The sequence below is a fragment of the Lagenorhynchus albirostris genome, chromosome 5 (assembly GCF_949774975.1).
Source record: "Lagenorhynchus albirostris chromosome 5, mLagAlb1.1, whole genome shotgun sequence".
Classification (NCBI taxonomy): Eukaryota; Metazoa; Chordata; class Mammalia; order Artiodactyla; family Delphinidae; genus Lagenorhynchus; species Lagenorhynchus albirostris.
This window is the reverse complement of record NC_083099.1, coordinates 56,111,833-56,400,190: the sequence shown is the minus strand read 5'-3', so window position 1 is coordinate 56,400,190 and position 288,358 is coordinate 56,111,833. Positions and strand designations below refer to the sequence as shown.

Here is a 288,358-nt window from a genome sequence, read left to right as displayed (position 1 = left end):
CAAATAAAACCCCCACCTAGCCTAAAACACAAACAGGTGAAAAGTACTTGAGTAAATTCATATTTTATAAGCAAAAATTGTTTATAATCAAAATTACCATTGAAAGGGGCTATATTTTTACTGCACCCTTTTACATATTTATAATGTAGTGCATTGTGCCTGTATTAGTTGAATAGTTTCAGGAGGCCAGGGTCTGCTAGCAGGGTAGGACACCTGGGAAAACAGCCCTGGGCAATTGATCTCCAATTCATCCATTCTTACAGTAAGCGCTCAGGAATGTGCCAGGGTGGTCATGAGTTAGTTTGCATCTGGTGAACATTAGAAACATAACCAAAATCTCCAGAACAGTTAAGAGTGATCAAGAGTGAGTAAAAACCTCTGAGCAATAGCAAGAAAGACTTTTTTTTTTTTTTTTTTTTGCGGTACGCGGGCCTCTCACCGTTGTGGCCTCTCCCGTTGCGGAGCACAGGCTCTGGACGCGCAGGCTCACCGGCCATGGCTCACGGCCCCAGCCGCTCCGCGGCATGTGGGATCTTCCCGGACCGGGACACGAACCCTTGTCCCCTGCATCGGCAGGCAGACTCTCAACCACTGCGCCACCAGGGAAGCCCCCCAAGAAAGACTTCTTAAAAACACTTGAGTTCTCTCTGTCAACAGATGATGCTACCAGAAAAGACACCCTTGTGGGAGATGACAGCCAGGTAAATTTCCCCTCCAATTGGGAGATTGCGATTGTGCCTTCTGCCGCACAGAGCTGTCTGGATATAGCAGCTTACATCTTTTCTATTTCCATTTAAGGAAGTTGTATTATATACCTGAAACTTTACTCTCTTCCAGTCAACACAAGCATCCTTATAAAAACTGTACAGCTACCTATTTCCTAAAAAATGAATAAATAAGGGCTTCCCTGGTGGCGCAGTGGTTGAGAGTCTGCCTGCCGATGCAGGGGACACGGGTTCGTGCCCCGGTCCAGGAGGATCCCACATGCCACGGAACGGCTGGGCCTGTGAGCCATGGCCGCTGAGCCTGCGCGTCCGGAGCCGGTGCTCCGCAACAAGAGAGGCCGCGATACTGAGAGGCCCGCGCACCTCGATGAAGAGTGGCCCCCGCTTGCCACAGCTAGAGAAAGCCCACACACAGAAACGAAGACCCAACACAGCAAAAATAAAATAATTAATAAACTCCTACTCCCAACATCCAAAAAAAATTATCCTTGAAAAGGCCACATTGAAAAGACCACATTGCAGACAATCAAAGTATCTCTTAAGCATCCAGCACAAGTGATTTTCCTAAACATTGGAAAAAACTAATATTTCTTTGGTTAAACACCTGAAGAAATGCTTGGCTTACATTTAGAAACCATGCTATAAGGTACAAAGCTATACCTTTAATCATCATTGTCATACTAAATGTGGTGAACGCTCTTACTACAAGAGGCACACGGATGCTAACTGTTACGGAGAGAAGAGCAGATTTACATCTCCCACCTGAGATTTGCTCCTTCTGGGACAAAACTGATTTAACAGAATGACAGGCAAAATCATCTGCCGTATTTAAACTTTCATTTTTCCTTATGTTTCCCCTATAATGTAATTGAATTATGGAAAATTAAGTGTGACTATAACATAACTCTACCATAAAAATAAGAGCCATTTCAGATATACTCTAAGGTTAAAGGCAACAAAAATGAAAAGTAGAGTAGCCTTGGCACAGTTGTCAGAGCAATTCATTAAGCTGTGATCTTTGGATAAGCTACGTAAGTCAGAGCTTTTTCTCTTCCCCTGAAAGTAGTAAAGGGTAGCTACTGCTGTTTCCCCCCAAAAGCAAATAATGTGCTTGCAGTGTGAGCGTGATAAGTTTTTTAACTGGAGAAAGAAGAGCAGTGAGGTAACTACAAACCTCCATATTGATAGGAGAGAAAAGAAAACAGCAAAGAAAAGAGATAAATCAGGCACTTGTCTCCAGGGCAATTTTTAAGATATTGTTCTCTAAGGTGGGTTTTCTGACACAAGAAAATCTAATTGGGACCAGAAAAGCAGTGAAGAATGCCAGATAATTTAAGATCCAAAAGAATGATAGGGAACCCTGCCACCACATCCAAAATCAAGCTGTTCACAGACTTTTACCTAGTTACATGTCCTATTCAATCCCTAAAGAGCATTGAGAATCACTAAACATTTGCGAAAACAATTAGCAAAAATCAACCTAAGGAAAATTACTAATCAAACAAATAAGCAATCTTGTAAGTTAAAATATGTCTTTAGCAATGTTCCAGATATCTATTGCTGCATAACAAATCACCAACCTTGTAGCTAAACAGAACTATTTTACCATATTTCACCATTTTGGAGTCAAGGAATTGGATAGGTCTCAGTTGGGTGATTTTTCTATTTTATGCCATTGACTGAGGTCTCTTGGTTATACACAGCTGACAGATAAACTCATCTAGAGTTTGCAAGACAATCTGATTCACATGCTTGCTGCCTTGGTGGGGAAGCCTACAAGAACGGACTTAGTTGGAACTGCCAACCAGAGCACCTGTAAGTTGCCTCTAAACATGACAGTCTCAGGGTACTCAAAACTTCTTACCTGGTGGCTGGCTTCCCCAGAGCAAAGATTCCAAGAAATCCGAGTCACAGCTGCAAGAAGTCTTAGGACCTAGTCTTGGAAATTCAAGAATATCACTTCTGCCCACATTCTAATGATCAAGAAAAACTAGGGCAAAGCCTGACTCAAAAGTAGAGAATTAGATTCTATCTCTCACTGGGAGGAATAGCAAAAACATTGTTATCACATTGAATCTACCACAGATGGACAGTTTCCACTTATGAACCTGGTGGAATAACTAGTACCAGTAAACAACTAGAAAACTCCTGCAGTAAACAACTAGAAAACTGGGAAAATGTATGAAACAGCTGTTTTCAGGTATTGGACAAAAAGCATGAAAGAGTATGATCTCTGAGAAAAGAGAAATAAATGAAGTGACCTCAACAGTCACCTGGCTTGCTGCCTAGAGGCACTTCCCAGAAATCAGTTTGAGGAGAGAAAACCTTAGCAGAGCAGTGATGTTGATGAGCTCAGTAGACAGAGATTGAATTGCGGGAAGGCCAAGGTTACTGAAAATTGCAGAGCAAAGTACAAAAGAAAGGAGGAAACAATGCAGACAAATAGCGCCAGAAATATGCTTAAGGGGCCGTTGAAACATTGGCTGAATCCTAACTTCAGAGGATAGGAATCCACCATAATGAACAAACTAAAATTATGAGAAAAGTACAACAGCAGTAGGATAAACAACTACTGAGCAAGTACAAAGCAGAAAGGTCTTTGACCAGTTGCAAAAGAAAAATTTTAAGTACCCAAAGCATTTGGTAGAGGTCCCCGGGGGGCTATGCTTAATGAGTAGGGCTAAATTAGCCTTACAGCAGTGGTTCTCAACTGGGGGTGATTTTGCCTGCCAGGGGACATTTAGTAATATATAGAGATAGTTTTGATTGTTAAACCATTGGGAGAGTTTGCATCCAGTGGATAGAGGCCAAGGGTGCTACTAAAAATGCTACAATGCACAGGACAATCCTACTAAAAAAGAAAAAAAAAAAAAGAATTATCTATTTCCAAATGCCAATAGTCTTGATACTGAGAAACCCTGATTAGAGTAAGACTACTTTAGACCTGAACTAACAAAGTTTTAAAACAAGATTCAAATTGGTGAAGCTGATATGGCATTAAATACCAATTGCAATATCAATTCTACCAATCAGTAAAAAGATCTCTAGAGTCTTTAAATGAAACAACAAAATTAAAGAAAAACAAGAAAATTCAGCCTATTTTTAAATGTAATCACAATGTCCAAATTCAACTACAAATTTTCTAAACATGCAAGAAGCAAGAAAATGTAACCCATACAAATGGGGGGGAATAGAGTCACTAGAAATGACAGACCCAGAAATTACAGAGATGATGGACAGAGAATTTAACGTAGATATCATAAATATTTTCAAGGACTTTAAGGAAAATATTAATATAATGAAGAGAGAAATGGAAACTATGAAAGAGAACTGAACTGAACTTCTGAGCAAAAATATATGTGACAGCTGGTAATGACCCGGAGCACCGAGGAGGGACACCCAGTGCAACGCCGCACGGGCTGAAAGAGCATTCCCGGGGGAGAGTCGTGGAGGGGACAGCCCAGCACCCGCAGAGGACAGCTTCCTGCTGGGAGGACGGCAGCGAACCATCTACCTGGAGAAGAGTGATCCACCAGGCAGTGAATGATGTGACCTCATTTTCTTCAATAAATGATTTGGCAACTGTGGTCTGTGATGTATTTAAGAGGCAAAACAGTTCAGACTTATCACCAGTTCCTTTGTCACCTTGTTTTTATTTTGGTTTTTTTTTTTTTGCGGTACGCGGGCCTCTCACTGTTGTGGCCTCTCCCATTGCGGAGCACAGGCTCCGGATGCGCAGGCTCAGCGGCCATGGCTCATGGTCCCAGCCGCTCCGTGACATGTGGGATCTTCCCAGACCGGGGCACGAACCCATGTCGCCTGCATCGGCAGGCGGGCTCTCAACCACTGCGCCACTTTGTCACCTTGAAATCAATTGGGGGGCCGAGGGGGGAATGGCAATTTCAAGTTGCCCAAGGGATGAATAATATGCCCACTTCAGGGCTTCCCTGGTGGTGCAGTGGTTAAGAATCTGCCTGCCAATGCAGGGGATATGGGTTCCATCCCTGGTCCGGGAAGATCCCACATACCGTGGACCAACTAAGCCTGTGTGCCACAAGTACTGAGACAGCGCTCTAGAGTCCATGAGCCGCAACTACTGAGCCCACATGCCACAACTACTGAAGCCCACGCACCTAGAGTCCGTGCTCCACGATAAGAGAAGCCACCGCAGTGAGAAGCCTGTGCACCGCAACGAAGAGTAGCTCGCCGCAACTAGAGAAAGCCCGCGCACAGCAATGAAGACCCAACACAGCCAAAAATTAATTAATTAATTTAAAAAATGCACACTTCACACCAAAAAAAAAAAAAAAGTGAAAGTGCCACTGGATAAGCTTTTAAGATTAGAAACTGCAGAAGAAATTATACCTAAAAACTACAAAACATTCTTGAGACAAATTAAAGAGGGCTTAAGTAAATGGAGAGATATAATGTTTTCATGGATTGATTCAAATTACAGAAAAGTCTATGCAATCTAAACGTATTTATATTTGGAGAAAGAAAATCAGTGGTTGCATGTGAACTGGAACTAGTGGGAAAAAGGAATTTCAAAGGTGCACAAGGAATCTATGATTGATGAATATACTGACTTTCTTGATAGTGGTAATGGTTTCATGACTGTATACATGTTGCAAAACTTATCAAACTGTACTCATAAATATAGGCAGATTATTGAATGTTCATTATACTCCAATTAAAACTATTAAAAATTAATTTTTAAAAATTTGGCCAAACCTTTTTTTCCACATTTGATGAAAACTATAAACCCTTATATCCACGAAGCTCAATAAACACCAAACACAATGACATACAGAAAATCACATCAAGTATTTTACACATGGAAATACACCACTCAGATCCACCTTCAAGGAAAGATTTGTTGTCCCATCTGTGAGAGTGCTGTTAGCAAACAGCATTTAGCTTTCAGCCCCTTCAGGGATTGCTTCAGCTGCAGAGAGCTGCCTCACCCCAGGTTACATCCTTCAGCTGGGAGCCCATATTTGATGATTGACCTAGGTGTCCAGAGCTCCTGGTGAGGAAAGCTGGGCATTCATCATAGCCTGATGTCCCTCTCTGCCCAATTCCTACTTAACCTGCCATCCTTCCACAGATGTGGAGCCCATGGGCACTCCCTCATAAACAGTCTGAACCCTAAAGCCTACCTCAGAATCTGCTTCCCAGAGAATCCAACCTGAAATGTCAAGGCACATCATAATGGCTATAATCCAAAGGTAAAGAAAAATTCCTAAAAGCAAACAGATAAAAGACACATTACATACATAATTTTTAAAAGGCTACTGATTTCTCACTAAAAAAAAATGCAAGCCATACAACTGTCAAATCATTATGTTGTATACCTGAAACTAATATGTCAATTATATATTTTTTTAAAAATGCCAGCCAGAAGACAAGGGAGCAACACCCTTAAAGTATTTAAAGAAAAAAAAATGTTCAAACGAAAATTCTATATGCGGTGAAAATATCCTTCCAAAATTAAGGCAAGATAAAGACTTATTCAGAAAAGCAGAAGAGGTACACCAGCAGACCTACACTGCAAAAGAATGACAAAGGAAGTTCTTTAAGTGGAAACAAGATAATACCAGATGGAAAGGCTTGAAGAGTGGGAGAAATGATAAATAAGAGGATAGATACTATGTAAAACTCTTGTTTTCTTCTTGTTTTTAGTTTATTTCTGTGATAACTGATTAAAGGAAAAATAATAACATTGTACTCTGGGTTTAAAACATGTAGACTGTATGACAACAATAGCACAAAGGACAGGAGAGAAGCAATAGAAGTGTATGGTTATAAGATTTGTGTAATATGTGGCAGCCAGTTTCCAAGATGCCTCTCAGTTGTCTTCACCTTCTGATATTCATGTGATTGTGTGGCACCCTCTCACTCTGAACCAAGTGACCTGGGTGACCAATAATTTTGTGTCACTTTTGAAGTTAAATGATGGAAGGCATTGTGGTTTCCAGCTTGTTATACTTGTTCTGAGGGAAGGTTTCCCATAACATGGGACACTCAGTCAGCCATGTAGAGTAACCCCTCTGGAAAAGAACTAAGTCTACCCACAACAATCAACACCATCTTGCCAGCTATATGAGAGAGCCACCATGGAAGCATCTTCTCCAACCCTAAAACAGCCTTTGGAGACTGAGATGATATTTTGACGGCAGCCTCAGGAGAGGCCCCAAGGCAGAAATGCTCAGTTAAGTCACTTGCAGTTTCCTGACCCACAGAAGCTGTGAGAGATATTTCTTTTAATGTCTATTGTTGTTTATAAGCCACAAAAATTCCCACTCATTTTATAAGTATTATGCTATATCAAAACCAGATAAGAATATCACTCAAGGACTTCCCTGGTGGCGCAGTGGTTAAGAATCCAGCTGTCAATGCAGGGGACACAGGTTCCTATGCAATCCCTAACAAATTACCAATGGCATTTTTACAGAACTAGAACAAAAAATCTTAAAATTTGTATGGAGACACAAAAGACCCCGAATAGCCAAAGCAGTCTTGAGGGAAAAAAACGGAGCTGGAGGAATCAGACTCCCTGACTTCAGACTATACTACAAAGCTACAGTAATCAAGACAATATGGTACTGGCACAAAAACAGAAACATAGATCAATGGAACAAGATAGAAAGCCCAGAGAAAAACCCACACACCTATGGTCAACTAATCTATGACAAAGGAGGCAAGGATATACAATGGAGAAAAGAGAGTCTCTTCAATAAGTGGTGCTGGGAAAACTGGACAGCTACATGTAAAAGAATGAAATTAGAAGACTCCCTAACACCATACACAAAAATAAACTCAAAATGGATTCGAGACCTAAATGTAAGACTGGACACTATAAAACTCTTAGAGGAAAACATAGGAAGAACACTCTTTGACGTAAATCACAGCAAGATCTTTTTTGATCCACCTCCTAGAGTAATGGAAATAAAAACAAAAATAAACAAATGGGACCTAATGAAACTTCAAAGCTTTTGCACAGCAAAGAAAACCATAAACAAGAAGAAAAGATAACCCTCAGAATTGGAGAAAATATTTGCAAATGAATCAACAAAGGATTAATCTCTAAAATATACAAGCAGCTCATGCAGCTCAATATTAAAGAAACAAACAACCCAATCCAAAAATGGGCAGAAGACCTAAATAGACATTTGTCCAAAGAAGACATACAGATGGCCAAGAAGCACATGAAAAGCTGCTCAGCATCACTAATTATTAGAGAAATGCAAATCAAAACTACAATGAGGTAGCACCTCACACCAGTTAGAATGGGCATCATCAGAAAATCTGCAAACAACAAATGCTGGAGAGGGTGTGGAGAAAAGGGAACCCTCTTGCACTGTTGGTGGGAATGTAAATTGATACAGCCACTACGGAGAACAGTATGGAGGTTCCTTAAAAAACTAAAAATAGAATTACCATAGGATCCAGCAATCCCACTACTGGGCATATACCCAGAGAAAACCATAATTCAAAAAGACACATGCACCCCAATGTTCATCACAGCACTATTTACAATAGCCAGGTCATGGAAGCAACCTAAATGCCCATCGACAGACAAATGGATAAAGAAGATGTGGTACATATATACAATGGAATATTACTCAGCCATAAAAAGGAACGAAATTGGGTCATTTTTTGAGACGTGGATGCATCTAGAGACTGTCATACAGAGTGAAGTAAGTCAGAAAGAGAAAAACAAATATCGTATATTAACGCATATATGTGGAATCTAGAAAAATGGCTTAGATGAACCAGTTTGCAAGGCAGAAATTGAGACACAGATGTAGAGAACAAATGTATGGACACCAAGGGGGGAAAGTGGTGGTGGTGGTGGTCGTGGTGTGATGAATTGGGCAATTGGGATTGACATGTATACACTGATGTGTATAAAATTGATGACTAATAAGAACCTGCTGTATAAAAAAATAAATAAAATAAAATTCAAAAAAAGAAAAAAAAAGAATCCACCTGCCAATGCAGGGGACACAGGTTCGATCCCTGGTCTGAGAAGATCCCACATGCTGAGAATCAACTAAGCCTGTGCGCCACAACTATTGAGCCTGAGCTCAAGAGCCCGCAAGCCACAACTACTGAGCCCACATGCCACAACTACTGAAACCCTCGCACCTAGAACCTGTGCTCTGCAACAAGAGAAGCCAGCACAATGAGAAGCCTGCGCACCACAACGAAGACTAGCCCCTGCTCGCTGCAACTAGAGGAAGCCCGTGCACAGCAATGAAGATCCAATGTAGCCAAATTAAATAAATTAATTAATTAAAAAAAAAAGAATATCACTCAAAAAGAAAACAGACCGATATCCCTCATGAACATAGATAAAAAACTCATAAAGAAGTATGTTTCATAATTGCAAAGAAATACATGTGAGGTTTATACCATGAATATATTTAACAATTGAATATGTGATTACAAAATATCTGAGAAAAGCTGTATGATCATACCAATATATGCAAAAAAAGAATTTGATAAAATCTAACACCTATTCATAATTTTAAAATAATAATTCAGGGCTCCCCTGGTGGTGCAGTGGTTGAGAGTCCGCCTGCCAATGCAGGGGACACGGGTTCAAGCCCTGGTTCGGGAGGATCCCACATGCCGCGGAGCGGCTGGGTCCGTGAGCCATGGCCGCTGAGCCTGCGCGTCCGGAGCCTGTGCTCCGCAACGGGAGGGGCTGCAACAGTGAGAGGCCCGCATACTGCAAAAAAAAAATAATAATAATAATAATAATTCAATAAACTAGAATTTAGAAGTTTAGACAGAAGGAAACTTCCTCAATTTGCTAAGGATATTTATAAAAAGCTGCAGGCAGCATTATACTTAGTGATAAAAGATTTAATATTGGGCGTCTCTGGTGGTACAGTGGTTAAGAATCTGCCTGCCAATGCAGGGGACACGGGTTCGAGTCCTGGTCTGGGAAGATCCCACATGCCGCGGAACGACTAAGTCCGTGCACCACAACTACTGAGCCTGCACTCTAGAGCCCACGAGCCACAACTACTGAGCCCACGTGCCACAACTACTGAAGCCCGCACACCTAGAGCCCATGCTCCACAACAAGAGAAGCCACTGCAATGAGAAGCCTACTCACTACAATGAAGAGTATCCCCTGCTCACCACAGCTAGAGAAGGCCCACGCACAGCAATGAAGACCCAATGCAGCCAAAAATAACTAATTAAAATAAATAAATTTTTTAAAAAAGTTTTAATGTTTTCTCCAAGTTTGTTTAAAAAAACAAAGCTAAGATGACTGCTCTTATAACTTCTATTCAACAGTGTACTAGGGGATTCTAGCTTGGTACAGTAAGGCTAGAGAATAAAAAGCATATAGATTAGAGAGGAACAAGTAAAATTTCCGCTATGTGCAGACGACATAATCAGGTATATAAAAAATCTGAAGGAATTTCAAAAAAATAAGACTAATAAGTTAATTTAGCATAGTTATAAAATGCAAGGTCAGTATACAAAATTCACTTGTATTTATATGTACTAGCAACAAGTAATTAGAAAATAAAATGTAAATAATACGATTTAAGGTAGCCAAAACAAGTAAAATACTTAACAAAGTATATGCAAGACCTACATCCTGAAAACTAGAAAACATTGCTAAGAGAAATTAGAGAAGTCCTAAATAAATGGAGAGATATACCATGTACATTCTTAAGAGACTAAATACTGTTACGATGTAAATGCTCCCCAAAGTTATTTGTAGATTTAATGCAATCTCAATAAAAAATTCAGCAGCTTTTTTTGCATAAATTGATATACCAATTCTAAACTTACATGGAAATGCAAAAGACCAAGAATAACCAAAGGGATTTTGAAAAATAAAATTAGAGGACATACACTACCTGATTTTAAGACTTACTATAAAGCAAAAGTATGATGTTGGTATGAAGATAGACATTGGGATTAAAGAAACAATAAAAAACCCAGAAATAGACCTAAACATATGTGGTCAGTTCATTTTTTACAAAGGTGCCCAAAAAATCCCATAGAGAAAGGATAATCTTTTCAAAAAATTTGCTAAAACAACTGGACATCCATGTTTCCAATTGGGGGAAAATAAAAGAAGTTTGGATAACTCCTTGCATCATATACAAAAAGCACTAACTATAGAAGGAAAATTATAAATTATACTTCTACAAAATTAAAATTATTCTTCAAAAGGCACTGCTTTTCAAAAAACACTGTTAATAAAAAGTTAAGCAGAGACAGGAAAAACTTTCTGTAACACATATGAAGGACTTTTAACCAGAAGGTCTACAAGTCAATAAGAAGACAAATGATTCCATTTAAAAATGGGTAAAAGGTATCCCAAGGAAGATGTGTGAATGGCCCCAAAGTCCATGGAAAGATGCACAACACCATTACACATTAGGGAAATGCATATTAAATCCATAATTAAATACTACTATACACCCATTAGAAGGGCTAAAATGTAAGCCTGACAATAACAAATGTTGATGAGGGTGTAGAGCAAATGGAACACTCATACATTGCTGGTAAGAATGCAAAATAGTACATCTACTTCAGAGTACCATTTGGCAGAATCTGATGAAGTTAAACATATATTTATCACAAACCTAGCAATTCCACTCCTTGGTATTTACCTAAGAGACATAAAAGCATATGTCCACACAAAGACTTGCAAGTGAATGTTCATAGTATCTTCATAGCCTCAAACAGGAAAGAACCCAAATGCCCATCAACTGGTAAGGCAATTGAACAACTTGTAACACACTCAAATAATGGAATACTGCTCAAAAATAAAAAGAACGAACTATAGCCATATGTAACAACATGGATGAATCACACAAACATTATGGCTAACAGAAAAACTAAATATAAAAGACCATATACTGTATGATTCTATTTATGTGAAGTTATAGAACATGCAAAACTAATCTACAGTGATAAATTTCAGACCAATGGTTGCCTGGTGTGAGGAAAATGGGGGAGTATTGACAGCTCCAAGGCACAAGGAAATTTGGAGGTGATGAAAATGTTCTATATCTTGATTGTAATAGTATATATTCTATACACATGATTATATGCATTTGTCAAAATCCATCTAACTACCCAAAATATGACTATTTTGTTGTATGTACATTATACCTCTAAATAAAGTTCATTTTTTAAAAATAAAATCTGGGGCTTCCCTGGTGGCACAGTGGTTGAGAGTCCGCCTGCCGATGCAGGGGACATGGGTTCGTGCCCTGGTCCGGAAGATCCCACATGCCGCGGAGCGGCTGGGCCTGTGAGCCATGGCCGCTGAGCCTGCGCGTCCGGAGCCTGTGCTCCGCAACGGGAGAGGCCACAACAGTGAGAGGCCCGCGTACCGCAAAAAATAAATAAATAAAAAATAAAATAAAAATAAAATCTGTATTTATAAATGAAAAAGAGTGTCTCTGAAATTAAGTTCAAAAGGTGGGATAAATATGTAATATACTCAATTGAAGATCAAATCAGTGAGCTAAAAGATCAAAAGCCATGTTTCTTAACCCAAGAGGACATGGCAATATTATGTATTATAGAATAGTTTGATATTTCAGATAATTAAAAAATTCTAGCAATCATTAACAGGAGTTATATAAAGAGGAAATAGGAAGAATGGGGAATTTTCTAGAAGAAAAATACAATTTCCCAGAGCTGAAGAAAGTCAAAGGGCTTCACACTATGAGTACCACTGGCTGCAGAAAAATCAGGACAAATGGAAAAAAAATTGTTTTAATACCAACACAAATACTGGTAAAATTTTAGTATTCTCAGGAAAACAAGAAAATTCTAAAAATTTTAAATACAGAACAATCTACAAAGGAACAAGGATTGATTGGAATCAGATTTTTACATTGGAAACACCGATTGTTAGCAGGTAATATAGCACTGGCTTTCATATTCCGAGAACAAAAATGATTTATAGTCTAACATTTTGAACCAAGTCAAGCTAGCATTTACTTCTGAGGGTAGAATAAAGATATTTTCAGACGCACAAGAACTCAGAAAATTCATCCTCCCAAGACTTTTCCTGAAATACCTTGGATCTTTTCACTTCTTTCCATCTCAGCTTGGCTTACTGCTACCTCCTCTCTCTGCCTCTGGTCTTGCCCCATCCCATACCTGTTTATTTTTGCAGCTGGGGTAATGTTTAAAAGGCAGATCTCATCATTTACTCCTATCGTAAAGCCCTTCACTGAATTTCTTCTCCACACTCATCTCCAGCCACTTTCCTTTCCTTCCAGCTACTCCAGGTCTCCTGAGAGTCCTGCCTTCTCTCCCATTTCTCCCTGGGCTAAAGTCTTGGGTCTCTAGAATGTACCATGTTCCTTCTGATTGCCTCTACTGAGAATGCTCTTTCCGTGGCTCATTCCTCATCTTCCTTCAGGTCTTTCTTAGTCTTGATATCATTTACTTAGAAAAGTGTTCCATGGGGCCCCACTCTCATCCCTGTTCTTCCATCAGATTAGGTTTGACTCCTTCGTTATTGACCCTAACAGCACCTGTAATTTTACTTATAATTACAGTAATTGTATTATACAGCCATAACTTTGTATAATTATTTTGTATAATCTGTATAATTATTTAATGTCTTTTTTCCCAATAGACAGTCTCATTCCACCCACAGTTCTGTGAGTGAGAATGCTGTCTGTCCCTAATATTTGTTCCTCACTTCCCTGGTAACAGACAAGATTTTCCAGTCTCCCCTGGCTGTGTGGCTAAGTTCTGGCTACTGGGGTATAAGCACAGCTTGTGGGTTGTGCTCTTAAAGGAAACAGGTTTGATCCTCATGCCCTCATTTCACCTTTCTGCTTGCTCGTAAGCCATCATAAATCTTACTGCAGTCAAAACCTCAGGGACAGAGGATCAGTAAGGCACAAACAAGTATCCCTGACTCCAAGAGGGCCACCTCATACCAGTCCTGGAATAATGTTCTTAAAATGTCACATGAATGAAAAAAGAAAAATACTCCAGATTCAATTGTCAGACCCTAGCCTCCTTCCTGAGAAATCCTTCCGCCGAAGAAACAACTCTAAAATTGCCTCTTGTTTCACTTACGATTTCTTATATGCTTTTTCCTTTCACTCACAGGTACCATAAATATTTATTATATTCAATGATCTACTTATATAATCTTTCAATTTTTTATTATCCAGTTATCTAGATGCCCTCTATAAGACCCACTGCTTCCACATTATCGATCTTAAATTATAATGGGGAAAGAAGATGTAACTGCAAAATACCTTCTTACAAGTTATATTTGGAGTCCTAAAAGTGTCCTCACCTCAAGGAGAGATAGGATATCCATGCCCAAATAAGCAAAATTCAAGTCCGTGTAGAAAGGTCTTATTGTATCTTGAGTTTCAAGGGCCATTGGCAAGGACAGCTCACACAGAAGTGGCAGTCAGTTGTATAGGTGTAAATATCTGTGGACAATTGCAGTAGCCTCTTAATTGATCTACCTGCTTCTACTATGAACCCCTCAAATCTGTCTGCCAAAACAATCTGTCTAAAATGAAAATCTGATCATGTCACTTTCCCTGCTCAAAATCCTTCTTTGGATTTCCATTGTTCTTGGGATAAACACCAAAATCCTCACTGTGGCTTGCGAGCCTCTTCAGGATCCTGTTATGTTCTTCTCATACCTCCCTCTCCCCTGCTCTCTGAGTGACAGCCCCATTTGCCTTTCTTCAGTTCACTCCAAAGCCCCGCCTCCTTCCCTCTACTCAGGACGTTCCTTTTGCCTGAAATATTCTTTCCCCCATCATGCCTCCCTCAACTTATTTAACTGCTACTCAAATGTCACATTTTGGGGGAAGCAAGCCTGCCTGAATCTTCAGACTTACTCACATTCCCCATTCTATACATGTATACTCTTCTACTTTTTCATAGAACTTATACAGTTGTAATTAATTTATCTATGTGTAAGCGTATTTGGTTTTTTGTTTCTCTGTTTGGCTGTGCCACGTGGCTTGCGGGATAGTTCCCCGACCAGCGATCAGACCTGTGTTGCCTGCAGTGGAAGCGCAGAGTCCTAACCACTGGACAGCCAGGGAATTCCCTTAATTTTAATTTTTATTTTTTTATTGAAATATAGTTGATTTACAATGCTATGTTAGTTGCAGATGTACAAATAAGCGTGTTTGATTCAAGTATCTCTCCTTTATTGGCTACAAGGTTCATGAGAGCAAGTACCATGTCTATTTGGCACACGATTATATCTCATGACTTTTGAGGGGACTTAATAAATATTGGTTGAATAAAATGAATGAATGAATAGGATATGATTTGTAGGTAAGGGTAAAAGTCACTCCTGCCTGTCTTTTCTAACAGCTTGCTATTAGGGCCTGGAATTCTTTTTATTGCTTTAATCTAGCATGGATTAAGGGTTTCTAGGATTTGATTGTTGAGCCTGAAATATATGCTTATCAGGCTCTATTTCCATCTATAAATACCAACCAGAAGCAGTGTGAAAGAACAACGCCCCTGTGGAAACGCCTACTGTGTACATAATGTTCTGGGGTTGCAAACTCAAGTGTGGAAAGGGGAGAGGGAGGCTTGCTGGAGGGGAGGTAGCATGGTGTGGTACTTAGGAGCTCAGACTTTCCAGCCCAACTCTCTGGTTTTGAACCTCTGTCCCATCACTTATGAGCTATTACTCATAGGCAGTTTTCTGTCCTCTCTGTGCCTCAGTTTTCTCATCTATAAAATGGAGCTAAATATTGTGTGCCTCATAGGATTAAAAGGATTCAGTGAGTTAGTATTAATAAAGCACTTAGAAGAAGCAGGACAGAGGACAAGTGTTTGTATATGTGTTTGTAAGTAAAACATGTTACATGGGAGATACTGCTCCCAGATAGGTAAAAACAAGTCACTAGTCACAACAGTCAAGTATAAATAAATGCAACTTTAGAGGATATAGATCAGGTCTACCCCCTTCTCACCACCCTCAGCACACTGCTTTGGGTTAAGGAATTGTGCCCCTCAGGCATTTCTTGTTGTATACAGTCGTCATATATAAACAGGGAGCTATTTCACCACAGCCAGTCTTAGCAAGGGCCAAGTGCAAGGCCTGAGATGATTCATTTTAATAAACAGAGGTGGGAGAGAAGTAGTTCACTTCAACTAGCGAATATTTACTGAGAATGGTGGAGGCTGGTCAGCTGTTCCCCTTTACACATGCTCCCGGCCTCCTTGGTGCATGGCTAGTCTGCACGGTGCAGGCCCACGGCACCTAGAAAGTGACCGCGAAGAGCTCTCCTCAGTAGACTGTGGGCAGAGTGAGGGGTGGCACTTTTGGGCCCTGGCAATAAAAGCAGGTGTTCCACTCTCCTGTACCCGCTCTCTGAGGATGTGCTGGAGTACTCAGACTTCCTGCGTGGGGCAGAGCACTTCCCCTAATTCCAATTCAAGGTTTCTCTTTGTGATGGGAGTTTAAATTGGAGCCTTAAGTTATTTCAATGGGACCTCATTACCGAGAAGCCTGATGAATGATTTTATATTTAAAACTAGCCTTGCGGGCTTCCCTGGTGGCGCAGTGGTTGAGAGTCTGCCTGCCGATGCAGGGGACACGGGTTCGTGCCCCGATCCGGAAAGATCCCACATGCCGCGGAGCGTCTGGGCCCGTGAGCCATGGCCGCTGAGCCTGCGCGTCCGGAGCCTGTGCTCCGCAACGGGAGAGGCCACAACAGTGAGAGGCCCGCGTACCGCAAAAAAAAACCAACAAAAAACCCCCCCAAAAACTAGCCTTGCTATTGAAGCTATAGATTGCTATTAGACTGTTATGTGAGCAAAAAATAAACTTTTATTGTTTATTTTATTTATAAACCACTGAGACTTGGGGGCCGTTTGTTACAGCAGTTAGCCTACTCTGACCAACACCCAAAGACTGGGCCCGGCACTCTGATTATGTAACTCAATTTCGATTGAGATTTCCACGTCCATTGTAATCCAGGTATGCTGTTCAAGTGCATACAGTTGTCATATATAAACAGGGAGCTATTTCACCATAGCCAATCTTAGCAAGGTCCAAGTGCAAGGCCTGAGATGATTCATTTTAATAAACAGAGGCGGGAGAGAAGTCGTTTATTTATTTATTTATTTTACGGTACACGGGCCCCTCACTGTCGTGGCCTCTCCCGTTGTGGAGCACAGGCTCCGGACGCACAGGCTCAGCGGCCATGGCTCACGGGCCCAGCCGCTCTGCGGCATGTGGGATCTTCCCGGACCGTGACACGAACCTGTGTCCCCTGCATTGGCCGGTGGACTCTCAACCACTGCGCCACCAGGGAAGCCCGAGGAGTAGTTCATTTAAACTAGCGAATATTTACTGAGAATGGTGGAGGGCTTCTTCCCTTGGGAATGGTGGGAATGGCCTTCCCCAAGATTACTGTAATGTCTGTGAAGTTGTATTATTCTGCTCATCTCTGGCACTGATCTGTTGGTTCTGCAGAATTAGAAGAACTTACTCATGCTATTTCTCGAGCGCTTTCTTTATCCCCAGCAGCATCAACTAAACATGAAATGCAACCTTGGCTCAACTTCCACCTCCCTCCCCCTGCAAATTCCACTCTCACAGTACTTTTGTCATTCGGTTGACTTTACTGAAGGTGGGAGTACAGTGAGACAGGGCAGGCATTCACCTTGCACCTTCCACGGAAACTCAAAGAGAACAGCGGGCCTTTTTTCCTCAGTCTTTCAACTCTACTCCACCCCATAAAACGACAAGACATAATCTTCCACCTCCCTGCAATCTTTTTTTCTTCTCAACTCTCTGCCTTAGCCTGCCCCTAATTTGAGAACATCACATTTTTCTCCCCTGCATATGTACTTCAGCAGTTTTGATTTAATGAAATTCACTTCTAAACCTTAACTTATTCTAGGCCCATCTTTGTGATGCCAAACCCATTAAGGTCATCTTCAGTGCAAAAGGGCGCTCCGTGTTTCAGGATCCTTTCACAGAGACACAAAAAATACACAATCGCTCCCACGGGAGATTTATAGCCTCGTGGAAAAGATAAGACAAATATACAAATAATTATAAATCAGAGTATCATATGACACCTCACCAACCAGGCTACTTCGTTCACACCCCACAGGATTCTGGGGGAAAGAGCAAATCTGGCATGGTTCCTCTCCACACTGTCACTAACAAACATCTCTCAGCTTTCGGGGAATTAAAAATTGTTTTCCCTCACGAAAGGGGAAAGACCTTTGGTCTACACCTTTTTAGCTTCATGACAGTCTTCTCTCTCCTGTGGAGACAGAATTAAATCCTAACTCTCTGTGCTAACCCCTCAAATAGTAAATGGAGGCTACAAAGACGATTCTAATTCAAGGTTTCTTTTTGTTGTGTGAGCTTAAATTGGAGCCCTGGGGTTATTTTAATGATACTTTGTTGCTGAAGAATATTACGAATGGTTTTATATTTGATACTAGTCTTGTTATTGAAGCTATAGATAAATGACTCTCAGTAATAGTCAGCTTTGGTGCTTCAGTTCTGGGATATTACATTTTAAATAAAGTACAAGGCAGAAAACAGCTCAGCACCTTGAAAGTCTTCTGGAATAGTTTGATTTCATCATATTACTGATTCTGAGCCAAATGGTTTATTGTATCAAATGATATAAATAGGAGTGCAGAAGAAAATACTGAGCGATTATAGTCATCCATTACAGGGCTGATGCTTGATAGAAAGCACTAATTCATTTTCCTTGTTAAGTGTCCACTGAAAATGCTATCATATCCTAGTAGTATGAAATAGGTACTATCATAGTAGTATGATCCTTGAATAAAAGGCTGGTGTTATTATTAGAATCTCATGGCTAAACCTGTCTTAACGGATAAAATAATAAAACTTTGTTCACTTAAGATAATACATTTTTAGGTCTCAAAACACTTCTTTTCTCTTTTGTTCTTTAAACGTTAATAGATATAATTTTCATTTTACTATAGTCATAAAGAAAAGTCAAATTCCATTAACTATTTCCTTTTAAAATATAACATAGACTCTAAGTTTCTTCTCTGAATCACTGGCTTTATTCCTTTTATGCAGGAGATGTAAAGCTTAATGAGAAATTGAGGTGAGTTAGAAATATTTTGTCTACATTTATTTAAGAATGAAAAATGAGGGAATTCCCTGGCAGTCCAGTGGTTAGGACTCCGCACTCCCACTGCCAAGGGCCCAGGTTCGATCTCTGGTCGGGGAACTAAAATCCCACAAGATGCAGCCAAAAAAAAAAAAAGAATGAAAAATGAAAATACTACATATGATTTCTAAGCCTTCCATATTAGCTCCATTGAATTGATATTCAAAAACAGCTGAAAACAGGTCTTAGATGAACCCTGTGTTCTAAATTATTATTGGTCGACTGGCTGTACCTTTGAATCAGTATATTATGTTTTACTCTCCCAGAAACAGGCTGAATCTCAATAAAACTTTTACGTTAGCATGTTCCCCACAGAGATAGAGAGTTGGACCTGCCAACTGTGTGTATATTTTTCTAGCATCTATAAGTCTATCTGAAATAAAATCATAGATTTTCAGAACCTCAAGTGACTTTGGACGCTTCAATTATAATCTAAACAGCCCACTTGCCATTTGTCAGACGGCATCTGTTTGAACACCAAGAAAAATCTTAATTAGGCTGAAAAAATAATAAAATCTTATTTTTCAAAATCAACATTTAAATAAATTGAATAAGAAGTGAGCTAATAAGAAGTAACAGAAATGAGATTGGTTTTAATTTGCTTTTAACAAATGACTCAAGAGCTTTGCTTTTTTTAACTAACTTAAGCTTAACCTCGCGCTGTTACACACAAAATTCTTGGGCTGCAGTGAAAACTGCATGGGGCCTGGGGTGATGAGAAGGGGAGCAAAAAGGATGAAGGAGAGAGGCCCTGAGAGATGATAACCTGGTCTAGTGGATCCCAACCTGCAATGCATCAGAAGCTCTTAAGGAGTTTTTGAAAATGCAGATTCCCAAGTCTTGCCCTAGAGATCTAGATTCAGTAGTTATGTCAAGACCCAGAAATATATGTTAAATTTCTCAGGTAATTCAGGTGATCAGTTGACCATTTTAGTCTAGTTTCCCATTTTCGAGTATCTGAACATGGCTTCCACAAGATTAACGAGTAATCAGAATTGAGATTTAAATCCAACTATCCATATCCCATGGATAATAAGTAATTATTCTAATCAGTAACCAGAATTGAGATTGGAATTCATATCCTATACATTCCCATATCCATGTTCCTTTCATATTACTGTGTTTGAGGAAGAGAAGAATGAAGGGACCATGGGCTGAATGCTGAGAACCAAAGACCTGGCTACATGCTCTTTACCTTAGATAGTCCTGGTATCTGTTCGGATGAATTTGATTCGGCAGTTCCACTTAGACTAACTATGATAGTGGAAAATTAGAAGCAACTTAATTGACCAACAATAAGATATTTGATACATAAATTATAGTAGATAGTTATGGTACAAGGGAAAATCTGTGGCCTTTAACAAAGATGGTGTAGACATATACTTTGGACATGGACATATATTCACAATATATATATATATATACACAGAAAAAAATTCTGAAGGATATACCTCAAAGTGTTAGTGGTTTTCTTACTGAGTGGTTTTCTCACATGGTAGCAGTAAGATCATGGAAATTTTTTCAAAAGTTTGCTGATCACATGTCACATATTTTGACAACAATCACATATTGGTTGTAATCAACATATATACACAAAACACTCACATACAAATCCAGAGGTTGTATGGCTTTGGAGGCAACATGCTACAGTTCAATGTTTCTGTTGAACCAAAGTTCAGACCAGCAAGAGTAAAAATGAGAAGGTTGCAGGTTTTTTCCTTGAGACACTTTTCTCTGGGCTCTTTTTTTGTGTGTCCTATAAAACTGAAATAAAATTATGCATAATGTATATATTTAAATAAATTGTATTTGTTGATGGTCTGTGTTTGTGTTTAAGACTCTTCCATAGTTCCTAGCATATAAATGTTAGCATCACAATAAATGTTACTTTCCCTTTCCCTTAGGGATTTGATTGGTAGTTTAGAAGGGGCTATAATAATACATGTATAGCAGGTTTTTTATAGCAGGAAAGGATTTAGATTCTGTAATTGACCTAATATTAGATCTACAGTTACACCAAAGACCTTGCCTTCTACTGTGTTTATTAATAATTTAGCTATAGTGGTGTACAAAGGAAGTGGTGTGTATTTACAGAGAAAATATTGAAACCTCAGTTGAAGATAAGGTTCTACTGGCTGGCAATAAAAATGTGTGCATACGTAATACATTACTACCTTTTCCGTGTTGACTGCAGCTCTAGTGGGTCAAAGGTGGTTACTTCCTCTACAAGACAGGGTTGTTATGGAAAGAGCATTCGCTGATTTCATGATTCTAATCTTGTCTCTGCTACTGACTAGTGTGATCTTGGGTAACAGATAAATGTTAAGTTCAGGGTTCAAAACAAATCTGACACACTCGATAGAATGTGCCCGACTTAAATGTGTGTCTATCTACACAGTTGTAAGTATATGTTTATGTATGTGATATGTATCCATAAGCTATATATACAAAGTTCTTATACTATAGTCTTAAGCTAAGAATTTCAGAGTCCATAAACTAGACATATCACTCTTTTATAGGCCATCTAAAAATAGATATCTTTTGGGCTTCCCTGGTGGCGCAGTGGTTGAGAGTCCGCCTGCCGATGCAGGGGACACGGGTTCGTGCCCCGATCCGGAAAGATCCCACATGCCGCGGAGCGTCTGGGCCCGTGAGCCATGGCCGCTGGGCCTGCGCGTCCGGAGCCTGTGCTCCGCAGCGGGAGGGGCCACAGCAGTGAGAGGCCCACGTACCGCAAAAAAAAAAAAAAAAAAAAAATAGAGGGATGACAGCACAAGGTACTTTTCATAATCCCTGCTTCTTACTGCCTTAGGACTTTTCTGCTAGTTTTCTAGTGGTGAGTACGTCATGCTGAGGCACAAGGCAAATGGCTGGGCTGGGAATATGATTTGGTTATGTTGGCTCCGTGTTTTGAGAGTATATAGCTCTATATACCCTTAAGGTATCTGGTGTATTCCAGCCTCATGGTCCCAATAGTGGTAATAACTATTATTCATTCAGTGCTATTGTTTGTAAAAAATATTTTACATGCATTAACTCATTTACTCTTAATTTTATTGATGAGGAAATGAGGCACTGAAAGGTTAATTAACTTGCCTAAGTTACTCAGCTAGTGAGAGGCAGAGCCAGGACTCAAACTTAAAACATTGATGCTAGAATCATACCCTTAACAATTCTCTGCACAGCCTCCTTGATAGGATGACTGCCAAGTTCCATGAGGAGAGAGGCTAGTACTCTTGTATTTTTATTTTATTCACAGAATCTGGTTCTGGGTATGTATTAAATAAATATACCTAAATAATGAATAAATGATATTGGTATTCTTCAAATCAGTTGCAAGGTATTTTGCAAATGATTTGTTTTGAATGATAAAGTGCCAAAACTTTGAAGTGTCAACTTAAAAAAAAAACATAGAGCAGAATCAAGGTTGACTGGGAAGTGGTATTCTTTACTGATCTGCCTTTTTAAAAATTATTTATTTATTTATTTGGCTGCATTGGGTCTTTGTGGCATGTGAGATCTTTCGTTGTGGCAAGCAGGCTCTTTTTTGCGGTGCACAGGCTTCTCTCTAGTTTGTGATGTGCAGGCTCTAGAGCACGCAGGCTCACTAGTTGCAGCATACAGGCTTAGTTGCCCTGCAGCATGTGGGATCTTAGTTCCCCGGCCAGGGATCGAACCCACATCCCCTGCATTGGAAGGAAGATTCTTAACCACTGGACCATCAGGGAACTCCCTGATCTGACTTTTGATATTGTAATAAACAAGCTCAAATATCTCAGTGACCTAACACATTACAACATGTCCACCGTAGGCTGAGCAAGTTGGCAGGGCAGCTGTTCTCCATAGAATGCCTCAGTACACAGGCTGCTTCCATGTGCCCCACCATGCCAATGTAGGGCTCAGAAAAGAAGCTGCAAGGCCAAGCAGTATGCACCTCAGCCTGAAATGACATGTAAATGACCTGTCACTTCCACTCAGAACTTACTGACCAAAACTAGTTACACAGCCCCAACTAATCACATGGGATCTGATCAGTGTGTCTTCTGTGTTCCGAGCAGAAAACTGGATATAGGTAAGCCCTAGGGATGTCTTCCATAGAGAGAAAGGAGTGGGCATTTAGTAGGTGCTGGAATTTCTTATAACATTAGAAAGAGCTGTTAAAATGTGCCTTACTGACCAGTTTTGCCTTAGGGGTAGGAGAGAAATAAGAAGTGTGATGGCATAATTAAAAAGGCACGGGGAGGGACTTCCCTGGTGGCATAGTGGTTAAGAGTCCGCCTGCCAATGCAGGGGACACGGGTTCAAGCCCTGGTCCGGGAAGATCCCATATGCCGCAGAGCAACTAAGCCCGTGAGCCACAACTACTGAGCCTGTGCTCTAGAGCCCCCAGCCTGCACACCTAGAGCCAGTGCTCCACAGCAAGAGAAGTCACCGCAATGAGAAGCCCACACACCGCAATAAAGAGTAGCCCCCGCTCGCTGCAACTAGAGAAAGCCCGCGCACAGCAACGAAGACCCGACACAGCCAAAAATTAATTAATTAATTAAAAAAGTTATTTTAAAAAGGCACAGGGAGAGGATGTTATCATGTCTCCTTTCTGCGCAGGAGTTGGAGAATTTGTACAGAGTTTGTCATATGCACATACAGAATGAAGAAAATTACCTAACCATATACAAACAAAACATTTTCAATGAGTTAAAGAGTTAAATGTTAAAAAAAAAATCTATAAACATATTTGCAAACATATAGGAGAGTGTCTTTATCTCCTTAGGCTAGAGAAGCCCATCTTAAGGAAGACAGTATAAAACCTATGGAGGAAAAAGACTGATTTTTAACTACAGGAAAACTAAAACTTCTCTTTGACAGAAGGCGCTGCAAACCAAGTTGAAAGAAAGTCGACATACTAGGAGAATATATTTTCAACCAGTCCAACAGGAAAAAGAATGAACAATCAAAATATAAAAGGAATCCTAAACATAAAGAAAAACAAAAAGAAAACAATGCATTGAAGAGGAAATACCACGTAACAATAATCTTTTGAAAAGATGCTTTCCTCTCTAATAATCAAGAAAAAGCAAATTAAAACAGCAATGAGATACTTTTAACTCATGAGATTGGCAAAAGTCAACATGATTAATAAAAGTGTCAGAAACATTGATAGAGTTATACCTTCCTTTATAATGTTAGTGGGAATATAGATGGTGATACCTTTCTGAAGGCTATTTGGCAGTAGTTATTACAATACACATTCCGTTCAACCCAGCAGTTCCACCTCTAGAATTTTATCCTGCAGAAATTTGTATGTACGCAAAAACGCATGGGCAAGACATTTGTTAAAACATTATGCAGAGTAGGAAAAAAAAGAAAACAACTTAAATGTTCAATAATATTGGAGGATGAAGTAAATTATAGTGTATCTATGTCATAGACTATTACACTTCACAGTAAAAAGAGTAAGACGAAAGTAATTAGAAACCGCAGGAAAAATAAAAGCAAAACTCCATAATAAAAGGTGTGATGTTAGTTTTTTTTAATACAGCATGATTTTGAGCAATTAGTAGACTGGAATAGGGAGAATTCATTGTAATATTGACTATCAACAGTGTGGGACGTTGGAATGGCAGAGCAGGAAATACATCACATTGTTTATCTCTGTAGTGCACAATATTTACAGTCATGATAATGTAAGTGCTGTTTATTACTTTTCATCTTTTAGAATCAACCTAGAAAGCAAAAGACCTAATTAAGGTTATTAAAGATTCAAAAATTTACCAAAAATTGTTACCAACCATAACAATGTTACAACAAAAGTTAACAGTGGCATAATATGGTTGGTGGAAGGGGCTGGGAAGCATGATGGCAAGGGTCAGTGTCTAACAACCCCTTTTTTTTTTTTTAATTTTTCTTGGAGTATAGTTGATTTACAATGTTGTGTTAGTTTCAGGTGTACAGCAAAGTGAATCAGTTATATATATATAACTGATATATATACATCCATTCTTTTTCAGATTCTTTTCCTATATAGGTTATTAAGTTGGTAACATCCTTATCTCTCAGAGGAGGGAGAAACACTGTCAGGGCGAGTTTCGCTTGGCCTGAATAGTTTCAAATTTTTGTAGTGTGAATATACTCATATATTCTTTGTGCACTTAATAAATTTAAATTTTTTCATTCAATTTTTTAAGAAAAAGAAAACAAAGTGTGAGAATAATTTTTTGAAAGCCCTCAAAGAGCTTATTTAAATATCTAGATATATCTGTGAGTGTATTTTTTATCCAATTAACTGGGAAAATCTTTCTATTTTTCACTTTAGTGTGCAGAGTAGAATCATTCTTACAATTCAATACATTTTAAAAATGTTTCCTAGTATATTCATATAAGGAATTCAAAGTGTTCCTCTTTAATTTTCCCTTTTAGATCAATGTGTATTAAATAACATATTTGAAAGTTCTATTAATATTATAGTAATATAATACCAAATGAGAAAAATAGAGCAGAAACATCACCCTAAGGTGATTTTAAAAGCATTTAATTATCCAATGTAATTATTTCTTAAGCTCCAATTATAATACACTATTACGTTACTGAAATGCCAGCTGTCTTGGGTCATAGACAAAAGTGGTGGTATTAAGAAAAATGTACTCCTGGTCAACATCTGTTTACTGTTTAAAAACATCTTGCTTTCCTCCAAGTTCCTGAGCTATGTAGCTTCCAATCTCATGTTAAAATGAACGGGGAAGTTGAGACATAAAAGTGTGTTAATAAGAGCTATTTCTACCCTCTGTATCTTCCCTAATCAGCAGGATGGTGCCTGCCATATCCTTACACAAAGCATCAAAGAGCTTCTGCAGGGGCTTCCCTGGTGGCGCAGAGGTTGAGAGTCCGCCTGCCGATGCATAGGACACAGGTTCGTGTCCCGGTCCGGGAAGATCCCACATGCCGCGGAGCGGCTGGGCCCGTGAGCTATGGCCCCTGAGCCTGCGCGTCCGGAGCCTGTGCTCCTCAACGGGAGAGGCCACAACAGTGAGAGGCCCGCGTACCGCAAAAAAAAGAGCTTCTGCCTTCTAGAGTCTGGAGGCTGCTGGAACTCTGCTGACTTCAGAGTCTTGAGCCCCAGTGGGGTGAGATGACAAAGGCTGCCCATCACCATCAACAGAGGAAAAAGCCAATGATGGCTGCCTTCTCCCTTCTGCCTTCCAAATCTCTCACCAATGCATCTGATTGGCAGAGCCCAAATGGTATCTGAAACCCTCCTGGCAATGAAATATGCGAAATGTTGTTCTCGGGTTTCTAGACACTGCAAAACAGGAGAGATATGAGTGTAAAGGGGCCAGATACTCATGGACAATATCTGACCCATTTGTGTATTACCACATTAATATGAGTAGCCATGTTTGAGTAGAAGCAGCATTAAATGTGTATAGAGAAGACTGATTACTGGTTGGAGAGAGTTGGACAGGAGGAAGGAAAGGAGAGAAAGCGAGACCTAAAGATGGAATGGGGGGCTCCCCTGGTGGAGCAGTGGTTAAGAATCCGCCTGTCAATGCAGGTGACACGGGTTCGAGCCCTGGTCCGGGAAGATCCCACATGCCGCAGAGCAACTAAGCCCGCGAGCCACAACTACTGAGCCTGAGCTCTAGAGCCCACAAGCCACAACTACTGAGCCCACGTGCCGCATCTACTGAAGACCGCGTGCTCTAGAGCCTGTGCTACGCAACAAGAGAAGCCACGGCAATGAGAAGCCTGCGCACCGCAACGAAGAGTAGCCCCTTCTCGCCGCAACTAGAGAAAGCCTGCATGCAACAACGAAGACCCAACACAGCCAAAAATAATAAATAAATAAATTTATATTAAAAAAAAAGATGGAATGGGTTAAAGTGATGTTTGCTAGAGATCTGCGGTGGTCCTTAACCAGGAAAGTTACATCATGAAAGCAGTCCTTTACGGCAGTGATATTGCTGATATGCTAGAGAGGACTTGTGTGTGTGTGTGTGTGTGTGTGTGTGTGTGTGTGTGTGTGTGTGTGGTGTGGGAGTGGAGAGACTTGAAGTCAGGAAAACTTACTTGTCCTAAGGGGCACTTTGAAGAATCCACAAGTGAGAATACAGAGGCTACAGATTAGGATAAAAGTGGCAAGAATGGAGGCAAAAGGGCACATGTGAGAGACATGGTCCCTGTATCCAGAAAGAGAACCTTGTCCCCAAGAATATTCTAGTGTCCAGCAGCAGCGGCCCACCACGTGACGGGTCTGTGCCTCCAGCCCCTGTCTCCTGGGGAACTGCCAGCCCACAGCAACCTAACAGCCTCAGCAACCAGCGGATCAGCAGTCATCTTTTTCTAAGAAAGAATCCAGCTTTGCTTCTGCATTTTTATCTCCTTTTCGAATGCCTTTGGAGTAATTACACTAAATATAGAAATGAGGCAAGATGAGCCGAGGAGTTCCATCGTGTTCCCTCCCTCTCCCGTCACCTAAGGGAGAACTTGCCTCAAATTCATCATTCTTACAACTCATGAACTGCACTTTCTACTCCAACTCCACTGGAACACTGCTTCTATCAGGCCGACCTGATCTGACCATTCCTTCATTCAGTCACGCACACACGCTTCAGTCAGCAACTATTCATCGAGTAGCTACTCTGTGTCGGCCCTGCTGAGGATTTAAAAGTTAAAATAACAACAACAATAAAAATTCCTGCATTATGGAGCATACATCCTAGTAGGGAGAGGCAAACAAGAAGTATAGAGTATGTTAGAACCTAAGTGCGAAGAAGAGAAGTAGTGCAATGCCCACCATTATAGAATTCTTTTTTTTTTTTTTTTTTTTTTGCTGCTGCCTTTCTAAACCGAGACTACTTTTCAAGATTCAAAGTAAATTTTCTTTCTACTCTGTGCCTTGCCTAACCATTTCAGCCCACAACAGCCTCATCTTGTTCAATGCTTCTTATCATCTGCTCAAGTCTTTGGGTACTATTCATGCACACAACACTCCTCACTTTTGAAAAACATGTTCTAGGAAGAGATGTGGTTGTTCGTAAACATAGGAGCTTGAGAATTTTTCTTTTAAATGTTCAGTGTGATCGCATGACTTCTGTAGAAAGATGATACTGTTTTATAAGAGACTAATTGATGCATCTGAAATAATGAAGTAAAACTTGGAAGAAAAAGACATACTGACCTGTGTCGGAAATTGGAGGTTAGGCAATAAAAGGAAGGGGTGGGGTCCAGGCTGGACTGGAATAGATTTACAAGAAATGAAGAGGTCCTTGTAGTGAAGCCATGGGACAGCAGAAGAAAAAGGGTAGAAGGAATTTTTCTGGCGTAGACCATTTTAAGAGGAACACTGTAAGAGAAATATGTAAGAGAAAAAATATGAGGACATGGAAAAATAATAGGTAGGGACTTCCCTGGTGGTCCAGTGGTAGAGTATCCGCCTTACAATGCAAGTGATGCGGGTTCAATCCCTGGTGAGGGAACTAAGATCCCACATGCCGTGGGGCAACTAAGCCAGCGTGCCACGACTACTGAGCTCTCGAGCCTCAACTAGAGCCCGCTTGCTGCAAACTACAGAGCCCACGCACTCTGGAACCCATGCGCCACAACTAGAGAGAGAAAACCCTCATGCCACAGCTAGAAGCCCAAGCGTCACAAGGAAAGATCCTGCATGCTGCAACTAAGACCCGACGCAACCAAACATAAATAAAATAAATAAATAAATAAATAAAAAATAAATCTTAAAACAGAAAAAAAGAAAAAGAATAGGTAGAGCAGCATCTGAAGGAAAAATATGTGTTAATATAACTCTGTTCATGATAATGTCCTAAGAAGCTGAATATTTATAACCAGAGCAAGGCTAATCAGAGATATCCTCCGGACCAATAATCTTCAAGTTTGTCTGATAAGAAAAGTCCACTGCATGTTTTTCCAAATTATAAATTCCTAACTCTATCCCTAGATCAAATGAATTAGACTCTTCTAGGGAAATCACAAGGAATGTACATTTCTGTTTATTTTTATTTATTTATTTATTTATGGCTGCACTGGGTCTTCGTTGCGCGCGGGCTTTCTCTAGTTGCGGCGAGCGTGGGCTCCTCTTCGTTGTGGTGCGTGGACTTCTCACTGCAGTGACTTCTCTTGTTGCGGAGCACAGGCTCTAGGCGCTCAGGCTTCAGTAGTTGTGGCGCATGGGCTTAGTTGCTCCACGGCATGTGGGATCTTCCTGTACCAGGGCTCAAACCCATGTCCCCTGCATTGGCAGGTGGATTCCTGATCACTGCACCACCAGAGAAATCACTATGTTTCTGTTTAATATGTATTCTAAGTGATTCATTTGATTTGGTAAGTTTGGAAAACACAGCTTGGCAAAGCCTGTGGCAGTGGGTATCAGATTTTACTATCTACAATACTTTTTGGTTGTCATTAGCTTTGAGAAGAACCATAACTAACAATGGCCTAGGTGTAGGATAATGCTGGCAAAGCTGGTATGCCAACTCTCTGCCAGTTTATACTGGAAAGCTGTGGTAGATACTGTTGATTGGCCGACCAAGACTCGTTCTCAACTGCCCTGCCATTTTCACTATAAAGTCTGGAAGAGCAATGCACTTTCCCATGTACCCTTGCTACTAGGCAGGTCCATGTGACTCATATTGGCCAATTAGATATAAGTTGAGGTTTTCTGGGGGCTTCTGAAAATGCTTTTGTTTTCTTGGTATAACAGGCAGACATGAGGTACCACCCCACACTTTCTTCCTGGTCAAATCCAGGTATGATGCCTCTGTAGTCATAGCAGCAATTTTGGGATTGAAGGCAACGAGCAGGAAGGACAAGAGAAACAATGACCCTAACATTGTGGGTCCAGATTGCTTGTTGTGGTAAGGAAGGAGGAGGCGGAGAGAATTTCTATTTCTAAAAGCCATTTTTATTTATTTATTTATTTATTTATTTATTTTCCGGTACGCGGGCCTCTCACTGTTGTGGCCTTTCCCGTTGCAGAGCACAGGCTCCGGACGCGCAGGCTCAGAGGCCATGGCTCACAGGCCCAGCCGCTCCACGGCATGTGGGATCCTCCCGGACCGGGGCACGAACCCATGTCCCCTGCATCGGCAGGCGGACTCTCAACCACTGCGCCACGAGGGAAGCCCATCTAAAAGCCATTTTAAAAGCTGGTTTTCTATTCCTTGCAACTGAAAACATTCCTAACTAAATCAAAGGAGAAGTGGGGTAAGCCCAGGCCTGAGGCAAGAAAAGACCCCCTCATCTTTAGAAACACACGTGCATGAAAGGGTGGGCTCACCTTCTCATTAGGGGATAGATGAGGACAAGAGTACAAGGATTGAACCCTAGAATCTGAGTCTGAGGGAGAGTTCTAGAAGGGAATAGAACAGAGAAAGCTGATAGTCATGCCTGGGCTATCCTAAATAATAGGATATTTGCCCAGGATTAGGCAAAACTAATTTGCCTTAAAAGGATATGTTGTAACTTCACATTCCCCCAACAAAATGCAAAATTGGCACAAGCAATGTATAGTGAGTAGTAAAGGGGGATGCAGCTATCAGGGCATCTGTCTCATTGTGCTAAAAGCAATGCATCTGATAAATTGGTAACTTGTTTTTCTGATAATTTTATCTGGTAAAGGGTAAAGGAAACAACGAGAAGAACTGCTACTTTGTATTTAATTCTAACCAAATTAAAAAAAAGAAGAGAAAGAACTGTTTGTGGAATGGATGTGGAGTCTGAGGAGAAAGCACACAGGTCACCTTAGATGGTATGATACCCAACAATGTCAAAAGTGCTCTTAGACACCAGGAAATTAGATTTTAGGAAGTTGAAGGGAAAGATGAGTCAGATTCAATGCCTAAAACTCTAAAGGAAAGATTATTTTGAAAGTCTTTCAAAAATGAAATTTTCAAGTCAACAAATATTTAATAATCACCAGCAACATGGGACAATCTGTACCAGTAGCTATAAAATTCTTACTCTCAAGGAATTAATTGTCCGTGGAGGGAGGAAAAGGAGACAAGCACTCAAATGCACAACTACCATTTATTGAACATCTACTGTGAAAAACAATATGATTAAAAATTTATATATAATATGTAAAATATTTACAAATGTTTTGCAAGATAGATATTATCCTCAGTTAACAAAGAGACTAAATGTTTAGAATGGTTGAATAAATTGCTCAAAGCCTCACAGCTCATGAGGAAATGAGCCCAGCCCCCCTCCTCTTGCATTTATTGGATCAGCTTGGTCCCAGGGGCCTCGTAAAGCAAAAGGAGCAAAAGGACACTCTGTTCCCTTCTACTTTCTCCCATGTATCTTCAAGAACACCAAGAGTTCATTGGCATGGATTTGGCCCCTAAAAGTAGAAGCTTTTAGCAATTGACTGCAAAGGAGTAAAATTAGTTCCATCTTTGAAACTGGAATATCTGCTAAACTCCTTGTGGGAGAATTCATTCCTTGAGCGAAGACTTACCATTATCAATCCTTCTATATTGAAAAGCTTTCTCCTGAACTCTCAGGAGCGTAGGTAAATCAGCACTTAAAAAACAACTGCTTAGGGGCTTCCCTGGTGGCACAGTGGTTGAGAGTCCGCCTGCCAATGCGGGGGACACGGGTTTGTGCCCCGGTCTGGGAGGATCCCACATGCCGCGGAGCGGCTGGGCCCGTGAGCCATGGCCGCTGGGCCTGCGCGTCCGGAGCCTGTGCTCCGCAACGGGAGAGGCCACAACAGTGAGAGGCCCGCGTACCGCAAAAAAAACAAAAAAACAAAAAAACAGCTTAATGACAGAATATGTAAAAAAGATTTAGCATTCTAAGAGAAGTTATATATTTAAAAAAATAAATCGACTCTTTAATGTTGAAAATAACATATTGTGCAATGTGTTCAGAAGCCTAAAATGTTAAGATGTGGATAAAATTATAACATAAGAGTTTTACTCGAAACATTTAATGAATTATATAATAAATCATCGTTGACTAAATAAAACGGAAGACTTGACCAGTTGTATATTGATCAAGTTTGGCATATACATGTATCTTTTTTTAAAAAAAATGTGAGTAAAACAAGCTAAACACTCACTTTCTTCACTTTAGCAGTTAATTCTTGACTGAATTATTGAAAAATTAAATTTACACTCCTATTATTTAGCTATGGAAATTCAACTTACATGTTTTAATAAAAAAAAATAAGAAAGCTAATGAGGCCACTAGAGGTGAGAAGTCTAGGAATTACATCTGCAGAGGTTCACTGACTCTGCTTAAGAGGACAGCAACAAGAGGAAGGTTCAGCCAGAGAACTTCACTGAAGTGAAAGAGCCACACAACCAACCACACCCCCATTTCCTGTATATTCCTGGAAGGGGAAAATATCCAATAAACTGAACATGGAGATTACATTATAACACTTTTAGTGTACACAACACCAGCTTTCCTGAAAGTTGGGGGAAAGTTGTCCACGTTTTTCTTTTAGTAGCCAAAAAGGACTATGTTTAGAAGTAAATGATGATGCAATTTGGTCCATTCACATCTCTCTATATGTAGAGAAATTCGAGAAAATCACAAAGCACATTTAATCAGTTATTTGCTTTGTACAGAGACATACATGTATAGAATTGTCAAAATCCCCTCATTACTAGGTAAGGCCTGGAATAAAGTGGCAAAATTGGGGCTTAGCCTCCAACCTGCTCCCTCTGGCCACACCCTGGGCCCTGGCCAGTGGGAGGTCCCAGTGGAGGAAGGTGTATCTAGTTCTAATTGGTCTACCCAGAAGAGATACAAAGACCTGGGTTTGCTGGCTGAGGCCCTCGATGGCCCTGGTCTCATGAGTAAGAAGGACAAAGGAAGTAACCCAGAAAGAGACTTTCTCATGCGGGCATAGGGATGATTGTATCAACTGGCCCTCCTGAGCTCTGTGCATCTGGACAGCACGGATCTGAGGCTGCAGAGTATAGGGCCACATACTTGGTGCTTTGCTAGAGGGAGTGGGATGGACCTATTCCTGCACAAAACATGCACTTCTTTGCTAGAAGGTGTTTATATGACTGGCCTGGCTCTCAAAGAATATCACCTTATTTGTATGCTGAAAACGATAGACCCCTGGTCAATACTACTTTATGGCTCTAATGGGAAAAATACTCAATAACTTGCTCTCTTCCCACCTCCTTATAGTTGTTTTCTTCCCCCTTGACCCTAAGTACTCCTTGACCTAGAATCCCAGGGTGTTAGAAATTGAGAATCCTTTGAGACCAAACCCGGCCACCTCTTGCTTTCTGCATGATAGAACTGAAGCCACTTTGCCCTTTCTGCCCCCACTTAATTCTTCTGATATCCACTCATATTTTATATCATTTACAGCTTTTGGAAAATATGAGTTAGAAAAATTTGCTCACTGCAAATCTTGCTCTGCCTAGTCTCAACCCAAAACTAAGGAGTATGAGAAGAGAAAGAAAGAAAATGAGAAACCTACATGTTTTGAAATTTTAAAGCATTGATGACATTCATTATATTATTTTTATGCCATGCAAACCTTTTATTTCCTTAGTTAAAAACTTCTCTGAGAGTAGGGGCTGGTCTTTTACATGATCTTTTAATATATATGGATTCTAGCACAGTATCATGAATGCCTAGGAGTATAATAAGTGTTATTTGTTGACGATGAGCCACTCTATCCCCTGGCCTCCTAGGAGGATCCCACATAATCATCCCAGACAGACAAGAATCCATCCTGCTTTGAAAGACCTACAGGGAGTGAGAATCTAAACCTTCTTCCATAACTCATTTCAGTGTCTAATAAAGCTTAGTGTCTGCTGGAAGATTTTTCCCAAGAAGGTGGCATCTGGGAATGTTGCAGAGTAAATGCTGAACTTCTTCTAAGGCCTTGGAGCCCGTCACTTGAATGACTAGGAACTATCCTGGGGGAATGGGTGGGTGCTGGTGGGGAAGGTAGTCATATGAGGAAGAAAAAGGGCAGAGATTAGGTTTCTTTGCGGCTCAGAGGAAGTGGCATTGTTCACACTTGCTAGCAGAACTGCCCAGTGTTAAGGATTTGGGATGGGTAGAAGTCAGGAAGCTGTGGAGCTGGGGAGAGCTCTATGATGGAGGAAGGCAAGTCTGCCACTGGCTACCCAGCTGTTTACATCCCTCCCTGGAGCTGACTATGATGATAAAATTGCCATTGGTATTCCCCATTAATATTCCGTGGTCATCAGTGTTAGTTCCTGTTAACAGGAAAGGAATGTGCATACCCTAGCCATGCTACAAATGAGATGAATGCTTCCTTTGCAGTGTGTGTGTGTGCACACACACATGTGCAAATGAAAGGGTTTGTGGAGGTGCAAACCTGGAGTGACAGGAGGTGAATAAAAGAAGGATTAGAAGGACCCTAGCATCCTCTCAGGCCAAATCAGACTAAAGCAAGTGATCCAAATCAGGGCTGAAAATCAAAGCAGATGCCCAAAGGAACTCAAATTCAGTGAAAGCCTAGGACAGGAAGTGGGAGGGCAGAGTTGGAGGCGGAATAAGGATTGAAGCGAGGAAGTGCAGGTCAGAGAAAGTAGGCCTGCTGAGATATCTGGCACTGGAAGGGATGAAACAGAACTGAGCCTCCAGGAAAATGGGTTGGCAAGATGGAGTTGAGAAGTAAGTTTCAGCCTAATGGTTGGGATACATGGCAGGGCTTCCATCCGCCCTGTGCCCTGGGCTAGTGGAAGGGCTCAGGAGTGCTGTGAGCAGAGGACCTAGGCTGAAGGAAGGCATGTTGGTGGCCTGGCCTCCTCCCTGCCAGGGGCCTGGGATGAAATGCAACCGGATGAAGTAGGTGCCACTGGTTAGATCTGAGAAAGTATTTGGACCGGGAAAAACCAAGACAGTTTTCAAATTCTGTTGTGCCCTGATTGTCTGGAAGAGAGAACAAGGCCTGCATCTAGCTAGAAGCTTGTTTTGCGGTAGCTGAGACCGGGCAAGGTTGGGGCACACAAGGCCTGTGGAGGGAACTCGTACCTCAATGACAACCAAGTAATCAGTCACTTAGGAGAAGAATCTAAGTCAGTTTGGGTGAAAAGCGCCCTGGTCCACCATGCCTTAGACAGTCCTTCTCAGGGTCCCCACAAACAGAGAAGGCAGCTGATTGGAGAACAGTAGGAAGCAGTGGAATTAAAACCCTAGGATAACACAAGAAGCCCTAAGTGGTATTAAGAGCTTGGAGAGGAAGTGTGGGTGGAAGGGTAAGTCATAACTAGTGGCTTGTAAGCCTTCTAAGGACTGTCAACCCCTTGGAACAGAACAAAAGCTCCATTCACTTGTTCCAGGCCCTGTTTCTTGTTAGCTCCCACAAGTCATTTTCTATAGCCCTGCAGGAACCTGATGTTACTTTGCTCAAATTGTAAATGATTTATTTTATGAATGCTGAATAACAGGACCATGGTTAAAGGAAATAATCTTCACATATAAGAATCCTTGATCTGCTCCCTAAACACTTCTTTTCTTCCCTCCCTTGTGTGTGTGTGTGTGTGTGTGTGTGTGTGTGTGTGTGGTGTGTGTTGATTGGAACATCTGTTCTAGATATCAGCATCATCTTTAAAGCACACATTTTGAGGAGCTTTCAGGTCAAAAACTTGAATTCAAGTCCAAAACTGGCCAGAGCCCTAAATACCATTCCTACTTTTCTTGGCACTTTCCAATTTCTTTGGCAAATATCTGTGAAAAATAATGAAATACTGTTTATTAAACATTTTGGTTATAGTGGGCCTTTTGTACACTTTTGCTTACGTGTTATATGTACCTGTTTTACATTAAATCAAGCTGGAGCATTTAACATATTTACCAAATGCAAACCTGATCTGAGACAATACTGGGATTTCTATAACACTATATTAGCTCAAATATTTCCTCTATAAATCAGGGATACATTTATACCTATATATCTATAGATACAGATATATGAGATTATATGCTTTAGAAAACAATGTTTTACCACAAACTGATCGAGGCTTAAGAAATTGTGAGGGTGTGGGTATGGGTCTTACTTATTACTACTATCCTGATCTCATATTTTTAAAAGATTAGAGAGAAAGGAATCCTTTTTCTATATTTTGGGTGCATTTTGTAATCCTCTTATTTAAGCACTTCTCAAAGTTCTCGTCCTGCTACCCTTAATGGTAGAATGTGTGCCCCTGTAGGCTGACTGGGGGAAGGATGGGGGCGGGGAGTCTGAGGGGGGGGCCCTACATTTGCTGCCTACAGATCAAAAGGTCTTTAGAATTTCTTTTATTTGAAAACTCCATAATTTCTCTTGGTTACGCTATAAAAATACCCCCCCACACACAATACACCCATGAATAAACCAACCCTTCAGAACAGTATACTCTGTTGATCTAAAAGCATTGTTTCTCATGTTCCTACTAATTTATCAGATGGAAGAGTTTGGCATCATGCTTACGCATAGGTTTTGTTTTGTTTTGTTTTGTTCCTAGTCAATTCTGTAAGTGGTAAACTTGTACACAGCGTTCTAAAAGACTCCAAATGAAAAGCTGATCTACTGTTCCAGACGTATATAATAATAACAGCTCACCTTGAGTGCTTCCTCTGTGCCTTGTACATTAATAAATAAAACAAGCATAATCTTTGCCATTAAGAAGTTCATGGTTTAGGGAACCCTCCTACACTGTTGGTGGGAATGTAAATTGGTACAGCCACTATGGAGAACAGTACAGAGTTTCCTTAAAAAAAACCTAAAAATAGAGCTACCATATGACACAGCAACCCCACTCCTAGGCATATATCCAGAGAAAACCATAATTCAAAAAGATGCATGCAGCCTGATGTTCACTGCAGCACTACTTACAATAGCCAGGACATGGAAGCAACCTAAATGTCCATTGACAGAGGAATGCATAAAGAAGATGCGGTAGATATATACAATGAAATATTATTCAGCCATAAAAAACGAAATAGTGACATTTGCAGAGACGTGGATGGACCTACGGACTGTCATACAGAGTGAAGTAAGAAAGAGAAAAACAAATATCGTATAATATTGCCTATATGTGAAATCTAGAAAAATGGTAGAGATGAACTTATTTGCAAAGCAGAAATAGAGGCACAGATATAGAGAACAAATTTATGGTTACCAAGGGGGGAAGGAGGGAGTGGGATGAATTGGGAGATTGGGACTGACATATATACACTACTATGTATAAAATAGATAACTAATGAGAACCTACTGTATAGCACAGGGAACTCTACTCAGTGCTCTGTGGTGACCTAAATGTGAAGGAAATCGAAAAAAGCATGGATATATGTATGCATATGACTGATTCACTTTGCTGTACAGCAGGAAACTAACATAACGTTGTGAAGCAACTATACTCCAATAAAAATTAATAAAAAAAAGAGTTCATGGCCCAGTGGACGAGACAGACTGTAAACCAAATAATTAGACAAATGCACATGAAATGGCCACTGTGATAAGCACTGTGAAGGAGCAGAGTCCTGTTAGAAAGAGATCATATGAATAATGGGGACATTTGATCTTGTCAGGGGTCAGGAAAGTCTTCCCAAGGAAGTGATGCTTGAATTGAGACCAGGGGGTAGGAGTGAAAGTGTGGGGTTAACTAGGAAGAGGGAGGGTGTGGAGGTTAGCACGGGGAGAGCAGGTGGCCCAGGCAGCTGTTACTGCAATGGCAAAGGCTTTGTGGTGGGAGGGAGCACAGTCCATGCACTGAACTGGAAAAACTCAGCGTGACCACAACACAGCCCGGGGCAGAGGGGCACATGCAGGTGGGGCTTCAGAGAAGTTTGGGCATTAGAGGTTTTAAGCTGCTTCATGCAAACGTTTTGGAGGAAAGCTGGAAAGGAAGCAAAGACTAGGAGGTTATTGCAGATGAGAGCCACTGCTCCTTGGTCTAAGTACCAAATATATAGAGATATATAGAATTCATAGGATATAAAGGGATCTCTAAGATAAAATGTATTTCAAACCTTCCAAGTATTAATTTACCTAGACTACTCCAAGTAGATAATTATTTGTAATTTTAAACCTCCACAGAACATTTTCCTAAAATTTACTGTGGGGCAGTTCTCTTATTACTGTTTCTTGGTTAATTAGGCAGTCTAGTCGGCCTGCCTTGGCCAACACAGGAACCGTTGTCAGGGAGATTGCAATGGGCCACCCAGGCAAGGGGAAATGTAATGAATTCAGTAAGTGCTTCCTAGTGTTCCCTTTAAGCAGGTCCCAGGCAGGATTTGTGAACTAGGGGAAATTGTTTCTAAGACCTTTCTGCCCCAGCCAGTGGCCACTTTCAGACCTCTAAGCCATGGTGGACCAAAGCTTCTCAACTGGATGTTTCTCTTGACCCCTTCCCTCTCTCATTTTTTTCTTCCCAAACTTCATGTTCCTACTGAAAACTTTTCTGTCCTTTGCCCCATATCAATAACCTTTCCCTGTATTCCATTATACATTGTCTCTCTGACACTTTAAATTCATGTGAAGTGTATTGGAACGTTCTAATAATTATTTGGATGCCATGATCTCCTGTAAATTTTTAGGTTAAAAAAAAAAGCGTTATAAGTTCCCTCCCCTTTTCCCACCACCCTGCCTTAAAACTATGCCTTTGTGTTAAGAATAGCTCTAGTAAATAGCAGTTCAAGTTCAAGGTGGGAAGAGAAGAACTGTTTTGTGTCTAGCTATGAGACAGATAATTTGGGGCAGATGGTAGGACAATGAGCTGCCCCTCTAATAGCAAAATTTGTAAAGCTGCTTTTTTTTATAGCTGAGCTTCCTTATTGCATATCTGGGCTCTTCAAAGGAGACATTATGACTGAAAGTCAAGTTTACTTAAAGGTACAGTTTCTTCCTGCTGAGGTCAGGCTCTTCTCAAAGACATTGGGACATTCCATTTTTGGGTACTGAGAGAAAAGTTTGCTGCTCCACTTTCTCTGAAATAGAGTAATACTGAGTATCATTGCTCTGCAATATTGTCTTGGGCATCAGTTCCCGAATGGAATGTGGCATGAAACATAAGTCTTGCAGAGTTGCTCATGTGTGCAGCTGTGCAGGGCATGATAATCCCCAGAGCAAACTTTGGGGTTGCCAAAAAGAGTTAGTCCTGTAGCACCCCAGTGGAACATACCTCGCTCAGATTTCGAGATGCATCACCAGGGTCAGAACATTACGCCCTTTTCCTCATCACAGTGATCCTCCAATTCCTTGGAGGGCCCTAGTTTGAGGTAAGTGGCCAGTTTTGGAGAGGAGGGCAGGGTCAGACTCAGGTAAAATGGTGAGGTTTACCAATGATTTCTCTAGATCGGGAGTTGGCAAACTATAACCCGCAGACCAAATCCAGCAGCAGCCTGGAGCTAGGAATGGTTTATACTTTTTAAAAGGTTGGAGGTAAAAACAAACAAACAAACAAAACAAAGAAGAACATGGCCTGCAAAGCCTAAAGTAGTTACTATCTAGCCCTTTACAGTAAAAGTTTGCCCCCCAGCTTCCGAGCCCGCCATGTCCCTTTCTCTGCCCTCACTCCTCTGTAGCTCCTTTCTGACTCCTCATTAGAAGGAAGCCTGGCCCAGCTCTCAGCTCCAGGTGTACTTACTCAAGAGAGCTAATCCTTCTGCCCAAAGGCAAACCCATTGACCTGGCTGCCTTCTTCCAGCTGGAGGGAGGACTGCAGTCTGCTTCTACTCCTCCTTTCCTCCTGCCCCCTTCCCCTGGCTTCCACCTCGTGCTATGGTTGGAGCTACCCTTCCTCAGGCTGTGGGTGCCCCAGTTCTCAATGCCTGGGGGCAAGGGTTTCTGCCAGCCAGGAGCTTCTGGAGACCGAGGGTCTCATGCATCCCTCGCTAGAGTAGTGAAGAGGTCTGCTCCTTGAGACTTCCTCAGGTTCTGACACCTGTGGTCCTAAGAGACGCCTCCCAGGACCTCCGGGCTGGCTTGTGACCCAGAATGCTCTCTGGCTGCAGCAGTTCTGTCCCCACCCCCACCCCTGCCAGGCTCAGATCTGCTTGCTGTGTGGAGTAGAGGTTAAGGGTATGAACTCACCTGCCTAGATGAAAATCCAGCTCTGACATTTATAGCTAGGGAACCTCAGGCAAGTCACTTAACCAGCCTGTGATTTGGTTTCCTCATCTGTGGACAGGGGATAATAATAGTTCCTCATTCATCTGGCTGTGGCGAGGATTAATGTTAATCTGCATCAAATGGTTTTGAACAAAAGGCCTAACACATGGTAAGTACTCAATAACATGCTCGCTTTTACTACTATTTGATGTTCTGAGGTTAGCTGTGTCATGAGCTGGTCTTGGCCCAGGTCTCTACTTCCTCTGGCTGTAGCTCAAAGTGACTTCTGCTCTCAAAGTTAGTCAGGCCACCCCCGGGGGGTAGGCAAGACTTCCAAACAGGTGAAATGTGTTTAAGAGGCTTCCCATAGCTCTTATTCTTTATACCTTTTATTATGCAGAATAATGACTAAAAATACCTTGCTTTTGAAAGGAGGTTATGATCTACTTTCACAAACATTACTTCATTAGAGGCATGGGACAGCCCTGTGAAATAGCTGGCACGTGGTAGTCACCCACAGACGTTGACCGAGTGATGGAGACGGGCTGTGAGCCTGCCAGTTAGCAGGATGATGAGGTGTGACCATGCAGAACTGGCCACTTCGGAGCAATCTTGTTAATGTGCTCCCTACTTTATTCATGAGGAAGCTGAGTTTCTGAGCTGCTTGTTGCTTTGTCTAAGATGACACACAACTCGGATAGAGCTGCATCTAGAACCCAGTTCCTCTGACCTCTACACTAGCCCCGTGGTTGTTATACCTATCACTAAATGTGTCTAAAATCAAGTTCATTTTATTTGATTCAATGATAACCTGGGTACTGGCATACACAGTCTTTCCTTTGTGTTGCTCAAGGAAGATCACATCAAAAGCTGTAGAAAGGGAGGGAGGTCCTGTGCCCCATGAGGAGTTCTCTGAGTCTCTGCAAAGGACAGTGACTTTCAAGAGTGTCGGAAGGAAGTGAGCACAGGTGCTCAGTGACTTCCCCTCTCTTATTGGAGGGGACTTGCCACGGGACACATAATTTCTCTCGCCCTTTGCCCCTGGGAGAGCAGTTTCCCCTGTGGGGAAGGGCTGTGACTATTCAGTTCTGTCTGTGGCTGGGTGGGATAAGTTTAGGGGAAGGCAAGTATTAGGAAGCCCATTTAGTTGTATATCTAAGCTTTGATCTCCAAAAAGTAGAAAAATAGAAGATCAAGAACTAAAATAAAGACATTTAACCAAATTTGAACACAATCTACCAAATGCGTTCCACAGAATGCTAGCTTTGCAAGATTTTGAAAGGTATGTCTTTGAAAAGGGGGTTCAAAGGGTTTATAAGATTTTCATACTGCAAGGTTTCTCAGTCTTTAACATGCTAACGAATATTGCAAATCTCTAAAAGGTGGATTTAACGTGAGATTTCCCAGCTTTCTTTAATGTTGAATCTTTTACTCCCCAAAGTGCAGGCTATGTGCCCATGATGAGTGGAACACAATTTAAGAAATCTTAACATAAGGGCATTTGGCGTATTCTTATAAAGTGAAGTCTGCTCACTTTCCAGTGGCCATAATAAGGGCGTGTGTGTGTGTTCAGAACTGCAGAGCCAGCCACAGACATGAGAATGTGCACAGTTAATTTCTGTAAGAATTGTAGTCCCATCAGAGAAGAATAAAATACAAACAATTCAGAATAAAATGAAATAGTTTATAAATTGGTTGAATTCCGCTATGTGTGTCAGCAATCTAGCAGTAGGGGTACAAATACCAATCACTTGGAAGAAGTAGGTTCAGCCACAATCTGTGAGCAGGAACGGTGGCAAGACCACTACCCACCTGAAGGCAAGAATTTGGGGTTCCCATTGGCGGCATTAAGGAGGGTTCAGTATGTCTTATCAGCTGTGAGAAATGCTACTCCGATGTCTGCATCTCCAGCCAGACGTCTCAGGACAATTAGCCACTTACCCTAACTCACCTGGGCCAGTAGAATTTTTTATTTAAAGCATGTTTCTTTTAGCCTCAGTAAAGCATAAAGTTAAATAAAGAGATAAGTATATCAATACTTACTTAAAGCTTATGTACTTAAACTTTTTAAGTCTACTAAATTTTTTATTCTATGCTTAGAAATAACTTGTGCATATTTGTATTTGATGTTTTAAACATTTGTAATGTTTAAGACAATTTGACGTTTTAGGATGCCTGACAGGTTGTCCTTGTGATGCCAATTTAAACCATCTATGTGAGCTCTGTAATTGATTTCGATTTGTGATTTCCAGTGAAAAGATATGAGAATTTTATTAAATCTGTGTTTTTGTTATATTCAAAAGAACTTAAGATTCATCATATTTTATAATTAGTTTATCATATTTATGAGCATTACTTGTGATTCTTTTGTTTGTTGAGCAATGAAGTATTTTATCATTTATTTTATTTTATTTATTTGTATTTTTTGTCTGCATTGGGTCTTTGTTGCCGCGCACCGGCTTTCTCTAGGTTACCGCGAACGGGGGCTACTCTTTGTTGCAGTGCGCGGGCTTCTCATTGTGGTGGCTTCTCTTGTTGTGGCTCGCGGGCTCTAGAGCGCAGGCTCCATACTTGTGGTGCACGGGCTTAGTTGCTCCGCGGCATGTAGGATCTTCCCGGACCAGGGATCGAATCCATGTCCCCTGCATTGGCAGGTGGATTCTTAACCACTGCACCACCAGGGCAGTCCAATGAAGTATTTTAAAAAGAAGATTGAGTACATTAAATGTATAAATGAAGTTTAATACTTCAAAGGAATTTAACCAGATTGTAAGCATTCACTTAAAAGAGAGACTTAGATATGGAGCTTGAAAGCTTAAAGGAAAACTAGGTTTTCAAATTTGTAATAAATAAAACTGAATTACAACATGTTGCCTTCTTTGCCCACAAAACCTGTCTTCGAGAACACGCCACACCCAAACTGCCACGTGGGAGCACTGGAGGTGGTGAGAGGTAGGGAGTGAGTGGGGCAAAGGTCTTCCTCGTGTAATCATTTCTTCCTTGTGTAGATGCACTAATAGCTCAGAGTGCAAGTGACTGAATGCAGCTGGTTTATTATAACCACCGCATTCAATAAGCATTTTTTGAGATTCTGATCTAGCAGATGTGGGTCATATAAATGAGATTAAGATGTGGTTCCTCCCCTGAAGCAGTTTCTCCTTTTTTCCACTTTGCATTTCTCTCCTCTGTTCATGGAAGGACTTTGCAGCAACAAACACTTGCGCTTTCTTGACTTGACCTGCTTAGTTGCACTCAGTGGAAAGGCAGACAAGGCTCTCAGACAGCCTTGAGTGCAAATTCTTGTTTTGCCATTTGCCACGTGAACATAGATAAGCTATTTGGTCTTGTTACTTTAGTTTCCTCATGAATCAAACTGAGATAACAGTATTATTTACCTCTACAGGTTTTCGAGAAAATTAGGGACAGCAAAGATAAAAGTGCTTGGTAACAAGCAATAAGCCTCAGTAACTGGCAGCCATTAATATGACCTATGGTTTCTTTCCATCAATGTCCTTGCACAGACAGAATGTCACCTTATATCCACCCGTGATAAAATATGTTTAGGCTTCTGAGCCCATCAAGAGCAGGGGAGACATTTGGGGCAGGAGACAGCTGAAGGTAATAGAGAACTCTTCTTTACCTAGACTCACTCTCTAGCCACTTGTATCCAGAACTGTGATTTCAAATATCCTTACTTAACTGATGAGTCCCAACGTTATATTTTCAGCTCTGATACCTCCTCTGAACACCAGATAGGCATATCTGGCTCCGTATTTGACATCTTCACGGGGATGTCTGATTGTCACATCAAACTCTAAAACAAAACTCTTGATTTTTCCCTCATAAACTTTCTCCTCTCCCAGACTCTCCCATCTTGATAAATGGACAGTCCATTCTTCTACTTGCTTGGTCTAAAATCTCAGAATCATCTTTGAGTCTTGTGTTTCTCTCGCATGCCACAAATATATTTCCTGATCCTTGTACACAGAGTTTAGCTTCTTTTAACCAGCTCTTGCCACCATCCTCCATGCTGCCAACCTCTCATTGGGATTTCTGCACTAGCCCCTAACTGGTTGTCCCCTTTCCACTGTTGCACGATTGCACTTAACACTCTGCATAGTAAAACAGAAGTCGCATCAAGTCACTTCTCCACTCGAAACCTTTCAATGGCTTTCCGTCTCATGAAAAGAAAAAGGCCTTCACACGTGGTCCCTGGCTCCCTCTCCCGCCACGCCTTGGCTGACTTTGTGCCTGTCAACTGGCATCATTTTTATTCCTCGAATACAGCACGCTTGCTTTGGCCTCTGTTCTTATGTATTTGACATTCCCTCTGCCTTCTTCTATTTGCCACTCATCCCCCAACTTCATTTTGTTTCCTGCTCACAGGTCACCTTAACTGAGCAGCCTCTTCTAAAAGCCCCATCTAAACTAACGTATGCTCCCAACCCTCTCCCCACCTTATTTTACTTAAGCTTGCTACCTGTTATTTACCTGACTTACTAGCAGCTAGGTATGGTCATATGCCCAAGTTCTGGCCAGTTAAGTACGAGTAGAAGTGATAAGAACAACTGCCAGGACGAGTCCTGAAAGAGAAGACACAAGTCCTCTATCTCTCCTTCTTTCTGGCCCAGTGGCTGGAATTTGAATGTGATTGCGGGAGCTAGAAAAGCCACCTTAGACCACTAGGTAGGAGATAACGTGTTGAGCTAGTAGAACAATCTGGGTCCTTGATACCTTATCCGTTCTGGAATGCTTACATTTGAATGGCCATGTTAGAGAATAAGCTTTTATTTTGTTTAAGCCATTTTTTATATTGCCTTTGTTACAGAAGTCAAACGATAGCCTAATGCAGAATATTTTTTGAAAGTCTGTCTGTCCTCCTAACCCCCACCTGACTGGACTAGACCATAAATTCCGTGCGAGTAGGGACTGTGTTTGGTTTACTGTAAAAAGCTTCTTGAACAGTGCCTGGTATGCTAAGCATTCAGGAAAAGTTTGTTGAATGAATGAACAGCAAAACCATCAACATAATGTGAGGCCTTGAGCACTGCCTGAGGAAGACCATGGCTGGTCAGTATAAGTAAGTGATTGGTACAGCAGTACGCTCTGTGTGTGGCTGGTTTTCTATTCTGACTAATCACAAAGGCAGGATACAACCTGCTATTTCCATTATCTGAGAGGCATAAATACTTGCAAGATGGTTGTGTGTTGCTTTTGTAATTTAAATGAAGACTCCCAAGTAAAGTTCATTGTTGTAATGAAATCGGGTCACAGAGTCATGGAAAACTGTGACAAGGTTCACGCTGATGAGGAAAGGTCACACATCGCATGCTAAGCACAGATGGAGAAAAGGAGCTTGTGTGCTGAGATCTTGAGATGTGTGGCTGAGATGTGTATCAGTGTGGGTGGCAAAAGCTGATAGCTGGAAGAACCACAGACAAAGAATTGCACAAACGGAGTCAAAATGAAACAGAAACATGTCACAGGGTGCTAGCAAGAAGCTTGGGGGTAAATGCTGCAGACATAAAGCCACTGATTTCATGGGTGAGTAACAATACGAAAAAGAGTTACAGTGCCAAGATAATATTTTTGGTATCAAATACCATTTTCATGCTATTAAGTTTGTTTTGAATATTTTAATTACATAGATCAGCTAATATATACAATTTAAAACATCACGGTGACTTTAAAAATATAGTAATGAGATCCTGAGGTCTGGGATTAAACCACCTTAATTTTAAAGTGTTCTATTTCCTGAGTGATAAAATTTGCAAAGGTATAGGCTATCTTGCCATACCACATAACCTGTAATATTACTGAAATAAAACAAGTCAAGATTTGTTTAGTCATTTTATAATACACATGTAACTTCTGGTAACAGTTACTGGTAAGAAGTTTCTCTTCCTTGAGAAGTTAGCTAGAAAGTTCAAGAGAACTTTCTTCATAATGTGCCTCTTTGCTTTAAAATTTCTTAGTAACAGTAATTTCTCCTTTCTAGAAACATATTAACATTTATATTCAAAACATAAGGACGGCTTTTAGATTAGGACAAAGTACTGGAAATTGGTTGTTACCTCACTCTTGTGCCTAATTATTGCTTGCATTTTGGTGAGGCTCTGATCTGGTATGCTGGATGTGTTGGAATGACTAGTGGGTGGAGTAACAATACATGTGACCTTTGTATGGTGGCTCTTTTATCTGAGTATTTCATGTTGAAGCCACAATGTCATATCAGATAGGTTCTGGAATATAGAAATCCAAGTGATCAAAATATGGCCTCCTTTAAAACCCCTTCGCTGAGAGAATCAAGGCTTTTCCACATTTGGTACTGTTTTTGTCCGAAGGGTGCTTCAAGTCTGTCTTCAGTGAACATAGCAGAGGAAGTTCACTTTACTGGAACAAGCTTATGGCACAGGTCCCCTTAGGTGACTTTTATTATGATATTCAAACTAAGTCAATTATGCACAGAAATACCTTGTAAACAAATGCATCGATTATTATTATCATTGTGATAATAACGATTTAGGAATTTCTGTTAGGAAAGGAGGGAGCTTGGTGTAGGGTATAAGAATTTCAGGCTAGAAGCCCGGGACCCCATGAAACTGAGGGAGGGAATGAGGTCATTTTGAAGGAAGATAAGTCTGGGGTCCCAGGTTTGGAGATGACCCTATTAAGAAACGGTGTAGTTGGGAAGTCGTCATTCACTGGATGAGTGGTTTGATTTTATAGTAGCTGCTGCCTGGACGGGACCCACGCACAGTGGTGGCACAATGAAACTTCATAAACAAGCTAGGCCAGTAGATGTGTTTCATTGGGTGGCTCAGATAACGAACCCTAGCTGTACTGAGATAGCTTACTAATTGAAGAGAGGATTATGCTTAGTGACATACATAGGTATGTCACTAAAAATATTGAAAAATAAAAGAAGAAAGATATATTCTCAGTGCTTCTGGAAAGCATCTTTGCAAAGGTACTAGTTCTCCAGTAAATAAGCCTAAGCTTTAGAATCACTGAAATGCAAAACTAGCTCTCTTTGTGCTGTTTCCCTGTACACTCAACACAAGTGTTTTGGAAACCTGCAGTTATCTGAATTCCCATCAGGTGACATTGTTTAATCTAACATTCCCTCTTTCATATATGAAAATAGCTCTAAGGACAAACCACCGAGATGCTTTGAACTCTCTTTCTGGTGGTTCAGAGGGAGTTTCCAATCTCACTCCCTTTCCTCTGATGGTTTTCCTGCCCCTCCTGCCCCGCCCCTCCCCCAAAGGTCTGGAAAGGCCTTCAGCTGCTCCTCCCCACCCCCCTCCAAGAGCTCATCAGGGGCAAGAGCCTCTGACCTTGGCCAAAAAAAGCACCTGTCTCATCACTGAGCTTATTAGGCCACCCGGAGTCCAGACGTGTAAAAGTTACTTCTAATGAACTTTTTTTTTGGTGTGAAAATTTAGGTCTCTGATATTGAGAGGAAAAGGCTATTGCTTCAAAATAATGACTACACCAATTTCCAAATATTGTTATGAAAGTAAGAAAGCAGAACCCCTTACCTAAAATGGCTGCAAAAATTGTTATTTTACTTTGAAGCCAGTAATAACTGAAAATAACAACAAAAAGGTTTCTCTTAGGCCAAATCTTAAAATTAAAAGGGTAAGCTGCTTTCTTTACCCTAGGCTTATACAAAGGTCTGAGTAGGCTCCAAAACCTGCTTTTTGAGGACCTTGGATGAACACATTTGTTTCAAAAACTGTGAGGTACCTCCCTTTTTAAAAACAACCCGCTGCACTCATCATATTGTCACATTATCACTCATCTAAGTTGTACTCTATAAACCGCCTTGATGTGCTACACACATGCAAGAAGTATACAAAGTGGATATACTTCTACTGTCTTTGCTGCCGTTGAGGTATATATGTTTAGTAAACATTTAGTTACATTATTTTATTTTTGTGAAACGCGAACTGATCGACCAAACCTTTCAAACAGACCCACCAGACGATAAATACCACCATATGTTTAATTCACAGTACATTTGGGCATAAACACTTCAATTACAGCTTTGTGTTTAGTATCAAAACCCTTTTCTTGTGTTAGTGTGTTTTCTCCACAGATCCCGTGTTCTGGATTACATTTTGAATATCGCTTATTACAGATAAAGCACCTTTCCAGGTACGCTTCTGAGAAACATATGTATTTACGCACACAAAGATGCGTGCAAATCTTTTCACAAACAAACGTCCATATGATGCCTGCGCCGCGCTCCCCTCACATGCTCACCGCGTGCGCGTGGCCCACAGGCCGCGCCGCGCAGCCCGGGTGCCCGCGGGGCCAGGCCGTCCCCGGACACGCGGGAGCCCCGCCGGCCTACCCAGAAAAGCTAACCGGCGTTTCCCCACCCGAGGCGGCACAAGCCTTCCCGCCCCCACCGGGCCCGGGGCCGCGCAGCCAACACCCAGGATGCCCCGCACCCGGCCGCGCACGGCGGCCGGGGGCGGGGCGGCCGGGGGCCGGGCGACACCTCGGAGCGCCTGCGGGTCTGTCTTTCTTTTTAAAAGCCTGCGCCGCGCCCACCCAGCCCCCAGCGCCGCCGCGGCGGGCGGGAGGGAGAGGATCCGGGCCGGCAGTACCCACCCCACCCCCCCGCCGCGCCGCCGCCGCCGCCTCCTCCCCGCGTCCGCGGCGCCCCTCCCCCGCCGGCCCCTCCCCCGCGCACCCGCCCGCCCGCCCGGCGCAGGCCGCTTGGGTTTGTTTTGCTGCGCGGCCGCCGCCGCCGCCGCCGCCGCGGGCCTCGCGAGCTCATTTGTGCCTGGCTGGTCCCCATTCCTCTCTCCCCAGTGTTGAGTGTCTGAGCCGTTGGCTGCTCCGAACCGTTTGGCTCTTTCCCTTAGTAACAGCTTTTACCTTCTGCCTCAATTCCTCTCCCCGCTCGCGCCCTTCCCCCGCGCGCCGCCTCCCCCCGCCGCCGGCCGCGTGCGCCCCCGCCCCTCCCCCCGCGGCGGGAGCACCTCCGCTCGCCACCTGGGGACCCGCGCCGCGCTCCCCGCCCCCGCCCGCCCGGCGCCCATCCCCCGCGCCCTCCGCTCGCCGGGGTTATAATTGCCTCTCACCCCCCGGAGGGGTTATTTTGGGGGTGGTTGGAGGTGGCGGCGGCGGCGAGGAGGGGAATTTCCTTGTGTCTCCATTCCCGGGAGGGGGGAGCGGCGTCGGAGGCCACGGTTTCCAGGTAAGCGCCGGGGGCCGGACCCCGGGGTGGGGGCGGCCGCGGGCCCGGGCGGGGGGCGCGGGCGGAGGCGGCCGGGGGGCGCCGGGCCGCTGGGGGGGATGGGCGCAAGTGGAACATGCATTTTTCAACTTGGCCCTTCGGGGAGCTGGGGGTTTGGCGGGGGAGGGGAGGGGAGGGAAGGCATTTAGGGTGCCCCATCCCCCCTTTTTGCTCTCAGGCTTCTTTGAAATGCTCACGTGCCTGCCCACCCCCTACCCTTTCCTGGTCCCGGGGGATCCTCACCCTTATTATGTTGTCCCCGAAAATGTGCACCTCGGCCTTCTCCCCCCTTCCACCCTTCGTGCATTTACACCCCCATTGTGTGTGTGTGTGTGTGTGTGTGTGTGTGTGTGTGTATATGTATATGTATGTGCGGGAGGCTTTCAGGAAAGAATTTGCAGTAAATTGAATCAAGGAGCCATCATGAGGCCGACTCCTTTATAGCCTATTTTTAGCAGGGAAGAGGGATCTCTTCGGTGCACGTTATTTTGTTAAACCTCAGGCAGCAATGGAAATCCGCTCCCCTCCCGCGGCGCGGCCCCGGGCCCGGCGCGGCGACCCTGGCCGGCGAGCTGGGGGCTGCGGGCGGCTGTTGGGGCCGCGCGTCCCGGGCGGGGGCGGGGGCGCGGGCGGGGGAGGGGCGCGCGGCCGCGCTCCGGGACGTGTTTATTTGTAACTTAGTGCTTTTTATCGTCTTGAGGAGGTATTTGATAGAGCCTCTTTGAAGTTGGGTTCAGAAGTGTAGAATTGGCAAAGTTATTGCCAGCTTCCTGGTAAGTTTTGGGTGGCTCAGAGTCACATTATTTTCTGACAGTGTAAAGGCCACGTTGTGAGAGTGGTTTATCGGTAACTTCCTCTTTGCAACCGATGTCATTTTTTGAACAGAAGCAGACTTTTATAAGTGAAATATTAATCTGAAATGACAGCTCGAGGGAAGACATGCGTGTGTTAGCGTGTTCAGTATTTTTGGAAGTTCCTAATTTGCTGGAACAGGGAGCACTTTGCAGTGGCAACCGAAAATAAATTTAGGTTGTGAAAATGGTGTGTTTCATGTAAAATTTGGGTTGTAATGGCTCTTAAAAGACGCTCCCATTGTTAGGTTATCTAATAATATTCTCGGAAATAATTGGGTGATTACAAATGACAAAAGTGTTGGAACCTAGTTAAAAACTAGGTTTTTTCCTCAGTGTCTGGAGTTTACTTAAAACCGTGGACTCTGTGGGCACCAAGGTGAAGAGTTTTAGTACTTATGTGATTATAGTTGACAGAGGGAAGTTGACTTTTGGCTTTCTTGTTTTCTAAACAAGACCCTTATGCTGATCTCAACAAGCTAGTTAATAAAATTTGGTGGGTGAAATGTGGGTTATTTTTAGTCTGAATGGTTTGATTCTTCCTCCCCCATATAATTAAGTAATCGTTTCTCTTTCCTCCCCTTTTTTTCCCTAAAGACTCCTTTATCAGGTTGGATAATAGAAGGCCCTGGTGGTGTTTTCATCTACTTACCTTAAAAAAAATTGTAATAAATATCCTGGTTACACGTTGAAGATAGAGTGAGTGACTTTTTGGTTTTACCAGTGTGGTTTATTTTCATTTTTTGTTAAATAAGACCCATGCTGCATTGGTGTATTTTAGTAATCTTGACTTCCTGGAACTGTATGTTCTCACCATTTTAATAAGTTTGTAGTCTAGGGAAATAGGGCACCTTTGTCTCCATGAAAACAGTGTGTGTGCTGAGTTGTATCATGGGAATTCATGGCAAGCAAGCCTCGGAAATTATCCTTGAGCGCGTTCTAGAAATAGTTAGCGTTTACCTGTGGAGGAGGAACAGCAGAAAGAAAATATGCCTGAAAGTGGTTAGGCGAGTGATTCGTGTTTATACTTTTTGCTCTTAAATCGAGGTTTTCCTGCTTCTTTGGAATATGAATTTTTTCTCCCAGTCCTGTTATGCACCATGTGATATATGTAATCACAACCATTAAGTCCATAAGTAACTACTACTTTTTGTCACTTGAGTTGTTAGAATCAGACCTAGAGGGCAAAATACTAAACTGTATGGGGGATGAAAACAATATGTACGTGGAGAAAGTTTTTCTTACTGTTAAGGAACTTAATTAAGGTACTTGTTAATGGCATAAAAATTGTTGCAGAGCTCACCATCAGTTTATAAGATGTTTTTATTTCAACGTGTACCAGCTTTGGTTATTAATATGGGACATACCCATGGTAAATGGAATGGCCCTTTGTGAAGGTTGTAGTTTTTCACTGGTTGCTTCAAAGAGGCAAGTATTTTAATATGTTTTTAGGCGTGTTTAGGAATCTTTGTTACCTGTGTTCACACCATAAGATTTATCATGATTACCATGATACATGCCTATCAAGAGAACGAGAAGTAACTGCTTCCTTTGTACTGGGAGAGTTTCAAGCTAATATGCAGAAAGGGCAGGAGCTTACTATAAACATAGGGGTTACTGATAAAAAGAGATGTGACTAATGGACCTTTTAAATGACAACCTGTTGAACGAATACATCTGTTCATATATAACAATGAAATATAAGTACGACCTTGCCAAATGAGTAGCTAATAAAGGAGTTCTTCTCCAATATACTACAGCAGTTATTACTACAAAGAATTTCTGATTTGACACATTTTGATGAAGAAATAATTTGTTGGGTTTGTTCATTTTCTGTGTTATTTGTATAAAAAGAATTGAGAAGAATGTGAATAGTAGTAAGTCGGGGAGAGAGAGTGGCAGAAATATTGGCACTGTTCGGGACTTTGTATTTTTCTAGTACATGGAATTTGACTCATTTCAAATGGTGTTTATAGTATAAGTCATTGACGTGCAAAAAGAGAAAGCAGCTAACATTGAGACATTATACATCCCCATAGTACAGAAGGGCTAGGACCCCAGGGCTGAGTAGTAAAGAATTGGTAAGAGTATAGTTTGGTTTGGAGACCCCATGGTGGGATCTCCTGCTCTATCACCAGTAGATACTTGAATTAAAAAAAAAGCCTGTGTGAGAGAGCTTATGCTGGAGAGGTTTGCTGTTCACCTCCTCTGGGATTGGACTCCCTAAGAGTACAGTTAACTGCCCTGTTTGCAAGAGTCCAAGGAAAGGGACTCAGCTTGGGCTATACTATAGGAAAGGTGTGAGGTGCTTTCTATGTCATTTATATCCCAGGCTAATACTGAGGTGGGTAGTGTTGCGCTCTTTTTGTGGATGATAAAACAGCAAGGTCAAGATAAGTTAATTCACTTGTTCAAGGCCACAAAAGGATCAAATGATGCACTAGGATTTAAACCTCGGTCTGTCCGAGCTCTAGTCCGTGTTCTTTCTAGATGACTGTAGCTGTGCTAGAGTTTGAGCCGTTTCATCAGTCTTTAGATGCCCTTGCAGAAACTAGTGTTCCCAATCAAGTTTATAATTCTGTACTTGCGAACTGGGATCTCTACTAACTGGGTCAAGTGATTGCATGGATAAATGAAATTCATAGGGCTCAAATACCATTGGCTTAACTCTCTAGAACTGTTGAATAAGATGCCATCTTCTTGTCAACTGCTGTATTTCCTACCTTTAGATTCACAGCGGTGACGTAGCCTCTCCACACACTGCCAGCAGAAATAGGAAATGTGGTTCCATACCTACAATTAATTAAGAAGGAAAAGCAAATAAGAGTATCTCACGTATTTCTGAAAACTTGTGTAAGAAAAATCATAAAAGTCTGTTTGTGCAGCATACTGATTCTATCAGGGGTTCTCAAGATGAACTGCCCAGCTTCAAATTCAGGCACCATCCCTTACTAATTATGTCACCTTGGGGGAGTAACTCCGCTATGTCTCAGTTTTCTCCTCTGTGTAATGGGACGGTCAACTTCAAAGAGTTGAGAGGATTAAGAGAGTTGTATGTGTGATGCAGCTGGAGATTATCATACTAAGTGAAGTCAGTCAGAAAGAAAAAGACAAGTACCATATGATATCACTTACATGTGGAATCTGAAATGCAGTACAAGTGAACCTATCTACAAAACAGAAAGAGACTCACAGGCATAGAGAATAGACTTGTGGTTGCCAAGGTGGTGTGGGAGAGGGAGAGGGATGGACTGGGACTTTGGAGTTGGTAGATGCAAACTATTACATTTAGAATGGGTAAACAGCAAGGTCCTAATGTATAGCACAGGGAACTATAGATAATCCCCTGGGGGTAAACCATAATGGAAAAAGATACATATATTAAAAAAGAATGTATATATGTGTATAACTAAGTCACTTGCTGTACAGCAGAAATTATTAACACAAGGTTGTAAATCAAACTATAATGAAAAAAGTCGTATGTATAAGTTGCTGAGAACAGTAGCTGACAAACAAGCATCATGAAAATGTAAGTTGTTGAGGATGATAATGGGTTTGGATTTGAAGTTTGTTTCTTTGTATTACGTTTTATTTGCTTGTTTTTTAAGTAGGGGCATAATGTCATAGAAAGTATTTGGCAGTTTTATTTCCTGAATTTTTGGGCAAAATAGTCGAAATAAGCTTGGCATAATTTATTTACTCCTGAAGTTGTGATTTAAGGCTTACTTGAAGAATTAGGTTGGGTTTTATTTCATTTTATTTTAAAAATTTAATTTATTTATTTTTGGCTGCATTGGGTCTTCGTTGTTGCGCGTGGGCTTTCTCTAGTTGTGGAGAGGGGGGCTAACTCTTCGTTGCGCTGCGTGGGCTTCTCGTCGTAGTGGCTTGTCTTGTTGCGGAGCATGGGCTCTAGGCACGCGGGCTTCAGTAGTTGTGGCACGCTGGCTCAGTAGTTGTGGCTCACGGGCTTAGTTGCTCTGCGGCATGTGGGATCTTCCCGGACCAGGGCTCGAACCCGTGTCCCCGGCATTGGCAGGCAGATTCTTAACCACTGCGCCACCAGGGAAGCCCTAGGTTGGATTTTAACGCTAAGGGAAACAATACCAAGTTCCATAGTTGGTGTAGGTAGTGGTGGGTCTTTTGTGTGTCTTTGTTGCCGTTCTTCTGTCACTTGGGCTTGAAATTTTTAAATCTGCTCGCAGCATTTGAAAACATTTTTTAACTCTTTTTTTTTTTTTTTGGTGGTACGCGGGCCTCTCACTGTTGTGGCCTCTCCCGCTGCGGAGCACAGGCTCCAGACGCTCAGGCTCAGCGGCCATGGCTCACGGGCCTAGTCACTCCGCAGCATGTGGGATCTTCCTGGACCGGGGCACGGACCCGTGTCCCCTGCATCGGTAGGCTGACTCTCAACCACTGCGCCACCAGGGAAGCCCTTTCTAACTCTTTTTAAATAAAAAGTGATTTTATTGTTCGAGGCTGGATCTGGCAGTACCTAGGATCTGCTTTTTAAAATTGGAGTGGTTATTTTTTAAGTAGGTTATTGTTTTCTCCAGCCTCAACCTTTCATCTGTGTTCTTTTTTTTTTTTTTTGCGGTACGCGGGCCTCTCGCTGTTGTGGCCTCTCCCGTTGTGGAGCACAGGCTCTGGACGCGCAGGCTCAGCGGCCATGGCTCACGGGCCCAGCCGCTCCGCGGCATGTGGGATCTTCCTGGACCGGGGCATGAACCCGTGTCCCCTGCATCGGCAGGCGGACTCTCAACCACTGTGCCACCAGGGAAGCCCTCATCTGTGTTCTTGTTCTACATTTTCAGCTGCTGTCAAGACAGTTCTGCTGGGAGGTGTGTTCCTCTGAAATATCTTTGAATCTTGTCTTATTTTCCCTTCCCATTTTTTATCGTTCTTAATTCACCAGTAATGTTAACGACTACTAGAGTTCTATGTGTCAGGATCACGAAGATGCTTTGATAGGTACTTGTGACAATCTAAGCGACTGGTATCCTTATTACTAACAGCGTGGAGACCAAGGCTCAGGTAGTAAGGTGTGCACAGAGGGGTTTAGGTCCAGTGTGTCTGACTTCTAGGCCAGTGTTCTTATTTAAATTTTTTTTTATTTGACTGCATTGGGTCTTAGTTGCGGCATGCGGGCTCTTCTGTTGCGGCGCACAGGCTTCTCTCTAGTTGTGGCACGCGCAGGCTCTAGAGCGCGCGCACGCACGCGTGAGGGCTTAGTTGTCCCTTAGCATGTGGGATCTTAGTTCCCCGATCAGGGATCGAACCCACGTCCCCTGCATTGGAAGGCGGGTTGTTAACCACTGGACCGCCAGGGAAGTCCCTAGGCCAGTGTTCTTAACTAGCAGTCTGTTTTCTCAGTGAGTGAAGGAGAGAATGAATGAATGGTTTTAGGTTTCTGGGTTATTGCATTACTTTTCAAGTAGGTTGCTCGATATCTTCTTCTCCATTTTATCTTCTCTAATCACCAACAGTGTAATTTATTTAAATATTGGTTTCATGATGTCAGTTCGCCTGCAGAAGAACCCATAATGGCTTCCTTTTGCCAACTGGATGTAGTTCATATGCTTCAAGTCTGGCTTTTAAGGCTCCATTCTAACCTATTCAGCCGTATTTCCTACTCTTCTCCAACTGGGATTCTTGCCTGTCTATCAAATACTGCAGTTTTGGCATACTCATTACTCCTCTGCCTTTGTGCATGCTGTTCCTTCCCTTTATCCTTTTAATAGCCTAGTTTCAGTCCCACTTTCATGAAGTTTTTTCGGGCCATCCTGACTCAGGATATTTCTTTGAGATTTCATCACATTTAATGAGTATCACAAACTCCATAATTATTTATTGTTTTGTGAGTATGTGTCACATTGCCTCAACCAAATGTTACATTTCTTGAAGGAAAGGGCCACTTTCCTTATAGTATGTAGCAAAACTCTTGAGTTTTGTATTATACTATCTTCGTAATAAAATGGATTGCTTCTACGAGGGCCCGTGTTAAAATAAGAACAGTGACAGTCCTGTTTCATTCTTGTTGATGTGGCAAAAGCTCCTTTTTGAGTTAGACCTTCAAAGTTCAGTTGTACTGTAGCCACATTAATTTGAATTTTCATGTTGGCAGTGTTGACAAGGAAGGGGAAAAAAAAATCTAGTCAACATTTAGAGTGAAATGGAAATGGATAGTTTTATCCTCTTAATCCTGGAATAGTAGCCACAGTCCTGGTGAAAAACCTAGTCTAGTTGGGAATCATGTCTCACTAAATTGGCTTTATCTGGTTATATTTGTGTTAGTTGTTATGAAACTTAAGATTTCGGGTTTTATTTTTTTAATCCTCAGGCTTTTTTTGCTTGTTATTTTCTTAGTAGTATGTCTAAATAAGATAATGTTTTTAGCTCTCAGTATGTGTGACAGCATTCTGACCACATTGGAGTCCCATTTGAGCCGTTACTATGAATGTATTAACATGTATCTATCATGTAGTGTCAGTGGGTTTAGTCTACCAGAAGAATGTTGTAACCATCTCTCTTCAATAGTTTGTTATTTTGAGGGGGGGCACGTGGCACGGGGGATCTTAGTTCCCTGAGCAGGGATCGAACCTGTGCCACCTGCAGTGGAAGTGGGGAGTCTTAACCACTGGACCACCAGGGAAGTCCCTCTTTAATAGTTTTCTGTGGTAAAGATGTGCCAAACAACCTGGGTAATTTATTCTAAAGGCAGCTATTTCCGTATTATGTCCTTTTGAAATTTTTAATATTTAGAGTTTTAAAATATGAGGGTTTCAGTGTCAAACAATGAGTTGGATGTTACCCTGCTTTTTGAGAGCTTAGATTCATAACTCAGAAATAATACAATCAAACTATAAGGGTCATGCTGAAAGATCAAAAATTAAATTTCAGTATGCAGAAAGAGTGTCCAGATTAAGATATTTATGCGAAATGAACAGTTTGAGGAATGAATGAGGAAGAATATAAGTATTGAATGTTTAAACCTGGAAGTTTGCCACCTGTTTTCCTTTTATCGGAAGTTTCTTTCAGGAGGTAGAATTTAAAATACAGAAGAAAACATGGGGGCCAAGGATCAGAGATGGTCATTAAGTGTCTTTTTTATATTCTTCTTTATGTGAAATTGTACTCTGGACTCTCAAACATTTTTTTTAAACAAAGGAGATGTTTTAAATTTTTAACTACTTAAACAGAGTGAAGAATTTTTACTTTCTAAGAACTAGATATCAACCTACATCTTGGTATCTTTATTTGTCTGAGATCAAAGATGGTACCAGTGCTTTCCTCTCTTCCCTCCCTCCCTCCCTCCCGCATTGTGTCTTTTTTATCATACTGAATGATAGGCATCATAACTAGGTGATCAGCGACTTGATTGTTATTTTTTTTAATTTTATTTTTTTATATAGCGGGTTCTTATTAGTTATCCATTTTATATACATCAGTGTGTACACGTCAATCCCAATCTCCCAATTCATCACACCACCACCACCACCCCCCGCCACTTTCCCCCCTTGGTGTCCATACATTTGTTCTCTGCATCTGTGTCTCAATTTCTGCCCTGCAAACCGGTTCATCTGTACCATTTTTCTAGGCTCCACATATATGCATTAATATACGATATTTGTTTTTCTGACTTACTTCACTCTGTATGACAGTCTCTAGATGCATCCACGTCTCTACAAATGACCCAATTTCGTTCCTTTTTATGGCTGAGTAATAATCCATTGTACATATGTACCACATCTTTATCCATTTGTTTGTCGATGGGCATTTAGGTTGCTTCCATGACCTGGCTATTGTAAATAGTGCTGCAATGAACATTGGGGTGCATGTGTCTTTTTGAATTGTGGTTTTCTCTGGATATATGCTCAGTAGTGGGATTGCTGGGTCATATGGTAATTCTATTTTTAGTTTTTTAAGGAACCTCTGTACTGTTTTCCATAGTGGCAATATCAGTTTACATTCCCACCAACAGTGCAAGAGGATTCCCTTTTCTCCATACCCTCTCCAGCATTTGGTGTTTGTAGATTTTCTGATGATGCCCATTATAACTGGTGTGAGGCGATACCTCATTGTAGTTTTGATTTGTATTTCTCTAATAATTAGTGAGGTTGAGCAGCTTTTCATGCCCTCTTGGCCATCTGTGTGTCTTTTTTGGAGAAATGTCTATTTAGGTCTTCTGCCCAGTTTTGGACTGGGTTGTTTGGTTTTTTAATATTGAGCTGCATGAGCTGTTTATATATTTTGGAGATTAATCCTTTGTCCGTTGATTCGTTTGCAAATATTTTCTCCCATTCTGAGGATTGTCTTTTTGTCTTGTTTGTAGTTTCCTTTGCTGTGCAGAAACTTTTAAGTTTCATTAGGTCCCATGTGTTTATTTTTATTTCCATTACTCTAGGAGGTGGATCAAAAGAGATCTTGCTGTGATTTACGTCCAAGAGTGTTCTTCCTGTGTTTTTCTCTAAGAGTTTTAAAGAGTCCGGTCTTATATTTAGGTCTGTAATCCATTTTGAGTTTATTTTTGTGTATGGTGTTAGGGAGTGTTCTCATTTCATCCTTTTGCATGTAGCTGTCCAGTTCTCCCAGCATCACTTATTGAAGAGACTGTCTTTTCTCCATTGTATATCCTTGCTTCTTTTGTCATAGATTAGTTGACCATAGGTGAGTGGGCAACGACTTGGTTGTTAAGTGGATGTTTGTTCTTACTGCTTATCTACTTGAATGGTGGCTAGCATTTTAATGTGAATTCAGTATTAAGAAAATGAATTTTTGCCATGATTTGCAAAGCCATAGTTACATGGGTAAGTCATTTAGCTTCTAGAAATGTGTAAGAGGATCAGATGAAATGCTACCTAAAGTTTGCTCTTTCATTCTACCAGTACTTACACAGTCAGTTCCTGTATTAAAATTCTGAGATTTTTGTCATTTAATTTTGTGATTTGTTTTTTTTTGTTTTTTTTTTTTTGAGAGAGAGAGTTCTAAATTTTCTTAGCGTATTTAAGGCCTGAAAATCGACACCTTATAGAATAATAGTCAGGAACTACTTGACATTAGCGTAAGCAAACACCTCGTCAGAAAAGTTTTAGTTAATAGCATATTTTGGTGGTTACCTTCAACTGTTAATAGAACACAGCTTATGGGTTAGGAAGAAGTGTTTTATGCTTTCCCCTTAATTTAAAAGGGCTAATTGGGTAGACTGCATACTAATTTTGTTCTATTTCTATTTTGTGGCTATCAGATGTCATTAACTGACAGTGTAAGGCAATTGGGTCATCTGCTTTGGGTTTCTGAAGTAAGGTAATGGGAATAGATAATGAATGAATTTCCTTAATATTTTTTTCTTTTTCCATATAATTGTTCTTTTATGGGATAAAATTTATCATACATGTGTGAATTTTTAGATGCTGTTTGTAGTTATAGCGATTTTTTTGGGGGCATCTTTTTATTTTAAAATGTAATACCCTATGTACTTAAAATTTTTTCACCCACTAAAGTGATGGATTTTCCCTAAATCACCTTTCTGTGTTTTCCTTAGTAAGCAATATACATTTGTGAGATCCTAGACTGGGGTTAGGAGTGAAGTCTGTTTCTGTATCAGGGAAATAGTTTTTTATTCTTGTGCAAAATCTCATAGACCCTCAAGGGGATTACTTCTTAGCTCTTGGACTTCCATATGTCCTGCCAGCAGAGGTCACCAGTTTTAACATCTGGTGAAAGATGTTTTGTGTGAATTGTTTCTTTACAGGTTTTGTTTAGATTTGATGTTTATGACTTTCTTGTTAGCATTTATAGGATCTTCTCAAAGGTACATTTAAATGAAAAAAAATGGAGGCAGAAGATCTTATATAGTCTTCTGCCATTTTAGCGCAAAAAGAGGGGGAGGAATGGAAAGGAGGACACACGGGATGGAGTGTGTGTGTGTTTGTGTATGTATGTTTATATGCTCAAGGTGACTCCAGGAAGATACACAGGAGACTAGTAACAGTGGTTTGGGGGGTGGGGTTGAGGTGGGGAGATCCTGTGGCCAGATGTGGGAAAAATTTATTTTCACATATAATCTTTTGAACTGTTTGAATCTTACTATGTTAGTATTACCATTTCAAAAAAAGTAATGATGGTGAAAGAACAATCATTAAGAATTCTTAATCTTTCTAGTTCTTTCGCTTTGGATAGTCAAAAGAAGAGAGAAAACTATGTAAATTTCTCCCATGCTTTCCAGCCAGTTTTTAAAGAGCTGGCACTGTGTATATTTTTGCAAACACTTATTTTTATTTCTCAGATTTGTTGGCAGAATTAGAGGCACTGAATATGATTAAAACGTGTTGTTTCTGTGTCATGAGTGGGTCATCAGACCAGTGGAATTATTTAGTGATAGTGAACTGATGATTTTCGAGTTCTATCCAAGGTTGATAATTAGAAATGAACTCAATGCAAACTTTAAAAAGTGATGTTGGTTGTTCAGAAGTAAATAGGTGTTGCCTGATTTCAAAAGTGTTGTTTTGCCAAGGGTTTGGAAATTGGGTGAAAATGGGGGTTCTCGTAGTTTAGTAGTTAATTTTAATAATTATGGTAGTCTTTGGTGTAATGGGATTCGTGGAAATGTAGATTCTGATATTGCATGCATCCTAACATGACATGTGAATTTGGATGTATGTGTTACTGACTTCAAGGAGACAGATATATTAGATTTTGATTCCATTTTGGGTTGCAATTGGTGTCACTTGTAATTGTGCACTTGTAACTTAAGTTTTCAGCTTAAGCTAGAACAACCTCCGGGAGAGAGAGCGCCTGTTTCTGTGCATCTAATTCTGCTGCACAGACCTGACGCTAGCCTTTCCTGAGGGCAGTGCCTCTCCAGTGATTAGAGGGCTAAGTAGGGTCTGTGTCTGACCTTTGGCAGTAAAGTCTTCCTGTAGGGTGTTACTGTGGCAAAGAGCTCAGCCTCTGGAGCCAGGCATACCTAATGTGAATCCTGTCACCTTATCAGTTGTATGGCTTTGGGAAATTGTGTAACCACTCCAGTTGGTTTCCACTCTGACAAATGGGAATTTTTCTCTGTAGAGCAGTTGTGAGTATTGAAATGTGAATGCATGTAAGGCAGTTGTCATAGGGCCAGCACATAGGAAGTACTCAATAAATGCTAGTACTTGGTGCTTTTGTTAGCTGCAGCAGCAACAGCTGAGGAGAGAGGCAGAAAAGTGACACTGCTCCTGCAAACTATCATGGCTTTCTGTGGCAACTGCAGAGAATGGGATGGTTAACATTCCCAATTCAGAGGGCTGCAACTGCATTTGAGGACTGAGCTTTTGTTGCTCACTCTAAAATGAGGATGTGTGCTGTGGAGCTTTGCTGTGTCTCTGATACATATGTTGTTTTACAGTGATGTTTTGTGTTGAATTTGGTCACATCTTGATAAGATGTTTCAAGAAAAAAAAAGTTATTAACTTTAAAAAAAAAAGTCTTTTTGCTTTTTGGAATGGAATCGTTCTTCCTTTTCTGCAGTTTCTGGGAGATCCAGCACTGTTCTGGCTCTCAGTGGACACTGCTTGGATGATGATTTCAAATACACATTCTGAAAATTTTGAATTGGACTTTCACTAAGAAATACATATGACATAACATAGGGTATGTATATGTGTAAAAATACTGAAGTAAGTTTTCAGGAAATTATGCTTATTTTAATATGTAGTACACACTCATTTTCTATACTCTTATTTATAAACATGCTTCTATAAACTTGTAAACTGATTCTGTTATTTTAGAGGTAATAATGATTTCATTATTCACTGGATTTAGAAAAGACTGGTTCAGAGGAGTGTGGTCTTTATGGATTTAGAATTAGTACTCAAAATTAAAAACAAAGTATTATTCTGAATGATAGCGCATAGGTAAGTTACATTTATTGGTGCTAATGTCTTTAGGTAGTATTCTGAGGCTCTGTTAGGATTCTGAAGTTCTTATGCCCCAAATTTTGTAAAGTATATGTACAAAGGATAAGGAATTTGGTTGCTAATAAATTTGAATATAAATGACTTTTTTGGAGGGGTAATCTGCAAACAGCTCTGGATTAAGAACCTTGGTTGTCTCTCATAAAGAGCAGTAATTATTAACAAAGGAATAACCATCATACTAAGTTTCTTATATCTCATTAGGAAAGAAATTTGGATAGTTGTTTTGTACTACTTAAGAACTAACATACATAACATATTGGCTGCCTGAAGTTACACGATTTGATTGAATATTAAGCATCTTTCTATGACATCTTTAAATTAACATCCTGGCCTATGTCCACTAGTCATCTGTTTCCAGCACAGACCTCTACTTGATTGTTATTTGTTGACTCTGTCTCAATAGGCAGGGCCTTCCTTGAGGACAGTTGCATTTCACCCATCTTTATCCTCAGCATCTGGTCCAATTCCTGGCACACTGTAGACTTTGCATTCATATTAAGTTGAATCCTTGAGGCTCTCTGAATGAGGTACAGGTTTCCTAGTATAGACCCTTACTTCTTTGAGGTGATTCAAATATACAAAAGTAGAAAAGGGATCCCTCCATTTTCACAAATTCATTGACCCTTGGATTCATCATCTTACTGTAAGACTTGTGAGGGTCTGCTTGATAACCTAGCATCCTGTTTTTGGTGTCTGTAGAGACAATGAATATGTTCAAAACCTGGGTTAAAAGAAACAAAGACCTTGTCCTGACGTTAGCAATTAAACTTGATTTTGGGGTGTTGTGTGGACTTGTCCGTGTGTTCCTGATACTCATGCACTTCTTCTAGTGTATTCCCCCTTGGTCTTCTTTTTTTCCCCTAATTACCTGATACTGATATTGCCTTTCTTGGTTGGCTCCTGGTTCTTGATCTTAGCATGTGTGTTCAGCCTGTGCATCTACTGGTGCTCTCTCCTTTGACCATGGCCTTCCCTTAGGGCTTAGAGGAGATGCGCACTCCTTGCCCTTTGTCTCTTTAAACCAACCGTTGCTGTACAAGTGATTCTGTGGCCCAGATTGGGTCTTAATTCTGACCTCCTCTTCTCCTGATCTGTAGCTACCCACATGCTAGCATAGGGATATCCTATACTTTCTGGGTTTCTGCTATTGAGTGTAGGCTGGCAGTGGCATTACATTTTCATTTAATGATATTAAATCATGATGAGACAGAGGTGGAAGATAGAGGAGGGTCAGAGCTGAGGCAACATCCTCTACTTCTAGCTACTGTTGAAAATATCCAGGATAATCTGAGATATTGGGTGTTTGGAGTGGAGGTTGGAGATAAGTGGTCTTAGTAGCTGTGATTCTGTTATCATTTGGAGCCTTCCAAAGTGGCACCCCCTTCCTCCTCCACCCCCAGCTTTATTGAGGTATAAAAGATGATCCTTTTGTCAGAAGGAGATAGTTGAGTTGCTTTCTGGAAACCAGGGAAGATAAGATTTTCAGTTTTTTTTTTTTTTTTTTTTGGTACGCGGGCCTCTCACTGTTGTGGCCTCTCCCGTTGGTGGAGCACAGGCTCCGGACATGCAGGCTCAGTGGCCATGGCTCACGGGCCCAGGTGCTCCCTGGCATGTGGGATCCTCCTGGACCGGGGCACGAACCCTGTGTCCCCTGCATTGGTAGGCGGACTCCCAACCACTGCGCCACCAGGGAAGCCCGAGATTTTCAGTTTTAAACTTTGAACTACAGTGGTGTTTCAAGAAATATTTGTAGTCAATACATAAAAGTTTAAAATTCATCAGCAGATTTAAAAAATTACTAAGGATAGTACATTTAAAAGATTAACATTTTCACTTTCCTCTGAACGTTGTTGAAACTGGCAAGGTACTATTAAATGAAATGAACAGAGAATTTATCTTAGAATAAGCTTTTGCGTTTTTTTACCCTTTGCTTACTTGTCTGCCTGAGAGTACTTTTGTTTAAGTAGATAACTAATCTTTCATATCACTACGCTCTTTGCTTGTTGTATTAGGTATGTTTTCTAATTTCTTCTCTACTTGGTTTGTTCCTTTTTTGGGATCATATACTCTTGTGAATAGCTGGCTGCCTTTTATCTAGTCTCATTTGCCTTTCTTGCATTTTCTTCATGTATGTTTTGCTAGTAGATAACATTGGTTGGTTGGTTCATTTGGTCTGACAAATAAATGTAGAAGTGACTTCCTATAAGTGAGAACTGGTAGTAACAGGAAAAGTTTTTGTTTTTTGAGATTGTGCATAACAGCATACTAATGATCTTTGATAAATATTGTGATAAATACACATGGTATAATTTACAGGAATGCATATATGGTATTACAGAATGCATGGCAGAAACATTTGTACATACTATTTTGTAGGCATATGTAATAAGTGTTAGTTTCCTTCCCTTTTCTCTGTGGGTTTTCTATCACACTCAGTATAAAATACTAATGTTTTTCCTTAGCCTGTGAGGGTCCCACCACCACTCTGCCCTTTGGCCACCTCACAAATCGTATCCTATTTCATGGCACCCTTCCCCTTGTTCACTGTGCCCAGCCATACAAGCTCCACACCCACAGAACAAGCTTGTTCCTGTCTCAGCGCCTTAATTGCTTTGCTCTTTGCCTCAGGCTTTGCCCTGAGATTGTCATATGGCTAATTCTTTTATGTCATTCAGATTTCAGTTCCAATGCCACCACCTCAGAGAGGTCACATAGAGGGGTCACAGTGAAGTAGCTGCCCAGTCTCTAGCCATTTTCTGTCACATAGCACTTATCTCTCTCTCTGATAGCCTTAATTGTTGATTTATTTTTTTTTTAAAGTCACCTCTGTAATTTAACCTCCCTGAGAACAGGGATGGGCTCTGTCTTGTCACTCGGGACCTAAAACAGGACCTGGTAGGTGTTCAGTAAATATTTGACTGAATTGTTTTCTCGGGGATGTTTTCATGACCAGCTGATAGGCTTAAATTAGTTTGTCCTTAGTAGAATACTGGAAATAATTCATTAAAAGGTCAGCATTTAGAGGAGTGTTGGAAGAGGCTTTACTATTGATACCTTGGTATCTACGTTTGGAAGCCCAGGGACATATGTGAGCGCTGTCCACTTTTCTTGGAGGAACATACTTACAGATGGTGTTTGAATCAGGAAAAAAAAATATAGATGGATAATTGATGAACCAATTTGAGTATGTGCATGTGTTAATAATAAATGTTAGATTTTAGTAGGTTAGTACTTCACTTTAACATACATATTTCATTCAAGAAAAATGATGAGGGCTAGATACCACCGTTTAAGATTTGTGCAGGTTCAGGAGATTTTGTAATTTACCTTTAGTTACATTTACCTGTGATTTTCTGTCTTGAGTAATCATGGTCAGCTTCCCAAGGTTGGTAGATGATTCAGAGTTCTTTTGGTTGTACGATAGATACCCAGTTCAGACTAGCTTAAGCCAAAAACGGGAGATTTATTAGTATATGGAATCCAAAATGGATTGAATAACTCAATTATAAGGAAAAACATTTAGCCAGCTGGGCTTTAGGGGACAGCTAGAACCAGACCCATTTGAAAGCTACCAGAAATCTTTGCTAACAACCTTGCTTTTTTTGTTTGTTTGTAGATTCGTTTCATTTTCTTACAGTAGATTTGCTTTCTTTACCAGGAGGAAAATATAACTTGCCATTGCCAGTTTTTATCCTGTTTTCTCCTGCTGGAGAGTAAGGACTACCTCTTTCTCTTTTTCATTTGGAAAATTCTTGAAGCACTGGCAAGTTTGATTTGGGAAGGGGCCCACCATGGCCATAGGCCATATAAAAACTATGGCTGTCCCAAGTACTCGGTGGGAGTGGGGGGAATGAGAATTGAGTGAAGACGGGAGTTCTGGGCAGACAGCCTCTTCCCCTCCTGCCTCCCCCGCCTGTTTCGCCCCTCACAAAATGTGTGTCCATTTATAGTTGGGGAGGTTGTGTCTTTAATCCACCATGGATTGTCAGATGAAATTTTCCTTTAACCAGAACTGGCACTTTTTTGGTTTTTTTGCTCCGTGGTTTCCAGCCTTTTCAAATACAGATCCATTTTTTTTAACGAAAAATTGAGGTCCCTCCTGTGGTAGCAATTGTAATTTTATGAACTCTGTCTCTGGCTAATATCGGTATTCAAATGAATTTGTTTTCTCAAAATGAGTTACATAGTAAACAACTTGATGCAGTTTATGTTGGCTTTGTTTTTAACATTACTTCTGCTAATTTAACAGCTAATAGAAGCCAGTATTTGAGGGCAGCTGTTAGAAAATTATCAACAGGTTAATTATACGTATTTAGGGGATATTTTAATCTCTGAGGAAGATAACCACCTTTATCCTAATCAGGTAGTTAAATAATTTTAGCGTGTAACAACATTAACAAATTACATGTTCCCAACAATTATTTTGAGCAATATTTCAGCAGTTCACTAAAATAAGAAAATGGTTAGCCATGTAGGAAAAGCCTTTTGTGACCCCAAAGATAGTCGTCTTTCTGGACTTCCGTTGCTTCATCTTTAAAGCATTGAACCGGGTCTCTGAGGTCTCTTCTGGAGTTAATGCTCTTTGACCCTGTGATTGCACATATAATTTAAAAATTAGGTCTGTGTTCAGCCAACTTAAATGGAAAATGATCTCTTCAGGTCAATCATTACCTGAACAGCTTTTGCTAAAGAAAATACTTGCATTTCTCTGACACCCTCTCAATTTTGGAAAAGTTAGCTATAAAGAAAATATTTTTTAGATGTCTGAAGAAGAAACTTCTGTTGTTTAATCCAGTAGTCTTTGAGTTCAGGTGCATTTGTTACATCCGATTTCACTGTAAATTAAAAGAAATAGCACCAAACACATTTTTGAGAATGATTTTTCTTTAATGCCCTTAATTGTGTGATTGCTGACTGTCAAAGCCAATAATTTTTCAGCAGTTCAGGTTTTACTTTGCTCTGTGTACTACACATTTTAGAAGTTGTACCAAAAGTATATGTCTTAAGTACTATGAGAAAATGCTGCTCACGTTCATAATTTTTTAAATACTAAAGTAAGTTTCAAGTGTTGCCCATGTTAACTACTAACTGAGAATCTATGTATGTTAAAATAATTTACAATGAAAATAGATATGTGAGTGGCATAACAAAAGGGGAGGACATATGTTAGGGCATAAAGATGCCAAACATGTTGATCTTTTCTGGCAAACAGTTTTGTTTATGTGTAGCACATGATTTGAAAGCTGGAGAGTGATGAGAATGCACAGGGTAGGTAAGTAGGGATCATATCATGAAATGACTTCTTTGCTGTGATAAGAATTTTGGACATTCTTCTGTGAATGGAAGCTAGTGAAGGACTAGGAAGCTAGTGAAGCTTCCTAGGAAGCTAGTGAAGGACTTTAAGCAGAACTGCAGGATTATATTTTATCCCTGGATATAGTGCACGAGGATAACATGATGGTTTCGGTGGGAAAGGGGCCTAGCTGTGGACTGAAGGGAGAAAGTTGAGCTGGTAGTGTTATTGGTGAGAGTGACACCACATATTTCTGAGAGTCTTGCAAACTGGTCCACATTTCTGAATTCTGGGGGAAAAAAAAGGCAATTGGAAATTCAGGAGAGAATGGAGCATCCAGGTTTTCTTCTCTCTGGCTTGTTACTGCTCTTCTTTTTGTGGGGAGCAGGGGTATGAAGACTAGGGGCTTGTGGGGATGGGGGATTAATTTGATATCCAAACAGTTAATGGACAAAATAGGGACAATGCAAGGAGGAGGAAATTGCCCTTGTCATCATATCATAACTGAGGGATAACTAAATTAGGTACTTATTTGAGAATAATCACAAAAAAATAGGTTGGTATAGTACTACTAGTTCATGAAGAGTCTAGTGGGTGTAATTTTTATTGAATTCTAGGTTAGTGACATTTTCATATATTTTCAAAGCTTTTAAAAAGTTTATATTAGTATAAAAGTCATTAGACTCTCAACTTGATAACTAGAAAGTTAATCTGAATTAAATACTGTTTAACATTACATAAATGTTGTTTTTTAAAAAACTTATTATTTTGAAATAGTTTTAGGTGCACAGAAGAGTATGGGGCTGAGGTTATGGATACTTAGGGAAGAATACCACAGAGGTGATGTACCTGTCTTGTATCAGGGGTACATGTCAGTGTTTACATACAATAATACTATCAATTGTTACTGGTGATGTTAACCTTGATCACTTGGTTAAGGTAATTATTACTGGTGATGTTAACCTTGGTCAAGACCGTTAACCTTTTATCTAGAATTGTTTAGACTGGCACTATCCAATTACATATACTGTGTACCACACATAATTTAAAGTTTTTAGTAACCACGTTGAAAAAAGTGATAAGAAACAAGTGAAATTAATTTTTAACAAATGTTTTATTAAACCTAATATAACTACATTATTATCATTTCAGCAGGTTTATTCATTATGAAATTACTGTTGTTCTGCTTTCCATACTCCGTTCATTAGAAGTAAGTCACTGAGTTCAGTCCTCATTTGAAGTGTGAAGGACATTAAGTTCCACCTGCTAGAGGGGACGGTATCAAAGAATTTGTGGACATGTGTTGAAGTTACTACAGTTATTAAGAAATATTTTGGGGAGGTACTCCGAGGATGTGTAGCCTTTTTTTCCTTAAAGTTTTGCCCAATAATTTTAGCATTCATCAGCGGGACATTGTTTGCAGCAGTGATTACTGTGGTGTTCTAACGGTGACTTTCTAATTCTCTCATACCTTCTACATGTATTAATTGGATTTTTCTGTACAAATGTGTTCCTTTTCCCTCATTTATTTTTTCAATCGAGTATGTGCCTGTGGATCCGTAGATATTTATTTTGTTATTTGGGTTATAAATTAATATCATTTCTCTTTAATTTGTTGCTCAGCTTGTTCCAGCTTTGGCCACTGGGAACTCGTCCAGGCTGCCTCCTGCACCCTTTCAACATGACCCATCCTTTGTTTTTTTAATCACTTGCTTCCTGACATACAAGATGCTCCAGGTTCATCTTGTATTTCCCCTTTCCTAGCCCTGGGATCAGCCATTTCTCCAAGAAACCCTGGCTACCTTTTATTGGAATCACAACAAAATTTTATTCTAATTCTGGAAGTAATGTCTTTATACGGATCTTACAGAGTGTCAGTATTGGCTTGTGATTCTACAACAGATTTTTCTTATGGTTTCTGAACCACGTTTATTCATTCAGCAAACGTTTAAAAAGTGTTTATGTGCCAGCATTCTTACTGGGGATCCAGGGTCAAATAAGACATGGACATTGATCCCAAGGAGTCTAGATACGAGAAAGCAGATCTTTTTTTTTTTCTCCTAACACATTTTATTGAGTGCCTCTTATGTGCCAGGTACTGTGCTACAAGTGAACAGGAAATACTAAGAACTGGAGCAGGATAGTGTAGGTTTCTTTTAGGAACACATGGGAGGGATTCTTAACACAGTGTTGGGCCAGGTGGAATGTGGAACAAGTCTTGAAAAATGACTAGATATTAGCCAACTGTGGAATTGAGTGGAGAAGTAGGACAAGGGAAGCTATTCCAAGAGGAGGAAGAGCAGTGCCAAGACCACTGGGGATGATGGTACGTGAGGTAGGGCCAGAGATCCCTGTGTGGGATGGTGGTGTTGGAGAAGATGGGAGCAAGTGGTGGCAGGATCCTGGTCATGAAGGTCTTGTGGGGAAGCCAAGCTTTGGAAAGTTGAGGGACCTTTTCAAGGAGTTTGAGTTGGAGGATAATGTAATCAGATCATCCTGCTGGCACCTTGGAGGGTATGTTGCCTTTCTTGAGGGTCTTGCCATGATAGAGGTGTGAGGTGAAAGTCTTGACTAGGAACTGTGTTGGTAGTTCTAAGACTTCAGTGTGGGTCACCTGGAGAACTTGTTAAAACATGTTTTAATATCTCTCAGCCCCACCCGCAGTTTCTGATTCAGTAGGTCTGGGATGGGGCTGAGAATTCGCATTTCCTTGGACAGAGTAGTACTGATTATTTTCTGTTCAATTGTAATAAGTTCAGTTCAGACTCTTGATACTTCTTAAGGATTAAAAATAAAACAAAACTTTAAACCAGACTTATTTAGGGGGAATCTGTGACCATTATTTATTTTATGTGTTTATACAAGTATATCTCTGTGTGTATAGGAAGTGAAGCTGATAACTGCTTTGAAAGTGATTTGACTAGGTAATTTATTCACATTGTTCAAAATTCAAAAGTGTTCTTTTTCCTGTGCTTCTCCAGTCCTCCAAGCCACCAGTTACCCTCCTGGAACCAAGCAGTGTTATCAGTTTCCTCTGTATCCTTCCAGAGAAATACCATATATGTAAAAGCCAATAAGCACATAATTTACACTCTCTTTGGTATTGTTTTAAACACAAATGGTAGGATACTAGTCACTTTGCTGTATTTTACTTTTTTCACTAATGTATTTTAGATCTCTCATCAACACCTGAAGAGCTCCCCTCCTTTTTTTTTTTTACATCTTGATTGGAGTATAATTGCTTTAAAATGGTGTGCTAGTTTCTGCTTTATAACAAAGTGAATCAGTTATACATACACATATGTTCCCATATCTCCTCCCTCTTGCATCGCCCTCCTTCCGACCCTCCCTATCCCACCCCTCTAGGTGGTCACAAAGCACCGAGCTGATCTCCCTGTGCTATGAGGCTGCTTCCCGCTAGCTAGCTATTTTACGTTTGGTATATATGTTAATGCCACGCTCTCACTTTGTCACAGCTTACCCTTCCCCCCCCATATCCTCAAATCCATTCTCTAGTAGGTCTGTGTCTTTATTCCCGTCTTACCCCTAGGTTCTTCATGACATTTTTTTTTTTTTTTTTTTTTTTGCGCGGCACGCGGGCCTCTCACTGCTGTGGCCTCTCCCACCGCGGAGCACAGGCTCCGGACGCGCAGGCCCAGCGGCCAAGGCTCACAGGCCCAGCCGCTCCGCGGCATGTGGGATCCTCCCGGACCTGGCACGAACCCATGTCCCCTGCATCAGCAGGCAGACTCAACCACTGCGCCACCAGGGAAGCCCCGTGACATTTTTTTTTCCTTAGATTCCATATATATGTGTTAGCATACGGTATTTGTCTTTCTCTTTCTGACTTACTTCACTCTGTATGACAGACTCTGGGTGCATCCACCTCACTACAAATAACTCAATTTCGTTTCTTTTTATGGCTGAGTAATATTCCGTTGTATATATGTGCCACATCTTCTTTATCCATTCGTCCGATGATGGACACTTAGGTTGTTTCCATCTCCTGGCTATTGTAAATAGACCTGCAATGAACATTTTGGTACATGACTCTTTTTGAATTATGGTTTTCTCAGGGTATATGCCCAGTAGTGGGATTGCTGGGTCATATGGTAGTTCTATTTGTAGTTTTTTAAGGAACCTCCATACTGTTCTCCATAGTGGCTGTACCAATTCACATTCCCATCAGTAGTGCAAGAGTGTTCCCTTTTCTCCACACCCTCTCCAGCATTTATTATTTCTAGATTTTTTGATGATGGCCATTCTGACTGGTGTGAGATGATACCTCATTGTAGTTTTGATTTGCATTTCTCTAATGATTAATGATGTTGAGCATTCTTTCATGTGTTTGTTGGCAATCTGTATATCTCCTTTGGAGAAATGTCTGTTTAGGTCTTCTGCCCATTTTTGGGTTGTGTTGTTTGTTTTTTTGTTACTGAGCTGCATGAGCTGCTTGTAAATTAATCCTTTGTCAGTTGCTTCATTTGCAAATATTTTCTCCCATTCTGAGGGTTGTCTTTTGCTCTTGTTTATGGTTTCCTTTTCTGTGCAAAAGCTTTGAAGTTTCATTAGGTCCCATTTGTTTATTAGGTCCCATTTGTTTATTTTTGTTTTTATTTCCATTTCTCTAGGAGGTGGGTCAGAAAGGATCTTGCTGTGATTTATGTCATAGAGTTCTGCCTATGTTTTCTCTAAGAGTTTGATAGTTTCTGGCCTTACATTTAGGTCTGTAATCCATTTTGAGTTTATTTTTGTGTATGGTGTTAAGGAGTGATCTAATCTCATACTTTTACATGTACCTGTCCAGTTTTCCCAGCACCACTTATTGAAGAGGCTGTCCTTTCTCCACTGTACATTCCTGCCTCCTTTATCAAAGATAAGGTGACCATATGTGCGTGGGTTTATCTCTGGGCTTTCTATCCTGTTCCATTGATCTATATTTCTGTTTTTGTGCCAGTACCGTACTGTCTTGATTACTGTAGCTTTGTACTGTAGCCTGAAGTCAGGTAGCCTGATTCCTCCAGCTCCATTTTTCGTTCTCAAGATTGCTTTGGCTATTTGGGGTCTTTTGTGTTTCCATACAAATTGTGAAATTTTTTGTTCTAGTTCTGTGAAAAATGCCCTTGGTGCTTTCATAGGGATTGCATTGAATCTGTAGATTGCTTTGGGTAGTAGAGTCATTTTCACAGTGTTGATTCTTCCAATCCAAGAACAGGGTATATCTCTCCATCTATTTGTACCATCTTTAATTTCTTTCATCAGTGTCTTATAATTTTCTGCATACAGGTCTTTTGTCTCCTTAGGTAGGTTTATTCCTAGATATTTTATTCTTTTTGTTGCAGTGTTAAATGGGAGTGTTTTCTTGATTTCACTTGCAGATTTTTCATCCTTAGTGTATAGAAATGCCAGAGATTTCTGTGCATTAATTTTGTATCCTGCTACTTTCTCAGATTCATTGATTAGCTCTAGTAGTTTTCTGGTAGCATCTTTAGGATTCTCTATGTATAGTATCATGTCATCTGCAAACAGTGACAGCTTTACTTCTTTTCCGATTTGGATTCCTTTTATTCCCTTTTCTTCTCTGATTGCTGTGGCTAAAACTTCCAAAACTGTGTTGATTAAGAGTGGTGAGAGTGGGCAACCTTGTCTTTTTCCTGATCTTAGTGGAAATGGTTTCAGTTTTTCACCATTGAGGATGATGTTGGCTGTGGGTTTGTCATATATGGCCTTTATTATGTTGAGGAAAGTTCCCTGTATGCCTACTTTCTGCAGGGTTTTTACCATAAATGGGTGTTGAATTTTGTCAAAGCTTTCTTTGCATCTATTGAGATGATTATATGGTTTTTTTCCTTCAATTTGTTAATATGGTGTATCACGTTGATTGATTTGCGTATATTGAAGAATCCTTGCATTCCTGGAATAAACCCCACTTGATCATGGTGTATGATCCTTTTAATGTGCTGTTGGTTTCTGTTTGCTAGTATTTTGTTGAGGATTTTTGCATCTATGTTCATCAGTGATATTGGCCTGTAGTTTTCTTTCTTTGTGACATCCTTGTCTGGTTTTGGTATCAGGGTGATGGTGGCCTCGTAGAATGAGATTGGGAGTGTTCCTCCCTCTGCTATATTTTGGAAGAGTTTGAGAAGGATGGTGTTAGCTCTTCTCTAAATGTTTGATAGAATTCGCCTCTGAAGCCATCTGGTCCTGGGCTTTTGTTTGTTGGAAGATTTTTAATCACAGTTTCAATTTCAGTGCTTGTGATTGGTCTGTTCATATTTTCTATTTCTTCCTGATTCAGTCTTGACAGGTTGTGCATTTCTAAGAATTTGTGCATTTCTTCCAGGTTGTCTATTTTATTGGCATAGAGTTGCTTGTAGTAATCTCTCATGATCTTCTGTATTTCTGCAGTGTCAGTTGTTACTTCTCCTTTTTCATTTCTAATTCTATTGATTTGAGTCTTCTCCCTTTTTTTCTTGATGAGTCTGGCTAATGGTTTATCAATTTTGTTTATCTTCTCAAAGAAACAGCTTTTAGTTTTACTGATCTTTGCTATCGTTTCCTTCATTTGTTTTTCATTTATTTCTGATCTGATCTTTATGATTTTTTTCCTTCTGCTAACTTTGGGGATTTTTTGTTCTTCTTTCTCTAATTGCTTTACGTGCAAGATTAGGTTGTTTATTCGAGATGTTTCCTGTTTCTTAAGGTGTGATTGTATTGCTATAAACTTCCCTCTTAGAACTGCTTTTGCTGCATCCCATATGTTTTGGGTCATCGTGTCTCCATTGTCATTTGTTTCTAGGTATTGTTTGATTTCCTCTTTGATTTCTTGAGTGATCACTTCGTTATTAAGTAGTGTATTGTTTAGCCTCCATGTGTTTGTATTTTTTACAGATCTTTTCCTGTAATTGATATCTAGTCTCATAGCGTTGTGGTCAGAAAAGATACTTGATACAGTTTCAATTTTCTTAAATTTACCAAGGCTTGATTTGTGACCCAAGATATGATCTATTCTGGAAAATGTTCCATGAGCACTTGAGAAAAATGTGTATCCTGTTGTTTTTGGATGGAATGTCCTATAAATATCAATTAAGTCCATCTTGTTTAATGTATCATTTAAAGCTTGTGTTTCCTTATTTTCATTTTGGATGATCTGTCCATTGGTGAAAGTGGGGTGTTAAAGTCCCGTACTATGAATGTGTTACTGTCGATTTTCCCTTTTATGGCTGTTAGTATTTGCCTTATGTATTGAGGTGCTCCTATGTTGGGTGCATAAATATTTACAGTTGTTATATCTTCTTCTTGGATTGATCTTTTGTTCATTATGTAGTGTCCTTCTGTGTGTCTTCTAATATTCTTTATTTTAAAGTCTATTTTGTCTGATATGAGAATTGCTACTCCAGCTTTCTTTTGGTTTCCATTTGCATGAAATATCTTTTCCATCCCCTTACTTTCAGTCTGTATGTGTCTCTAGGTCTGAAGTGGGTCTCTTGTAGACAGCATATATATATGGGTCTTGTTTTTGTATCCATTCAGCCAGTCGGTGTCTTTTTGGGAGCATTTAATCCATTTACGTTTAAGGTAATTATCGATATATATGTTCCTATTCCCATTTTCTTAATTGTTTTGGGTTTGTTATTCTAGGTCTTTTCCTTCTCTTGTGTTTCTTGCTTAGAGAAATTCCTTTAGCATTTGTTGTAAAGCTGGTTTGGTGGTACTGAACTCTTTCAGCTTTTGCTTGTTTGTAAAGGTTTTAATTTCTCCATCAAATCTGAATGAGATCCTTGCTGGGTAGAGTAATCTTGGTTGTAGGTTTTTCTCCTTCATCACTTTAAATATGTCCTGCCAGTCCCTTCTGGCTTGCAGAGTTTGTGCTGAAAGATCAGCTGTTAACCTTATGGGGATTCCCTTGTGTGTTATTTGTTGCTTTTCCCTTGCTGCTTTTAGTATGTTTTCTTTGTATTTAATTTTTGACAGTTTGATTAATATGTATCTTGGCGTGTTTCTCCTTGGATTTATCCTGTATGGGACTCTCTGTGCTTCCTAGACTTGATTAACTATTTCCTTTCCCATATTAGGGAAGTTTTCAACTATAATCTCTTCAGATATTTTCTCAGTCCGTGTCTCTTTCTCTTCTTCTGGAACCCCTATAATTCAAATGTTGGTGTGTTTAATGTTGTCCCAGGGGTCTCTGAGAGTGTCCTCAGTTCTTTTCATTCTTTTCTCTTTATTCTGCTCTGCAGTAGTTATTTCCACTATTTTATTTTCCAGGTCACTTACCCGTTCTTCTGCCTCCGTTATTCTGCTATTGATCCCATCTAGAGTATTTTTAATTTCATTTATTGTGTTGTTCATCGTTGCTTGTTTCATCTTTAGTTCTTCTAGGTCCTTGTTAAATGTTTCTTGCATTTTCTCTATTGTATTCCCAAGATTTTGGATCATCTTTACTATCATTGTTCTGAATTCTTTTTCAGGTAGACTTCCTATTTCCTCTTCATTTGTTAGGTCTGGTGTGTTTTTATTTTGCTCCTTCATCTGCTGTGTGTTTTTCTGTCTTCTCATTTTGCTTATGTTACTGTGTTTGGGGTCTCCTTTTTGCAGGCTGCAGGTTCGTAGTTCCCGTTGTTTTTGGTGTCTGTCGCCAGTGGCTAAAGTTGGTTCAGTGGGTTGTGTAGGCTTCCTGGTGCACAGGACTAGTGCCTGTGTTCTGGTGGATGAGGCTGGATCTTGTCTTTCTGGTGGGCAGGTCCACGTCTGGTGGTGTGTTTTGGGGTGTCTGTGGCCTTATGATTTTAGGCAGCCTCTCTGCTAATGGGTTGTGTTGTGTTCCTGTCTCGCTAGTTGTTTGGCATAGGGTGTCCAGCACTGTAGCTTGCTGGTCATTGAGTGAAGCTGGGTGCTGGTGTTGAGATGGATATCTCTGGGAGATTTTTGCCGTTTGATATTATGTGGAGCTGGGAGGTCTCTGGTGGACCAATGTCCTGAACTTGGCTCTCCCACCTCAGAGGCACAGCACTGACTCCTGGCTGCAGCACCAAGAGCCTTTCATCCACATGGCTCAGAACAAAAGGGAGAAAAAGAAGAAAGAAAGAAGGAAATAGAGAGGGAAAGAGAGAGAGAAAGGAAGGAAGGAAGGGAGAAAGAAAAATAAAGTAAGCTAAAATAAAGTTATTAAAATAAAAAATAATTAAGAAAAGTTTTTTTAAAAAGTAAAAAACAAAACAAAACAAAAAACGGATGGATAGAACCCTAGGAGAAATGGTGAAAATAAAGCTATACAGACAAAATCTCACACAGAAGCATACACATACAGACTCGCAAGAGGAAAAGTGGAAAAAATAATAAATCTTGCTCTCAAAGTCCACCTCCTCAGTTTGGGATGATTAGCTGTCTGTTCATGTATTCCACAGGTGCAGGGGACATCAAGTTGTTTGTGGAGCTTTAATCTGCTGTTCCTGAGGCTGCTGGGAGAGATTTCCCTTTCTCTTCTTCGTTCGCACAGCTCCCGGGGCTCAGCTTTGGATTTGGCCCCGCCTCTGCATGTAGGTCGCTGTAGGGTGTCTGTTCTTCGCTCAGACAAGACGGGGTTAAAGGAGCAGTGGACTTGGGGGCTCTGGCTCACTCAGGCCGGGGGGAGGGAGGGGTTCGGATGCGGGGCGAGCGTGCGGCGGCAGAGGCCCGCGGGATATTGCACCAGCCTGAGGCACGCCGTGCGTTCTCCCGGAGAAGTTGTCCCTGGATCCTGGGACGCTGGCAGTGGCGGGCTGCACAGGCTCCCCGGAAGGGGGGTGTGGATAGTGCCCTGTGCTTGCACACAGGCTTCTTGGTGGCGGCAGCAGCAGCCTTAGTGTCTCATGCCCGTCTCTGGGGTCCGCGCTGTTAGCCGTGGCTCGCACCCGTCTCTGGAGCTCCTTTAAGCAGCGCTCTTAATCCCGTCTCCTCGCGCACCAGGAAACAAAGAGGGAAGAAAAAGTCTCTTGCCTTTTCGGCAGGTACAGACTTTTCCTGGACTCCCTCCCAGCTAGCCGTGGTGCACTAGCCCCCTTCAGGCTGTGTTCACCCCGCCAGACCTTTCCCTGCGATAGGACCGAAGCCCGAGCCTCGGCTCCCAGCCTTGCCCGCCCCGGCAGGTGAGCAGACAAGCCTCTCGGACTGGTGAGTGCCGGTCAGCACTGATCCTCTGTGCGGGAATATCTCCTCTTTGCCCTCCGCACCCCTGTTGCTGTGCTCTCCTCCGTGGCTCCGAAGCTTTCCCCCCACTGCCACCTGCAGTCTCCGCCCGCGAATGGGCTCCTAGTGTGTGGAAACGTTTCCTCCTTCACAACTCCCTCCCACTGGTGCGGGTCCCGTCCCTATCCTTTTGTCTCTGTTTATTCTTTTTTCTTTTGCCCTACCCAGGTACGTGGGGAGTTTCTTGCCTTTTGGGAGGTCTGAGGTCTTCTGCCAGCGTTCAGTAGGTGTTCTGTAGGAGTTGTTCCACTGTAGATGTATTTCTGGTGTATCTGTGGGGAGGAAGGTGATCTCCGTGTTTTAGTCTTCCACCATCTTCCTCCGACCCCGACTGCTAGTGTTGGAGGGTCTCCTGCAGAGGCGGGAGTTGGCTCTGTCTCACCGTGAGGACAAAGACACTGGCCTCCCCTCCTCTTTTTTAATGGTGGTAAGGTGTTTTATTGTATTAATATACCTTAATTTATTTAACTTGTTCCCACAGTTAATGGATATTTAGGTTGCTTCAGTTTGCTGCTATTACAAACAATGTTGCAGTAAATAACCTTGCTTTATCTGTCTTATGTATGTGAAGATATCTGTGTAATGTATTACTTGAACTGGAACTGCTGGCTCAAAGGATATGCGTGTCTGCAAGTGCTGTAGCTACTGCCAGACTTACTCCAGAGGCTGCCCCAGTTCACTCTGGTGCTCCCAATGTGAGTCTCTTTGCCCACACTCTTGTCAACATGGTGTTAACCAAATAAAACAGTTTTGCTTTTTCTAATATGATAGTAAAGATCGTATTTAATATCCTTCTAATTTGTTTTTTACTTTGAGTGAAGTTGAGCATCTTTTTATATATCTGGGTAATTTTTTTGATGAACTGTTGTATTTTGGACTCCTCCACCATTTTTTTTTATTGTGGTATAAATTGCATAAGGTAGAGTACACACATTTTAAACTCAGTAAACTTTGTTTCAGTTGAGGTATAATTTCCTGTAAAATGAACAGATCTTAAGTGTACAGTTTTGATGGGTTCTGACAGCTTTATATGACCATATAACCAACTCATCCTAGATTTAGGGCATTTCCATCACCCAGGAAAAAGTTCCTTCAGGCTTCCTTTCCATTCAGTTTTCCTTTCTCCCTACCTCAGGCAGTCACTTTCTAATTTCTCTTACCATCAAATTAGTTGTGTCCATTAATTTTTAACATGTTATAAACCCATGTAACTACTAAGATCAAGATAGAGAACATTTCCTGCCATCCAGCAGGTTCCCTTGTACTCCCCCTGTAGTCAGTTATCTCTCCCACCAAAGGGAATTACTACACTGACCTGTGTCCATTATAGATTCATTTAGTAAATCTATGAGTCACCACTATGTTGTGTCAGTGTTTTTGGTTTTTCCTCATTGCTATGTATGGGAATATAACACTATTATTAATTTTATTTTGGATGGACAGATATTTGGTTTTTTGAACTTTGGGCTATTTGAATAAAACTGCGGTGAATATTCACATATATGTATTTTGGCAGATCTAAGTACTTAACGTTTTCTTGGTATATTAGAAATGTAATAGGTGGGCTATAAGTTAGTTATAGATATATGTCTATTTAACTTTAGTAGATACTGTCAAACAGCTCCTCAAAGTGGTTGTACATTTACATTTCCAGTAACAATGTCTGAGAGTTCTGGTTGCCTGTATCTTTGCTAAAACTTAATATTTGTCCTTTTAGTTTCAGTCATTCCAGTGGTATCTTATTGTGATTATAATCTGAATTTCCATGGTGACAAATGATGTTGAGTGTCTTTTCATGTGCTTATTGTTGACACATGTTTTTTAACTGGGTGATGGGTCTTGGAGTGACTTGTAGGAGTTTTTTTTTTAATTTACTTATTTTATTTATTTTTGGCTGCGTTGGGTCTTCTTTGCTGCGCGCAGGCTTTCTCTAGTTGTGGCGAGCAGGGGCTACCCTTTGTTGCAGTGCGTGGGCTTCTCTTGTTGCAGAGCACGGGCTCTAGGTGCTCAGGCTCAGTAGTTGTGGTTCGCGGGCTCTAGAGCGCAGGCTGAGTAGTTGTGGCACACCCACTTAGCTGCTCTGCAGCATGTGGGATCTTCCTGGACCAGGGCTCGAACCTGTGTCCCCTGCATTGGCAGGTGGATTCTTAACCACTGTGCCACCAGGGAAGCCGAGGAGTTTTGTATATAGTGTGATAAGCCCATTGTGTTGAGTTTGCAAATACTTTTTTTTGTTGGTTTGTAATGTGTCTTTTACTTTTGCTTGCCTGGCAGAAATCACAGGGGGCAGACTTTAAATAAAGCAGACTTTATTTTGATCAAAATTTTCATTGTTTCAAAATTGCCTCTCAGTTTTGTGGTATACTTTTGAAAAGCTTTCTTCATTATGAAGTTACCATATTTTTATGATTTTTTTTTTTTTTTTTCTGGTACGTGGGCCTCTCACTGTTGTGGCCTCTCCCGTTGAGGAGCACAGGCTCTGGACGCACAGGCTCAGCGGCCATGGCTCACGGGCCCAGCCGCTCTGTGGCATGTGGGATCTTCCCGGACCAGGGCACGAACCCGTGTCCCCTGCATCGGCAGGCGGACTCACGACCACTGTGCCACGAAGGAAGCCCCTATTTTAATGATTTTAATGTGTCGTCGGCTGTATGATATTTTGTTATTTTGTGTATCCCCATAAAATAGGAAAAATGCTGTTAAACTAAAATTTTTTTCTTTACCTCAGAATCTGTATCTTATAGTGTTTTTTTTGTGTTATATACTACTCTTCCAGTTAAATGAGAGGAAAATATACATGAAATAAATTGGTTAGAGTATTTCCCCTAATTTTTCACTTTTACAGTAGGACTTCCAAGTCACTTTTTGACTTACTAATGTTTCTCCATTGTCTTCAGTGCCACGAAGAGTGTTGGGGGGGGAGTGGTAGGAGTACTTCTTAAAAGAATCCAGAAAAGAACTAAAAACCATGGGTGCTTTGCTCTTAAGCTGATTTTGCAATTAGGTAGACCTAGTTTATTTTTTTATTTTAGCTTTAGGAACTGTTGTAAACATTTCTTATTCTCCAGCTCCTGCACCTCTTCACCTTAACTCTGATATGTAGGGCTTAAAAGAGTTGTCAACTATTGTTTCATCTTCCCAAGTTGCTGACCTTCATTCTGCAAATGTTGATGCTGGTTGCGTAATTACAAGAAAGGACAGATATGACGTGATGCTAGCTGGCCAGCACTAGTTGTAAGAAAATCCTTATTTTAGACTCCATGTCTTACATTTAATGAGTACAGCATGAAATCAAAGAAATACATTTTTTCTAGATTGATCAGTTTGAATTATTATTTCCCTAAGTTAAAGAAATCAGAATGTTACTGAACCAATCAAAATTAGTTCAGTACCTAATTTTTTATGTATATACGTGAATATATAAAATTTAGTTCATCGAAGGCCAAGAAACCCACCAAACACCCTACTATATATGCTGCTGAACCATTTACTGCCTTCTGAATATTCACAGCCTTGGCCAGTGCTGCTTGGGGGAATCAGTCTGGTGCTCTGATGGTCATTTTACAATGATTACCTTTTATGTAGGATTATACATGTTTAGTGCTGAGGTCAGAGTCTCTGACTTGCATTTTACTAATTGAAAATGGAATTAACCGAAGTGGTTCATAAGGTACATAAAAATGTGAGGTAGATGCAGGAAATCATCTGTTTACCTACTGCTTATAGAAATCTTTCTTTAATAAGGGTTTTGGGAAAAAGAAAACTTAAAGGGCACATAGACCAGCTAAAATAACCACATGAAAAGTGAGAAAGACCAAGAACTGGCTTGGGTATCTGAGATAGTAGGTGGCAGAACTATCAGAAAAGTAGCAAAGCATAACTTAGTAACAGAAATGGAAAATTATGGTGTTAAACATTTATTGAATTTTAAAACCCAATGTGTTTGTGCACATTTATGTATATGATTGTTGTTTAACTGGGTTTGATTGTTTAGTACTTAATTATACATTTATAATTTTTTAAGCTTCTAGAGTATTATAGACTAGGTTTGTTTTATGATTTAGGACTGAGTTTAAAATTACAAAACCCAATAATTGAGAGCTTGATGAGAAAGGAGAATTTATTGGAAAGTATCTCATGAAATTTGGTGTGGGGATATGTTGTGGAATTGGGAACAGAGTGAGAAGGACTCAGTGGAAACTATTCTGGACATAATGTGATTCTTTCTCTCTGCAAACTAGATACTTCTACTTATCTGGTCCACAAATCAGCAAAACAAAGCTTCCAGTAGCTCTTTAATTTATATTATTTGGCTAAGCTAGAGAAAAGCACTCCTACTTTTGTTCCTTCCCAATCCTTTTTTCTTTCTTAGATTAAGTAATGTTCTTGGATCACATGGAAATCTGACTCTAGCCATGCTCTTTACCACTACTTGATGTTATTAAGTTAAATTAGATAAAAATTCTGAGGTTAGATACATGAACATGGTGGTATCAGTGACCGGGACCCATTGATTACACTTCTGAAAAAAATAATTTAAATTGAAGTATAGTTGATTTACAATATTGTGTTAATTTCTGCTGTACAGCAAAGTGACTCAGTTGAAAACTTTAAACATGGTAAATTTAGCATGTTAAAATTAAAACATGTGAAATTTTACTGAAATAAAATGTTGAGTCCTTGTGAAGATGTATATAACTAGTGTCTTTGAAACTCAGCAGCATAGCCACCTGGGTTTGGGGCTAGCATAGCTTGTCTTAAAAACATGAATGGTCATCATCAGTCTTTACCAAGCCCCATGTACCAGGTGGCTGCAGTAATGTTATTTGCTTAGAGAGGGCTTTGTTGGTGTCATAGAAATACTTCTCTTAGTATTTACTGCTGATTGTAATTATACATTTATTTGGGTGACTTTCTCCCTTCCATCTGTTTCCCACTAGAATGTTAAGGGCTGACACACCTTTAGTGCTTGGAAGGGGTATTATAAATGCTTATATTAAGAAAGAAGAGAGACTGGATATAAACTCATGCTATTAAAAATGTGATGAGGATTTTTTGTCTTCGTGTTTTCAAGTAATTTTGATTAGACTTGTCGTTTATGTTTGGGTAAATTATATACATTGACTTTTACGTAGTTTTTCTTTTTAATAACACATGCAATTCTCATAACAGTGTCAAATGTGCTCTATTTTCAAGTATAGGGTTTTTGTTTTCAAAAGTGATGCTTTAAATTGTGCTGTAAGTGGTAATTTACTTACCATTTTTGAAGGAATCTTTTTAACATTAGAGAATTGATATAATTTCAGGAAGCTTGTTCATGCAGTTCCTCAGCAGCAGGAATCAGGCCCAATGTTTTAAATCCATGATGGAAATGGATTTCTTCTTTTTTCCCATTGAGAAAATTCATCTGGTGCCACATAAGTAAAAAATACCCTTGTCACTACAGGAATTTAAAAAGAATTCTTCCTGTTCTTTTTACATTTTAGAACTGGAAGTCTAAAATTCTAACGGGATATCTCTACATTGAGGCTTTTTTTTTTTTTTTTTTTTGGCTATCAGACAGTTTTATCGGAAACATACTTTCCAAAAAGTCAACATTAGATTTAATGTTTTTAAGCAAACTTTTCATTTAACTACAACGTACATATGGAAAAGTACACAAGATTTATATTTGTTCTGAAAGAATTACATCCTTGCAGTTATAACCTAAATTTTAGTAAATATTGGATAAATGGTTTTTTCCACAATATTTTGTTTCATTTGTCACCATACAGTGCCAATAACACCTTTTTACTTTTTGCATGAAATTTTGCCTTCCCCTAAGTGGATTCACTTCAAAGTGTTCCTTCCTTTTTCCCTTGTACACTTGTTCTTTTTTTTTTAATGAATATCTAATTTATTTATTCTTAACATCTTTATTGGAGTATAATTGCTTTACAATGGTGTGTTAGTTTCTGCTTTATAACAAAGTGAATTAGCTATACATATACATATATATACCCATATCCCCTCTCTAGTATCTCCCTCCCACCTGCCCTATCCCACCCCTCTATACACTGAGGCTTTTTGAAAGCTAATGATTTAAAACAATTTTTTATACCTTTAGTTTTGCAGGTGAGGAGAGATGTCCTCTTAGTGGCCTCAGTAGTTTAAATGTGGCCTATAGGATGGACATTCCTGTTTCTTGACTTATTGTATGTGTGTAGAAGAATATTTGTTTAGTATTACTGCAGGGAAGTGAGGTTAATTTTCTGGGTTTATATAACCTTAATGTTGTTAGTGGTTGCCCAGTGGTGCCACAGATGATTTCCCAGTCACAGCCACACCCAGGTCTGTTGGGTTCTTAGCTCCTCTTAGTTACTGCTTCTGAACTGTCTCCTAGAAGCAACACCACAGCAACATGCAGGATTTTCATTTCTTAATATACAATATGGAATTTAGGAATGTACCACTGCCACAGTTGTAACTTATTCTAAATTCCTATACTTGAACTGGAATTTGCAACAGGTTTTTCTTTAGAAATAATGTTATAAAAAGTATTTATAGTTCTCCAATGGTAAATATTATTTACTCCCTAGCCATATAAATCGTTTTACTGAAAACTGCCATAGTGGGAACTTAAAGTATATGAGAAAGATAGGTTGGAGTATTGAGGTTATGAACCAACTAGAACAAAATACCGAGTAAAGATAGTATTTATGACTTTTACAATAAATTCTTGAGGCATACTTTAGATATAATAAAAGGTATCCATTTGAAGTATTTATATAGTTCACTGAATTTTGACAAATAAGTATACCTGTAACCACCGCAATTCAGGCCAAGGCTCATGTTCATTACAGAGAAAGTTCCCTGTTCCCAACTGCAGTCAGTCCCACTCTGCACCCTGATCTGCTTTCTAACACTACAGATTACTTTTGCTTCTTTTAAAATTTTATATAAATGGAATTCCATTCTGTTTCCTGGTAGGCATAATAAAAGATGTCCATACTTTAATCCACAGAACCTATGTATTTTTTTACCTTACATAGCAAAAGGGATTTTGCAGATGTAATTAAGGGCCTTGAGAAGCGGGGATTATCCTGGATTATATAGGTGAGTATAATCTAATTACTTGAGTCCTTAAAAACTAGTCTGAGAGATGACTACTGAAGAATGGTCACAGAGATACAATTTAGCAAAGTAGGCTTTGAAGATTGAGAAAGGGGGCCCTTGAACCAAGGAATGTGGGCTGCCTCTAGAAGCTGGAAAGGTCAAAGAAATCAATCTCCCCCTATAAGCCTCCATGGAGGAATGTGGCCCTACTCTTACATCTTAATTTGAGCCCAGTGAGACCTGTGTCAGATTTCTAACCTACAGAACTATAAGGTAATACTTTTGTGCTCTTTTAAGCTATTAAATTTGGGGTAATTCGTTACAGCAGCAGTAGAAAGTGGTACATACACTTTTCTTTTGTGCCTGCTTTTTTTGTTTTTTCTTTCTTCTCCTGTTTTAAGATTCATCATGTTGGGACTTCCCTGGCGGTCCAGTGGTTAGGAATCTGCTTCCACTGCAGGGGACACGGGTTCGATCCCTGGTCAGGGAACTAAGATCCCGCATGCCGCGTGGCGTGGCCAGGAAAGAAAACAAAGATTCATAGTGCTAATTGTCTCTACCAGTAATTAGTTCCTTTTTATTTCTTAGTACCATTCCATTCTATGGATGAACCACAATTTTTTATCCATTCACCTGTTGATTAACGTTTATATTGTTTCCAGTTTTGAACTATTAAAAGTAAAGCTACTGTGAATGAATATTTGTGGACAGGTCTTTGGACATAATGTTTTCACTTCTTTCCACCTAGGAGTGGGATTGCTAGGTCAAGTGGTAGTTTAATTTTACAAAAAACTGCCAAATTGTTTTCTAAAGTAGTCGTTCCAGTTCATATTCCTGCCAGTAGTTTCTCCACCTTGGAAGTTTTAGCCTTTTTTTTTTTTTAATCTTAGCATTCTAGTGGATGTTTTGTAGTATCTCCTTGTGTTTTAGTTTTCATTTCATTGATGACATTCATATATCTTTTATGAACTGTTTAAATATTTTGCTCATTATTTATTTGGGCTGTATGTCAACATAATTGTTAAAGTTTTTTTTATGTGTTCTGGATATAAGTCCTTTGTCAGAATTACATAGAATACTTTTTCCAGTATATGGCTTGCTTTTTCATTCCTTTCATGTTCTTTTTTTTAAGAGTCAAAAGTTTTAAATTTTGGTTGTTTAGATTATAAATTTTTTGTTTTATGATTTGTGCTTTTTGTGTCCTAAAAAAATTTATCTTATGTCTTTTAGAAGTTTGAGTTTTTAGCTTTTACATGTAGATCTGTGATCAAACATTAAATCACTTTGATTTAATTTTTGTTTATGTTATGAGGTAAGCTCATTTTTTTCCCCCCTACCATGTGAATACCCAGTTTTTTCAGTACCATTTGTTGAAAAAGACTATCCTTTGTCAAAAACCACCTTTTGGGAGGGTTGATTTCTTGTGATTTTCTATGTACCTGATCATACTGTCTGTGAATAAAGATAATTCATTCTTTCTGATTTGTATGCCTTTCATTTCTTACTTTATTTCAACTGGTTAGGGCCTCCAGTACATACAGTGTTACAGTTGGTGATACGTGACATTCTTGCCTTGTTCCTAATTTTAACGTCAAACCATTTTGTCTTTCATCGTTGGGTATGATGTTAGTTAGCTACAGGCTTTCATAGATACTCTTTATCATTTTGAGGATGTTTTCTTCTATTCATAGTTTGCGGAGAATATTTATTGTGAATGGGTGTTGAATTTTATCAGAGGTTTTTGCTGTATCTACTGAGATGCTCATATGTGTTTTCTCCTTTATTATTTAATACTTACAAATGTTAAGATATCCTTGCTTGAATCCAGAGTCATGATGTACTATCCCTTTTTTATATTGTTGATTTGATTTCTTGATATTTTGTTAAGGATGTTTTCATCTGTGTTCACAAGGGATATTGACCTACAGTTTTTGTTTCTTTGCTACTCTCTTTGTCTGGTTCTGGTATTGGTGTAAAGCTAATTCCAGAAAATAAGTTGAGAAATGTTTGCCTTCTCTTTTTTTTTCAAAGAGTTTGTGTAGGTTTGGTATTTTCTCTAAATGTTTGATACAGTTCACCAGAAAAGTCATCTGGGCCTTGTTTTCTTTGTGGGAAGGGTTTAAAATAACACATCAAATTTCTTTTATAGACATGGGGCAGTGTAAATTTTCTGTCTCTTCTCCAGTTTTGGTAATTAGTGTTTTTCAAAATAATTTTTTCTTCTAATTGTAGAATTTATTACCTTAATATTTTTATTATCTTAATGAGTGTGGAATCTGTGGTTATATTACCCTTTTTATTTCTCATAATTAGCAATATGTCTTTCTTGATGAGGTTAGAGATGGCTATAAGTTTCATTGATTTATTCAAAAATAGACTTTTGTTTTCACTGCGTTTTCTCTCTTGTGTGTCTATTTCCTATTGCATTGATTTTGACTTTCTTTTTTTTCCCATTTACTAAATTTAACTTGCTCTTTTTCTAGCTTCTTAAGCTTATGTAAGTGACATCTAAGCTCAGTTCTTTTGTATCCAGTAATACAGAGCGATTTAGAGCTACAAATTTCCCTTTAAGTCCTGTTTTAGTTGCATCCCACAAATTATGATAAACTCCTTTCATTTTCATTTAATTCAAAATAACTTCTAATTTTCCTTGTGATTTTTTTTGACCCTTTGTAAGGTGTGTGTTCTGTTTTCAAATATTTGAGAACTTTGTACATGCCTCTCTTTTGTGATCAGAAAAACTGTGATTTAAATATTTTAGATTTATATCTGTTTTATAACTCTGATGTGGACTACCTTGGTGATGTTGTATTTGCGTTTAATGTGTTCTATTTTTGTCAGGGGGTGTTTCCTATAAATATCAGTTTGAGTTAGGTTGGTGAAGTGTTCAGATATTCTATATTCTTACGATTTTTATGTTTAAAAATAAAACATTTGCAGAGAGGAGTGTTAACCTCCAGCTCTAAATGTGATCTATTCTCCTTTACGTTCTATCAGTTTGCATATATATGTATATACAAATATATATATTTACAAGTTATGTTGCTAGGTGCACACATTTAAGTTTTTTATGTCTTTTTTGATGGGTTAACCATTTTCTCATTATGAAATGTTTGTCTTAGTCCTTGTCATGAAAGTACCATGTTTGATTTTAATGTAACCACTACAGTTTCTTTGTGGTTAATTTTTGCATGGTGTGTTTTCCATTCTTTTACTTTTGATCTGTCTGTCTATATTTTTATAAAGTGGGGTTTTTTAAAACAGCATATAGTTGTGTCTTTTAAAAAAATATTTGGGCTGACAATTTGTTTTTGAATCGGATTTAGATCATTTACATTTAGTGTAATTATTAATGTGGTTGAATTTAAGTATACTACCTTGGTATACGTTGCTTCTTTTTAAAAATTTGCTGCCTTGTTGATTTAGTCATTTTTAGCATTCCATTTTATTTCCATGTTGGCTTTTAGCTACATCTTCGTTTACTTTTTTTTTTCACAGACTATGTTCAAGTAAAATTGTATCACTTTACATATAATGTTACTTACAATAGTCTGTTTCTCTCCGTTTTTGTACTATTTTTGCTCTATATTTTCTTCCTGTAGGTGTTATAAACTTGAGGATATATTATTATTTTTGCTTTAAACAGTTAATTACCTTTTAGAGGAATTTAAAAAATGAAACTTTTTTATATTAGCATGCATGTTTACCAATTCTGTCACTCTTCATTCTTTTGAGTGGATCACAGTTTTTATCTGTGTTGTTTTCTTTCTGCTTAAGAACTTTCTCTAATGTTTTTATCAGTCAGGACTGCTGGTGAGGAATTCTGTTAACTTTCGTTTGTCTAATAAAGTATCCTTTTTTTTTTTTTTTTTTTGCGGTACACGGGCCTCTCACTGTTGCGGCCTCTCCCGTTGCGGAGCATAGGCTCCAGACGTGCAGGCTCAGCGGCCACGGCTCACGGGTCCAGCCGCTCCGCGGCATGTGGGATCCTTCCGGACCGGGGCATGAACCCGTGTCCCCTGCATTGGCAGGTGGACTCCCAACCACTGTGCCACCAGGGAAGCCCCTATCCTTCATTTTTGAAGGGCATTTTCACTGGATATAGAATTATGTGTCATCACTGTTGTAGCTGAGTACCTAAAAAAAAAAGTCCATCCATTATCTTCTTTCTTGCATTATTTCTGATTTCTGATGGACAATCTACAGTTCTTTGTTCCTATGTATTTAATTTGTTATTTTTTTCTGGCTGCTTTTATGATTTTTCTTTTTAGCACTGATTTTTTAGCAGTTTGATTATAATATGTTCAATTTTCTGTTTATTATTTTGTAGTTTTAAAATTTTGCTTGGATTCTGCTAAACTTCTTAGATTTCTAGATTTATACTTTAATAGAATTCAGAAAAACTTAAGATTTTTTTCTTTCCCACCTTACTTCTGCAACTTCAGTTATACCTTTGTTTGACTGCTTGCTATTGTCACACAGATTACTATGGCTTTTCTTTTTTTTAATGGAAAAAACCCCCTTAAATTCTTTTAAAAACTGAATTTAAATCTTACCGGATAATTGTGGCTTCCGATAGATGCTGGGTATTACTGCTTTCTCCTCAAATTTAAAAACTTTTATATTGCCCCTGTGAATTCATTCTGGCACTCTAGGGTGCCTCAGTGGCCTGTTTGGGAACTGTAGGCCTGTGGCAATATTCACAAGTTCTCTGAAGGTCTTGAGATACACTACTCATGTATATTAAGGGCCTGTTACTCTAGAATGTTTTATTATTGAAGACGCTCTTCCTTATATACCAATGTCCTTTTCATGAGGACTTATGATAGAAATATCTTTGTGGTGTCAGTAACAGGGACTGATACAGTCTTTTTTTTAAAATTTAAATTACAGTCGTGAATTTTTTAGCAGTTTTAGCTTCTTTTTTTTCTTTTTCATTTGCTTCTAGAAACCTGGATTTTCCGTGGTAAAATGCACTGAATATAAAATTTACCATTTTAACCAATCTTAAGTGTAGAATTCAGTGGCATGAAGTACATTCACAGTGTTGTGAATCATCACCATTATCCATTTCTAGAGCTTTTTCATTATCCCAGACAGAAACTCTGTACCCATTAAACAATACCTCTTCATTCCCCTCTTCTCCCAGCACCTGGTAACCTTTATTCTACTGTCTGTCTCTAAGAATTTGCCTATTCTAGGTATCTCATGTAAATTCAGTCACAAAATATTTCTTCTTTTGTGTCTGGCTTATTTCACTTAGTATAATGTTAAGCGTTACAGCATATATCAGAATTTCACTTCTTTAAAAAAAAATTCTCCCGCAGTTTTATTAAAATATAATTGACAGAGAACATTTTATAAATTTAAGGTATCTAACATAATGATTTGGTATATGTATCTATTGTGAAATGATTACTACGATAAGTTTAGTTAACATTTGTCTCCTCATACAATGTTACTTTTCCTCGTGATGAGAACTTTTTAAGATTTACCCTCTTAGCAGCTTTTAAATATGGAATATAGTGTTGTTGACTGTAGTCATCATGTTCTATGTTATATCCCCAGAACTTAATTTATCTTATGACTGGAAGCTTGTACCTTTGACTATCAGTAAAAAAGAATTTTATTTCTTTTTATGGCTGAATAATATTCTGTTGTTTATATATATACCATAATTTGTTTATCCACTCATTTGTTGATGAACACTTGGGTTGCTTTCTTTTGTTGGTTATTGTGAATATTGTATACAATTCTGTGAACATTGGTATACAAATATCTTGAGTCACTGATTTCAATTCCTTTTGAGTAGATACCCAGAATTGCTGGATCAAGTGGTAATTCTATGTTTAATATTTTGAGGAACCCTGTATTGTTTCCTCAGTGGCTGTACCATTTTACATTCTCAATGTACAAGTGTTCTAATTCATCCAAATCCTTTCCAACACTTGTTAGTTTCTGTCTTTTAAAACTTTTAACAGTATTTTTAATTGTGGCAAGGCATAACAAAAAATTTACTGTCTTAACCATCTTATGTATACTTTTCGGTCATGGTAAGTACATTCATGTGGTTGTGCAGTCAGTCTCCAGAACTCTTTTCATCCTGTGAAACGTAAAGTCTGTACTCATTGAACAACTCACTAATCCCCCCCTCCTCCTCCAGTTCCTCACATCCACTTGTTGTTTTTATGAACTTGACTACTCTAGATACCTCATAAATGGCATCATATGGTATTTGTCTTTTTGAGACTGGCTTCTTTCTTAATGTTCCTCAAGGTTAATGTGTTTAATAATATGTATCAGAATTTCCTTCCTTTCTAAGGTTGACTATTACTCCATTGTATGTATAGACCACAGTTGGTTTATCCATTCATCCATCGATGGACACTTGGGTTGCTTCCACCTTTTGGCTGTGGTGAATTATGCTGTTAGGAACATGGATGTGCAGCTGTCTCTTCCAGACCCTGCTTTCAGGTTTTTTGGGTATATACCCAGAAGTGGAATTGCAGGGTCATATAGTAATTCAATTTTAATTTTTTGAGGAACTGCCATACTGTTTTCCATAGAAGCTGCACCATTTTACATACTCTCCAACAGTGCACAAAGGTTCCAATTTTTCCATCTCCTTGCCAGCACATATTTTCTGTGGGTGTGGGCTTTTTAATAATATCCATACTAATGGATGTGAGATGATATCATTGTTTTGATTTGCAGTTCCCTAGTGATCAGTGATGTTGAACATCTTTTCATATGCTTTGGTCTTTTGTACATCTTGTTTGGAGTAATGTCTATTCAAATCCTTTGCTTATTTTAAAATCAGTTTTTTGTTTTTTTGTTTTTTTTTTTACTGTTGAACTGTAGGAGTTTTTATATAGTATAGATATTAATCTCTTAATAGATATATAACTTGCAGATGTTTTCTTCTGTTCCCTAGGTTGCATTTTTTTTTTTTGAGGAACAATTTCTCTATTTTATTTTTTTATTATTTTTTTTCTCTAGGTTACCTTTTAACTGTTGATTGTGTGCTTTGATGCACAGATTTGTTTTCTGTTTATTTGGTAATAGCTATCCCTAATGGGCATGTGGTGGTATCTTACCGTGGTTTTGATTTGGAATTGCCTAATACCTAATGATGTTGAGCATCTTTTCATGTGCTTATTGGTCATTTGTATATCGTCTTTGGGAAAGCTTAAGAATTTAACAAGTGTTTTTGTACTATAGCTTCATTACTACTTCCATTTATTTTTCTGTTCTTATTTGTGTTATGCATTAGTGTTAAATTAAAAAATTTTTTTTTACATTCTCTTCATTCTTCTGTGGCCCTCTTTTTTTTTTGTGGCCACACCACACGTCATGTAGGATCTTAGTTCTCCGACCAGGGATAGAACCCATGTCTCCTGCATTGGAAGCGCAAGTCTTAACCACTGCACTGCCAGGGAAGGCCCCTGAATTATTTTTGAAACAATGTTTGATAAAATTCTGGGTAAGGTGTATGCTTGGTTGGTGAAGAATTTCTCTGTTGTATTAAATCTTGACCTTGCCATTATTCAGATATGAGGTACTGGGCAGATCAGTTTACCTTCTCTGGGTCCATAGCAGGTAGTAGTGTTACATGTGTTGGTTGTAAACCAGTCTTCAAGCGGGGTAGCATCAGCTGAATAGGAATGTGAGAGCAGGAATTGTGAAGAGCAAGAGCTAAATAGACTTTGAGGAGAGCTGTGTGGAAAACGGAAAAAGAGCAGGGGGAAATGGAAGCAGTATTAGTTCATTTTAGGGAGCAAAGTAAATGGGATATCAAACTCTGAGGAGGTTCTGTGAATGAGGACTAGAGAGATCTACATAGAAAAAAAGTAGAAATATATAGAACTTGGGGCCAGCTTTGCCTGAGTAGGTGAAGGAAATAAATATGGAGTAGAGTGGGGCTCAAATTAGTCAATCCTTTGGCTCTGGAGAAACCTGAAAGAGAAGGATAGTGGTCTGGGAGTGAAAAGTAAGATGCCTAATCCAGAGTAAGATGCCTAATCCAGAGTGAGTATAGAAATTTAAAAGTCTGACTGCTGGGAGTATTTTTGGAAGAAGTTTTGCAATGCAGCCAGGCCAATTTGAGTAATCTAACAATTTTTAATTTGCTATAATTGTATTTAATTTATTTCTGAAATTCCCTCACAGTTATCCATTTGAATCAACTTGGAACAAATTGTACTTAGTGGTATTTAGGACGAAAGAGTATTTAGGACTACATATAGTGGGAAAACTCCCTTTACTCTTGGGTGGTGAAAATTAATCTGAGATTTCACCATAGGTGAAGCAGGGAGTATACCACAGGTGTTCTGGAGTGCAGCTGGTTTCTCACTCAGCCTATTTACTACTTTACTATGTGAAACAACACCAACTAATACAATCTAATGCAAATGTTTTTAAAATATTGCTTCTGATACATACTGATAAAGTTATGCCATATTGGGATGTATATACATTAAAAAAATACTTGATGTGTAGAGATGGTGAAATCTGAAAACATATGGCTTTACTGAGTCATAGATCTGGCTCTCTTACCAGTTTTGATTTTATTTGTACCACGGTGACACTGGGCAAGTGACCCAACTTTCTCTTCACCAGAGCTGCGATATCTATAAAATAAAGGAGTTGAACAACATCTTTAGTCAGCATTATATCTGATTCTGTGATCCTTTTTTGGGGGGGATTGGTTAATAGTTTTCCTGAGCTATCTTAGAAACAAGTATAATACATTATATATAACCTCATTCACCGGAGAGAATAGTTCTGAACAACCAGCTTACATTCCAAACCTTTTATCAATGGTAGATTTGTATTTTATTTTATATGGTGAGGTCAAATCTCATAGATTCTCAAAAGTTGTTCCAATTTGTGTCCTAATTTTTAAATGAAGGTAAAGTATAAAACTTTGTGACTGTTTCTCCTTATTTAGAAGTAATTCCCTCTACTTTATTCTGAGCCTTTTTGGATTATGTCACAGAATCCTTAGATAACTGATTTCTGTTAGTTGCCTTCCGAATGGCATATGAATAAAGGCTTATACATGACTTATTCCACACAGTAACATCATTTTGGGGCCTGGAGATAGTCAGATAGAGCTAGAAATACTACCAACAGATGGGAAATATTTTTTTTTTCTAAAACGTTATTAAACTACATGACGGGAAAAGTGTTTGAGTACTTCAAAGGGACAAATGATTTTTTTTTGCTAGGTAACTCAGTTCATAGATGCTGAAAGAGCAGAAGAGAATCAGGGATGGGTACTGATCTGGTGACTTTTGGGCTCTGGATTTTGGCATGCACACAAGGCACCCTGTTATGAGCATTTCTTAGCAGCTGCATGTTCCAGTCATGGAGTCCTGTTTGGGCTCATTTTGCTTAGTTTTAAGGAATTGAGGACTTTCTAATCCCCTGCAAAGCGTCAACCCTTTGGACACTACACTTATTTGTTCCTTTTCTGTAATCTTGTAAACCTATTCTTCCCCCTCCCCCCCATAAAAAACCTTAATGCCAGTTATTTTTTTTTAAAAAAAAAATCTCCCTTACTGCTGGCTTTCTCAGTTTCTACAGAAAATGAATAGTCAGGTACATTTGGCTCTTGGTGACTTGGTATTGTCCTGGAAATAACGTTTTTTGACACTATCTTTTAATTTGATGTGTTTGCCCTTGCTGTAGAAGCAGGTAAGTGACAGAAAAAAAATTGGACTTCGTGGTTCAGCTTTAACTGTGAGTTAAATTGTGCAGTGTTCCATGTCTTATATTCTCAAAGTAGGTAATCAACTATGATAGAAATACACATATATCTACTTTAACATTAGTTTACATTGGCATTTCCTCAGTTATTTTAGAAGAATTTTAGAGCAGAGGTCGGCATACTGTTTCTGTAAAGAGCCAGGGAGTAAATATTTTAGGTAGCTACTCAAGTCTGCTTGTTGTAGTGGGAAGGCAGCCATAGACAATATGTAAATGAATGGGCATGGCCTGTGTTCCAGTACAGTTTTATTTATGATAGACACTGAGATTTGAAGTTCATGTAATTTTTAATATTGTCCCCCACCCCCATTTAAAAATGTAAAAACTATTCTTAGCTTGTGGCTTGTACTAAAGCAGGTTGGATTTGGCCCATTAGCCATAGCTTGCCAACTCCTGCTTTAGAAGAATGATGATAAATTTGTTTCAGTCACTGTCCTGAATTTGTATAATATAAAAGAGCAAAGTCTAAGCTTTCAAATCTGAGAAACCAGATATCAGCAGATTACCTAACAATCTAATCTTTCAGTTTTCTTATGTGTAAAATAGGAATAATACAAGTATTGTAAATCATAGTTCTTTATAATAAACACAACTCACCCTGGCTATTGTAAGCAGAACAGGGAATTATTAAAGAATATTGGGTAGCTCACAGAATAAGGAATTATTAAAGAATACTGGGGAGTGCTAGAGATATGGACTTTAGTCCAAGCCTCTGGGAACATCTCCCAAAACCATAGTGCAGGACTAGGTTTGAGAAAGCTACTGTTGCTGACCACTAAATGCCAGGTACTTAACTTGATTGCAGATGGTACTACTGTTGGCTGTGGTGCTTTTTCAGTGACAGGAACTCTACATTGTAACCACTGGAAAATGGCTGCCACCACCATCAAAAGTCAAATGTATCTGTTGCCTTGGGCTTGAGCAAAAATGGAAGTTCTACTCGTTGCTTACTTCCAAATCAAAGTCTCTTGGAGATTTATGTAATACAGAATAATGTGCTATGTCCTTAGCTGTAAAGGAGGCTGGAAATTTTAACTTCTATTTTCTACATTAGAGATTATATGAGCAAATTAGAAATTACATTAATATATTAGGCAGTAGGTCATAAAATTTGTAGAAATACCCACAAATTAAAGTGTGTTGAAATTTTTAGTAGTGATGAATATGATGGATGTCCACACTAGTAGATACATAACTGTCCCTATTAGTATGTATACCTCCTTTTTGTATTTAGACATCAAACAACTATAATAAGCTCTCACCTAAAAACTATAATTTATGAAAGGTTTGTGTTCTAAGTTGGTATGTGAATTGGTTTTCTAGAACCTAAAACGGATTCTCCCTTCAAAATAAGAAGGTTATAAATAATGGACTTGTTTCCAGGGTAGTCAGCATAAGGTTGTTTACAAAAGCCAAGTGTCTATTTCACAGAGATAAGTTCCTTCATGATGGAAAGATCCTGAGTGTTATCAGCTTGCTACCAGGTGGCTCTTTGTCCACAGTGAAATATGGTACTGTTTGGTGTGGAGGTGAGAGGGACTCAGTTGCTGCTCATGGTAGATTGTATTATTCTAAACAATTTGATTCCCTTCTTTACTGGGCTTCTCTCTGTGGGGTCCCTACCTATGGGAGGAGTACTTCCTTCTTTCCATTGACATCAAGCTTGGCCATGGGACTTGACCAAAGTCAATGGAAGATGAGACGTGATATAGGTCATGTCTAAGAAGAAGCTTTGGAAGCCATTGCATGAATTTATTTTGCTCATTTTCCTCTGCCACAAGAAAAACAGGTGCCAGATAAAGGCTTTTTCTTTTGCCAGGATTCCAGAATGAAGAAGATACCTGTAACCAACCCAAAGTCAACATAACAAAAATGAGAAGTATATTTTTGTTCTAGTAAAACAGTAGTGCTCAAAGTGCTATATGTTGAGCCCAAGACCCTTTAAGGGTTACAACTATTCTAATAATAATACTGAGTTCCTTTTTCATTGTGTTGACAATTGCACTATGGTTCATAAGCTATGGTGGGAAAAACTGCTTGGTGCCTTAGGAAAAATCAGTGCAGTTGCTTCAAACGGTGCTCTTTGTCACCATATATTTATAGTAAACAAAAAATATTATACCTGAGAATGTACTTGATGAAGCAATGAAACTTACTAATTTTAAAAAATCTTGATCTTGAGTACGCATCTTTTTACAGGTCTTTTTACATGAAGCAGGAAATGTTGATGAAGCACTTCTGCATGCTGAAATATGGTGGTTGGCACACGGAAGAGCACTTGTGATTATTTGAGTTATGAGCTGAACTAGCCTCTTTATGGAATATAATTTTCACTTGAAACAGTGATTCACTAGGGTTATTTTGACATGAGCATTTGACAGACATTTTGTCAGCTGAAGTGAGCCTTTACTTCAAGGAAAGCAACTGGCAGTATTTGTTGCCAGTGATAAAATCTGAGGTTTCAAGTGTAAATTAAAATTTTAGAAAATTATCAGGCAGTGTGTGCTTGACAGCTTCCCAGTACTTAGGCTTTTTCTGCTGAGCTTGGTAGTGATAGTAGTGAATGCAATTTTTTTTTTAAATTTGATGTTGTATAATGAAATGCCAACATTTGGGAGCTATACCAAACTCAGTGGACCAGTATTTATGATTGACTGATGAATGATGTTGCAAAATTATACATGGACAAAAGATTGATTCATGTTGCCAGACTGATGGATTTTAATGCAACAGTACAAAAGTTAATTGATAAGATTCTGTATTTCAGTGAACCTTTTAAAAATATATTTTTTAATTGACATATCGTTGATTTATAATGTTGTGTTAGTTTCTTCAGTGAACCTTTAAGACACTGTTGCTTGTTGAGTTTTGATATAGAATCAAAGAATAATATTCATAGATATTCAAACAAGCCATCAAATATTCCTCCCTTTTCCAACTACACATCTGTGAATTTGTATTTTTTTTTTCATGTATTTCAACCAAAACAACATATTGCAGCTGACTGGATGCAGAGGCAGATATGGTAATCTGATGTCTTCTGTTAAGGCAGACCTTAAAGAGATTTTTTTTTTTTTTTTTTGCGGTATGCGGGCCTTTCACTGTTGTGGCCTCTCCAGTTGCAGAGCACAGTCATCCAGACGCGCAGGCTCAGCGGCCATGGCTCACGGGCCCAGCCGCTCCGCGGCATATGGGATCCTCCCAGACCGGGGCACGAACCCGCGTCCCCTGCGTCGGCAGGCGGAATCCCAACCACTGCGCCACCAGGGAAGCCCCCTTAAAGAGATTTTTAAAAATACAACACTTCTTAAAACTTTATTGTTTTGTTTTTTTGAAAATGTAGCTTATTTTAAAATAAAAATTTTATTTGTGTTTACATGTAGTTGGTTTATTATTTTAAAATTAATAAATACACATTTTAAATATTGTTTAATTTCTAATGTAGTAAATATTGTTAAAGCTCATGTAAACAGAAGTTCGAGAGCCTCGTTTTTTTTTTAAATTAATTTTTATTGGAGTATGGTTGCTTTACAATGTTGTTAGTCTCCGCTGTACGACAAAATGAATCAGGCATACACATACAGTCCCTGTGCTATACAGTATGTTCCCATCAGTTGTCTATTTTATACATAGTTATCAATAATGTATATGTGTCAATCCCAGTCTCCCAGTTCCTCCCACTCTACCCCTTTCCCCCTTGGTATCCATACATTTATTCTCTACGTCTATGCCTCCATTTCTGCTTTGCATATAAGATTACCTATACCATTTTTCTAGATTCCACATATATGCATTATTATATGATATTTGCTTTAGTCTTTCTGACTTACTTCACTCTGTATGACAGATAGCCTCAATTTTTAAGAGTATAAAGAGGTTATCAGCCCCAAATATTTAAGAACCACTGTTGTGAACTATTAAGGGTTTTAGGATTGTTTGTTACTATATCATAACCTAGTGAAAGGTGGTACATTGGCAGGGTAGCTAAGTCAACCTTTTTGTGAAGTGCAAGTTGGTACAATTTCTTGAGCCTCTTTTGTGATGGTGGCTGTTTTTTGTGAGGCCATTGATTAGGCATTGAAGTTGCTGGTGAAAGTTGTTGACTGACTTCCAAGGAATGGATTATCTTGCCTCATGATTCCACATGTTTATGGAAGTCTCCGCCACAGCTAGGACTTTTGGCGAGCCTTTGCATAGGACAGAAATATTTTCACACTTCGTTAATTCTAACAGGTCCATCTATGTATATCTTCCTTAAATTATTGTCCATACCTGTGTCTTTTGAGGACCTGAGCTTGGTAGTGATAGTAGTGAATGCAATTCACTACTAGCAACATGATTGCACCCCCCCCTTTTTTTTTTTTTTTGCGGTACGCGGGCCTCTCACTGTTGTGGCCTCTCCCGTTGCGGAACACAGGCTCCGGACGTGCAGGCTCAGCAGCCATGGCTCACGGACCCAGCCGCTCCGCGGCATGTGGGATCTTCCCGGACCGGGGCACGAACCCGTCCCCTGCCTCGGCAGGCGGACTCTCAACCACTGCGCCACCAGGGAAGCCCAGTTGCTCCCCTTTTAAGAATGGATATGAACCTCACTCTGTTTCCCTTTATTGACAGTGTGGATCATGAGATGTACTGCCCAGTGGGAGGATTTCTCTTTCTAACTTTCCTTAACAGTTACTCCAGATGGAGCAGTAGGATAGACAGAATCAATTTCTGGGTGATACCAGCATGTCGTGCAGAGTCATGTAATCCAGGGTCATATATTTTCTTTCTCAGCTAGCTAGTCTTGGAGGATCCTCCATGTCGTGATAGGCCTTGTGTGAGGAGGAAGTTGCAGTGCATCAGGAATGGACACACCGAAAATGTGAGCTATCTGCTCGTGCTTCACAGCCTAGCCTGAATCCTGCTCTGCATGTGTCATAACCGCTTGATGATGGAGTGTTTCTGTCACATCAGCTTTGACTTGGTAGATCAGATGATGACAGTTCCCGACGGGCAACTCAGGTTTTATAGTTACCTGTGGCCATGTGTTCATTCTCTACCAGTACAAAAGGTACAAGAATTATTTTCAAAAGAGCGTCTTAGTTTGATAAAGAAAGTATGACTTTGCCCTAAGAACTCTTAGGGGGTCTTTACTGTGATTTTCCTAGAGGCATTTGCCAGTAGTTCCTTATGGCATTGATACGCTGACCCTTGGAACACCATTGCAGTCAGAGGGTCATTATGGTCAAGTGACAGAGCTACTTGAACTGCAACCTGGATTGGCTAGGACATTTTCTCTTCCTCTGGGATAAACTTAAAACTGCTGGATTTCAGGTCATTCAGTAAATAGAGCAGCACACACAAATTAGTATATGTTGTTTTCAGTATCGAAAGCGGGCCCAGCAAGCTTTCTGCTTCTTTCTTTGTTATAGGAGGTACAAGGTAATGACCTGCTTTTTATTTTGAGGGAATATCCAGAGTTGCCACTCTCCACTGGCTCCTAGAACTTCAGAGTGGTGGCCGGACACTGTATTTTCTTGGGACTTATTTTCTGCCTTCTGGCATACCTGTCTTTTTAAGGCATGTAGAGTATTGCTGTTTCTTCCTCACAAGGTCCTTTTGGCTTCAGTTTATCAGTGTAATGGACCAGTGTGATGCCGAATGGTGTCATTAGATAACTAAGGTCATATGAAAGTAGAAACTTGACTTAACCTGAGGCAATATAGTGAATATGTACTGCTGTCAAAGCGAAGTGAAAGCAAATTGTAGAGACAGAGACACCATTTGCTAGAACTCTAGCTTTATACCAGGTACTGCACTAAAGAGATCAAATTTGGATTACCAACTTTGCTTGTAGTCATTAAGTTTAAAATACTGTTCTTCTCTAAGGACATTTGTGTGTTCTGCATTAGACAAACAGTTGTACTAAGTGAATATCTGCTAGGGATTCCAACCCTTGTTGCTTTTGATTCTTGGATAATTCCCCCAGGAATGCAGTTTTTGATTGGCGGGAGAGCTCCAGGGGTCGCTCTGTGATTTTTCCTGATATGATACTACCCCACTACTCCACCTGTCCTGGCATAAGTGTGGGCTTTTGTAAGTTGGTAGCTGAGACCACCCTTTTCAGCTGTATGTTCAATACCTGGAGAAATAAGCCTAAGATGGGAGGATTGATCCACTCTCTGATAAATGGACTTGGGCCAAAACTTCATGTATTATTTGGCTACTGTAATCTTTCATTCTGACACGTATGTCACGATGGTGCTATCTGGGTACTCAGGATTAGTTTAAGAGTTAGATTTTATAGTCCCGTAAAGGTTGGGGTATTTCTCTTTCCCAAGTGTATGGCTACTCTGATAAGTGGCTGTTGATCTTTTGTGGAAAGCCAAGAGAAAAATCACAGTGCTAGTGATGCAGTCACAGAGCCTGTTTTGAAGGGTACTTTGCCTTACCCTTATTTGAGAGGCTCTGGGACTGGGAACTTGGAGTGGCTGTGGCTTATGCTCCCTTGGTCAAGCCTAGCTGTATGCTGTATCTAGAGTTGTTTGTATAGATTAGGGATCAGCAAACCTTTTCTGTAGGGGGCCACGTACTAAGTATCTTAGGCTTTGTATGCTGGACAGCCTGTGACAAAACTACCTAACACAGCTATTGTAGTGCTAAAGTAGCCATAGATAATACATAAGTAAATGGATGTGTCTATGTTCCCAGAAAACTTTACTTACAAAAGCATTGTGGGTCAAATTTGGACTGTAGCTTTTAGTTTCTGTACCTCTGGTACAAATGATATAGGATTATGGTGGGATTTCCTAATATCATGATCTTAGGGACTTTGCAAGATTCTTGCAGATAAATCAGTTTGATAACCACTACGTTTCTGTTTCTTTAACGTTGCTTGATGTTATAATTAGGCAGTTAACAAAATCAGACTATGCATTTTGGTCTTGCAAGATCTAGGAGCAGGGGTTGGCAGACTATGGTCTGCAGGTCGAATGTGGCCTAAACTTGTTTTTGTATGACCCACAGCTAAAAATGTTTTTCACATTTTAAAGTAATTGGGAAAAAAATCAAAAGAGTGATACTATTTCATGACAAGTGAAAATTATATGAAATTCAAAATTTCATATATAAGGATTTATTGGAACACAGCCACATTAATTTATGTATAGTTTCTGGCTGCTCTCACTTCACAACAGCCGTTTGGTAGTTGTGACAGAGACCTTCCATGACCTTAAAAAAATGACTCTTTGGCCCTTTACTGAAAACGTTTGCTGATTGCTGCTCTAGAGTTTGGAGAAGAATTCTTTTATGTTGTACTTAGTAACTGCCTTGTTTTTTGTCAGTGCTTTGAGTCAAGAATTTACACTGTGAATGTCACTTTCTTTTTTTTTTTGAACTCTCCAACGCTATTAGAAGCAATAGTCCTACTTTGTTTTCCTTGTATGTCTGCGTCATTCCCTTCATAGTTTTGTACTACTGCTTTCACTTAGTCCCCAAAGCCTTCTTCATTACAGACGACCACAATTGATAATTTAATTTTGTCATAGCCTGAATGAACTATCAGAGACAGTCTTATGTAGTTGTGTGTACACTGCATTCAGACCCAACCAGATTAGATAACATTCTCAGATTCCCATTACCTTGAAGGTTTGCTCATATACCTACCTCACAGAGTGATTGTAGGAATTTAATGCTATAAATAATATTAGGCAATATTTTATTGAATTTTTACCATGTGCAAGGTTATCCATGAGTAGTAAAGTGCTTAATTAACTGTGTGCTATGTAAGCATTCAATAAAGGTTGGCTGATACATATATTTTTAAAATATTTATTTATTTTTGCTGTGCCGGGCCTTAGTTGCGGCACATGGGATCTTCGTTGCTGCATGCGAGCTCTTAGTTTTGGCATGCATGCGCATGCGGGATCTAGTTCCCCGACCAGGGATTGAACCCGGGTTCCCTGCATTGGGAGAGCAGAGTCTTACGGACCACCAGGGAAGTCCCGAGCTGATATTTATTTTTAATTCGAAATAAATTACCCCCCCTCCATACTTCATGTATTATAAGAAACTTCATTAACCATTAAAATATTTTTAAAAATCACGTTAAGTTTAAGTTGGAGTGATTGACGTAACTTAATTTTTTGGCTTATAATACTGCTCCTTAAAAAAAAAAACTTGTAGATAAATACAGTCAGTTCTCATTATTCACAGTAGTTAAGTTTATAAAGTTGTTGTGAACACTGAATTAGCAAATATTGAACTGTTGCTTCCTAAGGGAAATACAGAGTTAGGTTCCTGTGAGCCTCTGGTCACAACAGTTTTGTCAGTGGATCAATAATAACTTTGTTTTGTGTGTTTGTTTAAAAGACACCTTATTGAATATATATTGTTGATTCATTAGCATTCACTCATGGGCAGCAGCCCTCTAACTCCTGCATGAATGAAGCCCGTCTACCACATGATTTCTCCATAAGGCACATCAGGCTGCCTTGTGCTTAGGAACACTAGACAGCTTTTCAGCACTATGCTGGGGATATTTTAAATAGCAAAATCACCAACAAAAAGCACCAAAATACAAAAACGTGGCACTAAATGGACTACACAGAGGACATTTGTTTACTGAATGAGAGCTGAAACAATAAGGCAGAGTGCTGGGCACGTGCACTATAGGCAACTCAAATTTTTTGCTCTTCTGTACATGTCTGAAGCTTGCAGAAGTGTCACAAGTATTAATTTGGGGGTTGTATATAACTTTTAGCAAGTAGGCAGATCTCACAAATATGAAATCAGTGAATAATGAGGATTGACTGTATCTCCCCAGATGCTACAATTTATCTTTTTTTTTTTTTTTTCCTGGTATGTGGGCCTCTCACTGCTGCAGCCTCTCCCGTTGCGGAGCACAGGCTCCAGACGCGCAGGCCATGGCTCAAGGGCCCAGCCGCTCCACGGCATGTGGGATCTTCCCGGACCGGGGCACGAACCCGTGTCCCCTGCATTGGCAGGTGGACTCCCAACCACTGCGCCACCAGGGAAGCCCTATAATTTATCTTTTATTTGTTTTAATTTTGGCTTTTTATCATTTGCTTTCGAACCTTATTTATTTATTTATCTATTTAAAATTTATTTATTTTTTGCTGTGTTGGGTCTTCCTTTCTGTGCGAGGGCTTTCTCTACTTGCGGCAAGCGGGGGCCACTCTTCATCACCGTGCGCGGGCCTCTCACTGTTGCGGCCTCTCTTGTTGCAGAGTACAGGCTCCAGACGTGCAGGCTCAGTTGTTGTGGCTCACGGGCCTAGTTGCTCCATGGCATGTGGGATCTTCCCAGACCAGGGCTTGAACCCGTGTCCCCTGCGTTGTCAGGCAGATTCTCAACCACTGTGCCACCAGGGAAGCCCATGAACCTTATTTATTTTTTAATTGTGGTAAAATACACATAACGTAATAGTTTGATTGCACTTGAAGGTACTTAACTAATCTCCAGCACGCTTTTCATTTTTATACCCAGTAAACAACAGCTCTCTATTTCCCCTTCTCTCTAGCCTCTGGCAACCACCCTTCTACTTTCTGTTTCTATGTGTTTGATTACACTAGATACCTCTCCTAAGTGGCACTATATGATATTTGTCTTTTTGTGACTGGCTTCTTTCACTTAGCATAATGTCTTCGAGGTTCATCCATGTTGTAGTATGTGTCAGAATTTTCTTCCTTTTTAAGGCTGAATAATATTCCATTGTATGTATGTAGAACACATTTTGATTATCCATTCATTCGTCAGCACTCACTTTGATTGCTTCCATCTTTTGGCTGTTGTGAATAATGCTGCTATGAACATGGGTGTGCATATATCTCTTTAAGACCCTGCTTTTTAAAACGAGTTTATCTTTGATATGTCATGCATACGTATGAAAATGAGTGAACCAACTAAACAGAACAGATGTATATTATAAAGTGACAGGTGAAAGTTCTCAGTTTGACCTCATTCTATTCACTAGAGACAGCTGAAGAGTTTGGTGTGTATTCTTTCAAATGTGTTTTTGTGCACAGTTAAGGACTATTTTATATATATATATATATATATAAAAAATATATATTTGGGATGACAATGCATGATAACCTAATATTTTTAGAGTAAAAATTGCAGTTTGGAACTACTTAGTTCTGTGCCTCCTTTTTTCTTATGATTTTAGAAATCGAAAGAGTTGCTAATTGTTTAACTGTTTTTTACTATGTAATATTTATGAGGAGGAAGATACAATACTGTCTTATTAAACGTTTGCTGTTAAAGGAGAATCTCCCACTGTCAGTGATAGGCGCATCCTCTTTTATTTTCTTATTCATTTGTTATTTCTAGATCATACTCACCTGCCACTGTTTCTTCCATCTCATGTTGTGTTTTATTGGATTCCTTTTTTGCTTTGGTGCTGTATCTTTTGATTTTTTTCATAAGTTAAATTTAAGTTCTTGAATGTCTGAAAATGTCTTTATTTTGACTCTTGATGGAGAATCTGACTTGTGAGAGCAGTGCTCTCCAACTTTTTTCATACCATAATATGTATATAGAAAATGATAATATTTGTATGGTGAGTGAAATTGTTTGCAGCAGAGGCCTCTGGCTGTGCAGGTTACCTGGTAACCCATTTATTTGTAACACACATGTTGGTAAAGGTCTATAGGAATCTGGTTTCAAAATATCTTTCCCTTAGAATTTGGAGGATACTGCTCTGTTATCTTATAGCATCCTGTATTTTTGATGAGAAGATGAATGTTAGAGTGATTCTAGTTTCTGGACGCTTTCTTAGCATTCTGAAATTTTTCCAGCATGATCCTGGATATGGGTCTTTTTTTCTTTTTCTTTTTTTTTTTTTTACACTTATTTTTGTTGCGTTGTATGTCTTTCCAGTTTGATGACCAAATCTTGCTTTAGCTCTTGGAAAGTTTAATATGTCCCCCTTTTTGGATTAATTTCCCTCCACTTTTAGATGTCTTATGTAAGTGGATGTTGGGCCCCTTAGATCTCTTTTTTTTAAAATAAATTTATTTATTTATTGGCTGCGTTGGGTCTTTGTTGCTGCGTGTGGGCTTTCTCTAGTTGCAGTGAGCAAGGGCTACTCTTCATTGTGATGCGCGGGCTTCTCATTGTGGTGGCTTCTCTTGTTGCAGAGCATGGAGGGCTCTAGGCACACGGGCTTCAGTAGTTGTGGCACGCGGGCTCAGGAGTTGTGGCTCGCGGGCTTTAGAGCGCAGGCTCAGTAGTTGTGGCTCATGGGCTTAGTTGCTCCGAGGCACGTGGGATCTTCCTGGACCAGGGCTCGAACCCATATTCCCTGCATTAGCAGGCAGATTCTTAACCACTGCACCACCAGGAAGTCCCACCGGGCCCCTTACATCTTAATTCACATTTTCTTTTTTCTTACAGTTTGCATCTTTGTGTGTGTGTCTGTCTGTCTGTCTGTCTGTGTGTGTCTGTATCTGTGTTTTCATTTACCTTGAAAATAAGGTAAATTTCCCTTCCCTTTAAGGGAAAATCACTTCAACCTTATAGTATAGGTAAATAATTTGGTGTTTAGTCATGCCTGTCCGTGTGTACCCTGACCCCCGCATTTTTGTTCTCTCTGTTCATCTTGTTCCTCTTTTATGCTGTTAGGTTTCCCCAAGTGTTTGATGGATCATGGTTAATATTGGCAATTGAATTGTGTCTGCCTCAGTGTGTAGTTCTTTCTCTACCAGGCCTCTGTCTTGAATGGTAGTTTTGGTATGATGGATTCTTAGGTATGGACCAGCAGACAAGACCTCCTAGGGAGGGTGGTGGGTGAGGAGTGGGTGAGGCAGCACCCTTCTCACCTGGATAACTGTGGTGTCCTTAAGTACTGTAGGGGGTAGTACTTGGATAGATGTCACTCAAATGGTATTGAGATTGCTCCCTCTCTCCCTCTTCTTTTCCTTGCTTTTTCCCTTCCTCCCTCTTTATTTCTCTCTTTGTGTGTGATGTTCCCACCATCTTGCTGCTCTCCTTTTCTCTCAGGTCTCGCTGCGTTCACAGGAAGCCTAATCTAGGCAGAAATTCCTGCTTTATAGAGATCAGCTCCCTGGCTTTATCTTAAAGGCAGAAGCTGCCACCACCTGTATCTCTGTTCATAAAGTGAAGGGGGGGAAGGGGGATTGTGTGTCTAGAGTAAGGTAATGCAGCACCCTGCTGAAGTACCCTAATTGTTTCCTCCTCTTTGTCGTTGTGATTAATTTGATTATAACTTGAACTTCTCTATTCTCTAGCATGTCCTTGGAAAGACTTTGGTGTCTTACATGTGGTTTCATCCTTTTTTCCTCTTTTAATCCACTCTTTCTACTTTCTGTCCCCCCAGAATTCTTTAAAATTTGTGATTATCGAGTGACGTCTTTTCTTGTTCTACAACAGTGCTATCATTTCATTTTAATTTGTATCTTTTTCCTGCCATTTCAATGGGACCTTGGGATGGAGGAAAGAGAGATGGATACGTTTATTCAGTCCACTGCCTTGTACTGTAATTGACTAATTTATGACTGATTTTTAAAAGGTAGATAAGTTCTTAAACACATCTCTCTCTTAATGTGCATGACTTTTGTGCCTTAGAAGATTTACTAAATCATCTTTTTCCCCCAGTAATAAAGGACATTTTAATTTTCAGTCTAAGTCATAATGTTCATTGCTGTTCTTTGGGCATATGGCCTCTTGTAGAAGAAAACATGCATAACCACAGTGACATTGCTGGCCATCACCTTCTGAATGCTTGTGTGTGTGCGTGTGTGTGTGTATAAGGTTATAAATGTGAGTGAAGTCATCATCTTTTTTAAAGAAACAATATAAATTGGAGAATATCCAGTTACTCATGAAAATGGTCAGAAAACTGATAAAATTATGTTGTTACCTCTAGTGAAGCATAGCAAAGCAGGGAAACATTTTTGAAAATGATTTAGTAAAAGTCTACGGGAAGAGAGTAAAAGAATAACTAAAACATTTTTGTTCTTTGCCATCTTGTATGGATGTGCAGTGTAGTTTAGCGTACACTTTGCGGGAGGGGAAAAATATGGTACTTGTGTCCCAAATACTACCTTTTCACTTAACACCGTGTAACCCTCCCCCACCCTCCCCTTTTTTTGGTAGTGTCTAGGATATTGGGTGACGGATTTTACTGCCCAAATGTTTTTAAACATCAGGCTTTTGATGAAAAATTGAGAAGATGTGTCAGTGCATACAACTGTAATAAAGACAATGCTCATGTCCATGGCTTTCAGAATTTTTTGGTCTGTGGTCCACAGTAAGACATACATTTACATTGCTGCCTTGTATGTGTGTGTAACATTGGAATTAGAGTTTCATTAAACACTATTTACCCTTGATGTGATGTACTCATATTGTCTATTTCATTAACAAAAAGAGTATGACCCATTAACTTTATTTCATGATCTACTAATGGTTGTGACCTGCAGTTTGATAAACCCCTGATTTAGATCCTGGTCTGTAGGAATAGTGAGAAAATGGAGGGATTTGGATTCAGGTAAACCTAGGGGGTTCTAGCTTAATGGTTTTGGGTAACTTCCTTCTTTGAATCCGTCTTTGAAACTGTAAAGGGGAATAATAGTATCTTGTTACGTTGATTGTGAGAATTAGAAATAAATGCAAAGTGCCTAGCAGTGCTAGGAATGATGTAGATAGTTAATAATTGGAAGGTTTATTATTCTTTATTTTTATTGCATGCCATCTATCTTATTAAGTAGGCACTGAGATTCAAACGTTCTTGCTCTTAGGGAGTTAGGTAACATTTTATTGATATAGAGACCTAACCGTCCTACAGAGTGAGAAGGATGTTACTAGGGCTTCCCTGGTGGCGCACTGGTTAAGAATCCGCCTGCCAATGCAGAGGACACGGCTTCGAGCCCTGGTCTGGGAGGATCCCATGTACCGTGGAATAACTAAGCCCGTGCACCACAACTACTGAGCCTGCGCTCTAGAGCCCGCGAACCACAACTACTGAACCCACGTGCCACAACTACTGAAGCCCGCGTGCCTAGAGCCCATGCTCTGCCATAAGAGAAGCCACTGCAGTGAGAAGCCTGTGCACTGCAACAAAGAGTAGCCCCCGCTCGCCACAACTAGAGAAAGCCTGCACGCAGCAATGAGGACCCAATGCAGCCAAAAATAAATAAATAAATAAATAAATAAAAGTTTTTTTAAAAAAAGAGGTATAGTAAACTAAAGGAGGAAGTCAATGTTGGGAAATTACAGGCATGCCTCCCTACCCACCACCCCCACTTTTCCCCCAAGGAACAGGGTCTCTCAAATTAGTTCCAGGTAAATGGGGTTTTTTACTTCAAGGATACATAAGGGAGGTAAGGAAAAACAGTTGTATTAAAGCTGCAAAGCCAGGCGTTTCAGAGACTTGCAGTGCTGTTTTGACCATAATGGATTGTTTTCATTTTCTGACTTAATGGATTATTGGCACATCTTCTAGAATATAATAGTCTTAGGGACTGAATTCTCATGTTTCCCTACAGTAGCAGCAACCCTGGGCCTCCAAGTCCAGTATTCTACCATTATGACTCAGTTTTGTCTCCCACTAGATCAGCTTCTCCTCTACTGTTCTTTATGATTTCTGCTGTGGTGTGACTTTGTCACACTCTTGGTTTCTTGACTCCTGTTTTTTTTTTTTTTTTTTTTGGTTGTAAGCAACAGAAATAGATTTTAGGTAATTGAAGCAAAAAAGAGGAAAGATATGTGGTAGTTGAATGAAGCAACGAAAAACTGAAGAGCAACAGATCTAGGTCATAGGAATCATAGGGTTGGCTTGCAAGTAATTAGTGAATCATAGGAGCTGGCTTGGCAGTAATTAGTGATCTGCAGTTATTTTCTATGTAGTTTTTCTCTCTTCACATTCAGAGATCTAGGAGAGAATCTGATTTACCTAGCCTGAGTGATTTCCATTCTTTGGCCAGGGGAGAAGAAGACACGCTGAATGAAAATCCAACCAAGACTCCGTGTAGTAGAAGCTGTATTGTGTTTTAAAAGCAAAATTGGAGTGTTGTTCCAGAAGGAGACTGGACGTTGGCAGTCAAAAACAACAGATGTCCAATACAGTGTTACTGTGTGTGTGTGTTTGTGGAGGGGTATATATATATATATATATATATTATTCAGCCTCCAGAGAGAAGATGTGTCCGGTTCTTAATCATTATCCTGTATAGAGTATGTTTACTGGGCATGCTGTGTGGTTTGAAAAAATGAACAGAACTTTGGGAAGGTAGGTGACTCAGCCTTAGGGCATATATTTTGAAGCTGAGAGGAGAGAGAGAATAAGCAAGATAATGTCATCCCTGGGATTGCAGATTCATTTATTTTAAGCTGTCAAATTATATGATCATATTTACCTTTCAGAAAGTTTACTCAGGAGGCCTTGTAAAGGTTGGAGTGAGGGCGAAGGGCTGTTTAAACAGATAGAGGTAGCAAGACCAGTGAGAAAGCTGTCTGGTTAGTTGAAATGCACATTTATAAGGCCCTCTGTGATCTGATTTAATTTTCCACCATTTATCCTTTGCTTACCACTGTCTAGCCATACTTTTGCTCAAATCAAACTTGTTCTTACCTCAGAGCCTGCACACTTTATTGGAATTCTCCCACCTTTGGTTAGCACTTGCTTGGATTCAGTTTATATTCCCTTCCTCCTCTCCTGGCTGTAGTCTCTAATCTCGACACCTCTTATGGCATTTCGCTATCAGATTATTCTGTTTTATTTTTTTCATCACAGTTATTATATTCTGTTACTTTCTTTCTTTTTTTAACCTGTTCGGCTAATAGTGGCAGTTAGTCAAGGTTTGATTGCTAAAGAAGACTCAAGGGACCTGAAATGATGGTGCTAATCTGTGGTTTATTGCTGAAAAAGGATGTAGTACAGCAACTGCATTGGAGTAAGGTTATACATCACAACCACAGCTTGCCTCACAGTAATGGACCTGAAGAGGCTGAGTGTGAACTGCAAGTGTCCTGCCTCTGTAGGATCATACCGGACATGCTTTCTCTCTCAGCTCAGGATCACTGAGGTGTGCATGAAATACCCTGCAACCAGGGAGCCCACAGTGGAGTCTTAGCTGGGACTTCTTATGTCCTGCTGGCAACAAAGGCGTGTCTGTGCTCTGTAACCCCAATGGCAGAGCTCTCTGGAGGTCTCACCAAAACCAGGTGTAAACCATCAGTCTCACTGTTAACAATAAACATTGCTGACCAGCTGGTACAAACAGTCCAAAGCTCGTTGGACCCATAGTTTCAAATCAGCACTATTAATCAGTATGTTTTATGCTTTGACCAGGCATGGGTGCCATGTAAGAGACTTATCTGAGGAATATACTCAGGCCGGTTCCAGGCCTGCTGGAATTAACCCTCAGAATGCTTTTTGTTTATATGTTTACTTATCTTTCTCTTCCACTAGAATATAAAGGCCAGTAGAGCAGGAATCTGTGTTGGAAAATGTCAATGATTTCCTTCAAGTGTTTAGGATTTGACAGTGGATTTTCAGAATGACCAAAAGTATCTTTTCCATTTAGTTTTTTTTTTTTTCCCTTAAACTTTTAAATTTGGGACCTTAGTGTTTTGGCAAGGACCAGGCACTTTATGCAGGGTTGAGGTCAGGAAGCAATGAGTGATAAGAAGGAATGGGTATAGAAGTGAGTGTGATTGTCTTCCCCTTCTGTTATTCCTTCATCTTTCCCTAACCACGCCCTTAAGGGTCTTCATGTCTAGGCAAATAAGGTAGTTTCCCTTTTTTGTTTGTTGCTTTGTGTCTTAGAGAGTTAGATACAAAAAATTTGAACTGTCTCCTATGAAAAGAATTACAGCATATTTACGGGCAGGGGAGGCAATAATAAATAGGTGCCTTTTTTTTTTTTTGGAATGCCTTTTATTCACCAGACATTGTACCAAGGTTTGTTGTTGTTTGATTTTTTTTAAAACATTCATTATCTCTAATCTTTATGAGAATACTACAACGTGGGTAGTAATATCCCTATTTTATAAGGCTCAAAAGTTAAGTACTATGCTCAAGGCTGTTCTTAGTAATTACTTGGCAGAGATAGATTTGGACCTAGATCATTGGGGCTCCAAAACCAGAGTTCTCCTCATTGTATGATGTAGTAGGAAGTAGAAGATAGCAAGAACCTTATAGTGAATGCTTACTACCATAACCTTTCAACATATGCTGGGAATCTAGATTTTAAAAAATTCAAAGTTCTGCCCCTTACAGCTTGCTGATTCCATATTAAACATAATTTCTGGGGGGCTCTATCATCTGTTTCTGTTTCCTTTTATAGTTACGTATTTAGAACTGTCTCATCTATCTTATTTGGATTCATGTCAGATATGTTGAGGTTGGACATTCCTGATTTGCTAAGTTCTCTTTATCATATTCTCTGAAACTTAGTTTCCCATTGCTATTGTATCACTGACCTCGCAATAAGCTACAGTAATTTGATTTCCCAGTACATCTAAATCCAAAATACTGTGGCCTTTTCTTTTTAAAACATTTCTAGATAGTCTTTCTCTAAGAAGTGATGAATAATTGTTTTAATCTAGACTCTGATAATCTCTTTGTGGGTTCCTAATTTTGCTTCCCTTTCAGGTAATTATTTTTTATCTTCATCGTTCTGAACATGTAAACATTTTATACATGGCTCAAAGTTTAAAATTTACAAAAGTATATACATGGAAAGATCTTCCCTCAACCACTTGGTTCTCCTCCCTGGAGCAGCCAGTGTTATTTTCTTATACGTCTTTCCAGAGATGATGTTATATACAAACAAATAATATGCTTTCTCTCAACTTTCTTTCCCCTGAAATATTGTGTATTATACACACTGTTTTGCCTTTTTTTCCCCCTTCCTCTTTTTTGCCTAACAGTATATCCTGGTGATCAGGACCTTATCAGTACCTGAGGCGTTTCTTCATTCTCTTTTTTTGACTGAATAATATTTCAGTATTACCAAGCCCCTGTTGATGGACAGTAGGTTGTTTCATTTCTTTTGCTAATTCTGCAGTGAGTAACTTTGTACATAGGTTATTTTGCATATATGCAAGCATATTTTGAATAAATTCTCCACAGTGGGATTTTAGCGTCAAAGGATATGTGCATTTTTTTTTTCCCCCGGTACGCGGGCCTCTCGCTGTTGCGGCCTCTCCCGTTGCGGAGCACAGGCTCCGGACGCGCAGGCTCAGCGGCCATGGCCCACGGGCCCAGCCACTCCGCGGCACGTGGGATCTTCCCAGACCGGGGCACGAACCCCCGTGTCCCCTGCATCGGCAGGCGGACTCTCAACCACTGCGCCACCAGGGAAGCCCGGATATGTGCATTTTTAAGTTTCACTGCCACATTGTCTTCATGGAGGTTGTAGTAGTGGACACTCCTACCAGCATTGTTTACGTGTAAAGCTACAGAAGTGTTATAGCCCTTTTTATCTTTACCAAACTGGTAACTGAATAGTACTGTCTTGTATTTTTTTTAAAGATATGCTTCTTATTATAAAATACATAATAAAAGGACACAAAATATAGCTTGCTGAATTTCACAAATTGGGCACACTCATGTAATCACTAACCCCAGTCATTGCTCCATCCCCAGCCTCTGGAAAGGTAAACATTATCCTGACTTATATTATTAACTCATTACTTTCATACTTCATTTAAATCATACAGTATGTGTACTTATTTATGGTTTGCTCAGCATTGTATCTGAGGTTTAACCAGGTTGTATCAGAAGTTCTTGGTGAACTCTTAATTACATTTCTCTTACAAGAAGAGAATCTTTTCATGTTTCAAGCTTTAAATTTTTACGAGCATCTTTTCATGTTTCAGGCTTTAAAGTTTTTATTTTCTGTAAGCTATTTATTTCCTGTATCCTGAATGGAGGATCATTTTCTTATGGATGACTTTATATGTAAAGGAAGTTAATTCTTTATCTGGGATATGAGTTGTAACTGTTTCCTTCAGTTAGTCATGCCTTTTGATTTTGCATATGATGGTTTCTACGTGAAGATTTTTAAAAATTATGTAACTGAATTAATTTTTGTTGCCATTAAACTTTTCCCTCCATAATATTCCTTACTTGTTTTCTTCAGTAAGCCTACTCACTGTCATTTGAACATCACAGAACTTTTATTAAACCACACCTTAATATTAATAAAAATGAAAGTGCAATAAGGAAATGAAAAGTGATAACTCTGAAAGTGATATTTGAATCAGATATAAATGGAGTTACTGAAGAATAGAATGTTGGCACTGTTCAGGAGACTCTAGATTTGCAGTCAGAGGAACTTAATGAAAGCAAACTTACGTATAAATGAGGAAAGTGGTTGTGCTGAAATGGGTGATGTCCAGAGGAAGGGATGCTGGCAAAAACTTCACACTGATGGGACTCTTTTGACATTGAAAGTGCAAGGGATAAAATGTTAGAAGCTGGTCACAATTTAGAAAGGAATATGACAATTACCCAAGATTTATAAAAGATGCTCCCTCTGTACTGTAAGTTATACCATTAGATGAGACAAGTGCTGTTCAAACTACTGGATAAGTTTATTTATAAGCAAATAAAGCACTTTAGTTAGTTCACAGTGGTTCTCATTTCTTAAATTACAGTGTACAAAATGAATATTAGTTTTACTATATTTTTATCTTCTTATACATTTATAACTGACAGTTTTTACTCTTTTGACAGTTTTTAAGGTCATGGAACAATTTCCCCCATTAAGTTTACTTGGCTTTGTTTCATCTAACATGGTCATTTTTATGGTCCCACACCACTGTACAAAATGAGGACTGCCTGTGTGTGGGTTTTTTTAAAAATTAATTATGCATTTATTTATTTTTGGCTGCGTTGGGTCTTCGTTGCTGCGCGTGGCCGTTCTCTAGTTGCGGAGAGTGGGGGCTACTTCTCGTTGCGGTGAGCGGGCTTCTCATTGCGGTGGCTTCTCTTTTTTTAAAAATTATTTATTTATTTTTGGCTGCATCAGGTTTTCGTTGCTGCGCGTGGGCTTTCTTTAGTTGCGGCGAGCGGGGGCTGCTCTTCATTGCGGTGCGCGGGGCTTCTCACTGCAGTGGCTTCTCTTGTTGTGGCGCATGGGCTCTAGGCAGGCGGGCTTCAGTAGTTGTGGCACATGGGCTCAGTAGTTGTGGCTCACAGGCTCTAGAGCGCAGGCTCAGTAGTCGTGGCGCACGGGTTTAGTTGCTCCGCGGCATGTGGGATCTTCCCGGACCAGGGCTCAAACCCGTGTACCCTGCATCGGCAGGCGGATTCTTAACCACTGTGCCACCAGGGAATCCTCTTCTGTGTGTGTTTAAACAATGTTTCTTCCTCTCCCTCTAAAACTCCTTAAATTGACCTGATATTTTTCAGAAAGTGATCCCTTCATTGTCTGTTCTGACCTGGGAGTCCATCATAGATTAAATAGGATTCCAAATATGGTATGTTTGTTTTTCTTGCACTTAGGACTTGAGTTGTTGAAGCTGCTCTGGATTGCATTTCTTCCCTAAATTGCCAAATGTAGATACTAACAGCCTTATGTACTTATATGAAGAAGAGTATGTGAGATCATGAAAGATACAGTGGTTTTGTGTATTTCTTGAGCACCTGTCATTTACTAGGTTCTGTGTTAGTTATTGGGGTATGAATAAAATTCGGTTCTCTTTTTTTCTTGAAGGAACTCATAGTCTACTAAAGTTGGGCAAACAGATGGAGGATAATATAATGGAGTTATGTAGAAAGGTGGGAGAATTATAGTTCATGATACTGAAAATTCAGATAACAGAACATTATAAAAGTGTTGCTGAATTCTTTGCTGTTTTCTGTGTTGTTCTCTGATGTTGGAGATACCACAAGAACGATTCTTGTTTGCAAGGAAATTGGTGGGAACTGTGTATACAAGTTGAGCCTCTTTATATAGGTCAGGTGGCAGCATATCTAGTATATGCCGTAACTGATGTATTTTTGATATAAATTATATAGAAATACTTGTACTTGGACAGCAGGTACATACTGATTGTAATCTGTCTTTGGCATATTAATCTTGAAAGCAAATATCCTGATTTTGGATTGTGCATGCATTTTATGAGCCGAGTAGGTTAATTGACCAACTCGAGGGTTATACTGTAAGTTTCTGTTGGAGCTAGGTTTTGAGCCTCCGGTCCAGTGTTCTTATTCCTACTCTTGTGCCTAAATTGTTAAGTATTATAATTTAGCATTATGTATAGTCATTTGAAAAGTGTTTGGTTTTCAATTCCTTACTCTGTAAAAACTTGACCTACTATGCCTTCCTTTTTTTCCAGAGACGAAATCAAAGATATTGATTCTGATTATTTTCTGAACACATTTTTATTCAGTATTTTTGGAGAGCCTGTGCTAAGAACTGAGGGATATGAAAATGTCTAGCTGTTGGCTACCATTAATTTTAGTTTAATAGATGACATAAGTCTTGAATACAAATACCTAAACCAAATAATACAGTATAGGCTGGCAGTCATTATCTTATGGGTAGTACAAGTGAGGACTTGGGTTCAAAGGAGTAAGCAGTTATTTACAGCCAGGGGAATCAAAGACTTCATGGATGCAGAATAGCTGATCAGAGACTTGAAAGATACTTCATGGGCATGTTAATAGAAGCATGTACCAATTGTTTGGTAAATGATGTTTGACAAATGTTCATCAGATCATAAATATTACCAATTTTTGTTCTCAGTAGAATATTGTTAATATGATTCAGGATCATATAGTATAGTAGGTCTCAAAGTATGGTCCCTGGCAGCATCAACATCTTTTGATAACTTGTTAGAAATGTAAATCCTTTGTCCCATCCTAGACCTAGAAGAAAGTTGGGGGTGAGAAAGGGGGAACCAGCAGTCTGTGCTTTAACAGTATTTTCTTGTTTTGAGAGAACCAGGCATTTATAGTCCATTATTATCTTTGGAGAAAATGCAGTATCTGTATCAGCTTTATTTGATAGAACTTACTTTTTTGTACATGATCTTCCTCTAGAAGCTATTAATGATGATTAATCACCCATTCTGTAACTTTGATTAAAAGTCATTGCTCTCCACGGACTTCCCTGGTGGCTCAGTGGAAGAATCCACCTGCCAGTGCAGGGGATATGGGTGCAAGCCCTGGTCCGGGAAGATCCCACATGCTGCGGAGCAACTAAGCCTGTGTGCCACAACTACTGAGCCTGTGGTCTAGAGCCCACGAGCCATAACTACTGAGCCTGTGTCCCACAACTACTGAAGCCTGCACACTGCACGCTTAGAGCCTGTGCTCCGCAACAAGAGAAGCCACCGCCATGAGAAGCCCGTGCACCGCAAGGAAGAGTAGCCCCCGCTCGCGACAACTAGAGAAAGCCTGTGCACAGCAACGAAGACCTAACGCAGCCAAAATTAAATAAATAGATTAAAAAAAAGAGTCATTGCTCTCCAACTTAACTATTTGATTATAAAATCTCTGTCACTTTGAAGGGTAATTTTTTTTCTTAAAAATTTGAAAATCTAGAAATTGAAGAAGTTAGCTGTTTTAATTGTCTGTCAGTGGTAAGTATAAAGAAAATTGCTAGCACATCTCGGCACATCAAGATACACTGGCTGCTTTATTCCCATCTAGAATTTAAAAATGAGTTATTGTAGTCATTGGTAAAACATATAGAAACATGTCCTGATAAAAGTTTTTCATTTTTATGAAATCTATTAATGACACCTGTCAATTTTACACTAAATAATTTTTTGAAATTTTCTAATAATTATTTCAAATGAAATGGTAATAATTGAGGAACTGCCAGAATTTTCTAAAGTGGCTGCATTTTACATTCCCACCAGCAGTGTATGAGGGTTACTGTTTCTCCACATCCTCAATAACCATTATTGTTTTTTTGTTGATGTTGATACGCATCCTAGTGGGTGTAAAGTGGTATCTCATTGTGATTTTGATTTGCATTTCTGTGATGGCTAATGATGTTGAACATATTTTCATTAGCCATTTGTATACCTTCATTGGTGGAATATCTATTCAGATACTTTGCTTGTTTTTAATTTAAATTGGGTTGCTTGCCTTTTTATTATTGAGTTGTAGTATTTCTTTACATATTCTAGACACAAGTCCCTAATCATTTGCTTTGCAAAAGTTACCTTCCATTCTGTGGGCTGTCTTTTCACTTTTCTTAATTGTGTCCTTTGAAGCAAAAAAGTTTTAAATTTTCTTGATAGCAGTTAATCTTTTTTTTTCCTTTTGTTGCTTGTGCTTTAGGTGTCATCCATAAGAAACCATTGCTTAAATCCAGAGTCACCTAGGTTCTGATCCATTTTTAACTAATCTTTTATATGGTATGAAGTAGGGTTTCAACTTCATTCTTTTGCATGTAGATGTTCAGTTGTCCCAGCACCCATTTGTTACAATGACAGATTTTTATGAATTTAAAAAAAATTTTTTATTTTATATTGGAGTATAGTTGATTAACAATGTTGTGTTAGTTTCAGGTGTACAGCAGAGTGATTCAGTTATACATATACATGTATCTATTCTTATTCAAATTCTTTTCCCATTTAGGTTATTACAGAATATTGAGCAGATTTTTGTGAATTTTTATCTATACTTCCTAGATCTTATTAGCAGTTGAAGAGATTTTTACTATTCCCACCCTGTTGTCTAAAATAAGAATAATTTTACTAAGTATTAAAGAAAAAATGCTGTGAGTAAAAGCGCTGCGTTCCATCTTAGGAGTCATATTTTTAGAAGGACACAAACTGGGAGCAGCTTTTGTAATTGTTATGTCACAGTTTTTTAAAATGGGAATTAACAACGTTTGGCAATGAGACTGAGAGAAAGTCCTTCCATTCAGTACCTAAAGGTTTTCATTTGGAGCACAGTTAAGATTGTTTTATGTAGCTCTACAGGCCCTAAATAGAAGTTACAGGTAGATACATTTGAATGCTAGAGAGGAAAGAACTTTGAAACAATGAGATCTGTCTAATAACTTAGTAAAATGGACACCCAGGAGCTCAAGCAGAGGTTGAGTCATTTTGTCATTAAATTGACAGAATGGATTTCTGCACTGAACAAAGGTTGTTGAAGGGTTTCCATTTTTCTATTCTACTTTGCTTTCATATTTGTGAAGGGTTTTTCTCTTCAGGGTTCATCCTCTTCCAGACTTCTGTCAAATAGCAAAATGAGGGTGAGTTAAAATAGGAGGTTAATGTTTTGAAGGATGAAATGACAGAAGCACTGTACTCCAGTTTTTGATCGGCTGATATTGTGCATTATCCTGAAAATTGGTCTCCTTCTTGAGCTAATTCTTTTCATTTTTGGCTTCTCTAATCCTGTTGGAAAACGCAGTGAACAGTGGGGATGAGGCACTGTAGCAAGAGGGAAAAATTGGTGAGAACTAAAAATTAAAGCATTAGTCTAACATCACATCTGTGAATGGTTGTGATTTGTCAACTGTTGATTGAAGAAAGTTTGCACGGATTTCAGGAAACTGTAGATTGTGATAGTGTAAATGGAATTTCATTGTTATCCTTTGGGGAAAGTCTAAAAGCTACCTTTCCTGATTCACGAATTTATGCTATTATTTTGTAAATGATCCATTAGAAGAGAGTATAGTTAAAAGGAGAACATGTACTAGTACCTATTGTACTTTTGTGATAGGTGTGTTTGAATCCTATGTTTTAAGGTGTGGAAGAAACCTGATTGTTATATAAGCTGATTGACGCAAATGAATTTAAATACCTGGCTTTTAGGCAGAATGATTTAAGGACCTTTTAGTGATAAAACTCTCAAACTGTGTTACTCAAAATAGAATTAGGAACTTGAAAAAATTAGGTGTCTTTATTTCTTTGAAGTGAGATTTTTGGAAGGGTTTTTAAAATAGGGGAAAACTTTTGAGCTTAGCCTGTTCCATGTTTTAAACATTTATCTTGTTTGCTCATTTTATAGGCTTTTCCTTATTTGAAAGACTATGCCAAAATCTCATTTTGAGCACAGCGTGGATCTTGGTTGGTAACAATTGGCTTAAAATAAAAGCTTTCTTTCTGTGATGTTGGTACATGCATGCCTCAATGCAAAGTAAAGATTTTATATGACTATTTAAGACTTAAATTAAAAATTTTTGTTAATTGTGTATTCTTTTATGCTTAAGAAAGTAAGAATACTGTTTTTAATGTATATGAGTTTTCTCCTGAACTACTTACACATTAAAAAAAAAAAAACCTGTTAAAGTATACTGTCAAGATTTTCATTTCCTTTGCCTGCTTTTGAATGGACCACCTAAAGGTTCCTACTGTTCACAGGTCTCTCTCTGTGACCCCACCAGAAGTTAGTAAAAGCCTTCACTTTTTCTCAGTTAATAGATATAAAACATATGTGTGCAATACAGGGTAGAATGTGGAGGAAGTATTACACAACGTGATGTTTTCCTGTGGTTGCCTTTTGCTTAGCCCTATTAGCTAAATTTATTAGAGAGGGATTCATTGTATTAAAGAGTACCCTGCATTCAAGTAGAAGTATTGTATTGCAATTTGAGAAACACTGTTGGAATTGGAAGATGAAGACATTGTGTATGCTAATTATTTGGTATTTGCAAAAGAGCTTGAAAAGACTGATACCTGACCACCAGTTTTTTCTGCATGTATGTGATGTGTGCTTTGATTCAAGCTACCAGCACTTATTTAAAGAGCCTGTTGCTCTTTGCAACAGCCTATTTAGCTCTGTTAGACAGGAGCCATTGATCCAAAAGCTCTGCTTTTCCTCAAACTTGACTGTAATAGCGATATGAAAGCTAGCCCAGCAAAATTGAATTTCCAACAATGCGGCTTCACTGTTGGTGGACTTGCAGTATTTTAGGTTCTAACATTTCAGGTCAGAGGTCATGTCTTCTTCAAGTGCACAAGAGTTCAAATTAGAATGTATAGAGCCAAATTTGACATCAGTGTTAGAGGCTGATCTCATGATAATATTAAGGGATTTGGATTAGTACTTAGAAGTTTTCAAGGGATATGCTGAACTTTTTGATGTTCTTCTCTCCATTCTGTCATCTCACCTCTTCTTTTATCCCAACTTGGAGTGATACTCTTATCTGCAGTTGTAGGTGCTTTGACACAAGCTTACAGTGTTCACCACATGTCTTGTATAGCAGTTATGTCTTCACATGTCTTATTTTAGAGGAGGAAAGTTTTGAATTGTTGTATACCCTGTAACACCTAATAGAGTCTACTTTACTTAATAGACACAATATTGTGGAATAAGTAAATTTGACAGTAGTGCTCAGAAGCAGAATTTTGGTGAATATGTCAACATTGTATAGATATATTGTAATTTACGTATATCTTCTCTTAATAGAATAAAAGTTCGCTTATTAACACTACTGTAGTTTTTCAACACGCTTCGTGGTTTTGACTTCACATTGATTAATTAGGATGCTGGAATTAGCCTCATTTCTTCATCTGTGGGATAGGGGATGAGGGTGGTTCTTGTAATTACTTCAAACCCTATCTTATTCTAGGTTTCTAGTAATCTGTGCTTCTTAATTAGTTGCAACTTCCATTGATTTTACTTCTTTAGCTAAGAAAAATCTTGCAAAATCTAAAAGTAGTCCCATATGAAGGCCTCTGTAGCAAAACCAGGCTTGCCTTCCTTACACCTCACAGAAACAGGTTCAGTGAGGTTGTGGTTTCCTCTCCCATGTGCCAAAGAGAGACTTGAGTTCAGAGCCAATGATGAAAGGTGCTACATCATCCTGTTAGGCCATGAAATGTATGTGAATCACCAGATAAGACCCTTTTTATCAAGGAGTTTAGAATTTAAAGAGAAAATGCATCAGATTGTGACGTTTTTCTGGAGGAGGTAGGCTGTAGAAGGGAAGGAAGAGATTGACATATGGGAAGATTTCTCAGTGAAGGGTTTTGTTTTTAAACTTTTATTATGAAAAATGTCAAAATACATAAGAGAATAATGGTCAATCTTTTGCATCTGTATCAGGGATCAGCAAACGAAGGCCTGCTTTTTGTAAATAGTTTTGTTGGAACATAACCAAGTCCATTTGTTTTTATTATTGTTTGTAGGCTGTCTTTGTGTTACAATGGCAGCATTGAGTAGTTGCGACAGACTATGGCCTCCAAAGCCTAAAATATGTGTTATCTGGTCCTTCACAGAAAATGTTTGAATATGCCTACCCATTCCTCTCTCAATAATATCTTTTTTCAACATTTCTGTAAATTTGAACTGTCGCATACCTTCCAAATAGATTTACCAGTTTTGGACATTTTTGCACATTTGCTTTATATTATTATTCATCATCTCTTTTATCATTTTTATTTATCTCATTATTCTTATTTTAGCTGAGCCATTTGAGAATAAGTCCTAAATATCATGATTTTTTACCTTTCAATACTTGTGTGTATCTCTTTTTTTAAAAAATTAACAAATTTATTTATTTATGGCTGCGTTGGGTCTTCGTTGCTGCGCCCGCTTTCTCTAGTTGCGGGGACTGGGAGCTACTCTTGGTTGTAGTGTGCAGCCTTCTCATTGCAGTGGTTTCTTTTGTTGTAGAGCACGTGCTCTAGGCACACGGGCTTCAGTAGTTGTGGCACGCGGGCCCAGTAGTTGTGGCACACAGGCTCACTAGTTATGGCGTATGGGCCTAGTTGCTCCACGGCATGTGGAATCCTCCTGGACCAGGGCTGAAACCCGTGTCCCCTGCATTGGCAGTCGGATTCTTAACCACTGCGCCAGCAGGGAAACCCTTGTGTGTATCTCTTAAGAACAAGGACATTCTCTTGTTATAAGTAACCTCAATGCGGTGATCTAATTTAGGGATATTGATGTGGTATTCATACAATACTATTATTTAATGTATTTCATATTCAAATTTTGCTAATTGTCCCAATGATCTTGCTAACCATTGTTTTGCCCTGATGTAGGATCCAATCCAAGAGCACACATTGACTAATCTTTAATCTGGCCGCAGGCTTTCTTTGTGTCTTACTACATTGACATGACAGTTTTGAAGAATGTTCCTCAGTTTGAGTTTGCTTCCTCAGGAACAGGATCAGATTATGTTAACTGTGGTTTTAAAGAAAAGGATGGAATCCTATAACAAGAAAAAGCTATAGATTATAATTGCAAGAATTCTGGACCAAGAATCAAGAATGAGCCTGAGTTCTAGTTACAAAGAAAATTGCTTATCCGTTGTGTGTGTGTGTGTCTGTGTCTGTGTGTGTGGTGAGAAGGAAGAAAGAAAGAAGTATACTATATTTGAAGAGCATATACTTCGGAGGTGGTGACATAGTTCTTAATAGCAGCTGTTTGTGGAGTAACTATTATGAATAATTGTTTGAACATAAGCAAATTACTTAACATCTTAGGGCCATTTGTAAAATGTGGCAAATATATTCCTGCCTTTTCAAGTTGTTTTGGGGAGTAAATGAGGTAACACATGCAAAGTAAAAAGGTGCTACATTGTGTGATACTGATTTAAATGTAGTAGGTTTGGAAAAGAGGGAAATTAATATGAGTTAGAGCTGTCAAAAAGAAACTTGAATAGAGAAGATTGCACTTGAACTGTGATCTGAAGGATGGGTTGACTTTGGATAAAATATCGTGGATAATCCATTGGAAATTTTTAAGGGTAAAGCAATATCGTCAGATTAGTGTGGGAAATAAGATTAGAGTGATCAGATTGCAAGAACAGATAAACCTTGATTTTTAAAAAAAATTTATTTATTTTTGGCTTCGTTGGGTCTTCGTTGCCACGTGTGGGTTTTCTCTGGTTGCGTTGAGCGGGGGCTACTCTGTTGCGGTGCGCAGGCTTCTCATTGCGGTGGCTTCTCTTTTTGCGGAGTACAGGCTCTAGGCACGTGGGCTTCAGTAGTTGGAGCATGTGAGCTCAGTAGTTGTGACTCGCCATCTCTACAGTGCAGGCTCAGTAGTCGTGGCGCACGGGCTTAGTTGCTCTGCGGCATGTGGGATCTTCCCGGACCAGGGCTTGAACCTGCGTCCCCTGCATTGGCAGGCAGATTCTTAACCCCTGCGCCACCAGGTGAGTCCAAACCTTGAATTTTGAGTATGAAGATCTGGATTATATTCCAGCCTTCGTCATTGGCTAGTTGTTTGAATTGGGGTAAATTACTTAAGCTCTCTGGACTGTATTTTCCAGCCCTATAACGTGACTTGTAAATTGCCAGAGTTCTGCAGAGAGGAGAAACATCACTGGTAGGTTGGAGTATTAAGGAAAGATTTTTAGCAGGAAGGAATTGAACTTAGTCTCAAAAAATGGTTAGGCTCTGGATAGAATGAGAAGGAAAGGGAAAGCCATTAGAATAAGCATACTAAATTAAAGAAGGCACCATTGAAATTAAACCTACTCTATCACAGGTTAAGAAGGGATGCATGTTGGACAGTAATGAGAAACTAAGGTTCAATTCTAGGCTCTATAAGTGGGATCTTTATGATTAGGTATAGCATTTAGAGTTGTGGAGTAGGAAAATGGCCCTCTCAGTTATTTGAATAAAGTTTGGTGAGACACGTATTGCAATATAACTAGATTCACTTTATGCAGCATTTTGGAATGATGGTTTGTGGATAGTTTGATGAGGGAGCCTAAGGGCTTTTTGTTGGAGAGGAGGATACCTCAACTCTCTTCTTCCGGAAATTAGGTGTTAGAGATACCAAGATTTAGTGGAAGGAAAGGGCAACGACAGCACTGCAAATAAAATGACCTTGAAGAAAATGTGTGACATTGAAATATAGGCCTAAGGAGTTTTTGGAGTGTTTCTGCGTATCAGTTGATTTTGGAGCTTCTGTTGATCTTGCAGGAACAATGAATGGTTTTGGAAGTATAGCCGATTAACAATGTTGTGATAGTTTCAGGTGCACAGCAGAGGTTTTCCTCCATATGTATACATGTATCCATTCTCCCGCAAACTCCCCTCCCATCCAGGCTGCCACATAACATTGAGCAGCGCTCCCTGTGTTACACAGTAGGTCCTTGTTGGTTATCTGTTTTAAATACAGCAGTGTGGACGTGTGGATCCCAGTCCCTGTATATTATAGTGTACTCATTTTGTGTGTATGTTCTCTTCTGCTAGAATATAAACTGCAGGGAGTTTTCTTTACTGCTCTGTACTTATCATTTGAAATGATGCCTGGCATATAGTAGGCACTCAATACATAGTAATCAAATGAATGAAGAAATATGGTATTTCACAGCATAATGTGTAATTAATCCTAATAATAATTATGAATTAAGCCCAAAAAATGAGAATTCACAAAAGGATTCTTTTAAAGTTTCCCTAAAGTCTTTCTACTTACTCCCTTTCTTGTTCCCCCTTTGTTTATAGGCTTTGCTTTGGTCAGTGAAAGGGGAATATGACAGGTCACATTTTAATTTCGTCTAGGAATCCCGTTATGCCTTTGGATAAAAATATGTTGACCAGGTTTTTAGCCTTAATTGGAAAGGACACTTAACATCCTTTAATAGAATAAAGCCAACAATTTAAAAGTTTATATTATACTAATGATCATCTAAAATTTAAAACATATTTGGTAAAACTCCATACTAAAGATTTTCTACCTAAAAATTATATTAAATCTCGTTAAATTACCAAATTACCAGTGATCGGGGTGTGCAAAAGGCAAGAGTAGTTAATGTTTGTTATTTGCATAAAGGAAGTTTTATTTCCTGTCTTTGGATGACCTAGAAAATCAGAAATTTCAGTGCTTTTTTAAAAAAAAAATACCGTGGAAGTAATGAATGCATGTAATAAAATAAAAAATAAAAGGGGGAGAGGACTTCTTTACTAGCTCTATCCTCAGGAGACAACGATGTTAAGAACTTTTGTTTTGGTTCTTTTGGTGCTTGCCATTATTCATTCATTCATATTTTTTGCGGTACGCGGGCCTCTCACTGTTGTGGCCTCTCCCGTTGCGGAGCACAGGCTCTGGACGCGCAGGCTCAGCGGCCATGGCTCACGGGACCAGCCGCTCCGTGGCATGTGGGCTCTTCCTGGACCGGGGCACGAACCCGTGTCCCCTGCATCGGCAGGCGGACTCTCAACCACTGTGCCACCAGGGAAACCCCTATACATTTATTTTTGTCTTTCTTGATCTGTGAGCTTTATATGCAATTTATTGTCTTCAACTTTTAAATGAAATGTCCTTGATAACGTCGTAGTGAAATGTGTTCTTTGAATAATGCCTTGGGGAGAGAAAGTTGTTGTAGATTGACATAAAGAGAACATGAGAATGTACAATAATAAGAGGTTTATCAGGCAGGAGAAATATTGGGAACTGTCGAGGAAAAACATTACTGAGGTTTTCTTTCCGCACACACACAATACTTCTGACACTGCTGATCACCAAACGTGTGGTAGTTTTTTCCACACCAGTTCTCTGCAACACCAGCTGAGTGTCCTACAATTCATTTCAGTTCTGACACTGTGTACCTGGAGTTAGCATCATCTCACAAGTTAAGGGGTCAGTCCCACAGACTGCCCCCATTTCAGACGCCAGTCCTAGGTTGTTGCTTCTGACCAACTGGCTATAAATTGGGGTTCCCATGACCCCCTTCCTGGGTTTGATAATTTGCTAGAATGGCTCATAGAACTTAGGAAACCACTTATTGACGTTTACCGGTGTATTATAAAAGGATTTGACAGAGGATACAGATGAACATCCAGATGGAAGATGATGCATAGGGCAAGGTATGGGGGAAGAGGTGAAGAGCTTCCATGCCCTCTACAGGTGCACCACGTTCCTAGTACCTTCATGCATTCAGCAGTCCAGTAGCTCTCTGAATCCCATCCTTTTGAGGATTTTATGGAGGCTTCATCATGCAGGCATGGTCAGTCCTTAACTCAGTCACCAGTCTCTCTCCCCTTGCTGGAGGATGACAGGGTGGAGTGGAAAGTTCCAAGCTTCTAATCATGGCTTGGCCTTTTTCGTGACCAGCCCCATCCTGAAGTTATCTGGGAGCTCACTTTCTCCTCATTAGAACAAAAGACATTCCTATCACCCAGCAAATTCCCAGGAATTTAGGACCTCTGTCAGAAATCAAGATCTAACATCAAATATTAGAACGAAAGATATTCCCAGTGCTCTTATCATTAGGAAATTACAAGGATTTTAGGAGTTCTGTGCCAGGAACTGAGAGCAGATATATGTATGTATTTTTTTCTATTATTTCACAGTATCAAATGGATCAAATGAGCTGTAAGGTCATTCTAGATATACTTTGAACGAAAGTCTGGTGTTTCTCTGTGTTCTCCTTGTATACTTAACGTCAGTCTAGGAATACATATCTGGATGTAATTGGACTTCAGGGAGATGCAGTGTCTGCCAAGTCATTCTTTATGCACAGAATTCCTTGGGGACTTGGGAGTTTGAAGCAGTTCTAGAAGTTTACTTTTGCATGTGTAGTATGGTTATAACTAGCCTGTTCTTTAACCCTTTACAATGTAAAGTCCATGGTGCTTAAGTAGGCTCTGAATAAATGTTGAAGGACATTGAGAGTTTGAAGAGATAAGTGATTTTGAAAGAATAGATGTTTTATATTGGCTTGGAATGGAAAAAGTTTCTTAGAATGTGGCTGAACGGTATTCATGGCCTGAGTATTCATCATGTCCTGAATTTCTGACCAAGAACAATGGATAAAGGAAGTGAGGAGATGAAAAAAAAAAAGTCAAAATTTATATACCTTTAAGAGATGTATAAAAGGCCATTGGTCCTAGATGACTTATTATTTTAAAATTTATTGAAGTATAGTTGATTACAGTGTTTTGTTTATTTCTGCTATATAGCAAAGTAGACTTTGTTTCCTACCTTGCATGGTCTAAAAAAGCAAATTGATGGGGTCATAATGTTCAGTGGTTCTTGGTTGACATTCATCTTATACTAGCGAACCCATTCTGCTCTTCAGTACTGCTTTTCTGTCCTTTGAACGAAATAGCCAGTTTTGCTCTATATTTCTCCCAATCATTGACACGGAAATCAAGCAGAATTTATTAAAGCTCCAAGTGGGATTTGCTGACTTCTTTCAATTCAGAAAATTAGTCTCTTACTAGTGGCATTCAAAGTTAGAGTGAATCATACTGTTAAGATCATTATTACTATACTAGAGAAGATGCATATTAATGGAATTTATAGAGCGCATTAAATTGGCCAGGGTAGCAGACATCAGAAAAACTGAGAGCTTACACTGCCTGTAGGGAACTTCCTGGAATGGGAAACTACAAGTTATTTCCTATTCATGTTTGTAAATTATTATTGTTATATCTAGAAAGAAAATAATTTTAGACTTCACAGATATTCAGTAATCTGTATGACATTCAAAAACAAAATAAAGGTACTATTTTTTTTTTGTGCGATACGTGGGCCTCTCACTGTCGCGGCCTCTCCCGTTGCGGAGCACAGGCTCCGGACGCGCAGGCTCAGCGGCCATGGCTCACGGGCCCAGCCGCTCCGCGGCATGTGGGATCTTCCCGGACCGGGGCACGAACCTGTGTCCCCTGCGTCGGCAGGCGGACTCCCAACCACTGCGCCACCAGGGAAGCCCAAAGGTACTATTTTAAAATACTGTTTAATTATGGAGAAGGCTTAATGGAAGCCTTATTAAACTTACCCATTATTTGCTATCACTTTCTGAAAGTTGCAGTTCCCTGGAATTAAGTGTTGCTGTTTTAGGTAGTAGCCTCATTGCTTCTTAGCTACTGTTTGGAAGCCAGGGAGCAGGAATAAAAATGTTAGACTGATATTTCTTTAAAATGTGGACATTTGATTAATCCAATACCCACTGTAGATAATTGATAGTGATGTTAATTAAAAATGGGTATTATTTCTTAGGGGCCAAAATCTTGACCACCCCTGCTTCCTTGTTTGATAATCCTCTTTGTTTTCTCTCATTTTATATCCAATATTTAATCCAGAAGTGATACCCCATTTTCAGAATGCCAATAGCAGTCTGTTTAAAAAAAAGAGTTCCATTTTTGTTTTTATAAAATAAACTGTGGATAGCATTCATGAAAGCACGAAGTTTTCTGCATATTTAGCTTGAGTGTATTGACTGATAGTTTATTCCAGCAAATATCTTCCATTAAAGGACAACTCAGTGTGTTTCATCACACACAAAATCTAGTAAAATAACAGTACTGTCATTAATTAAGTGCTTTTTATATCTCAGGTACTGTTACATGCCTGATACGCATTCTCTTTTTTAGTTCTCTAACAACACCCCTATGTAGTTTTACAGATGAGAAGACAGATTTAGAGAGGTTGAATAACCAGCCTAATGTATCATACTTAGTAAGTGGTAGAGTCACAGTAGTTTTGCAGTTCTATTCTAGTTCTGTGGGTAGTTTCTTTTGCCTTAAATCCAAGAATTTGGTGAAGAATGGGTGAAGCTGTGAAATAGAAGACAGTGTGAATATTTATTGAATGAACGCACTAATGTAGTTGAATAATGGTAAAGAACTAGACATTTGTTTTTTATAATCGTGTATTGTAAAGAAATGGCTTGGCATGGGGTTATTAAATACATCTGGGAAGGAGTAGGGAATTTGGTGTGGTTAGAAGAGAGCAAGGACATAAAATATTCAAATCACTCTGAGAGGGGAAAGCAAGAAGTAAAAGTGATAGGTATGAGATAGGGATATAATTTCATAGTGGCCACGGATAAACCTAGAAGTTTTGAAAATGCCTAGACAGCTTCATTATAGTAAACACGTAAAGAACATCCATATTCTTTCAGATTTTATTTCCTCCAATGTTAGAATGCCAGTAGAGCAAATTTGTCTACCTTCCTTGTCTTTCTTTCCAGGATCTTGGGGTTAGAAACTGATGATGAAAGGAGTCCCTGCCTATTCTGTGCAGTTTTTGTCTGTAGAACAACGAAGGGAAAAATAGCAAACCTTAGACCTTTGTCAGCGATTCATTCACTTTAAGCTGTTGGTAATTCTTTTTATGCAGTTGTCCTTTGCCTTCCCAGTTCCTCTAATCTGGCCTAAAGCGATCAACGGGATCAAAATCAAACCGTGAACCCTAAAAAGAACAAAACTAGGAAATGCCTTTTAAGACTAGCCATTATATTTTAAAATTTGCATCTGCATTTGTAACAGAGTGGCACTGCATTGAAATGGTTTTAAAATGGTTTGCTAAGATGTGATAGTTATGATCATGTGTTTGGGTAATACAGTATTTTAGAGCGAAGTGTGGTTGTTAAATAAGTGGTCATAGTTCTTATTTTTTAGCCTTGGAACAAAAATTATATTTCCAGGAATCTGAATTTCACATATGGTTTTCATTAGACTAACATTTGTCTTCGTTCTTCCTGAAATTGATTTTGTGAGGGAGTGAAAAACAATACAGTGATGTTATTGTCATAGATTATGGCACCTGTGCAGATAAGGTCTTCATTTTAATCACCAACCCCCTTTTGTGAGAGGGGTACATTTTACCATATTTGCCATGCTTTGTTCTAAGCATTTTTCAAGATAACATACCCTGTATTGAAAGGAGACACGCATATAAAATAAGTATCCACAGTGGTGGTAGAGCTTAGGTGGGATGTAGGTGATCTAAAATTTAGCTAGAGGTTACAGCATATCCAAAGTCATGAGGGTGTGGGAGGTTTGAGGAACTGAAAACATATTTGTGAAGTAACACCCTAGAGATAGAAAGTAATGGTGTTTGCTGATTGGTTAAGCTGTAGGAGATGAAGGAGGAGGAGGAGCCATATTTCTAGCTTGAGTGACTGGAGGATGGAGCCATACACAGAGGGAGAGAATATAAGAAGAGGAACAAGTTTGGGGTGGGAGGTGAATTAAGTTTATATATAGTAAGTTTGAAATGCTTTGGGGACATCTAGGGAGAGAGTGATGTCCAGTTGGCTTCAGGTAACTGAAAGTACTATTTTAAACAAATTTTAAAAAAATAGAGAGGCAAGAAGTTGCTATTTTTTTTATCCCATTGTCCTTAGTGGAAGGAATTTCATCAGGCTCATTGCCTCCATTGAAAAATGGCTACTGCTTCAGGAGGCATTCTGTTAAATAATAAAGCAGAAGGAAGTGCTGCATCTGTTGTTTATTTTCAGGAAAGCAAACGCTTCCCTAGCCTCTTCCCTTGCCTTGATGGCTGCCCTCCCCAACCCCTGTTTTTTAACTTCTGAATACACATAGCATTTCAAGAACTAGTTAGTTGTATGAAATATTCTAGGTCAAAAGTATTTGGAAGCTGGGTAGGTGTGGGTGGCAAAAAAGTTGTATTTATTGGTGGGTGGACTTACACTGTCCCATGGTGTCGGTACCTGAGGTCCATACTGTACTTGACTCCATCCTATCTGCAGCAATAAGAATTTGGATATAGATCTCTTCCTCCTAAGTAAAGTGATACTTTCATTACAAATTATTTGTCGTGTTGGAGTAAGAAAACTCTTTTTGGAAACAAAGGTTTTGAAAATGGACTCGGGACACCTAGAGGAGGAGAGTGATAAGAGTTTAACCCCTCATCTGATGTCCCTTATTCTTCCGCTTATTAGTGTCGATCTTGGTCTAATAACTTCTTTGAGCCCCAGTTAGCTTGTTTCTGAAACAGAGATAGTGATACCTACTGTACAAGTTGGTTATGAGATTTAAATGATACTGAGTGCATGAGCAGTGCAGAGTTCAGTATTCATTTTGTTACTTCTGGTAAGAAATATTGAACCTCTGGGCCTCAATTTCTTAATAAACTAGACTGCTTTACTTTCTTTAACCTTCATATCATCAAAAATAAATGCTCAATAAATAAATAAATAAATAAATAAATGCTCTATGCTATTTATAAGATACTTTTCATTTTAATTTTTTTTTTTTTTGGCTGCACCATGAAGCTTATGGGATCTTAGTTTCCTGTCCTGGCCTGTGGTAGTGAAAGCACCGAGTCCTAACTACTTGTTCTCCAGGGAATTCCCTATAAGGTATTTTTTAGTCAGTTTGGTTTTATGTCTGTGTTGCCTTTATTTTTGAGAAATCAGAGAGCCTGTTTTTTTTTGTGAGCCTAGTTCTTACTTTTTAAAAGACATCAAAGGATTTCACAGTTCAACCCAGTCATTGCTTATATAGGAGCTGAATTAGTCCCATAGAAGCTTTAAGTTACAGGCCCAAGACCACTGACATCCTAGAGGCAGAGTAGGGATAAGGACCCAGGTGTGTTGTGAGGAAAGGATTCACCGAACCTTCGTCTTTCTGTGGATAAATGACCTTGGTTTAATTTTTAGCTGTGTTTCATGTGACACATAAAGGTGGAATGTCAGCAATATTACCAGCCAATGTGGAGCATGGCAAAATGGTCCCTGACTTGTGAGTTGCATCTGGAGTGGGAGTGAATACCTGGTAGGAGGACGTGGTACATTCTTCTAACTGAGCATGTCCCTTGATGGGTTGGGTCCCCTGGAAGCTATACCCCTGAGACTCTTAAAAGATGGTATTGGTTCCTCTGTGGAGCTTAAGGTTTCCAAGCCAGGGTGGCTTCCACACCCCTCTATGAATTCTTGCACACTTTTACCTGAGCAGTCACGTGGTGGTGGTAGGAGGGAGAAGTGCAAAGACAGCAGCTCCTGGATTGCATGTTCTGCTGTCTGATACCCTGATAGGCTTTCCTGTCCTACAGCCTGCTGAGTGAACAGGTTACAGCTGTGGCCGGCTCCTCAGGGTAGTTCTTTTCATCTGATTGGTTAGCCTTGACTTGAGATCAAGAGGCCGTGAACAATGACAACAGATTTTCATCCTCTTTGATTTTCCTCAAAATATTCTTTATAAACAATTGCTGGCTTATTTCCCTTCTTACGAGGAAGAGGTAAGATCTTGTTGCCACTCCACAAATCTTACCAGCACTACCGTCCCTGTCGCTGGAATCTAGAATTACATTTTAGGTATGGTAGTGGGTACAAGCTATAGAGATACTCTTATTTTTTCCAGGATTTTACAGTTGAAGTTATTGTTGTTCTACTAAAGAATATGGAACACAGTGGGAGGAGGGTGAACAAAACCAGAGACCCTTAAGCATTTGAGGACACCTTGGTTTACATCCACAGTTGTGTTTAGTTCTTTTTCCCTAGTTAAGTATTTTAAGGTGATGATGGGTAGGTAAGTGTATAAAGTACTAGGCACAGTATAGCATTTGGTGGATATTAAAAAAATTGAGTTTTCTTTCTAAACTGTAGTAGGACTTAAGTGACCAGGCATTCCGTTTCAGTGACATTTTTCTATTTTCAGTATCCTGTGCCTTGAATAAGTTTGAAGCTCTTTGATGTTAACTTTGTAAGAATGCCTGTATGAAAGATAATTTGCCTGAACAGACTCTGGGCAGCAGTTACGAAGGTTCTCTTATTTAGCGTATCTTTTCTTTTGCATTTGATAACTTTTATGATGGCCTCCGTAATATTATAATGCTAAATATTTAAATAAACCTGTCACTTATAATGCCTAATATCTATCCTAGGAATTATAGCTTCATAATACATAGTAGATGTAGGTAAGAACAGACATTTCAGAGAAAAAATTAGAGTAATTGAAATATAAATGACCTATTTTGTGAATATGGAGGTTCTGTTTCCAGCACTAAGCTGACAGCATCAAGATAAGGCACATCTTCATACATGGTTGCCTGAATACAAAACATAGAACGTACAGTAGCTTCCTGAGGATCTCGCCACCTCTCGATTGAAATACAAACCAGTTCTGACCATCCTACTGCTACTGCAGTGTGGGCACCAGCTCCTCCTTCCCCCAGAAAACTCCTAATTCTCTCCACCCCATTTGGACTTTTTCATTTTTTAAAAAATGTGTTTTGTGTTTTTTTGTTGTTTGCTTTTTGTTTTTTATTTATTTTATATATTTTTAAATTTGTTTTTTGCTGCGCCATGGCATGTGGGATCTTAGTTCCCCTACCAGGGATGGAACCTGTGCCCCCTGCAGTGGGAGCGTAGATTCATAACCTCTGGACCACCAGGGGAATTCCCTTTTTCATTTTCCATAGCATTTGTCACCTTTTACATAACAATTTTAAATTCTGCTGGAATTTGAACTTTGTGAGGGCAAGGATCTTTATTTACTGATGTATTATAGTAATTTTGTTCCATTGTTAATATTTTGGATATCTAGTATAGATGTTAATATTAATGTCAACAATATATGGTAGAGATGTTAATAAAACTTTTCTTCCCCTTCTTTCTCCCCTCCCCCTCTCTTTTCCATTCTCTCCACAGTCCTGTTGTCTATTGCAGGATACATCTTAGAGTCAGCTTAAAAAAAAACAACAAAAAAACCCAAAACCTACTGTTTAACTTGGTTTAGAGATAACCATGGGTTTTAAATTACATTGCATCCTGGTCTTCTGAAGGAGAATCTGGCTTTCTTCTCAGTTTGCCTTTTCTTGAGTAACTGATGCATCTCTAATGGAGAGAGTTCATTTATAGCATGTGGATCCTTTGCTGTTGACGGAATTTTTAGTTGCTTTGGTATTAGAGAAGTGGGAGAAGATAAAATTGACATTTTGTTTTAAATATAATTCTGTCTATAGATAATTTTATGAACTTGTTTTTAAAAAAATAATTACAAATACACAATTTACTTGTTTCTTTCCCAGATTTATCTGTGAATTATATTATGATTTAGGAGTGTTAGAAAATGTGAAAACATCTTTTGCAGTAACAGTTTAGTTCACATTATAGGAGTGATTTTTGGTGTCCAGTTATCACTAACCGTGTCAAAAAAGTAAAATACAAGATCATTTTCTCTTAATTAAAAATATGCAAAATAATTCTTCTTACTCACTACTTGGTGAGCATTAGCTACTTTGGCAAAACTTATGGCCAACATTTTTTCTTGCTTCCATTTGCTCTGGCCAAGAGAGTTCATTTCCAGGACCACTTTGATATTTCTGTGCCTTCATTGTTCTCTTTCTTTGTTGTTGTTTTTTTTAAAATATTTCCCATTGCTATTTTTATCTCATGGTAAGTCATAAAAGTCACAAAGTTTTTTTATTTAGAACCTAAATTTTTAATCTTTCAGTACTATTCTTAACCCTTTTTTTTTTTACACTCTACAAGCAGTTACAAGTAGCTGATATTTATTAGTATTATTTCTGTGTGAAAACATCTTTAGGGATTTAATAGGATTGGTGCTCTCTTGTTTTTAAATCATAGTTGTTGTTTTTTTCTTACAGTAACCCAAACTATGTTCATACTTGCTGTGAAGCTCTCTAGTGCTCACACAGTCTCAGCAGAGTGTAGTCTTGTAGAATAGCCTCATTCTGCAGATGAGGACGCTGAGGACTTGCTCATGGTTGTAAGGGTGTGACGTGAAGGACTTGTGTTTTTAAGCAGCAAGAGTAGAAATCTTTCGTTCTTTCCATTCTGCCTCCACTGCCCTTTAAGTCTGAAGATGGCAGAGAAATCACTAGAGTTTTAATACTCTTCCTTTCTGATTGAACTTCATTATTATGTATAGTGCCATATAAGATAATATGTTTGAATGCATTGGAAAATTACCTTCCCATAGAATGGTTACATAGTTTTAGTGGAGAATGCTTGAGTGATTTATTTTTGCTTGGTCTGTTTACTTTATTTGATTAAAAAAATTTTTTTTTAATTTTGTTTAACCTAAAAGTGTTATGCTCTGTCCTCGATCAGTAGAATTTTGGATGGTCTTGGGCATTACTTTAGGGGCAAAAAGTGTTGCCTGTAGCCCTTTTTTTTGTATGTGTGTTTTGAATAGTTTTTGTGTAAACAGAAATACCCATTCATTTCTATATTGCCCGTGACTGCTTTGCACTATAATAGCAGAGTTGAGTGGTTGTGAGAGACTTGTGTGGTCCAGAAAACCAAAAATATTTACTTTCTGGCCATAGTGTCAACCTCTGTACCATTGCATGACAGTGAGTAGAAAGTCAGGTGGAACCTTTGTAGTATTCATATAGTCTCCGTTGGTGCTTTATTGTAATTTGGGTGGTGGGCAGGGAGAGGAGTAGTGTTTTGTATTGAAGTAAATAAATTGAATTACCTAAGAAAGGTGGTCTTCTGTCTTTTCATGACCCCCTTGGAGAGAGTGAGTGTGAAAAGTGTATATGTGTGTCCCTATTCCTGTGTTTGTGTGTCCTGAGTGGATCAGGCAGACAACACAGTGTATTTGCTGGTTTAACTGTTTCATTTTAAATTTGGTGAAATTGAAAGCAGTTTGGCAGACCAACATCAGATGGGAATTAGGCATATTTTAGAATTATGTAATTTATTTTATAATATACTCAGAATGAATTATGTTAAAAGACAGCCCTGATTTCTTTTCTTTTTTTTTTTTTTTTTGCGGTACTTGGGCCTCTCACTGTTGTGGCCTCTCCCGTTGCGGAGCACAGGCTCCGGACACGCAGGCTCAGCGGCCATGGCTCACGGGCCCAGCCGCCCCGCGGCATGTGGGATCCTCCCGGACCGGGGCACGAACCCGTGTCCCCTGCATCGGCAGGCGGACTCTCAACCACTGCGCCACCAGGGAAGCCCCAGCCCTGATTTCTTAAAGGGGTGTATTTCTGACTGCCATTCTGATAGAAACATGGTAGTTAAATGAGCAATTTGTTTTAACTTACTGAAGGCAAAACATTTGTTGGTACTGTCTAGATTATACCTTAAGCTATATGTAAGGAAATACTCTTAAGACACAGAAGAGTGACTCTTCTGAATCTGAGTAGAGATAGAAATGTAATATTTTAAAATTCTGAACCTAACATCTAATTTAATGTAAATATATTTTTTCTTTTTGTGTCTAGAGTACTTCAGAATGACAGTTTCATTTCAGTAATTATCTGCTGGCATGTTCTTAATTTTTTAAAGAAGTTAAGAAGCATATTCCTTTCTATTAAAAACTGAAAGTTGAAGACTTCGTTTTGAAGAGGCTCTGCTTCAGTGTGTGTTCTTTGTCACTCCGTGTGGTCACACTGATTAAGATAACTGTCATGTTCATGCACACTGCAAATCTGTTGTAATTTAAGACTTTTATCCATCATTACTCTTTTTTGTGTGTGCATACAGTAATGCTCTTATATCAGCTCACAGAAGACAAAGCTGGACTCTACAGTCATATAGCACACAGCATAGCAGAATACGAATGGGCAGTTGGTGTACTGCACGGAAGTTCGCAACCAAGGGGACAAGTGGGTGCTGACATTCAGGCCACACTGTCAGCCAAGCCATTTCCCTGTTATTGGGACTGTGTCTTCTTAGAGGAAAGGCCTCTTTACTTATATGTATTATTTTTAAATGATTTGAATTCTGTGCCAGGCACTGTTTAGCATTTTATAAATATTAAGTTTTTCTATTCTCATAAGAGTTTATTTTACAGATGAGGAAACTGAGGCACTGAGAGGTTGAGTACCTTGGCTTAGATCATCTAGCTGTAATTTCAGAGCTGTGTGATTCCACAGTTCAGGCTCTAAACTCTCTGTACTGTAATATGCCTTCTCTTTTTTTCTAATTTGTCCTGCTGGTGTCTAATTTGCACAAAGGTGCTGCAGAGGTTATTGGTGGCCCTGATAGCATGCTTGAATGAGTTGGAAGGAATTGGACAGGGCACACATACAACCCTGTATCATATCGCACTGTAATAACTTCCTTGCTGAGTGATAATTCAGGTTTTGCTTAAAAATTTCCATTGATTTGTAGAACAGTTTTTCATTAGAGTGAGCAGAAAAAGTATCTTTCTATAATGTCTATCTACTACTTAGCATTTTGTGACACAAAGCTTAGTCTCATTTGGTCTTTCTGTGTCTCTTTATCTAAATGTAGGTATCAGCAATGTTCCTTTTGTGCCTTGTTAAAGGATAATTCCTGTTTTGTGGTCTGTCTGGCTCTCTTTCTGTTTGAGATGTCCATATTGTCCTTCCTTTCCTAATTCATTTTTGGGGAGAAGGATTGAGTTTATCATTTATCTTTTGTTTCTTTTGTTAATCTTAAAATCAAATTAATAAAACTTTTACTCAGTGTAGTATGTTTCCCACTCTAGTTCTGAGAATGAGAGGACTCACTCTGCAATGCTAGTGTTATTGAAAGAAGTGATCCCTCTGTGCTTTCCCCCTCCCACCCACAGCCCCATAGATTAATAATTAGACTCTGACTAGTAAAACTCCCCATCCTGCCCTTTCCTGCCACGTAGTCCAGTGGTTCTCAACCCCACTGGAATCATCTGTGGGAGCTTTTAAATTCAACGGATGTGCAGATTCTACCTTAGACCAACTAAATCCAAGTGAGGGACCCACTATGTCACAGGTTAGAATCTGGAAAGGTATTTCTGTAGGACAGAGTTAATCAAAGACCCAACATCCCTGACAAAGCTGTTCTCGTTTCTTCTGGGAATAGATTGTTCAGCAGAATTTTTGTGTTGTCTTAGCCTAATTAACTATTCAAATTTTTTGGTATCTTCAATTATTCAACCCTTGGGAAGAGTAAATAATCTAATAAGATTTGGAATTATGTCAATTTTTTCTTCTAACTTGTTAAGTGCCAGGGTACCTACCTGTGTGGTCTTAGGCAAATTTGGAATACGGAAAGTTTAGGTTTTTTTTTTTCAGTCCCCTTATTTCTTAGATCCTTATGCTATTTCTATTGCCTCCTTTTACCTTTTACTTGTTTCTTCCTCCCAAACTACTTAAAAAAAAAAAAAGATTTAGTTCCTATCAGCTTTGCCTTAAGAAGAAATCAATGTCAGATCTGTCATATTTCTAAGGCATCTTAAGTTATAGGTTGCACCATTAATTTAGTAACAGTTTTTTTGGGGGGGGAGGAAAAAAGAAATTAGTTACAGTTACACAATGTTGATGTTCTCACCTTTTAAAAAAGTAAATGATAATATATTTATTCATCTAAAAATTTTTTTTAATTGGAGTATAGTTGCTTTACAATGTTGTGTTAGTTTCTGCTGTACAACAGAGTGAATCAGCTATATGTATACGTATACCCCCTCCCTCTTGAACCTCCCCCCTGCCCCACCATCCTCACCTATCTAGGTCATCACAGAGTACCTAGCTGAGCTCCCTGTGCTATACAGCACGTTCCCACTAGCTATCTGTTTTACACATGGTAGTGTATATATGTCAATCCTAATCTCCCAATTTGTCCCACCTTCCCCTTCCCCCACTGTGTCAACATGTCTGTTCTCTACATCTGCGTGTCTATTCTTGCCCTACTAATAGGTTCATCTATACCATTTTTCTAGATTCCACATGTATGTGTTAATATACGATATTTGTTTTTCTCTTTCTGACTTCACTCTGTATGACAGACTCTAGGTCCATCCACATCTCTACAAATGATCCAATTTCATTCCTTTTTATGGCTGAGTAATATTCCATTTCATACATTTTTATATCACCTTTCTAGCATCACAACTTAAGTTTGAGTCTGAGCCTTTTCTCATATTCAAATTCTCTACCATTGAAAGTTAGTGAACTGGAAGCCTTTGATGGGTGGATGTTAGTACCTAAAAATAAATTTTACTTTTAATAACACTTGAAACTGCCCAAACCAACCTTTAATTTAAAAATCTCTGTGGCTTTGTATGAGAGAGTTTATTGTTTTTAATTGCATTGCTTACTTCCTGACAGGCAAATTTTGGGGTCCTTGATAGTTTTTTGTCTTTTTCTGCACAATAGTGTTTTTTTGGTATAAAGTTAATATAAAATTCAACCACATGTGATACTACCAGTGAAACTAACTCAACTGAAGTAATAATTGGATGACTAGACACCAGTGCATGTTTAAATTTTTCTTTGTGTGGGTTTGTGGTCTTGTGTATTTTTTAGTTTTAGAAAATTTGGGATCATAATATACAACTTTTAAATTCGTTTTCTCTAAACCACTTAAATAACAAAGCGAAGTGAAAATCAGAGTCAGTGATGGCAGAGTTGTGTTTGACCTGACTGTTCTGCCTCTGAGCCTGATCTCAGGGTCAGTTTTCTTAAGATAACCCTCTGTCCTAGCTCCTTCCCCCTTTTCACTCACCTCATCTTTTGGCTGCCCAGAATATTATCTGTGTATATGATTCCGTGGGAAATGAGAATAGGGTGAGGAGAGTGCGGGATATAATGCTTTAGAGCTTTGATGAATGTGTAGTATGTTACTTGAGATTGCCATGTTGTAGAAGGCAACTAACAAAGTCATTCTGTGTGAAATGGATCAGTGGAATTGAGAAGATTCATTTGAAACTTTGATTTACAAATATATTCCTTATAAAAAAGTTCCAGTTGGAGGTAATCACCATTTATTTATTGTGCTTTGAATCTTGTGCTAAGCAATTTAATTTGAACTTTATCAGTGACTTTTCTTTTGCCCAGAAGTTCACTTAACAAAAACCTTTCTAAGCAGGTTAATTATGATAGCATTGCTATGTTTTTCTCTTAATTCTTGAGATGATTTCCCCCAATTCTCCAAATTTAAAAAATTCATTTGTAACTTGTGTTCCTTAGGGATACCAGGTACACATTCTTGACTTTGTTACTGACCACTAGGTTCTAGATTAGATTATATCTCTACTATAAATTATAAGCAAATATTTTTTTGTTTGTACTTTTTTCTAGGGAAGGGACTCATAATCCATTAGCTTTTTTTTCTCTTGCATTTTATTTTTTTTTAATACAGCAGGTTCTTATTAGGTATCATTTTATACATATTAATGTATACCCGTCAATCCCAATCTCCCAATTCATCCCACCAACACCAGCCACCACCCGCTTTCCCCCCTTGGTGTCCATACGTTTGTTCTCTACATCTGTGTGTCTATTTCTGCCTGGCAAACTGGTTTGTCTATACCATTTTTCTAGATTCCACATACATGTGTTAATATACAATATTTGTTTTTCTCTTTGTGACTTAATTCACTCTGTATGACAGTCTCTAGGTCCATCCACGTCTCTACAGATGACCCAATTTAGTTCCTTTTTACGGCTGAGTAATATTCCACTGTATATATGTATCACATCATCTTCATCCATTCGTCTGTCGATGGACATTTAGGTTGCTTCCATGACCTGGCTATTGTGAATAGTGCTGCATTGAACATTGGGGTGCATGTGTCTTTTTGAATTATGGTTTTCTCTGGGTATATGCCCAGTAGTAGGATTGATGGGTCCAAGGGTGATTCTATTTTTAATTTTTTAAGGAACCTCCGTACTGTTCTCCATAGTGGCTGTATCAATTTACATTCCCACCAACAGTGCAAGAGAGTTCCCTTTCTTCCACACCCTCTCCAGCATTTGCTGTTTGTAGATTTTCTGATGATGCCCATTCAGACTGGTGTGAGGTGCTACCTCATTGTAGTTTTGATTTGCATTCCTCTAATAATTTGTGATGTTGAGTGTCTTTTCATGTGCCTCTTGGCTATCTGTATGTCTTCTTTGGAGAAACGTCTGTTTAGGTCTTCTGCCCTTTTTTTTTTTTTTTTTTTTTTTTTGTGGTACGTGGACCTCTCGGTACTGCGGCCTCTCCTGTTGCGGAACACAGGCTCTGGACGCGCAGGCCCAGCAGCCACGGCCCACGGGCCCAGCCGCTCTGCGGCATGTGGGATCCTCCCGGACCGGGGCACAGACCCGCATCCCCTGCATCGGCAGGCAGACTCTCAACCACTGCGCCACCAGGGAAGCCCCCTTCTGCCCATTTTTTGATTGGGTTGTTTGTTTTTTTAATATTGAGCTGCATGAGCTGTTTATATATTTTGGAGATTAATTATTGTCCATTGATTTGTTTGCAAACATTTTCTCCCATTCTGAGGGTTGTCTTTTCATCTTGTTTATAGTTTCCTTTCCTGTGCAAAAGCTTTGAAGTTTCATTAGGTCCCATTTATTTATTTTTGTTTTTATTTCCATTACTCTAGGAGGTGGGTCAAGAAGGATCTTGCTGTGATTTACGTCAAAGAGTGTTCTTCCTGTGTTTTCCTCTAAGAGTTTTATAGTGTCAGGTCTTACGTTTAGATCTTTAATCCATTTTGAGTTTATTTTTGTGCATCGTGTGAGGGAGTGTTCTAATTTCATTCTTTTACATGTAGCTGTCCAGTTTTCCCAGCACCACTTATTGAAGAGACTGTCTTTTCTCCATTGTATATCATTGCCTCCTTTGTCATAGATTAGTTGACCATAGGTGCATGGGATTATCTCTGGGCTTTCTGTCTTTTCCATTGATTTATATTTCTGTTTTTGTGTGAGTACCATATTGTCTTGATTACTGTAGCTTTGTAGTGTAGTCTGAAGTCAAGGCATCTGATTCCTCCAGCTCTGCTTTTTTCCCCTTAGGATTGTTTTGGCTATTTGGGGTCTTTTGTGTCTCCATACAAATTTTAAGATTTTTTGTTCTAAGTCTGTAAAAAAATGCCATTGGTACTTTGATAGGGATTGCACTGAATCTGTAGATTGCTTTGGGTAGTATAGTCATTTTCACAATATTGATTCTTCCAGTCCAATCCATTAGCTTTTAAAAGAGATCTGTAAATCAAGTAAATTTGCCTTTGGAGACTGCAGGGTAGTATGTTTGAAGATCAGTCAAAATATACTGTTGTGCTGTTTTATAGGATTTTTGCATCTTAAAAAAATCCTAATTATGTATAGGTGGTAGATTTAGGATGATGTCTGCTGAGATACCAGTGTCAGTTTCTTTACTGAAAGATTAATACTTCATTTATTTTAGATAAAATGTTCTGAAATACAGATTCTAAAAGCAAAGCATTTTGTTTGGAGACAGAACCAAAGCCTACAAACATTTATTTCATCACAAGAAGTAAAGCACATAGGTTTAGTTTATGTAGTACACCAAGTAGTTGTTCGCTGTACACATTTTATAATGTGACTAATCATAGAGTGTTTTTTTTTTAGTGGCAAAAGATCAACCTTTATTGGCCACTTTCTGGAAGTGATATTAAAATTATTTGTATAGCCAGGCTCTCCTAAGTATTTTAAAAAAACAAAACAAGATTCACTGTTGAGTTCCTCCTTATCATTGTGATTTATTTGTGTTGTAATTCAGTATCTACTGTGTTTTATTCTCGAATATGTGTGTACCTATTCCCACACATTTAGATACTGTATCATTTTATCAATAAATGTATCTCAAGAACTGTGTATGCTCAGGGCACTGTTCTTCTGTGGTGGGACAGCAAGATGAGCAGATTAGCCCCTGGCTTGGGGAGGTCTGATAGGGGAGGCATGGTGAGAGAATAAGGCATTTCAGAGCTGTGGTTAAGAGAGACTGGTCTTTCTCTCTCAGTGGGTAAGTAATCAAGGGAGGAAGCTGATTTGGGCTGAACCTTGAAAGAGGAGGTGGACTGGATTTGTGGGCAGAGCCACAGTAGAAGGACATTTCTGGCAGAGGAATGAGCAGTGTCATGGCAACCTAAGAGTGCAGAGAACAGAGAGGGTGATATGCTGCAGTGAGAGTACAGGAGGTTGAGCAAGTGAGATTATAAAGGCAGTTGTTAAGGATACACATGGTTTTGGTTTTTGGACAGTTTGAATCACTTTAGTACAAATAGCTTTAATATATATTCTATTGGATTATCTTAAATCACCTTAGATTTTTATAATTCCTTTGTAGAATATATAATTTTATCTTTTAAAATTCAGATACTCATTTTATAAAGCTGAAGAATTGTGATGTATGCTTTAGAAATGTACTGCACAATGGCCAGGGCATAGGTAAATGGGTCGACTAGGAAAACATTAATACAGAAACCAAAATACAGCCCTGCATACGTTTTTTAAAGTTTCCTGGGAATTCCCTGGCGGTCCAGTGGTTAGGACTCCGCGTTTCCACTGCAGGGGGCATGGCTTCTATCCTTGGTTGGGGAACTAAGATCTGCAAGCCACATGGTGTGGCTGGGGGGAAAAAACATTCTCAGTTTTTCAGATTTTATTGTATGTGCAAATGGGCAGACCTGTTGATACACCATTTTCCACAGATTTATTCACCCTTCAGATCCTAGAATCAGATATTTAACCCCTTCAATATTTATTAAATCACCTTTGTGGCCTTTTCCCATAAGGAGCTGTAGTCTTAATAGGAAACGCTGAATGAGTGAATGAATGAGTGAGGAAAAGAAGGGAAGAGAAAATACGTTTAGAGAAAACTGAGATTAGAGACCTCTGTGAGAGTGATGAGAGAAGAACTCACCACAAAAAAGTAAGAGGAGAGAACCAGGGAGAGGAGGTAAAAGAAAGACTAGCAACTGGAATGATCTGATTTAATATTTCCCTAAGGTACATGTGTGTAAGTTTGTGTATGTTGTGTGTGTACACACAACAATAGTAGTGAAAACAAATATCCATTGAGGTACAGTGTGCAGTTCATTTGAGATTTTAAAAATTAAATATAATTAGTATTTAATATTGCAGTTAATTTGTACTCTCATTTGGCTGTGATGTCAGAGAGTCATGTATAACATGTGGTACATAACGGTATTCAAAAGAGTTGGGGGTTCCGTAGGGCAACAGTGGCACTCCCATTCATTCATTCTGTTTCTGTGAATTTGCCGTGCATTTGAGCTTATTAATGTATGTTTGCTTGTGTTTGATGATACAGATTTGTGGATTATATTATCCAGTTTTAACCAAACCCCACAAAACAGACTAATAATATAAACATTCCTGCAAAGAAACTGAATATAAGAAACATGAATAAGAATAGGAAACAAGAAAATGGTAGAGCTGTTACTTAAACTATTAGAATAAGCTTTTCATCTGCCATGATATAATTATTTTAGAAGATGGCTGAAAAAATTGGAGATTCTCAAGAAAGATATTTGACAGACAGGCATACGTTCACTATTAGTACTGATGAGACTTACTCTGAGACTAAATTGTGGCTTGAGATAGTAGTTAATAATGATATAAAATCATCATGATTAAGAAGACATTTAAAAGTTTAGGACCTAGAATGTTATAAACAAGATTGTATTACCGTAAATATGCAAATAATTTATCTTTATTTTTTACTTCGGTTTTGTGTGTTTTAAAATGTATAAAATTCAGTAGCATATGTTAATTATTTATAAATAATTAGAATGCATGTATGCCAAACTACATAGCTTAGAGCTCAAAAATTCATGAAGAGTTTATAGTAAAATAATGGATGTTCATAATAAATGACCCTGAGTTAGACAGAGCCTGACAGTAATCTAGTTTTTATTTGAGCTCAATCATGATGTCTATAGGACATTTCCTCAGTAGGTGCTAGAAAATACCAACTAGCTCATAAATGTTTTGTGCCAGAAAGCCTTGGTGCTCACTTACCTGTCTTGAACCCCAAAAGGCTGGTGGAATATCGTATGTTGATATAGCTGTCTATAATTCCAGTTATAAGTGTGTGGTGTGTTTAATAAGTATTATTTTAATTCCTAGGAATTAAAATAGGAATTATTTTAATTCCTATTATTTAATTCCTACAGCTCAACTGTCTGAAAGTTACATAGCAGCACTGAAGTTATTTAGTGTGGCCTTGGAGTTGGTAATGAGCACAAATGAGGGTTCTAGTCAATTAAAGATAAAATCAGAGAGGAGCAAATTTCAAGGGATTAAATTCTTTCTGTATTTATTCAGTGTATTTGCTTAGTTATCTTTTTAGTGTTACTGACTTAATTCACCTTTTTGGTGTATGAAGAAAAGCTCTTGCATTTCTTTGTTTGGCATCAGCTTGTACTCCTGCAGAAAAATGCACTCTACGCTTGCACACGGTGGGAGTTGCCCTGGTCAGTGTTCCGAGTCGCCACTCTGACAGCGTTGTGAAAAACCACTTGTATATTTGCAAAAAAGATTCTTGGAAAATAATGTGCTGTGACTCAGCAATTGAGAAGACTGGGTAAACTCCGTAGAATATAAATTCTGAAGAGATAAGGTTTAATAAGTTTTGATTGAAATTGTTTCAAAACCAATTAGGTATTTCTCTTTATTGTATTAAACAATATATAGCATATAAGTTTATACCATTCTTTACAGCTCCTGATGATAGATTATGAACCTGCTATACTGGGCCCTATTGCAGTAGTATTTGTATGAGTTGAGTTGAATGGGGGTGAGTGCCTCCTTTATGCAAATTCATCTCTTTTGAGTCTCATTCTGTTCATTGTGTCAACCTTTTAGGAATGTTGTAAAGATTCAGTGCCTCACGTACTACACGCTCAAAACTTGCTGCTGTTTATGACAGCAGTTGCTTAGGAGGAGAAAGATACTCACTGGTTGGGACCTTAAAGACATAAATAGTATTTCATACATGTAAAATTTGGTATGGGAAATCTTTTAAACTGGATTTGTTTTAAGACACACTGAATATTTTACTTTCCTTTTTCTTAGCATCAGCAACAGCAATTTGTGATTGGCAGTACCAGACATTCAGTTGTACATCCCCACATCAATGCACTGCCAATGGTAAGAATTCCAACTACTCTTTTTGTCAGAGCTTGTTTTAATTTCTGTTTTTATTATTCTCTTATTTTTAAGAATCTGTTAAGAATTTTGAAAGTTTTTCACAGTTTGACAAAATACATGTGTTCTCAAACTGAAGAAATGTTTTAAAAAAACGTAGTTTTTAAGGTACTTAAAATAATGTTTGATTATTTGGTGTTTTTTTAAAAAAGGCAAAACCTCTAATTTGAAGATTTCTATTATCTTGGCTATGGTTATCAGAATGAAAAGTGTTACTATACAGTTAAGATCTTATATTTTAACATGTGGACTATATTTTGTGAATAAAATTTTCTCATTAAACTTAACTTAGAGTGGCAGTAATGGCTCTTGTGTTTTTGTCCATCATCTTACTAAAATAATCATATTGGATTTCTCCTAATATTTATAGTTAATGGGCAGTTAAATGGCTAAAATACTACCTGTCTTTAGTTAGTGGATAATTTTCAGGAGAACCATTCTTATTTATTTAACAAGGTCATTTAGAATCCTTTCTCTGTGGAATGAAAATGTCCACTATGTTATAGAGCAGCAAGACCACTGGACTCTGTGGGAATTGGGAGTTGCTCTCGCTGCATATGTCTTGGATGACTTTTGGCAAGTACTTTTGTAAAATTTGGTGATAGAATTGGGCTAAATTTCTAATGTTTATTCTAGCTATAGGCTAAGTGATCTCATCACTGTTCATTAGAATTCAGAATGGTTTTTTACCTTACAAAAAGTAATTCCTTATATAAATGGTATGGCCCTGTACTTGGGGCATCAATAAATAGCAGGAGAATGAGTTTTTATTTTTTTTGTTTTTTTAAAGAATTAATTGCTTAACAACAGTGTTTTCTATAGTGCATTATCAAAAATTTTAATTATTTTTACTTAAATTTTTATTTTAAATATTAAATCAGGGAGCTATAGAAGCTAAGGTTTATAGAATTTGGTGGGAAATTATAGATACATCAGTCTAAAACAAAAAGTAGTAAAAATTAACTAGAACCAGGATGAGTGAGTGAGATGGGAAAGTTATCTGTGAAAATATTCCTAGGAAATGATTCATTTTAAAGATGAACTTGTCAGTATTTCAATAAGATTTCCTCTGCCTAAACTATCTTCTGAATTCTTACTGCTGAAAAGAAAACGACCTCTCCCCCTCTCCAGCCTCCTTTTCTTCTCCCTTCCTCCTTCCCCCCAGTAGTTAATGGGGAATGTTGGGGAAAATAAGGATTTTTGTTCTGGCTTTACCTAGCACGAAGGATGACACCGTTCTTCATTAATATATGAAAATACTTGCTGGGTTCTTTATGGTACCTGGGTGACCATTAACCATCATTAAATCTTTTGTTTCTTCTGGAGCACTACACTTCCTCACGTAAGCAGCTCATCTTAGGCATTTTGAGTATCTGGCTTTTTTGAAGTTCACGTTTGAAACCTGTGCATTTTTCTTGGTTGTTGGAGTCTTAGCTATTTGTGGCACGTTTCCCCTGAGAAGTGAGTTGCACAGGCCTGTTGGGTGTCTGAGAGCCACGTGCCATGCCACTGGCTCTCTCTTCTAAGTGCCTGTCCTCAGGTGACTTTGTAATATGCCACTCACATAGCCTGCATGTCGTTTTGTTTTGTTTCAGGAGCAGCTTGTAGACTGTATTTTAAATCAGATTATCTCAAACACATTTGCCATCACAAATGTTTATGTTAGTGTTAATTCTGTATACGTGTTAGAGTGAAAGATGAAGAAGGTCAAGATTACACAAATTTGCTTATAGTCTAGCTGTGGACATCAAAGCCATTTCTACACATTTGTAATTTGTGCTAGTAAGTTTATAGATACTGGGTTCAAAATGGTGGTTTTCCCATGAGCCTGAGCAATGTAGTAGTGTTCGGGGTTAAATCTGTGCTGTGTACTATCTCACGTGTTTTTCTCTGGAAATGCCATAAAGGAATGCTTTGTGAAAAGTCACCTCTGCCACCCCCCCACACCCACTTCAACTTTGTTTTTCATATAAGAACCATGAATATTCTTTTTTTTGCCTCACTCTTCATTTGCCTAAGTGCAAGTTATTTTAACTCTCATAGCACCTTAAGGCACCATGATTTACAGCTACTTTTCAGTATAAATGTTTCATGCTACTTTCTGTAATTATCTTATTGCATTAATAGAACCCAGTGACCAGTAGGTATATATTATTATTCAGTGTGAAAAATTTTAGATGTACACTAGAGAGAATGGCATGATGAACTCTCACCCAGCTGCAGCATCACCAGCTTTGCTTCCTGTAACCGCTTTGCTCCCATGTTGTTATGCCTCTTTCTTCCCCACCCCCACCCCCATTTATTTTGGAGCCAGTACATATGTCACATGATTACATTAATAAATATTTCAGTAGGTATCGATGGAAGATGTGGGCTTTTTTTTTTTTTTTTTTTTTTTTTGGCGGTACGCGGGCCTCTCACTGTTGTGGCCTCGCCCGTTGCGGAGCACAGGCTCCGGACGCACAGGCTCCGGACGCACAGGCTCAGTGGCCATGGCTCACAGGCCCAGCCGCTCCGCGGCATGTGGGACCTTCCCAGACCGGGGCACGAACCCGCGTCCCCCGCATCAGCAGGCGGACTCTCAACCACTGCGCCACCAGGGAAGCCCGATGTGGGCTTTTTAAAAGTATATACTACAGTACCATTATCCCACTTTAAAAATTGACAGTAATTTTTTTATTTGAAAAGGCATTTAAATATACTTTAAAAAATTATAGTAAAAAACACATAATGTAAAATTTACCATGTTAACCATTTTTAAGTGTACAGTTAGTACACTTAAGTGTAGTGTTAACTATATTCACATTGTTGTACAACAGATCTCTAAAAACTTTTTATCTTGCAAAACTCTTTACTCTTTGAACAAAATCTCCTATTTCTTCCTCTCCTTAGCCGCTGTCAACAATCACTTTACATTTTGTTTTCATGAGTTTGACGTCTTTAAGTATCTTATATAAGTGGAATTATACTGTATTTGTCTTTTGTGACTGGCTTATTTAACTTAGAGTAATGTTCTCTAGGTTTCTCTGTGTTGTATCTTATGACAGGATTTTCTGCTTTTTAAAAGGTGGAATTTTTGTACATATATATCATTTTCTTTATTCATCTATCAATGAACATTTGCGTTACTTCCAACTTTGGCTATGGTGACAAATGCTGCAGTGAACATGAAAGTGCAAATATCTCTTTAAGATCCTGCTTTCAATTCTTTTGGATAAATATCTAGAAGTGAGATTGCTGGGTCATATGATAATTCTAGTTTTAATTTTTTGAGGAAGCTCCATACGCTTTTCCAAAGTGGCTGCACCATTTTACATTCCCAACACTAATGCACAGGGTTCTGATTTCTCTACATTCTTGCCAGTACCTGTTATTTTCTGTGAGAGTTTTTGGCTGTTGTGAGGGTTGGTTTGTTTCATTTTGGGGTAGTGAGCACTCTAATAATGGGTGTGAGGTGATGACAGTAATTTCTTAATATCACCATATATCCTTTTAGTTTGAGCTTTTACAGATTGACAACAAAGTCCATACATTACATTTGGTTGCTACGTACAGCTTATGCTTTACATCTTTATTATATTTTCCTTTTTATTTGTCTTGCAGGGTTTCCTCGTTCTGTATTTTGTTAATTGCATCCCTGTAGTAAAATGCCTCTCTTTCCCTTGAATTTTTTAATTTAAAAGATTAATCTAATTCAGGTTTTTTTTTTTTGCATTATTTTGGGGTGGGGGTAGGATGGCAGAATATTTTTTAGGTGGTACTAAGTAATTCCATGAAGAGGCATATAATATTTGCTTGTCTCTGTTTGTGATATTAGGTGACCATTGATGATCATTGCCTAGATCATCTCTCATTATTTATTATCTGTAATATTTCTATAAAGAGAAACTTCCTTCATCAGATATTTGGTTACTCTGTGGCACAGTTTGCACCAGAAAGGCATACCAAATTCTTGATTCTTCCCTTTATGTACCAATTTTCTACATCTGTAACTCTATTTCTGTTTCGAAGATAAGTTTATTTTCCAATTTTCAAAGTGCTAAGTTGTTTCCTAGAATGCTGGTAAAAGTAGACCAACAAAGACTTTTTAAAAAGTGTCTCTGTGAACTTGGGGATTTAAATATTTGATATGTTATTGCATTGTAGTTTTTATTCTTATTCTTAGGATACTCAGATTGTCTTGGCCAAAGGAGCCTTTTTAAATTGACTTCTGAATGTTTTTGACACAACTCTAGTAGTCTCTGCTAGCGTCCTTGCTTTTTGACATAACAAGATGTTCCTGAGCTCATCTTGCACATGTTCTTCCTTAGTCCCCAAATCAGCTGTGTCTCCAGAAAGTCCAGTTCCTTTTAGTGAAAGCAGTATGTAGAGCCACAGTCTAGTGCTAAGGGTATTCGTTGTTTCTGGATGTCTGGTATGTCTGTGATATATCTGATAAAAATGTTGGATTTTAATTTTTCAAACTTAAATTCTTTGATTTCAATATTTCCGTCCTTTCTCATGCTGAAAAATCTTTTTCTAATGGTATTTATATAAACTTGTTTCTTTTGTATATTTATATTATGTATAATGTTATATATATTTAACATATAAATGTATAAAACAATATATTATTTAAAGGTATAAAATACAGAATATGTAAGATGTAAATATGTAAATATATAAAATAAATATGAAATTATTGTACATAATATAATTTGTATCTTTATAAATATATTTTTATATATTTAAACCAGTACCACCAATATGATTACTAAAAACTGCTTTTTCTTTGGCCCATGACCCACTGGGGGTTTACATTCACAGTATTTTGAAGTACTCAAAGTAAATCCACTTGTATGATTTTTCTACCAACTTAGTACAGAATCAGGTCCATTTGTTTCATTGTATTTTTAATTTTTAGGATTTTAAAATATTGATTTAATCTTATAATTTTATAGAAAACATTGATATTACTTCAAAGTGAAGTATGTACTTAGTTTCTTCTTCCCCTTATAGGTAACCAAGTTTAACTAGGTTGCTACTTTTAAAAATAAGCAAACCTATGTGTATATATATACACTGAACATTTTGGAGATCACCTTATAGTAGTGTACAGAGTTAGTCCTCATTCTTTTTAATAGCTGTGGAGTAGTCCATTACATAGATGTAGCTTAGCTGTTTCACGAATGGCAGTTTTAGGTATGAGCATAAATGTTCATGTAATTTTGAGGCAGTTTGCCAAATTCTTTTCTGTAGGTTTTATGCCATCTTATATTTTTTCCAGTAATGTATGAGGGTGTCTGTTTTCCCACTTGTAAACAGTGTATAGTCAGAACTTTTTGGATATATACATATTTAATCTGATAGTTGAGAAATGGTGTCTCAATGTAGCTCTAATTTGCATCTTATGTGTTTTAGAACAATTTGTATGTTTTTTTTCTTTGAACTGTTCCAAAGGTAGATTCTCATTTTCAAGAAATGTCTATCAACTTTGTTGACCAATCCCTTTAGGCCTCCTCTTTTCTCTTGTTCTAATTCTACAGTTATCCCACAGCTTCTAAAACTTAATTTGGTTTAACAACAAGATTTTCCTGCTAAGAATAGAACCTCGCTGACCAGTTGTTTTAGGTTTGATTTCCGTGGAATCAGACCCTCGATTATAACCATTTTATTTGAAAGCTGAACCCAGGAAGTTCCTGTGGGGAAATGAGAAAAGGAAGATAAGGAGGCCAGTACAAGATGCCTTTGAGTAAGTTAATATGTTAGACTGTTGGGACTCACATCTTGTGGGGACCTCTGGGAGCCAGTATGTAGAACATGCCTCTCAGCTCTTCCACTCATGGGTCAAGAAAGTTGGGGTACTTTGTCCACCAACTCTATTCCTTATTGGTTGAGTTATGCTTTGGGAAGGGCAGGGCATCAGCTCCTTAGAACTTCCCCTCTGACCTAACTGTGGCCAGAGATGACCTTCAGGTGTTTGCAGTAAGAAGCTGCCTAGTTCCTAAGGAAAACTGAGTGATCAGGGGTTATGGGCTGGACACTGCCAGCCTCTGTTGCATCGATGAATATTCTAGTCTACTGGCAACTATATTTCTCAGTGTAAATTAGTAAATCATTCTTCTCATTCATAAATTGCTCTAGTGTGTTTTGTTAACATCTGTTCTCCTAGAACTTGATTATCCCAAGAGAACAGATAAAAGTAAATTATGGCTTGCCAGACTGAGGATAAGACCCCAGAGTTGTAACCCTACCAAGAGGTAACTCCCAGGAAGCGGTGTGGTGCGTATTGAGGAGCTAGTGATCTGTTCCCTTTTACTCTCCACTTCTCAAGCGTGTCATCTGTAAAATAATTTGTTTTGTTCACTGTAGAGAAGTTCATTGTCATTATTTATCATCTGTCTTTCACTGTCCTGTACTTTTGAAGTGGTATTACTAAATGTGAAGCATGAATGGCACTGCCATATAGACAAGACTGTGTGAAGTCTTTATTTTATTTTGGTTGAGAATTTATGCCTCTGGAGAACTAATTTTCAAGTCAATAGTAAGAGGGTTACATTGAAGCTCTCTTAGTTTTGGGGATTTCTTTTTTTTTTTTTTTCCTTTTAATGGATGGAGCTGAAAATAGCTACAGGCTGAATTTCTTTCAGAGGGGTCTATGCCTTTGCTTATGTCTGAGCAAGTATACCTTTGAAAATGTATGGTTTATTTTCTATTAAAAACAAAACAAATGATAAGCTGAAAAGAGCAGAGCACATGCACATTGGAGTTGTAGTTAACTGAATGCCTTCATCTTTACCATTGGATGTTTGTTGTGTGATGTGAGGCTGATACAACTGTCTAAAATGGAACCTGAGTGACTGGTTTCATTTGGAAGGCAAAGAAGGTGTGGATTCTTTCATGGATTTAATCCTTAAATTAAATGTGATAGTAGAACTTGTTATGGTGAGTTGATGTTGCTATTTAAAAATTGATCTTCATGCTTCAGATAACTTGGTGTCTGTTCTACAAGTTCTTAATATAGGCACCATGCAACCAGAAATAAAATGTACCTCTCTTTTTGTCTCAGGGAACCCAAAATAAAGTGAGCAAGGACTTCCACCTACATAGAGGGATGAATATTTAATGGAACAATGTTAAAACAAGAGGTGTCCTGTCATTGATTATTTTCTGGCTTTATTTTTTTAAGTTTTTGCAACTTCTCACACTGACCTCACTTTGTTAAATTCAGTCTTAATAGGGTCTGACACATTTAAGATGGAGCTGCCTTGTCTCATATTAGCAGTGTAGCCAAATTTGAAACTACAGGCCATATTTCATAGGTGTATTGAAGCCATTTGGGGTCGTCTTCTCCTTGCTTTCTTTCATCAATCCATCCATCTTCCCAGGGGATAGTATTGCTTTTTAAAAAAATTTGAGTTTTAAGTTTTTGCTCCAAAGAAAAACTAACATACTGAAGTTTGGTGTGCAAAAGACAGGAGTTTCCAAATTTAACTGTTTGTTTGCTTCTTCATGTTCTGTCCTTTTCTGTAAGCCAGTTAATTTCAGTCATATCTTTTGATTTTTCTCTTGGTTCTTTTTAACAGAGTTCCTTCATAATGCCTATTTTTTTCTCCTACACTATGATTACTATTTCCTCCTGTAAGGAGGATCTTTTTTTTAAAAAATGGTAACGTTCTTATTTTTATATATATATATATATATATATATATATGTATGTATGTATAAAGGACCATCTTGATTTGACATTCATTTCCAGTCAGAGTTTAATGGAATCATTTTGAGTTCATTGTAATCTGATATTTTAAAAAAATGATTTAGAGCATAAGGGTTTATGAGTTTAGAACAGAGTACATAGAAACATATTAAATGTGTAGGAGACACCAAGAGACATTTTCATTAGTTTAAAGTTTTTTGATATATGAAAAAGTAAATTAAAATCAGACATAAAATGGAAAGATGAGTGAGTGTTCTGAGAGAGAGAGTAGATATCTTATTTAAATGTCTCTGTAACTCTGTGAGGCTGTTAATATTTCTGTTTTATAGATGAGGAGACCATCATTCTTGTTTATAATCACCTAGATAATAAATTGTAGAGTCTGAAGTCTGAATCAAGTCTGTTTCCACAGTTCTGTCCTCTCTTCTGAGAATGCGTATGTATTTCTGTTCTCATATGGAAATGATAGGAACTGTGACATGATGGAACTGGGGTGGGACTCTGGGTTCTTACAGAGATTGGTTATTGCCCTTTGTTTTACCTGAGGAACAATTAAGGAATGAAACTGTTGTAGAGTCCATTTTAAAAACATTATATCCATGAAAAAAAAACAGGGGTTTCAGTATTTGCAGATTTACTTAAGCTTTTTGTTATTTTCATTCAGAGGAGAGATTCAATATTTTGGCTGAAATTTCAGAAGCTAAATAAGTCACAGCAAAGCATCTGAATTGAATATTGTGTACTTTTAAAACATTTTGTGTATCCTTCACCAGTCTTTTTTTTCTTTGTGGTACGTGGGCCTCTCACTGTTGTGGCCTCTCCTGTTGCGGAGCACAGGCTCTGGACGCGCAGGCTCAGCGGCCATGGCTCATGGGCCCAGCCCTCCGCGGCATGTGGGATCTTCCCGGACCGGGGCACGAACCCGCGTCCCCTGCATCCGCAGGCGGACTCTCAACCACTGCGCCACCAGGGAGGCCCCTTTCACCAGTCTTTTAATTCATTTAATTGAGAAATGTATTTGTTTTATAAAGTCTTTTAATGTATTTCTTACATACTTTGCCCTCAGTTGTGGATAGGATAGAATAAACATTGTCTTTCATAAAAGTAAATATTCAATACTTGTTAATTCATTTATTTTGAAATATACATAAGCCATTTTTTTTTCTTTTACTGCAGTTCTACCCATGGTAGAGATGGAACTTTATTTCAAAACCAGGCTTTCTCTGATTTGTCCTCCTGCCTGTACCATTGGCAGATCTCATAACCATCAGTGGCATACAGTTTTTGTGTGTGTATATATAAGGCAGATAAGTCATCAAGACACCTTGGGCCTTGTTTGCCTTTGCCTCACCTTCCCCTCCCCTCCCACCCCACAGCTGCACCTGCACTGGGTAGTGTTGTGGCCACTCTAGGTGTAGCTGTTGAGCACTTGAAATAACGACTGGTTATAACTCAGATGTACTGTAAATATAAAATGCATGCTGGATTTTGAAGACAGTTTTTTAAAAAAGTGAAATCTCAATCTTATACGGATTTCAAGAAATTATAATATTTGGATATATTGGATTAAATAAAAATACATTATTAGAATCAGTTGCCACCTATTTCTTTTTAAGTTTTACATGTGGCTACTAGAAACTTAAAATTAAATATGTGGTCTGCATTGTGGCTTGCATTGTATGTCTATTGACAGTGTTGTTCTATACCTTGCTGGTCATAGCTACCAGACCTAAAGATTCTCCTTGTCTGCCAGAAACAAGTAATTAGAGTGATAAAGAACTTAAGATCTGGGGAAACTGGACTGACCTTCAGAGTTCCTAAAATAGATCATGGGACTACATTACAAAGCTAAGTAGGTTGTCATTATTTATAAAATGAGAACCCAAGGCTTAGAGAAGTGATGCCAGATCATGTACTTTGTTACAGTAGAGCACCAGGACTTGAACCAGACCCCCTAATTTGTAGTCCAGCGTTCTTTTAAATTCTGTGTTAATACAAACTGTATAGAATTTGAATATTCTTCAAAGGTGAATCATGAGTGCTTTCACAGGACCTCAAGAGGAGACAGAATAATAAAGATTAAGGCATCTTGGCTAGAGATCTCTAGGGTTTTTTTCCCACTATAGTTAAGAGTTAAAGGTACAAACTGTGAGGAAATTTTTCTTTTATTAAAATTAGATTTTTATTCTCATCTGTTTGTGTTAATCTCTTATTCAGGAAGATCAATATTTGCTCTCCTTTGTCTACACTTATTTTCTTGTCAAATCACTTTTCCCCTAGATTTTTCAGTTATACAGTTTCCGTTTGGTTCTTTTTATACTTTCTACTTCTGAGAAGTTCTGTCTTTACCATCATTTCAAGTGCCTACCTTTAGCCCGTGGAGGATGGGTAAAACAGCTGCCTTAACATCTTTGTTTGATATTTCTCACATCTAGATCATCTCAAGATTGGCATCTGTTATTGTCTTTTTCTTTGGGAATTAGATTTTCTTGATTCTTTGTATGTTGAGTAGTTTTTTATTGTATCCTCTCAGGAGATGATGATGATGATGATGAGATGATGATGATTTTTTTGTCTGTTTGAAAACAGACACGTTCACTGGGAGTTCTGTTTGTGTCATGGCCAGTGGTTCCACTGTGAGTTCAGTGTTCAAAGCCTTTGCTCCGCTGCTTTGGGTGTACTCCTCACGTGCATCCCTCGGTGTTAGTGTGGGATGCTGGCGGTGGCTCAGATCTTCAGTTCTCAAAGCCTTTGCCTTTTCGAGTGTGTTCTGTATCCACATCCTGGGATGAACTTGGGACCTGGGTTGATGCGTATACAGAATTACAGGATCCAGCTCCCAGAGGCCTCTTTTTCCTGGTTTAGTTTGTCTCTTTTGAGTCAGGGGGACTGGCTCAATCAGGGTCTCGAGGGGAAAAAACATGAGAAAGGAGGTATGTCAATTACAGTCTTGAATAAGTGTGTTCTTAAGCATAGTAGGGGGTTATAATTCCAAAAAATGGGGTAGTGACTCCTATAGGACAAATCCTCCCACAAATAGTGACTGCAATCTCTGGACAACATATGAAAAAAAAAAAAAGTGAGAGGACACTGTAGAGCAAACAGAAACAAGAAGAAACTGGTCTGGAGTGGTATCTTAAAAGAAGGGAATGGCCTTGGGTGAGCTTCCCATTGCGATGGTGTTTTGTCAGCGGGCAGGCTCCTGTTGGCTGGTTTGCAGTCTTACTGGCTTGAGGAGCCACACAGTTCAGAACTACCACAGCGGCTGCAGAGCAGTGGAGCCCAACAGGAGGAAGAAGGGGAAGCCTAAGGAAGGAAAGAACCACAGAGGTCGAGTACCGAATTCTGTGTATAAACTGTCAAATACGGGGGCTGACCCCTAAACTGGAAACAGTCCTGGTATCTATCAACAAGAGAATAGATACACAAGCTGTGCTGTATTTGTATCACAGAGTACTATTGATCAGTAGAAAGGAGCAAACTATTGGTACCTGAAGCAATTTTGACTGATCTCTGAAACATTAGGCTGAATGAATGTAGCCTTACATAAAACAGGACATAATGTATGGTTCCGTTTATAAGATGTACTAAAAACAGGCAAATATCCATTGTGTATTGGGGTGGAGGGTGCAAAGCTAGTCAGTGTTGGGGGGAAAAGTCATTGGCAGGGTTTAGAAATGGATGAATGGGTGCTGGGGACAGGGATTATGTAGGAAAAGATATGTGGGAACTTTCTAGGGTGATGGTAGTATCCTATGTCCTGTTAGGGATTAGAGTTACTTGAGTTTACGCATTTGTCAAAACTCATTGAATGGTACACCTTGTAAGTATCCATTGTATTTTGTTTGCATGAAATTTTTACTTTAAGAGAAAAACCATACTAAATACTTTATTATAGTTAATGATAGGCAATAATGAAGTTATATATGGGGGAAGTTTACTGATAACTGTAACTTTTTTTGGAATGCTTAAAAAATTAAGATTAATTAATAATTGTGGTAAAACAAGTAGAAGGAAGTGTTAATTTTAAAGTCTTGGTGATAGCCATGTGAATATTCTTTGTACAGTGCTTTCAGTTTTTCTGAATGTGTGAAATTTGCAAAATGAAACATTATATTGAATAAAAGATACTACTAGGCAGTATAAACTAGTTTCCTGCTGTTAGTACGTTGTTTTTAGTGGCTTTCATAAAAATTGATATTTCTCTGAATTTCAAAAATAGGTTAAAGAGTTTATCATTGACAATTTTCTGCCTATGCACTAAGCTCTGAACTGTTTAGGATGTAGAAAGATATAGAAGTAGAAATAAACAACTAAAGTGGGAAGGCAAACATCCACACAATAATTTGATTACTTCAGAGTGATATAGCAAAATCTCACTAAGATCATTTATAATACATAAATTCTGAGGGAATGGATACATAATTAGAGTGTGATCAGAGTTAAATGTAATTAGTGGGAGATGGAATCCCTGGGGTTGCTTATTTTGAACAAGTTTTGAAAATGCTATTAGAGGAAATTATTAGATTCCCTTTCCATTCTTTTAATTGGCCAGTTGTGGTTTATAAAATATGGTTTAGGACACATTTTTTACTGTGTTGTATTCATCCTTCAGAAGAGGAATGCTACATGATTTTTATGCTAAAATTGTTAGATTGAATGATGAGAATTTATTTTAAAAAATAATCTGTATTTTAGGAATATGGTAATTGTATGTTAATAAGCTGTTCTATTAAAAAGCAAATGATCATTGTTCCAGAATTTTGTAATTTTATAAAGTTTTGAGAGATAAGTATAGTGTTATTAAAAAAATTGACATAATATCCAGTATTAAGGATAACCATTCTAAAATACTGTTTTGTTTTTGTTTTTGTTTTTTTTTGCGGTACGCGGGCCTCTCACTGTTGTGGTCTCTCCCGTTGCGGAGCACAGGCTCCGGACGCGCAGGCTCAGTGGCCATGACTCGGGCCCAGCCGCTCTGCGGCATGTGGGATCTTCCCGGACTGGGGCACGAACCCGTGTCCCCTGCATCGGCAGGCGGACTCTCAACCACTGCGCCACCAGGGAAGCCCAATACTATTTCATTTTTTATCCTAATTTACTCTTCAGAAATCTATTATGATAGACTCAATTTTTTAGATGTATGTATCAGAATAAATTATAAGTGGATAAAGATGAGAGAAAACTGAAATATTAAACTATAAATTGTAATTATGAAATGTGAGATTTTTTTAGCCATTAATTTGATTATCTCAATTTCTTTTTATTGGCAGTTTTTTTCTTCCCCAAGCCTGATATGAGAACTTTGAACAAAACTAGGCAGTTATTAAATACATTTTAGAAAATAAAAAGTTATATGTAATTAATTGATGTTTAAATGGCTTGATAATTTCTAGTGAGCAGAAATTAGTCAGGTTTGGACTTATTTTTGGTCTTTTGTGTTTTTATTTTTCCAATTATATTGCAATAATAAAAAGAACGACCATTTCTATTAAAACTTTCTCAAAGCAAATGTGCTGCAAAAAACCCCCAAACAAACAAAAAGCAACTGTGCTGCTGTTTTGTGTGCAGCATCTAGCCATTTATAACTGTTTCTAGAATTTTGTATTATTGATCTCTAAATGAGGCGTTTTGGTCTTTGGGAAAATTGTACTGTATGCTGACTTATGTAAGTGGTAGGAAGAATAACAAATGTGCTTATGTTCTACAAATTGAAATTTAGTGAGGAACAATCCAGTGGGCTTCTTGCCACATACCAACTAGTTATTTAAACATCAAATTCTCCTTTAACTGCTAATCTTGGTACCAACGCCTTTCCAAAGGAGAATAATACTTTACCCAGTACAGTCAACCAGTCCTGAATTTTTGAGGAGCTGGTTTACATCTGTTTGATTTTGGCTAAAAACAATACTGCTTATAGTAATCATTAGTAATTGTATTTTTATAAGTAAATAAGCATAATGTTTAAGTGTCTCTGAAAAAGTCATGGGGGGAGGGGGAAGTGAGGTAGTTGGAGTAATTGCTGAAAACAGCTTAGGCTCAAAATAGCACCCTAAAGTATGCTTCACATATCATACTGATTTCTACTGTGTGCAGCTAAGTGTAAGGTTATTTTAATCAACTCATTAGGGCTGTAAATCAAAATACCCAGATTAAAATTGAAAATATATTTCATGTGAGGGAAAATTTTGTTTCCCAGATTTTTTTGTCTCAGAGATACATGGATATCACAACTATTTTAAGACTAGCCAAGAACAAATTTCATTACCATCAAGACAGCTTTATTTTTGTCTTTGTTTCTGCCAGCCAGAGAGAAATTTTATTAGTGATTCTGAATAACATATTAGGTATTATATTGCCAGGGTGAAATGTTCAAGTGAATAATTAATGGAATTGTGTGTATGCCAATTTATTTTATAATCACTATGTAATTTGCATAAAGTAAGCTGTAAAAACAAGTTTTTTTCATTGTTTCATTTTATCTTTAAATCCTTTAAAAGATATAGATTACATCCTTTAAAAGAGATTTTTGATAGATTTTTTTTTTTTTTTTTTTTTTTTTTTTGCGGTACGCGGGCCTCTCACTGTTGTGGCCTCTCCCTTTGCGGAGCACAGGCGCCGGACGCACAGGCTCAGCGGCCATGGCTCACGGGCCCAGCCGCTCCGCAGCATGTGGGATCTTCCCGGGGCACGATCCCGTGTTCCCTGCATTGGCAGGGGGACTCTCAACCACTGCGCCACCAGGGAAGCCCTTGATAGATTCTTGATAGTAGAGATATGTTTTTGTAGAGATATGTTTATTGGTTCTCATATACCTAGAGTTTTAAAAGTCTGCCAGGTGAAAATCATAGCATTCACATAAATAAAAAAATAAAGTATAACATCAGCTGATCTATGAACTTAAAACTGAATTTATTAGACCCTGGATGATTAGCTAGGACCAATCAGTTAATTACCTATATTTAGGAAATTGCAGTTAGGAAACCACAAGTTTTTGAGGCACCAGAGCCTTTCTATTATTTGTTACTTATAGAAGCTTGATTTCTTTCAGTATAGAAAACTTAAACAAAAGATACTCTTCTCTTTTTATATTTCTTTGTGTCACCAGTGGAAAAAAATGTCAATTATTTCAAATTACCTTGTTGTCAGAAGAAGCCAGGTTCTATTTTGAGAGCTAACCAGGAAAGAAATTATTATGCTTAGGGAAAATACTCTCATTAACAAAGAAGGATATCATAGCATAATTATTGTTTTATTGCAACTAAAAGTAATTGTTTAATTTACTCTAATCATTTTTTGTGTCATTTTACTCTTTGTTCAGTTACTTAATTGTGGAAAGTTATGAGGCATTTTATCACCTAAAGTAATTACTAGCCCAAAGGTGTTCCTGTACTGTTTCCAAGATTTACTTGGGCAGTCTGGCTGCTGAATAGGTTTTTTGAGGTCATAATTTGGTCACTCACTGCTAATCTAGTTTAGATGATAATGTTACTTACTAAGGCTGGTATATTGTAAAAACCTTTCTGGTAGTTAAAAGTTATGAAATAATTGCTTTTTGCAGTTCATTATTTGTGAAAATTGTTTTCATCCCTGTTCCACCTGCTGTTTGCAATGTTAACTTTACTGTTAACAAAAATCCTGCATTTTATTGCTTCTTCCTAAATTCATCTGTAGAATCCCTCAATGTTAAAGCTAGAGGAGCCCTTTCAGATTATCTAATTCAGCACCCTCATTTTACAGATGAGGAAACTGAGGGCTTGGACTAGAACAGAGGTCTCCTGACTCAGTCCAGGACTCTTTCTATTACATCATGCTGCCTGATGTTTGTTTATGGAACTCGGCAACATCACATACAGGGTGAGCTTTTTTTTTTTTTCCCCCAAATGAACACACAAAGTAATAGCTACTCATCAGCTGCTCTTCATCATTCTTAACTTTCATTTTCCTTTTATACCCATACCCATTTTAATCCATAATATATAGCCCAATTACTCATGACTTTATTTTGCTGCTACTTCTTGGCATTTGACCTTTTTTTTTTTTTTTTTAATTTTTTTGCGGTACGTGGGCCTCTCACTGTTGTGGCCTCTCCTGTTGCGGAGCACAGGCTCCAGATGCGCAGGCTCAGCGGCCATGGCTCATGGGACCAGCCGCTCCGCGGCATGTGGGATCTTCCCGGACCGGGGCACGAACCCGCGTTCCCTGCATCGGCAGGTGGACTCTCAACCACTGCGCCACCAGGGAAGCCCTTGACCATTATTTTTAAGAGTTAAACTCTTAGTAACAAGGTTTCTTATCAGTAACCACGGTAGCCTTACCAGGCACTATAGCAACAGTAGATTAAAATTCATAACAGGAACAATTTATGGAATCTTAGGTTTAGATTTAAGAAGTGAAATATAAGTAGGTAAGTACAAGAGTGTGTATATGAGATCTAAGAGCAGATGTGGTACCAAATATGAAAGCAATTTTTTGGTGAAATAACAAAATGCCAAGAAATATTAGCCAACAGTGTGGCATGGTTGCAGTAAAATGCCTTGTCCTGTGAACTCATGGCTTTAAACACAATTGTGTTTTAGATTATTGAATTATTTTCTGTATTGATGCGCATATTGTCCCATTTTTGGCTAGAGAGAGCCTCTTCAGGTTGGTTCCTATGTCCTTTAGATAAGACCTTAGTTTTAGGTAGCTGTCTTGCTTTTTGGTTTGACAAGGTATTACAGGTTTGTATGGTTTTCAAAGGTAACTCAAGGACTTCTAAGTTCTTGTAATTAAGTTCAAGATTTATAAGTTTCTTTAGGACCAAAGTATCATCTCCACTCTTCCATTTTTATAAAAGTTTTTTATAAACACTGTCCATCATTAATTTTGCTTTTTATGGAATTAGGAAAAGACAAAATCTTTCAGCTTAGACAAAATTAACATGCTTCTCGTATATATTTTTAAAAATCTCTTGTTTCATGTCACTGAAATAACCATAACGTTAACCTCTAGAATTTTAGGGTAAACTAAAGCACTAATGCTGAACTGTGAATGCTGGATAAGTTTGTTGGATTGGTAGAATACTGCCATCATAGTCACACCTTAATCACTTACATATGTATTATATATATGTGTTACTGCAATTCTTTGACTATTTAGCTATTTATCAGCCATTTTAAAGGGTCCCTACCCACCTGCCAGTTAACTAATTGTGTTTTGTGTTTCAGGTGAACTAAATCAGAGGTCCAGAAATATTACGTGACAGTAGTTTTTCTGAAAATATATCTGTGGGGAGAACGATTGTAGGATGTTTTACATGAATTGTGCTTTGATTATATTTCTTATGCATGAGAGCTATATTTTATGACTTATGAAGATGTGTATATATATATATATTTTATAGCTATTATGTGTTGAGTGCTAGAATATAAAGTACCGGCTGCCTTTTTTTTTTTCTTTTTTTTTTTTTACGGTACGCGGGCCTCTCACTGTTGTGGCGTCTCCCATTGCAGAGCACAGGCTCCGGACGCGCAGGCTCAGTGGCCATGGCTCACGGGCCTAGCCGCTGCGCGGCATGTGGGATCTTCCTGGACTGGGGCTCGAACCCGTGTCCCCTGCATCGGCAGGCGGACTCCCAACCACTGCGCCACCAGGGAAGCCCCAGGCTGCCTTTTGAATGCTTTAATTTGGTAGTGACTAAAAAATCAAATATGCACAATAAAAGGTGATATAATAACAATGTTAACATGTAAATTATAAATTGGCTTTCCATGCACTCCTACCTACCTGTGAGGTTCGTAGATTAGATTTTATTTCTATTTTTCAGAATGAGAAACTGGGGCTCAGGGAGGTTAAATGTCTTAATGTCAAAAACAGTAGCATTTGAAAGAAAATAGCAACATTCTGATTTCTAACCTAACAGTTGTTTTTTAACTACTGACCAGTTTTGAAAAGGGTTTTTTTTTTTTTTTAAAGAAACAAAAAAACAAAAAACTATGCTTTGGGGTACAGGTGGAAAGGAGGAAGCATCTTTTTCAAGGTTGGCGTTTGAATAGGCTTCATAAGGAGATGACATTTGAAGAATAGAAAAATTTCACCACTTGTAGTTGGAACAAAGAGCTTAAAAAGCAGAAATGTGGGAATTGGGGGGATGTTAGAATGATACAAATATATTCACCTGAAGGTAGAGTACATTCAAGGAAGGTGCTGTACAGGTAGATGGATACTTTGAGACCATATGGAGAAGGAGAACGTAAATGCTTCGATAAACAATTTAGAGTAAATGTGGAAGCTAATAGATACCGATGAATACATATGACATAATCAGGGTTATGTTTTATGCATAGATTTTAGAAGACAGTATGAAAAAACCTAGGAGACATTGAAGTTATTGTAGTAATACAGGTGGTAGGTACTGCAGAAAGGAAGGCATGGTTGAAAGTGGCATTGTATAGGTAAGAGAAGATGGAATCCAAAGGATTGCAGGTAAAAGCTGAGGTAGAAAATTGAATCCAATATAATACTAAAATTTAAAGTGTTGGTGAATGATGGAATTAGTGATAGTTACAGGCAAGAGGAGAAACACGTTTGGGAGTATAGGGCATAAATTGCCGCTAATAATGCCGAGTGATGATATCTGAAAGGATGTAGATATTTGCACATCAGTCAGCTGGAACTGGAATGTTCGGAATGGGAAAGATGAGGGGACGTGTTAGAGAGTGGCACGCAATGGGAGAGTTGGTGGTTTTGTAATTCTTCAGAGTGGATGAGATCCTTAGTTGGGGTAGTAGAGTGAAGATCAGAGGACTAAAAAAGAAGTCAGCTGTACACATGTAGGGCAGGAAGAAAAATCAGTAAAAGAGATAGAAGAGGACAGAATCAGAAAGTCAAATGCTGGAAATTTAAAGATTTTTTATTTCAGTCTTCTCAAATGCTGGAAATGGCAAGGAGTGTGAAGTAATGAAAGAGTATGAAGACCTGTTGAATTTCGAGTTGATTAGTGAAGTTATTTAGAGTCCATAAAATTTTATCAGTAACAAATGTTTTTCTTCTTTATATGTGTACATGTATTCTTTTACTTAAATGTGTGGATATGCTTATACTTCTTGTTGTGTACTTTTTTCTTTTGCTCCCTCCTCCATCAGTTTAGTGTTTTTTGATGACTTTATAATCCATGAATATTATGAATGTACCATGATCTTGTTTTGATACTCTCCTTTAATGGGCATTCACTGTATTTCCTCCCCCCGCCAACCTTTGCCACTAAAAAAGTGTTCTTAAACATCCTTAAGAACTTGTGCTTTTATTTCTATGTGTTGTAGAGTATATGTATTAGTTGAACTACGTGACATTGCAGCTGTGTGACCATTGTAACAAACAAACAAAAAAAGGGAAATTCTTATGTTCCAGTCTAGTGTCTTTACTTTTACTAAAAAGTTGCCAGATTGTTTTCCAAAGGGTTTTTTTTTTCACATTTCCTCTTGCACTATGTGACCTATCCCCACATTCCTGCCAGAAGTAAACATTCTAGATCTTTTAAATTTTTACCAATTTTAATGAGTATAATTTTACTCCATGTTACTTTGATATGTATTTTCTTGATATCTAGTGGATCTTTATGTACTCAGATATAGCTGTCTTTTCTTGTATAGTATTTGAGTTTCCAGTCTTGGTTAAAAAGATTTTTTTCCTGCTCTCTAGATTGGACATGTAGCTTCGATGTTTCTTTAAGATGTGTTGATATATGTGAAGTATCTGTGTATATGTACACACATACACATATATACACAAACATACACATTTATGTGCTTTAAATATTTTGGAATTAAGTTTTGTCTAGAGTAAAACGTGGGCCCACTTTTATTTCCTTTCAGATGGATAGTTACTTGTGACAGCTCAAGTCGGCACAATAATGCAGCCTCTTCCTTTGTTCAGATCTTTGTATTTTTCAATTCACTGTTATGTTTGGTCACATAAATCTGTGCCTTTCTTGTTAGTTTCTTTTGTAAATATTTAATAGTTTTTTGCTCTTGTAAGTGGAATATTTATTTTCTCATCTGTATAGGTGCTTACTACTGGAGCAGAAAAAAGCTATTGTTTTTGTTAGCCACTGTATTAAATTCCTTTACAAAGGGCTAGTGATTTTACTAGTTAAATAGTATATGTAGGAGACCCAACAAATTACAGATTCAATGTTAAGAGACTATTTTTTCTCTTTTGTATCTTTTTCTACTACTTCCTCAGAGAGGCAGCACAAGATAATAGGATGAATAAAAATAAAGATTTTTGAATTGAGCAAATAATCAAGGAAGTTCTAATAACTTTTACCAAAGAATTAAAGCCATCTGAGATTGAGGGGCTTTTAGTGAGATAGGGCCCCTAAGAGAAGTTAAAATTTTTGAAAATCCATGATGGCAAATCTGATAAGGAAGTTAAAAACCTAATAAAATGATTGTCAAATAGCTCAGAGGTTGCAGAATGGTTTTAGACACAACGTGGTTCGGGATTTACATAAGTTACAGTGCTTGAGTTGGAATTGGTAAGACTACGTGAGTTAAATGTCACAGTTCTTGAAATGTCTGATCAGTAGGTTTGCATGAAAATGGAGGGAATGCAGATACAGTTAAGGAGGATGATGTGGGATTGGAGGACACTGAGAAGCATGAGTAACGTGACGTTATCTTGAAAATCTGTTCAATTAGAAACTGAGTAGAGAGGGCAGACAGGAGAAGCAAGAAGAACTACAGTTCTTCGGCCTGTGGAAGGAAAGCCACATTCACAGAAAGATAGAAAAAATGAAAAGGCAGAGGACTTTGTACCAGTTGAAAGAACAAGGTAAAACCCCAGAAGAACAACTAAATGAAGTGGACATAGGCAACCTTCCAGGAAAGAATTCAGAATAATGATAGTGAAGATGATCCACGACCTCGGAAAAAGAATGGAGGAAAAGATCGAGAAGATGCAAGAAATGTTTAACAAAGACCTAGAAGAATTAAGGAACAAACACCTAGAAGAATTAAAGAACAAACAAACAGAGATGAACAATACAATAATTGAAATGAAAACTACACTAGAAGGAATCAATAGCAGAATAACTGACGCAGAAGAATGGATAAGTGACCTGGAAGACACAGTGGTGGAATTCACTGTCATGGAACAGAGTAAAGAAAAAAGAATGAAAAGAAATGAAGGCAGCCTAAGAGACCTCTGGGACAACATTAAATGCAACAACATTCACATTATAGGGGTCCCAGAAGAAGAGAGAGAAAAAGGACCCGAGAGAATATTTGAAGAGATTAGAGTTGAAAACTTCCCTAAAATGGGAAAGCAAATAGCCACCCAAGTCCAGGAAGCACAGAGCATCCCAGGCAGGATAAACCCAAGGAGAAACACATAATAATCAAATTGACAAAAATTAAAGACAAATTATTGAAAGCAACAAGGGAAAAATGACAGATAACAGACAAGGGGACTTCCATAAGGTTAACAGCTGATTTCTCAGCAGAAACTCTACAAGCCAGAAGGGATATATTTAAAGTGATGAAAGGGAAGAACCTAACACCAAGATTACTCTACCCAGCAAGGATCTCATTCAGATTCGACAGAGAAATCAAAAGCTTTACAGACAAGCAAAAGATAAGAGAATTCAGCACCACCAAACCAGCTCTACAACAAATGCTAAAGGAACTTCTCTAAGTGGGGAACACAAGAGAAAAAAAGGATCTACAAAAATAAACCCAAAACAATTAGGAAAATGGTAATAGGAACATACATATCGATCATTGCCTTAAACAACGTGAACGGATTAAATGCTCCAACCAAAAGACACAGGCTCATAGAATGGATACAAAATGGATACATGCTGTCTACAAGAGACCCATTTCAGACCTAGAGACACATACAAACTGAAAGGGGATGGAAAAAGATATTCCATGCAAATGGAAATCAAAAGAAAGCTGGAGTAGCAATACTCATATCAGGTAAGATAGACTTTGAAATAAAGAATGTTACAAGAGACAAGGAAGGACACTACATAATGATCAAGGGATCAATCTGAGAAGAAGATATAACAATTATATATGCACCTGACTTAGTAGCACCTCAATGCATAAGACAACTGCTAACAGCTATAAAAGAGGAAATCAACAGTAACACAGTAATAGTGAGGGACTTAAACACCTCACTTACACCAATGGACAGATCATCCAGACAGAAAATTAATAAGGAAACACAAGCTTTAAATGACACAACAGACCAGGTAGATTTAATTGATACTTATAGGATATTCCATACGAAAACAGCGGATTACACTTTCTTCTGAAATGCACATGGAACATTATCCAGGATTGATCACATCTTGGGTCACAAATCAAGCCTTGGTAAATTTAGGAAAATTAAAAGCAAATCAAGCATCTTTTCTGACCAAAATGCCATGAGATTAGAAATCAATTACAGGGAAAAAAAAATCACAAACACATGGAGGCTAAACAACATGTTACTAAATAACCAAGAGATCACTGAAGAAATCAAAGAGGAAATCAAAAAATACCTAGAGACAAATGACAATGAAAACACGATGATCCAAAACCTATGGGATGCAGCAAAAACAGTTCTAAGAGGGAAGTTTATAGCAATACAAGCCATCTCAAGAAACAAGAAAAATCTCAAACAATCTAACCCTACACCTAAAGGAACTAGAGAAAGAAGAACAAACAAAACCCAAAGTTAGTAGAAGGAAAGAAATCTTAAAAATCGTAGCAGAAATAAATGGAATAGAAACAAAGAAAACAATAGCAAAGATCAATGAAAATAAAACCTGGTTCTTTGAGAAGGTAAACAAAATTGATGAACCATTAGCCAGACTCATCAAGAAAAAGAGGGAGAGGACTCAAATCAATAAAATTAGAAATGAAAAAGGAGAAGTTACAAAGGACATAGCAGAAATACAAAGCATCCTGAGAGATTACTACAAGCAACTCTATGCCAATAAAATGGACAACGTGGAAGAAATGCACAAATTCTTAGAAAGGTATAACCTTCCAAGACTGAACCAGGAAGAAATAGAAAATATGAACAGACCAATTACAAGTAATGAAATTGAAACGGTGATTAAAAATCTTCCAGCAAACAGAAGTCCAGGACCAGATGACTTCACAGGTGAATTCTTCACAGGTTTGACTTCACAGGTCAAACATTTAGAGAAGAGCTAACATGCATCCTTCTCAAACTCTTCCAAAAAATTGCAGAGGAAGGAACACTCCCAAACTCATTCTATGAAGCCACCATCACCCTGATACCAAAATAAGATACACATACTACAAAAAAAAATTACAGACCACTATCACTGATGAATATAGATGCAAAAATCCTCAACAGAATACTAGCAAACAGAATCCAACAACACATTAAAAGGATCATACCAAAAAAAAAAAAAAAAAGGATCATACACCATGATTAGGTGGGGTTTATCCCAAGGATGCAAGGATTCTTCAATGTATGCAAATCAATCAATGTGATACACCATATTAACAAATAGAAGAATAAAAACCATATGTTTATCTCAATAGATGCAGGAAAAGCTTTTGACAAAATTCATCACCCATTTATGATAAAAACTCTCCAGAAGTGAGCATAGAGGGGACCTACCTCAACATAATAAAGGTCATATACAACAAACCCACAACAAATGTCATTCTCAGTGGTGAAAAACTGAAAGCATTTCCTCTAAGATCAGGAGCAAGACAAGGATGTCCACTCTTGCCACTATTATTCAATATAGTTTTGGAAGTCCTAGCTACGGCAATCAGAGAAGAAAAAGAAAAGGAATACAAATTGGAAAAGAAGAAGTAAAACTGTCACTGTTTGCAGATGACGTGATATTATACATAGAGAATCCTAAAGATGTTATCAGAAAACTACTAGAGCTAATCAGTGAATTTAGTAAAGTTGCAGGATACAAAATTAATGCACAGAAATCTCTTGCATTCCTATACACTAACAGCGAAAGATCAGAAAGAGAATTTAAGGAAACAATCCCATTCACCACTGCAACAAAAAGAATAAAATACCTAGAAATAAACCTACCTAAGAAGGTAAAAGATCTGTACTCAGAAAACTATAAGACACTGATGAAAGAAATCAAAGATGACACAAACAGAGGGAGAGGTATACCATGTTCTTGGATTGGAAGAATCAATATTGTGAAAATGACTGTACTACCCAAAGCAATCTACAGATTCCGTGCAATCCCTATCAAATTACCAGTGGCATTTTTTATAGAACTGGAACAAAAAAATCTTAAAATTTGTATGGAGCCACAAAAGACCCGGAATAGCCAAAGCAATCTTGAGGGAAAAAAACAGAGCTGGAGGAATCAGACTCCCTGACTTCAGGCTATACTACAAAGCTACAGTAATCAAGACAATATGGTACTGGCACAAAAACAGAAATGTAGATCAATGGAACAGGATAGAAAGCCCTGAGATAAACCCACGCACCTATGGTCTACTAATCTATGACAAAGGAGGCAAGGCTATACAATGGAGAAAAGACAGTCTCTTCAGTAAGTGGTGCTGGGAAAACTGGACAGCTACATGTAAAAGGATGAAATGAGAACACTCCCTAACACCATACACAAAAATAAACTCAAAATGGATTAAAGACCTAAATGTAAGACCGGACACTATAAAACTCTTAGAGGAAACATAGGAAGAACATTCTTTGACATAAATCACAGTAAGATCTTTTTTGATCCACCTCCTTGAGTAATGGAACTTAAAACAAAATAAACAATTGGGACCTAATGAAACTTAAAAACTTTTGCAAAGCAAAGGAAACTACAAACAAGACAAAAAGGCAACCCTCAGAATGGGAGTAAATATTTGTAAATGAATTAATGGACAGAGTATTAATCTGCAAAATATATAAATAGCTCACGCAGCTGAACATTAAATAACAAACAACCCAATCCAAAAATGGGCAGAAGACCTAAATAGACATTTCTCCAAAGAAGGCATACAGATGGCCAAGAAGCACATGAAAAGCTGCTCAACATCACTAATTATTAGAGAAATGCAAATCAAAACTCCAATGAGGTATCACCTCACACCAGTTAGAATGGGCATCATCAGAAAATCTACAAACAACAAATGCTGGAGAGGGTGTAGAGAATAGGGAACCCTCTTGCACTGTTTGTGGGAATGCAAATTGATACAGAGCCACTATGAAGAACAGTATGGAGGTTCCTTAAAAAAGTAAAAATAGAATTACCGTATGATCCAGCAATCCCACTACTCGGCATATATCCAGAGAAAACCATAATTCAAAAAGACACATGCACCCCAATGTTCATTGCAGCATTGTCTACAATAGCCAGGTCATGGAAGCAACCTAAATGTCCGTTGCCATTTGAATGGGTAAAGATGTGGTACATATATACAATGGAATATTACTCAGCCATAAAAAGGAATGAAATTGTAGAGATGTGGATGGATCTAGAGACTGTCGTACAGAGTGAAGTACGTCAGAAAGAAACAAATATTGTATATTAACGCATATATGTGGAACCTGAAAAACGGTACAAATGAACCGGTTTGCAGGACAGAAATAGAGACACAGATGTAGAGAAGAAACGTATGGACACCAAGGGGGGAAAGTGGCAGGGGGGTGGTGGTGGGATGAATTGGGAGATTGGGATTGACATGTACACACTGATATGTGTAAAATAGATAACTAATAAGAATTTTAAAAATTCAGAAAAATAAGTGTAAAAAAAAGAAACTGAGTAGATCAAAGATATAAGGAGTTTACAGTGAAAAAGAGGATGTGTGTGTTTTGTTTTGTTTACAGTTACAGGATTTAAAGATAAAGAAGTTTTTGAAGTGTGTAGTGTGATGTCGGCATGGTTTGTATGACCCGAGGAACATGTTAAGATCGACATGCCTGGGCTGTACTTCTGACTTGCTGACCCTGAATTAAGAGTTTTCCGAGCTGTCACAAAGTTTATGACATTACTTTGAAGAAGCTGCCACAGGTGATTTTGATATACCACACTAAGCAAGAGCCACTAGTGGGCTAGAAACTGGAATGTGGCCTTTTTCTTTCTTCCACCCCTTTCTCCAAAAAAAAATAAAAATAAAAATAAAAAATGGAGATACAAGTTATTGAAGTTGAGAGGGTAATAGAGATCAACATAGGAGTGGATGAGAAGGAACATTGAGTTGTAGTCATCACTGAAGATTATCTTTTGGTCTTTTTAAATACTACTGACTAGTGGGAAAAAAAACATTATTCATTTATTTTCAACAAATAATAATTGGGTGCCTCTTATGAATCGGGCTATATTTCAGGCATAATTAGTGAATATTAAGGATCAAGTGTGTCCTTTCCCATAGGTTGCATTTTTTTTTTTAGCTTGCATTTTTAAATAAACATGAATAAGCTGTCATTCCTAGAATATTTAATTGCGTCACCACAGTGTTTGAAATATCTAACCTATCCCACACATTGTATGATCCAGTATGGTTTCTTTAGCGTAGTGGTCTATGTAAATAAAAAATTAATTTTGTAATGAATGTTTTCATTTGCTGCTATTACCTCTAACTGCTTTTTTATTGTTGTAAGTATTGCCCTGAAAGTTTCCTTTATCACTAATATAAGGAGGGACAGAAAAAAGAGGTGAACCCATTTCCATTACATAATGGAAAGGAGGAGCATTCTTTCAGTCTGGCAGTCTTGAGTTTCAGCACAATATGCTTCTTAAATACAGAACAATTGAAAGGAAAATAATTCCAGACTCTTACCTACTGGCTGTGAATAGGTTGAAAACCTTTCCTATATTAGATAACCCTGTGATAACTGATCGAGTAACCAGAAACTGAGAAAAGTGATGCAGATTCTTCTTTGTTTCATCTTCTCACTCTTCCTCTCCAAACCCAAATCTCTGTATAAGTTTTGATAATAGCAGATGCTCTGCGCTCATGTCTGTTTTGCAATCACTATTTTCATGGGTTCAGTTTTGCATACTGCTCATATCTAGTACTGTAGCCATCCATTTTAGGTTTTTTTAAACCAGTTTTTTAAGGAGAAAATGAGTGTATATTTACATGTAAATGTTTTGAGGTTTTAATTAATAGGGGCAACCTAAACCAGGAGGAGAAAAAAATCTCTTGTTCCCTTCAGCTCTAAAGCCTATGATTCTTAATATTTTATATATTATAGGTTGTATCAGTTAACAGTTATTTTATACCAGCAGGCCCAAAGAAAATAGTACTTTTTTCCTGATTTGTGTTATATTTATTATAATTTATGTTTTGGGCTTTTAGGTCAGTAGAGTACTTATAAAATGCTGAGAAACCTTTCAGGAGAGTGAAAATAGGTATGATTTGTGGGAACAATTCTTAAAAATTTATATGACAGTTCAAATGCTCATTGTTTCTAACTTATATATTCATTTTCATTATAACATATTTTATATGTAACATTTTTATCATAACAATTACTCTTTTTATAACTATATAGGTATTTTAATTGAGGTTGAGTGTTTTTGAGATCAGTGGCCTAAATAGAACGTCATATTTTTTTGAAAGAATGTTTCTTTTTCCTTTTGTTCAGAGAATTGTATAAGAAAATTCTGCTCCAAAAAGCAATTTTTAGTTACATAATTGAGATTAAAAACAAAGATTAACTTTTCCTCTGCCCCTGAAGCACACCGTGCTCACTCTGAGCTCCAGGCTCCTACTAAGCTAGTGCCGCCGTCATCTCCCCCAGTCCCCATTATGATTATCTCCCGGGACCTCATGAGCCGTGATGAGATGTTCTCCGACATCTACAAGATCCGGGAGGTTGCTGACAGGCTGTGTCTGGAGGTGGAGGGAGATGATGGTCAGTAGGACAGAGGGTGACATTGATGACTCGCTTATTGGTGGAAATGCCTCTGCTGAAGGACCCAAGGGTGAAGGTACTGAACACAGTAATCACTGGTGTCGATATTGTCATGAACCATCACTTGCAGAAAACCAGCTTCAAAAAAGAAGCCTACAAGGAGTACATCAAAGATTACATGAAGTCAGCCAAAGGGAAACTTGGAGGACAGGGACCAGAAAGAGTAAAAAAACCTTTTATGACAGGGGCTGCAGAACAAATCAAACACATCCTTGCTAATTTCAAAAACTGTCAGTTCTTTATTGGTGAAAACGTGAATCTAGATGGCATGGTAGCTCTGCTGGACTATTGTGAGGATGTGTGACCCCACATATGATTTTCTTTAAGGATGATCTAGAAATGGAAAAATGGTAACAAATTTGGCGGTTACTTTGGATCTGTCACCTGTCATCATAACTGGCTGGCTGCTCCTTTTCATCCACACGACACCAGGACTTAGAGAAATGGGACTGATGTCATCTTGAGCTCTTCGTTAGTTTTGACGGTGATTTATTTGGAGCTGAGGCATTGCTTTCGAGAAAAAATACGTCATGTAGTTTGTCTAAAAATAAAATGCATTTAAACTAAAAAAAAAAGATTAAATATCTGATTGTAATCAAGGGGTTTTACTATACTAGTAAGAAAACTTACTACTAATTCCTTGGTGTTTTTGAAGTAAACTGATTCTGAAGTTGTCTCTGGGTGTAGACAGTATTCTCTTTTCCCTAAATGTGTTTCCTTCTCCAAAAAAGAGATGAGGTTGAGAGCAATGAGAAGAAAAGCACTTTCACTCGCTCAGTTGTTTTGTGTGTGTGTGTGCAGTTTTTTTTTTTTTTTAACTATTGAGCACCTAGCATGCCTTTGCATCATATTGAAGGAAAAAGGCTATTCTAATACCTGTACTTGGGAAGCAGAAAATTGATCAGCAATTTGATCGTCTGGTGAAAACCCTTGGAATATGTCTAGATGAATTTATACCAAGTCATCTTATCTGGAGTTGTTTACTATCCAGAGAAAGAGTCAAGCCCGGGATTTCATATTCAAATCAGGATCAGAAAACTAGGATACATGTTGAGTATGAAATAAGTCATTGTATTGTCTCTGCACTCACTACCCTCATCCTTATAGATTTCCTTATCCTTCCCATTCATTACTGTGGAGAAAAGGCTAGGCTTCATATATTACAGTGGTCTAGAAAAGATGAAAGGCTTATGAGAAACTGGAAGAGATAAAGAGAATTAAAATTTTTCTTTTGCCTTCCAAATGACATTTTCAGATGGTTACTTTTAAACAGAATCCAAACAAGGTCTGCACACTGCTTTTGGTTGCTAAATTTCAGTCTCTTCCACCTGTTGGTAGAAAAAAATTTGTCCTGTCAAATTCCCCACATTCTGGATTTGGCTAATCACATCATTGTGGTATTACTAATACATTCTACTGTCCTCCTGTAACTTCTGTAAAGTGCTAGTGAGGTATGATTAAATTCACTTTTAATTCTTCGATCACGAAGTCTTTTCTTCCTTCTGCCTCACACCATGGGGCATACACCATCTGGTTGTATCACTTTCGGTGGTGTTGATGTTGATTGGTGGATTTAGTTGTTGTTAGTCTGATCTATCCATTATAAAGTTCCACATCAGATATTCCCCTGGTGGTCTTAGTGTCCATTAATGATTGTTGCCTAGATTCTTTATTTTCTTAGGGATAGAAAATTGTTGTTTTAATTATATCATTGTTTTTGCATTGATTAGCTGGAATTCTGTGAAGAAGGACTCTTCCTTGTCAAGTATTGGGATACTGAACTAGAACTTGCACAGCAAAAGCAGGGTATGTGCTTGAGTTGTTTTAGTTGTCAGTTTTTAGACTGATGAGTTGGTGGTGCCCTCTCAAGGTGACCAGTGCTGTGAAGTTTATTTTTAATTTTTATAATCTCATGGATTAAGAACTATTTTTGAGGTGTTTTAATCCACTGCGATTCCTGTCTCCTTTTGACGTGACACACGTGGCCTTCGGTTGTTTCCTTGCTTTCTTGCATGGCAAGATGTTCCAGGTTTTCTGCTTCAGCCCTGAAATTGGTCTTTCCTCCAAAGCATTCCTATTTTTATGAGAAGTGTTTATTTAGAGACTACAGTGAAAGCATGGAGTGCTTTTTACTACTAGGTTGTCATTAATCGCTGCTAGGCCTTTTTGGAACAAGGAAATGCGTATTTAGTAAGAGAAATAAATCACAAATTCCTGCTTATATTTCAATTCAAATTTAAGATTACTATAGGGTTTTAAAGCTTGATTTGTGTGAATTTTATTGAAAATACATCTATCTGTATTATAAACATGAAAATAATTTTAATTTTTTGTATGCAGTTCCATCAGATAAATGATTTTTATAAAAGTAAAACGACCAAACTTATTTATTATCAAGAAAAATTGTTCCTTGAGATAATGTGACACATTCATCCTCTGCCTTCTCATCCTTCCTAGCATATTGCTATATATCTTTCAGGTGTAGCCAGCTTGAGGAGTACAGACAGTACTATACCATGAAGAGAAAATGAAAAGATTTTTACTGCTTCTCTATTCGTATATATTTTTTTCCTTTCTGAAAATTTTGATTTGTAATGGATTTAACATAATTTCTTATTTGTTTTATATATATTTATAAAAATATTCAAATTAGTAATGCTAAAGAATTACTATAATAAGACTACAGAAAGAAGTTTAAACTTTCTTTGTGATTCTTTTTTGTCCCTGGGTTATATCCTCTAGGGATATATGCAGTCAAAATACTACTTTAAAGTATGTTAGTTTTCTTTATGATTATAAATAATTTCACTGGTTTACAAAAATAAAGATTTATTTTCCAAATATTTTGCATGTAGATAATGTGGGTTGGCTGTGCCTCTGTTCTGTGTCTTCTCATTTGGGGATCCAGGCTTTCAGAGCAGGCGCCATGTAGAACATGCTCATTCATGTGGCAGAAGAAAAGAGTAAGAGCACTGGCAGATACTTTTTTTTTTTTTTTAAGATTTTTTTGATGTGGACCACTTTTAAAGTCTTTATTGAATTTGTTACAATATTGTTTCTGTTTTGGTGTTTTGGCCATGAGGCATGTGGGATCTTAGCTCCCCAGCCAGGGATCGAACCCGCACCTCCTGCATTGGAAGGCAGAGTCTTAACCACTGAACTGCCAGGGAAGTCCCTGGCAGATACTTTTAATACCTCTTAAAGCTGTGATTGGACAGCTCATCTACTCAGTTTCCGTTGGCCAAATTATGTCACATAGCCAGGGTCCAAGGGTTACGGTGGGGATGAATAACTATTGCAGGAAAAGAGAAGAGTGATTAAATTCTGAACAGTAATACATTTGACGACATAAAGTTACTTAAATTATTCCATGCATGTTGATGCCATCATAGTTAACATAATTAGTGTTGGTCTGAATTTTGTTTTAAAGGGATTTTATCTGATAGCCAAGCTAGAGAGATAACTGAAGGTCAGGGGAAAAGGCTTTTTTGTTAGCCTTCGTTTACAGCTGCCATCTACACTTTTGGAGGGGTAAAATGATGGCATCTTTGTTTACTAATCCTGGGCTTTCTCTGCTTAATGACTGTTACAGGTTGAATTGTGTCTTCTGAAATTCATTAGTTGAAGTGCAAACCCCCAGTACCTCAGACTATAACCTTATTTGGAAATAGGGTCTTTACAGAGATAATTATGTTAAAATGAGGTTATTAGAGTAGGCTCTAATCCAATATGACTGTTGTCCTTATAAAAATAGGAAATTTGGACACAGACACACAGGAAAAACAGTGTGAAGAGCCACAGGGAGATATGGCAAGGTGGCTAGAGTAATACATCCAAGGAGCCAAGGAAGCTAGGAGAGACCCTTCCTCAGCACCTTCAGAAGGAGCCCTGCCAACACCTTGATGTTTGGACTTCTGACTTCCAAAACTGTAAGGCAATAAATTTCTGCTGTACGCCACCTTATCTGTGGTACTTTGTTATGGCAGCACTAGGAAACTAGTACAGTGATGTAGTTTGACAATGCTGTCCAGTTTGGCTTGATTGTAAGGGTATTGGAAGAAATATAAGCTATACCTTTAGGTTACTATATCAGAAGGGACTTTATTGTCAGGCTAAAGAATTTTGGACTTTGCTAAAGGTGTGCCTTAAAATAGAAGTTTGGCAGTCAAGGCTAGAAGAAACTAGCTTGAGAGTAGTTTATTCTTTTAACCTTTATAGTTTAATAATGGAGTAGTTTGCTGCTGAGGAGATGAAAGAGGAAGGATGCTCTGTTTAAAGTACCTTCAAATCTGTTGTCCTTTCAAGCTCTGAAAACGTGCAACATAGTTGAGTTGGTTCTCTCTAAGCTGGAGTTCTTTGTTTAACTGCATACCACTAAATTTTATAGTTGATTTGTTAGGGGAGTTTTGAAACTTAAGTGTATGAGTTGAATTATGTCCCCTCAAAGATATGTTGAAGTTGTAACCCCTGGTACTTGTGAATGTGACCTTATCTGGAAATAAGATTTTTGCAGATGTAATTAAGATGAGGTCATTAGGGTGGGTCCTTTTTCCACTGTGACTGCTGTTCTTATAAAAAGAGGGAAACTTGAACACGCACCTAGGAGAAGGGCATGTGGTATGTGAAGACACAGACACAGTGGGAAGATGGCCATGCGAAGATGGAGACAGGGATTGGGTTGCCACAGGTCAAGGAATGGCTGGGGCTACTACCCAAAACTGGAAGAGGCAAGGGAAGATATCAGAGTGCTTTCAGTTGAGTAAACAGGACTTCCCAAACTTTGCTCTGCCCTGTATTCACCTGGAAATCTTTTAAAAATATTGCTATCTGGCTCCCACCTCCAGAGATTGTGGTTTAATAAGTATGGGATGCTACATGGACAGCAGGCTTTTTAAAAGTTCCCCAGATGATTTAATGTGCAGCAAATTTTGAAGAACCATGGGGCTAAACCTTCTAGCTTAGTCAGATATTCTCCCAGGTCCCTCTGCGCATGCAGTTTTGATTAGCCTCTAAGTAATACACTTCCCCCTCCCCCCACCAAATTTGATTGTGCCTTGGCCTGTCATGATTTTTTTTTTAATGTTGTATTCTATTCTGTTCTTGCCAGCTGGTTAGGCATGTGATTATATTCATCTTCATATATGATGAATTATTTATAAAGTTGTTCTAAGATGTCTATTTGTATTAAAACATCAAATACATTTAAAATTTTTCTAAGTCATATATGTATATCTGCTTTTGAAGGTTGAATTATATTAGTGTTACATAAGTTGCAAGTAAATGAAAAAATAACTTAAATTTGTGTTGAAATAGACTTGTATTTCATGAATTATACAAGTAGTATAATTATTCAAATCATTATTGACCATTTCCTACAAGATTATATTAGGAATGATAAATTGAAGGACCTGAAAACATCCACCTCCTCGAATATTTCTTTTTGTCTTCAGGTCTCCCACTTTGTATCATTTTTTTCACGTTGTTAGATCACAAAGTGAGTAACATCCAACATCTATAGATATATTCTGGGTTAGTAATTTCTCCATGAGAAATTAAAAACTTTTTTGTCCATGTGGTAGTCTAAAAATAAAATAATATACATAACACATTTTAGATCATCTGGGTGGCCACTTTGTAACAAAGTAAGACCATTTGTGTTTATTTTAATCCTGTAGTAGACATTGTACATAAAGTACCTTGGTATTTTATTTTTTTTAATTTTCTTTTTTAATTTTGGCTGAGTTGGGTCTTTGTTGCTGTGCGCGGGCTTTCTCTAGTTGTGGCGAGCAGGGACTACTCTTTTGTTGCAGTGCTCAGGCTTCTCATTGCAGTGGCTTCTCTAGTTGCAGAGCATGGGCTCTAGGTGCACGGGCTTCAGTAGTTGTGGCTCACGGGTTCTAGAGCGCAGGCGCTCAGTAGTTGTGGTGCACGGGCTTAGTTGCTCTGCGGCATGTGGGATCTTCCCGAACCCCAGGGCTTGAATGTGTGTCCCCTGTATTGGCAGGTGGATTCTTAACCACTGCGCCACCAGGGAAGCCCAGTACCTTGGTATTGATAGGTAGTTTTTTTTTTTCATTTTATAGTTGGAAGTGCTTTCAGATGAGGACCATGCCTAGTGTTTTTATTTATATTTATATGTTAGTAACAATAAAATATACAAACCAACTCTTGGGACTAGTGTGTTACTTTGTTTTCTTATAGAAGGTACTTGGTATTACTCAAATTTGAGAAACACTGAGTTAAGGTAATGTAATTTATGCATTTGTTATAAGTTCCTTGGAAAGCAGGACATCAAGCCATTATTATTCATTGACATTTTGTTACATCAGATTGTTAAGGTTGTCATCTACCTAACTTTAAGGGATGAAATGTATTTGTTGGCTGTGTTGGTTGGGGACCTAGTGTAGAAAACCTAGAGTACAACTACCGATTGAGGAGGGCAGGGGCTCAGCTGGTTTTAGATTGTAGGGGGTCAGAGGTGGGGCTCAGGGGGAAGCTGGAGGGAGTTGTCAAGGCAGAGAGTTTCATTGGTAGAGTAGTGCTAAGTACTGGAGTGCTAAGTATTAGAGTGCTCGGAAAGGAGACTAGTCTGGGGAAAGGATGATGGGAGATCCTGGGGACAGCTGTGTTTACCCAGCAATTCTGCCTGGGCCTAGGTTTCTCTACCTGGCAAAAGGGTGGTAATAGCTTATATACAATATCAAAAAGAAGGGAAACTCGATTAGCTTAGGCTTGAATTTCTTCTAATATATCCACGGCAGTTATTGATATGGTTAGGAGTAGCAAAATGAGTGTGGATTAGTTACTTGCCGTTATTAAACACAGATGTGCCTCTGTTTCCAGGATCTCCACTCCCCACATCTCCTCTGCGTCTTTCTTTTGTGTCCTCACAGTGCAGAGAGGCAGGTATGGAATTTGTACCATGTATAGCCTGGAAATCTGACTATAAATAATTGCAGATTTGTTGCTCAGCTAGCTGTCTCCTTTCATTTCTCATGTAGCTAACAGATGGAGTATATGATTTAATTGATTCTGTAGTGCCAAGGCCCTGCATTATTTGTTTCCATGTATATGGTGAAGAAGGCTGCCATTGTTTGCAGTGTTGAATGTATTCTCTTTAGGAAACAAAGGCTGCAAGACAGAGACCAGCTTCATGTTTCAGTTGTTGGGGAAGGGATTGAAGCCCTTTGGAACCTGCCACTTAACACAGATGTGAGGCTGGGCAGACATGCAGGATAGTGGGAATCCACACCATTGGAGGAGAAACTGTCACGGGGGCAGTGCTCCTTTACCACAGCCTCCACACCGTTTCACTGCTTTTTGTGAAGGAATTTGATAAAAATATGGGATGCAGCCTGGAATTTGGCTGTGAAGACTATTCTGTACAATATCATTCTTTGTATTAATGGATTTCTGTATTGCAGCATTCAGGGCCTAGAACAGTGCCAGGCTTATATTAGCACTCAGTAAATGTTTGTTGAATGAAGGACAGAAAAACTGAATTTCAGTCAAATTATTGAAATTTACACACAAGCGGGTATATCTGGAAAGAAGTTCACTTATAGGTGTAGTCTCAGAAAATGTATAATTTTCACTCCTCCGTATTTTAGTTAATAGATTCCATATGTTTTATCAAAACTAGAACTTTTACATGAAGATGTTTATGGCTTTTAAGTACCTTTTTTGTTTATTAGGTATAAATTTACAGGATACCTAATGTAATTCCAGTATGAACATAACAGAAATCATACCACTCATGATTTAGGTCATATTATAGTAAGAACAATATTGTGGCATAAGAGGTCTATTTCCCCAGGGAAACTCTTGAATTTTTCCAGAAAACATTAGCACCAATATTGCCAAGAGGGAATCAGTTTTTATACTAGCAGGTCTAAAACATTTTAGACATAGTACCTCATTACATTCTTAATTTATTAATGACTCTAGAAAAATTTTCTTTAAATGGGTTATAGCTATCAATATATGCTGCATCAGAAATTAACACTGTGAAGTTTTATAGTACTAATGCATTTTAACATAACAGTAACAAACCTATCTATAACATGTTAACACACATAATATGTTTTACGGAAAATGATTTTCAACACAAAAAATTTCCATGAGAAGAGTGGCGTTGTTTTAAATTTTTGGAAGTCCCTGTTTAATCTCTGGTTTAATAGAAGACATCTGGGTTCTCACATCTGCTTCTGCATTCACATGTTGAGATACATTGTTACAGTGGAAATTTAATGGCCTTTCGAGGATAGATAGATGTAATTTTTTTAAATCAAAATAAAAATTCATTTTTCAAATAAATTTGGATGTTCTTTGCTACTACACCAAATCTCAACAAGTGGATAGTTTCTTAAGGGTTAGGTGCAGTGCAAGTTCTGAAAGTGTATCAATGAACATTTTGTATTCTGTTATATTAAAATCCATTAGTCTCTCTTGAACTTTGAATGGATTGTTTTCCTCATGCATAACCTTATGCTAGTCATTGGGAAAATATTTGTTCACTGAGTTATACAAATCTTCCAAATGTTCATTACACAATAGAAAAAACCAGAGTCATTAACATCCCCACTGATCTCATCACAGAAATTTTGGAGTAGTATCAGGAAGCTCTCAAGCTCATGGTGGCTGATAAATTTTCCAAATCCTAATTATCTCTTAAAAGCTTAAGTTTTATTCTTGCCAACAAATATTGTTAGTTGTTTTCTTAAAAGTGACAGATTCACTTTGTTTATTTGCAAGAAAATGTCTGCCAAATTCTCAATCTGAAAAACCATACTTCGTGAGTTGTTTGAAGTAAAAATGGTGTTCCATGAAAAAAGTAGCTAGTTCAGCTTGCAATTCAAACATTTTCACAGTGCATTTCTTTGAGACAACCGTCATTTTAGTGTGCAACAGAAATACTGTATGTGTACTTTTTGTTACAGAGGATATTGAAAAGGTGTAATTTCAGGGTTAAGATTTTAATAAAGTGTTTTTCCTCCTTCATCAAGGAACCTCTCAGTGAAGAATTTTTGTGAGTTTTTTTTTTAAGTGCCTGGTGGTGAATAGTATAATGACTACTAATACTGTAAGGTGTTAGTGCCTTGATTCCTACTAAGGTGTGAGCAGTTTTACCAACTATTGATTTGTAATATCAGTGTAACCATAAATTCAATGAAAACATATTTTATAACAATATTTTATATTACTGTAAAAATAATTTTGATCTTTAGGACCCCTTAAAAAGTCTTGGGACCCCAGGGGTCTACAGACCTCATTTCTGTACTAAATAAAATAATCAAACTTTGTCATGGGCATGACAAAGATAATGAATCTGGGTTTTAGTTTTGAGCACTTTGAATAGTGTTAGCCGTTGAAGTACATGTACTATGAAACAGAAAGAAGCATCTTTTAATGAGATACTATTAAAAGTCTGTCTTTGCAGTTATAAAGTCTATATAACCTGACTAGGTAGAGTACTTACAAAGGATGGACACGGGAGACCCTTCTCCCCGTGTGGTTATGGAGTGATGTACTTGATTTGTTTCTCTGTTGTGTTTTTTGTCTGTCTGTTTTTTAAGCAGAAAATCTTACAGGATAGTTCTACTATTTTCTCTTACCCTGTGAAATTGACCTATGAGGTTTTCATGGTGGAATCCCTTCTCACTCCACCTTTTTCAATAAAACTTTGGAAGCCTACCTCAATTCATATATATCAGCAATTTCTACTCCATTTTCTTTTGCCTTTTGTCTTCAAGATTTACTCATAGCTGGGTTGTGTGTGTGTTGTGGGGGGGGGGTGTGTATCAGTCTGCTGAGTTTTAAACTTGGTTTTACATCATCTTCTCTTGATTTGAATAAGCATGTATTGCCCATTGGGATGAATGTGATCTCTTTACATCTTTTTCCCATACTTGGACACCTGATCTATATTAATCATACATCTCTGCTACCAGAACAATCTTCTGCACATTTTTACTACTGCTCTCCCAAAGAATTTACCACGTATCGGTATAACCAGTCCGTGGACACTTGTTTTGATTCACTTAGGGCTTAGTAGTCTTAGTTTTTATCTACTTAGTCTTTTTTTCTTTTGAGGAACCAAAGAATATCTATTCCTTATTCAATAAATTGTTTCATAAATACTGTTATAGGTAGTATTTGTTTACATCTCTTTGAGTTTGTTACAGCTGGTACCTTATTCTGTTTATTTTGCCTGCGATATCTCAGTTTTAAGCCAAGTATCCATTCATTCAGGTGACTGTCGTCTTAAAGTTTTAGCTGCATTCCAGTCTTACAGGTCCTTGTAACATTTCTGTTCCAAAGCCAGAATAGTAAGTTTTTAAACTGAGAAAATCCTGTTACCATTCTTATATTGGTTCCCATTCCCACAAACTCAGAGCTTTTCTTGCTACTGGGAGGGGACTAGGGTCTTGATTTTTATTTTCTTACCTGACTTTTCATTTCCAGACTTTTCCTTCCCAAACTGACTGGGAATGACTAATTACTGCTTAATAGTTGAAAAAGACCAGAACTATGGCCTATCTTCTGTTTCCTTAGTGTTTTAATTTCTTGTCCTTCTTTATTCCGCTGTCAGCATACCTTGACTATAATTTATTCAATCATTTAACACATGTTTATTGAATCCATCCTTGAATCACATAGTTTTATATTTTAAAGGGATTTTAGAAGACATCTGTGTGAACGACCACTTTTTTATATGTTTGGGAAGTTGAAATCCACACTTGTGGACTGTGAAGCAGCTCATCAGAGGCTTTTTGGGTATAAAAAGAAAGAGCTGTAGCGAGTGTCAGTTGAACTTTAAAGTTGACTCATCACATAATGCATGCTAGTTTACTCTTCTCAGTCTAGAGAGCTTTGCTGAGACTCTTAAAATTGCTTAATTGGGATTCAAAGTTAGTGTTCCCTATCATCAAATCAACGACACATGTTCTGTAAAAACAGTTCATTGTTTTGTGAAAACCACAAGGTATTGTGGGCTAAACAAAAATGGGTGATGCGTTGGAATTTACACACAAGCCAGAGTTTGTAAACCCCTGATACAGATCACAGTTGAATCAAATGATTGACATTAGAAGTCTCAGTTGCTAATGAAAAATTGGTTTGATATACCTTTTGCCTATGCTTTTATATAAGTCAGTATTTATAAAGGATAGCTGGTCCTAATAAGCATTATGCATAATAAGTTCTTAAATATTTCTTAATGAGGTGGACTCATTTATTTTCCCTTTTCCTAATTCCTGGAGATGTCCATCTGAGGTCTGACAGTTTTAAAAATCCTCTCATGCACTTGTAAGCCTATTAAAAAATGCTTTATTAAAAATCACTATGTGATCTGGTACTCTCTTAGCCGGCAAGATTTACATGTAATACTCTGTGTACTTGTACTGACTCAAATCATTGAAGTTTAAAAGTGAAAGAGACTACTGTCTGCTTCACTTTCCTCATTTTCTAGATGAGGAAACAGGCCCAGAAGATTTGTCTAAAATCATACAGGATACCTGAGATCTTATTTGTCTCTCATGTTATCTTTAATTTACACGAGAGCTCTGGATTCCAATGGAAAAGGAAAGGAAAAGCAATTTAGAAGTTTATCCCTTCTCAGTTATGCTTTAAATTCTTAAGATTCACCAACTTTGTTGACCATTAATCTGATAACAAAACAAACAAAGCAACAACAACCAAAAGAAAAAATTCTAACAGCACAAAAATTGCCTACAACTACAGCCATACTTCAGAGATACTGCAGGTTCGGTCAGACCACTATAATAAAACGAGTCACGTGAATTTTTTGGTTTCCTGGTGCATATAAAATTTACCTTTATACAATACCTTAGTCCATTAAGTGTGTGATAATAGCATTATATCTTAACAGATACATACCTTAGTCCATTAAGTGTGTGATAATAGCATTATGTCTTAACAGATACATACCTTAATTTAAAAAATACTTTATTGCTAATAAATACCATCATTTTGACAATGCAGGGTTGCCACAGACCTTCAGTTTGTATAAAAATAAAAAAAAAAAAACCAAAACACTTCAGGACAATAAAACGAGGTATGCCTGTGTTAAAAAAAATAAGAAATCAACATTTATGTAAAATATACATATTGCCAGGTACACTCTTAGTAAAATTATCTGAAAGATGCTCATGTGCCCAAATTGGAAGGTGAAAGTCAGTGCTAGTGCTTGCTAGTTTCCCTTCACAAACTATCTTGTCTACCTATTTTTTTTTTAATTGTATTTGTTTCTCTTGGGTGGGGGTGGGTACTATAGACTTTTTCACTAGGACATTATATTCTCATTATTAAAGATACCCTTAAAAAACTTACATAAAAAATGAGATACAGAACTAATTATTTTAAAAGGGTATTTTCTCCTTTTGAATAGTATGAGTAAAAATTATCTCATAAGATTGGGTCTTTAAAAATAATAGTTTAAATTCAGCATTTATCCTAATGTCAAGAGTGGTAGAATTTTTGTTTGTTTTAAGGAAATGCACTACTGTGCTTCTCTTTGGACTTAATGTTACAGGCATCCATGAAAAGACATCCTTAAAATGTCTGACAAATAAACCATGGTTGTAGTCCAGGGCTAATGCTCTATGAAATGTATGTCTGCTGTTGTCATTAATGCTTTAAGAAATCAGTCAAATGATTTGGTTTTATTGTACTGGGTTTTATATTTTGTTTTAAATTTGGTTAGTATTAAAATACGCTGAAATACATATTTCAGTTAGAGCTTAATGTTTTTTTCTTGAGATTATGTGTTTCTAAATCCTGATTTGTTGCATTTTATGATTTACAAAAGTAAGTTTTGTAAACATGATTTCATTTAGTCTAATACAATTTTGTGAAATCTTAATTTAACATTGCAAAAGTTCAGAATGTACCTTATATACATTTTAAGCTATATTGCGAAAGACTTCAGAACTAAGTCTCAGAATACACCTTCCTTCGTTGTACCATATGTACACAAAAGTGTTATTACCTAACATTAGTAGGATTTTAATTACTGTTTTTAAGGTAGTGGGGAATTAAGCATAATGCAGTTTTTTTGTGCTGTTCATGAGAGTGTTGCATGGCGAGTGGGTGGAGGAGACAAGCGGGTACTGTGGGGAAGAGGATTATGAAGTGTTAATGCATCCTGTTAATGTCGTCATCTTTGACAATTACAGGACAGGATAGGTTCCTAAAGACAGAGGCAAATTTTCAGAAAGGCAGAGCCTAGCAATCGTGAACTTAACATTGGTAATTTTAAAGTTCTCCAGTGAATGATCAGAGTTTTACAGAATTTGTGATGATAGGTATGTATCAGTTTACTAGGGCTACCATAGCACAGTACCCCAGACTGGGTGGCTTATAAAACAACAGAATTTTATTTCCTCGCAGTTCTGGAAGGTGGGCATCCAAGATCAAGGTGCCGGCAGGTTTGGTGTCTCCTGAAGCCTCTCCTTGACTTGCAGGTGGCCGCCTTCTCCTTGCCTCCTCACAGGGCCTTTCCTCGGTGCACATGCATTCCTCGTGTCTCTTCCTCCTCTTAAAAGGACAACAGTCACGTTGAGTTATATTCACATTATTAAAGGTTTACCCTAATGGCTTCATTTTAACATAATCACCTCTTAAAAGACCCCATCTCCAAATAAAGTCATATTCTAAGATACTGGAGGTTGGCCTTCAACGTATGAATTCTAGAGGGGTACAGTTCAGCCGTGAGATGGTAATAACCACCAATAACTTAGCTAATGGATAAATTGATTTAATTTCTTTCCTCACTCTATTTCATTTCCCTTCCATACACTTTGTTTTGTTGTTGTTGTTAGTTGTCCTAGTTTGGTATTTTTGCAGTGTGTCATGGTTTTAACAAGACAATTTGACAATTTCCTATGATGACCCATGGAGATAGCACGGCAGTGGATGAACTGTTACTTTACTTCACAGGCAGATTGAGAATTTATATACAACAAATTTTGATACATGATTCTTTGTGAGTTTAGAAGCTGTTATTTAGCAGGGAATTATAAGCAGTTTGTTTGTGACTGTAGTGGTGGCTGACCATTTAGGACTGCCAATCATATCAAGGTCCATGTAAGCTGTGTAGTGATAACCTGTGCTGTACATATATCCTTGGCAACATATGTCATGGCTTGGAATTAGCAACTTCCTAGGACCTCCTAGTGCTAAGAATTTTGATTCTTTTTATAGTTATTACATTCTTTTACATTATACATTCCATACTTTTTTTTTCTTCTCTGAGGAGAGTCAGTATAGTATTTGAGTAACATTTCTGAATGCCCAGATCTGTATATAGACGTGTAATTCTCATGTGTCGGTGCTATTGCGTTAAAATGAGGAATATAACACTGAAGAGGAAATTATATAATGTGTATGTGACCTAGCCCCATACATAGCATGTAGCAGCTACTCAATAAATGCAAATAGTCTCCTGTCTCATTTTCCTTATCAAATTAATGAGAAGCAGTGTACACACAGATGGGAGCAAAGGCAACTTGGTGTGCTGCAGACATTTTGAATTAAAAGGAAAATTAGTTCTTCCAACACTGTGCCTATTACAGAAACCTGTAAGCCACCCACATTTTACATCCTTCACCTGTCTGCACCCCCAGCCTCAGGGTGTATGCTTTCATAATTTTCTGTATTTTTTCTTATCTAAGTTGGAGTTAATGGTTCTCTATCTTCCCAGCAAGATCTGGTCCTGGCATTGGGTAGCCATGTCTCTAGCACCTGTCATAGTGCCTTACACATTGGAAGTGCTCATCCAGTTTTAAACGAGTGAATAAAATAAATCTGTCAGAAAAGTAGTGCTTTAGTGCATTTTCCCCCCATAGGCTTTGTTAATTCATCACCATTGTAGTGTTTACTTTTCACTTGTCATTGCCCCATCCTCACAAATGTGTCTAGTCAGCATTTGTTTGGGTTGGTTTGTCACCCCAAAGTAATACAAGTAACTGGAAGGTATGACCTTCCTGTATGAAGCGGTACCAGAGGTACCACTTGCCATGAGCAGTGAATTGTAATACTATACTCTGGAGCATTTCTGCTGGGATGTCCTGTTTTACCTCTAGTTTAACACATATAAAGTGTGACTCCCCAGAGGCCTGTGCTCTCTAGGCAGTCCATTTCTATAGTAAGTCTTTTCACTTTCTAGTCTGGAAGCAACTGGGAATTTTTGGATTCCCACCCCCCTCTCCACTCCTTATCTCTCCAAATATAGTCTGTCACTGACTTTAGTCACTTTCTTGTTTTAAAACATTTCTTGGGTTGTCTGCTCTCTTTAGGTTGCAACTGACAAATCTTCACTGGATTATACAGTAAAATTCATTTTTGACTTCTTCAAAATACTGTGGTAAATTAACTTCAGATAGTATTTGATCCAGTTGAACAATAGATATTCAATGTCATCAAGGACACAGTTTCTCTTGTCTCTGCTCTGCCCTCCTTCTCTTTCTCTCTGATAGCTCTGTTCTAACCTCAGTGATGCACATTCATCCCAGGCTTCACAGAGTGCCCTTGTTGCCTGCCCACTCCTGTGAAAGGAGGAGGTTGACTTTCATAGAAACCAGCACACGTCTTCTAATGTTTCACTTACTGGGAGTGATTGAGTTGGGACACGTGGGGTATGGTGTGAGTCTGTGGAGGAGGAATGTCAGCCCTAAACCAAAGATATGATTTGCTGGTTGGCTTAAGCAAATAAATGCCTTCCTTTGGACCAGGAGGTCCATCCCATTTAAACCACAGGGCTGAGAATGGAATAGGTCTCCAAATGGAAGGCAGTAGTAGTAAAGTAGTACTGTCTTTCGCAGATAGTGTCAGTGAATGCTACAAGAGGCAAGCCACAGTTTTCTTCATCTTGCGAATTATGGTCACCCCATGTCTCAGCTGCTGAGTTCCAGAGAAGCCTGAGTCATTCTTTCTGCTAGATGGACTCCCAACATATCAATCACGTTGGGCCCCTGTGGGTCATTAATGTTTATTTGGAAGGGTATCCCAACATGTCCAGGGTTACATTGTTTGATAATTATTTGTCAATATTAAAACAACTGTTATTTTAACATCAGAGTTCTTTTAGCAGCTTTTAACATTGTTGCTCTTTTTTTCAACTATTAGACAGCTATGGCCAGTAGTTGTAGATACTGTATTTAAAGATACAGTTTCTCTTTTGTCACCAGTCTTGATAATACTGAGTATTATTTTTAACTGTTTGCTAATGTTATGGCCAACATGTTTTTGTTGTTGCTGTTGTTTATTATTGGTTAAGTTGAACATTTTCCTTATGTTTCAGCTTGAGGGGTCCTGAATTGGTTGTCTTTTGAGTGGATCTAATTTGTTGGTATTCATTAAGAATCACAATAGCTATTTAGCTATTCCCTTTGTCCGGTAATTTACTTGTAGGGACTTTTCCTGATCTAGAGGACTATTCATAAATGTACACCTACCAAAAAGAAATGGAAGAAAAAACAACTTTAAGCATAAATAGTCTTATAGGAGTCTTAGAATAGTGAAAATTTAGAATCATCTAAATGTTGAACAAAGCAAAAGTGAAACTAATGTGTCTGTTATGGGATACTATGCCACCACTGTACATTTTGGACTAAATTATTTTTGTAAGATAAAGAAATTTTGATGGTGCATTCGATTTTGGATAATGCAAAGGTTTTCAGACCTCTAAATAGTGTGTTGTAAGCAGGAGATTTAAGAATATCTTTATTGGTTTTTTTTCTCTCTGTCCATAAGTTTTACTGTTTTTTCAATCTTGTAAATTTAAAATAATGTGATTTAGGATAATAGTTGGGCTCTGGTATGCTCCAGAAATGGTATCAGAAAAGAATATAGTATCTGTCCTATTTGAGGCCAAAGGTAGAAATATGCTAGATGTGTAGAAGAACAAACGAGGAGATGGTTAATACTTGGAGCAGTTATTATCCAGTTTGTGAATGCTGAACTCAGTTTTGTGGTGCTGAAAATGCCGTACATATTCAGTTGAAGGAATCGTAGCTGAATTGCATCAGCAGTCCTGTTTTTGTAATATTTGCTAGATTGTTGTCTATAAAGTCTTGAAGTAAAATATTTCATACTAAACATTTAAAATATTAAGTGTGCTTTTAAATATAAACACTTGGCTAAATATTGGTTAAGATTGTAATTTTTGGTTTTACTTCTGGCTACTTTAATATAGCTGTGGGTCTTGAATTAAGTAATTGATTGCCTGTAACTGATGGAAGTTTTGAATAAAAGCTTTTATGATTTTACAAGCTGTTTCTGAGACTTAGGAAAGTACAAAGGTATTTATTTTTTTTTTTTTTAGAACTCAGTCATTTACTATTTAAGGATGAATAGGTATGATCCAGCAGAATATACAAATAAAATGCTTTGTGATTTTAGGACGTTTTGGTTTATTTTGGATATCTTGTTTAAGAGTCCATCAGCTCCTTGAGGGCAGGACTTATTTTACACATAGTAACCTCTACCAGGCGTGACATTGAGGGCTGGACCTCTTTGGTATAGGGTAAAGATTGGATGAGTGTCTCACTGTTGTTTTGTGACCTTGTTTAAGGGTAGTTGTTCTGAAAGATACCACGATGGAGGAAGTACAGTGGTAAGGTTTTTATGTGCACCCTGAAAATCGGTGATAGCTGGTATGAGTATCTGGTCTTCACCTGGGGCAGATGAAGACTACATCATATTATAGATGTATAAACAAATCAAAATGGACCAGTTCTGCAAAGCTATGGTGAGTCCATTAATGAAAGTGGTGGCATTTTCTTCAATTTTGCTCTCTGGCATACAGGTTTTTTAAGGTGTTTTGAAAGTGAATACTGGAGTTTTCAAGCAGGGAATGTCTTAATGTTTGTTTGTTTGTTCAGTGGAGTATAATTGCTTTACAGGGTTGTGTTAGTTTCTGAAATGTTGTCTAATTTCCTGTTCTTTTCAGGTGACCTTTTGATGTTAGAATTTAAACAGACCAGTTTCATAGGAAAGCATATTCTAGAATTAAATGTCTTTGAAAGTGGATAAACTCAGGTCTTTACAGAGTCTATGTAATTTTATTGCTACTGTGACTGAAACTTTTAATGCAGGATTGCATTGACTTTGCTGGGGTTTTTTTTTTCTCTTTTCAAGGACACATTTGTTTGTATGTTTCTCTTCACTGAAAAACTGTCAATTCTGCAAGGCTTGGGACAACTTTATTTCGTCTATCTATTCCTAGCTCTTAGCACAGTGCTTTTGTCCATCCTAGGGATATACTTGGTATAAGGGAAAACAATAATGTTCTTTCTCTCCAGGAATATAAGAGCTAGCTGAAGTAGGACTAGAGCTAGAATAACCCTTTTGAAATTTGAACAATTTACCCTTTTCCCTTTAAAAAAAAATTTGGTTCTGTAACTTTTGGTTACAGAAACTAATCTGGTACCATGATCAATGTAATAAACCCATTCATAGCAATTTGAACAGATAAGAACTTTCCTGTTCTTCTTGTTTAGTATTTCTTGTTGACTTTAAAAAAATACCACCAATAATATGTATTTATTATGGGAATTTTTATAGATAATAATCTATATCATTTTGACTTGTGTTTTTCTTTGCCCTGGAATATATTAGGTGATGCAGAAGCACCCATGATCACTGCTTTAAGTTGGGACATTTTGGTGACCTTTGCTTACTGGAACCAGGCCTTGTTGAAAATTTTTACATAGGTACTTCAGTGCCATTATTCATTATTTGAATATTGGACTGAATGATATATTAGAGAAAAAGAATACTTACTCTGTTTTCTTTACCAGTCTTTTACTAGAATTCCACTTAACCAATCTCATTTTGGGAAATCCTCTTCATCAAGCAGTGACTCATTGTTCCCCTGACAAACAGATACCTATGATTGGTCAAGTTGTGATTTAATTTCTTATAATGATAAAATGGGTGGTGTGGTTTTATTTTTTAAATCATTCAGTCAACAGGCTTTCAAAATTGACTATTGAGTACCTACTACGTGTGCCGAGCACATTATTACACATTACTGTGGGTCAGGATAGAATTGAGCAAGATGTCCTCCAGAGCACAGATCATCGGCTGTGCCGCAGGGACATCTAGACAAGGGGTCTTGAGCCACAATTATAGGAGTATTTACCTTTATCATTCTGTTAAGTGTGATGCATATGTGTATCACATTCAGGTGACTAATTATAGTATTTGAGTTAAATCGGGGCGGGGGTGAGGTGCATTTTTCTTCACATGAAGGTGGTCATTACTTTTCCTCCATGGTTTCTCATCTCAGTAAATGAAGTACTACTCATCCAGATGTCCTAAAAGATTCTTCCCTTTTCCTGAACTCTGTGTCCAGTCAATCACCCTTGAGTCTGCTTCCTAAATATCTTTGGAATCCTAGTATTTCTCTTCAGCTCTAATGCCACAGTCCAGGTTTTTAGGTTACTCCAGCACCCTCCTAACTTGGCTACCTTTCCTTCTAGTCTGTTCTTCGTATTAGAATTCTGGATGATCTTTTTAAAATGTAAATGTGGTCATTCCCCCTCCCTGCTTAAAACCTTTTAGGGCATTACTTTTCTCTTAAGTGATGGTTTCAAGGCCCCTCTCAAGCCTTGCTTCATGTTTTCTTTCTTTTTCTTCCCCCAGCCCTTCCACCGACTGTTGCTGCTCACTGGATCGCTCCTGTTCCTTGCCTTCCTCCCCAAATATTCATGTTCTCATTCTCCTCCCATCTATCCTTCAGGTCTGCTGTTGGGCTCTGAACAGGAAAAGTTTGCTGACCTTTTCTTTAAATCCCTTCTGTGACTTGAGAACGGATAAATATAATTAGGACATATTTAAGTTATGTTTCAGTTTCCTTCTTTCCCTCCTTCTGAGAATATCATTTGAGTTTTCAGAACTGTACTCTAGTACTGGAGATGTATTTCCAGACTACTAAGATTGGTTAGGGCTTCCTCTGTGTATTTCCAAGGGGCAATTGTTATTACCTCCTTGTTTGTCTTTCTTTTTTTCTGAGATAAGCTCGATGAGTGTTTAGTCACCAGGTTTTCCATAATTTACAGCAGTAGCAGTTCCTGTCACATAGTAGCCTGCTCAAGTGCTTATTAATTTGTGATTTTTAAATATACTCTTAACCCTGCATCGTAAGAGATTCATGATGCCACAGAACAATCAGCATAGGCCAATGATCAGTTACCCTTTTACACTGAATAGATGTCAGTATATCCTTTTTTTAAACAAGGGACCAAGAAGCTATAGTCTGTGGGCCAAGTCTGGCCCACTAACCTTTTATAAGGACCACAAACTAAAAAAGGTTTTTAAATAAGTGCTGAAAAAGAAATCAAAAGAAAAATATTTTATGACACAACAGTGTCACATGAAATTCATATTTTAGTGTTGCTAAATGAAGTTTTATTGGAACATGGTTTCTGGTTTTGCACTACAACTGCAGATTGAGTAGTTGTAACAGTGACTATATGACTGCCAAAGCCTAACGTATTTACTGTTGGGCTCTGTACAGGAAAAGTTTGCTGACCTTTTCTTTAAATCCCTTCTGTGACATGAGAACGGATAAATATAATTAGGACATATTTAAGTTATGTCTCAGTTTCCTTCTTTCCCTCCTTCTGAGAATATCATTTGAGTTTTCAGAACTGTACTCTAACCTCTCTGCCTTATGCATTCCTAGAGCTTTTTGAAACTTGAACATTGCAGATTAGATGTTGAGAAGTTAGAGACTTCATGTTCTACTGAATTACGTAGACAAAACCAGCATGGATGGCTCATCCCTCTTCCAGTAGTCTAAAATCAGTCTTTTCCTAAATAATATTCTGATTCTTAAAATATACTGTTTTTTTTTACAGTTAAGGAGAAAAAAGGAATGACTTTTTATGCTATTTGATATAATCATTAAAATATGATGCCAAAGGCCCTTTTGTAAATTTTGAATCATTTTTGCCAATATGTTGCAGAAAAAGAGACCCAGCCGTGTTTTGGTTGTATAATCTATTACTAATTATTGGAAGTAACTATATTTGTTAGGGTTTATTAATAGGCAATATCTAACCTTCATTTTACATTATTTAATAAAATCATATGGTTTTTACAACATTGTTTACATTTTGTTTAAAATATTTTATTGAGAAAATACTTAATTAACTTTGTTTTATTTTTAGGGTTATATCCTGTGTTGTGACCTCATGGTTTAAGTGGGAATAAAGATGAGTATAAGCAGTGATGAGGTCAACTTCTTGGTATATAGATACTTGCAAGAGTCAGGTGAGTACTTTCATAAAGTAAATAGGCCTCAAATTATTTTAATATTCTCAAAATAACTTTTTATGCATTTGAAATTTGTACCAGTCCAAACTGTTGAACTTTGTATGTTTCCTTAATGTCTGGACTGCCATTTTAAAGCTATGTGTTACTGCATGGTTTAACTCTCTGACTCTTTCAAATATGTTGGAATCATCTCAGGCAAATATTTGTAACAAGTGGTTTGGCTTTCACTGTTCAAAGACCATTTTTGTAATTTGTAATGAAGTGAGATTATTGCACACGGTTGGTAGGAACATACAAATTCTCAGATACCATCAATTTGATAATGTATATTCAGAATCCTCAGCTTAATGTTACTGGTCCTGATTGCAGTTAGCATGTCAAAAGGTAAATTAGCCATATTTTTTCGTAATGCTTTCATAAGTGTCATCCCAATTGATTAAATGTGTCTTTGACCTGAATTTTACTAATGTATTTCATTGGGGGGTGATTAGTAAATATAAATCATTGAAAGTCATTTGTAATCAGTATTAAGTCAGTGATCTCCCAGTTTTCTAGATAGATTAAGAGGTGTTGTCATAAAACAGAAGGAAAACTATGAGGGAAGATGTGGGATGGATTAGGGGAAAAAAATGTAAAAGTAGAAGAGGGAAAAACTTGGGTTGGATGGGACATAGGATGGTGGAGAAGATGGACTGCAGTGGTAAGTTAGGTTGTTAACATGAGATTGAATCATTTGGTGGTTGAAAAAATGCTGGAGAGGTTGAATTTTAGAAATTATAGTTTAAAGTTATTGAGATGTTTAGTAAGGTACGGTTTGGTATAAAAAGATAATTTTGGTAGTCACTTTTGAGAGGGGATGGAAGGAATAGAGTAGAATGTTGAGCCTTCAATTTTGGTTTGAAACTCTAGTTATTTTTCTTATAGGGCTTAGTTAGTTGTTCTTTCTTAGGCAGGGAATGTAAACAAGGCCTTAGATCTTAGATTCTGCTTGTTGAGATGTTCCCAGCTGCACTCCAGTTCTGAGCTTTTCTCTTGGGCATGGGATTTTCTATTCCCAAGCACCATCACTTCTCCTCTCTGGCTTGGAACAGCTGAGAAAATTATGTCCAACAATGGTAGGGAGGGAAAAAGGGAGAAGAAAGTAAAGTAACCAAGAATGCAGAATAACTTGTTATGAAGCTTTGAAATTAATAGATCTTGTTTTGCTTTGTTTTATTTTCAATTGGTATACTGGTATTGAAGGCATATCCAAGGAGGACATCCATAGAATATCTTGCATAAGATATAATGATTAATAAAGTGGAAATGGTAGTGATTTAATGACTGTTACATACGTAACATGTATGCTCATGTTTGGATATTGTTATATAGTACTTTGGACCATTTGGAAAGAATTTGTTGAGTCAAAATGAACTCTGGTTTTTCTGCCTTTGAATCTGACCACCAGTTAAGCTAGAGCTTTGAGGCCTTAGACACTAAAGCAAAAAACAGTGTGAAACATTAGTACATGGGAAGTATATTGTAATGGCTTGTAGATATGTTGCAAAGGCAGCTATTTAGGTTCAACCATATGAAACTACTGTTTCTGGAGATGAGAAGCAGTTGTAATGCTCAGCAGCATCCTGTGGTTCAGCCTACGCTGAGGTGAAGTAGGGGAAGGTGAAGTTAGAGAGATGAATGAACGCTCAAATCTTATTTCCAAACAGAAACCCACAGGTTGATGTTTTATGTCGCTATAAGAAAATACAGCAAGTGAAAGGGACAGTAAAAGAATACTCTGGATTAATTTCTGAAAGAGTGTCCAGTGATTAAATATTATGAAAAGTCTTAAAGTTGCTTATGTTCTCAGAGGAAATGCTTCTAAATTTCATGCTTTAAGGTATTTTATATTGCAGTAAACGTAAAGCAAGAATAATATTTTTTCACAAAAAACTTTGTATGGTAGACTGATATTTATCGTATTAAGTCTGTGTAATTGTTAACTGTGTTCCTAGTTGTGCTTTGTGTATTCTTTAGAAAACTTTATACTTTGCAGTCGTACTGGTGATGAAGTATGATGTTAAGCCACATCTCTAAAAATGTGAACACCAGTCCCTTTATAAAATTGGTAACTTCCTGTTTACATTATGTTTTATAGGGGAAAATCAGGCTACACTGATGACATTTTTTTTAAAATACAGAAGTGACTTTATTATGGGTTTACATTGTAAAATAAAATTGTCTTCCAGAAAATTAAAATATAAAACAACTTGATAATAGTACATGGTTGCTAATTATTTACAAACTCACTTTAAAAACTCAAAATCGAAGATTGTGCCATTTTTCCCTAAATCTAATTCTAGATCTTGAAATCTTTGATTATGTTGAAACTGTTTTCTCCTGCATGAACTATTAATACAGAGTTTTCTCATTCAAATGTAATTTGTTCAGGAAAGGTCACAACATAAATTTGCTTTATAAGCTTGAATGTATAGCACACACATTGGAAAAGCACATGTTTGTTATTCTCAACACTCAGAACTCTGTGTTAGGCAGTGGTTTCCATCAGATTTGCTCTGGCAGTTGTTTCTTAAAAGTCTTTAATTTTTTTGTTTTCTCCACACAGAGGGAGAAATGACACCCCCCCTACCCCCTCATATCTCTGCTTCAGAAAGACTCTGAAACTGTAACAACCAAAATGATAAACTACTGAGGAAAAAAGCCCACTCAAATTGATAGGTCCCAAATTCCTTAACTCAGCTATTGCAGACTAATTTTAGGTGTGAATAGCTCATAAGTGTATTCTTTCATGCCAAATAATGTCCGATTTATGATTTTTAAAAACATAATTGCTGTAAATGTGGGCAGTACGCAGCCTTCGTATAGGTTCTGATAGGAATAATTGAGTAAATTTCCCATTTTGCCTTATTAAATTACACATTATCTTATATTGCGTAATGTGGTGAATCTGGTGCTCATTTGAAAAGGAAGGAGGTACTTTTCAGACGAGCTTGTGTTTTGAAGACTGCTGGGGAACGGAATGAGAAGTCAGCATAGTGGTACTTCCAGTTTCCTTTTCTGGCCCCGCCACAGAAAGGATGGACGCAGTAAGAAGGTCCGAGATAGAGGGTGTGTTCCAGGGAGAGGGAAGGGGACCTGGTAACACTGATGACATTTTGACTTTGCTCTGCTGGTGGGTTGACATGTTCTAGGTGGTTCTTAGGCACTAATAAGTTTGAAAGCCACTGGTCTGTGTTAGTTGTAGGACAGTTAGAACTTGACAAGAAAGTGTTGCATGTCCACAATATCTTGAAAGAAAAATTATATTTAGTAAGTATTTGAGCTAAAGTAGAAAGCCTGAAATGTACATACTGAGGTTTGGAATGTGAGAATATCTCCTAAAGAGGGAGCTGCCCCTAAAGTGGTGTATTTTTATTTGTAGGCAAGGATTAGCAAGAATGATGAGGCATGTTTATGACATAAAGGATACCGTGAGACATTCATTTGAAATTAATTCCAGAGATAAGAGATAGGAAAGAATTTAAGAAATATCCGTCAACTCAGGACAGGTTTCAGATAGAGCTCGGAATCTAACCCATCTTAACACTTGCCACTTGTGATTCTTATCTCTAATTATACATTAAAATGGCCACTTTTGTAGTGGATTGTAGTTTTTGGAATCACCTAGTCCAGTAATTCCTTCTCTGGGTTGTTTTGGAGATTCAGTATTTATTTATCACCGTAACTTACAAGAATTTCATACTCTTACGGAGAATTAGTTGTTAAATAGCTAAGAAAAAATGTCAATTACTTTCAGGCCATAGTTATTTCACTTGAAAGATTTAAAACAATGCAGAAGAAAGAATCTTAATATTGCTACCTTCCCTCTAAAAGAGTACTGAATCGGATTAGGAGATAGGAAGAAAAGAAGTATTTACAGCAAAGAAAATATCTGTGCCAAGACATTCAAAGGGCTGGTTTGTAAAGACCTGCCACAAAGGAAAGTAAAATTTCCTTCCTGCTTGTCTCATTATCTGAAAAGTTCTCAGAAAGTCTAAAAACACCTTATGAAAGTCTTGTTCTTTTTTGATAAATTTGTGATTTAGAAATAATGTTTTCAGTAAGAGCCTCTCATATTCTCTGCAGTGTTTAATGTTGACTGGACTGTGGTATCCATCTCCAGAGGAAATAAAATCACTTAAATTGTTTTAATCTTAAATACTTTATACTGTGTGCTAAATCTTCTATTACGAATATTATCAGCACTAGAAAATATTACCTGTTAAAAGTACCCCCCCGCCCCCAGATACATAACTTCTCAGAGCTCCCCATTTTCTCATTCATAAAATTTGTTACTTGTTGGAAAGGGACTATAGTGCGATAGCCTCAAATGGTTTATAAACTTCTGTTTGAAATAAACCATCCTTCTCTATTCATTAAAATTAATTAAGAGGAAAGTTTATTTATTATGGGATGGTTTTACTGTGTTGGAACTTTTGTCTTTCTTATTTTTATCTCTAGAAAGTTCACCCTAAACATATTACTTTGGTCATCATCATTTTGCACTATTATGAACTAGACTTTTCATATTTAACACATTTCCTGGGGAATAAAATTTGTTATTCTTTTTTTCTTTTGAGATGACTTGGAAATTGAGTGTATTAGACATGTAGTACTGTAAGTAATGATGGATTTGATTCAGTATGCTCCCTTTAATTAGCATTCGCCCAAGGCCATTAATAATTTGATTGCCCTAACAACTCCTATCTAGCAACCATATGCAGAATAAGTACTAAGTGGTACATACTATAGTTAGTTGTATATAACAGAACCTGATGCAGTGTTAATTTTAGAAGAGCTAAGCTGGTTTGCATCTGTTAAATTTTCCTTCCCCCCATCTGCTCCCCCTTTGTATCACTTGACTCTGCTGTAGTTATTCACAGGTTTGTTTTTTTTTTCTAAAGAAATTGTTCCTGGCAATTATTTGTGAACTTTGTGGCACCCGTCTTTCTTGTTTCTTTGTTTAAGATGAAATTTTATTTTGCTTAAATTATGTATTTGGTTTAGGGGAGAATTCTGGATTCTAGATTTAACTGTCATCTGTTACATGTTTAGGAACTCAGTAACATATTTATGGTGAACTTGAATGTTGAATGCTATGAAACGGTTGCATCTTATGATTGAAAACTAACTGGAAAATGCAAAAACAACATGTGCTTGTTACTGAGTAATTTTCTAGATTGTGATTCTGAGTACTGTTATTTTTAAAAATCCTCATGTTTTTAGAACTAAGATTCATCTTGCCATGTAGTCTCCATTTATAAGAAGGTGATGATGTATGTAGGCTTAAAGCATTTGCTTCATGAAAGATCGTCTTGTCTCTACTGCACCCCACTTCTCTCCACTGTTTCCTAATCGTTTCAAAGGGATATTGTGTCTCCTAGGAAATAGGCCATGTACCACACCACTTCTTCTGACATGATGCTTACTTAAAATGTTATATTTGCTTTTAAGATCACACATCAAACACACACTTAATTTGGAAATCTAAACATGATCATAGTGGGCACAAACTAATCTGAATGTTTATATATAACATTAAGGTTCTGACTTACAACACCAAAGAGCCCATTCATTTGTCTTTTTCATTTAGTGACTTTGTATTAACCCGGACAACGGGCAGTAAAATATCAGCAATAAAATGACAGTGCGGTTTCTCTCAGAACTGGGCTAGATAAACATCCCTTCCTACATATGCCCTGCTGGTGCCATTTATAAACAGATTTTTACAGCAGCGGGATGGACTTAGGACTTAGGTTAAACTGGCTATCAGTAATGTGCCTCTAGCCGTGGAGCATGGGAGTGAGGGGAGCTCAGCATCTGGTATATCCACCGTGAGTCTTTCTTTCAGTTTTTATGAGTAGATGGTCAGTTACAAGAGTGTAAGTAGGTATATAGTTTTGCTTTATAATAAAATAAAATATGCAGTAACATTGATTTGACACACGGAGTTGTTTTACACATGACTCCTTAGCAACAAACAGCAAGCAGTTGTCATAAATGCTGGTAATTACTATACTTTTATACTTCCAAATCAGTTTTTCTCCTCTTTTTTGTAAGCTGACTATTTTTTTGCTGATAAAGGAAATTCCTATTACACATTCCTACTGACATACTTGTTAAAAGACAAAGGTCCTTTAATAGTTGCCAAACAGAGAACTTGTTCAATCTTGATAGTAATCTTTTTGTTTTTTTTAGGAATAGCCAGCGTAGCAAGGGTATAAGGAAACATATAAATTGCTGATGGCATTATAAATTTGTACAATTTTTTGGAAAAGCAATTTGGCAATCATGAACTTCCTTTAAAATGTTGATGTCCCCTTCTACTTTTGAGGGACTCCATCCTAAGGAGAAAAACATATATATATATATATATATAGCAAAAGCCTATACACATAGATATTTGAGGTAAGAGTCTTTTTAAATAGTGAATATTGGGAAAGTCCAAATGACCAGCCATAGGATGAATAATTTACTAGCTAAGTACATTTATTGGCTGAATATTATGATAATAAAATTATTTCAGAAAATATAATTCATATCAAATGTTCATAGTTATATATATACTTTAAGGGCACGAAACTGTATAGCCTGTGTATTGTGCTGGAAAGAAGGAAATAAAACTTTTTTTTTTTTTTTTTTTGCGGTACGCGGGCCTCTCACTATTGCGGCCTCTCCCATTGTGGAGCACAGGCTCCGGACGCGCAGGCTTAGCGGCCATGGGTCACGGGCCCAGCCGCTCCGCGGCATGTGGGATCTTTCCCGGACCGGGGCATGAACCCGCGTCCCCTGAATCGGCAGGCGGACTCCCAACCACTGCGCCACCAGGGAAGCCTGGAAATAAAAACTTTTAACAGTTGTATTTGAGTTTTGGTATTGTAATTTTTTTTTCTTCTTCTTCCCTTTTTTTTAAGTGCTAGGTCTAACTCTTCAACATACAAGGTCCCCTATAGCATTTTTTCTTCTACTTCTTTTTACCTTTTCTAAAACCTTTAAGCATTTAAGTAGGGAATTTTTTATAGTAAACAAAGCTCTGGGTCTGTAGGACAGAATTGGAAACAGATTTGGAGGCAAGGGAGTGTTATGGTGATGGAAGCAGGGATATAACTTTCTGGGCTTTTCTGACCAGAAGCTTAAAAAGGACCTTGGATAAATCAGATTTTGCTTCCAGACCAGGGCACTGTGCTGTGATAGTAGTTAAGCTTTGCATTTCCCCAACACCCCCTTGTTCAGACACCCTACACCATAACCGTGTTCAAGGCCCCGTTTCATGGTCCTGTATTCTCAATTTGCAAAGGAGACAGGCTCTAGAGGACTTGACTTCCCTTTGAGAATATAATCCCTGTCATGCCAAGGGAAAGCACTCCTGAAACAAGCAATATGTAGAAAATGGTTGTCTTGTGACCTCATTTCTTACATGGGAACAGTGCATGGTCTCAAGGGTAACTCCACATAGACCCCCTACCACTGCTGGTCTTTATCACTGAATGTAACTGAATTACTGTATACTGAACTTTGTGGTTTTCAGCCTTACTCCTCTCTGGAATTCCTTTTCTACCTTCCAAATCTTAATCACGCTAGTGAATGTGTAGAATATTTGATTACAATATCTTTATACAGAGTATTATTTATATCATTTGCTTCTACCCCTGGAAACAAGGGATGCTGTATTAGGCAAGCAGGCTAGACTTCAGCATTTCACAGATTTAAGTTGATCCTTTTTGCCTTTTACCATGTAGATCAAAAGTTGTCCCTGAAAAAGTATTACCTGCATATATATTTACAGATAAGTGCAAATAAATATATTTTGGCATAACCCTGGTTCAGGTTTTAGTTTCTCAAGGGAGATTTAAGTTGTATGTTTTTCCTAGATGCATAGATTTCCTGATGTGCTAAGATAAATTACAGTAGAATTGCATTCTGACTTAACAAATGTTTTTTGAGCACTGGTATAATTAGGTGACATCTAGTTTCCCAGAACTGAAAGATTACTAGACATAAACCCCATCCTCAGGCAGCCCAGTCTGTTAGTCATATACATACACACAACCCGTATAGATGTTATACAAGTTATAGGATTAGCATAGAAGAGAATGATCAGCCCTGGAGCAGCAGAAGGAAGGACTTCACCTCTATTCACATAGGTGAAAAGAACACAGGAATGCATAAGGCCCAAAGGCATGAGATAGCACAATATATTCTAGGTGTTACCTTGTAGTTGGCAGTCACTTGAATTTAATGTGCATTGGGAAGAGTGGGAGGGTGGAATTGGGGAGATGAGCCTGGAGAGATGGGTAGGGTCAAGATTACAAAAGTAACTGTGTGCCACACTTAGGAGTTTGGCCTTGATTATGAAGGCCAAAAGGATCATTGAAAGTACTCAGGAAAGGAGTGGTATGATCAGTTTTTTGGGTTTGTTTTTAAACATACTTTGTTTTTTAAAATTTATTTATTTATTTTTGGCTGTGTTGGGTCTTCGTTGCTGCACGTGGGCTTTCTCTAGTTGCGGTGAGCAGGGGCTACTCTTCTTTGCGGTGCATGGGCTTCTCATTGCGGTGGCTTCTCTTGTTGCAGAGCACGGGCTCTAGGCACGCGGGCTTCAGTAGTTGTGGCTCACAGGCTCTAGAGCGCAGGCTCAGTAGTTGTGGCGCACGGGCTTAGTTGCTCCGCGGCATGTGGGATGTTCCCGGACCAGGGATCGAACCCGTGTCTCCTTCATTGGCAGGTGGATTCTTAACCACTGCTCCACCAGGGAAGCCCAGCATGATCAGTTTTTGTTTTACAAGTAGTAGTCTGGCTATGGTGTAGCAAGCGTACTGGACTGGGGAACAGAGGAAAGGAACTTATGACAGCAGTAGTCCAGGCAGAGGATGATGGGGGACTAAATTCCACATTCTGGCACAAAAGGAAAGCTGATGACAGGGAGCAGAGAGGGAGGATTGATAGGATTTGGCAAAATGGTGGAATGCCAGGGGCTGAGGTGGAAGTTAGGATGACCTTCAGGTATAGCAAAGTAAGGTGAGACATTTCTAAGGAAAAAGAAGTTTTAGGGAGGGGAAGAAGAAGAGTAGTTTGTTTGTTTGTTTGTTTGTTTTGCGGTACGTGGGCCTCTCACTGCTGTGGCCTCTCCCGCTGCGGAGCGCAGGCTCAGCGGCCATGGCTCACGGGCCCAGCCGCTCTGCGGCATGTGGGATCTTCCCGGACCGGGGCACGAACCCATGTCCCCTGCATCGGCAGGCGGACTCTCAACCACTGCGCCACCAGGGAAGCCCAGAAGAGTAGTTTTGAACATAATGATTTTAAGCTGTCGTGTAATGCTGTAACTAGAAATAAAAAGTTATAGCTGAGTTCAGCATGTATTTACAGCAGAGCATTTAAGTATGGACCTTCTTTAGGGTAAACATTAGCAATAAGTGCCAAAACGGTGCTAATGGCCGCTTTAGGGTTGTTTTCTTGCTATTTGAAAACATTCTAAGCACATACGTAATAACTTGAGATGGCAGTGAGCACCTGACCTCACAAAAAAAATTGGGGATATAGGCAACATTCCAGCCAAAAATTGACATCGTTCTACCTGCAACTCTTAGGATATTCTTTGACATAAGTTTGGACTCTACCATCTAATTAAACAGGGTTAAGTGTAATTCATGATTATTTAAATTGTACTTAGGAGTTGGAGTACAGAAATCATAGACTGCTACAATTTAGAAGGCTTATGAAGATCAAAATAACTTGCTAACAAAGTGTCTTAATGTTTCATGCACTACTGATGCCACTTTCTAATACCCTGAGATGAAACAAGAACAATGATTCAGTCTTCTATTTTCTGTCAATAAACAGGAGCTCGCTCTGCCTTAACTTTATCCTTGACCATATTCTAACTGTTCAGTAGGACTGGGAGAACGCCATGGTGACGGCCATGGTCCCTGAATGAATCCTTATTGTCTATGTAACTGTTTTCACACCTGCTAATTCAGATAATAAAGTAATAAAAGTATATGTGTGTGCATGGTATAGGCCCTCTGTAAGTGATATCATCTATCTTGAAGTCTTTTTAAATCCCTAAGCCACTAGGCTGTTCAGCTTTATTTTTCTATTTATGATCTACTGCAGAATTTATTTGGGGAGGGATATGAAATTGAGAACAGGAGTCTCCAACCTCACTGCTCATGGATTTCACTGCTGTATCTCTCACCCTTTCTCCCCATCCTTCCCAGTCTTTTTTCTCAGCTTCCTATCCTGGTGATCTGGAGTCTACTCATGCTCAAGTAGTTGTGGGTTTCCTGACAGGGACAATGCAAAATGGTGCATTTTTTATTTGTATGTTTCTTAGCCTTCCTTGTGAGCTCAGGTTAAGTTGCAGACTGTACATGCGTTTAATAATGATCTTGTCTGTGGGCGAAATCAAGAAGTCAAAATTCAAGTCTTAAAGGTAACATCTTTTTACTTCTCACTATGGGTATTTACAGGAATGGTTAGGTGTCCCAAAGAGGTAAGGAAGGAGCACCCCTAAGGAAAATCAACCTTGGTGTACTTTGGCTCTCTATTAACCAATTAAAGTTTCTCCTAGCCACATGCTATTTGTGAGCCCACAGTATTTTATTATAGACTGTTCGTAAGTGCCACAAGGAGCCTGAGAGTGGGAGCACAAAATGGAAAAAGATGTGGACTAATTAAGCACTAAACAGCTAAGATAGACAGGCTAGATAACACATTACATGGATTAAATTAGTTTAACCAAGACCAAATAAGCCCATGTTCGTTTACTTTATTTAGTATGAAACAAGTCTTAACATTCTGTACAGATGTAGAATTGAATTATTTAAAATACATTAATGACAGTTACTATTTAATGATAAGCTCTGCAGAGGATGATAATGTTGGTAAAGAAAATAACCACCCTTGGGCCTATCAGTTTACTAGAATTTTACTTTTGAATTAGGACTTGACTTTAGTTAAAAAAAATCAAGGCCAGCGTAAAGAGATTTTTGTTATGTGAATGTTTTGGTTTATGTATTTCAAATTAAAATTAAAGAATTGTTGGACAATCAAATTGGATTTTCACTTGCCAACTCTTTATTTTCTAAAGCTTTCATTTAGATGGGTTATTACTAAGTAGCAAAGAATTAGTAACATTTTTTTAACACTTAATCATACATACAATGAAATTTAAGCATACAAATTATTCTTTATTAAATTTGTTTTCATTCCTTATATTAGTTTGCTTTTAATTTCCTAGGTAGTTTTAAAAAATAACCTGCAAAGTATTGAATTTATAAGGTGTGTGATGATTTATATGTAGAAATTTAAATATACTACAGAAATATTAAATGTCAGTATACCTTGGGCTGAATTATCTTGAGTGAAGCAGTTGAGTCACATGGTCTACAAAGGCCTTTTTCCAGTTTTAAAGTTTGATACTATATTTGTTGAGGAAAATTATGTGCCACCATTATGTAATTAAGGTGAAAAGGAAAATACATAAAGGTTAACTTGTTTGGATTTTGATACTTATTTTGTTTAAAAACATATTTAACCTTAGCTAACAGTCTGGGATTTCAGATGGGTGGAATGTGATTTTGAAAGACTGTAGAGGTCTTTCATTTGTGTCACATAGCATGTTGCCACTTGGAGAATAAATTGTTATACCTTTTCTTTTGCTTTCAGGATTTTCTCATTCAGCGTTCACCTTTGGTATAGAAAGCCATATCAGTCAGTCTAACATAAATGGTGCCCTCGTCCCGCCTGCTGCATTGATTTCTATCATCCAGAAAGGTCTCCAGTATGTAGAGGCAGAAGTTAGTATTAATGAGGTAAGGAAGACTTAGCTCAAATACTGATTCTTACTCCTAAATGTTTCCTTCAGTATCTGGTATCTTGCTTACTCATTCATTATCTGATTTCAGCTTCACCAGGTAAACAAGATTGAAGGGCATTATTCCTAATGTGGTGGTCAGGTCATACAGCCAAGGCATGTTGGCTCCCAACTGTAAGAGCCATTATCTTACTTCTCTTTACATGGTTTTTATAAGTATACAGTAAGAAATAATTTTCTTTAAAATAAGAAAATTGTGCTGTGGCATACTGAGAGCATAATTGATTGAGAAATTAGAAATTCTCAGGTTATTTGGTTATAACTGATTTTGGAAGGAAGTTTATAATTAAAGACAACTCTTGCTACTGTTACCTAGGTCTGTATGGTATAGGCAGTTTAACTCATGTGTCAGCCAGCTATGACCCATGAGCCAAATCCTGTCTTGCTCGTTTCTGTAAAGTTTGCCTGGGACGCAGCCATGCTCCTTCATTTTCATAGGACCTGGCTGCTTTTGTGCCACAGTGGCAGCATTGAGCGGCTGTGACAGAGACCTTATGGTCTGCAAAGCCCAGGATATTTACTCTCTAGTCTTATACAGAAAGAGTTTGCAAACTCTGGTGTAGCTGAAAATCTTCACATGTGGTCAGGATTTATGACAAGTGGAGCTTTTTTGCCTTATTTTCATGTCAGAGATTAACATATCCCCCTTTCCTTTTGCAGGTATTTTAAAAACTGAAGCATCCATGGTTTCTACGTCACTATTTATTACTATAATTACATAGTCTGTTAAATTGATTATTTTTTCGTTTCCTCATGTCTATAACTGAAAAATCCACTAATACTAAACTAAAAGTATCCTCATTGTCTTTTAGCACTTTCTCTCCCAACAGTATCCTTTACTGCAGAGGATGATAAACAATTTGTACCAGTGGCCAGAGATGAAGTCTCATTTTTTCTGAAAATTTTTTTTGTAGGTTTAATATAGTACTCCACAATGTAGCTATATTGGTTTTAATATTTTTAAGTTACTTATAAGTTTAAATACTTTCTCCTACTCCTCAAATACTCCATTACAATTGGCAGTTCAGAAAGATGTGCTGTGTTTTGTAACTCGGAGCACCCCATCACACTGCTGTAGATTATCAATAGTGCATGTTCACTAGCTTAAGTGAGCCAGGCTTCACATGTGCATATTCCTATCTAATATGCACTGTTTCTATTTCTGACTTGCTCTGTATCTGTGTCTCTTCTTGTGCTTGCTGAAGAACTCATTTTGAACTTCCGAATATCAGTGAGAGGAGCTTTGGAAAATTATAGCAACTTGATAAAATTAAAGAGCATTAGCCTGTGAGTTATGGCGGCACTTCTCAAATGTTAGTGTGCATAAGACTCCCCCAGAGAGCTTGTTAAAACAGGGATTCCCGAGCCCTTCAGAGATTTTGATTCTGTAGGTTTGAATCTACATTTATAACAAGTTACCAGGCGATGGTGGGAGTGTTGGTCTTTTGATTGTGCTTTCAATAGCACCAGTTAACAGATTCCAGCTGCCATTGACTAGCTGTGGAACTGCAAGTCTTTAACCTTGTGGTGCTCATATTTCAACATTAGTAAAATGAGATGCTTGTATAACATAATATCTGATGTATATTTCTGTTTTAATATTTTAATCAAATCACAAGAAACTTTTGAGTTCAACAAAACTATTTTAAAAGTTTTTAGTTGTAAAGAAGTATTGAATATTTACTAAAATGTGGCACCAAATCTCTCATCATTGTATGAACTATTCCGTATTGCTTTTGACTAACAGAACTTTGGAATACAATTAATAAGCCTTTTTTTATCATACAGACCTACTTTTTTTATTCCTTTGAAAATTTCAGTTTTAGTCTGTGCAGCATTTAACAATATGAACTCTGTGAGGAGGATTTAAGCAGCTGTTTGCGGTGCATCTTGTAGGTTCCTTCTTCCCTCCTGATTCCTCTCCTTCTTACATGCATTCAGAAAATTATCTGAAAGTATTTTTTCTTGGAATGAAGATTTCCATTTCTGCTGTTGACTTCTATGAATACAAATTACTCTAAATGTGTTACCTTTGATTTTTCTTCTCACAATTTTTCAAATCCAGGATGGTACCTTGTTTGATGGTCGACCAATAGAGTCTCTGTCACTGATAGATGCCGTAATGCCTGATGTAGTACAAACAAGACAACAAGCTTACAGAGATAAACTTGCACAGCAACAAGCAGCAGCTGCTGCAGCTGCCGCAGCTGCAACAAACCAACAAGGATCTGCAAAAAATGGAGAAAACACGGCAAATGGGGAGGAGAATGGAGCACATACTATAGCAAGTGAGCTGAGAGAAGAATTTTTTTAAGTTCCTTTGCAGAAAAGATACTTGCTTTATGGGGGTGCCTCATTTTAGCTGAAATAACATTATCTATTTCATTTTTGCAACTTGTTCCCCTAACTTGTATCACACAATTCAGATTTTTAAATGCCTAAAGCTCCATAAAGCTAGATTTACTTTCATGGATTTTATTTTCTTTTTTAAATGTTTAGAAACAACTTTTCTATTGTTAAGTGAATTTCATATCTGCATTTCATTTCTAAATATAATCTGTAACACTAGTCATTAACAAAAACAATGAAGCTTTGACATGGAGATATAAAGGCAACCGTGATGTTATATGAATGATACCAGCAGCCCCTACTGGCAGAAACTCAGAGCAGTGTTGGCATGGATTATACTTAATTCAAAACATTTTCTCATTTTAGCTATGTTTGGGTCTAACCTCCTTTCACAGTCTTCCTCTATTCCTGCTCCCTGCGAACCCCATCTCTGAACACAAACTTAGATGCACATCTCTTTTTGAAAAAAGTATGTTCATACTTAACTAAAGATAGGAATTTATTTTTCAAGTGATAAATACTGTGTAGTCATTTTCACCATTACCTGACATAGTGGAAGAAAAAATTACACTATATTATGAAGAAGGTATTTGTTAGTTAAGAATTCTTTCTTTACTCCAGGATGTTGTAATATTACCTAACTGGAATTTTCCATTTATTTCTCATGATGCAGATAATCATACTGATATGATGGAAGTGGATGGGGATGTTGAAATCCCTCCTAATAAAGCAGTTGTGTTACGGGGCCATGAATCTGAAGTTTTCATCTGTGCCTGGAACCCCGTTAGTGATCTCTTGGCATCAGGGTACGTTTCTCAAAGTGAAACTAAAATGGATTTCTAAAAGTATCTGACTGAAATATTGCATATTTTATAAATACATTATGTACATTTTCAGGTTTTTTTGTTGCTTATTTGTGGTCATTTTGCCTCTGTAAACCTTTATTTCTTCATAAAGTAATCTTACAAGTTTTAATCTTAAAAGTTACTACCTCAGGAGTGTTTGCCACCCCCCCCCAAAATGGAGACTGAGAAAAACACTGGAAATGGAAATCCATCCCTGATAATCTAGTTTTTATTTGCCTTATTAATATAGAATGTAAATTTGTTGCCTTGATTCTGGAATACTTGAGAATATCATGAGGATTTAAAATATGTTGAGGATTTAAAATATGTTGCATACTTTATAGGTCTGGAGACTCAACAGCAAGAATATGGAATCTTAGTGAAAATAGCACTAGTGGCTCCACACAGTTAGTACTTAGACATTGTATACGAGAAGGAGGGCAAGATGTCCCAAGCAACAAGGATGTGACGTCTCTAGATTGGAATGTGAGTATCACTGTACTGTCCATGATGGATGTAGTTACTAATATACTTAACCTCTCTGAGCCTCAGACTAATCACAGGGTATGTCAGTTTGTTCAGATATTTTTGGATTTCACCAATAAGAACAACAGACTAGAAGTCCCCACCCCCAAATGTGTTAAAAACAAAGACTGGCCTTGAGCACTCAGACCAAGGTTCATCTTCCAGCTCCTCAGTTTATTTAGCTGTAGAACCTTTGTATAACTGGTGGTCGGTCACTCTGTACTGCATTTTCATCACATGTAAAGTAGAAGTGTAATGGTCCTATGTAAATGAAGTAATAGATGAAAACCAATAACAGGCACATATACTGAGTTCTTAACTACTGAGTCCTTTGTTGGGGGTATAAGAGAAATCTATATAATAAAAACATTCTTGTTTTCTCATTTTGCTGTGAACTGATGAAAACTTCATCACCAGCTGCCTTTTAGGAACCATTTGTCTAGATTACAAGCTTTATCCTAGCTGTAGGAATCTTATAATTCTCTGATTCAACATCTTTGACTACTCTGACTTACCAGGAAGTTTGATTTCATTATTGATAAAGCTACACCCTTTCAGTTTCAAATACATGATTAACAGCTTTGTTTGTTTCCATTCCCATGATGACTTTGTGGAAATTAGCATTTTTAAAGTTTCTATACCTTTTCCTTTATTCCATGTTGCCTTTTTTCTTCCTTATAACTTTGCATCCATTTTTTAACAACCCCCCACTGCACCACCTACACACCCCCCGCCCCCGCCGCCAATTCTAAGAAGGCTCTTAGACTATATCAGTGTTACCAAGAATTTTAGGGGTCAGCTGTCCTTTCCTTAGCAAGTGGACACCCTTCTCTGGCCTCTGTTTAACAACTTTGTGGGGCTTTCCAAAAAATCTTCCAAATCTCATTCCAGGAAATGAGATCTGTCTTTAAAAATGATTACACTAGCTAAAGTTCTCAGTTTCTATGAAGTTTTTCCAGATTTCATAGGTAAGGTTTTTTAGTGTTCTTAGTTCTAAATTTCCAGCAATGTATTTATCCTTCCCCTCCTATAAAGTTGAGAATTCTAAAAATGAAAAGAGGTTTAGCACATTTCAGTATTATTTGATTGTAGGGTCAGAACTAAGAATTATCTTCTTAATATGGGACCTTACTGTATCGTAGGTCAAAGGCGTTACAGCCTTCTTAAGCTGTTTGGCTCAGAGACCGTGTTAATTTAATGAAATTTATACTTTTACACTGAAAAGGATGGTTAACAAATGGTTTGTTGAGCTTGGTGGTTCTGAACTGCAAGTTAAAGTTTTTAAAAGTGTGAACTTTTCAAAGATTTATTATTCACTATGAACTTAAATCTTCTGCTAAAAGGGGAAAATGTTACTATTGATTAATGGCTCATTTCCGTGATTAAAGCAAAAGCCTGTGAGATATCTGATCTTCAAAGTATTCTTTTCCTACCTTAGCGTTCCGTGATGTAAAACATTTGGGGACCATTAGTTTAAAGGAAACTTTCCATTGTGCAGAGTCTGGAAATAAGCTTTTGCTGTTGGCTTCGACATTGCTCCCTCTTCCTGAGATAGAACTAGAGGGGATTTCCAAATCCTAGCAAAACTGAGTCTACAACCCCTAGAACCAGCATTTGTTTGTCACTTACTTGTACAGCTAGATGGCTTGAGAGGTCTGGAAAAGGTGATCTTGTTTTCAGTGCCCTGCCAAAAAGCATCAAAAAGTACTGAGTAAGGCAGGCTTTCATTCTGTCTCTCCAGTAGTGTTTGATCATCCCAGCAGTAGTCTGTGTAACCTACTCTGTAACTTGCATTTCCATAGAATAAGTTAGGTCTTATCAAGTCCTTCTGTTGTACCATTATTCAAGGCACAGTAGAGGAATATAAGGTTAGAGAAAATGGTATGGATTTCTTCTCATAGTAGAGTAGTTCCTGACAGTTGGTACTCACTTCATTAACTGTAAAGTCAGCCTACACTCTTCTGGCTGTTTTTCTTGTGTTGCTATTTTTATTAGTAAGGATTTCATATTGGGAAAGAATTAACAAAGGAAAGAAATATTTAATGATACTTAAGAATCTGACCATCTGAAACAACAATATTGTTTGGAACATACACACACACACACACACACACACTTTAGACAGTAAACGATTTAGAGGGAGGATCATATAAAAACTTCTAATCGTAATGAAATATTGTGGAAGATTTTGCTTTTTACTTTTATAAAATCATCATAAGATTATGATTTTGATGTCCTTCCCAATCCACCTCCCCACCCCCATCTTTAGTCATGGTGCATTTATGAGAATGCAGTAGACCTTAGCATACATAAGAGTGATGTTGATTCTGCTCCAGAGCAGTTCCTGCCATTCTTGAGATTTGGGTATGAGGCTTGCACACTGACTGAATGCTGCCAAAATACTAGCTTCACAGCAATGAAGGGTGTTTTGTAGGCCTTTTATGGCACTTCCAAATAGACAAGGCTGAAGATTTTGAAGCAGAGAATGTCACAGATCTGCTGTACTTAGGATTTAAACATAATATATTTTAATAAAAATTAAATACCTTTTCTGGATTATATAATTGAAAGAAATGTGTTTCTCTGACAGAGTGAAGGTACACTTCTAGCAACTGGTTCCTACGATGGGTTTGCCCGAATATGGACTAAAGATGGTAAATGAAGCTTTTTTTTTAATCTTTCATTTGTTGTTATTGTTGATCTAAGTTATAAAGCTTAAAGTAATTTTAATGTTTTTCCTTTTGAATATTAGGTAACCTTGCTAGCACCTTGGGGCAGCATAAAGGCCCTATATTTGCATTAAAATGGAATAAGAAAGGAAATTTCATCCTAAGTGCTGGAGTAGACAAGGTAAAAAGAATATTTAACTTCTGTAAAGGTTAATTTGTTAAAGAGTATAATTGAAAGTAATGTTTTTCTCTACTAATCACATAAACAAGAAAACATTCATATTTGTTAAATTCATATATAAATTCATGATAGGAATAGTAATGCTTTCTTAGATTTTCTGTCAACTCATTCCTGAGTCTGCTCATTCAGATGCCTTTTATTCTTTATCTGTGTGACCACTCCTCATTTTTTGGGAATTTGAGCCATAATGAATGTCATACATCCTATACTTTTTGCCTCCCTTCTACAGTTTCTAGTTAATCTCATCAGTGAGTATGGCTCTGGAGAGATTTCATGGGAAATCGTAGAGCCAGTCTGTTAGCTGAACTCCTAATGTTTAATTGAAAATGTAAGAAATGCCGGATCTTTCCAGCTCTTTTCACCTAACAAGACTGGTAAATATGGATAGGTTGAAATCATGGCCTTCTTTCTCCTTCATTTTCTTAAGTTACTGCCTTTACCACACCTCCCAAAATTAATACAGATTTAAGATTATTCTAATACAGGAAAGTACACACTCAAAGTTAACTGTATATTGTTAAAAAGGGAAGTAGAAAAAAAAAGGAAGAAAAATGAAGGAGGCCAGGAATGGGAGGGAAGCACCCTATTAATAGTTATTGCCAGTCTACAATATTTTATGACCCCAGAGTTATGAAATTAGTGATGGAAGGGTATTAAAGGAATTGTGAATATATCTATTCAGATTTATATGTCATACTTTGATGTAATGTAAAAGACATTGTTTTACTTATTGTCAGAATTCAAGCTGCCTTTATAGGTAAATGTGAGTGTTAAAAATCTTAATATTGGGAATTAACTGATTAACTTTATTAACCAAAAATTTGCCTCCTTATAGCTAAGCAGCTATAAAAATCTTACATTAAATACACTATTTCAGTGGAGTTTCTTAAGCAATCTAATATAATGTCTGGTACTTTCTAGACAACAGTAATTGTTATTTGAAGTAAGTTGACTGATAAAAAGTCACCAGGGAAAAATTAAACAGCTTAATAGTCATCCCTCTCCTCCCCTTCCCCCGAAGTGGAATATAGCCTCGTTGTACTAAAGGTAAATGTTAAAAAATTAAATTAAATGCACTGTGACATTTCATGTTGCTTTAATATAATTAGGCATCTAATTTATGCATCTATGATAAACTCTTTCTAGCTTCTTAGCAGTATATTTTTCTTTTCTATCTCAGACTACAATTATTTGGGATGCACATACTGGTGAAGCCAAACAACAATTTCCTTTTCATTCAGGTAAATCTTCACAATTTACATGAGAATTAGAACTTTCTTCTATTTTTCTAATTAAACTTTTAATAGCGTATAATTCATCTAAAATCTTGAAATATCCAGTATCAGTCTTGTTACTAGTCCTTTGAGGAGTTGATGTTCTTTGACTTTCAGATAGTTAATTGTCAGAGGATCTTCAAACGTTTTCTGTGAAATGTACCATAAAAAAAGCATTTGCAGCCTGGTGCAATTAGAGTTGGTAATATTTAATGGTAAGAACATAGATTTTTGAGTCAGGAGGTCAAGGTGTGAATGTCGATTCCACCCCACTTGACAAGCTTTAAGATTGAGCAAGTCATTGAACCTTTCTGAGCCTTACTTTCTCTATCTGAAGATGAGGGATAAAAACAATACCATTTGTTAAGAGCGTAAGACATATATATGAAAATACTGCATAAACTCCTACAAGTTTAGATATTATCATTTTTCATTTTGGATTTATGTATCTAAATCAGTCCACCTGCTGACCTAAAATAAAAATTATTAGGCTTTCCTGGTAGTGTTGGAACTTTGGTGCTTCAGATGTTTTTCTCTTTTAAGAAATTGATACTTAAACCAGATAAATATGATCCCCAGAATAGTGTGCTTCTTTCTCCATGATATACGGCCATGCAACAGGGCATACATCCTGATGTGTAGAGACACCTGGATTTGAGTACCTACACTCTTGTGCAGCCTAGAACTTTTGTGCCTACTTTCAGGGAGGTTCCTGAGGACAGGAACTGATGTTGAACTGGACCAAGATGCCTAATAACTATAAGAACAGTAGTTTTAGTACTGTCTGATTTCATTGCATTTTGCAAGATTTTGTTGTGGTTGGGTAGAGTTTTGCATCGGCGCCTGACTTAAGTAACTCTGGTTATTTTCAAATCTTTGGTAACATACTTTTTACAAACAGCCAATGACACAGTGCTACCATTAAAATTGAAATATACAGCTTCTGGCGTTTTGCTTTTTTGTATTTCTCTATTTAGTGTGATTAAGCAAGCCAAATAAGGTACAAAAATGATTTTTCAGTAGTATCTGAGTAACATAATTTTGCAAGTATTATGTTAAACATTTCAGCTTGATTAACACTTACCACATTAATAAGCATTTACACGTCAGTTTTTGTTTACCTGTTTTAATCCCGTTTTGCCTTTGCTTCTAGTCCTCACCCAGACGGAATTCTCTTAGCCCTCTGGCTGTTCTGCCTAAAGTTTCTCCTACATCCTAGGAGTGATGGAAAATTGAAATAAGTGTGTGTGTGTGGCACTGTTACTAGCTGCTATATAATATGTACCACCTTTGTGTTGGAGATGATGCTCTTTATATACACGATCCCGTTTAGTCTTGGCTACAGCCCAATGAGGTAGATGGTGTTGAAGTCATTTTACAAACAAATAGCCTTTTTACCCATGGTATTCTTTCCTGTCATGCTTTTTTGGTTTTTTAAATGGCTTTATTGAGGTATAATTGGTGTAAAATCATCTATACATATTTACATTGCACAGTGTAATATATTTTGACATGTATACACACACACACACATACCCCACTGAAACCATCACCACACTCAAGACAGTACATCTGTTAGCTTCAGAAGTTTCCTCCTACCCCCTTGAAATCATTCCCTTCCCCTTCCCCAGGTAGCCACTGATAGTCTTTCTGTCACCAGAAACTAGTTTACATTATATAAATAGAATCGCACAGTATGTATTCTTTTTGTGTCTGGTTTCTTTCGCTCTGCATAATTATTTTGCATTTCTTTTGATTTATGAGTAGTATTCTGTTATGTTGATATACCAGTTTGTTTATCCATTTACCTGTTGAAGCAAATTTGAGTTGTTTCCAGGTTTTAGCTATTACAAATAAAACTGCTGTCAACATTCTGTGCTTATCTTTTTATGAACATGTGTTTTCATTTCTCTGTGTAAAGACCTAGGAAAGTTATGGCTAGATATATGGTAGGTCTGTGTTTAACTTGTTAATGCCCAACTGTTTTCCAAAGTTTATGTTTTCCAAACTGGTTTACATTCTCAACAGCAGAGGGTATTCCAGTCCCTCCATTTCCTTGCCAGCACTTGGTATGTGGTCAGTCTTTTTCATTGTAGCCACCCTAATGAGCGTGTAGTCGTATCTCACTGTGGTTTTCATTTTCATTTCCTAATGACTAATGATGTTGAGCATCTTGTCATGGTTTAATTTACCATCTGTATGTCTCCTTTGGTGAAGTATCTGTTCAAATCTTTGGATTTTTAATTTAACTTTGTTGTTTTCTTATTGAGTCTTGTGAACTCTTTATATATTCTGGATACAAGTCTGATCAAGTATTTACAAATATTGTCTCATAGTCTGTGGATTGTCTCTGCATTGTTTTGGCAGTGTGCCTCAAAGATCAGATATTATTAATGTTGATGAAGTCCTTAATTTATTAATTTGTTCTTTTATGTATCGTGCTTTCAGTATCAATCTAACATGCTCTTTTTCTTTTTCTTAATGTAGAAGTTGGGGTCACTGATTTGAGACCTTTCTGCTTTTCTAATGGGGATATTCAGTGCTATAAATTACTTCTAACTACTACTTAGTGACATCTCACAATTTTTCAAATGTGTTTTCATTCAGTTCAAAATACTTTCTGGAGTAATTTTGATTCCTTCTTTGACCCATGGGTTATTTTGAAGTGTGTTAATTTCTGAGTATTTGGAAAAATTTTAAAGATCTTTGTAATATTGCTTTCTAATTTAATTCCATTGTTCCCATAAATGTCATTTAGGTCAAGTTGTTTGATAATGTTCAAATCTTTTATGGCCTTTAGTGATTATTCTGTGTACTTAGACCATCTGTTAGAGAGGGGTATAGAAATCATCAACAATAATTGGAAAATACAGTAATTTCTATTTTCTTTGAAGCTCTGTCAATTTTTGCTTTATGTGTTTTGAAACAATGTTATTAGGGGCATGAACGTTTAGGAATGTTGCAACCTTATGTTGAATTGACCCTTTTATCGTTTTGTTAGTGGCCCTCTTTTTTTTTCCATTTTATTTTTTGTGCTCTGAAATCTACTTTGTCTCATATTAATGTAGCCCTTCCAGTTTTCTTTTGGTTAGTGTTGGCATGGTATATATTTCTCCATGCTTTTACTTTTAATCTATTAATTTTGTTATATTTGGTGTATATTTTATGTAGGCATCATATATTGCTTGTTCATTCAGTATCAGCGTCTGCCTTTTAATGGCAATATTTAGGCTATTTACATTTAATGTGATTATTGATAATGATTGCATTTAAATTAATCATATTTCTATTTATCTCATCTTCTTTTGCTATTTTTCTGCTTCCATTTGGATTAATTGAATATTTGTGTGATTACATTTTTCCTCCTTTGGTGGGTTATTAACTGTAAATCTTTTATTATAATGGTTGCCTTGGGATTTATAGTACACATCTTTAACTTACCACCATCTATCTTCAAGTGATATTTTAAAGGGGTTAAATAATAAATTTTTTTACCCATAGTTACCATTGCCAACTCTTCATTCCTTTGCACAGATACATAGTTTCATCTGGTATCATTTATTTCCTGCTTGAACTGCTTTAACATTCCTTATAGTGTAAATCTTATGTTGATGAATTCTTTTGTAGGTATTAAGAAGTCTTCATTACTGAAAGATATTTTTGTTGGGTATAGAATTCTGGGGTTGACAGGGTTTTTTTCTTTCAGTACTTTAAAGAAAAGGTTGCTCTGTCCTCTTCTTATTTACACTGTTTCAATTTGAACTTGCTACCATTTTTATCCTTATTATTCTTGTCTTGTTTTCTCTGGCTGCTTTTAAGATTTTTCTCCTTATAACTGATTTTGTGCAATTTGCATATGTTGTGCCTTGGTTTAGTTTTCTTTATGTTTTTTGTCCTTGGAGCTTCTTGGATTTCTTCGTTCATAGTTTTCTTCAAGTTAGAAATTTTTTTGACCATTATTCTTTAAAAAATATTCTACCTCCTCCCCACATTTATTTTTAACTTGAAATTCTGATTATGTTTATTAGTCTGCTTGATGTTCCATAATACACTGATGCGCCGTTCATTTTTTTATCCAGTCTTTTTTTTTTCATAATCTCTGCTGTTTTCAAGCTCACACATCTTTTCTTCTGCAGCATCTAATCTAGAGTTTATTCCATCCAGTACGTTTTTTATCTCACATGTTTCAGTTTTAATCTCTAGAAGTTTGATTTAGGTCTTTTTTACATCTTCCATGTTGCTACTTAACTATTTGAACAAACCATATATAGTTGCAAGTGCTTTAATGTCTAGGTCAGTTTTTATGATTTGATTTTTCTCTTCATTTTGGTCATATTTTCCTGCATCTTTGCATGCCTTGTTACTTTTGATTGGAAGTGAGGCATTTTGAATTGTATGTCGTTAGTTGCTGGATATTTCTGTATTCTTATAAGTATTTGTGAATTTATTCTGGGACATAGTTAAATTATTTGGAAATGGTTTGATCCTTTTGGGTCATGCTTGTAAGATTTGTTAAATGGCAGTGAAACAGTGCTCGGCGTACGGCTATTTATTTCCTGGTAATGAGGCAAGAACCTAGATGTACTCTGACCAGTGTTCCATGAATCAGAAGGTTTTCTAGTCTGGTGGATTTAGAGAGTGTTCCCAATCTTGAGTATCAGGCATTGTTTCTTCTAATTCTTTTGAGTGGTTCTTTCCCAGGTCTCAGCTAGTATCTTCAGATACTTGTGCTGATTAGTACTCAGCTAACTGTGTGAATAGGGCCCACTTCAGGTCTTCAGAATTCTTTCTCTGTCTGCATAGCTCTGTCCCTTCTAGTTTTGGGAATTCTAGCTGCCTTCAGTTTTCCACATTTTGAGCTTTATCTCTTCCGCTCAGGAATTTCATTCATCTCTTCCTAGGGAGATTCCTCTTCCCTGTGCCAAGATCTGGACATTTTTCCAGATCATATGTTTGAGCAGTTATAGAGGCACACTGTTGGTTGATTTCCCTTCTCTCAGGGACCACGGTCCTTTATTGCCTGGTGCCCAGAGTTCTGAACTATTATTTCATATATTCTGTAATTTTTTTGGTTGTTTTGGGCAGGAGGTAAATTTGGTCCCTGTTACTCCATCTTGATCAGGAATGAAAGTCTACCATGCTTTTTAAATTACCATATTTTAATTCCTGCACTGTATTTTTGTCCATATACACTCTTACATAAAGCATAAATCATGATTATAGATGAGTTAACCACTTCATATTCATTAGGATGGCTATAAAATGTAACAGTGTTCACGATGATGCGGAGAAATTAGAATCCTTGTACTTTGCTAGTAAGTATGTAAAATAGTACAGTCGTTGTGGAAAACAGTATGACAGTTCCTCAAAAAGTTAAATAGAGTTACCATATGACCCAGCAATTCTACTCCTAGGTAATTGAATTGAACGCAGGGACTTGAACGAATTCATGTCCGTCAATGTTCATAGCAGCATTTTTCACAGTAGCCAAAGGGTAGGAACAACCCACTGTCCACTAGCAGATGAGTGGAAAAACAGAATGGGTCTCTATATACAATAGATTATTATTCAGCCATAAAAAGGAATGAAGTTCTGATACATGCTACAACACCAGAGAATTTGTACATGTTATGCTAAGTGAAATAAACTGGACATAAAAGGACAAAGAGTATGATTCTACATGAGTAGAATCTAGAATCATTCTAGAGTATGATTCTAGATATTTCAAGAGTATGAAATGTCTAGAATAGGCAAATTCATAGAGACGAATGTAAAGATTCAAGGTTACAGAGGCTGGGAGGAGGGGGAAATGGAGAGTTACTGCTTAATGGTTACCGAGTTTCTGTTTGGGGTGATGAAGAACTTTTTTTTTTTTTTTTGCGGTGTGTGGGCCTCTCACTGTTGTGGCCTCTCCTGTTGCGGAGCACAGGCTCCGGACGCGCAGGCTCAGCGGCCATGGCTCACGGGCCCAGCCGCTCCGCGGCATGTGGGATCCTTCTGGACCGGGGCACGAACCCGTGTCCCCTGCATCGGCGGGCGGACTCCCAACCACTGCGCCACCAGGGAAGCCCGATGATGAAGAACTTTTGAAAATAGTGGTGATGACTGTACAACATTGTGAATGTAATTGATACAACTGAATTGTACAGTTAATTAAATGACAAGTTTTATGTTATGTATGACCACAATATTTTAAAATTATTAATGTAATATACTAAAAACCATTGAATTGCACACTTTAAATGGATGAAATTTATGGTATATGAATTATATCTCAATGAAGCTTTTTTTTTAAAAAAAAAATAACTGAATATTAAATGCCTTTTTTCCCTTCCCTCATAGGTTTGTTACCTTTCTAAATTGTGAAGGATGCATGGGTTAACCAAAAAATAAATCAGAATTGGAGGACACAAAAATTGAATCTTAGCTCCAGGAATTTTTTTTTTTTTTTTTTTTGGCTGCACTGCATGGCTTGTGGGATCCTTGTTCCCCAGTCAGGGATCGAACCGTGCCCCTTGCAATGGGAGCATGGAGTCCTAACCACTGAACCGCCAGGGAATTCCAGCTCCAGGAATTTAAAAGATTTTGGAACCCTAGGCAGATTAACTTTTCTTAGACTCTTTCATCATGTGTAAAATGAGACTAGTAATAGTAAACACACCTCTCACATATTACCTACATAAAAATACATTTTATGTTAAAGATGTGTTTTTATCCTAAAGAACTTGTATTACCTAGACTCATTTTTATTTATTTATTTATTTATTTTTGGCGATACGCAGGCCTCTCACTGTTGTGGCCTCTCCCGTTGTGGAGCACAGGCTCCGGACACGCAGGCTCAGCGGCCATGGCTCACGGGCCCAGCCTCTCCACGGCATGTGGGATCTTCCCGGGCCGGGGCATGAACCCGTGTCCCCTGCATCGGCAGGCGGACTCTCAACCACTGCGCCACCAGGGAAGCCCCCGCATGTGTCTTTTTGAATTATGGTTTTCTCTGGGTATCTGCCCAGTAGAGGGATTGCTGGGTCATATGGTAGTTCTATTTTTAGTTTTTTAAGGAACCTCCATACTGTTTTCCATAGTGGCAGTATCAGTTTACATTCCCGCCAACAGTGCATGAAGGCTCTCTTTTCTCTGCACCCTCTCCAGCATTTGTTGTTTGTAGATTTTTTGATGATGCCCATTCTGAATGGTGTGAGGTGACACCTCATTTTTAAATTTTAGGAATAAATATAAAGTAATGAGGTACGGGTTCTTAGATTATAGCAGTCTGTTATCATTGTATCTTATGAGCCAGGCATATCACAGAAGTATTAATCACATAACTCATGGCACCACTCCCCAGCTTCCTCCACTTATCTTTACCTGGTTATACAGTTTGTTTTTGTTTTGTTCTGAACCTATTGGTATATTTGTTTGAATGCTGTTTCAAATTTTCTCAGCCTCCTATTTAACATTTTGCAGATGACTCTACCAAATTAACACCCTGGTGGAGCATGACAGATACTTGGCTTTCTTCATAGCATTTTGTTATACTTTTTTTTAAAACTTATTTTTTGTTGTTGTTTTTTGCGGTACGCGGGCCTCTCACTGTTGTGGCCTCTCCCGTTGCGGAGCACAGGCTCCGGACGCGCAGGCTCAGCGGCCATGGCTCACGGGAAGGAGCCGAGAAACGGAGCAGCTGCTGGTGGAGAAGGTCCAGGCTCAACCTGATCCAGGCAGGGCTCTGGAGTGTTTGTTGCACCTCAGGGTTTTCCTCATCTTGAGCCAAGGGTGCTTGGTTTTTGAATCTCACCTTCCCCCCCCAGCTACCTACTGCCTACTCTAAATCCAGTGTTTTTGATATGCTTCTATTGCTTAACCCAGTTACTTGCTACATTACCTTAATCTGCATTGCTAATTATAGAGAGGCTTTGCACTTTGCACCAGGGGAAAATGAAAGGAAAGAATCTTTAATCATATCAGATCTAAAATAAGTATTAAATGCCAGCCAGCTTTTGGGCCTCTGAGGTTTTAAATTCAATGATGTAGTTTTTAAGAGGTATTTGACAAGAATCACTTAGAAGAAAAATGTATTTGCAAATCATGCAATATTCCATTTATCAGTTGAGTAGACAGTGGAAATGATACTTATTCAGTGTAACGTTTGTCTAACTTGTAATTTACATAGTATTTTCCATGCACATAATCTAACTTGATTTTCACAATATTCTTGGGTACTAAGCTTAAAGGTTTTATCCCCATTTTTAAATTATTTTTTATTTTTTTAATTTTTATAAATTTATTTATTTATTATTTATGGCTGTGTTGGGTCTTCGTTGCTGCCCACCGCCTTTTTTTTTTCCTAGTTGTGGCGAGCGGTGGCTACTCTTTGATGTGGTGCGCGGGCTTCTCATTGCGGTGGCTTCTCTTGCGGAGCACAGGCTCTAGGCACACGGGCTCAGTAGTTGTGGCTCACAGGCTCTAGAGCTCAGGCTCAGTAGTTGTGGCGCACGGGCTTAGTTGCTCCGTGGCATGTGGGATCTCCCCGGACGGGATCGAACCAGTGTCCCCTGTATTGGCAGGCAGATTCTTAACCACTGTGCCACCAGGGAAGTCCCCCCATTTTTTTCAGAAGAGAAAAATAGCATGAGAGGTGACTTGCATAGGGCCCACTAGTTAGGGAGTAGAAAAACAAGGCTTCTTATCCATTGAACACTCACAGAATTTCAGAAACAAGAGGAAGTGCAGCATCACATTTAATTTTATCATTTTGCAAATGAGGAGCCAAGAATCCAGTGCTAGTAATTTACAGGGCAAGCTCTCAGGAACCCTCATCTCCTGGTGACCAGACCAGTGTACTTTCTTAGACTGTGTCTCACATGGAGACAACCAAACTGAAATGTATTAATATTTGTAATATTTAAGTACCATAATTTTAAAAATTCTATTAATACCATAAAAAGTATAAAGTAAAATATTTTAAGTTCCTATTAATAGCATACTTAATGTCTAACCATGGTTTAAAACTAAAGCTCCTAGGTTTCAGTACATGTGGAATGAATGCAAACCTTGCCTGTTTTTCTTTTCAGCGCCAGCATTGGATGTTGATTGGCAGAGCAACAACACCTTTGCTTCTTGTAGTACAGATATGTGCATTCATGTCTGTAAGTTAGGACAAGACAGACCTATTAAAACATTCCAGGGACACACGGTGAGAAACCTTTTTTTCCCCTCCTTTAAAGTGATTATGATGAATAAGTAATGTTTCAGAGTGGTTTTGAAGTATGCATGTTTAATACCCAAAAAACAACCAAGTCTATGAAATGAAAATGTGAATGTTCGCTGTTATTTTTAGAATGAAGTAAATGCTATCAAATGGGACCCAACTGGCAATCTCCTGGCATCCTGTTCTGATGACATGACTTTAAAGGTAATTCAGATAGTGGGGAGAAATGGGGTTGAGGAGTTACACACTGTGGCTGCTCTGGCTGTTGTAAGATTGTTTAGAATGTCTCTCTTATAGTTGGGAATTATGATACTGAGGTTTGTGCTATTATAAATTGTCTTCACTATTAGGGAGTCATATATTGGTACAATTAAAGGTTATTTGCACATGTAAGGATCTGATTCATAGGTAGCAAAGATCTTTGTAGGATTCATGGATTTGACTGAAATTCTGAGAATTGTGTTAATTGGATTTTGCTGTGGTGTGAGTATATATCACCCTTTCTGGGAAACTGATATATAGTAGATATATAGCTTAGTTGGTGAGTGAGTATAGCTGACATGTCAGTACTCACATCTCAATATGAATTTATGTTTTTCTTGTTGTATAACTAAAAGCAAAAACTAACACCCAGCACCTATGCATATGACATACCAAAATTAAAGAAGAAAGGCAGTTTGAGATGAAGAACAACATAATACTAATCTTAAAAATTAACGAAGCTTGCACCCTGTGCTTCACCATGTTAACTATATGAAAAGAATTTATCTTTGACTTTACAGTGCCAGTGACTGCAGACGTGATGACCCTTATAGATAGGATAATCATGAAGGAAAACTGCTTTTCCTCTTCCCAGGAACAGACTAAATGTAACCTTGGTAACCTGGTGGTTTTTTTCCTTAAATACCTGCTGTGTTTTTAGTTAGATAGTTTTTTCAAGCCTGGACTCCTTTGTAAACGTTGCTGATAAAACTGCTTTTCTTCACGCTCTTGTTTGTGGGATTACTTTGCGTGCACATGCATTATGCTTATAAAATGAAAAACTTCTGGAACAGAGTATGGCACATACGAGGAAATGAAAGAAGGCCGGTGGCTATAGAGAGCCTACTGTCAGGGACTGAGTTGCAGCTAGAGAGAGAAGTTTAAATTAGAAAGTATTAGAGAGCTTTTTTTAGTTCTAAGAATAATAAAAGGTCATAGAATTTTAAAGCAGAAGCTAGAAGGATGGATAATGTCTAGTGAAGCCATATTTTGAGAACAAGGAACAGCAGATGAGTGAGAAGATTATCTCCAGCTTGGACAGTGCCTTTGAGTCATGCAAGTGGAGGTGCCAGGTTGGTCTGATGCTCAGAGAACAATTCTAAGCCTGACAAAAAATTTGGGAATTCTCAATAGGTGGGGTGGTCATTCAAAGGCATGGGCATGGACAAAATCGTGTAGGTAGAAATATACAGAGTAAAAGAAGAGGAAAGCTTAAAAAAGTCTTAAGAAACTCTAGCATTTAGCAGCTCAAGAGGAATGAGACTCCAAAAGGAAATTGGAATGACCTCTGGAAACGGTGTAAAGAGAAGAGTACTTCAAGGGAGGTGATGGATGGGAGTGGTCAGTGTTATCAGTGCTGTCGAAAGCTCACATGAAGTATCAATATGTTTTGGAAACATACCTTTTGGATTTATTTACATGGAGTTATATATACTTAGGATACAAAAACATGATGTTATTGCTTCATTATCTCATTAGTTTCATTGCAGAAGTGTGAAGCACAGCTAATTTTTGTTTCTTTGTCGGTACTTGGGTTTGGTGTGTGTGTGTTTGTATTTGGCAAGGTTTCCCCCCATGTCTTTACTGAATGATTTTGTTAGAAATACTGTTGGTGTAGGTTTCTCTTAATTTTTGCTCAAAAATAATATGAATTATTTTTTAACCTCTATACACAGGCATGTTTTCAACTCTAGAAAGGCGTATTCTCTACTCACCATTTTAACCTTACTGCTTTGTTACTTTTCACGGTTTCTTGTATGTGAATCATTTACAATTTCTGAATTTTATATGGGAAGAATACTTGACATGAGATCTACCCTTAAGAGATTTTTAAGTGCACTAAACAAGTGTTATCGTCCTAAGCACAACGCAGTGAGGCAGATCTCTAGAGCTGAGAGTTTATGCTTGTTTACTAGCAGCCCCTCCCTGTGACCCCACCACCTCTGGCAACCACCATTCTTTTTTTTTTCTTTTCCATTAATGTTTTTTTTTCCTTTTTACACCCATAATTTATTTTTTATTTTTGTAACATCTTTATTGGAGTATAATTGCTTTACAGTGAATGGTGTGTTAGTTTCTGTCCTTTATGGTTTACTATAGGATACTGAATACAGTTTCCTGTGCTATACTATAGGACCTTGCTGTTTATCCCCACCATTCTTTTCTTTGCTTTTATGAGTTGGACTCTTAGATACATCATGTAAATGGAATCATACAACATTCGTCCTTACAATTTATCCATGTTGTCACATATTGCAGGATTTCCCCATATGTTAAGGCTGAATAATACTCCATTGTATACATATGCATTTTCTTCATCCATTCATCCATTGATGGGCACTTAGGATGTTTCCATATCTTGGCTTTTATGAATAATGCTGCAGTGAACAAGGGCATACAGATGCGTCCTCAAGATCCTGATTTCGAATTTTTTTTTTAATAAATACCCAGAAGTGGAATTGCTGATCATATATAGTGGTAGTTGTTAAAATTTGGGGGAGCACCTCCATACTATTATTCATAGTGGCTACACCATTTTGCAATCATTTATCAATAGTTTACAAGGTTTCCAATTTCTCCACAACCTTGACAACATTTTTAAAAATTTTCATAGCCATCCTAACAGTTGTGAAGTGGTATCTCATAGTTTTGATTTTCATTTCACTGATGATCAGTGACATTGGGCATCTCTTCATACACCACCCATTGGCCATTTGTGTATCTTCTCTGGAGAAATGTCTATTTAAGTCCTTTGTCCATTTCTAAATTGGGTTATTGGGGTTTTTGCTGTTGAGTTGTAGGGTTTCTTTACATATTTTGGAAATTAACTCCTTATTGGATATATGGTTTGCAGTATTTTCTCTCATTCCATGGTTTGCCTTTTTACTTTATTGTTTCCTTTGCTGTGCAGAAACTTTTAAATTGTATGTAGTACCGCTTGCTTTTTTTTTTTTTTTTTTGCTTTCATTGCCTATGCTTTGGTGTCAACATGAATCATATTATATTTATCTGTATGTTGCTTATCTATTTTCTCTTCCTGATTGCAAAATAGTTCCTGATTCTAAATTCTAAGAGGAATTTGTAATGTAGATCTTTTATTTTAAAGGACAGCATAAAAACTAATGCCTTAAACATTGTAGGATCATTAACTGAGGAACTTACTGAATGTTGGAGTTTGTACCATCTGAAGCTATCAAAAGTAATCTTAGAACTACAGTTAATTGAATCCTGAAGCCTCACAATAGTGAATATTTAGAAAGGACTTGAAGCTAATTTGTCATTTTTAAAAGATAAATATTAAATATATTCTACATTTTAATTTATTTGTATGTATTCTCTTGATCTCTATAATTATTGTTCTGGTGTACCGCTATATTTTGGACTGGCAAGATAACATTATAAAAGTACCCTTTGTATGGAAAAATAATTACATACCTTTTTCCTTTTTGCTTAGATATGGAGTATGAAACAAGACAACTGTGTCCATGATTTGCAAGCACATAATAAAGAAATTTATACTATCAAGTGGAGTCCAACAGGGCCAGGGACAAATAATCCAAATGCCAACCTCATGTTAGCAAGGTAACATTTCTGTTTTGCTTTTCCTTTATGAGTCTTTTACAAAGAAAACCTCTTATAAATATGACAGAAAATTAGGAAAAATTCCATGAAATGGGAATGTATCCTATAAGGAATATTTTTTTTAAATGGGAACCTTTAGACACAGAGTTTTATTATTATTTCAGGTCATAATGGATGTTTGTATCTGGAGATAGCAAATAATTTACTGATAATATAAAATATTAAAACCCAAGTAATTGAGGCATAATGCAATAAAGTTTTTTCAGCATTTAAATAAAATAAGTTAAAAACATATTTAATGTAGCATTTCAAAACCGTGGGTCAATATAAAGGAGTTATTTAAAGAGAAAAGGAATACAGTGAATTAGCTCATTTATGTTTTCCAGTTTACAGACTTGGAGATGCCCTTAATGAAGCTGTCATGTCTCCGATTAGCTTTGTTTCCAGAACACTTTCTTCCTAACAGCACCGTCTGCTTCTCATGAGGAATTCATGGCTAGCTATTAGGAATGGCTGAATATTGTAGATTGGGGGTGGGACTGAGAGTATTTCATTACTTATAAAATCTTTTTTTTTTCTCCCTTGTCAGTGCATCCTTTGATTCTACTGTTAGATTATGGGATGTAGACCGAGGAATTTGCATCCATACTCTGACAAAACACCAAGAGCCTGTGTACAGTGTAGCTTTCAGTCCTGATGGCAGGTATCTGGCGAGTGGTTCTTTTGACAAATGTGTGCACATCTGGAACACACAGGTATGTCCAAGTTATTTAAATAATCAAGTATTCTTATATAAGAATATAAGAAGCATTTGTCTAAACAAAATTTTTTTTTTTTTAGTTTTGGTTGTCATCCCTTTTGTGTCATTAATTCAGTTCGTTTTTATATGAGCACTTTTTGGGGGGAATTTACAGCTAAGTAAAGATCGAAACCAGCTGAAGTGAGATTTTCATAATATGGACCAAAATTTAGAGTCTCTTTTATTTTTTCCAACAGTTTTGCAGACATGAAATGTGAGAGTTTAAGATGCATTTATTTAGATAAATGATACCATTTCTTTATGTTCTAAAAGAATTGTCTTCAGAGAAGGTATATATGAGCAGTTTAAAAAATGTGTTAAAGGACAAGCTTTTATGATTGAGCACATAATTTATCAGAAACGAACTTAAAACTATGTACCACCTTTTTAGGGACAATGCTACAGAGATCCTTTCTTAAAAATGGAGAAAACAGTTTTGTTGCTTTCATTATTTTAATCTTTTCAGTGTCTTAGTTTTTACATGCCAAATACTTTTTCTTTAATGTGACTCTCCCTGCCCCACCCCCTGTTCAAAAATCAGATCTTTACTGCTTGTATTATATGCACAATAAGTTATTGTGGGTTATTTCTCTTTGTGTTGCTGATCACCATAGTTGGTCAGCCTATTTTGCATAAATCATCATTTTCCTATATTATTTTTGATTAAGTTATACATTCAAATGGTCTCCAACACCCTCCCCCCATTATAAAAAGGTATACACTGAGAAGTTTTGCTCCCATTTTTTTCTTGATCCTCTACAGATAACTTTTTTTATCGGTTTCTCTTTCATTCTTCTTGAGGTTTTTTTGTAAATAAAAGCATTATGATTCTTTCATTTTATACTCCCACTGTTTTATTTTTTCATTTATATTATACTACCTTAGAATTGGTTTTTATATATGGTGTGAGGTATAGTTCTAATTCTGTCTTTCTTTATGGATCACCAGTTTTCTTGGCACTATTTACTGTCCCTTCACTGTTTCAGAATGTCACTTCTTTCATATACTACGTTCTTGTATGTTTTGTTCATAGATTCTCTTGTATTCCATTGATTGATACATTTGTATGTACCTGCATTATTAGTTTAATTTTAGTGACTGTAACTTTGTTATTCCCCCTCATTAAGTCTTTTTCTTTTTCCTTCAGTAAAGTTTTATAATTTCTTCATAAAGATCTTTTTTACAAAATGTATTCTGAGATGCCTTATGGATTTTATTGTTACTGTGTTTAGCATGTTTTAAAAAATAATATTCCTTTTACTTGTGGTTGTCATGTTTGGAACATTATGTATTTTGGCATGTTGATGTTGACTCCATCAAACCTGCTGAGCCCTCTCATTGCTTCTAATTACTTACCGGCTTGCAGGATCTTAGTTCCCCGACCAGGGATTGAACCCATGCCCCCTGCAGTGGAAGCACAGAGTCCTAACCACTGGGCAATCAGGGGATTCCCAATCTTTCTGTTTTGATTGAATAGCAGAGGCTTTATAGATAATCTGCCGGTTGTATACATTTTCCATCACTCATTCACTCCATTTTGAGTAAATTAATTTAAAATAAAATTTGGGTATAGAACTGTAGAGTTCTAAGGGAAGATACTGCTAGACTTCTAAGGGCATTTGAGTAACCATACTGTTTTGTTGTATCACTATTGTGTATCAAAATGTCATTTTACTTTTTTTCTTTTAAGTTTGAAAATAGCTTTCAGTGCAGGAGAAAGTAATTGTCTTTTTGTCAATATGTACATCTATTTTTTTCTTTCATTACTTGGATGATATGTTATCTAAGCATTTGACAGTTAAATTGTTACAGTCTGGTCAGAACACAGGTTTGAGTAGATGCTGAGGATCCTTTGGCTTTTGTTAATGTGATAGCTCTGGCTTGTTGACCATGCTGTTTCGGTTCAGTTATAGCCTGATTCAAGCTTAGAGGTTGGTAAGTACTATTGAAAGACAGTGTCAGTTTTTAACCCCAAAACTGACAATCCTGTAGATTTTACTCTCTATACAACAGCCTATCTTAGATCTCGTTGGTGCCACTCCATTCTCTTCTAATTAACTGTAGATACTTAAGGCCTCCTGTACTCGTGCTTTTTCATTAATCTCTTAAATTGTGAGAAATTTTAGGTAGGAGGAAAAGAACAGTTGAGACTTCCCATTGTGATCTTCTAGCTTAGTGATTAGCTTAGGGCTGGCTGTCTCAGGTTATGTCTTGGTTCCATGTTGTGTTTAGGTAGTTCTGCTACTTCCAGTTTGAGTTTTTTAGTTCACCATGAAGCTGTGAGATACTTTTCTGGTTTGTCAGGACAGAACACCGGAAGCATATTTTTCATTATTTTTCATTTCTCACAGCAGAACCTCTGACCTTTGCCCTGTTTAATAACTGGTTTCCTAGGAGAATACATTTTTGTACTAAGTTTCAGTTATTGAATGGCAGCTGAATGATTTTGGTTTCCATTGCCGAAGGAATAAAATAATTGAGTTATATTTATGAGTCAGCTAAATTGATGATGAAATTGGTAGTGTTCCTGGTTGTACTTTGTTTTCTTTTAACTTAAAAAATCTTTCAATAATAATGTACATATGCTCTTTTATCTTCTTTTATAATTCTCCTAGCTTAGGGGCACTTCTAGGGTCAAAATTCTCCTAGCTTAGGGGCACTTCTAGGGTCAAAGCACTTCTTAGCTAAGAATGGTTATCAGTACTGGAGAAGCCGCGCGCGCGCGTGTGTGTGTGTGTGTGTGTGTGTGTGTGTGTGTGTGTGAGATCTGTTGAGAGCAGGCTAGTGCTGTCTGTTTGTAAAAGGATCATCATTTTACATTTCTGGTATTTCAGAACTTGTTTATTTGGAAGTTGAAGCTAAATCCTACATTGGATTGCTAGAAATAAAGCCATATAATATTTTTACCTCAGTATTTGAACATATATAATAATATATTATTTTTAAGATTCCACTTCTCATTATTTTAGACAGGTGCTCTAGTTCACAGCTATAGGGGAACAGGTGGAATTTTTGAAGTTTGTTGGAATGCAGCAGGAGACAAGGTTGGAGCCAGTGCATCAGATGGTTCAGTAAGTATATAATGAAGTGTTTCCAAAGGGTGTGTGTGTGTGTGTGTGTGTGTGTGTGTGTGTGTGTGTGTGTGTGTAAGAAAGAGAGAAAGCATAGTGAATAAATGTGGCTTGTTGTGGTAGTGACTACAAAAGTGTTCTTTTTAAAAAATAAATTTTATGATATGGGTATTGACCTTTTTTACTGAAGGCTCTATACTTTTTATGTTCATTTCATTCAGATAATGTAAACAGAATTTAGGCTATCTTTGCCAGAAGAGTGCCTTCATAATCAAGAAATGGACAGTTATTTTTAGTGTAAAACTTCATCACTGAAATTAAGTGTAGCACTGTGAGAGAGATTTGAATTTTTAATGCCTATTTTTGCCTTCTCTTCCTTGCAGAAGAGTGTTGGTGGCCCAGGGAAGGGGAAATAGAGGCAGTTGGGTCTGCATTGAGGAATGTGTGATACCAAGAGACTTTCAGGATGAGGTTGGCCATGTATTCACAGAAATACTAGTTATGGCTTCTAAAGTTCTGAAAGCCAAGGGAAGATGGAAAGGGGATAGCTATTAGCTGTTTACTGAAGCAATAGCTTAATGTAATCTGTAGTATCTTTCATTAAGATCCAAGAGATAGAAAATGGTCTATTTTGAGTATATTTTTCTACTTTTTAATTAACAGAGAGTAAATCTTCAGCATGTTAGCCATGGTTCTTCCTCTGTAGTATTAACCCATGGTTGTTAACTCCATCTGCTTTCAGCCAATTTATCTGATTTCTGTTGGTGGCCATTGCTATGATTACTTTTGTTTTACCAGTTTCGTAAACTTGGAACTAAGAAATAGATTCCAAACTGTATAAAAATGTACAATGAAATTCTTTACACACTGGTTGATTATTTTAATTTCTTACAGGTTTGTGTATTAGACCTTCGGAAATAGCGCTACTAGTTGGAAGCCATGGACCGACTATGAATGTGTATATAGCCAAAATGACTGTCCCCGACCCAAGTACTGCTATAGTCCCACTTGAACCATGGCCAGTCCACTACAGCCAAATCTAAGAGAAATATATACATACAGTGTATATAAACAAAATTGCACCCTGAAGATGACAGAATTTTGTCACAGCTTGTGAATTCTGTTCACCAAGTGCTGGAATCTAATCTGCTGTGCCCCTAAAATAGCATTTAGAAGTTTTGGATATGAAAAACAGAAGAGAGAAAAAAATAAGCGTTATAAAAGCAGCCCATACATGTACGAGTTTTTGGATACTAATGACAGCCTTGTTTCTCCCCTTTGAATCAGCAGACACCATGGATTATATTCTTTTTTCCCTTCAGTAGTTTAGCAGTTTGTATGTACAGAGAAAATGGACTTACAAAAACTTGCAGCAGTAGTTTGTTCTTGCTTTTAAACTTTGTTTTTGGTTTAGTTTATGGATGCATGAAGTAAGGGAGTGAATCAGTTTCTTGTTTATATTTTTTTCACCTTTTAAACAAAAAATTCTTAAAATATTTTAATGCATTCTTTTGAAGAGATAGATGTTTGGTACATTTATGGCTCCCAGAGCATATATTCGATTGGTGCATGTTGTAGAAGGGGGAATTGGAAATTAAATGGAACTATATGACTTTGGTCATGTCAATCTGTAAGACACATCAGTAAAAGGGTATTATGCTCTGTTTTTTGTTTTTGCTTTTGCTTTGTGTTTTTGTTGTGAGGTTTTTTTTTTTTTTCTCTTTGGTTTTTTTGTTTTGTTTTTTGGTGATGTGGCTTAAATGCAATAGTTTCTTTTTTGGGACATATTTCTGCCAATTAAAGACTAGAAGGGCACAAAAAATTTTTTAATACCATAGAGAAGATGCATAAAAAAAAATCTTCTGATGTCTTGTAGCCATAACTAAATTATGGTTAAAATGTGCACTATTGTGAAAAGGAGCAAAGTAGGTTTGAGGTTTTTTTGTTGTTTGTTTATTTGTTTCTTTTGCTTTGTTTTTTAAGAGATTAAAATGTTTCTGGATAAGGATTAGCTTCTCAAAGTGTCCATCATTCTGTGTAGAAGCTTAAATATGTAATGTAACCAAACTCCAGTATTAAAAATCTCTCATGTTATTTTTCTTTTTACAAAGCAAGATAACAACATATAACACTGCCATTACATGGCAAAATGTTTGCTACCTTAGTTTAAAAACAATCTTTAAAACAAAAGACTTGCTTCAAGGTGTTTTCACATAGCGGTGATTCAAAATTTTTTAAAAAGGTATAATTGCACTAACCTCCCTGCTGCTCTAATTCTGCATTTGTGGTACTTGTGACTACATTTTTTCAAATAATAGATAGATTTAAGCTGCTATGTTTTGTTTTTTCAGTAATCACTACTATATCATGTCTTTTACTCTGTTTATAATATCACGTATTTTCTTAAAGGTATAGGTATCAGATCAAAAACCTCCTGTGCTCATGCAACTAAAAGCTAAAATATACAGAATCTACAAATGATAGCATGGGGCTATGTTTATATGTGTGATTAACAGGGTTTGTCATGATTAATGTAATAATCCAGAAGTGTCGATTTTGAAGAGAATAGTTGTCAAATTTATGTCTCAAAGATTTTAATTAAGGAATATCATTTATTATCAAGCTTGGCAAATTTATAACACTGTCACTAATTATTTTGAAGCTTCTACTGCTAAAATTTTAACCTATGTTTTAAGTTTAAGTAGAAACTGATTTAACCCAAGTAATGCAGCTTTGATTTTCAGCATTTGTTGTTTTGCTATTTTTACAAAACAGCATTGATTGAAGCAAGTCTTGGTTTTACTAAGGTAGGATAGCATTTGCTATTGGTAAAGAGAATAAATACACTTAATTTCACAATACATTGTTTTATGTGTACCCCAGTTGTTGTTAGTGGGGACTATGATACTGTAATAATATTTTTTAAAATTTACATCCAGAGAGGCAGTCATTCATGATGGTTTTGTGCCAGCTGTTTTTAGGGTTTTCGATCACATTATACATATTTAGAACTATTACCCTGTGACTTACGTAGGAAACCTAATACGCTGAGTATCTGGCACTTGAAATCCTGCTTTTATTGCTGGAGGTCCACATCTGCGGTTGACCTCTGTTGTTGTTTAAAAAAAGTAAATAAAATTTTAAAAATCTGTGCAATAATTTTTAAATGTGCTCCCAGGAATAGACACAAATGTTTTGAGTATGTTTAAGCTGCATTTTCCTTTAGCGATGCATTTGTCAATTGCACTGAATTTAAATCTGAAAGTCAGAGGTGATTATTGATAGTACTTTTTGTATTTTGATATGGACAGTTTATTCATTTGCATACAGTTATTGACTTTTTTTCCCCAGCTGATTAAAAGATAGTCATGAAGTTCTGCAGTATAGCTGCCAAAATAGACAGCTACATGTTTATGGTGTTGTCATCTTCTCTGTTTTTTGGGGGGTTATTTTGTTGTTGTTTTTTTTATCTTTAGCTATTTTACTTAAGCATAATAGCCACAATAGGACATATAAAAGATTATAAATACAGAGCTTTATTATCCTGAAGTCTTGGGTCTTTTAAGTATAAACTATCAGAAAGGTATCCATTTTGTAGGCTTGGGTTCTTTGTGAGCATACAGTTATTTCTTTTTGCTGCTGTTCTCACCATCATCATTGCCTGCTGATGTGCCACGATGCTGCTCCAGTAGACATAAATAAGATTGCCTCTAATTTGAGCAGTAACATGATTATAAGAGACCAAGTTTCACAGCCTGTAAAGTTCTGTTTTTGAGGTTCTTGCTTATTTTTCCTTCCTTTTTTTTTTTCTCTCTAAGAACTTATCTGAAGATCTACTGATTCCAGTAGATTTTCTGTGGTATTCATTATATATCATTGTTGTATAGGCTACTGTAAGAAACTTACAAGGAAAAATAGAAAGGAAAACTTGAATGAATAGAATACTCATTGATTAAAATAGAATAAGGAAAGAGCAGCTGTCACTCTTAAACATCGTAAAGGAATATCTTTTTTCTTCTCCATGTAGGAAATCCCCTAAGTTCTTAATATTTGTTCCATTCCCAATTTCCTGTCATTGATCAGGTACCATCATTGACTTTCAAGTGACTTTTAGAAGTGGTTAACTTTTAATTTCCTAATAGGTCTTAGAGTGTATTGAATTGTTTTAATTAGTTATTCTCTAGGTAAGTATGTTTTAGGATTAAACACCTTTTACAGATACTGAAAGTGCCTCCTTTTGTGGTGTAAAAAACAAATTATGGTGCAAAAAGTAATCATTAGATTGAATTACATGAAGGTTTTTTGCTTTTTGACATATAAAAATGTCAAGAGAAAGGCCAAAGATTTGTACTTTTTCACTTAACTTATAAAGCACTCCTTTTTTCCTTAAACTTATTTCTGTCAAATTAGATTTAATGAGAGAGTACTATTTTTAAGGAGCTATCTGTTTATGTAGAATGATTTTGTTAAGAGTAATGTAAACTATTATTGAGTAGAGGCCTGAAGAGGAGTATGCATTTTTGCTGTTTAAAGGACTCACAAGTGACCATTCTTATGTCAGCAAAAATGTTAAGTTTTACTAGATAAGTAGAAAAAATAAATCTCAAATGCAGTGCTATTTACTCTTTTCAAACAGTTTTCATTTTCTTAAGCACATTGTACATTTCTATAGAACCCGCATTTATTCTCACATGCTAAGGACGGTACTTGCATTTGGTGAATTACTGTTGACAGTTTCCACAGAAATCCTATTTCAGTGGACCAACATTGTGGCATGGCAGCAAATGCCAACATTTTGGGGAATAGCAGCAAATCTACAAGAGACCCTGGTTGGTTTTTTGTTTGTTTGTTTGTTTGTTTTCTTCTGAATCAGCAGGGACGGAAGGGGAGTTAGGGAAGTTATGAATTACTCCTTCCTGTAATAGCTCTGACGTGTCACGTTCAATATCAGTTTTTTTTTTTTTAAAAACGTGATTCTAACTAAATGTAGAAGAGAGAGCAAAAAAAAAAAAAGAAAGTGTTCACTTTTTTAATACACTGATTTAGAAATTTGATGTCTTATATCAGTAGTTCTGAAGTATTAATAGCATTCTTTATTTCCGCCTTTACGTTGACAGTGTTGAAGCAGGGTGAATAACTAGGGCATATTTTTTTTTCTAGTAAGCTGTTTCATGATGTTTTCTTTGGAGTTTCTGGATAAGTTGAAGAAAACATTCTGCATGTTGTATCTAGTCTAATGTACTTTTCCATCTCATTAAAAACAAAAACAGACAGACTGCATTCTGTAGCTCTGTAATCCCTAAATACAGAAGTAATTTTCTTCTTTCCTGACTTTGACATTGTAGCTATAATGTTCTAATTTTGATTTTTACAAATCCTTTGGGTCTAATTCTGTGAGCCTACTTATAGCACTGGATTAAAATGTCTGCATCATTTCTTTAGTTATCCAGTTAACTTTAAAACTGTTGTACAAGTGTAAACCAGCCCATGACAGTTTTTTGTACATGTTAAAGAACTTTATTGTTCAGTTTTCATGATTATTGTGTAAGGAAGACTGATATAGATGTTCTATGCTGTCCTGGACCATGTTAATTACACTTATGATGTATTTTGGTTCCACATCACAATGATTTGTCCCCAATGACCCTTTTCTCCTTTCTAGGCACATTTTTTGTTGTTGTTGTTGTTGCAGTTTCCCTTTGCATTGTATTGCTTTGACAACTGTAATTTGAATCAGATCTGAAAGAGGTCCAGAATAAAATATATTTTGATATTATGTTGGCTGTGTACATATATAAAACCTTTGATATCTATGTAGTTTGTATAGACTATTTACTAGTCAAGTAAAGGGAGAGGGATGCTATTTCTTGTTTACAATTCCTTGTTTACATTTTATTGCAATTACTCCTCCAGTGTTCTTTTGTAGAATAAACTTTTTTGCTCTGACTTAGCCTTCATAACATATAGCATGTCTATTCTCCCATACTGGTGTTACCAGTTGTAACAACTGCCATCAGAACCCAAACCACTGTATTTCATAAATGTATTGTTTTACAAGATAGACACTTTAAGGTAAGCCCATAGATAAAATTACAAATTTTACTATTTTATTACTTCTCATAGGAGATAAGATTTTTTAAATGAAGGGATTACTTACTATTTTTATTAAAGACTAATAGAGCATTTAATCAGCTAAGGAATAACAATTAACTTTTGAATTATTTTAAAAAAATCAATGTTGTACTTAGAAGACATTGTTTCACATAAACAGAGACAGATTCATTTGCTTAGAGTCCATTTGAGCACAAAACAATGTGTACATGTTGTTGAAGATTTTTAGGACAGGGTGTGCTCAACATCCTTAATGCCCTTTTTTCTTCATAGAAACCTATTATAATTTAATAATTTTTTTCCTTAGCTAGTGGCTTATGTTGCTAACAAACCTTATAAGCTGTGAGGAAAGATACTAGGCACCTTCCAGTTTTAATTAATCCCAACTCCTGTAGAGTTACCTAGAGACTTTTTTAAAGAATCATTGAGCATATTTTTTAATTTTTTGTTTTTTTAAAAACTTGTATTCTCCAAGTCTTCTACATTTCCCTTCCATTACCTTAAGTATAAACTACTTATGGGCATATAGCCTTGTCACGTTTTATTAAATGATAAGCTACTGCAGTTACTAGAACTTTCTGACAGCCTTTCATTTTCAAAGGGTTAACTTTTATTGCATGGCATAGATTGTTAATACCGTTCTGCATTTTACACTTTTTCCGAAAGTGTTGGACAACTAAGGATTATAATCTAAGTTTGAGGTAAAACAAGTGCAGAAGGGGTTATTTGAAATTTCCTAGTTCTTACACTTTACAGTAGATCAGATTTCTTACCTATTATAATACATAGCAGGTCAAATTAAAGTTTACTGTTTCCCTAGTATATACGCTTGCAAATGCAGTGGAGGAAAAGACACTATGGACAGTAGTTTTACGGTGCTTTTCTCTGCTGTACCAAAGCTCTGTCAACAATGAAATGTTAACCCTATGCTACTTTTTCTGCATGTTTCTTCTCTTCAAATGTCATATATCTCAATGCTTACTTGTCCTAACTTGTAATATTTTTGTATTAAATTTTTTTAGGAGTTCCTTGTAATTTCTTTATAATTTAAAATATATTAAACACAAAGTGTTTAGTAAAGTAAGAAGACAGTTATTAACGTTTCTTGGTTGTTGGGTTTGTATGATCAATTGTGCAAACAATTCACACTTCAAGAACTAGGACCAGTGGGGTGTAATCTGCACAGAAAAATATACCACAGTTCTATTAAAAAACAAGCCATCTTAATAAGTTATACAATCGAGTGTCAGAATGGGCTGCTTTAAGAGTTACTGCACTACCAGAAATACCAAAATCGTAGGTCGGAGGGCTCCTGGACTGCTGTGGAGGGATTTAAACACTGCATGGATACCTCAAGTAGTCAACTCTTCTTACATTAAAAATCCAGTCACACTGAACTCAGTCTGAGATCAGACATTTGAAAACATCAGCTTCCATAATCTCACACATTCAAATTTAGGGGATTTTGAAAACTCTGCATATTGTCAGGTCCTTCTCCACATAAGCTTTCACTGACTTAAGTTATATACACTACTTGACCAGGTGAATTATCTGATTTTCCAACTCGGGTACCTGAGGAACAGAATACCTCAGGACAAGGAATGGCGACCTACACATCTGGCGTGGGTAGTATCATACTGAAGGCCCAGAGTCATGAGATAACTCAAGTTGAGTTTAATATGACATAAAACTATAGCTGTGTGGTATGTTTTTAAATGTCTCCCGTGAAATGGTTGAAATAAACAAGTTTGAAGTTGGACAAGTGTGTTGAAATAAATGAAGTCTTACTATAATCAAGACTAAATTAGAGGTAAGTAAATTTTACTTTTTTAAAAACAATGTTGACTTAGAGTCCCTTAAAACCCTTTTTAAAGTAATATGCCTGGCCCTACCTTAACCTACTCGCTAATGTGATGGCGCTAGGTATGTGTGCCTTTTCTTAATGTTTGTGTGCCATAGATGATATTCGTAAGTACCCACTCATAAAGAAATTGAAAAATTCCCATTTGCAAATATCCAACCAGTTCTTCTGTGGTTACACGGTTACCACTTTGCTGTGTGTCCTTCCAGACATTTTTAATACATGCGTAAAGAACAAAACAGGGTTGTAATATTCACGGATTTGAGAAACTAGCTTTTTCGCTGAACCGGTCAGGGCCTTTTGTGCCATCAGTGTATATACGCCCCTCTACTGTAGATGTGGAGTCTACCATAGAGATTTAGGGCATGAATTCTACCTGACTGTCTGCGTTGAATCCCAGCTCCACTCTTAAGTTGTTTGGCCTAAGGAGTTACTGTCCTGGCTTTCCCATGTGTAAAATGGGGCTAGCAATAGTACCTACCTCATAGATTGCTTATGAGGATTAAAATTGTTAATGTATATAAAGCCCTTAGGGAATCATGCCTGCTTGTATAAAGCATGCTATATGCTACCTTTATTTTGATTTTTAATGGTTGTATACCGTAATTTAATTAGCCCCCTATAATGTATATTTACTTTTTCACTGTTTCCTATTATAAACAGTGATGCAGTAAACAAATCAGTAGGGCAAACTCAACAGTTGATTCTGATGTACACTCCTGGTTAATAGGCATTTTCAAAGAATCTATACAACTTGCTACCCACCCATTTGCTGGCATTAACTGAATATGTTATTTTGAAAAGAGTCACCTGGGAATCTGTGGAAGGGAGATTTCTTGGGGAAAATGCTCTGGATGTTTACTCAATGTACATACAGGAACAAGAGAGAAAATAATTTAGACCAATAAAGGACAATCCTGTGACAGGAGTTAGCAGAAAACCACTAATGTTTTAAGCCTATGTTACTAGTCATTAAATGTTCAAGATATGAGTAAGATTTTGTTTAAACATGGAAGAGTATTTCTGCCACGGAGCAAGATACATAGGTTATAAAGTTACAGAACTCCCAGAATATTTAGTGACATATACTGATAATGCTGGGAGCCAAGTCCCTAGTCCACGTGCTAGAATGGCAGACATGTCTTTATTATAGGACTTAAAAATTAAGTTCTGTCGTTATACATTTTACCTTCTCGAGTCTTGGGTCTTCTTTTGTTACTTTTTCAGCACATATTTATTTGTTGAAAATCTAGTATGTCCCAGGAAGTGCCTTTCCCACTACAGTAGTAGTACAATGGTGAGCAGGAAAAGATAGGCTCTGCCTTTGTGAAGTATTGTAATTGAATGCTGTAATAGGGAATTAGGTTGAAGCTGTTTCTCTAAGTCAAAAACTACTAAACACTGGAAATTTTAAAAGGTTCAGCTTAATTTGAGGTACTGTTTCTAAATGGCAAGGGGTTTCTAACAGTTTGGGTTGTTGGCCCCTTAGACTAGGTGAGCTCATCCGGCTATGTATGTCCCAGTACGGCCCTCTCTGTGACCCACGTTGCACGTGTAATTACTTGTTTTATGTCAGTCTTCTAATGCTGCTATTAAAATTTTAAATAGTATGTATTTACCTCCATTTATTACTTAAAACAGTGTCCATCGATTCCTTACCTGGAAAGCCAGAGAAATTAAGCACTTCATCTCTTCTCACCTCAAGAGCTCTGTTACGATTTTCACTCGTTAAAGGTGATAGGCATATTTTTGCTGTTACTGCTGTTACAGTCAGGAACTCATAAATGTTGGAAATGTGTGCCAATCTGTGTCTCAAACCTCACCCCTACCAGGTTTCCAAAGGCAGTTACACACAAACAGTATATGAGTCAAAGTACCTCTTTTTTAATAGCTACAGGAGCTATACTTGTATCAACCCATGCAGCTCTAGAGGGAGGCTGCTTTGAGGTTTGTGGTTTAGGGTTTTGCTACTCAAAACTGTAGCCCATAGGCCTCACCTGGAAACTTGTTAGAAGTCGTCCCAAGCCCCACCCCAGGACCTAATGAATCAAGCTGCAGTGTAACAGGGTTCCCCCCACCACACACACCCAAGTAAATTGCATGCACATGAAGGTTTGAGAATTACTGTAGGGTCCGAAGTCAAACTAGAGGACCTTGTACCACTTTCCCCCTCCCCATGCCTATCCTGAAGTCCTTGAGACTAGCAGCGTATGTTGGGACACCATAACAGTTGCTGTTCATGATAGGGGTAGAGGTCCCCAAAGGGACTCTAAAACACAGCTTACTGATAAGACACAGAGTGGTAAAATTTTAGGGTATTGTATTAAAGGGTTCTCAATAAACACAGTAATCCTGCTAAACTTAATAATATCCCAACATCTCAGGCTCTGACCAGTCAACTGGGAGACCATGGGCAAGAATACCCTCTCTCTGCCTATGTCCTTACCCATAAACTGGAAAATGACAGTCACCTGTCTTGGGTTGTAAGGATTAAACGAGATGATGCATGTAGTTTTGAGCACCATGCCCATCTCATAGTTAGGCATGAGGAAAAGTATAACCATTATCGTCCTCTGGTGGTGGTGCTGATGGAGGGTGCTAGGATGATGCGAGGAGCGGAAGCTCCTATACCTTTATGTTGAGATGTATGTGATTTGTATTGTCTTCTGTATACACATCTGTTTATATTCAGTTTTATATCTCGGTAAGTTCAGTACTCCCTTTGAGACCGTGGCTTCTTTGTTCCTGAGTTTATTTGGACCCAGTTTTTAGTTGTTGGATTTAGTTGGGTTTCATCTTCGTTTAGTCCTAGTGAGTTCTGTCTTCCTTGAATCCTTGTGCTTTTGAGGCTCTTGCTGTACTGTCCTACACAAAAATGAATACTTGATAGAGTATGTGATTCTTGCATCACATTTTCTTAAATCTCAGTTGATCAGCATTAAAGTGGAAGTCAAGAACTCCCAACGTGAGAATAAGTGGTATTTCACCCAGGACCTGCTAAATCAGATTGCATGCAGAGTGAGGATGCTCCATCTGTGTTTCCAGAAGTTTCTAATGCACAGGAAGCCTAGAGAACCACACTGTGCTACTCGCCTGTCTTCTGGCAATCACCGCTGCTGTGCTGAAGTGCGAGACCACCGTGGCTTTTGTCTCAGGTAATTTTTCCCCCTGGATTCCTGAGGGTTCCTTGTCCTTGAAATTCTGTAACTTCTGAGGATATGCCTAGGTACTGCTCCCTTCTGCATCTGTTCTGGAACCCAGCAAAACCTAGTAAACACAGTAAGCCCACAGTCACGTTTTTCTTCGCTTCCAAAAACCTTATTAAAATGTTGAGTCTGTTCTTCCTTTTCATGATATATTGCTGAGCCTTGCGGCAGACCCAGCTGAAGTTAGCAATCATGACTATCCAGTGACACCAGTCTACACGCCCTTGTGTGCTTTTTCTCCATGGTGCTCAGCAGGCCTGGGGAAGAGGATGTCTTAGGTGGTGATTGAGACTAGCAGGGTCAAGGAGCTTTCAACAGTTCACACCTTGCCAGAGGGTTAGCACTCCAAGAACTTCCAGGACATGGGGTCCTCTAGTCAGGATATGCCTGGGACAGAGTGAGTAGCACTTGTGAGAAACCTCAGGTTTCTGGAGACTGGAAAGGTTTCCATGTGTCTGGAAGGAACCGTCATGACCCAGGTTAAAGGCAAGGGTGATAACTGGCTTACGTATGCCTGGCGTTCATGCTTCCTGGGAGATGGTGGAAGTTCTGCAGCCATGAAAGAGCTTGTCAGATGGGTTAGAAGATTATGGTTGCTCAGAGCTGTCCATGAGAATACGCGGCAATGCCTGGGAAGGGGACTGTGGAATAGAGGCTAAGTGTGGGGCGGGGCAGGGGAGCAGGGTCGGTTTAGCAACGTGAAGTTAGGCGGCTGAGGCAGCTGTGTCTCTTGGATTCAGTCACATTCTTCTCTAGCCATACTGAAATAGATGCACCTCCTGTAAGGTTTCTTCTCCCCTATATAGTCATGTAATTCCTGTACCTGGAATGCCTTCTCCCTTGCCTAATTCCTAATTATCAGGTTCAGTCAAGCCAAGTGCTTCTCGGAAGACTGGCTGTTGCCTGCAGCCTTCCTTCTGCCTCTGCTTCTGCCCTGGGGTAGGTGCCCCTGCCACTCTCAGTGCCCTGTCCACAGCTCTGGTGATAGAATGGCTTCCTAGGCTGCCTCTACTAAACTGAGTTCCCGAAGGGCAAACCCTATCTATCGTATTTCTCTCTGGATTCCCAGAACCTAGGATAGTGCCTGGGGGAAATAGCTGTTTGATTAATTCGAGAGATAAGGGATGGAAGGCACTCATGGAGAATAAATTGTGAACATGAGAAGGTCACATACTGTAGTGAAAAAAAGCATTACCTTTTTCCTATGGATGTGAGCTGGAACAAGTTTCTTTATATCTGAGCATCAATTTCTTATGTCTGAGAAATATCTATGTAAGATATCTTGCTTTCAAGGTAGTTTTAAGGATTAGCAGTCTTGTAACTTGTTTAGCACAGTGGCTGGCATAAATTAGGCTTTTACATACATGGCATGATTATTATTGTTGCTATTTTTACCGGTATAAACATGCCAGAGAAAACATTTGTTTGACAGGATCATTTGTTGAAAATAATTAGTGGTAATTAGATTTACAAAAGCACTACTATTATGGACATGAATGTGGAAGTAGTTATTGAACAAGCTGTTATTTACAGTTGCATTTTGTTATGATGGTACATTTTTAAATATGTAATTGTTTTTTGTATGCAATCTAGTTGCATGATGATGATGATGGCTGTGTGTCTGTGTAATCAGTTCCCTTGTGTTACTTCACCTCTGTTTTTTTCTGTCTTGCCCTTAGTCGCCACTAAATTTTTTTTTGGCAGGGGGTGGGGGGCATTGTCAAAAATTGGAGAATGCACTTTTAAATGCAACTCTGTGCCAAACATCCGTTTTGTGATCTATTATTTATAGAAAAACATCGGAAATGGCATCAATATTAAGAACCAAGGTTCTAAAGGAGTAGCATTTCACATTTCGCTTTCTTTTGCCTTGATTTCAATTATCTCAGTTAGACTTCAATTTTGAAACATGAATCAAGGTCAAAATAGCACTCTACTTCTGTGTGTTTGGTCACCTTCATTTTTCAGACATAGACCTTTTGATCTACTTAATTGTTTTTTTCCTTATGGTAGTAATGTGTGCTCATTTTAGAAAATCTTTAAGAAAAAGTGTTGAGGTATATGTGTAAATAAGGAGAAAAATCACAAGTGTAAATTTTATCTAGCTTTAAGCAGGATGCTTAGGTACTGCTAAATATAGGCCTTTCTGCCATTTCAGTGAAGAATAGGGCGTCCTGCTGACCTCCGTGGGACGCATAACATGAGTAAGAAAGATTAATTGTTATTTCAGGTTCCTGAGATTTTGGAGTTGTTTGTTATTGTAGCATACTCACTCTTTTACCCCTACCTCTGACCCACCTGGGCATTCTCTCCTATAGTAGCCTCTGTTAGCTACATAATATTCTAGACACTTTCCTACGTGTTTATAAACATAAACCAATGGTTTGTTTTAACATAAAGGGGATTATGCTGTACTTGTTTTTCTGTGGCTTGATTTTATTTCATTTAGTATATTAAAACGTCTTTCCATGTCCTTTTTCAAAACAGCTTTATCGAGCGCTAATTGACATAAAGTACATATTTATTTGTTTATTTTTAAAGGTTTAATTTTATTTTTGGCTGCGTTGGATCTTCGTTGCTGTGTGCGGGCTTTCTTTAGTTGCAGCGAGCAGGGGCTACTCTTCATGGCTGTGCGTGGGCTTCTCCTTGTGGTGGCTTCTCTTGTTGCGGAACATGGGCTCTAGGCACGTGGGCTTCAGTAGTTGTGGCTCATGGGCTTAGCTGCTTCACGGCATGTGGGACCTTTCCGGACCAGGGATTGAATCCGTGTCCCCTGCGTTGGCAGGCGGATTCTTATCCACTGCGCCACCAGGGAAGTCCCAAAGTACATATTTAAATTGTACAGGTTTACGTGTTTCTACCTATGTATATACCTGTGACATAATCACACTTAAAAAATGGACCTATCTGTCCCCTTCAAAGTTTGCTTTTGCCCCTTGGGAATCCCTCTCAGCCATCCCTGTCCTGACCCCAACCATTCTCAGGTTATCTTCTCCCAGCAAAGATGTGTGGCAACATGCATGGAGTATCGCCAACCAGGAAAACTTGTCCAAGCCCTGGTGTTAATGCCGAAAACTCGGCCTCTGTGCACTGGTGCCGAATTGAATCTTGGAGACAAGAGTTTGGGGTGAAGTAGAAGAGAATAGTTTTATTGCTTTGCTGGACAAAGCGGGACACAGCAGGCTTGTGCCCTCAAAAACTGTGTCCCAACCCGGGAGGACTTGGTGAGGAGTTTTATAGCCATGGTTCAAGGGCGGGGTTGCTGATAAGGATCAGGGTGTGTGCAGGGCCTGCACCCCTTTAATCTGGCCTCGGGTGGTCTCCTGGTGATCAGCTTCTCTGCAATGAAGAATGCTGACATCTTCCATTTGTTGGGGGGTTTCGTGCTGCAGAAGAGCTCAAAGATATTATCATGTGTATCCCTTGAGGCAGAACCAGGATCCTGCCCCAAGCCTGGCTTGACTCCTCCTTCCTTGCCTCCACATCCCCTCCCTTCCCCGATTAACAGCCCTTTGAACCTGCCTTTTAGAACTCAGGGAAGGTCATGGAGGCTGAAGCCTGTTACCTACAAACCAGAGACGGGGAACAGAAAGGCTTCCATGCCCAGGAGTCCCACAGGGTCCTGCTGGATTTCAGTGGTCCAGATCTTACTGGGGGCTGGGTCACAAACACGTAGTTGACCAGCCATGTGGTTGACCTTAGTTTCCAGCCCCTTTGAAGGCTGAGCTGATAACTGTCTGGCCCAAGCCCCTCCTCCCCCACCCTAACCATAAATCACATTGTTAGCATAGATTATCTGGCTTGGCCCAATGCCTCCAGGTAAACAAAGACACTCTTATCAGGCAGGAGCTGAAGAGCTTATAAATTACCTCCCAGGAGCTAGAGGCAAAGGCCAAATCTCTTTAGGCAAGGTTAATCCTTTACTGCTCAGCTGGTATTGACTTGCAGATATTTATTTTATTCTTCAGGTTAGAATCCAATGCTGTCATTATCTATTTTGATGATCACATCAGTCCTTATTTGGCCATTGAGAGGTCTTTCAGGTTGGCTTCTGTGCTCTTTCAACATGCCCCAGCACTTTTTTTTTTTTATAAGCACATTATTACTTTTTGACACTTCAAGTTTGCCCAGATTCATCTAGTATTTTCCCTGCCCCCACCATAGAAAAAGCCATTTCTTCAAAGAGCTCAGTTTTCTATTACTGGAGAATGGTATTTAGGCTGTAGGTGTTTTCATTGTTACTGTCGCTGCTTCTAAGTCCCCCTCAGAGCTAGTACACAAATACATGGATGTATGTTAACCCATGTATACTTATATATCTTGATTTATTTCTCTAGCTTTACATGTATTAAAATAAATGTGAGTTTATATTGACATCTGACTTTCTTCTAGTACCACTTGGGTTCCTTCTAGTTTTCCCCCTTGTCTACGTGTCACTTCACTCTTGTAACCTGCCTCTCATTATCTATAATTTATTTGCATATTGATTTAACCCTAGTCTACATATAGTTTCAGAATTACTAAACTGTGCCCCTGTGTAAAAAAAATTTTATGAGCCATAATACAATGTTGTTTTGCACAATTCTTTACATTTACAGTGTCTAGTCAAAGCAGTGTTATCCAAAGTTAGGTAAGCTCCTTTTTTTCCCACCCCTTCAGTGAAGTTATGCATTTGTAATATAATTGAATTTATTTTTCAGCCTGGATTTCATACTGACATCCTACTTGAACTATTTCTTAATTTGCATGCAGTAAAATTCACTTTTTACGGTATAAAATATGGGTTTTGTTAAATGCATAGTCATTTATATACCAACCACCAAAATACCACAGAGAAACAGTTCCATTACCCTGAAACTTCCCTGGACAGCTACTTTGTAGTCAACTGCCCTCCCCTCCCTCAGCCTTCAAGCCATCACTGATCTGTTTTCCATACCTGTAGTTCTGGCCTTTTTCAGAATGTGATGTAAATGCAGTAATACATGTAGCCTTTTAAGGCTGCCCTCTTTCAAATTTTTAAATGCATATGTGATTCATCCATTTTGTTAGATCAATCAATAGTTTATTCCTTTCAGTTGCTGACTAATGTTCCATTGTATGGATGTACCACAGTTTTTTAATTCATTCACCCATTGGACATTTTGGTTGTTTTCAGTTTTTGGTGATTATGGCTAAAGATGCTATAAACACTTACATACAGATTTCAGTGTAAACAGAAGTTTTCACATCACTTGGGTAAATGCATAGAAGTGGGAAGAAACAGTCAACTGTTTTTGCCAAGTGGCTGTACCATTTTTTTATTTCCACCACAATTGAATGAGTTCTTGTTGCTCCACATCCATGTCAGCATTTGTAACCATTAAGGTGTTTTGAAAAGCCATTCTAATAATTGTGCAATGGTATCTCAGTGTGGTTTTAACTCGCATTTCCCTAGTGACTATCTTTTCATGTGCTTATTTGCCAGCCATATATCTTCTATGGCAGTGTCTGTTCAAAGCTGGCCCATTTTTTAATTGGGATGCTTGTTTCCTTTTTTTTTGAGCTTTGATAGTTTTTTATATCCTGGATATGAGTCTTTTATCAGATACTTCTTTTTTCTTTTAACAGTGTCTTTCTAAAAGCACATATTCTTAATTTTGGTGGTATCTACTGTATCACTTTTTAAGCAGTTATTATTTGGTGTTGTATCTAAGAATGTCATATAGTTGGAATGATATGGTATGCAGTAGCCTTTTCACATAGTCTTCTTTTACTTAGTAATATGTATTTAAGTTTCCTCCATATCTTTTCATGGCTTTATAGCTCATTTCTTTTTAGTGCTAAAATTGCATTGTATTGATATACCACAGATTTTTTTTAAGTTAATTAATTTATTTTTATATTTGGCTGCGTTGGGTCTTTGTTGCGGTGTGCGGGCTTTCTCTAGTTGCGGTGAGCAGGAGCTACTCTTTATTGCGGTGTGCGGGCTTTCTCTAGTTGCGGTGAGCAGGAGCTACTCTTTATTGCGGTGCACAGGCTTCTTGTTGCGGTGGCTTCTCTTGTTGCGGAGCATGGGCTCTAGGCGTGCGGACTTCAGTAGTTGCAGCACGTGGACTCAGTAGTTGTGGCTCGTGGGCTCTAGAGCGTAGGCTCAGTAGTTGTGACACACGGGCTTAGTTGCTCCGCAGCATGTGGGATCTTCCTGGAGCGGGGCTCAAACCCGTGTCCCCTGCATTGGCAGGAGGGTTCTTAACCACTGTGCTACCAGGGAAGCCCCTGTACCACAAATTAACCATTCATCTGCTGAAAGCCATCTTGGTTGCTTTCAAATTTGGCAATTATTAATAAGGCTGCTATAAACACTTATATGCAGATTTTTGTATGGACATATGTTTTCAAATCCTTTAGGTAAATACCAAAGAGTGTGATTACTGAATCATATGGTAACGGTACATTTAGTTTAGTAATACACCACCAAACTGTCTTCCAAAGTGGCTGTACAATGTGAGCTTGAGAAGAATGTGTATTCTGCTGTTGGATGAAGTTTTCTACAGATGTTGTTTATACATCCAGTTGATTGATGGTGTTGTTGAGTCTGTTTCTGAAAGAGGAGGTGTGGACTTGCCCAACTACGGTAATAGATTCATCTGTTTCTCCTTGTAGTTCTATCAGTTTTTGCTTCACATAGTTTGATGCTCTCTTGTTAGACATATGCATGTTAAGGATTGTTATGTATTCTTGAAGGATTGACCCCTTTATTATTATGTAATGCCCTTCTTTATCCCTGGTAACTTTCCTTGCTTTGAAGTCTGCTTTGTCTGAAGTTAATATAGTTACCTCTGCTATCTTTTTTTTTTTTTTTTTTTTTTTTTTTTGCGGTACGCGGGCCTCTCACTGCTGTGGCCTCTCCCGTTGTGGAACACAGGCTCCGGACGCGCAGGCTCAGCGGCCATGGCTCACGGGCCCAGCCGCTTCACGGCATGTGGGATCCTCCCGGACCGGGGCATGAACCCGTGTCCCCTGCATCGGCAGGCGGACTCCCAACAACTGCACCACCAGGGCAGCCCACTCCTGCTATCTTTTGATTAGTGTGAGCACGGTATATTTTTCTCCATCCACTTACTTTTAATCTATATGTCTTTATAATTAAAATGGTTTTCTTGTAGACAACCTATAGTTGGGTCTTGTTTTTTGATCCACTCTGACAATCTCTCATTTTCCCCCAGCTTTATGGAAGTATTGCTGACAAATAAAAATTGTGTATATTTAAGGTATATGTGATGTTTTGATATTTGTGTACATTGTGAAATATTTACCACGATCAAGCTAATTAATATATCCATCACTTGACAGTTACCTTTTTCCGAATATGTAGTGAGAACACTTTAAATCTACTCTCTTAGCAAATTTCAAATATAATACATTATTATTAACTATAATCACCGTGCTGTACATTAAATCTCCAGAACTTATTCATTTTATAACTGAAAGTTTGTACCCTTTGACCAACTTTTCCCCTTCCCCCCCATCCCCCAGCCCCTGGTAAATATCATTCTACTCTCTGTTACTATGAGTTTGACTTTATTATTTTTTAAATTCCATATATAAGTGAGATCACATAAATATAATATATATCACATATTCTTTATTCATTTGTCTATTAACAGACATGCATTTCCATATCTTGGCTACTGTGAATAAGGCAGCAATGAACATGGGAGTGCAAATATCTTTTTGAGGTAGTGGTTTTATTTCCCTTGGATATATATCCAGAAGTGGAATTGCTGGATCATATGGTACTTCTATTTTTAATTTTTTTGACTTTTTGATAATAGCCATCCTAACAGGTGTGAAGTGATAGCTCATGATTTTGATATGCACTTCCTTGATGGTTAGTGATGCTGCGCATCTTTTCATATACCCATTAGCCATTTGTACATCTTTGGAGAAATGTCTATTCAAGTCCTTTGCCCATTTTTAAATTACTTTCTTTGCTTTTTTGCTATTGATGTATGAATTCCTTACATACTTGGGATTTAATCCCTCACTGGATATTATGGTTTACAAATATGTTCTCCCATTCCATAAGTTGCCTTTTCATTTCGCTGATTGTTTCATTTGCTGTGCAGAACTTTTTAGTTTGATGTAGTACCACTTGTTTATTTTTGCTTTTGTTGCTTATATAAAATCTGTCTTTTAATTGGTGCATTTAGACCATTAACATTCAAAGTGATTATTGATATAGTTGGATGATTATCTACCATATTCATTACTGTTTTCTGTTTGTTGCCCTTGGTCTTTGTTCCTACTCTTGTCTTCCACTCCTATTTTGCCTTTTGTGGTTTTAATTAGCATATCAGTTATACAGTCACCCTTCCTTATCCAGGGTTTTCACATTCAAGGATTCAACCAACTTCGGGTCAAAATTATTCAAAAAGAGATTCCAGAAAGTTCCAAAAAGCAAAATTTGAATTTGCTGTGTGCTGGCAAACATTTACCTAGCATTTTCCATGGTATTTGGTATGATAAGTAATTTAGAAATAATTTAAAGTATATAGGAGGATATGCATAGGTTATATGCAAATACTATACCATTTTATAAGAGAGACTTGAGCATCCTTGGATTTTTGGTATCTTCAGCGGGTCCTGGAACAAATCTCTCGCAGATACTGGGAGATAACTGTACTGTTTTTCTTAAAAAATTTTTTTTTTTAGTGGTTGCCCTGGAGTTTGCAATATACATGTACAACAAATTCAAGTCCACCCTCAAATAACAGTATACTACTCAGTTTACATGCATGCACAAAATAATCCTAATTCCTCCCTCCCGTCCCTTGTATCATTCCTGTAATTCATTTTACTTATATATAAGCATATATGCATTAGACATACATACACACACTGTTGACCCTTGAACAACAAAGGGGATAGGGGTGCTGACCTTCTGTACAGTTAAAAATCCATGTATAACTTTATAGTTGGCCCTCCATAACTGAGGTTCTGCGTCTGCAGATTCAACCAACTTCAGATCATGTAGTACCATATTATCTATTTAGTGAAAAAAAAATCCATGTATAAGTGGACCTGTGCAGTTCAAAACCATGTTAAGGGTCAACTCTGTGTGTGTGTGTATGTGTGCGCATGTGTGTGTGCGCATGTGCATGTATGATAGATGTAAGTGTATATAGTTGAATACACTGTTGCTATTATTTTGAATTAACATCTGTTACACCAATTAAAAATAAGAAAAATAAAAGTTTTTATTTGACCTTCACTTTTCTGAGACTCTTCCTTTCTTTATGTAAATCTGAATTTCTGACCTATATCATTTTCCTTGTCTCCAAATAACTTTTTTAAACATTTCTTGCAAGTCAAGTCTATTGGCAACAAAATCCCTCAAATTTTATTTGTCTGACAAAGTCTTTATTTCGATTTCACGTTTGAAAAATTATTTCGCAGGGTACAGAATTCTAGGGTCTTTTTTTTTCTCTCAGCACTATTTCATTCCACTTTCTTCTTGTTTGCATGGTTTCTGAGAAGTTGTATTTAATTCTTGCCTTTCTTCCTATTTCCTCTGGCTTCTCCCAGGATTTTTTCTTTATCTTTGATTTTCTCTTGTTTGAAAATTATATACCTAGATGTAGGATTTTTTCAGTTTTGATTTTGGTTTTGTTTTATTTGTATTTATTATGCTTCATGTTTTCTGAATTTCCTGAATCTGTGGTTTGGTGTCTGATATTAGTTTGAGGAGCTCTCAGTCATTATTGGTTCAAATATTTCTATTTCTTTCTACCTTTCTTCCTCGGATGCTCCCATTACATGTATGTTACACTTTTTGTGGTTGTCCTACAGGCCTTGGATATTCTGTTTTTTTTTCAGTCTTTGTTCTCTTTGCTTTTCAGTTTTGTAGGTTTTTACTTGTACTGAGATACCTTCAAGCTCAGAGACTCTTTCCTCGGGCATGTCCAGTCTACTAAGTCTATCAAAGACATTCTTTATTTCTGTTACAGTGTTTTAGATCTCCAGCGTGTCTTTTTGTTTCTTTTTGAGAATCTCTGTCATCTCTCCTTACATTACCTATCTGTTCTTGCATATTGTCTACTTTATCTATTAGACTCCTTACCATTTTAATCATAGTTACTTTAAATTCTCAAGTCTGACAGTTCCAAAATCCCTCCATGTCTGAATGTGATGCTTGCTCTATCTCTTCAGATTGTGTTTTTTGCCTTTTAGTATGCCTTGAATTTTTTTCTTCATAGCCAGACATGATGTGCTGGGTGAAAGGAACTGCTGTAAACAGGCCTTTAGTAACGTGGGTGACGTGTGGGAGGAGAGGAAGTGTTCTATAACCCTGTGATTAGGTCTCAGACTGCTAATGAGCATGTCTCTCTGGACTGTGAACTTCACAAGCGTTTTTCAGTTTTTTCCTCCCCACTTAGGTGGGACAGGTTGGCTAGAGCTGACCTGAGTTGGGTATTTCCCCCCCGCAGAAGGTTAGGCTCCAGTTAACTAGTTTCTCCTGAGGGCAGACCTCCTTAAGAAGCACAGAGTGCTCTGGCGTATTTCAAAATGGTTCCTTTTCCCCTCCCACTGCCAGCAGAGCAGCACAAGGGAGTTTTTCTCAGATTTTTACTGTGAGAACCTAGTTGAGCTCCTTCAGATGAAACACAGAAGTGCGGGGGGGTCCCCTATGACTGGGTCCCCCTGGAGTTTTTAAACCTCAGACTTATCCTCACTGAGTCTCCAGCAATTCATCAATTACAGTTCAGGTTTTCCTACCATGGCACTGGATCCCCTGGCTGTTTCTGTTCCTTTGTGTCTGCTTCCGTAAGCTGTGATGACCTTATTCATCCTGTCTGTCTCTCCGTCTTGGAGGGAAACATTTTACCTGTCTCCTCTTCTCTCTTATGGGCCCAAGAAGAGCTGTTCTTTCAGTCTGTTCAGCTTTTTACTTGTTAGGACACAGCAGTAACTTCCAAACTCCTTACACATGGGACTGGAAACCAGAAGTTTCATCTACCACTTTTAAAGGACCCTTTATTTACATTGGGTCTACTTGAAAAATCCAGGGTAATCTCCCTATTCTAAAGTCAGCTGATAAGCAGCTTTGGTTCTGACTGCAACCTTAATTCCTCTTTGCCCTGTGGCAGACTGTCATCACTGGTTCTGGGGATTTGGATGTGGACATGTTTTGGGTGTCATTACTCTGCCTACCACACCCCACTGTATCTCTTTTAAAAAAAATATTTTAACGAAGATGAAATGTTGAATAGAGGGTTAGAAATCACTCTTACTACTGCTAAGCAGCTTTTGTTATTTTTGGATAATATTTAGACGTACTAAGCTATGTCCACCTCCTTCTTTGATTCCAGCAGGCAGCTAGCTCTGTGTTCATTGCCTCAGGGAAAATATACGGCAGTGCAGAAAACAAATTTTCTCCAAGTCTTTCTGAGTTCTCTTAGGATAACTTAGTGGATTTGGAGTCATAGTAAGAGTATGGGGTGGGGGGAGAGGGAGAGAGAGAGAGAGAGAGAGAGAGAGAGGAAAAGAATGAAAGGTCTGTGTGTTCCAAGAGCAGAGAGGACCATTTCCTGCTTCCAGACAACACTACTGTGTGGTCCACGTTATCCTGAGAGGAACGGCACTAAGCTATGTCTAGGCACATGGGATCTCTGTGGCCAAGCAGATTTCCATCTTCTGGACAAGAAGAGCCTAGAAGGAGCAGAGAATCTCTAGGTGTAAAGAGACTATAAACTTAAGGAAAAGTGCTCATCTTTTGCCTCAACAAAGGATTATCTGAAAATCACATCTCTCCCCATGCTTCGGCGTATCTGAGGGCCTGGAACTGTAGTACCACCCAGAGGAGGGTGGTGAGAACTTCATAAAGTACTAGGGTACTTTTTTCTTTGACCCTGTGGAGTGGGGTAGACTGGAGGGTGGCTCAGAGTCAGAAATTAAGTTTTGTTTTTAAAAATTCTACTTTTTTATAATTTTGTTGAATGGCATTCCTGCCTGGTGCTTTGTAGTTAATTTCTGAAAGTCATTTATTCTGCCTGAGTTCACAAAGTAAACGGTTTCCGCATTCAGCTGTGTTGATAAAGAGTAAAAATGAGTTGTCTTTTTTTTTCATGTGTATCTCTCTTAGCAATCCTAAGACAAATGAAGCTTACTTAAAAATCTTCAACTGCAGAATATCATAAAAGTCCAAATGTAAATTATACTGTGGCAATCAGTTGGTTTTGACACATTTTAGGTAAACAGCTGTAGTCAGAAAGATCCAGGAAGGTTTTAATCTCACCTAGCTTAAAAATTTCTGCTCTAAAGTCTCTTGAAATTTGATAACATTTTTACAAATTCCTTACTTTCCCTTAAAATAAATTCTTTACAATTGCTTCTTGACAGGTTATGGCAGCATTTTAGACAAGTAGCCTGAAACGATGTTGCTTCACTTTCAATACTGTGTTCCCAAATGAAATTAGAGTTCTTTAGCATGAAGATTACTTTTTGAATACTCAGATTTAACTGAGGGAAAATAGAAAACATCTCAGTAAATTTGAATGGAATGATTTGAGCATCCTTGCATCATCATCACTCTGTACTAAGGAAGTAAGTTCATGAAGAAGGTGCTCCCTGGAGACAGGTGCTTCTTAGTGAAACATTTGAATGCTGGCCCATTACATACAGTAGTCTGACGACTGTGGAAGCAGCCATTATAAAAACCACAAGCTCCTCCCTACCAAGGACCATTCTTTTTCATTTTATATTTCCAGAACCTACCACATGTTTTGAATGAATGACAGCCCGAATAATTGAAAGAATCAGTCATTTGGACTAAGTTTGTATCACTCACAGGAGAGGACGTGGCACGTGGTTGGTCCTCAAAACTGTTTTTAGTTGCATGAAGGAAAGAATAAATAAAGGAAAAAAACGTGGCAACTCATGATTAGTCATTAGTAAGATCTAATGTTTGCTATTTTCACGCGGTAGAGATTTCCTGTCTGATCAGTCAGCTGTTCACACTTGCACCAACTGAGGGCCTCGGCTCGGCCAACTTTCCACCAGTTTACAGGGCTGTGGTCTTTGAATGGAGCAGACAGGAAGGAGAGTCTGGGTGTGAGTGAGTGGAGCCTTGTGCATTTCGCCTAACCTCTCAGAAACCGCTCCCGCATTTGCAACATGAGAACCACAGTGCGGATTTAACAGGGTTGCTCTGAGGATTAACCAAAAATCATACAAAGTTTTGGCACACTCTGCAGATGTTAAATATTGTTATTTCTCAGGGGAAGACAAAGGTTCTGGGATTATAGCAGTGCTTACCTTTTTTAAAAAATGTATGCGCGTAACTAGTGGTTTTGTTTCTGAAACTAATGTTTAATTAATTTGGATCAGTCGATGTATTCACTAGGTTATACTTTCTAGGGGTTACTGTTATGCAAATTCAGTAGAATTTTGTGTTCCTATCAAACTTTGTTATTGTCAGTCTCCCTTTATTACCCCTAGCTTTCACTTATTCAAAGTCATTTAGCCAACTTCTTAAAAGCTTTGATAATGGGAAGAAAACGAAGCATGGTTATCATCAAGATAGGTTAACCTAATTACTTCTGGGACTTCAAACCAGTCTCCATTAGTAGCTTCTCTGCGCATTTACTAAGACATTGAGAACGGTAAATTACAAAATAATTACAATACATTAAGGATGAAATTAAAAATACATTTTGCATAAATATTTGAACTTACATGGAACGTCAAGATTGAGTTTAAAGACCTAAGAACCTAAAAAGAGTTAGTGTTAAAAAATTAGAAGTGTTGGGGCTTCCCTGGTGGCGCAGTGGTTGAGAGTCCGCCTGCCGATGCAGGGGACGTGGATTCGTGCCCCGGTCTGGGGAGATCCCACATGCCGCGGAGTGGCTGGGCCCGTGAGCCATGGCCGCTGGGCCTGCGTGTCTGGAGCCTGTGCTCTGCAACGAGAGAGGCCACAACAGTGAGAGGCCCACGTTCCGAAAAAGAAAAAAAAATTAGAAGTGTTTTGTTAAGAAGATTAAGATGACAGGTTACACTCTATCTTGACACAGGAATTTCAGAATTCGGAAGGAATATGGAGGTAACCTTTAAATGTAACTGCTGTTTTGTTTTTGTTTTTTGTTTTTTTTTATAGATGGAAAGACTGAGGCCAGGAGAGGGTGAGTGGCCTATCCAAAGTTTAACAGGGGAAAGTAAATAAATATATAACAGCTGTTAATAAACATCGAGGTAATGATACAAGACAGAACATGAGTTCTAGAGAGCAGGGGCTAGACCTGTGGTATACGTAGTAATGTTTTGTTGCTTCATAAGTTGAGTCAGTGAGAAAGAGCCACATAGTAATATTTGGTCCTGGTTAATATTTCCTCCAATTAATTATTCCCTGAGACTGTGGTGGTATAGTAGAAATCTGGTTCTGAAAGTAATGATTCGAATAACCTCAGGCAAATCGTGTGGTCTTTAAAATTCTGTGTTGTTGCTTTTTTTTCTTTTAATCTATATAGTGGAAATAATCTGCATCACCTATCTGGTTATGTACAGAACCACTTAGGAAAGAACTGACTCATGTCCAAATGAAATTTTTCCATTAACAACACCCTGCTTATAAGGGTGCTCAGGTGTTGGGCCAAGTGACCATGACCTTAATGGGCTGACACATGTTAGGAGGCATCTTAACATTTGGCCTTATGATGAGTTAATGTGGTGGTGGTAGTCGTAGTGACACGGGGACAGCTGTCTGAGGTCCTTCCCCCTGTACCCTATAGCTCCCCGTTGTTGGGACACTGTTAGCATTTCCTTTTCCTGGGGTCACCCCAAAAAGCCTGCACAACAATGGTGAATTTACAGTGACAGTTCAGTATCCACAAAGATGGAGGTTTGCACCAGTTGAATGATTATAAGGAAGATCTATTTGATTCTGATACTTGAGCAGCAGTCAACTCAGAATCTTTTCCTCTGTCTCCTTTTCGTTTTTACTGGAGTGAGTTTCAAGAGGAGGAGCTCTTGTACCGTCCCCTGGAGACGCTGGGGAAAAGATAGGGTGTTGTCACCGTGACTGGGTGACACTATGTGTGTTAGTGCAGACATCCTATAGCGTGCCAGAAAGCCTTACACAGGAAGGAATGGCCCCTCCCGCAGAGAGGAGCAGCTGCACCTTTCTCTGAAGAAGAACCGTCATAGAGGCCCTGAATCTAAGACCAGGGCTCTTCTGAGTTCCGCTCTACCGAGACAATGTCCTTCAGTGCGAGGGTCTGCATTTTGCTTTTACGTTACCTCTGGTTTTGCAGCGCAGATAACCTCTTCCCAGCTGTGTAACTTCAGCAAGTTCCTTCATTTGTTGAATGCTCCCTTTTCTCCCACGTATAATGTTGGGATAATAATAGTGACCTTTTAGGGCTGCTGTAAGGATTCAACGGCATGGTGTATGTATGAAGTGCTTAATGCCCACAGGAGCAGATAAATGTTTGTTTCCTTCTTTCCATAAAAAAGATGCCTGCTTTAGAAGAGGATGGAAAACTGAATCAGCTGTTTCTTCGAAACTGCAGAGATGCAATTAAAGTTCCTACTGGGCCTCCTTGGTCTTCCATGGCAGACTGGCTGAAACCCCACTGGCTGTTTTTGGGAAAGGAGGGCAGGATCAAGCCTTCCTAAAGTGAAGTGGTCCCCCGGGTTTTTATGACGGCGATTTGAAAGGGTCCCTCTCCCCAGCCTGTGGGCAGTGAGTGCTGTAACCTGTGTGGAGTTCCTGGGCTTCCCTTTTATCGGGGTGCTGTGTCTTCCCAAGAGTAGTGAGGTTAGAGACCAGAGCTGAGTGGAAGTCGCCCTCAGCTGGGGCTGGGCTGGGGTGCAGGGGCAGGAGTGGGGTGGGATGGGGAGGTGAGGGGAGGGTGGGCCCGGGGCTGCGAGCTCAGGCCAAGCTGGGGGCCACGAGGTCAGAGCCAGGCTATAGGTCACCCTCACGTCCCAGCCAAGGTGAGGGTGGGGCCCATGTTCTGAAATGTCCCTGAAATCTGGGCCAGCAGAGGTTTAGCACAGGCGCAGAGCTCATCGCTGGCCTCAGGATAATATCCATATTCTTTCCAATGGCTTTTCATTGCCTTAAGGGGATCTGGCCAGAGTTCACAACTCCAGGGTCACCCCCTTTCCCATATAGGTTATGCTTCAGTCACAGTGAAAGGAGTTCCGTCTTTTTATCTCAAGGCTTGTTCTTCGGTCCTTTGTTGTTCTTTCTCCTTTGGATGTCATCTTCACCCCCACTTCTGCCTTCAGTAGCTTTCAGACTACCTCTTGACATCAATTTCTAGGAAAGCCACACTCCTCTCTGGTTGTCTCTCCCATGCGCTTTTACTGTAGTAATTAAATTATTGATCAATCTAATCATTGTTTAGGTCTCATTATGTAGTAAGTATGAATATTGTCCCCCAACAAAGGTACACTAAGACTTTATTTTCTAATACTCAACTTCATGTCTGGCTTCACGCTCCGTATCCACCAAACTAGAGGAAAAATTTAACCTCAGATCTTTTCAGAACTTGCGTCCAGAATCTGTCCCCCGCCCAGGGTTGAGCTACAGTTCCAGGATCCAAAGCATGAGGAGGGCCATGCAGTCCTTGGCACTTGGTACTCACAGGCTGTTCTTGAGTTGCTCACTGTGCCTGCCTCTCTGGTCCCTTCGGGTCCAGCTTCTCCCTGCTCCTCACATGCTCCCCAGGGACATGGGAGCCTTGCAAGGCTGACGTGGTCTTCCTCGCCTTGACATTCCACACTGCTGACTCCGCCTGCATCACCGAGGAACAGGGCAAGGGTGTCTGCTCCCGTCACCAAGGAACTTCCCTCTATCTCTTCACCTCCAGCCCAGGATGGGCTCCTGCAGATCTGGACGGACGTCCTATCCTCCTCCCTCACTCTTTCTCCAACACCAGCGATTTAAGCGTGGACATTCTGTTTTACTTTTTATCCTTAGCAAACTCTGGAAATTCTCTGACAGGTTTAAGTCTTTTGGAAAACAAAGGATCCTCCTCTGAGGCAATGAGTACACACCTGACTACCTATCTGAAGGTTGAATGCAGAGAAAAAAACAGAGGGGAGAAAAAGCCCTTAATATCCCCAAACATTACCCAGCCACAGCTGTATGCTGTTCACTGCTGAGCATAGAGACATAGGCTAAGTCAATGTACAATTAAAACATACCCTATACTTACCCAAATCCTAGAATTTATCACACACTATCAGAATTATTTCACTCCTTTTACTCCAGCATTTATTTGGGGGCTGCTCATGTCCCTTGTTACCTTCTCCAAGATCCTTTAAATATCCCCACACCAGACTAATCTATTTGGACAAAGCATATGTCCAAATTGGGGTATTAAAAATAATGGAGAGAAGGAAAGCAAGCCAAAACTCTCTTCCTAAAGACTACGCATATGTTGATTTACCTTTTCTGTAAAAAAATTAAAAATGTCCCCGTTACAAATCAAGACATGGAATAATTTCAATTTGTATTAGGGGAAAAGGATATTTTTTTCCACACATTCTTTTTTTAGTATCATTATTTTACTGTTTTCCAGAAAGGAGAAAATAAACAGCAATAAATACATGAATTTTAAAAGTTTTGATTTCTTCTGAAATTATATGTTTTGTTGTTTTTAATTATCAAGTTCAATATTACAGCATACAAAGTTCCTTTTTTTTTTAGAAAATGTTATTATCACTTAACGTAGCGCATTTGTCTGTTCATATATGCGGTCTCGCTCTGGCAGCTGTCTGAGGCATGGTACTTCCTGGGGAGGCATTTGTATCGTGTTTATGTGCATATTAATGAAACTCTACAACTTTCCTATTTTAACTTAAACACTTCGCTGCCACTTCAGCTGATTATGGCTTTGGATAATTGCCACAGTGAATCTTGTATTTAGTGGAAACAAGATACATTGATGACAAACATGTTTCCTATCAAAAGCCAGAAAGATGGATCTGAATTCAGATTGTGCAGTAAAAAGAAGTATGTAAACTCATTAGACAAGATTCAGATTTACAAAGCCTGAGAAAAATGTTGAGGACATGGGAAGAGATAGCATCAGGCCTCATAATTGTGAAAGCTGGGCTAGAAGCTAGAGTTTTCAGGGCATGCTTGTGTGGAGGTGAATATTAAATTATCGAGTCCCCTGGGTGGTAAAAGAGTGAGAGCCCAGTGACTGTGGTGGAGCAGCTTAAGGGGCTGGAACCACTGTGATCATGATTGTCACTCCTTGTTGTGTTTGCTTTGTGGTCCTGCCTAAGCAGAGGATTGAACCAATAATTTAAGCCCAAGGGTTTCCTTTTTATACTGGCTAGGTGGCTATCTTAGTCTGTTCCAGCTGCTATAACAAAAATACCATAGACAGGGTGACTTAAACAACATTTATTTCTCACAGTTTTGGAGGCTGAGATATCCAAAGTCAGGATGCTGGCAGACCCAGTGTCTTGTGAGGGCCTGCTTCCTGGTTCACAGATGGCCATCTTCTTGCTGTGTCCACCCATGGTGGAAGCTGCAAGACAATTGTACATTGTCTGGGGTCTCCTTTATAAGGGCACTAATCCCATTCATGAGGATTCTACCTTCATGACCTAATCACCTCCCAAAGGTCCCACCGCCACATACCATCTCATTGGGGATTAGGTTTCAACATACGCATTATGGGGAGACACAAACGTTTAGTTTAAAGCAGTGGATTTACAAGTTTTCACATACTATGCACCTAACCTCAGTTAAGTGTTCTGTAAATATAGGTGTCTTAACTCAAACCAAGCCTCTAGGACTACTATGAGAGAGAGAGAGGCTAAATTTTAATTATCTTTGAAGCCCTACCAGAAAAGCACCTTATGTGGTAGGCCAAAAAGTGACTCCCCAAAAGACATCCATGTCCTAACCCTTGGTACCTGTGGACATTACCTTATATGACAAGAACACAGAACTTTGCAGATATGATTAAGGATGTTGAGATGGGAAGACGATCCTGGATCCTCCAGGTGAGTACAAAATGCCAATACATGTATCCTTATAAGTGGCAGACAGAAGGAGATTGGATACAGAAGAGGGGAAGGCAGTGTGACTATGGAGGGGGAGGATGGAGTGATGTGACCACAGGCCAAGGACTGCTGGCAGCCACCACAAGCTGGAAGAAGCAGGGAAGGGGTTTTCCTTTAGAGGCTCTAGAGGGAATGCAGTGATGCTGACACCTTGATTTCAGCCCAGTGAGACTGATTTTGGACTTCTGGCCTCTGGAACTGTGAGAGAATACATTTCTGTGTTTTCCGCCACCCAGTTTGTAGTGATTTGTTTTAATGGTGATGTAAACACATCCAGCTTCCTTCAGACAACTTCTCTGACCTGTCAGTTGGGGTTGGATGCCCTTGTATACGTTTGGCAGCACACAGTACTTGGTGTGTCATGGCACTAATGGCCCTGCTAATGATTTCTTCTGTCAGGGTCGTTTGCCTGTTGGATGGAAGCTCTCTCAGTGTAGGGGCCCCATTAGTCTTGTTTTTACTGCCCCAGAGCCCAACATTGTGCTTGGCACCTGACAGGTACTTATGTTTTAACCGAGAAATTTTAATTTGCTGACATTGTATTACTTAAACTTCCAATATTTATTGGAAAAAAAAAGTGTATATATATATATATATATATATATATATATATATATATATATATATATATATATACACACTCTTTTTTTTACAGTCTTTTCCCTAACTTCCAATATTTAAAAATGGGCATGTTAGTTTTCTAGAAGGTGTCTGTGTGTCTCATATTAATTGTAAAGGATCAAATCCCAGAGTTCCCCCAGAAAGTTGCAGCATAAAAACAAAAACCCTACTGTTGGAAATTTGCCTATGTTTACAGAAGAACTGACATTTGGGAAATAATTTTATACTATAAAATCCTGAGCAACCTTCAAGATGGCAGAGGAGTAAGATGTGGAGATCACCTTCCTCCCCACAGATACACCAGAAATACATCTACACGTGGATCAACTCCTACAGAACACCTACTGAACGCTGGCAGAAGACCTCAGACCTCCCACAAGGCAAGAAACCCCCCACGTACCTGGGTAGGGCAAAAGAAAAAACAGAGACAAAAGGATAGGGACGGGACCCGCACCAATGGGAGGGAGCTGTGAAGGAGGAAAGGTTTCCACACACTAGAAGCCCCTTCGCGGGCGGAGACTGCGGGTGGCGGAGGGGGAAGCTTCGGAGCCCTGGAGGAGAGCACAGCAACAGGGGTGCGGTGGTCAAAGCGGAGAGATTCCCGCGCAGAGGATCAGGGCCGACCGGCACTCACCAGCCCGAGAGGCTTGTCTGCTCACCCGCTGGGGCGGGTGGGGGCTGGGATCTGAGGCTTGGGCTTCGGAGGTCAGATCCCACGGAGAGGACTGGGGTTGGCTGCGTGAACACAGCCTGAAGGGGGCTAGTGAGCCACAGCTAACCTGGAGGGAGTCCGGGAAAAAGTCTGGACCTGCCTAAGAGTCAAGACACCATTGTTTTGCGGTGCGTGAGGAGAGGAGATTCAGAGCACCGCCTAAACGAGCTTCAGAGAAGGGCACGAGCCGTGGCTGTCAGCGTGAACACCAGAGACAGGCATGAAATGCTAAGGCTGCTGGTGCAGCCACCAAGAAGCCTGTGTGCAAGCACAGGTCACTATCCACACCTCCCCTCCTGGGAGCCTGTGCAGCCCGCCACTGCCAGGGTCCCGTGATCAGGGAGAACTTTCCCAGGAGAACACACGGCATGCCTCAGGCTGGTGCAATGTCATGCCACCCTCTACCGCCGCAGGCTCGCCCGCATTCCGTACCCCTCCCTCCCCCCCAGCCTGAGTGAGCCGGAGCCCCCTAATCAGCTGCTCCTTTAACCCCATCCTGTCTGAGCAGGAACAGACGCCCTCAGGCAACCTACACGCAGAGCCGGGTCCAAATCCAAAGCTGAACCCTGGGAGCTGCGCGAACAAAGAAGAGAAAGGGAAATCTCTCCCAGCAGCCTCAGGAGCAATGGATTAAATCTCCACAATCAACTTGATGTACCCTGCATCCAGGGAACAACTGAATAGATAATGAATCATCCCAAAATTGAGGCAGTGGACTTTGGGCGCAACTGTAGACTTGGGGTTTGCTTTCTGCACCTAATTTGTTTCTGGCTTTATGTTTATCTTAGTTTAGTATTCAGAGCTTATTATCATTGGTAAATTTGTTTATTGGTTTGGTTGCTCTCTTCCTTTTTTTTTCATATATAGATATATATTTTTTCCTTTTTCTCTTTTTCTGAGTGTGTATGTATATGCTGCTTTGTGTGATTTTTGTCTGTATAGCTTTGCTTTTACCATTTCTCCAGGGTTCTGTCTGTTTTTTTGTTTTTTGTGTTTTTTTTAGTATAGATTTTAGTGCTTCTTATCCTTGGTGGATTTGTTTTTTGATTTGGTTGCTCTCTTCTTTCTTTTTTTTATTACTTTAAAATATATTTAATAATATTTTTTAATTTTAATAATTTTATTTTACTTATTAACTTTATTTTATTTTTTAAATTTTCTTTCTTTCTTTGTTTCTCTCCCTTTTCTTCTAAGCCATGTGGCTGACAGGGTCTTGGTGCTCCGACTGGGTGTCACGCCTGAGCCTCTGAGGTGGGAGAGCCGAGTTCAGGACATTGGTCCACCAGAGACCTCCAGGCTCCACATAATACCAAACGGTGAAAGCTCTCCCAGAGATCTCCATCTCAACGCTAAGACCCAGCTCCATGCAACAACCAGCAAGCTACAGTGCTGGAAACCCTATGCCAAACAACTAGCAGGGCAGGAACACAACCCCACCCATTAGCAGAGAGGCTGCCTAAAATTAGAGTAAGTTCACAGACACCTCAAAACACACCACTGGATGTGGTCCTTCCCACCAGAAAGACAAGATCCAGCCTCAAACATCAGAACACAGGCACCCGTCCCCTCCACCAGGAAGCCAACACAACCCACTGAACCAACGTTATCCACTGGGGGCAGACACCAAAAACAATGGGAACTACAAACCTGCAGCCTGCAAAAAGGAGACCCCAAACACAGTAAGTTAAAAAAAATGAGAAGACAGAGAAATACACAACAGATGAAGGAGCAAGGCAAAAATCCACCAGTCCAAAAAATGAAGAGAAAATAGGTAGTTTACCTGAAAAAGAATTCAGAATAATGATAGTAAAGGTGATCCAAAATCTTGAGAATAGAATGGAGAAAATACAAGGAACGTTTAACATGGACCTAGAAGAACTAAAGAGCAAACAAACAATGATGAACAACACAATAAGTGAAATTAAAAATTTGCTAGAAGGAATCAATAGCAGAATAACTGAGGCAGAAGAATGGATAAGTGGCCTGGAAGATAAAATAGTGGAAATAACTACCACAGAGCAGAATAAAGAAAAAAGAATGAAAAGACTTGAGGACAGTCTCAGAGACCTCTGGGACAACATTAAATACACCAACATTCTAATTATACGGATCCCGGAAGATGAAGAGGGATAAAAAAGGACTGAGAAAATATTTGAAGAGATCACAGTTGAAAACTTCCCTAATATGGGAAAGAAAATAGTCAATCAAGTCCAGGAAGTTCAGAGAGTCCCATACATGATAAATCCAAGGAGAAACACACCAAGACACATTAATCAAACTATCAAAAATTAAATACAAAGAAAAAATATTAAAAGGGAAAAGCAACAAATAACATACAAGGGAATCCCCCATAAGGTTAACAGCTGATCTTTCAGCAGAAACTCTGCAAGCCAGAAGGGAGTGACAGGACATATTTAAAGTGATGAAAGGGAAAAACCTACAACCAAGACTACTCTACCCAGCAAGGATCTCATTCAGATTTGACGGAGAAATTAAAAGCTTTACAGACAAGCAAAAGCTAAGAGAATTCAGAACCACCAAACCAGCTTTACAACGAATGCTAAAGGAACTTCTCTAGGCAGGAAACACAAGAGAAGGAAAAGACCTGCAAAAACAAACCCAAAACAATTAAGAAAATGGCAGTAGGAACCTACATACTGATAATACCTTAAATGTAAATGGCTTAAATGCTCCAACCAAAAGACATAGACTGGCTGAATGGACACAAAAACAGGACCCGTATATATGCTGTCTACAAAAGACCCACTTCTGACCTAGGGACACATACAGACGGAAAGTGAGGGAATGGAAAAAGATATTCCATGCAAATGGAAATCAAAAGAAAGCTGGAGTAGCAATTCTCATATCAGAGAAAATAGACTTTAAAACAAAGACTATTACAAGAGACAAAGAAGGACACTACATAATGATCAAGGGATCAATCCAAGAAGAAGATATAACAATTGCAAATATTTATGCATCCAAAATAGGAGCACCTCAATACATAAGACAAATGCTAACAGCCATAAAAGGGGAAATCAACAGTAACACAATATAGCAGGGGACCCTAACACCCCAGTTTCACCAATGGACAGATCATCCAAAATGAACATAAATAAGGAAACACAACCTTTAAATAATACATTAAACTAGATGGACTTAATTGATATTTATAGGACACTCCATCCAAAAACAACAGAATACACTTTCTTCTCAAGTGCTTATGGAACATTCTCCAGGATAGATCATATCTTGGGTCACAAACAAGCCTTGGTAAATATAAGAAAATTGAAATCGTATCAAGTATCTTTTCCAACCACAACACAATGAGACTAGATATCAATTGCAGGAAAAAATCTGTAGAAAATAGAAACACATGGAGACTAAACAATACACTACTAAATAACCAAGAGATCATTGAAGAAATCAAAGAAGAAATTAAAAAATACATAGAAATAAACAACAACGAAAACATGACAACACAAAACCTATGGGATGCCGCAAAAGCAGTTCTAAGAGGGAAGTTTATAGCAATACAGTCCTACCTTAAGAAACAAGAAACATCTCAAATAAACAACCTAACCTTACACCTAAAGCGATTAGAGAAAGAAGAACAAAAAAAACCCGAAAGTTAGCAGAAGGAAAGAAATCATAAAGATCAGATCAGAAATAAATGAGAAAGAAATGAAGGAAACTATAGCAAAGATCAATAAAACTAAAAGCTGGTTCTTTGAGAAGATAAACAAAATGGATAAACCATTAGCCAGACTCATCAAGAGAAAAAGGGAGAAGACTCAAACCAACAGAATTAGAAGTGAAAAAGGAGAAGTAACAACTGACACTGCAGAAATACAAAGGATCATGAGAGATTACTACAAACAACTATATGTCAATAAAATGGACAACCTGGAAGAAATGGACAAAGTCTTAGAACAGCACAACCTTCCGAGACTGAACCCAGAAAAAAGAGAAAATATAAATACACCACAATCACAAGCACTGAAATTGAAACTGTGATTAAAAATCTTCCAACAAATAAAAGCCCACGACCAGATGGCTTCACAGGCGAATTCTATCAAACATTTAGAGAAGACCTAACTCCTATCCTTCTCAAACTCTTCCAAAATATAGCAGAGGGAGGACACTCCCAAACTCATTCTACAAGGCCACCATCACCCTGATACCAAAACCAGATAAAGATGGCACAAAAAGAGAAAACTACAGGCCAATATCCCTGATGAACATAGATGCAAAATCCTCACAAAAATACTAGCAAACAGAATCCAAAGCACATTAAAAGGATCAAACACCATGATCAAATGCGGTTTATCCCAGGAATGCAAGGATTCTTCAATATACGCAAATCAATCAATGTGATAAACCATATTAACAAACTGAAGGATAAAAACCATATGATCATCTCAATCGATAACAGAAAAGGCTTTTGACATAATTCAACACCAATTTATAATAAAAACCCTCTAGAAAGTAGGCATAGAGGGAATTTACTTCAACATAATGAAGCTCATATATAACAAACCCACAGCCAACATCATTTTCAGTGGTGAGAAACTGAAACCATTTCCTCTAAGATCAGGAAGAAGACAAGGTTGCCCACTCTCACCACTATTATTCAACATAGTTCTGGAAGTTTTAGGCACAGCAATCAGAGAAGAAAAAGAAATAAAATGAATCCAAATCGGAAAAGGAGTACAACTGTTACTGTTTGCAGATGACATGATACCATACATAGAGAATCCCAAAGATGCTCCCAGAAACCTACTAGAGCTAATCAACGAATTTGGTAAAGTAGCAGAATACAAAATTAATGCATAGAAATCTCTTGCATTCCTATACACTAACAATGAAGAATCTGAATAAGAATTTAAGGAAACACTCCCTTTTACCATTGTAACAAAAAACTAAAATACCAAGGCATAAACCTACCTAAGGAGACAAAAGACCTGTATGCAGCACACTATAAGACACTGATGAAAGAAATTAAAGATGATATAAATAGATGGAGAGATATACCATGTTCTTGGATTGGAAGAATCAACTACGTGAAAGTGACTATACTACCCAAAGCAATCTACAGATCCAATGCAATCCCTATCAAACTACCAATGACATTTTTCACATAACTAGAACAAAAAATTGCACAATTTGTATGGAAATACAAAAGACCCCGAATACTCAAAGCAATCTTGAGAAAGAAAAATAGAGCTGGAGGAATCAGGCTCCCTGACTTTAGAGTATACTACAAAGCTACAGTAATCAAGACAATATGGTACTGGCACAAAAACAGAAATATAGATCAATGGAACAGGATAGAAAGCCCAGAGATAAACTCATGCACATATGGTCACCTTATCTTTGATAAAGGAGGCAAGAATATACAATGGAGAGAAGACAACCTCTTTAATAAGTGGTGCTGGATATACTGGACAGCTACATGTAAAAGAATGAAATTAGAACACTCCCTAACACCATACACAAAAATAAACTCAAAATGGATTAAAGAACTAAATGTTAAGTAACACACTATAAAACTCTTAGAGGAAAAGATAGGCAGAACACTCTATGACATAAATCACAGCAAGATCCTTTTTGACCCACCTCCTAGAGAAATGGAAATAAAAACAAAAATAAACAAATGAGGCCTAATAAAACTTAAAAGTTTTTGAACAGCAATGGAAACCATAAACAAGCTGAAAAGACAACTCTCAGAATGGGAGAAAATATTTGCAAATGAAACAACTGACAAAGGATTAATCTCCAAAATATACAAGCAGCTCATGCAGCTCAATATCAAAAAAACAAACAACCCAATTCAAAAATCGTCAGAAGGTCTAAACAGACATTTCTCTAAAGAAGATATACAGAGTTAACAAACACACGAAAGGTTGCTCAACATCACTAATTATTAGAGAGATTCAAATCAAAACTACAGTGAGGTATCACCTCACACCAGTCAGAGTGGCCATCATCAAAATATCTACAAACAATAAATGCTGGAAAGCATGTGGAGAAAAGGGAACCCTTTTGCACTGTTGGTGGGAATGTAAATTGATACAGCCACTATGGAGAACAGTATGGAGTTTCCTTAAAAAACTAAAAATAGAACTACCATATGACCTAACAATCCCACTCCTGGGCATATACCCTGAGAAAACCATAATTCAAAGAGTCATGTACCACAATGTTCATTGCAGGTCTATTTACAACAGCCAGGAGATGGAAGCAACCTAAGTGTCCACGACAGATAAATGGATAAAGAAGATGTGGCACATGTATACAATGGAACATTACTCAGCCATAAGAAGAAACGAAACTGAGTTGTTTGTAGTGAGGTGGATGGACCTAGAGTCTGTCATACAGAGTGAAGTAAGTCAGAAAGAGAAAAACAAATACCGTATGCTAACACGTATATATGGAATCTAAGAAAAAAAAATGGTTCTGAAGAACCTAGAGGCAGGACAGGAATAAAGACACAGAGGTAGAGAATGGACTTGAGGATATGGGGAGGGGGAAGGGTAAGCTGGGATGAAGTGAGAGAGTGGCATGGACATATATACACTACCAAATGTAAAATAGGTAGCTAGTGGGAAGCAGCCACATAGCACAGGGAGATCAGCTCGGTGCTTCGTGACCGCCTGGAGGGGTGGGATAGGGAGGGTGGGAGGGAGGGAGACGCAGGAGGGAAGAGATATGGGAACATATGTGTATGTATAACTGATTCACTTTGTTATACAGCAGAAACTAAGACACCATTGTAAAGCAATTATACTCCAATAAAGATACTAAAAAAAACAAAAAAATCCTGATGGTATTGACATGGTTCTGAATGTGCTACACCAAATTTTGGCACCTTGGCATTTGAAGTTTCAAGCTGAAGGAATTTGAGAAATGGGAGGTGCTGGAAGGACTCTCTGACCTCCCTTGTCTCCCCTGAAACAGGTCAGAAGACCCTCACTGGAGAGGCACACTCACTGTACCTGCAGGAAAAAAGCATTCTACTTCCAAGATGAGGGATGCCCAGAGGAACCTGAATGAACAGGCCTTGCTATTTCCCCCAGTTTGTCATCCTTAGCTCATAGCCTTTTGTCCCAACACGTTTTCCCACAGCTTTCCACTCTTCATTAAACCACAGAAGACAGGTGTAGCTGCTTCTTCAGGTCTTCATTTCCTTATGAAGATTCTCGTGTCACCTAAAACTTACATTAAACACATCTGTGTGCTTTTCTCTTGTTAATCTGTCTTTGGTTAGACTGCTCAGCCCAGAATCCTCCTCAAAAGGTTAGAAGGAAAAAGAACAGTTTTTCTCCCCTACAATGTAAGGAAGTACCTCTAAGTTTGAGTAGGACAACTATACATCTACTAGTATTATTTAAAGTGTCTTATGTTTGGTTTTCTAACTGGTCTCTGCCTCGCTCTGCCTTTCCTGTCCCATCACCATCGGGGTAGTGTTCAAACTTGATAGAGGTGCGATCATTCCAGAGCCTGGCCCCATCTGCTTTCATAGCCTCATTTCCCACTGCTCACCGATATGTAACTTCTCCGCTGCAAACCAAAATCGTGTCCATCCCCGGGTGCAACATGGTGTCTTGTTCCGTTTTACTCCTCCTGATATTCTTCACAAGTTAATTTCTCTACATTTGAGGCTGTTTTCTCTCATCTCTGCTTCCCCAAACCCCTATCCTTCTAGAACCTGATCAAATGTCACTTTTCTGAAGCTTCCCCACCACAGTGTTGAAGGACTCATTAGAAATCTGATTGCACTTAGCTTTATCTCATATTTTCATTTCACTAAATGGCAGGAATCTTTCCCTGTGTGGATTCTGTGTCTTCTCATCTGGCCTAGAAATGGAAGTTGAAGGTGTTCTATTATGCTGCTTACAATAGACATTCAACAGATATTGTATAATAGGTGAATAACATCCAGCAACTACTTGAACAGCCTTGCATTATCTACTGAGGGCTCAATAGACAGCTAAAGAAGCATGTCGTACAGTAGCATCATTTGACTGAAATGTTGAGCAGCTGATCTCATGGGATGCAGCATCCACCTCGTAAGTCAATGAACTTGCCTTTACTTAATGCTTTCCGCCCCCCCTCAGTCTGGCGCTGAGCTTACTTAGGAAAATGCTTTTGTGACAAAATGACCATGTACACGATAAAATATCTCAGAGTTTGAGAAATGTACCAAATGTCAGGCTGTGGTTTTGTCTTTATCATGTTGTGGCTCTGGGGTCCAGACTGCACCCTGTGGTGACAACTGAATGGATGTTGTCACTATTGGTTATTGTGGGAAGAGGTAAATCCTACGACAGTGAGAGGTAGACAGCGGTGAGGGAGGACTTCTTACTCCCTGGGACTGGGAGGGAGCTGGACCCAACCTCCCAGGCCTGAAGAAGCCTAAATGGTTTTAGGAGGGGACTGAGCTGCTGCTGGCCATCTGGAGGCGAGAGGAGGACAACAGCCACAGCGAGCCTTTGCTTTTCGGCGGCTGTGGACAGAGCAGATGCTTGTCAGCTTCTGAGAGTGAGGTTAGTCATCAGTTAGATCCATTTCACCTTTTTTTTTTTTTTTTTTTTTTTTTGCGGTACGCGGGCCTCTCACTGTTGTGGCCTCTCCCTGTTGTGGCCTCTCCCGTCGCGGAGCACAGGCTCCTGACGCGCAGGCTCTGCGGCCATGGCTCACGGGCCTAGCCGCTCCGCGGCATGTGGGATCCTCCCAGACTGGGGCACGAACCCATGTCCCCTGCACCGGCAGGCGGACTCTCAACCACTGCGCCACCAGGGAAGCCCCCCCATTTCACCTTTAACCTGCCTTCACTGATCAAGCTGGCTTCCACTGTTTTTACAAAAACACGTGCATGTCCTCCAAGCCTTATGTAGCCTAGATAATAAGATGTTTGCCTAAGTTGTTTTCTAGGAACTTGGAGTCAGCTGTGTCCAGTTTGAGCTCCAGCTGGTTAAGACTTGTTAAGACCACCGACCATCCAACTGAGCATGTGCGAGTGGCCGCTGGGTGACCTTTTGACGTCAGAGGGCCCAAACTCCACCCTCGGTTCGTGCTAACTGCTGTTTTCTGAGCACGTGTCCCGAGGAGGGGCCTGGAGCTTGATTGGATTGGCACAGGATGGTGATGACCTCACCTTTTTCCTCTCTCCAATTACCTTTCCTCATGCTCCCTACACCTGGGCTTTATCCCACAAGCGCCCAGAGCCCTGCGCTCCAGGCAGTCAGAGCTCTGCGCAGGGCTGAGAACCTTGGCGTCTTGGCGTTTGGCCTCTGTGGATCCGGCGACTGAACCTCGTTTGTTAGTACTTCTAACAAAGCCAGGACCTGGGGAAAATGCTGGGGAAGTCTTCCGGTCGCGGGAAGGTATGTTTGATTTTCGGCTTCATCAGAATAAGTTGGGACGTGCATGAAGAATTGTGGGGATTTTTGGACGTGGGAGAAGGGAGCTTGGGAATGACCAAACTTTCTGCTTGTCTGGTATACGAGATCTTAAAGTTGACACACTTCGAGAACAGATTTTTTTTATCCTAAGTCAGTAAAGGTGGCTTTTTGGACCAATACAATCGGTTGGGTCGTTCAGGTTTCCTACTAGGTTTAGTCCAATTTCCAAACTCTTTCCCCTGGTACCGGTAGCCGGATGATACCTCCTGGTATTTTCTCTTCCTCTCCCGTCACTCATACAATGGTCATTTAGTGGCCATATGGTGAAATTTGTGCCAGTGGGCCTTAAGTAGGATTGATATTTATATCTTCTAAGTACTCTTTCTAAAAAAGAAGCTGCTATCCTTGGACTTCGTCCCCTCCCTATAGGCTGGTATATTGATATAGTGTTGACTCAGCTTCAGCCATGAAGGGCAGTGCCCTAGGGTAATGCAGAACAACAAGACGGACACAATGTGAGCTCCTGCGGAAGAGCTCTAGCATAGACCTCCCAGGCTGTTTCATGAGAGAGAAATAGAAGTCAGTCGCTTGCTTTTGGAGTCTCGTTTTTGCAGTGTCATTCTTACTCTAATTAATACAGATATTGGTGCTTATCATTATAAAAACCTTACATATGTGGTGTTGCCCTAGATGTCAGACAGTGGGCAGTGAAAAACCAGGAATTTCAGATACTGGGAAGACGATGAACTTTGTACTGTCAAGGCAACATTTGGTAAGATTGTCTTCAGTTTTTAGAAGAAAAACCTCATGTCTGTATAATCATTAGTCCTAGAGAAAGCAGTTGGAAGTAATCAGGTTATTTGTACGTAGCCTGCCCTTTGCTGCTTTCCACAGGTGGTTATTAGCAAGAAATGAGCTCAGGCAAGAAATGGCTAATTGGCAAGAAGAGTGGGAAGATAATAGAACCCCATGGGGTTGGAAAAATCAGCTGTTATTAATCCCACAAAGGCAGAAAACTGTTAGGAAGGATGCTCTTCCAAGTTCTCCCATTAAAAGATTCTCAACTGAACAAAGGTAGTCCTAGCAACAAAGGTCAGATTAAGTCTACTATGTCAAATGGCCTCAAGGGAGTAGCCTTTTAAGGGAGGAAAGAGTGATGGCTAAACTCAGATGCCAGAAAATAAGGCGGGCTTAAGAAACAATGCCCAGTAAAAATTCTGGTTGGGTACTGACATGTTAAATCAGAACAGAATCAAATAGACCAGAAATCTACCACTGATTGAAGCAAACTTTGTTGCCAAATGAACCACTGGCTTGTGAATGTTCAATCCTAATGTAATCCTCAGGCTGACTGTACTGGTAGGAAGCAGTGTAAAAAGAACGGAGCATCCTGGAAGCAGGGCTCATGAAAGAAATGTCTCCAAACTCTGGTGTGGCCATGAGGAACAGTGGGCAAGGAAGAACCACCGAGGCAAAGCCACAGGCTCAGGGAACAGTGGACAAGGGAATGCCCCCAGAAACAAAAACCAAGATCTAACCATGAAAATACTCCACTGCCAGGGCAGGTCCCTTTATAATTACTGCCCAGCGCGACGCCATCATTGCTAAGGACCAGTGGCTGCTGTGTGTTGCTGCTTCTCTTTTCTGAGAAGAAATGTCTATTGTGCATGTCTTGTCTTACCTACCGTTGTTTACTGAGTTTGTCGTGGGTACAGGGGTGGGTAGGTGGGACGTGGGGGAGGGAATGAGCTCGTAACTTCTTGGCGAGGAGACACATCCAGATGTGGTAGAAGAGACTGCATGTTGCCCACGTATCTTGGACTTTAAGCTGTGTGCCATAGCAGGATGGGAGCTGTCTCTTTTAGGGTAGGGGTAATGTGTTCTGTGTGAGGGAGGAAAAGGGCATGCGCGGATATTTGGGTGATCAGAGAGGGGGGCTTTGGGAAATTGCTCTGTATCCCCATGTTCTCTTTCCAGCTGGGTGCGGACATGCGAATAGTTTTTGGCAAATGGAAAGTGAGCTGAAGTGGTATGTGTAATTGGGATATAATTTGCCACTTAAAGACAATCCTGTTTCTCTGGATTTTGGCTTTCTCCCCCTTCTTATAGGCTGTAATATGGAGGTTGGGGCAACCTAGCTGTGACAGCATGGATGCACATGTTGGGGAGGAAAACATTTTCCTCTGCCCATCTAGGTTCTTATGGCTGGTCTAAGAATTAAATTGACATGAGACAGATGAACGGAGAAAATCGAACAAAAGTTTAATAACATGTATACGTGAGAGACACCCAGGAAAACTGAGTAACTCGCCAAAATGGTCAAAACCCTCACCTTCAATAACATCTTCAGCTAACGTTAACAAAAGAGGATGTTAGGGGTAATGGTTTGGGACTTCAAAGGGGAGGAAAACAATTCACATGAAAATGGAAAAGCATATTTTTGGTAAAACAAATGTTTGCTGGGCCATGCAGAGAGGATGGGACACAGAGGACTCTGATATCTAGGTCTTGGTGAGTCTCCCCTGACACACCTGGCCCGTGTTCTCTGCAGATACGTCAGGTGGCAGCTGTGGGAACAAGCCCATTGTGTGAATTCTTTTAGGCACTTAAGGGAGAGGCAACGAGAAAAACTGAGTCTTCAGTTTCTGAAAAATAATGAGCCTATTCTTTTCTATCATGGCTTACCACAGAATATTGAATATAGTTCCCTGTGCTATACAGTAGACTATAAAATACATACGTGTGATTGAATCATTTTGCTGTACTGCATAAATTAACACAGCTTTGTAAGTCAACTATATTTCAATAAAGAAAGAATAATTTTAAAAAATCAGCCTAAATTGATCGCCAAGCCACAGAGACATTTTGGGGTGGCAAATGTTCCTCCACAGCTTCCTGTGTAACTGTCTACTGAATGAACACAGGAAAACAATTCTAGATTATACATGGTTGGTTTCTAAAGTTAGAGGTCTAGGGACTTCCCGGGTGGCTCAGTGGCTGGGAATCTACCTGCCAATGCAGGGGACATGGGTTCAATCCCTGGTCTGGGAAGATCCCACATGCTGTGCAGCAACTAAGCCCGTGCGCCACAACTACTGAGCCTGTGCTCTAGAGCTCGTGAGCCACAACTACTGAGCCCGCACGTCACAACTGCTGAGGTTCGCGTGCCTAGAGTCCGTGCTCCACAACGGGAGAGGCCACTGCAGTGAGAAGCCTGTGCACTGCAGCGAGGAGTGGCCCCCGCTCGCTGCAACTAGAGAAAGCCCGCGCACAGCAACGAAGACCCAACGCAGCCAAAAATAAATAAATAAATAAATAAATAAATAAATAATAATAAACTTAGAGGTCTAGATTGCTTAAGACCTGGGACTTTCCTCACAGTGTTACCGGAGTGGCCATTGCCACAGACGAGAGGAAATAAGTGTCAGTCTGTTCAGGCTGCTGTAACAGAATACAACAGAATGAGTAGCTTATAAACAACAGAAATTTATTCCTCATAGTTCTGGAAGCTGCAAATCTGAGATGAAGGGTGCCAGCCAACAAGGTCGAACCTCTTCCAGGTTGCAGAGGCTGGTTGTGTCCTCCCATGGCAGAAGGGCCCAGGGAGCTGTGTTGTCCTTTTGTATGAGGGCACTAGTCCCAGTCATGAAGGCAAGAGGCGTCACCTTGAAGTTAGGTTTCCGGTGTGAATTTTGGGGGGACACAAACATGAAGACCAGAGCAGTAGGTGATTGTTCTCAACATGATTCTGAAAGCCCATTTTGGGGGAATGTTAGGACAAAACAGAATGTTGAGGAAAAGCCTTCTGTAGTTCTCCTTGCTGTGGTTCTCCTGCGTTGCCATTTCTGCAGCGTTTACAACCTTGACTTTTTCCTTTCAGAGATCTTAATTTAGTCCCTAGGGCTTCCTCTAAGTAATTTGCAAGCACAATGGAACAAATCAGTGTGAGATCCCCTGTAGGTCCCAAACCCTCCAAAATGTATCAGACGTTAGTGAGAAGACATCACTCAAAGTCCTGCTTATACTGGCTCCCTCTGCTTAAAATCCTCTCATAAACGTCTTCCCGTGGAGGCTGCATAATTCATGGTATGGTGATATCCATAAACTGAATCACTAACAGAGAAGTCAGTAGGTTACAGTCTAAAAAGACTTATTTAAAATTTTGTACCCACTCTACTACCCTTCTCTGCAAGGAGGTTTCCTGATGATGGAAATCATGGGGAAGTAGGTGGGCTTCCTGTGTGGGATCTACCAGAACACCTCCCCAGTTCACTTCTTTCCCTAGAGTGCCTCTGGCTCGCTCTTGCCTTTGCTCTTAAGTGTGAGAGGGTGACCTTAACTAGTCTCCGTTGGATGACTCTCCTTGGATGTGTGGTGATACTAGACACAATCACCCTTTTGTTGGTGACTAGCCCTTAATCCTTGCCCTGAGTGTGAAAGAAAATCATTAAGTTATCTAAAAGTGTCTCATTGTGCCTCCAAGTTCTAATTTTATAACAACCCTTTGTGATCTTAAAACCTTCAAAAGTAGACTCTACTGATGAGATTCTAAAAGCATTGGAATTTGGAGAATTCCTGTCACCTTGGATTTTTTTTAGGATGGGGCTGTCTCTTTCAATTACACCAGGCTCCCCTTCTTTTCCATGCACTGGGTTTACTCATGGTCTCCCAACATCCCTGCTTTTGTTTTCATCGCTCCTGTTTTGGAGACGAGGATTTGTAGTGGTCCCAACTCCTCATGGGATCAAGTGAACATCCCCCTCTGACTTTGCTTTTTTCCTTTGCAAATAAATATATAACCTGTATGATCATTTGGTATTGTGTTCCATATCTTTGGGTGACATAATTTTTTATGCTCACATGCAAATAAGCATCATCCAATAATAAAAAGTGGTAGATGTACTTGAATTGAAAGCTTTGATAATTATACAATCTTTAAATTAATTAATGAGCCAAAGGCAGCTAAACATTAGCATTTAGAAAGCTCTCTACAGCATCAGCTACTAATGAGTTCATTTAGACCCATCCTGCAACCCGTTTTGGAACGCACAGACCATATTTAATCATATTCAATCAGATCTAATATTGAAATTATGAACACAAGGCATTGTTGAGTGTGAAATTACCATAGAATTTTACTTGTTAAACACATTTCTTGTTGGTGCTCCTAGATGAATGGTAATTTGATGATGAAGTAGGTAATTTGTATACAATGGACCATTTGTGGAACAATAAGGAATTCTGAGGTGTCTTGATTTGTGTTGCTCATTCACATACAAATTCTAAATTCATTTGCCTCAGCTGCTTCAGAGGTTCTGCTGCCCTCAGGCAAGAAGGATGCACTTTTGGACATCTTTTCCCCTTGAGTTTGTAATTTCTTTTTTTTGAGAGGACATAGAAAATTTTAGAAATGTATTATAGCAATTGACTAAGATCATTAAAAAAATTTTTTAAATGTAATAATAATACAAAAACAGCCCCCCCCCACTCCACTTGACTTCTTTTTAGTCATTACCCACTCTCTTATCCTGACTTCTAACATAATTGAAGTGTTTTGCCTGTCTTTGTACTTTATATAAATAGACTCATATATAGTATATATCTTTTTCGTCTGGCTTCTTCTGCTTAACATTATGTTTGTAAGATTTATTCATATTGTTTCATGTCACAGGTCATGCATTTCTCATTGCTGTGTAATATTGCAGTGGGTGAACAGCCCACAATTTATTCATCTTACTGTTGGAGGACATTTGATTAGTTTCCAGTTTCCAGCTATTATAATTTGTGCTACTCTGAACATTCTGATACATGTTTTTATTTTTATGCTTAATTATAAAATACATATAACGTAAAAATTACTATTGTAACCATATTGAAGTAACAATTCAGTGGCGTTAAATACATTTACATGGTCGTGAAACCAATCTCTAGAACTCTTCATCTTGCAAAACCAAAACTCTATCTCCACTAAACAACACCCGCCTATTCCTCATGCCCTTGGCAACCACCATTCCTACTTTCTGTTTTTATGAGTCTTTTGGGACTGCCTTATTTCATTTAGCATAATGTCCTCACGGTTCACCCATGTTGTAGCATGTGTCAGAATTTCCTTCCTTTTGTAAGACAATATTTCATTGCATGTATAGGCCACATTCTAGTACATGTTTCTGATGAGCATATGCACATATTTCTGATGGGATTATATGTAGTTGGGGTCATAGAATATTTAAAGATTCAGCTTCTGTAGATTTTGCCAGTGTTTCACAGTAATTGTACCAATTTACATTCTTGCCAAACACGTGCGAGTTAAGTACCTTTTAATGCAATTAAATTGTTTCTTTTACCTATGTACGCTACAACAGTGGCCAGATGCCAGTTATAGGATCGTATTGTTTATTTTCCTTTTTAAAACTCATGGTATTAGTTATGATAACATCAGCTTCTGCAGTAGATTCAGTTTATTTCTCACTCACTAAATAGTTCAGTGTGGGGAACACCCAGTAAGGCAGTCTCCTCTCCTCTGAGAAGTGATTCAGGGACTGAGAATTATTCCATTTGGTGGCTCCACCGTATTTGACACGTGCCTTCCAATGTCACCCTGAGCTTCGACATCCAGAGGAATGTGGAGAAGGCACACTGTCTTTTAACTGTCTTAGCCAGGAAGTGACACATCCTTTCTGTTCACATCCCCTTCGTAGGAAAATGTCACATGCTACATCTAGATGCAAAGATTGGGGTGGGGGTGTGTGTGGAGGAGAGGAAAAATGTTCCCTGGCTGGGCAGCTGCTTCCATTAGCAACTCTACACTTAGGGAAAGGAGCACAGATACCTGTTGGGCAGCTGTGTTTGCCACACGTGCCTTTGCATTTTTGTGTTCCATCCTCTCAGAGGCTCTTGTCCTTAGGATCCCTGGCTGGAAGCAGTGATGACAGAACAATTGAAGAATCTTAGAAAACTTGCTGGAAAAATTTGTCACGGACAAACGTAATCCGTTGAGACCCAATTCATAGAAGTATTTTATAAGTGCTTGTATACTGTGAGCCCGTCTGCATGGTAACATCTTTTTTATTTATTTATATTTGCGGTACGCGGGCCTCTCACTGCTGTGGCCTCTCCCGCCGTGGAGCACAGGCTCTGGACGCGCAGGCCCAGCGGCCATGGCTCACAGGCCCAGCGGCCATGGCTCACGGGCCCAGCCGCTCTGCGGCATGTGGGATCTTCCTGGACCGGGGCACGAACCCGCGTCCCCTGCATCGGCAGGCGGACTCCCAACCACTGTGCCACCAGGGAAGCCCTGCATGGTAACATCTTAAATACTCCTCTCACTGTTTGACATCTTCCTCATAACTTTGAACCAGAAGTAAGCAAGGAGGAGGAGAGTGACTTGCAAGGAAATTGAGAAGTGAGGCTGCAGAAGGGCGCATTTGTCCTCTGTGATCTCACCCAGTGTCTTGGTAGAGCCTTGATAAGCACCAGGTGTTCAGTATTTGAAAGTCCTGATCAGAATCAAGGCCTTGGATTTGGGCGCCCTGGAGAAAGCTTCAGGTGAGGCAGGCCTCAGTCATGTCCAATATCTATGTCTCAAGCATAAGACAAAAGTGCAGATCACATACATCCAAGGTAACAAATAGGAAGAAGGTGGAGGGCCCAGGATTCCTCATCCCTTCTGAGGTCATGATGATTTTGTTTTACAAGATAAAAGGGTATGCAGTTTATTACTGAAAGCATTAGCATAAGAAAGGAAAGTAGCAATCTCCGCCCAGGGTGACAGAGAGAGCTATTTGGCTAAGACCTGTTTGGAGAACATACGAATCTCCCATCTCTCTGATCCGTAACCAGAGTGACCTGTGTACATTGTTAGCGTAGCTTCCTTTTCATCTGCTTCCTAAGATGTCTCTCAGTTATGTTATGAGGCTGTTTTTGGTTGAACGAGTTTTGAGGTTTTAAGAATGAGTAAATTGCCATGTGGCGCTGAAATCTGTATGCATAAGGGGTGGTGTTGGGGAGGGGGAGGATGGAGAAGTCTCCAGAAATAACAGCTCCATGGGTGGAATACCACACAATGTGCAGTTACTATGTGCTACACACTTGATCTGCGCTAGTCCCTTTAATCCTCACATGGAGAAGGAAAATGAGGTTCAGAGAGGGGACTGCTCATGGCCACTCAGCTAATAAGAGGAGGAGCCACAATGTGAGCTGGCTCTGACTCCTAGTCACAGGCTCCACAGGGAGGAAAGAGGTCCTCTAAAGGAGGTGCTGAGAAACCTGAGAGTGGATACAGCAGCATGGATTATCCTCGGAGTCACGGACTTGACTTCTTTTTTTTTTTTTTTTGCGGTACGCGGGCCTCTCACCGCTGTGGCCTCTCCCGTTGCGGAGCACAGGCTCCGGACGCGCAGGCTCAGCGGCCATGGCTCACGGGCCCAGCCGCTCCGCGGCATGTGGGACCTTCGCGGACCAGGGCACGAACCCGTGTCCCCTGCATCGGCAGGCGGACTCTCAACCACTGCGCCACCAGGGAAGCCCATGGACTTGCCTTTTATCAGCCTCCCCACCACCCCAAAATTGGCATCCCCCCAGTAGTGAGGGCTCACTGCCATTCACATTCATCACCGTGACCTTTTCTGGTGGTATGGAAAATAAGCAGAAGCCAAAAAGCAATCACACTTCTCAGGTGCTAATGTCTAAATATTCTTTTCAATTGTAATTGATTTCTATATGTGCAAGTATGCAAGTGAGCTGTGGGTTCAAATCCTCCCCAGCTTTCACGATTAAAATGTTAACAGCCATTCCTATACACTAACAACAAAAGATCAGAAAGAGAAATTAACAATCCCATTCACCATTGCAACAAAAAAAATAAAATGCCTAGAAATAAACCTACCTAGGAGGTAAAAGACCTGTACTCAGAAAACTATAAGACACTGATGAAAGAAATCAAAGATGACACAAACAGATGGAGAGATATACCATGTTCTTGGATTGGAAGAATCAATATTGTGAAAATATACTACCCAAAGCAATCTACAGATTCAGTGCAGTCCCTATCAAATTACCAGTGGCATTTTTTACAGAACTAGAACAAAAAGTCTTAAAATTTGTATGGAGACACATAAGACCCCAAATAGCCAAAGCAATCTTGAGAGAAAAAAATGGAGCTGGGGGAAATCAGACTCCCTGACTTCAGACTATACTACAAAGCTGCAGTAATCAAGACAGTATGGTACTGGCACAAAAACAGAAATACAGATCAATGGAACAGGATAGAAAGCCCAGAGAGAAACGCACGCACCTATGGTCAACTAATCTATGACAAAGGAGGCAAGGGTATACAATGGAGAAAAGACAGCCTTTTCAATAAGTGGTGCTGGGAAAACTGGACAGCTACATGTAAAAGAATGAAATTAGAACACTCCCTGACACCATACACAAAAATAAACTCAAAGTGGATTAGAGACTTAAATGTAAGACTGGACCCTATATAAAACTCTTAGAGCAAAATATAGAGCACTCTTTGACATAAATCACAGCAAGATTTTTTTTGATCCACTTCCTAGAATAATGGAAATAAAAACAAAAATAAACGGGACGTAATGGAACTTAAAAGCTTTTGCAAAGCAAAGGAAACTACAAACAAGATGAAAAGACAACCCTCAGAATGGGAGAAAATATTTGCAAATGAATCAACAGACAAACGATTAATCTCCAAAATATATAAACAGCTCATGCAGCTCAATATTTAAAAAATCAACCTAATCCAAAAAAATGGGCAGAAAACCTAAATAGACATTTCTCCAAAGAAGACATACAGATGGCCAAGAAGCACATGAAAAGCTGTTCAACATCACTAATTATTAGAGAAATGCAAATCAAAACTACAATGAGGGGCTTCCCTGGTGGCGCAGTGGTTGAGAGTCCGCCTGCCGATGCAGGAGACACGGGTACGTGCCCCGGGCCGGGAAGATCCCACATGCCGCGGAGCGGCTGGGCCCGTGAGCCATGGTCGCTGAGCCTGCGCGTCCGGAGCCTGTGCTCCGCAGCGGGAGAGGCCACAACAGTGAGAGGCCTGTGTACAGAAGAAAAAAAAAACTACAATGAGGTATCACCTCACACCAGTTAGAATGGGCATCATCAGAAAATCTACAAACAAATGCTGTAGAGGGTGTGGAGAAAAGGGAACCTGCTTGCACTGTTGGTGGGAATGTAAATTGATACAGCCATTATGGAGAACAGTATGGAGGTTCCTTAGAAAACTAAAAATAGAATTACCATATGATCCAGCAATCCCACTACTGGGCATATACCCACGGAAAACCATATTTCAAAAGGACATATGCACCCCAGTGTTCATTGCAGCACTATTTACAATAGCCAGCTCATGGAAGCAACCTAAATGCCCATTGACAGATGAATGGATAAAGAATATGTGGTACATATATACAATGGCCTATTACTCAGCCATCAAAAGGAACGAAATTGGGTCATTTGCAGAGATGTGGATGGATCTGGAGACTGTGATACAGAGTGAAGTAAGTCAGAAAGAAAAAAACAAATATCGTATATTAATGCATATATGTGGAACCTAGAGAAATGGTACAGATGAACCAGTTTGCAGGACAGAAATAGAGACACAGATGTAGAGAACAAATGTATGGACACCAAGTGGGGAAAGCGGTGGGGGGTGGTGGTGTGATGAATTGGGCGATTGGGGTTGGCATGTATACACTGATGTGTATAAAATAGATAGCTGATAAGAACCTGCTGTATAAAAAATAAAATTCAAAAAAAATGTTAATAGCCAATTGAGGGTGTATGCTCCAGGTTTTTTCACCACATCACTGGAAAGGTAAAAGCTTGTTTTCTAGAACTGTAGCATAAACCCATCCCTAAAGCAGGGTGCTGGTCACGGTGACTGTCTTGCAAGTGATGGATGGCTAGTGGTGTTTGGGAGCTACGCTGGTGTTATTTGTTTTGAAAGTGCTCAGACAAGCCGAATTTCACAACCATTAGGAGTATTGGGTTGTTACAATAAATATCAATAAGAAATACAACTGCTCCAGGGAACCAGTGGATTTTAGAAAAAGTGGCTTTATGCCTGCGTATAGTATGTCAGGTTGCCTCAAAATGATAAATTATTTATCAGTGAGAGAGGTGAATTAATTCTGTAGTAAAAGGGAGCTTAATTTGTTACCCAATCAGAAGGAAACTGGAAATATCAAACTGTAACTATATCAAGAGTTTGTTTCTTTTAGATACCTTATTTTTCTTCCCAAAGTATTGGCCACTATTTGACCTCTGCCAGACAGTTCTACCAAGTTAGGGAACATTTACATTTTCCAACTCCTTTCCATCTGTTTTCAATCTCAATCCTCAATTTACTGAATTCCATAACAAACTTAATTAGAATTACTTTACTTAGAGGCATTAGAGCCAGTTAAATTAAAGATTCAAGTCCTCAGTTGTACTAACCATACATCAAGTGTTCACTTGGGGCTAGGGGATACCATATGAGATAGTGCAGACGTGGAATACATCGATTATTTCAGAAAGCTCATTGGACAGCCTTGTCTTCACCCACCTGGCCAAAGGGGAAAAGCAAGTGAGCAAGTCTTGACCTGGACGTGGTACACATCACTTCTGCTCACTTTGGTCGGTTTGGACTCCCACACACTGGGGCCTGGTGTCTTACTCCATTCGGGCTGCTGTAACAAAAATGCCAGAGACTGGGTGGCTTATACAACAAACATTTGTTTCTCACAATTGCGGAGTCTGAGAAGTTCAAGATTAAGGGGCCAGCAGATCCCATATCTGGTGAGGGCTCGCTTCTGGCTTCAAAGATAGCTGTTTGCTCACTGTATCCTCACATGGTGGAAGGGGTGAGAGAGCTGTCTGGGGTCTCTTTTATAAGGGCAGTAATGCCATTCATGAGAACTCTGTCCCCATCACCTGATCACCTCCCAAAGGCTCCACCTCCAAATACCATTACTTTGGGGATTAGGTTTCAACATATGAGTTTTGGGGGGACACCAATATTCAGTCTATAGCACCTGAGTAGCTACAGTCCTATACTAGGGACAAGAAGGATTGAATTTTACCAGGCCGTAGCCATTGCCACCTCACTAGACAAATTTAATAATGCAAATACTGCCCAGAGGAAAAGCCTTTGGAAATAGGCTTGGATTCAATCCTTCTTCTGCCACTTCCAGACTGTTTGACATTGGGCAAGGAGGAAGCCCTGACTCAGCTTCGTCATTCTTAAACGGCAACAATGATAATACCTAATTCCTAGAACCTTCATCAGGATTAAATATTAAAATTATATCATGTAGATGTGCTCGCTTCAGCAGCACATATACTAAAATTGGGACAATACAGAGAAGATTAGCATTGCCCCTGGGCAAGGATGACATGCAAATCCGTGAAGCGTTCCATATTTAAAAAAAAAATTATATCATGTAGAAATGCAAATGTACTTTAAAGTTCACATGTGTACCCATGTGTGATAGATTGTCTCATGGACCACAGTTCTTCATCTGTCCCTGCAGCCTTGCCTTTTGCTGTGTGACTTTGCAGTATAGTTTCCTGCCCCTTGAATTTGGGTTGACCTTGTGAATTGCTTTGGCCAATGGGATGTGGTGAGAGTGTCACTGTGCCGGTCCTGAGTCTAGGTTTTGAGAAACCTTGTAGGTTTCTGCCATCATGAGAAAATCCTACCAAGGGTAGCCTCCTGGTCCCAGGAAGAGGTTTGATAGGAGAGTGGTACTCTCCTATCAGCTAGTACCATGTGGAAGAGTGGTACGAGTTGGCCTGGCTTAGACCAGTAGCTTAGACCCTCAGCAGAGGCATGATCTAAATAAATGCCTATTATTGTATGGCAATGAGGTATTGTTGCTTGTTAACTATTGTTATAGTAACGGTAAATAACGACAATTAGTTTGTTCATCTATATCTCTTCACTTGAGCAACTTTTGACATTTAATTAATATAATCTAAAACAGTAAACATCAGTAAAGGAAAAGTTTGGGTTAAATTTTTAAAATATTAAAAACTTTTTTTTTTTACATTGTCTGGTACTTTTCATATGGTGACTCAGAAAAGAATTAAAAAGCAATAACAAATGAGATGAGATAAAAACAATGAAAAGAGAAATAATTATGTGATCACTACTTTTTTTCCCCTTCAAATTTTTTTTTTAATTGAACTATGGTGTTTCAGGTATGGAGCATAGTGATTGAGAGGTTTTTTTCCCAGATTATATTCCATTATAGGTTATTAAAAGATATTGGTTATAATTCCTTGTGCTATACAGTAAATCTTTGTTGCTTGTCTGTTGTATGTATAGTAGTTTGGGTCTGTTAATCCCATGGTCCTAATTTGTCCCTCCCCTACTTCTTCTCCCCTCTGGTGACCGTAAGTTTGTTCTCTGTGTCTGTGAGTCTGTTTCTGTTTTGCATGTAGATTCACTGGTATTATTTTTTAGATTCCACATATAAGTGATATCATAAAATATTTGTCTTTGACTTACTTCACTAAGCATAATATTCCCTAGGTCCATTCATGTTGCTGTAAATGGCAATATTTCATTCTTTTTTATGGCTGTGTAATAGTCCATGGTATATATGTACCATGTCTTAAGCCAGTCATCTGTTGATGGGTACTTGTGTTGCTTCCTCATCTTGGCTGTTGTAAATAGTGCTGCTATGAACATTGGGGCGCATGTATCATTTTGAGTTATTTTTTTTCCCAGACACATACCCAGGAGTAGAATTGCTAGATCATGTGATAGTTCTGTTTTTTTAGGGAAACTCCATACTGTTTTCCATAGTGGTTGCACCAATTTATATTTTCAACAGCAGTGTAGGAGAATTCCCTTTTCTCTACACCCTCTCCAGCATTTAATATTTGTAGACTTTTTGATGATAGCCATTCTGACAGGTGTAAGGTGATACCTCCTTGTGGCTTTGATTTGTATTTCTCTAATAATTAGCAATGTTGAGCTTTTTTTCATGTGCCTGTTGGCCATCTGTATGTCTTCTTTGGAAAAACGTCTATTTAGGTCTTCTGCCATTTTTTCATTGGGTTGTTTGTTTTCTTGATATTGAGTTGTATGAGCTGTTTGTATATTTTTGATATTAACCCCTTGTCAGTCACATCATTTGCAAATATCTTCTTCCAGTCTGTAAGTTGTCTTTTTGTTGATGGTTTCTTCTGCTGTGCTTTCAAGTTTGATTAGGTCCCATTTGTTTATTTTTGCTTCGATTTCTTTTGCCTTGGGAGACTGTGTGATCAGTGTTTTTAGGCAAAGGGCTAGATAGTAAATATTTTCGGCTTTGCAAATTCTCACCTCTGCCTTTGTGGTGTGAAAGCAGCTGTAGAAAATATGTAAACAAATGAGTGTAACTCTGTTTCAATAAAACTTTGTTTACAAAAACAGGCAGCAGGCCAGATTTGGCCCGCAAGCCATTGTTTGTGGACTCCTGCTCTTAGACATACTAATTATTGGTATGGAGATAAATATACTTAGACCCATGCCTCATTTCACACACTGTAAAAAAAAAATGAAATTACAGAAAGAATACAAAATTATAAGACATGAGAAAGGATTATTCTGGTTATAAAGGGCAATAAGTTTAGAGCTATTGGGTTGAATTTAAGTCTAATGTCTACTACATTAGACAAATTAGACTTCTAATTTAAGTCTTCAACTTAGTATTTGGCACACAGGGCATGCTCTGGGACTGTGAACTATATTAATGTGAGAGCAATATAAAAGTAGTATAAACAAGCTGATGGGCTTAATTATATAAATATAAAATCCCTCAAATATGTGCTCAATAAAAATCAGTTAAGGTAAAATGGAAAATCATATAAAAGTGTACATATAAGCTCTGTAAATACAGCATACTATTGCTTCACCAGCCTTGGGTACTAATAAGGCCATATCTCACTAACAAGAAATTCTTTCTTTTATCCTTTGGAGTCCAGATAGTTTCATCCATAGTTTTTACTATGGATGTTTTTACTCAGCCCAGATATTAGTCTACAATAGTTTTTACTCAGTCCAGATATTAGTCTACAATATGTTGACTTCTTTGAAAGAAAACTGAAAAATCTAACCAGTCTCCAATAAGCCCTGATGCTATTACGGGGAGTTATGTGAGGCACTGGGGATTCTGCTATTGGTTTTATAACATGTAGTGTCTGATATGTCAAGTTGCTCCAGCGTTGATGGCGCCAGAGCTGGGACGAGCTCCCTTGGTACTGGCTACCACCTATGCTGCCACAGAGCTGCTGCCAACACTGTTATGGGGAGGGGGGAACACAGGGTGGGAGGTCTGGGAGTACTGCCCTCTTCCAGCTGCCTCCTAAGACTATATTCTTTCCATCACCTTCTTATCATTCCCAAAGTCTGTTTGAAGTGTGCCTCACCTCCATTCCTACTCTTAACATCTTTCTGGTCCTATAGTTTTGCTACTCAAGGCTCCTTATTGGCATTTTTGAACAGTCTGACGTAAGTGGTTTCCCTAAGCTCTGGGCTGTTCAGAGTTCTCCAAGGTCACTGTGATGGTTAATTTTAAATTTTATATGTCAGCTTGGCTAAAAGATGCCCAGATAGCTGGAATAAACATTATTTCTGGGTGTGTCTATGAGGATGCTTCTGGAAGAGATGGGTTTGATTCAGTAGACTGAGTAAAGAAGATTGGTTAATGCCCACCCACGCTGATAATGGCTATCTGTTGAGGGTCTGAACGGTGAAGGGTGAATTGTCTTTCATTGTGAGTTGGGTCATCCATCTTCTCCTGCCCC

At 38.5% G+C, this 288,358-nt stretch overlaps 1 protein-coding gene, 1 non-coding gene and 1 pseudogene across 5 annotated transcripts; all 3 read left to right on the top strand.

Annotated features, from left to right (window-relative positions):
- Positions 1 to 49,036: 49,036 nt before the first annotated feature.
- On the top strand, positions 49,037 to 237,341 carry TBL1XR1 (TBL1X/Y related 1). 4 transcript variants are annotated; one of them, XM_060150028.1, is made up of 18 exons: positions 49,037 to 49,182; positions 78,118 to 78,241; positions 97,413 to 97,437; positions 145,774 to 145,848; positions 194,722 to 194,824; positions 206,534 to 206,679; positions 208,807 to 209,029; positions 209,764 to 209,896; positions 210,280 to 210,421; positions 213,051 to 213,114; positions 213,213 to 213,310; positions 214,551 to 214,611; positions 223,716 to 223,837; positions 223,982 to 224,056; positions 227,568 to 227,695; positions 228,285 to 228,450; positions 231,464 to 231,565; positions 232,460 to 237,341. In XM_060150028.1, the coding sequence occupies exons 5-18, from the start codon at positions 194,767 to 194,769 to the stop codon at positions 232,484 to 232,486; spliced, it is 1,545 nt and encodes a 514-aa protein (XP_060006011.1). In that variant the 5' UTR covers positions 49,037 to 49,182; positions 78,118 to 78,241; positions 97,413 to 97,437; positions 145,774 to 145,848; positions 194,722 to 194,766; the 3' UTR covers positions 232,487 to 237,341. The 4 variants fall into 4 exon arrangements, with proteins under 4 accessions (XP_060006011.1, XP_060006012.1, XP_060006009.1 ...); XM_060150029.1 differs by lacking the exon at positions 97,413 to 97,437; XM_060150026.1 differs by lacking the exons at positions 78,118 to 78,241; positions 97,413 to 97,437.
- LOC132520488 (translationally-controlled tumor protein-like) lies at positions 173,359 to 173,945 on the top strand (annotated as a pseudogene).
- A 47,541-nt stretch (positions 237,342 to 284,882) lies between the features above and the next one.
- Positions 284,883 to 284,989, top strand: LOC132521447 (U6 spliceosomal RNA). The gene has a single exon (XR_009540894.1). It is a non-coding gene; the product is annotated as a U6 spliceosomal RNA (small nuclear RNA).
- The last annotated feature ends 3,369 nt before the right edge of the window (positions 284,990 to 288,358 follow it).

Coding starts and splice junctions, on each gene's coding strand:
- TBL1XR1 (XM_060150026.1), top strand. CDS start 194,767: ATGAGTATAAGCAGTGATGAGGTCAACTTCTTGGTATATAGATACTTG. Junction 224,057..227,567: donor CTGATGACATGACTTTAAAG/GTAATTCAGATA, acceptor CTTTTTGCTTAG/ATATGGAGTATGAAACAAGA. Junction 231,566..232,459: donor CCAGTGCATCAGATGGTTCA/GTAAGTATATAA, acceptor AATTTCTTACAG/GTTTGTGTATTAGACCTTCG.